This window comes from Sinohyriopsis cumingii, chromosome 1 (genome assembly GCF_028554795.1).
Source record: "Sinohyriopsis cumingii isolate HCF-2022 chromosome 1, ASM2855479v2, whole genome shotgun sequence".
In the NCBI taxonomy this organism is placed as follows: Eukaryota; Metazoa; Mollusca; class Bivalvia; order Unionida; family Unionidae; genus Sinohyriopsis; species Sinohyriopsis cumingii.
Window position 1 is genome coordinate 28,042,401 of NC_142961.1, and position 232,189 is coordinate 28,274,589.

The 232,189-nt window shown below is 35.4% G+C and overlaps 2 protein-coding genes and 1 long non-coding RNA gene across 3 annotated transcripts; 1 reads left to right on the top strand and 2 right to left on the bottom strand.

The window, feature by feature from the left end:
- Window positions 1-10,554: 10,554 nt before the first annotated feature.
- LOC149806594 (phosphatidylinositol-glycan-specific phospholipase D-like) lies at window positions 10,555-90,175 on the bottom strand. Its single transcript, XM_089955314.1, has 24 exons — window positions 90,043-90,175; window positions 88,022-88,083; window positions 86,131-86,209; window positions 85,616-85,713; window positions 85,011-85,121; window positions 82,817-82,865; window positions 79,883-79,943; window positions 76,328-76,438; window positions 70,117-70,144; window positions 69,629-69,768; window positions 63,035-63,230; window positions 58,324-58,439; window positions 57,414-57,526; window positions 49,690-49,778; window positions 48,877-48,990; window positions 46,614-46,691; window positions 45,801-45,951; window positions 39,968-40,017; window positions 39,164-39,258; window positions 37,361-37,700; window positions 36,025-36,112; window positions 23,196-23,302; window positions 13,856-13,939; window positions 10,555-12,783 (listed from the first exon to the last, which is right to left on the bottom strand). The coding sequence occupies exons 1-24, from the start codon at window positions 90,146-90,148 to the stop codon at window positions 12,706-12,708; spliced, it is 2,544 nt and encodes an 847-aa protein (XP_089811440.1). The 5' UTR covers window positions 90,149-90,175; the 3' UTR covers window positions 10,555-12,705.
- A 25-nt stretch (window positions 90,176-90,200) lies between these two features.
- Window positions 90,201-201,116, top strand: LOC149806595 (alpha-N-acetylglucosaminidase-like). The gene is made up of 24 exons (XM_089955324.1): window positions 90,201-90,273; window positions 92,270-92,312; window positions 97,168-97,325; window positions 98,659-98,843; window positions 99,823-99,970; window positions 103,993-104,063; window positions 110,651-110,812; window positions 116,841-116,906; window positions 119,068-119,131; window positions 121,481-121,551; window positions 122,307-122,381; window positions 125,342-125,420; window positions 125,784-125,933; window positions 129,667-129,809; window positions 133,013-133,085; window positions 139,790-139,885; window positions 146,800-146,891; window positions 148,068-148,172; window positions 150,336-150,519; window positions 162,733-162,776; window positions 164,675-164,732; window positions 186,075-186,174; window positions 194,491-194,627; window positions 198,918-201,116. The coding sequence occupies exons 1-24, from the start codon at window positions 90,229-90,231 to the stop codon at window positions 198,978-198,980; spliced, it is 2,412 nt and encodes an 803-aa protein (XP_089811450.1). The 5' UTR covers window positions 90,201-90,228; the 3' UTR covers window positions 198,981-201,116.
- A 9,804-nt stretch (window positions 201,117-210,920) lies between these two features.
- LOC149806596 (uncharacterized) lies at window positions 210,921-214,825 on the bottom strand. The gene is made up of 3 exons (XR_016424581.1): window positions 214,620-214,825; window positions 212,790-212,842; window positions 210,921-211,903 (listed from the first exon to the last, which is right to left on the bottom strand). It is a non-coding gene; the product is annotated as an uncharacterized LOC149806596 (long non-coding RNA).
- Between the last annotated feature and the right edge of the window lie 17,364 nt (window positions 214,826-232,189).

Here is a 232,189-nt window from a genome sequence, read left to right on the forward strand (position 1 = left end):
CATTGTACATGCCTTGGATGTGTCCGGACTCGGCACTTCGCTGGATCCCTTCACACAGTTGTTGCCAGTACTCGTTCGCACACTGTCTAGCAATGCGTTGGGTGTTACTTCGGGCACTTCTGAGAGCAGCAAGCGTCCGTTCATTAGGGCATTTTTTGTAAGCTATGAAGGCTTTTCGTTTCTCCTCGATTTGTGGTTCCATCCTTGATAGGTGTGCATTGAACCAGTCCTGGCTGGGTCGTTCCTTCTTGCCAAACGTTGACATAGCTGTACTGTAGATGGCACCCTTCATGGCGTTCCACTTGGCTGTAGCGTCATACTCAGGCAGGTCCTGGAGAGCCTTGTTCAGGGCAGACACATACTCCTCCACCTTGGCAGGGACTGACATCTGTGCAGTGTTTATGCGAGGACATCCTTTTGGTTTTGTGCGGTGTAGCACATGTGGCTGTAGTCGCACTCTGCTGCTCACAAGGGCATGGTCGGAGTCACAGTCTGCACTGTGGTAGGTTCTGGTGGAGAGGACGCTGTTAAGGGCAGAGCACCTGGTGATGACCAAGTCGAGTTGGTGCCAGTGATGAGATCTGGGGTGTTTCCATGACACTTTGTGTTGTGGCTTACACTTGAAGAAGGTGTTTGTGATGCACAGGCCATGGTAGGTGCATAGCTCCAGCAGTCTCTGGCCGTTTTCGTTGGTCTTTCCAGTGCCATGATATCCGAGGCAGGTAGGCCAGGACTCATGGTCCGCACCTACTCTGGCATTAAAGTCGCCGAGGAGGAATAGTGGTTCATTTTTGGGGCATCCTTTGATCAGTTCGTCCAGCTGCCCATAGAACTGATCCTTCACGTCTTCTGATGACGTGAGGGTTGGGGCGTAGACACTGATGATGTTGACAGGACCTGAAGTAGTGGTGAGGCGGATGGACAAGAGACGCTCAGTGCCCCCTGTTGGAGGTTCAACCGAGGCCAGGAGATTGTTTTTGATGGCAAAGCCCACTCCGTGCTGACGGGGCTCCTCAGGTTCTCGACCCTTCCAGAAGAAGGTGTAGTTTTCCTCTCTGAGGGAGCCACTAGAGGCGAGCCTGGTTTCCTGGAGGGCAGCTATGCTGATATTTAGTCTGGTGAGTTCTCTATCGATGATGGCCGTCTTTCTGGTGTCGTCCACTTCTCTGAGGTCGTCGGAGATGCCTGTACACATGGTGCGCACATTCCAGCTTGCAAATCGAAGAGCTGGAGTCTTCTTTATTGGTTTCTTGTTTCTTTTGTCTGGTGTGGAATTACCGTCTGCTTGTCATGCTGAACAACACACTGAGCTCCAGACACCCACTGGAGCAGGCAGACGATGGCGGGTCAACACCTTATTGACCGGGGGCTGCCCGGCTTGAGGCGGGCGATAGTTGGCCAGTGGGACACGATGATCCCTCCCACCGTCAAAGCTGACCCGTGGCGCCCCTTCCCTATGCCAATCGGGTGGGACTTATAACCCGTAAACTGTCAGCTTCCGTGTTGTTTCCTCACTCAGTAGCGAGACTGGAGTGTCCTCTCCAGGGCACAAGCCTGGGCGTGGAATATGGAGATCCTGGGCTGCCCAGACGTCAGGATCCCCTCTCGTCCTTGCTGGTGGGGTCCAAAGGAATGCTGAGCATGACATTTGGCACCAGTTTGGATGCAGGAGCTGCCGGAAGGAGGTCGTAGTCGACCCCCAGCTGCCTTAGGGGCTCCACTCCTGATTTTCTGTCTGGGTTTACTCCCGTAGCCTTTCCTTCTCCCGAAGATATCCACAAGGCAGTGGAGCCATAATCCAATGGATGGGACTTGGTTGGTTTTGAATCAGAGTTTCCTTCTCCTAGATGAACTGCCTGACAAGGCTAACGAGCTTCATCTGCCCGGGTTTGGGGTCAGAGTTTCCCTTCTCTTAGACTGGTTGCCTGCCAAGGCTAATGAGCCCAGTCTGCCCACCCAGTTATACCGCCGGGTACTCGGTCGCGCCACACAGCAGGCTCTGTTAAAACGGGGCACCGCGTGAAGGTGCTGCTGTGGACACAATAGTGTAGGAGAGGCCATATGCAAGTAACCTCCTGCCCCGCAGAGCGAGACAGTGGTCCTGCGGCGATCACTACACCTGGGAAGGAGAGGCTATGAGAGACGCTTCACTTTCCTTTGGCAAGCGGGACGTCAGGCCCAGGCCACACACCACTGATCCTGTGAAACCCACAGAATCACCATAATCAAATATTTACTGATACTGCCTAAACATCACTGATCCTGTGAAACTCAAAACAAAATCTAGTTAAAAAATAAATTACAACTGTATTGTTAATTAACATCAGCCCAGAACAATATGTCTATTTCACAGACAAGACTCATCATCAGATCTGGGTCTATAAGGCCTAGTCTCTGATCCTTTCTGTTTCTTGTTCCAGCAGAATGCTACAGCTTGATAGGCATCTCATGGGTTAAAATCGTTGGTGTTGAGCGAGATAAGGGGAATCATCATTAGTGTCATTTTAGGGATGATTTATGCTAGTTTTGACAACCATCAGTGAATGTAGTACCCAATGCACTCTCTTATTTCTCTGAATACTTCATGCAGGAAGTGCAAAATATCACAGCCTTTCCTGGGTCATACTTTAGTCATTTGTATGAATTTTCCCAGCATTGCTAAGCATTTCTTTTCATCTCTTGCAATCATCTAATTTATGATGTTTTGGTTGTGGCTGTGCATGCTGCTTTAACTTCAATCTTTTTCCAATTGTCACTGCACAATTGAATGTTTATCAACAACAATATCAGAAACTTTATTACGACTCTATGGTGTTAAAATAAGTAACAGAAAAGAGTGAGAAGTGACAAGCTGTGTAAAATTCAACAAATAATTTATTTCCCAAGAATATGTTGTTGTTGTTGTGGGGTTTAACGCCATTTTTCAGCACACGATAGGCTATGCATGGCGGCCAGTATTAATTATGGAGGAAGAACCCAGGAAAACCCTGGAAAGAACCACTGACCCATGAGAAGCTACCATCAAGCTTTTTCACATACCCACACTGACTGAATCCGAGACTCGAACCGGCGCAGACAGAGGTGAGATGGCAGTGATCCATAACAGAGAGCGCTTTAGACCACTCTGCCACTTGGGGCCCCTTCCCAAGAAAACAAAAAGTGAAAATGTAAAAAACAACAGTATTGCAAATAAATCCCAAATGATCAAAGAATTATTAACACAAGTTTTAATGAATAAATAAAGTCTTGAATAAAGTTTTAGTGGTATTCCAAATAATTTCCAACACTGAAGGTGTTGATGTGTCTGTAGTGGCCAGTAGTCTCTAATGTACTAAATATACAAATGACCTGAATTGTAAGTATGTGCCAACAGTCTTTTTTTTGAACTACAGTAATATAGTTCAAGGTTTCCTTGTTTGAATTAACTATGATTCTCAGTTAATTTCTCTTTCCAAGACTAGTATAGAGCACTTTGTATTTTCTGAGAATGATAAATAATTTCACCCAAATCAGAATCTGAATACAACAAAATAAATGATTTCTGTCCAGATGTTATCACATGAATAATTGTCCAGTAATAAAAAACTAAGGCACAAAAGAATAACCAGATGAGGGCCAAAAGTTCATTTCTTGTAAAATCTTAGTTATAATTAGAAGGTATGTTACTAAAATTATAATAAAGAACATAGTAAACACAATGTCCTTGACTCGGACCAAGATAAATAAGTTTACTTCTATTGATAATGATCCAGTATTAAAATGAAACTCACTGAGAAAATACTAGCTATGTATTAGTTGTTTACAGAATTTTTAAAAAAAATTACTTTGGTCAGGTAAACATCATCTTGATTTTGGACAAGGTCAGCTAAAATGTACAATTTTACAGAACTAATAGCATATAATGAATAAAAAATCTAATAAAGAATGCAAACTAAATATACATAACTTGTTATTCAGTATAATTCTGGACCATTTGTCAAGTCAATCAACATGAATGTTTCTGCTTAGCTGTTACTAGACATACGCTAAATCTTTCATTATCATGCATACTGAAATAGTGTCTGGAGATAGTACATCAGACTAGTTTGATCTGCTCAAAGACTTTTGACAATATGCACCCAAATTTACTTGATGTGCAGAATAATACCTCTCAATTTCCAACATAGTTGGCTTTTTTGTACCTTGTCAAGTGTACGACACTTGTAAGCATTTAATTAACAAATTTAAAATTCAGTTGACTATGAAAGGGACTGATATCTCAAGTTCTATTTGATGCATCCAATGCAAGTTTGTTAACTTTTATGATAGTGACTAGTGGAAAATTTTCACTGCTTCGTCAAATTAGTGATTGCTAGACTTTAGTGATTCATGAGCAAAATCACTGAACTGAGGTTAGTGGATTAGCAATAATTTTTAACCCTGGAGGTACGTAATGTATCACAGAAACCTACAGGTGCCTTTGTGACCTTGAACATGAGTTCAAGGTTTGGTTTGGTTTGGTTTGGTATATTATAGCACGTGAACCAAAACAGATCTAGTGCCAAGGCAACTGGAGTAAAGTGCCTTGTCCAAGAGTAGACTGCAATAGCTGACCTGGGTTGATCTGTCAGTATGATTCAAACCTGCACCTTTACACAAACCAGTGAGACTCCTGCCTCCATTATTCACCTCTTTTGACAGGCAGGGGAGTGTATTGGCCTTTTCTGCATGTCCAAGCCTGCTGAGAGCAGATGTAATGGTAAAGACAATGTAATTATTTCCCTTGGAAGCTGACACACGTTTGACAGGACACTATGGAAAAGTTTCAGATATGTCATGCAGACAGCAAATCACTGTGTTTGATGCAATAAAAGTTTCGATTTAAGTTGCATTTTCCTTTTCTATTAGTTAGATTTTTAATTCCCAAGTGATATTTTCTAAGTTTTCAGTCAAGTGACCTGATAAGCACTTGGCTTGTAAAGGTAGCACTCATTTGTTTTCAATTTGACAATCCTTTTGATCAAGCCATAAAAATTTAGTACATATACTTGTTTAGTGCCTTGCACAGTTCTACATCTTCCAATGAATGTTTAACCTTAATCCCTTTTAGCTTGTAATTGCAGCACCCTTTTTATTTTGCCATGGGACAATCCTTTGAGCGAGCTGTGAGTTTGATACTTGCTCATTGAAAAGTAAGAGGGTGTTTATTTGAACTACAAACAATTTACATGTATTCAGTTGCATCCATTAATAGATTTCTCAAACTGTATGATAAAAGTGTTACTTACAGAGTCCAAGCTCAGTCTTTATACAAGCACCCACATACAACAGTGAAGCAGAGGAAACAGTTGTACAATTTTTATGATGATGATGGAAGATTTCAGAACTTTATCAGACAATGAGGAGTAATATTTGGACTTTGTACAAGATGAAATTAGATAGTGACATTTAAAGGATACTGTCAAACACAAAATGTGGACTTAAAGCCACAATGCTGCCATTGTGTGCAAAAAGTCATGTATTCAAAATCATCTGAATAATGCTGAATTGTAAAAGATACTGGTCCTAAACATTGATGGGTTCCATTAAAACCAGATAATATTGAACCATGTAATTTCCTCTTAAACTCAGAAACCCTGCCATTTTTCATATGTGTATGAATTAATCTGATGTTGATTGATGAGATCCGTGGGTGAACTGATTTCAGTTGAAAGCTACAACACAAGATTTGATGATGTCACAGTTGTAACATATGAAGATAACACCATGATATGTCATGAGCCCAAGTTTACACTTCAGTGTATATTCAGCACCCCAGCTAATTACCAATATTCACTCAAGTGTTATTTTTATCAGATCTGCTAAAAGAAAAGCAGGCATGTTTCTCTTTATTTGCTCTCAATTCAATGCATGTGCCATGTTTGAAAATTGTTGTTATTAGATTAGTCACTGATGGACTTTGTCAAATGTATCACATCACTACGTTTTGAGCACACCCGAAGAAGATCAGAATTATGAGTGACTTCAATGAATAAATTTAATTCTAAACTGAATATTTGAAAATCATTTAAACTTAACAACTTGATTATTTCAAAGAATGGTTTATGTCAGCTTTTTTAACAAATCATTTCCTTCCTCCAAACTTTAGAATGGAAGAATTGTGAAATCTATGCTAAACAGTGGCAGTATGGCATTCATCTTTATTGTTTATTTGTATATGTAAATTGGATCTTTTTGAACTATTTTTATACCGGTTGGTATGTGACCTATAACTGAATTAGTAGATTTATCGTATAAATGGATACAAACTGTCAAGCATTATGGATTTTAATAGATTTAATTGGGACAAATTGAAAGTTATCAATTTATTTGTGACGTATTCCACTTGATATATAACTGTATATTACCTCAGTTCTATCATTATTTTTCATATGTCTGTGTGCCTGCCTATCTATTGCTTTTTCATGTCTATCCATCCATCCATCCAGTTGGGCTTGTTCATTTTTCCAAAGTGCAACTCTGACTCACAAAGGACAAGTCACCCCTTCATATAGATTTGACTTGCAACATAAACTCTGATTTATAGCATGGTCAAAGAGTATTTGGCTTTTTGTAGTCCTAAAAAGGGTTGGGTTGACTAATAGTCAAACAGACTTATAAATGAGTACGTATGGCACAAAATGAACACTGAACTTTGTACCAAAAACACATTGTCCCTCTAGGAATAGGGGTTGGGCATGTGGGACATAATTATATATTGATTCATTTTGTACAAATTAAATGTCTTTGCAGTATCTCATTATCCTTCAAAGGAACAATATCTGTGCCTGTGGGAATATTTGCACAGAAAGTATTCACAGTCTCTTCCTCTGGTGCAAAGAACAAGTAGATATAATTAAATCAAAATGCTTAATGTAATTGAATGTAGATCACAGGGTACATCCAGTACATGTTTAGCATAATTTATCTGACTGTAGATCATAGGGTACATACAGTACATGTTTAGCTTGATGTAATTGAATGTAGATCATAGGGTACATACAGTACATGTTTAGCTTGATGTGACTGAATGTATATCATAGGGTACATACAGTACATGTTTAGCTTAATGTAATTGAATGTAGATCATAGGGTACATACAGTTCATGTTTAGCTTAATGTAATTGAATGTAGATCATAGGGTACATCCAGTACATGTTTAGCTTAATGTAATTGAATGTAGATCATAGGGTACATACAGTACATGTTTAGCTTAATGTAATTGAATGTAGATCATAGGGTACATACAATACATGTTTAGCTTGATGTGATTGAATGTAGCCCATAGGGTACATCCAGTACATGTTTAGCTTAATGTAATTGAATGTAGCCGATAGGGTACATCCAGTACATGTTTAGCTTAATTTATCTGAATGTAGATCATAGGGTACATCCAGTACATGTTTAGCTTGATATAACTGAATGTAGATCATATGGTGCATCCAGTACATGTTACATTCAGTAATGTTTAGCTTAATGTAATTGAATGTAGATCATAGGGTGCATCCAGTACATGTAACATCCAGTAATGTTTAGCTTAATGTAATTGAATGTAGATCATAGGGTACATCCAGTACATGTTTAGCTTGATGTAACTGAATGTAGATCATAGGGTGCATACAGTACATGTTTAGCTTGATGTAATTGAATATAGATCATAGGGTACATCCAGTACATGTTTAGCTTAATGTAATTGAATGTAGATCATAGGGTACATCCAGTACATGTTTAGCTTGATGTAATTGAATGTAGATCATAGGGTACATACAGTACATGTTTAGCTTGATGTAATTGAATATAGATCATAGGGTACATCCAGTACATGTTTAGCTTAATGTAATTGAATGTAGATCATAGGGTACATCCAGTACATGCTTAGCTTGATGTAACTGAATGTAGATCATAGGGTACATACAGTACATGTTTAGCTTGATGTAATTGAATATAAATCATAGGGTACATCCAGTACATGTTTAGCTTAATGTAATTGAATGTAGATCATAGGGTACATACAGTACATGTTTAGCTTGATGTAACTGAATGTAGATCATAGGGTACATCCAGTACATGTTTAGCTTGATGTAATTGAATGTAGATCATAGGGTACATCCAGTACATGTTACATCCAGTAATGTTTAGCTTAATGTAATTGAATGTAGATCATAGGGTACAACCAGTACATGTTTAGCTTAATTTATCTGAATGTAGATCATAGGGTAAATCCAGTACATGTTTAGTTTGATGTAACTGAATGTAGATCATAGGGTACATACAGTACATGTTTAGCTTGATGTAATTGAATATAGATCATAGGGTACATCCAGTACATGTTTAGCTTAATGTAATTGAATGTAGATCATAGGGTACATCCAGTACATGTTTAGCTTGATGTAATTGAATATAGATCACAGGGTACATACAGTACATGTTTAGCTTGATGTGACTGAATGTATATCATAGGGTACATACAGTACATGTTTAGCTTAATGTAATTGAATGTAGATCATAGGGTACATACAGTTCATGTTTAGCTTAATGTAATTGAATGTAGATCATAGGGTACATCCAGTACATGTTTAGCTTAATGTAATTGAATGTAGATCATAGGGTACATACAGTACATGTTTAGCTTAATGTAATTGAATGTAGATCATAGGGTACATACAGTACATGTTTAGCTTGATGTGATTGAATGTAGCCCATAGGGTACATCCAGTACATGTTTAGCTTAATGTAATTGAATGTAGCCGATAGGGTACATCCAGTACATGTTTAGCTTAATTTATCTGAATGTAGATCATAGGGTACATCCAGTACATGTTTAGCTTGATATAACTGAATGTAGATCATATGGTGCATCCAGTACATGTTACATTCAGTAATGTTTAGCTTAATGTAATTGAATGTAGATCATAGGGTGCATCCAGTACATGTAACATCCAGTAATGTTTAGCTTAATGTAATTGAATGTAGATCATAGGGTACATCCAGTACATGTTTAGCTTGATGTAACTGAATGTCGATCATAGGGTGCATACAGTACATGTTTAGCTTGATGTAATTGAATATAGATCATAGGGTACATCCAGTACATGTTTAGCTTAATGTAATTGAATGTAGATCATAGGGTACATCCAGTACATGTTTAGCTTGATGTAATTGAATGTAGATCATAGGGTACATACAGTACATGTTTAGCTTGATGTAATTGAATATAGATCATAGGGTACATCCAGTACATGTTTAGCTTAATGTAATTGAATGTAGATCATAGGGTACATCCAGTACATGCTTAGCTTGATGTAACTGAATGTAGATCATAGGGTACATACAGTACATGTTTAGCTTGATGTAATTGAATATAAATCATAGGGTACATCCAGTACATGTTTAGCTTAATGTAATTGAATGTAGATCATAGGGTACATACAGTACATGTTTAGCTTGATGTAACTGAATGTAGATCATAGGGTACATCCAGTACATGTTTAGCTTGATGTAATTGAATGTAGATCATAGGGTACATCCAGTACATGTTACATCCAGTAATGTTTAGCTTAATGTAATTGAATGTAGATCATAGGGTACAACCAGTACATGTTTAGCTTAATTTATCTGAATGTAGATCATAGGGTAAATCCAGTACATGTTTAGTTTGATGTAACTGAATGTAGATCATAGGGTACATACAGTACATGTTTAGCTTGATGTAATTGAATATAGATCATAGGGTACATCCAGTACATGTTTAGCTTAATGTAATTGAATGTAGATCATAGGGTACATCCAGTACATGTTTAGCTTGATGTAATTGAATATAGATCATAGGGTACATACAGTACATGTTTAGCTTGATGTAACTGAATATAGATCATAGGGTACATACAGTACATGTTTAGCTTGATGTAACTGAATGTAGATCATAGGGTACATCCAGTACATGTTTAGCTTGATGTAACTGAATGTAGATCATAGGGTACATACAGTACATGTTTAGCTTGATGTAATTGAATATAGATCATAGGGTACATCCAGTACATGTTTAGCTTAATGTAATTGAATATAGATCATAGGGTACATCCAGTACATGTTTAGCTTGATGTAATTGAATATAGATCATAGGGTACATACAGTACATGTTTAGGTTGATGTAATTGAATATAGATCATAGGGTACATCCAGTACATGCTTAGCTTGATGTAATTGAATGTAGATCATAGGGTACATCCAGTACATGTTTAGCTTGATGTAATTGAATATAGATCATAGGGTACATACAGTACATGTTTAGCTTGATGTAATTGAATATAGATCATAGGGTACATACAGTACATGTTTAGGTTGATGTAATTGAATGTAGATCATAGGGTACATCCAGTACATGTTTAGCTTGCTGTAATTGAATGTAGATCATAGGGTACATCCAGTACATGTTTAACTTGCTGTAACTGAATGTAGATCATAGGGTACATCAAGTACATGTTACATTCAGTAATGTTTAGCTTATGTATATGAGCTTCAAGAAACAAGGCAGTATTGATTAAATAAACACATATTTATTTGGAATGTAATTAAATTATTGAACGAAATGATTAACATATAAATATTTATCTGGAATGTAATTAAATTATTTAACAAAACGATTAACGTATAAAGAAAAGAAACAATGTACACTTCATAATGCTTAAACACTAATCATGACACTTTAAAAAATAGCTAAATTCGTAAAATAGTTCATTAAGGTAGCATAACACTACATATTTGAATTCGTAAAATAGTTAACTAAGGTAACATAAGACTACATATTTAAATTCATAAAATTATAACGAGTATTAATATCATAAAAACTCATCTTTTGTCACCAATTACAATATAAATAATCATGAAAACCATAAAATTTGCAGTTATTAATCCATGCAACAGTCATACACTGAATTCTTTGTGAGTGATGTAAATCATAAATTTTAAGACCCAGAGAGTTATCTTATGTGGAAGCAATCGGACCCTGTCTTTAAATTATTTATTGAATTGGTAATGAAAATGTCAATTTTTTCCTAAACCAAGAAAATTTCCATGTAAGAAAATAAAACAGTCCAAAGTATACGTTTTGTGATTAAAAAACACTTAAATAATACTGGTTATTGTATTGGACTTTGCTAACAATAGTTTCCTGAAGAAACTGCTGACAATATACTTCTTTTATGAAAGAATTGAAAATTAAAAATAATATGTGTGTTAAAACTATTAAACCTTTGAGGACAAATTACTGTGGCAAGTTATCACCAATATTATTTTTCAAATAACTGTATAGATTTTGATTATGGAGGTGCCCACCAGTTATTATGTACTGTTGAGAGAGTGATGTATGTAAGGTGAAGTTGTTTGCATCTGAAATGTGCACAGTGGAGAGAATGTTGGCATATCTCTATGCTACTTTCATGTAATGTGGCTGACACTTCTTTGGATATTTTACTTTTGGAAATTGTACATGATCTAAGCAGACTGCTAGCTAAAATGACTGCTCTCTTGTGTTAAAAAAATCACCCTGAATTAGTCTAAAGTACACTATCATTAGTACCTATTAAAACTGGGAAAATTAATTTTGCCCAACTAGACAACACCATCTTCTGAAAGTGCAATGGATGATTTAGCAAATTTATAAATTGTAAAAAAAGTTATCAACTCTCTTTTTACAATTTACCTCTGAAGTCCAGAAGTGAAAATGACCAAGTGGAGCTAGCAGTTTTTGAAAGGTGCACATCTGATGTAAGGCCCAGCTGTATACTCTATAACCCATATTACACCCATCAATCATACACCAAAATAAAGGGAATTAAAGGTTCTTGGAACAATACCTAAGATATACAAGGTCTTTCTAAATAGCCAGTATAACCAGTGAAGAAACCTGGGAAAAGTCTTTTTCTTTAAAATTCTAACCCTATGCAAAATACGTAACTGTATAGTGCCACCTATGCTGCACAACAATGAAACAAGGAAGATAATCTGCTCTCTTCTCTAGATTGAGGAGAAAGGCAAAAATGGTACAGATGTAAAATTTAAAATTTTATAACAAGAATTTTTTTATTAACTTTTCTAAATGAAAGTGGTATTTTCCCACAGCATCTAAGTATGATTGGGATCTATTAATTAAAAGCTGATGTTTGCCATAAAAAGTTCAAGTTCTGGTGTTCTTTGGAATCCCATGTCCATTTATTCATAGCAGCCTATCGGGTTAAGTGTTGCAATTTGTATTAAGGAGAGTTAAAATTAAGTCTTGATGCATTTTTCACCATGAAACTAAAGTTCAGGGTAAAAAGATTACAAATTGTGATTAATTGGAATAATAAGCCTTGCTGATCCAAAATCATGACATGTGCAGAACTGTGCCATGGATCATAACATTATGTTTTTCAGTCATAAGAAATTTTTTTAAATTGTAAAACAATGTACATGTCAATGATGTACATTCAACCAGACAACTGATATATAAAACTTAAAAAATATTTTGAGTAACAAATATTGCACTTTGTATTTGGTGAAAAGCAGATTTGACTGGAATACAAATATTATTAGGTATAATCTCACAGACAACAGGTACAATTTCAGACTAGAAATTGAATACTGCTATCCCATTAGCCAAATGGACAAATATACTGTAATCACACAGCAGACTGATACTCGTTTGAACTAGAAATCAAACACTGCTATGCCACCAGCCAAACGGACGTATGTACTGTCATGTTCTGCGGTGACTATTAACTGTATCTGCAGTGAAGAGAAAATAAGTTAAATAGTAAATATAAGTATAATAAATATAAATAACCTGTTAGCTTTGGGATTTTTATCAGTTTGAAAGTGCCATTATATTATTTGCCCATCCTCCTGAAACCTATACACCCCTAGTGATTTAAAAAAATGAAAAGCATGAAGGATATAACACATGCACAAAACTTAATCAGACCCCCTAGCAACAATCAGGTTGCAAATTATAAACTTATGAATGAAATATTTTATATTATTGATGCCTTTTATGTTCATCATGATTTCTTAGCATAATTATAGCATAATTTCTTAGATAACATAGAAATCTTGCATGGTTTGATATGTGAAAACTTTTACTGATGCAGGAGGATCCATATTATGATCCCAGCATAAACCCAAATCGGCCACTGCTAGAAGATCTAGGTCTATGGAATTTGATTTGTTAGGACTAATCAGTAGAACAAACAACATAGATCCTGATCTTCCTTGCATTATGCAATCAAAGATCAGTGTCTATGTTGTTTGCAGTTGGACCTGACTTGTACACAAGTACCTATGGTAAAATTGGAGCTAATGCAAAATGTAATGGAAGATATAGGTCTAAGTAGTTTTTATGAATGAATGAGTAGAACAAACAACATAGACCAAGAGCTGCCAGTGCATTATGTGATGGAAGATCTGGGTGTATGCTGTTTGTTAGGACTGATATGTAGAAAAACCAAAGACCCTGATCAACCAGCACATTATGGAATGGAAAATCAGGGTCTTTGTTGTTTCCAGTATCATCTGACTTATTTGTGAGTATATACAGTAAGATAGAGCGAATGGGCTTCAAGTCTTTCTGAATACTCTGGGGAACATTTGCATACAGTACACCATGAATGCTTCTTACTCTGATTACATCAATTACTAAGTACTTAAATAATATACCAAATACCTATAATAAGGACTTTTGTCAACACCAATATACCTTTTACTTATTATATATTCAGTTCCTATGTTGATGCATGTACCCATAGTCTGACAACTGTAGGTGATCAGGTGAGAATTGATATTGTGCTGTACATATACATACCCTGTTTTTGGACTTCAAAACGATAAAGTTGCTTCCAAACCGAGCCTGATCTATAATCCCAAACCATTCAAGGACAAGAGATGCCTGCAAGTATCAAAATAAATACAAATTTATACTTTGTGAGAATTCAGTTAATGTTAGGTGTATTTGAAATTTAATGCATGCAGAGTTTTCTTCATATGGCTGGAAAATTGTAATATTTCCTAATATAGATGATGCACAGCAAAATTTGATTCCTGTGAAAATCCATCTTTTTCAAGTTGTGTCAAAATCCACTTGTTTAAAAAAATCAATTTTTCCTAGTAAAATACATTTCTTCAAGAGTACTTACCCAGTCATAATAACATAGGAGAACTACTACTACCTCGTAAATCCAGCCCTCCCAGATAATACTTTTAGCTAAAGGGGGTAAAAGTTGTCTGCCAACCTAGGTGGCATTTGGGCAGGGTGATCTCCCATTAGGTATAATACCTGATGGCAAAGCCTAAGAACATGTCAGTTACTATTTACACTACTGGAGCAGAAGGCATGCTCTATTTTGATGTAAACTGCGAGGAGATCGGGAGGTCTATGTGTATTATGATTAGTTAAGTATTCTTGAAGAAATACATTTGACAAGGAAAAATTGATTTCTTCTTAAATACATTACCCAACCATAATACCTTAAGAGAATAGGTAAGAGGAGGAGGGAGGAACATCCCCTTAACCCAGAGATACCATCTCTGGTCCCCTAAAGTATGTGAGACAGCTTCTTGGTAACCTGACTGGAGGGGACTCTGTTGAGGTGAAGCTTCAAATAGGGAAAAATTTCACCTCCAGCAGAAGTTGTGGTGCTATGTCTTAAAAAGCTGTTGATCAACCTGGAAGGGTGACCTGTTGAGCTGTGGATATAGGTCCTACCAGATCCAACTGGGCTCTTTCAGATGACAGATCTTGGAGATAAAAGTGAGAGAATGTGGGATACATTCTCAATCCCACAGCTTGAATGATGTTGGTTAGCAAACAGTTTTGGTAGAATGCTAGGCTGGTGGCAACTGCTCTAATCTTGTGAGCCAAAGTGTGTAACAAATTCATTTGAACTGGGGGTATTTTTCTGCTTTCCAAGGGAATAACTCATTTAATCCAGGATGAGACAGTCTGTTTTTATATATCCTCCTGTCCTTTTATAATAAGTAGAAAGAGGCATGATCTCCCTCGATGCAAAGGCTGTTTTATTAAGATACCACTTGAATGCCTGAACCAGGTCTAGCAGGTGGCATTCAGCACATGTGTCCAGATGAGGCAGAGGTTTCATGACAAAAGTCTAGTTACCCATGGAAGGAAGCTGGTTCTTGGTGATGAAAGAGAATGTCGTTATGAGTAAGACTGACTCATCTTGTCCGAACTGCATGTAACTTGGGTCTGCTGATAGGGCATGTATTTTGCTAATTCTCCCTGCCATCATTAATGCCATGAGGAAACAGGTCTTGTGTGAAAGGTGTGCCAGTGATGCCCCTGAAACTGGTTAAAATGTGTTTTGTTCAGCTAGTTAATACCCAAGATAGGTTCCACATTGGGCATTAGGCTAACATTTATGGTCATGTATACACAAAGTTGGAGGGTAGCTTGGATAAGCCCTTGTTTTGTCCAATATCCTCTCTTTCTTGATAAGGAAGGTGTCAGCAAACGTAGAGTGGTAACCTTTTATCATACTCAGTGTGAACTTTCTCTCTACAAAGAGCCAGAGGAAGTTAGCTATTTGTGGTATAGGTGTTCATTTGAGCACCACTGGGTGAAAACGTCCTATTTACCTTCATATGCTTTCAGAGTGGAGGACCTTCTTGCTAGAGCAATTCTCTCCACGACTGGTAGTGAGAATTACTTATTACAGATATGTAGATTACGAAAATCTGAGTAGGAATGAAACAACTGCCATCGTGGTAATCTGAAGGCTCCAAGGAGTTCCTGTTGTGAGATTGATGAGGTCATTGATCCACGACTTCTCCCAACTAAGCGGTGCAATGAGGATAAGGTGACACTCAGAATCTCTTGCTTTCTGTATCACTTTTTGGAAATAGGGGTGTTGGCGGATGCATCCAGGCCATTTCTAATCTGTCAATAGAGCATCCACTCCTTGGGCTTTGAGTCTGAATGAAAACCAAGGGATAAAGACACCATTCTGTCTGTATAGTTGATTGTTCCAGGACAAAGCTTTGGCTAGTATGTTAGGAATATTGGGATATGGCAAACTTGTATGTGTATTTGTTGCTGACAACACCACCTAATAAAGTGCCACACCAGGATTAAAATGTCTTGGTACTTGGCTCCTCCTTATCATTTGAGATACGACATCACTGTAGAGTTGTTGAACAGAATGAGAATTCCCTTGCCATGCAAATATTCCTGCCACCAGGGAAAGGCTTTCACAATGGCCATCAGCTCCAGAATTTATTGAAATGAAAATGTTGTTCCTGGGAACAGCATGCACTGCTAGCTTCCAGAATGGATGGTAGTAGGTGGGCTCCCTAGCCTTCTATGCTTGAATCAGTACAGACTGTAATCTCAGTGGTAGCACTTGAAGATGTATATCTGCTATGAGCCAAGTTAGGTTGCTCCAGTTCTGCAGATGGTGCCTCAATTGTGTGCAGATGGTGAAAGGATGGTCCAGTGGGCACACTTCAGGCCTCCATTTGGGCAGAAGAATCATTTACAATTGGTGCATAGGTGACCTAGGACCATGAGGTCTACTGCCGCATTGAGCAAGCCTAGTAGGTGATGGATTTCCAAAGTAAATAGAATCCCTCAAAATTAAAGGTGATACCATGGTTCAGATTTTAATGCCAAATTCTGAGGGAGATGAAATATGTTGCCTGTGTATTTGAACTCCATACCTAGGTGAACTAATTGTTGAGATGGTATTCAGATGTTTCCTTGTCGATGAGACATCTAGATTGGCAACAAGGGTTATCATGTCTTGTTAGATCTAACTCGCTGACGTTATGCAGGATGTCATCCACGTAACTTGATGTTGCTGCAATACAAATGGTCTGGACATGTACCATTGCTCAATTAAACCCCAGTGGGAGTGCCCTGAAAAATGTTGTAGGCGAATTGCAGGAAAACCCTGGAAACCTTGTGACTAGGGACATGAAGGTATGCCCCATTTAAGTCCACATTGATGGTGAAATCTCCCTCATGGATCACATCAAAATGCACTGTGGTGTTTTCATTGAGAACCAAAAGATGAATCGATTGAGGGAGCTTAGGTCAATGACCAGATGCAGAGTGCTGTTTGCCTGGGATAGAGAAAAGTCTGGAACAGATTATAGGACCCTCTCATTGCTATATCCGCTTTGGTATGTAAGGATTGTGGCTTTTGCTGGCTGAAGCTCCAATAGAATGATTTTCAGAGGTTCATGTCCTATGAGTGGACCTTTGGTTCTTTTGTTGATTTCCCATACTATCCCTGTATTGATGCTGTTGTTGTGAGAGAGAGAGGAAAATATGTCTCCTTGATGGACTGTTTGCAGACTTCTTCAGTCTGGATGTTAAACAAAAGGTATGGTGGTCCTTCAGGAAAGTGCAGTCAGACAGCATAGAGTTCCGCCAATTGTAAATTATAGCTGCGGTTATGGCATTGGTAGCTGCAGTTATAGCATTGGCAAAAGTGCCTTTGAGTGGCTCTGTTCAGTACTTGGGCAGATCTTGAGACCAACTGCCCTGCTTGTCCTGAGGTATTCGGAGTGGGAGAAGATAGCCATAGAGACAAAAGTCCAACACCTCAGCCACGGCAACTATATTGCATAACTGCTGAGTGTCATCAATGGCCAATTGACGGACACATATGGGGTGTCCCTTTGTCATCCCCAAAGCAGTGATATCACTGTCAACTGCTGAGGTTTCCAAATGAAAGACTGGTGGGGGGGATGAAGGAAGAACTGCCAACGAACTGATGATGAAGGTGGTCAGAATGCCTGTAACTCTCTCAGACTACAGAAGTTACTGAAGTTGGACTCTTCTGTTTCTGTTGTAAGATCAACATATGCTGGAGTTCTGGTGGAAATTGTCCTCAATGGAGGCTTGGAAGGCTTAGTCTTTCCATGCTATCAGATATTGTAGAATAGATAGCAGAACTGGAGAACAAGTAACATCATCTTAGCTGCATGAAGTGAGGCTAAGGTCCCCTTTAATGCTTGACACTTAGCTGGTGAAGAGCGATGAGGTCTGTTGCTCCCTCAACTCGTAGAATGCCCTGAATTGGAAACCATGACATTAAGACAGTTGCTGAGTAAGGTGGCGCTCTACAGTTTCGTATTTTGCAATAGGGTTAGAATTTTAAAGAAAAAGAATTTCACCAATTTCCTCACTGGTTATACTCGCTATTTAAAAGTAACCTTGTATATCTTAGGTATAACTGAAAGAACCTTTAATTTCCTTTATTTTGGTGTATGATTGATGGGTGTAATATGGGTTATAGAGTATACAGCTTGGCCTTGCTCCAGATGTGCACCTTTCAAGAAAGTGCTAGCTCCACTTGGTCATTTTCACTTCCTGAACTTCAGAGGTAAATTGTATAAAAAAGAGCCGATAACTTTTTTTACATTTTATATATTTAGTAATTCATTCATTGCATTTTCAGAAGCTGGTATTGTCTACTCTGGCAAAATTAATTTTCCCTATTTTAATAGCTGCTATGTATAGTGTACTTTAGACTAATTCAGGCTGATTTTTTAGCACAAGGGGGCAGTCATTTTAGTTAGCAGTGTGCTTAGATCATGTACAATTTCCAAAAGTACAATATCCAAAGAAATATCATCCAAATTACATTAACGTAGCATATAGGTATACCAACATTTTCTCCTCTGTGCATGTTTTAAATGCAAACAACTTCACCTTACATACATCACTCTCTCAAAAGTACATAATAACTGGTGAGCACCCCCATAAAGAGTCTTTTCTTGTTGCAGAGTGTAAAGAAATTGTGAAGCATCATCTGTTGAGGCATAAGGTATGAGGAACTATTCATGGCAACATGCTGTATGAGGCATGAGGAACTATTCATGGCAACATGCTGAATGAGATGTTATAAAAGTTAGATAGGTCTCTGCACATATCTGCAAAAGTTGGGTTAGATGTACTGGAAGCTGTGCTGTTAGTGATGTTTAGACCCTTTGTGAACCCTAGTATACGGCCTAGGCTGGTTGCAATGGAAATAGGCCATCTGTATGGTGAAGATATAATTAAGGTCCTCAGTTGGGACAGGTTGTGGGATGTTTGATCCCTGTAACCTGTCCATATGTCTGTTAGGTGAGAGGGAACCTGGCTTTTTGTTAGCTCTGTCCCTCGCTGTTCTGCAATAGAAATCAAGTTGAACCCAGAGGGGGGATGGTAGAGGGAGTTGCAAAAAATGCTGTCCTGTGGTGGTGACTTGGATGCCAGAGCTGTTTCAGAGTGTGTCAATGTGCAGACCTTCATGGCTGGAGTGTAAGTTGATTTATCTCCCTAATCTGCCAGAAATTATTACAAAGGTGAGCATGCAGATTGGTGATGTATTCATCCTTATGTATGTGATTTTGTGCTTTACCCATAGTTCTAATCTGTAAGATAAATACAGCAAAACGTATAAAACTGTAGCCCTGCTGTGTGTTTTTAGAAAACAATGTCCGTGCTGAGCTAAATCTTAAAAAGTTGACCCAGACATTGATAACAGTTATACAAAGCAATGAAGCATACAGGTAAATTATAATGACAATACCACCTGTAAGAAGTATAAACCTCTGGGCCTGTACATGTGATGTTTGAACTCAGTGTGGCCACAGAGCTATACCAAATGATGGTTACCTGGAAAAAAAGTGATAGCAGACAATCTCAATTCAGAGCTACCTGTCTGGAAGGTCAAGGATAGCATGTACAGGTAGAATTATTGAAGCATGGCATTCCAAGGCTAAGGATACCACGTGAAGGAAACTCACCTGTATGTACAGAAACAATGGAATTATATTTATATGTGTGCAGGTCTATTATATATATATTAGGGCATAACCGACTTTTGATCCAGAAATTGGATTCCACCAGATAGTATGAACTTCCGATTAATCGGAGTCGGACAAGGCAGGAACAACCGATTTGGATAATAAAAATAATAAAGTTGAATTTCTATAGCACCGTGTCTAACACTGCGTGTCATTCGATAGTGCGTTAATAAAGTTAAATAAGAAGTCAGAAAAGTCCAATATGGTCAACACAACGGGGTGAAACGATAATACTTGAGTTAGACCGAAAGATTTAAATTTATTAAAATATATAATACAGTCCTACCCGTTTATGTCAACATCCTCAATAATGAAGGCATAATATTGAATACATTGACACATGCTAATGAGGTATTAAAAGAAAATGATTCCGCAAGAGGCCAACTTTATAGGACCAAACAAAAGCCTGTTTTATTTTTATTTGACCGCGACATTAAAGCATGGCGGCAAGATCAACTAATTGTTGAATAAAGTACAGGATGGAACTGGCCACTTGCCGACGTAAATGATTAAGGTGGGAAAATAAAAGCCTGGCGGCAAGATCAACTAATTGTTGAACAAAGAATGGGTCGGAACTGGCAAAAAAATAAAAAATTTCATGGATTCTTTGTGGCTTTGAACTTCGTTGCATTTTGCTATAGTCCTGCCATATCCTTCCCCTTGTGACATCGGTGTGATATGCAAAACGTGTGTAACACGGTTTAAAAAGTTAATTTGAAAAACCTTTTAATTTAGCATTTCCGATTAATTGAATCGTATCCGGAATCGGAAAAATTTCATGCCCAAAATCCGGAATCGGAAATCAGTAGAAAAATGCTAATCGGTTATGCCCTAATATATATATATATATATATATATATATATATATATATATATATATATATATATATATACCTGCACACATATAAATATTGTAGCTTGAACCTATCCTGTGAAGTTACAATAGCTACCCGAGCAAGTGACAAAATGCTCTTTAAATATGATGGAATGCTTATGCAGAAAAACATGACTAACGTGTTTCCCAATGAAACATGCTTGAGCAGGAGTGACTGAGTAATCCTTTTATATAAATCTTACCTGCACTTGTCCGACCAGAGTGGGAGCAATACAGAAATGTACACAAGTGTCTATATTACATACAAAACTTTCACATACAGGAAAATGAGGCACTATTATAGATACTTGCAATGTAGGTGCAACAATATCTAAAATGAGGCAATTACCTGTAGAGTAAAAAGCCCGCAGACCACCTGTACAAGTAAAAAACACTAAAGTTGGCAGCCAGATGCTATGAATCCTATGGAACAGAAAATCACCAATATGTACCCATTTGTAATGGTATTACACATATATTAGGAGCTTTTATAAGTGTGTGTGTGTGTGTGTGTGTGTGTGTGTGTGTGTGTGTGACATGGATTTTTAATGTAGCTTTAACAATTTTTCAGTCATATCGCTATGATGTCTGTAGTGTGGCAGTTTATAGTGATGTAGCACGCAGACATGTAGCATGATTTCCCACCCAGTCACATTATCTGACACCAAGCCAACCAGTCCTAACACTAAACTTCTAATGCTGAGTGCCAAGCGAGGCAGCTGTAAGTATAATTTTTGTAAGTCTTTGGTATTACTCAGCTGGGGTTCAAACCCATGACCTCCCACATCCGAGGTGGATGCTCTAACCACTAGGCCACCAGACCGGTTGAGGAGTATTTATAAGCTCTAGAGACTTACACGTACATAAAATAATTATAGCCCAAACTTAATGTGAAGTTGCTTAGGCCCCCTGTGCAAGTGCCAAAATGTGTGATGATGACAAAGTGTAAGCAAACTGTAAAGGCAAAACATTGTCAGGAAAAGTTGGAAATATAAATGTAATATACTATCTTTAGACGTTAAAACTCCTGAACTTGTAATGGTCTATTTTCTACATAGATTCTATCTTTTGTGAGGATGCTTCTTGGATGAGTGTAAGTAGTAACTGACACGTTTTAAGACTTTGTCGCCAAGTCTTATACTTAAGGGGAGATCACTCTGCCCAACTTCCACATAGGTCCCAATAGCTAAAAACAGTATCTTGGAGGGCTGGATTTGTAAGGTAGTAGTAGTTCTCCTAAGGTATTATAATTGGGTAACTATTTTTAAGAAGAATTCATCAATTTTCTTCATGGTTTATATTTATATTAGCAAATGCAGACTACAGTGAGCATTCACTAATTCTCTGGACCCAACCCTGCTATTACACTGTTAACAGTCACTAATTCCCTGGACCCAACCCTGCTATTACACTGTTAACATTCACTAATTATCTGGACCCAACCCTGCTATTACACTGTTAACATTCACTAATTCTTTGGACCCAACCCTACTATTACACTGTTAACATTCACTAATTCTCTGGACCCAACCATGCTATTACACTGTTAACATTCACTAATTATCTGGACCCAACCCTGCTATTACACTGTTAACAGTCACTAATTCCCTGGACCCAACCCTGCTATTACACTGTTAACATTCACTAATTATCTGGACCCAACCCTGCTATTACACTGTTAACATTCACTAATTCTTTGGACCCAACCCTACTATTACACTGTTAACATTCACTAATTATCTGGACCCAACCCTGCTATTACACTGTTAACATTCACTAATTATCTGGACCCAACCCTGCTATTACACTGTTAACAGTCACTAATTCCCTGGACCCAACCCTGCTATTACACTGTTAACATTCACTAATTATCTGGACCCAACCCTGCTATTACACTGTTAACATTCACTAATTCTTTGGACCCAACCCTACTATTACACTGTTAACATTCACTAATTCTCTGGACCCAACCCTGCTATTACACTGTTAACATTCACTAATTCTCTGGACCCAACCCTGCTATTACACTGTTAACATTCACTAATTCTCTGGACCCAACCCTACTATTACACTGTTAACATTCACTAATTCTCTGGACCCAACCCTACTATTACACTGTTAACATTCACTAATTCTCTGGACCCAACCCTACTATTACACTGTTAACATTCACTAATTCTCTGGACCCAACCCTACTATTACACTGTTAACATTCACTAATTCTCTGGACCCAATCCTACTATTACACTGTTAACATTCACTAATTCTCTGGACCCAATCTTGCTATTACACTGTTAACATCAGTTCTTCACCCGCCTGACCCCAACTTATATTGAGACAACTTTAAGCACAAATTATAAAACTGAGTTAATAATAAAAAAAAAACAGATTAGAAATCTAACAGATACAAACTTAGTGTAACTTTGTGACAACTGATTAGAATGGAGCTCATTACCTTGACCCCTGGACATGGCTGTACCCAGGAGTTGCCACAATCACTAGTGCCATCACCCCAAGGAAACTTACTTCCACCATAAAAAATGTATACACGTCCTTGTTCAGCTGGGAAGAAAACAAGGTTTCATAATGCAGCAAAAGATATATTTATTACATAACAAGCAAATTCCAGAAATTAATGTCACATATTTTTTTGCTGGATGTAGAGGAGTGTAATTTTGAAAAATCAAAGGCTAGGTAAAAATGGTGAAATATTAATTATATTGAAGTAAAGTTGCAAGGGCAGACACTACTAATGACATAGAATACTGATAATGGAACCCAGATCAGGTCTCACCAAAATGTGGGTCAAATATTAAGCAGCCATAGCTCCACTAAATGATGAGCAACATGTAAATGTTTCTTGAAATTGAATAATAAATATTAGGAAATATTGTTTTGAAACAAAAAGGTGGGCCCAACAATCAGGCATTACAACTCTGCCAAATGATGATGCAAACTGAATTTTGACAAATCAAATTTAGCCAATGTATCATCAGTAAAAACCTGCATACCAATGGAGTTATTGCACACAGAGGAAGGTAGGTGAAATACCAGTCAGGGGCCATAAATCTGCTAAAAGATGCTGCTGCATGGTGAACAAGTCCCAAAGCAGCATTGATAATCAAGCTCTGTTGAGGGCTCATTAATATCAAGCTGACAGACTGAATTTGCTTAAAGTTACACCAAAGTTTAAAAATAAAACATTAAAATAAAGAAAACATCTTATAATAAACAGAAGTGAAAACTACATCAAAATCTGTCCTGCAAAAGTTATGTGCAATTAAAGGTTTTTCAGTTGTGATAACACATCACACACTTAATACCTTTACTAATTTTGATGACATCATACATTTTAATTTTCTTTTATAGCATGTGAGACCTTTATTTTCTTTTATTTTAAATAAACTTCAACAAAATTGACTTCAACTTTAGATAAATACATCTGTAAATGAGAAGCAATTATTTGTATTATATACTTAAATGTGAAATACAGAAACTTACTGTCAACAAATATTTCATATATTTTCCATTCCTATATTTTCACATCTGAAAATATAAGATTTCCCATCATGCCTTGTGATGCTTGCTTGTATGTGCATAAGGAAGTTATACACGCAGCAAGTATTTTGTGAGCTAGAACCAATAAATTGAAACAGCATTACATTTCAGTCATGGAAATTAATTTTTGCTGAGGAAATCTGAGTCAATGCCTTTTGTGTCTCTATCAAGTAATTTCCCCTTACTTATTTGACAACCATGCTAAGTCTCCTATGATGCATTGCTGAATTGGACTTGCTTTGTGGTCAGATGTGATCCAATAGTTCACAAAATATCAAAATTGTACTTTACTATGACAGATTAGGTCATTACCATCCTACCACTTAAGTCACTGATATTTATATGATCAGCCTATGAAGGAGGGGTTGTGCTGAAGAGTGAGTTTAATCTTTATGGATTTAATTCTGAAGCAAGTTTGATGTATAATGAAAAGAACCTTTTTTTTCCTGTGCAAATGCCAGATATATTTCATCTTGTGGTATAAAAAATTATGTATTTTAACTCATGGCTTTGCCACTCATTTTAAAAACACATTTTTTTTGTACCACACAATGAAACATATCCAGTATTAAGGAAAATATCTTCTATATACTGCTGATAAAATGGAAGTTCAAATTTAGTTTAAATAATAAAAAAAATACCTGGTCTCTGAAGAAATGTACAAGAAAATCTTCAATTTTTGATAAATTCTTAGTTAACACATTTTAAACATATCTAATGACATATGAATATGGTCTGCTGGATATTATACCGATATTTAAATTCTATTTAATTCCTTAAAATTTAAAATGCTTTTATAATAACCAACAGATTGTGGAGTGCATCAAAGACAAATGCTGTGCAAAACCAAGAAGCATGTATTTCAGCATGGTTACAGGAGGGTTTCTTCCTCCTCTACCTCAAACAGGTGATGGACTTCAGTCTCTAGAACAAGGAACAGATGGAACATTGCACAAGTTTCCATCCCTTTTTTGCATCTCAAAATCAGAAAGTGAGCAGCATTCTTCCCTGGTCTGCAAATACCTTATGTCACACATGACCACTGTCAGTTCAATCTGTGCTTAGTGACATGATATGCAATGTATAACACATATAATTTGCCTCTCTGGTCATGCAGTGCAGCCACTCTGTATAGCCACTCTGCATCAGTTTCAAGAGTGGCTACTCATAGGCAATCTGAGATGATGGTCATAATCATGAATGAAGAGAATGAAGAGAATGGAGAGAGTGCAGATTGACTTGATGAAAAGGAACTCAATTTGAATGGAATATCTCTTCCAGATAATGATGATCTCAGTGGGCCTAGTTTTCTAGTTTGTTCCATGAAGGAGCATTTTATAATGCCATGATAGGAAGAGAAAATTATGAAATAAATTCACAAGATGAGATGCCAACAACTTTATTCCTTGGATATTAAGTATTTTTCATAGCCATTATTTTCTTTTGAGTAAAGACTTCCAGAAAACTAAACTTAGATTCTTCAAGATATTTTTTTAAAGTAATAAATAATTCGGAATGCAGAGTTGATGCATGTTTTCTAAACAAAGTGATTTCAAACCAATTTTATTTTTGAACATTTTTATTGGGGGCAGGGAGATCTTTCTGATGTCATATATGGGGGAGGATGAGTTTTTGTGATGAAATGTAATAAGATGGAGGGGGTAAAAAAATCAGCCAAAACTGCATGATGTCAGATATGGATGAAAAGAAAGTTAACAGGTCAATAAGGGGCCATAACTCTGCAAAATTATGTCGAATGCTAACCAAAAAACTCGGTGAAAGCCTCATCAATACTCTACAATGGCCTCTTGATGTGTCAAAAAGATTCAACCTCCAAGGTCAGAGTTTGGGGGTGAGAACACTTTGTTTTTATAATTACATATATTTTACAGAAGGGGGAATGGACATATTGTCGTAGGTTTTACAACTCAAAAACATGCTTACTCAGTAACTATACAGTGAAACATTTCCTAGCAAACACACACACAAAACTGGTTATTACAGTCTAAAAATGTTCATACTCATTCCATTATATAATTTTTCAAAAGGTTTTTACGCCTGCATCTATTTCATTGACGGCTGTTACATTAGAACATCAGATAGGGGTGGGAGGAGGGCATTTGACAATAGCCATGAGTATGTATTGTATAATTAAAATTAGTTTTATCCCCCGCAAAAACTACACTTTAATAGCAGCAATAGCATACCCATGGATATTGTTTAGCTGAATTTGTCAGTAAGAAGGGTTGGCTGATGCTCCATTAAACTGACAAAAAAAAGCAGAAAATGGAAAATACTCACCATTGGTGGAGAGGTTCTTGTTATGGAAAGTTGCTGTTTCTTGGGACGACATGTTGTGCCATAATGATGGGTCCCAGAGAAAAGATGCATGCGCCTTGTTCTGATAACGAGCTGAGGTAAAAGGAGGAAAAGGTAGTATGGGAATGCCAAAATGCTGCCTTAATGATGTCCTCCAAGGAGGAGAGATTAAGGTAGGCCCATGAGGTAGCAACAGATCAAACCTCATGGGCTTTAAGCTTCATAAAGGAAAGATCTCGAGGGCAATTCACATTGACCATGCTATCTGGACAACAGTGATGGGTCAAGAAGTCAATGTGAAGGATCTATGTTGATAATCCAACAAGTCCACAGAAGAAATGAGGCCTCCAAAAGGACTCTCAGCTTTAAGCAAAGCAGCCCTAAGGATGTCTTTATTGTGCTCAAGAAGTACCTTTGAAGAGTCCTAGGCAACATCACAGTGGATTTGAAGAAGTTCCACCAACAAAGCCATAGAAACAGAAAATGCATGCTGAGATGTCTTGGCCACAGCTTCCAGCATGGATTGAAGGGCAGCTGGGTTCAAGGATGCTTCCCTCAGCATACTAAAAGAAGCAGCTGAGAAGAGATTGGCGTGAGAAGCTATGGTGACAAGCAATCAAACCTTCTGTTCCATAGTTTCAATGTCTTTAACAGGAAGGTGTGCCCAGGCTCCATTTGAAATACCCAACTTGACCACACTGGCATCAAGTTGGGGAGGTTTTGTTGGCCACTTTGGGGAATGTACCCGACAGCTGGCAGAAGAGACCAAGGGTCACAACATTGAGGAGGGAACAGTCCACCCTCAATGCTGTCGATTAATATTTTAGTCTGTTGAAACCTCAGCAATTTCCTCAATCAAAGAAGAATGAGGAAGGAGAATGAGGTCTGGATGAGGTTGAGCCCCTGAGATTTTTTCCAGGGTGGTGGCAGTGCATCTCCTTGTTAATGGGAGGCAGCGACAAGCTATGAGAAGAGCAGTGCATCTCCTGTAAGGGAGGTAGCAACATGCTATGGAATGAGTGGTACATCTCTGTGGGAGGCAGCAACACACTGCTACATAGTCACTGAATTTCCTTAATGGAATGTAGCGACATGCTGGGAGAGGTATTCCAGTCAGAAGATCCCTTATTTTCAGTAACAGAGAAACCATAAAATACTGAGGAAGAAGGAGAATGAAGTTTATTCTTTCACTGATAAGTGTGGCCGGAGTCTGTATGATTCCAGCTTTCTGCTGACCATGATTTACAAAATGTGCAACAATTTTTCCTTGTACATTTGGAACATTTACTACAGTCTGGATGAGTGTCCCAGGAAAATTTCTTGTGGCCACACTTTCCCATAGACTGAGTTGACATTATTCCTTAGTATAGTAAATAAATTAATAAATTTCTTATGTCTTAGAACTCACCTTGTTTGTATGTACTGCATATGGAGTACACCCATGTGATCTCTATAGATGTAGTAAACCGTAGCATAAAATTATGTCTTTTTCCATGTAAGACAGAGAGTTCTCAGAGTTTTATACAATTTTTATTGAGAAAATGAAGTATATATAAATACAATAACAATGTCAATAAAATTCAATGCGTTGAATTAAATATCTAGTATAGATACCGTATATGATGTGGCTCCTGCAGAGTCAATCAAAACTAATGAACATGCAGCATCTAATGAGCACACTGTCATTATTCTTTGCATAAATGACTTACTGACACCTAGATATAAAATGATAATAAGTGCATCTTACCCCTGCGGGTGTACACCCACTTAAACCCAAGTCCCTGGAAGAATCAAAACTGAAGGGAAATGGTTACCACATAAATATGAATGGATAATGTAACACCATTAGACATAATTATTGAGAAGCCCGGTCGTAACTGTGGTGTTTTATCACATCAATTTCCTTGAAAAAGATGAGCTAGCTGTGCTTGTTTTGCACATAACATAGCAGGTACAAATGAGCTGCATGAGGAGTTGCATCATACTGACAATTCTTCACCCTAAGGGAGGATGTATGCATATCAAACGTACGGTACATTTTTTTCAGCATGAAAAGAAAGCTAAACAATAGCCATGGGTAAGCTATTGCTGCTATTAAATTCATAATGAGTGATCCAAGCTCAAGACTGTTTCTGGACCTACATGTGTTTGAAACATGTGCTTTCAATTCCACACCAAAGAGTCAGGTGCTAATTTTAGTAATGAGTGTTCCAAACTTAAGACTGTTAAAGGACTGAAATTCCATCAATAAAACAATGTCTCTATCTTTTCCACTTACAACTAATATAAGCTCTCAAAAGATTCTTTTTCTACAAAATAACTTTTATTATTAACCAATCCTGGTCAGCCTAACCTATACATTCTCTATTTTTGGTTCACCCATTTCCAGGCTGGTTCCCATTTTTCCATACAATTAGTACCGTGTGTCCAATATCCACCCTTGATTTTCTTGACAGCCCTAGGAATGTTCAATACATAAGTAAGCAATGTGCATAGTTCTGTTTGTCAAAGGTTACATTAGTGAATATTACATTATATTACAAGTTCATGTTCACCTACACAGCAATGGTCAATTTCAGGCAACATTTATGTATTTCAGCTTTATTGAAGAAAATCAGAAAAAAATATTAAAATACAGCTGTCCAATAAGAATCACCTTTTTCAATATCAACATTTATCTCTCTTCAATTTAATGCTGAAATAGATTATCAGCCATGTCATATTATGTAATTAATAAGTAAAAGGTCAAAGTGACAATCTATACATACATGTATTATTACAGAAAAGGAGATTTAAATGACATAAATTACCTAAAATTCCCCACAGAAGACATATACTTTCAAATTAAAGTAAGGTAGGCATAAGTCTATTAAACTACAAAATATGAAGTTTCAAAACATTTACTGAAAGAAATTAGTGGGATGCAAAGTCATGAGAGGTAATCACCATTAAGCATGGTGGAAGAAACCAAAGTGATCATATCTGAAACATTATGTTTCAAAACACAACTAGGAAATATCATATTGCTCACCATAATTACTCAGTAAATGGTAAATTGTATAACTTTATATATGTAATTGCACTGATATAAACCATTGTGCAAAACACTCCACCTAACATAGTCAAATCTACACACTGTACCCCATCCCCTCTTCTTGGCAACAGTTGATATGTCTGAATATGTGTTTAATATCCAAATGAAAGTCACTCTGTGGTTTACAAAAGGTATTAATTTTGCTCCTTATCCACAAATGGAACCATATGATTGCATTTATAGTAAAGTAAATTGCACATGTATATGTGAGTCACTGTATTTCTGTAGCTTCTACAGGACTCACGGTACTAATTCAGTTCCCATAGTAAACCTATGCAAACACCATGATATTAAAGATTCAATAACTTAAGATTTTTGAGTGCTCATGATTAAACCTATATTTATCAGTATAGATGAAACCTGGATGACAGCTTCTGTGTAGAGAAAAGGATACGAGCTGTGGCATTTTCTGGACCTACATGTGTTTTGAAACATGTGCTTTCAAATTCCACACCAAAGAGGCAGGTGCTAATTTTAGTAATGAGTGTTCCAAACACAAAACTTAAAAACTGAAATTCCATCAAGAAAACAATGCCTCTATTTTTTCAGTTACAATTGGGATAAGCTCTTAAAAGATTCGTTTTCCTACAAAATAACTTTCATTATCAACCAATCTTGGCCACCCAAACCCATATACACTCTGTGGTATGTTCACTCATTTCAAGGTTGGTTCCCATTATTTCATACAGTTTGTACTGTGTATCATAGATAGGTACACTGGCACTAATTCCCTATTAAGCAATCAATAAACAAAGCTAATATCATGCCACATTATAAGAAATTAAAGGTTAATTACCCTTATTGATTTTATCAATGCCTTCTGGCAAGTAAATTTAAACTGGCTGTACCTGCCACTTACAATAACAATGTCATTTTTAATTTGTATGTGGTTGATATTAGGTCAAAATGTATCCTCAACATAATTTTTGACCTCATGATCCCATAAAGGGGCAGAACCCATGGTCAGAAACAGTACTGTGAGTGTATTTGAAGGTGTTATATGCAAAGCACAAAGTTAATTGATAAAGGCATTATGGAAATGTAAGTGATGAAATAAACTTGAAACAGAAATGTTAACCAAAATGTGTCCCCATTATTATTTTTGACCCTTACCTACCTACCCTGTCAAAAACTGAAAACATATTTGTAACCAAAGCTATCCATAGATACATCCACAGATAAATACACAAATGAACAACCTAAGCGCTATATGCCCACATCTTATTAGCATAAAAAAGAAAGCAAATGAATAAATGACAGAAAACAATCATGGCCAACAATAGGGGGTAAAGATCTTAAAATAAAAAAGAAATACATCATTCTTTATTCTTGCCTTATGTAATAATAAGGAGAGATATACAAGCAGTACCTGATACTGAGATAGACAAGCAGTACCTGATACTGAAATGTACAAGCAGTACCTGGTATTGAAATATACAAGCAGCCTGATAGTGAGATATACAAGCAGTACTTGATACTGAGATGTACAAGCAGTACCTGATATTGAAATATACAAGCAGTACCTGATATTGAGATGTACAAGCAGTACCTGATACTGAAATATACAATCAGTACCTGATATTGAGATGTACAAGCAGTACCTGATATTGAGATATACAAGCAGTACCTGATATTGAAATATACAAGCAGTACCTGATACTGAGATGTACAAGCAGTACCTGATACAGAAATATACAAGCAGTACCTGATATTGAGATGTACAAGCAGTACCTGATATTGAGATATACAAGCAGTACCTGATACTGAGATATACAAGCAGTACCTGATACTGAGATGTACAAGCAGTACCTGATACTGAGATGTACAAGCAGTACCTGATACTGAAATATACAAGCAGTACCTGATATTGAGATGTACAAGCAGTACCTGATATTGAAATATACAAGCAGTACCTGATACAGAAATATACAAGCAGTACCTGATATTGAGATGTGCAAGCAGTACCTGATATTGAGATATACAAGCAGTACCTGATACTGAGATATACAAGCAGTACCTGATACTGAGATGTACAAGCAGTACCTGATACTGAGATGTACAAGCAGTACCTGATACTGAAATATACAAGCAGTACCTGATATTGAGATGTACAAGCAGTACCTGATATTGAAATATACAAGCAGTACCTGATACAGAAATATACAAGCAGTACCTGATATTGAGATATACAAGCAGTACCTGATACTGAGATATACAAGCAGTACCTGATACTGAGATGTACAAGCAGTACCTGATACTGAGATGTACAAGCAGTACCTGATACAGAAATATACAAGCAGTACCTGATATTGAGATGTACAAGCAGTACCTGATATTGAAATATACAAGCAGTACCTGATACTGAGATATACAAGCAGCCTAATACTGAGATATACAAGCAGTACCTGATACTGAGATGTACAAGCAGTACCTGGTACTGAAATATACAAGCAGTACCTGATATTGAAATGTACAAGCAGTACCTGATATTGAAATATACAAGCAGTACCTGATACTGAGATATACAAGCAATACCTGATACTGAGATGTACAAGCAGTACCTGATATTGAAATATACAAGCACCCTGATACTGAGATATACAAGCAGCCTGATACTGAGATATACAAGTAGTACCTGATACTGAGATATACAAGCAGCCTGATATTGAGATATACAAGCAGTACCTGATACTGAGATATACAAGCAGCCTGATATTGAGATATACAAGCAGTACCTGATACTGAGATATACAAGCAGCCTGATACTGAGATATACAAGTAGTACCTGATACTGAGATATACAAGCAGCCTGATACTGAGATATACAAGCAGTACCTGATACTGAGATATACAAGCAGTACCTGATACTGAGATATACAAGTAGTACCTGATACTGAGATATACAAGCAGTACCTGATACTGAGATATACAAGTAGTACCTGATATTGAAATATACAAGTAGTACCTGATACTGAGATATACAAGTAGTACCTGATACTGAGATATACAAGCAGCCTAATACTGAGATATACAAGCAGTACCTGATACTGAGATGTACAAGCAGTACCTGATACTGAAATATACAAGCAGTACCTGATATTGAGATGTACAAGCAGTACCTGATATTGAAATATACAAGCAGTACCTGATACTGAGATATACAAGCAATACCTGATACTGAGATGTACAAGCAGTACCTGATATTGAAATATACAAGCAGCCTGATACTGAGATATACAAGTAGTACCTGATACTGAGATATACAAGTAGTACCTGATACTGAGATATACAAGCAGCCTGATATTGAGATATACAAGCAGTACCTGATACTGAGATATACAAGCAGCCTGATATTGAGATATACAAGCAGTACCTGATACTGAGATATACAAGCAGCCTGATACTGAGATATACAAGTAGTACCTGATACTGAGATATACAAGCAGCCTGATACTGAGATATACAAGCAGTACCTGATACTGAGATATACAAGCAGCCTGATACTGAGATATACAAGTAGTACCTGATACTGAGATATACAAGCAGCCTGATACTGAGATATACAAGTAGTACCTGATATTGAAATATACAAGTAGTACCTGATACTGAGATATACAAGTAGTACCTGATACTGAGATATACAAGTAGTACCTGATACTGAGATGTACAAGCAGTACCTGATATTGAAATATACAAGCAGTACCTGATACTGAAATATACAAGCAGCCTGATACTGAGATATACAAGTAGTACCTGATACAGAGATATACAAGCAGTACCTGATACTGAGATGTACAAGCAGTACCTGATATTGAAATATACAAGCAGTACCTGATACTGAGATGTACAAGCAGTACCTGATACTAAGATGTACAAGCAGTACCTGATACTGAGATATACAAGCAGTACCTGATATTGAGATATACAAGCAGTACCTGATATTGAGATATACAAGCAGCCTGATACTGAGATATACAAGTAGTACCTGATACTGAGATATACAAGCAGTACCTAATAATAAGGTGAGATATACAAGCAGCAACTATCAAGCAGAACATGACAAAAGATCAATAAAAGAAATGTATTATGTTGGAGTGTTATCTAAAGTTTTCCCTATTTACAATCTCTATTTACAGCAATCATTCCTAAAGAGCTATTATTTAAAGTTTGGACAAAATACATTCTTGGTGAACTTAATATTTTTTCATGACTAACATTGAGTTTAGAAAATGTACTCTATAAATATCATGACCGCTCTGATGAACTGTACAGTAGCAATATAATTTTTCAAACAATGTACACAGCACAGTGTTTTTTGTTGTTATTTATTTTTTCATTAATCACTAAAATTGCATTTAGTTGCATTAAACATTAGTATTCAGTTTCTTACAATTTCTTAATATCACTCTTTATCTTTTAATCTTTTGCAAATCTCTCAAACCATTATCTCTGCATTAGCAAGTTCAAAGTTAAAAAAACTGCATCACTTCTATACCAAGTATCATGATTAGGTAAGGCTTACTTGAAGTTTGATGAGGTTAAAATTTCTCCACAAGTATCATAATTAGGTAAGGCCTACTTGAAGTTTGATGAGGTTAACACTTCTACACAAGTATCATGATTAAGTAAGGCCGACTTGAAGTTTGATGAGGTTAACACTTCTACACAAGTATCATGATTAGGTAAGGCCTACTTGAAGTTTGATGAGGTTAACACTTCTACACAAGTATCATGATTAAGTAAGGCCGACTTGAAGTTTGATGAGGTTAACACTTCTACACAAGTATCATGATTAGGTAAGGCCTACTTGAAGTCTGATGAGGTTAACACTTCTACATAAGTATCATGATTAAGTAAGGCCAACTTGAAGTCTGATGAGGTTAACACTTCTACATAAGTATCATGATTAAGTAAGCCCTACTTGAAGTCTGACGAGGTTAACACTTCTACACAAGTATCATGATTAAGTAAGGCCAACTTGAAGTCTGATGAGGTTAACACTTCTACATAAGTATCATGATTAAGTAAGGCCTACTTGAAGTTTGATGAGGTCAACACTTCTATACAAGTATCATGATTAGGCAAGGCCTACTTGAAGTTTGATGAGGTTAACACTTCTACACAAGTATCATGATTAGGTAAGGCCTACCTGAAGTTTGATGAGGTTAACACTTCTACATAAGTATCATGATTAAGTAAGGCCAACTTAAAGTTTGATGAGGTTAACACTTCTACACAAGTATCATGATTAAGTAAGGCCTACTTGAAGTCTGATGAGGCTAACACTTCTACACAAGTATCATGATTAGGTATGGCCTACTTGAAGTTTGATGAGGTTAACACTTCTACACAAGTATCATGATTAAGTAAGGCCTACTTGAAGTTTGATGAGGTTAACACTTCTACACAAGTATCATGATTAAGTAAGGCCTACTTGAAGTTTGATGAGGTTAACACTTCTACACAAGTATCATGATTAAGTAAGGCCTACTTGAAGTTTGATGAGGTTAACACTTCTACACAAGTATCATGATTAGGTAAGGCCTACTTGAAGTTTGATGAGGTTAACACTTCTACATAAGTATCATGATTAGGTAAGGCCTACTTGAAGTTTGATGAGGTTAACACTTCTACACAAGTATCATGATTAAGTAAGGCCTACTTGAAGTTTGATGAGGTTAACACTTCTACATAAATATCATGATTAAGTAAGGCCTACTTGAAGTCTGATGAGGTTAACACTTCTACGCAAGTATTATGATTAGGTAAGGCCTACTTGAAGTTTGATGAGGTTAACACTTAAAAAAAAGTATCATGATTAGGTAAGGCCTACTTGATGAGGTTAACACTTCCACCACAGTAGCATGATTAGGTAAGGCCTACTTGAATTTTTAAGAGGTTAACACTTTCATAGTAAATAATTAGTGAATTACATGAGAGAATTTTATAGGAAACATGAATTTGGGGTTTACAATCTAGTGTTGGAGATTCAAAATGAAGTTGAGAACATACCACTCTATATTTGACCTTTAAATTAGAACTTAGCTATGAGCAGAAATTTGCTAAATCCAGTATGTACAAAATTGTCATACTGTATGGAATAAGCAGCATTCTTAGAATCAAATATTTTAACAAATCTAAACACTTCATTTGACAATAAAGACATGTACGGTGAAAGAAAGACCGTTCAGGCCAATCTTTGTATTTTTTTTCTAGAACCATTTGCTTCCCACTTGTGGATTAAAATATACTTAATTGCCTTTTGTTTGGAAAACCAGTAATTGTTCTCAAATGTGCAAAGAATTTCATTTACCTCCTTCTAATTCCTCTGAAATGTCATCAGTTCTGTATGGGGAACCAATTATAAGATCATCAAAACCATCACTGTTTAGGTCAGAAAACTGAAATAAAATACATTAAAATTTGTTTTGACTAACCACTTCTATGAGTAACCACATGTCTTGAGAGACCAGAGTTTCAATGCATTAATCTACTGGTTATATAGGGTTATGAACTGTCATAAGAAACCACCTGTCTTGAGACCATGAATTTTTGACAGAAGGGTTGGTGTTTCAAGAGATGTTCTACTGTAATATTAAAATAACAAATATCAATAACAACCAACATATTCACTTTCATCATGGTAATCATGTGACATCACTTTCATCATGGTAATCATGTGACATCACTTTCATCATGGTAATCATATGACAAATAAAGGAATAGATCTAAAGTACCATCAGCTTTGCAGTGTAATAAACCTACCCAGTAAGTTTAGTGCCTTTATGATGTGAAGCTAATATCCCACACTGATTATGAATTCATACATACTAATCAAGTTATTGCTAAACACAACCATCATAGATCAATACATCAATACAATGTACAGCTAACTAAAACCATCACAGATCAGTATAATGTACAGCTAAACACTTCAAAGAACAACAGAAAACAAAATGATAGTCCAAAATAAGAGCCTTGTTCTTCAAAATGTTAACTTGGAATGAAAGTTGATGGCAAAGTCAGCTTAGTTCTGTTTTTCAAAAATGTTAACCTGGAGTGAAGTTGATCACAAAGTCAACATAGTTCTATTTTTCAAAAACTCAAGCTAGCAACAGTCTTATGTTCCACATACATTAGCCAAGCCTGAAATAATGTGCATTAATTTTATAATTTCATAGGCATCATAATTTATTGTTTTGGGAATGGTGAAATTTTTGTCACTACTTAAATTGTACTTTGGGGCAGGTGCCCTATTGTTTCTATAGGAGTATCATTGTACATTAGATCTTTAAATCTGTGGGTTCTATTGTTTCTATAGGAGCGTCACTGTACATTGGATCTTTAAATCTGTGGGTTTTATTGTTTCTACAGGAGCACCACTGTATATTAGATCTTTAAATCTGTGGGTTCTATTGTTTCTATATGAGCATCACTGTACATTGGATCTTTAAATCTGTGGGTTCTATTGTTTCTATAGGAGGATCATTATACATTGGATCTTTAAATCTGTGGGTTCTATTGTTTCTTCAGGAGAATTATTTTTCATTGGGTCTTTAAATCTGTGGGTTCAAGCAACCTTGAAATCTATGAAAATTGGCACCCCAAGAAATATCAATAATTTACAATATACCAAAAGTAATGCATACCATAACTTTATGTCCAAATCTGCTATATCTCCTGTCTCCCTCAAATCGGGACCGTGTAAAGGGGTTTCCACCACTGATGTTGACCAGATGTACAGCCCCAGTCTGGGAGAAGGTCATGGGAATCCCAGCTATTTTCCCCTCCACAGACTCACCAGGTAGCCCAACTGCCAGCATGTAGGACCCATCAGGATAGGGCATCCCTACATCTAGGCTGAACCCTAACTGTTCAAATTCTGTTGTCCCATGGAACTCTACTGGCAATCCAGGACTCGGTCCAAGTCCATAATAGGTCACACTGCCAACTGTTTGTGTGTCATTTAAATCATAGGAGCAGTCTGATCTGAAACAAGAAGGTCTTGTGTAGTACTAAGTAGTCAAAGATTACTGGCTGATATAGCACAGTGTTGTATTGAGTAGTCAAAGATTACTGGCTGATATAGCACAGTGTTGAATTAAAAGTAGCAAAAGAGGGCTGAGCTCTGTGTTGTATTAAGTAGTCTAAGAAGGCTGGTCTATACATCACTGTGTAGTAGTAAGCAGTCAAAATGGGCTAGTTGATACAGTTCTGTGTAGAAACAAGAAGGTCTTGAATAACAGTCCAAACTGTATTAAGTAGACAAAGAGGGCTGGTTGATAGAGTTCTGACTAGTATTAAGTAGTCCAAGAGAGCTGGTCCATACTGCTCTGTGGAGCATTAAGTAGTCAAAGATTACTGATTGATACAGCACAGTGTTGTATTAAGTAGTCAAAGAAGATGGTCGATACAGCACTGTGTAGTACTAGGAAGTCAAAGAGGGCTGGTTGATATGGCACTGTGTAGTATTAAGTAGTCAATGAGGGCTGGTTGATACAGTTCTGTGGAGTATTAAGTAGTCAAAGAGGGCTGGTTGATACAGTTCTGTGGAGTATTAATTAGTCAGAGAGGGCTACTCGATACAGCTCTGTGCAGTATTAAGTAGTCAATGAGGCTGGTTGATACAGCTTTGCATAGCAAAACAGTACCTCAAGGATAAGAGGAAAGTGTCTGCATACATAAGTTTTTGAGAAAAGCAACCATATATTCTCACTTCTAAGTCTTGCACAGACCCAGATCTGGTGGTGCATTATGCAATAGCAGATCAAGGTCTCTAAACTCTGTAGTTGGACTAGACTTATAAGCAAATTTATAAGGTAAATGTCAGTGTACATGAATGTATATCCATCTCTGCTTTCTTACGTGAATTCACAATGTTTACTGGGTGCCAAACTTCATGGATTTTGTATTACCAGAAACAATGAATCTAACAGGACCTCCCAAATCTATATATTTAAGTACAAACAAATACGTATATTTTCCCCAAGCCATGAAATCTGATAACACAAAAATAAATGAATTCACAGCATCTATCTATTCCTGCCTGCCTGCCTGTCTATGCATATCACTTTCCCCTAGTGATTGTCTTCTGTGCATGAAAAATCTGAACCTATAACTTGTTTGTGCTGACAATTTCAAAAATGTATTTCATGGGTTTTTGCTTATTCAGGAAATTAATCTAATATCATACATTTGTTTCTCAGGAAATATTATCAACTACAAATTTTAGTGGTGGTATATGTATATGTATAAATATATATATATATGAATGTGTGTGTGTATGCCTTGTATGTGTATACATGATTACTTTTTGGCATCAATGTGCTAATTTATCATACTTATCATACCTATGCATATATAATACGCTGTAAAATAAAAAACCAAAATTAATTATGCTACTAGTTAGGAATGAATTAAAACCAATGTAAGTTCAGGAACTGCCCACTTACTTCTTACAGATGCGGAAATCTGTCTGGCTCATGAATATATATGGACGTCCAAATTTGGTGTGAACTTTCATGTCATAACCAAACCAACCATAATCCTGAAAAGAAACAATACAAAATGATCTGATTACCTTGCTACATTGCATGCAATAATGTAGATATTTCTGTACCTTCATTCAATGTCGGAATTATTCAGTGAAAAAACTTTCATATTTTTCATCACAGTTATTAACCACACAGTAAATTTCATTTATCAAGTTCATGTTTTATTGGTTTATTTGGGTATACATATTCAGACTACTTTAATAATAGTTAAATCTTCACTTTCTCCAGGTGTAGGTACAAGTGATGTCTCTTTGCAATAGGTTACAGGTCATTTGCAGTAGCAAATACATTAAACTTAAAGTCATGTTCAGTATCATTTGCCAGGAAAAATAATATATGCAAACAAATATGCAAGAATTTGGTCTCAATTTACTCTGAGTATAAACTTGTACACATCATGCCTAAATTTCTTCTGTATTTCAACAAATAATTGCCAAATGCATTTTAACAGATATTTAATAACCCAGAATGACCACTTATTTCTGAAATGTTTCAATGTAAAAAAGATGTTTGTTGATGTTAATGGTGGTTGAAGTGTTAATTCTTGTATTGGCTTAGGATACCATGTAAACAATGATTTAAGTAAAGATAACTACTATATGTTTGGGGATTTTTTTGGCCTTTCAAGTATGAAGATACATATTACTGATACACGTTCATTCTAAAAAATGTTATTGCTTATATTTAATTATATGCAATTACTTGGTTTCCAGTGACTTGTCCCAGAGTTTCCACCTCTATCTCCTTTATTCCTGTAAAAAAGAGAGAAACAATAATCAAGCTCAACGTATATGCTTCAATATCAAGTTTTTTGTGTATTTCATCATTGAAAGGTGGTAAATATAAGTTGCTACAGCCTCCAATAATGTATTCTAACTAGATATACCCGGTCAGATTCAGGAATGACATCAATGGACACTCAGATAAAAAGGTCAAACAGTCACCAATAATGTATTCCAATTGGATGAAACCAGTCAGGTTCAGGAATAACAATGGGCAGCCAACTAAACAGGTACAAAAAACATATTTTGTGTGTATATCTACTCTTTTAAAAAAGAATTTTTCATTATTACCTCAGATTCTCGTCCCTGCAAAAGTAGGTGTATTTTCCAGAAAGGGTTGGGTTGGGAAACAACGTATCTCAAAAAAGACACCCCAGCCCAACATTGGAGTGGGCTAAGAACACACTGGAATAGCTTATAGCACTTACAATTTATGTAATAAAAACAAAATTAAAACTTCTTATTAATGATTCTAAGGTTAAATAAGTTTAGATCATTATTTTCTTTAATTACAGGCTAGTTGTACCAATAATTAAAAGGAGTAATTAGTACATTTGAAAGAGATGAAAGCAATCAAATATATCGACTCTTTTGCTTGTGTTCCTTTTATTACTTTTAACCTCAACCTCCTGCCAATAGGCTGCACCCAGGATCTGAAACCTAACTTGTTATTCACTCATCTTAGTTTAATATGGGAGACCCAAGTGGGCCTTGTATCACTTACCTGGAATACAGTGGTCTTAAAAGCAAGTGCAATAGTAATAAGGCAGGTAAGCTGGTATGAAGACTCCCATGTCAAGTTAATTTCTAGATAATTTTATTTGGTTGAAATTGGTAGTATGTGACATGCTGTTTAACTGTTTTTTTACTTCGTGTAATTTCAGATAAGCTAGTTGTTGTATTAGCAAGATAGGATACATCAGAATTGGTCTTATAAGTTTTGGCAGTTGTATTGTTATATGAAGCCTTTATATATATATATATATATATATATATATATATATATTAGTACCAATGAATAACTTGATAGGAGATGGGTATCATTTGTAGTATTTTACTTGGTTGCTATGGAGCCACAAATGTTGCCAAGGCAGCCATCCTAAATACATTTTTAGCACAGCATAAGAATATCATGTTTAATCAAAACTGTTTAAGTCATTCTGAATTGGTCAGAAATGTTTTTTTTAAACCTAGTTTCTATAGAAAGACTCACTGATATGAGTTCCAACCCAAACAAATTCTGGTAGGGCATGTCTTAGGACTCTTTCCTACCAAGTTTGATAAAAAAATGGGCCCAACCATTCTGTAGGTGAAATAACAAAAAAGGCCTTTTCATCTGGCTGCCATGGAACCACATTATTTCTAGGGAATAATGTAGAGCATTATTCTGGTAGAACATGTCACTGAAAAATTCCAACTATGCTGGATTATAACTGGCTCAGACATTCTGAACATGTTAAAAATAGGTTTTACACCAAGTTGCAATGGAAGCCACACTACCCTGGAAACAAATTTAATATAACATGGCAAATGAATTGTTCCAAGTTTAATCAAAACTGAATCAGCCTTTCCACAGAAGAAGCTGAAAATAGGTTTTTCACATGGTTACTGCAAAATACTGTTGAAAGCGAGCAACCCTGTCTGATAAAGCTAAAGGTAAAAACATTCTGACCAAGTTTGAACAAATATGAATCAGTCATTATGGAGAAAAAATTAAATTAGATTTTAAATATTATTGCAACAAAAGCCACATGTTTGCCAAAGGAGCCATCCCAAAATCAATTCTAAATGAACAAGTCTTAAGAAACAGTCTTCCTATATTTGTTTCAAATGGGTTCAGTTGTTCAGCAGAAGAAGCTGAAACTAGGTTATTCACCTGATTGCTATAGAAGCCATACTGTTGCTAGGAGAAGACAATTTACAGACCACGGTAATTTGGAACTTCTCCAATACTGAGTGCTGACAGCACCATACTGTTCACTGACAAAGAAAAGATACTTCAGAGATGGGCAGAACATCTCAATGGCATCCTCAATCAACAGTTATCTATCAGCGAAAAGGCGACCAACTGACTGCCCCAAATGGGAATCAACATCAATTGCTGATCCTCCAAGGTGGACTTACAATGTGAAAGCAATTGACCTGCTGTAAAATGGCAAAGTACCTGAAGCAGATGCTATACCAGCATAAGTCTACAAAGTTGGAGGCTCACACATGGCACATAGAGCAATGGAACTTTTCCAGTTAATGTGGAATCAAAGAACAATACCCCAGTAGTACCAGGATGCATCCATCATCCACCTGTACAAGTGGAAAGGCATCCATACCCTACTGATGAAATTGCAGTTGAGATGAGCAGGCCATATCACCAGGATGTCAGAAGTATGACTATCTAAGAAGATCTATACCAAGCTAAAGGAGGAAATGTGATTTTCAGAGTGGTCAGAAGAAATGCTTCAAAAATTCCCTCAAGTCATCCTTGAAACTTCAACAAAGAAGGTCTTGGAAAGATCACACATGGGATCACTCGACTTGGCAGAGTCTCATCCCTACCAGAGCGACAGACTTTGAATGGAGGAGAACTGCAGAGATAGTGCATAGTTCAGCAATTCTATGATGGCATTCTCTTCATGTCATGGATGATTGCAAGTCATATGAACCATTCCCAGTCACCAATGGAATCAAGCAAGGCTGTGTGTTGGCCCCAACCTTCTTCAGTATGATGTTCCTGTCATGCTCACTGATGTCTTCCATGACTATGAAACTTGAATCAACATCAGATACTGGCCTGACGATAAGCTATTCAATCTGATAAGACTAAAGGCAAAGACAAAGTTACAGGTAGTGACTGTTCATGGTCTTTTACTTGCTGACTGTTCATCATCTGCTACTAGCTGACTGTTCCCTGAATGCCGAATCTGAGTCTGGCATGCAACACAGTATGGACCATTTCTCTTCATCTTGCAACAAGTTTAGTCTCATTATCAAAAAGACAGAAGCGTTACATCAATCTGCACCTGGAAAGCCTTGCAGAAAGCCAACTATCAAAGTAAATGGCTAAACCCTCAGGACAGTGGACAAGTTCACCTGTCTCGGCAGCACACTATCATGTGCACTCCACATCAGTGATGAAATGGAATCAAAGCCAGAATGGCTAAAGAAAGTGTGGCCTTTAGCAAATCAGATGCAAATGTGTTGGAGAATAGAGGAACCAGTCCACAAACAAAACTTAAGATCTACAAAGCCATTGTGTTGCTGACCCTGCTGTATGCTTGTGAAGCATGGATAGTGAATGTACAGATGCCATGCCAAGAAGCTAAACCATTTTCGCATGAACTGCCTAAGGAAACTGATGCGGATAAGATGACAGGATAGGATCCAAGACACTGAGGTTCTAACATGGGCAGGCACAACAAGCATCCACACCCTTTTGATGAAATCACAGTTGAGATGAGCAAGATATATCACCAGGATGTCAGAAGTGTGACTAACAGAGAAGACTTTTGAATGGAGAAGAACTGCAGAGGCAGTGCAGAAGCACATAAATCTAAAACGTGCAGAACTTCCTCTATTGCTCAAGCAAACGCATTCTCCTGTACAGTGTGCCACAGAAAGTGCAGAGCACAGAAACCAAACCAATTAGTGTGGTGATGGTCATGGCCATCTTCGAGGTTGAACCATCCCAGAGAGTGTATCCTAATAAACATTCCTACTAAGTTTGATCACAACCAGTTCCACAAAAAGTTGACAAAAGGATTGTCATCTGGTTTCTATGGAAACCACAACAACCCCAAATATAATTTAAAAAAAACATATCCTAAGAAACATATCTACCAAGATTGATACAAATTGGCTCGGTTGTTCTGGAGAAGTTCAAAATAGGTTTTCAGGTATTTGCTATTGAAACCACACCACTGCTAGGGGAGCTACCCTGAATAAAATTTAAGTCAAGTATGTTCTATTGAATGATGGCAGATGACAGATGAAGGATACATAATGAATGTGGGGCTATGCCATAAGCTAACATGACCTTTCATGTAAAAAGATCTCCTCAATAGATGAAGGAAGAGTTCACATTAAGAATCTATGTTACCATTATAAATTTTACTTTTAGACAGACCACAAGGCATAGACAGAGTTAGGGTTAAAAGGAATATGGACAGACAAATGCACTGATTCATCAACAAGACCAACTACAATAAATACTGTATCTATGAATACAGTCAACCCTGTTGAAAGCAGGGAAATGAAAAATATGGTCTCCCATAAGACAGCTGGTTGCCTAATGGAGGTTTATTTTACAAATAATTTGGTTTAAAGGACATCAAAAATGTGATTGAGATAGATGACTATTTAATATACAAGACATTTAAGGCAAGTTAAACTGTAACAAAATAGAGAAACAAATTTTTTGTAATAAAATATGTTTCTTAAAGAATACTTACACAATCATAATACCTTAGGATAATAACTACTACCTTGTAAAATCAGGCCTTCCCATATACCACTTTTAGCTTAAAAAAAAGCTCAAAGTTGTCTGCCCATCTAGGTGGTGGTGGGGCAGACTGATCTCCCCTTGGTGCAGGGATTGGTGGCAATATCCCATGACTATCTCAGTTATTACTGGAGTGTAAGGCACATTTTCTGTATGGATGTAACTGCAGGGAGGCTGGTGTATGTGTATTATGACTGGGTAAGTATTTCTCTGATTTTGCCTGCCATCACTAATGCAATGAGGAAGCAGGTCTTGTATTAAAGTTGAGTAATGGATGCCCTTGAAAGTGGTCCAAATGGTGTCTTGTTCAACCAGGTTAGTATCCATGACAGTTCCACTTCGGGCACAGAGTGAATGTTTTTGGCCACATATAATCAAAGTTGTAGAGAAGGTGAGAAGTCTTTGTTTGTCCAATATCCTCTCTTCCATGATGGCAAAAGGTGTCAGTGATCGTGGAGTGGTAACCTTTTATCGTTTTTGGTGCCAACTTTTCTCTTCAAAGAGCCAGAGGAGGAAATTATCTACTTGAGGCAAATATGTCTTCAGGTTTACTGTGTGAAAATTTGCCATTTACCTTTATGTGCTTTCCGAATGGAGGGCCTCCTTGCTTGAGCGATTCTCTCCATGACTGATTATAAGAACTGTTTATTTTTTAGCGCCTGTTTAATATGATCCAGCCATGCAGGTTCAGTAACTCTGGATTGAGATAAACAACTGCTGCCATGGTTGATTGAGCAGATGAGGGAAAAGCTCAATTCTCCAGGGAGTTTCTGTTGTGAGACATGAGGTCATTGATGCACGATTTCTCCCATCTTAGTGGTGCAGTGAAATGAGGCAACACTCTGATTTCTTGCTTTCTGTATTACCATTGTAATCAGAAGTGTTGGAGGGTATGCGTATGCATCCAGGCTGTTCCAATCTATGGATAGAGTGTTGACTGCCTAACTTGTAATGGTATATCTTCCAAAAAGTTGATTCTGGGTTTTGCAAGGTCTCTCATGGCAAGAATGTGCTTCTTAGACAAGCGGAAGTAGTAACCAAGATATTCAAGGGATTTGCCACCAATCCCTATACCAAGGGGAGATCACTCTCACCAACCACCACCTAGGTGGGCTGATAACTTAGCTTTCTTTACTTAAAAGTGTTCTCTAGGAGGGCTGGATTTGCGAGGTAGTAGTAGTTCTCCAAAGGTATTATGACTGAGCAACATATTTAAAAAAGGAACAAATCAGTAGAATAGTTATATCTCTGAACATACCTGTATTTCCCTTTTCTGATATCAGGGCTGCCACAAACCCTCGTTGTTGGCCTAAGGCAGGGGCAAATGGGGTCCCAAGCAGCAGATCTGGGTGTCCATCATTATTCACGTCCCCTGTGGTCAGTGACCAACCAAGATTGCAATACATACTCTGTTTGATAGGAAAATAATATAGTGAGAAACAAAATTTCATTTTTATTAAAGGAGGCAAAACAAATATTTCATGAAAAGGAAAGAAAGTTTACTTTAAAAATAAATGTCTGTCTTGATGAAAAACCCTGCTGTAAGTCTACATATCCATATAGAACAAACACTGCTGACCCTGATCTATTATGGCATTAAGCAATATGAATCTACACAACCGACACTGGAACTGATGAAAATTAATAAACAAAGCACTTACCTTTCTACACAACTGACACTGGGACCTATAAAAGTTAATAAAGAAAGCACTTACCTTTCTACACATGACACTGGGGCTGATGGAAATTAATGAACAAAGCACTCACCTTTCTACACATGACAGTGGGACCAATGGAAATTAATAAACAAAGCACTTACCTTTTTACACATGACAGTGGGGCCAATGGAAATTAATAAACAAAGCACTTACCTTTCTCCACATGCCAGTAGGACCAATGGAAATTAATAAACAAAGCGCTTACCTTTCTACACATGACACTGGGACAGATGGAAATTAATAAACAAAGCACTTAAAATTAATAAACAAAGTGCTTACATTTCTACACATGACAATGGGACCAATGGAAATTAATAAACAAAGTGCTTAAAATTAATAAACAAAGTGCTTACCTTTCTACACATGACAGTGATATTGGCTTCATCAAGTTTTCCAGTCTTGGGATTTCCAAAGAAAATCTGTACCATCCCCTGCACAACAGATTGATTAATCCAAGTCATTAGTATAACAAGAGATTGTTTAATTCCAGTCATCAGTATTACAAGGTTAGTATAATTGCTATATTGTATGGCTGTAACCTATTGATGTCCTTTTTGTCTCTTAAAAGCTTGGTCAAGAATTTTAGCATAGGACTGGAGTTGTTTTTGTATAAATTGTTTTCCTTTTTGGATTTCCTATGATCTTAACCCCAAATGAATAGGAACATTTCATGTCTCAAATGAAAACCATCTACAAATTATAATCAAGGCATGTGGTATAAACTTTAGTAGTTTGTAGAATTGTTTCCTGCTTTCAGCCTCTGTGACCTTGACATTTAAACTCAAATTTAAATATACTTCTTATCTATAATGCAAGCCATTTACAATGCTAGGTGAAGGTGGCTGGTATATAAGACAAGTTATTGTGAGGAAACTGTTTCCATCTTTCAGTCTATGTGACCTTGACCTTTGACTTTTTGAAACCAAGATTTCTAGGTTTCTTACTTAATCCAAATGCCGACAGCCTAAAGAGTTAGTAATGGTAGAATGTGAAGAACTCTTTCATGTGTGCAAACATTATTGGGAACAAACACAGGTGTACAGAATTCTGGACTGAAGACCATATCATAAAATGGTACTCTCCACCTTGTAAAAGGTCCATAAAAACAGTACCAGGTTTTCATAACTAATGTGGAAGTAAGTTTATAAGCAATTCACTGATTGATTATAATCTTTCAAGATCAATGATGTAATAACTTATGAAAAATTGTATATATTCATGCTTAAAATGTTAGACACTGGATGAGTTCTGTTCTGAGTTAATGCTTTTTTCTAGTGTTTCTCCACATAAAAAAAGAATGTTAGTACATCTCATCATACTTAAACAATGTTATGCCTCATCAAACCTAAAGAATATTACTACATGTCATCATACCTAAAGAATGTTACTACATGTCATTATACCTAAAGAATGTTACTACATGTCATTATACCTAAAGAATATTACTACATGTCATCATACCTAAAGAATATTACTACATGTCATCATACCTACAGAATGTTACTACATGTCATTATACCTAAAGAATGTTACTACATGTCATTATACCTAAAGAATGTTACTACATGTCATTATACCTAAAGAATGTTACTACATGTCATCATACCTAAAGAATATTACTACATGTCATCATACCTAAAGAATGTTACTACATGTCATTATACCTAAAGAATATTACTACATGTCATTATACCTAAAGAATGTTACTACATGTCATTATACCTAAAGAATGTTACTACATGTCATCATACCTAAAGAATATTACTACATGTCATTATACCTAAAGAATATTACTACATGTCATCATACCAAAAGAATGTTACTACATGTCATTATACCTAAAGAATGTTACTACATGTCATTATACCTAAAGAATGTTACTACATGTCATCATACCTAAAGAATATTACTACATGTCATCATACCAAAAGAATGTTACTACATGTCATTATACCTAAAGAATGTTGCAAAATATCATACCTAAAGAATGTTACAACATGTCATCATACCTAACAAATGTTACATGTCATCATACTTAAAGAATGTTACATGTCATCATATCTAAAGAATGTTGCTACATGTCATCATACCTAAAGAATGTTACTACATGTCATTGTACCTAAGGAATGTTACTACATGTCATCATGCCTAAAGAATGTTACTACATCTCAATATACCTAAAGAATGTTATGACATATCATACCTAAAGAATGTCACATCTCAATATACCTAAAGAATATTACTACATCTCATTGTACCTGAGATGGCAAGGCAATGAATTAGATGCATGCTACCAATAAAATGGGGTGGGGTGGGGTAGGAAGACAGTTCATTTTTACAAAAATCTTCTCATATACTAAAAAAGAATCCTTTTGAACATAGGAATAATTCACTGAAAAGTGACAGAATGAACAGGTGTTTCGAACATAGGAGTAATTCACTGAAAAGTGACAGAATGAACAGGTGTTTCAAACATAGGAATAATTCACTGAAAAGTGACAGAATGAACAGGTGTTTTGAACAAAGAATAATTCACTGAAAAGTGACAGAATGAGCAGGTGTTTTGCACATAGGAATAATTCACTGAAAAGTGACAGAATAAACAGGTCAACGTACATTGTAGTTGAGAGGAGATTCCAAGGCAAATGATGATGCACCCACAACCAGATCCTGAGTTCCATCCAAGTTCACATCCAACACTGCCAGTGATGACCCAAACCTTGACTGTGCCTTAAAAAGGAAAACACAGTGCATGATTATAAATGTGGAAACCAGATGATGGTCTTACATTCTCTGCATACATATGAAATAATACATGAATGTAAATGAGTGTGTGCATGTCAATTAATTAATGTGAATTAATGCATGTATGTCAATTAATGCATGCATGTGATCTAGTGTAAGAATGTTGAATTAGCACATCTGCAAATTAATGCATGTACATGAATTAGTGCATGCATGTAATCTAGTACAGGCATGTAATTTAGTACAGGCATGTTGAATTAGTGGATATTTTAACTAATGCATGAAACTGGGTTATTACACACGTGTAGTGTTACATAATTATTTCTCACACTCTGTTTAAGACAGAAACTTAGAACTAAATATAAATTTTGATGTGATTTTGTAAATGTGCACAATATACATGTAGTTCAAACTACTAATCCATTCCCATAGAAAAGCCAAGAGAGTGAATGAACAAGGAAAGTAAAAGTGAAGTCTTACCATTTCCATGATGATTTCTTATTTGTGAATATTTTTTCCAATAAAATTATAATTGGGAATATAGATTTATAACTTATCTGAGCAAAAGTTTAGTTAACTGTTAAATGCAAAATAAAAATATAACGAATCTAATAACAATAATTAAATAAATAAGACAAAGCCAAAGTATAAAAGAATAACTGCCTGAAGAATGAGAATACCTACTGTTCCAATCCCTTTCAGTATCTGTCCTTCGCTGGATTTAATCAGGTCAAGGTCGATATCTAGCTGTAGTGGGATACCATCTTCAGTTCCTGTTGAAACAGACTGTGAAATAGAACTGGCACGATCTTCAAGTACCACCTTTTAAAGAATGGTTCATTCTGTGCTCAAAAAAGTCACACGCACCCCACTTCTTCACAAACACCCTTCACTCCATGATGGAGATGAGTATAAACAGTAGTCTCAGCTGAAAACAATAGTTGCCTCCAGATTTGTCAAAAGGAACAATGACTCTTATAAAAATCAATAAAGTCAAAAGGAACAATGACTCTTATAAAAATCAGTAAAGTCAAAAGGAACAATGACTCTTATAAAAATCATGAAAGTCAAAAGAAAATGTGACTCTTATAAAAATCATGAAAGTCAAAAAAAATGTCTCTTATAAAAATCATGAAAGTCAAAAAAAATGTGACTCTTATAAAAATCAAAAAAGTCAAAAAGAACAATGACTCATAAAAATCATGAAAGTCAAAAGAAACAATAACTCTTATCAAAATCATGAAAGTCAAAAAGAACAATAACTCTTATAAAAATCATGAAAGTAAAAAAAAATGTGACTCTTATAAAAATCAAAAAGTCAAAAAGAACAATGACTCATAAAAATCATAAAAGTCAAAAAAAAGAATAACTCTTATAAAAATTATAAAAGTCAAAAAGAAAATAAACTCTTATAAAAATTATGAAGGTCAAAAGGAACAATAACTCTTATAAAAATCATGAAAGTCAAAAGAAACAATAACTCTTATCAAAATCATGAAAGCCAAAAGGAACAATAACTTTTATAAAAACCATGAGAGTCAAAAAGAACAATAACTCTTATAAAAATCATGAAAGCAATTTGATTAGTCAATGTGATCATCATCACATGACCCCTATGATATGTACCAAATATCACTGAAATCCATAAGTAACTGTAAGACCATGACCTGTACCAAGTATCACTGAAATCCATAAGTAACTGTAAGACCATGACCTGTACCAAACATCACTGAAATCCATAAGTAACTGTAAGACCATGACCTGTACCAAACATCACTGAAATCCATAAGTAACTGTAAGACCATGATATGTACCAAACATCACTGAAATCCATAAGTAACTGTAAGACCATGATATGTACCAAACATCACTGAAATCCATTAAGTAACTGTAAGACCATGATATGTACCAAACATCACTGAAATCTATAAGTAACTGTAAGACCATGACCTGTACCAAACATCACTGAAATCCATAAGTAACTGTAAGACTATGATATGTACCAAGTATCACTGAAACTGATTAGTAACTGTAAGACTGCAATATGTACCAAGCATCACTGAAATCCATTAGTAACTGTAAGACTATGATATGTAAGAAGCATCACTGAAATTCATTAGTAACTGTAAGACTGCAATACGTACCAAGCATCACTGAAATCCATTAGTAACTGTAAGGATATGATATGTACCAAGTATCACTGAAATTGATTAGTAACTGTAAGATTATAACAGGTACCAAACATCAGTGAAATCCATTAGTAACTGTAAGACTATGATATATACCAAGTATCACTGAAATCCATTAGTAACTGTAAGACTATGATATGTACCAAGTATCACTGAAATTGATTAGTTACTGTAAGACTGCAATACATACCAAGCATCACTGAAATCCATTAGTAACTGTAAGACTATGATATGTACCAAGTATCACTGAAATACATTAGTAACTGTAAGACCATGATATGTGCCAAGAATCAATGAAATCATTTAGTAACTGTAAAACTAACTGCAGTCAAAAGAATGAGTTATATTCCAATGCGTAAGGGGTTTTCATGCATATGACAATTAATGAAAAGAAAGACAGCACAATTTTTAATAACTTTGTATGGTACATAAATAAATTTGCAATATCTGCAATGGTCACTTCAATGTTGAAGCACTCAAAGGAAATAAATGTGGAAAACAGCTATATCTGCAATGGTCAGTTCAAAGTTGAAGCACTCAATGGAAATAAATGTGGAAAACAGCTACCTGCTCCTACATTCCTGCTTAACATGAGCCACTCAAAAAAGGCAACAATCATTAAATGTAGCAAGTCTGACAATCCACCAATAACTTCAAGACTAGTTGACAATTCATCAATAACTACAAGATTAGTTGACAATCCATCAATAACTAAAATAGTGCAATGGGCAGGAAATCTAGCCTCTCATTTTTAAAAGTTTCAAATTAAGTTCATTCATTGTAAAGCTTTCAGTGGTAAAGCAGCGCAAGTGGTAGTACTACTACTAGTGCCTCTACTTCATAGATGGGGTTACAACATCGTAGCTAGGTGGGTGGGTGTTGTCAACATTGATGGACAATATTAATTTGTTCATTAATACCTACTGTTATTCAATACCAAATGATGACTGGTATCATTGCCGGGTGTATTTCATATTCCCATATAAACTGATCATAAATCATCCTTTTAACTCTTTAATTTGACTATGTTATTATGCCAGGAATGCATCTATAACTATCCTAAATATCATCCTCATTTCCAAATTTGGCACACTCTAATCATTATCTCGCCAATGTTTGTCCAACTGCACAACCACTGCAATATAAAATCAATGAGTTAATATTTGGAAATGATGCACCTGATATTTGAGTCTTGAAAGTTTAATGCATACAAGTTTGTAACTGTTAATAAACCAGATGAAACTTAAATGAGTCTGCGTTTCATCCCTAGTCCCATTTGTATTGTAAGGATTCCCCACTTCATCAGAGAATCATAGATACCTCTTGGAGTTAAGGTCTAAGTTTAACTGGGCCTGTACTCTAATGAGAGTTTATCAGTCACAGAGAGAATAGTGAGTCACTGAATGGTCACCAAGTTTAATGGCCAACACTACCCTGCAATAATAGATTGAGGTATGTGCATTATGGCAATATCATTATAGTCAATCAAACAGCGCAGTGTCCCAAACAAAATTTAATTTATGACACAGTTTTAAACATGATTTGCCACAAGCCCAGCAACTAAATTTTAAATGTATGCAGGCATATATTTGGATTGCTTCAAAGTGTAATGGAGTATTCTGACCGAATATTATTTGGATTGCTTCAAAGTGTTATGGAGCATTCTGACTGAATAATATTTGGATTGCTTAAAAGTGTAATGGAGCATTCTGACTGAATAATATTTGGATTGCTTCAAAGTGTAATGGAGCATTCTGACTGAATATTATTTTTTGCTTCAATGTGTAATAAAGCATTCTGACTGAATAATATTTTGATTGCTTCAAAGTGTAATGGAGTATTCTGACTGAATATTATTTGGATTGCTTCAAAGTGTAATGGAGCATTCTGACTGAATAATATTTGGATTGCTTCAAAGTGTAATGGAGTATTCTGACTGAATAATATTTGGATTGCTTCAAAGTGTAATGGAGTATTCTGACTGAATATTATTTGGATTGCTTCAAAGTGTAATGGAGCATTCTGACTAAATATTATTTATTGCTTCAAAGTGTAATGAAGCATTCAGACTGAATAATATTGGATTGCTTCAAAGTGTAATGGAGCATTCTGACTGAATAATATTTGGTTTGCTTCAAAGTGTAATGGAGTATTCTGACTGAATAATATTTGGATTGCTTCAAAGTGTAATGGAGTATTCTGACTGAATATTATTTGGATTGCTTCAAAGTGTAATGGAGCATTCTGACTAAATATTATTTATTGCTTCAAAGTGTAATGAAGCATTCAGACTGAATAATATTGGATTGCTTCAAAGTGTAATGGAGCATTCTGACTGAATAATATTTCGATTGCTTCAAAGTGTAATGGAGCATTCTGACTGAATAATATTGGATTGCTTCAAAGTGTAATGGAGCATTCTGACTGAATATTATTTGGATTGCTTCAAAGTGTAATGGAGCATTCTGACTAAATATTATTTATTGCTTCAAAGTGTAATGGAGCATTCTGACTGAAAATTATTTTGATTGCTTCAAAGTGTAATGGAGCATTCTGACTGAATATTATTTATTGCTTCAAAGTGTAATCAAGCATTCTGACTGAATAATATTTATTGCTTCAAAGTGTAATGGAGCATTCTGACTGAATAATATTTGGATTGCTTCAAAGTGTAATGAAGCATTCTGACTGAATAATATTTGGATTGCTTCAAAGTGTAATGGAGTATTGTGACTGAATATTATTTGGATTGCTTCAAAGTGTAATGGAGCATTCTGACTGAATAATATCTGGATTGCTTCAAAGTGTAACGGAGTATTCTGACTGAATAATATTTGGATTGCTTCAAAGTGTAATGGAGTATTCTGACTGAATATTATTTGGATTGCTTCAAAGTGTAATGGAGCATTCTGACTAAATATTATTTATTGCTTCAAAGTGTAATGAAGCATTCAGACTGAATAATATTTATCGCTTCAAAGTGTAATGGAGCATTCAGACTGAAAATTATTTGGATTGCTTCAAAGTGTAATGGAGCATTCTGACTGAATATTATTTATTGCTTCAAAGTGTGATGGAGGATTCTGACTGAATAATATTTGGATTGCTTCAAAGTGTAATGGAGTATTTTGACTGAATAATATTTGGATTGCTTCAAAGTGTAATGGAGCATTCTGACTGAATATTATTTGGATAGCTTCACAGTGTAATGGAGCATTCTGACTAAATATTATTTATTGTTTCAAAGTGTAATGAAGCATTCAGACTGAATAATATCACTGGTCAACAGTGAAATCATTACTGACTTGAAAAGGCCCTAATCTGTAGTATTTTGGTGTGCCGAACACGAATATAACCGTGAAAAATTTGTATTGGCTCTCGTTTTGAAGATATTCATATACCTCATTTTCTATGTTTCACTGTGTAAATTTCTCCAGTAGGACTGCAGCAACATCCGGAATAATGATGTAACATTGCATAATACCATCATGCTCACATCATCCACAGTTGATTGCATCATTTTCTGATGCAATGCAATACTAATGCCATGCGGCTGCTGAAGTAAGTTGACGTCAGCAGTGTACTATACATGTGTAGGCCTATTATACTAATGCCAGGCGGCTGCTGAAGCTGACGTAAGCAGTGTACTATATAAAGCCCAATCAGATAGGTTCAGCATTTAAAATATTTTAGACGTTGTGCGAGACAGTTCAAGCTACTGTTACATAAAACTTATTATTTTATCCATTTACGTACAATAAAGAACAGTAATGCCTCGAAAGTGTGTTAATACCGCGGACAATTTTTGCTATATTTGTGGGGAAGTGACATTTGCCAACCAGAAGAAAAGTATCAATTCTCAAGTGAAGAAGGCATATCATCTTTACTTCGGATGCAAGGTTGGTGACCAAGACAAGCCTTGGGCTCCGCATATATGCTGTGCTACATGTACAACACAGCTTTCACAGTGGTTGAATTGCAAAAGGTCATCAATGCCGTTTGCAGTCCCAATGGTGTGGAGAGAGCCAAGCAACCACCTAAATGACTGTTACTTCTGCTTGGTTCCTCCTCTTTCCGGCGGAATAACGAAGCGAAAGAAGTCGAGAATAGTCTACCCAAACATTCCGTCTGCATTGAGACCAGTTCCACATGGTGAGGGACTTCCTATTCCAGAACCTCCAGCAGAATATTCTCTTGATTCATCTGACGAAGACAAAGGTGAGTCGACCTGTTCTTCTCCTGGTCCATCAGCATGCAGTGATCCAGATTTTCACTGTGGTGCATCATCAACCCCACACAGAATAACACAGGAAGAACTAAATGACCTGATTCGTGATTTGGACTTATCAAAGAACAAGGCAGAATTGCTAGGATCAAGACTCCAACAATGGAATCTTCTAGAAGAAGATGTCACAATTACTGCATATCGAAAGAGCCACCAGCAATTGGAGCCTTTCTTCAGAAAGGAAAGTAATCTGATATTCTGTTCCGATATTGAGGGCCTCATGAATGCTTTAAAAATCACTCATGACCCACAAGAATGGAGACTATTTGTGGACTCTTCGAAACTGAGTCTCAAGGCTGTGCTTTTGCACAATGGAAACATTCTTCCATCTATTCCAGTAGCGTATGCTGTCCACATGAAAGAGACATACGATAACTTAAGGCAGCTACTGAATTCCATTGAGTATAACAAGTACAGCTGGCACCTCTGTGGTGATTTGAAGGTAGTTGCCCTTTTAATGGGACTGCAGCAAGGATATACAAAATACATGTGTTTCTTATGCGAGTGGGATAGCCGAGCAAGGGAAATGCACTACATGAGGAAGGAATGGACTCACAGGCAGAATGTAGCCATTGGAGAGAAGAATATCCAACACCCAGCTCTGGTTGAGGCTCAGAAAATCTTGCTACCACCCCTTCACATCAAACTAGGTTTGATGAAGAACTTCGTGAAAGCCATTGACCGGACTTTGCCAGCATTCCGATACCTGCATGAAAAATTCCCTCGACTCAGCGAAGCAAAGATTAAAGAGGGAGTTTTTGTGGGTCCTCAGATTCGAGAGCTTTTCAAAGATGACCGGTTCAACAACTTGCTGGAAGGTGACGCGAAACAAGCATGGAATGCTTTTCGCCTAGTTTCTACAAACTTCCTCGGAAATGTTAGGGCAGAAAACTATAAGGAACTAGTAGAAGACATGTTGATGAAGTATAAGAAACTTGGCTGCAATATGTCTCTAAAGATTCACTTCCTTCATTCCCATTTGGATTTCTTTCCTAGCAACTGTGGTATTGTTAGTGATGAACACGGCGAACGTTTTCATCAAGATATCGCAACAATGGAACAAAGATACCAGGGAAAATGGTCCACTACAATGCTGGCTGACTACTGCTGGACACTCCTCAGAGATGCTCCCGAACAGCTGTACAAGAGACAGGCGAAGAAATCTAAGATGTAGTCAATGACTTGATTTTTTATAGGTAGGCTATTACAGTTGACCTTTTACTATTGGAATGCATTTCGTTATGTAAACATTAATTTCTTGCAGATTACAAAAAAACTAGAGCCAATTTTGCAATTTGACTGTCATATTCGTGTTCAGCACATAAAAATTGATAAGAATTGACTAATTTTATTTCAGTAACATGACTTTTGTAAAAATTTGTTGTCCAGTGTATTTATTGCTTCAAAGTGTAATGGAGCATTCTGACTAAATATTATTTATTGCTTCAAAGTGTAATGAAGCATTTAGACTGAATAATATTTATTGCTTCAAAGTGTGATGGAGGATTCTGACTGAATAATATTTGGATTGCTTCAAAGTGTAATGGAGTATTCTGACTGAAAATTATTTGGATTGCTTCAAAGTGTAATGGAGCATTCTGACTGAAAATTATTTGGATTGCTTCAAAGTGTAATGGAGCATTCAGACTGAATAATATTTGGATTGCTTCAAAGTGTAATGGAGCATTCTGACTGAATATTATTTATTGCTTCAAAGTGTAATCAAGCATTCTGACTGAATAATATTTGGATTGCTTCAAAGTGTGATGGAGGATTCTGACTGAATAATATTTGGATTGCTTCAAAGTGTGATGGAAAAATTAGATTTGTTACAGTTCTGACATTTTGAAGTTTGGGACAATATTTTTATCATATAAAAACAGTATTAACTGGAAGTAAACATAAACACAATGAAAACTGATTCTCTAGCTTACCATAAATGATATATACCCTTCCCTCCTGGGGACTTCCCACTTCCCCATACCCTGGGGCTCCAACTACCAGATCATCATTACTATCACTATTCAGGTCACCAGTTGCATAAGACCTGTATGAACAAGGGACAAATGAAAAGACATTCTGTGTCAAACACTTCCTATCTATCTATCTAACCATCTGTCCATCCATTCATCCATCTATATATTCATCTGTCTTATGAGCCTGATATTTGTTTTTGTATCACTAGCATAGACCAGGATCTGTCACAAATACTGGATAAACCATTAAATATGAGCATATCTAGCTAAATATCATGCAATGATAATCTGAGTGTCAAATATATAAGTACAGTAAACACAGCTAATGATCTCAGTGACAAACATACAAGTACAGTATACACAGCTGATGGTCTCAGTGTCAAATATATAAGTATAGTACACACAGCTAATGATCTCAGTGACAAACATACAAGTACAGTATACGCAGCTGATGGTCTCAGTGTCAAATATATAAGTATAGTACACACAGCTAATGATCTCAGTGACAAACATATAAGTGCATTATACACAGGTGATGATCTCAGTGTCAAATATATAAGTACAGTAAACACAGCTAATGATCTCAGTGACAAACATATAAGTACAGTATACACAGCTGATGGTCTAAGTGTCAAATATATAAGTATAGTACACACAGCTAATGATCTCAGTGACAAACATATAAGTGCATTATACACAGGTGATGATCTCAGTGTCAAATATATAAGCACAGTATACACAGATGATTCAGTTATGAATCATTGCCAGCATATTTGTACCTGGAAATACACAAAAGTATTACTTACATAGGAATTTTCCTCAAAATAAATCCATTTCATAATTACTTAAGAGTAGCTGTTGAACTCACCAACCAAGTCTGCTGTAAGTGCAAAAGTTATACAAGGTCCTGTTGGCCTGCCTCAGGTTCTCTCCAACAGTCTCCCTCCTTGATGCTGGCCTTTTATTTGACATGATCATTTTATCCTTCATTGAAAAAATACAATAGAATACATTAAAAAAGAACACATGATACATATACTGTCAAACCTAACAAGATGAAAACATCAGTAAACTGAAATCAAGTCATGTTTCTGGTCTTGTATATTTCTTTTCCTTTCACTTCAATACATTTTAACTAGGTAAGCCAAAGCCCATCAACACTGTACTCTGAAAACTGACCAAATTTGGTCCTTACCATGTATTTTATGCAACAATTAATAGAACTGAACTTAATCACAGAATGCAGCCAGTCAATTATCGTTAACAGCCTAAAATCATACAGAGTACAAGTAAAGCAAAATACCAAGACAGATAAAATGAGGTCCTAATTATAACAGATTTTATTTTAAACACTTTATATACTTGCATACAAGTCCAATTGCAAACAACATATACCCAGAACTGTCACTGCATGTGCCAGCAGATCAGGGCTGATCTTGTTAGCTCTACTGATTACTCCTAACAAATGGCATAGACTCAGATCTGATGGTGCATTATACAATGGCAGATCTGGGTCTGTTCAATCTGCAGTTGCAGTGAGTATATATGGTAGTGACTGGTTACTAATGTTTTGTCAAAATTTAAACATTTACTTGCATAATTGAGAGGACACTTATCTCATTTGTAGGTGATAACAGAGGATTTTAATAAAATGAAAACCCATAAAAAACTGAAAATTTAATTTAATCCTGATTAATTTCAGTTTTATGAGGTTTCAATATATATATATATATATATATATATATATATATATATATATATATATATATATATCCTTTTTCTACACTGCTAATCAAAGCATCTTGATATCAAACTTATTCAAGCTTCATATTACTTTTTAAAGTTTTTCTTTTAGTTTTTTCATTGACCAACATGTACAACATGAATATGCACTTTTTATTTCATATTATGAACCACTATCCTCATTCATTTACTTTACAAAAATTCCAAAATACAATTGAACATTGTTTGCTAAATATAGCTGATTTGAACACCCAACTCACTCAAAGTGTCATTCAATTCCTGACTGTGCCTCTACAGATTATAGGAAAGCAAATTTTTGAGTAAAATGTTTATTCTATAATATTTACCATAATCATAATATACTAGGAGAACATAGACTACCTTGCAAATCCAGCCCCTTCCCCTAGCTAAAAAAAGATGTTAACCATGTCTTAACCCTTTACCTCATAGAGCAAAGTTACCCAGTGCATATAAATAGAACACCTGTTACCTATTCGACTCCATACACATAGGCCTGCCTGTTAACTGTTAAGCAATGTAGTGTATGTTACATTTAACAGTAATTTTAACCATTTAACATTTTTGGTACACATCTATTAAAATTTAAGAGTAAAGTCCGATTGTTACAGCTGTGTAATTATTTTTCACAGAAGAATTTTTATGTGCTTTAAAATCTTGAGAGAACTCGTTCACAGTCAAGTCAGTGAAGCCGTGTGACCAACCATAGCTGCCATTTCTCGTACTTGAAATTTACAAGTTTTTTTTGTCCGTGTCTATATCACTAAGTCATCTGAATTTATAAAAACTATAAATTTATAAAAACTAATTGCTGCCTACATCAATATCAGAGCCTTTACCTAAGTTATTGAATCTTTCATAGTTGTGATTCTAATCGTGAAAACTTTGTAAGTACTGAATGAAATCTGCGACCTCCATTTTGGAGAGTGAAGATTATGACCCAGTTACTTTAAATAGCAGATTTCTACCAGAGCATAAACAGTGACCACATGATTTGATATAATTGTCATTCACAGAAATGAATGTAGTATCTAATAGGGGGTTTCCCTGAAGGTTGCACTACGAAAACCTGCTTGAAATGGCTGATGTTTACAGCAGGCGTCAAAAGGCGCTTCCATGCGAATGGAGTAGAGGTGTCAAAGGACGCTACCATGAGAATGGAGTAGAGGTGTCCAAAGGCGCTTGCATGAGGTAAAGGTTATTTTTTTTCAGCTCCAAAGTTACAGAGCAGATGGAGTGTGATGGAAAACTTTAAATAAAGACTAATGACCTTTGAACCCCAATGCAGTATGCAACACACCTTCCAGTGATGATGTACAACTTTCAACCCTTAATCTCACAGGGCTTTAAAATAAGAGAGCCGAAGGGAAAATGTGATGGAAAACAGAAAAATATTGAGCCAAACCTTAGCTTCGACGATAGGACATCCAATATGTTACATGACACACCTTTCAATAATGATGACAAATATACCAAATTTCATTGCTCAATAACAAATGGCTTTTAAGTTATTGAGCAGAAGGGAGAGTGTGATGGATGGACAGACAGAAATGCTATGCCCCCTGCTTTTTTCACAAGGTGGAGGACAATAATAGATTGAATTCAAATTTGTATGCAATCTTGGCAAGGGGGATATAGGTACTGCCATGTCTATATATCTGTTTGTGAATAATTTCATCTTTCTGTTTGTCCTTGATTTTTTTCATTCTGAAGAGCATAACTCTAAAGTCATTCAAAGTATATTTATGAAACGTTTTAGACATTGTGGACTAGTGCAAACCATTCAAAGTATCTCCATGAAACATGTCACACATATTGGACTAGTGCAAACCATTCAAGGTATCTCCATGAAACATGTTACACATATTGGACTAGTGCAAACCATTCAAGGTATCTCTATGAAACATGTTACACATATTGGACAAGCACAAACCATTCAAGGTATCTCTTCAAAACATTTTGCATGCATTGGACTAGTACAAACCATTCACGTATCTGTGAAATATGTTACATGTATTGGACTAGCACAAACCATTCATGTATCTGTGATATATGTCACATGTACTGGACTAGCTCAAACATTCAAGGTATCTCTATGAAACATGTTACATGTATTGGACTTATAGCACAGATGTGCCTTTGCTATTCAGTTTAGTACACATAAATGGGACTACAGACGTGCCTTTTTCTATTCAATGTTTAGCACACATAAATGGGACTATAGATGTGCCTTTTGCTGTTCACTGTTTAGTACACATAAATGGGACGTTTGATGTGCCTTTTGCTGTTCACTGTTTAGTACACATAAATGGGACTATAGATGTGCCTTTTGCTGTTCACCGTTTAGTACATATAAATGGACTTTTGATGTGCCTTTTGCTGTTCACTGTTTAGTACACATAAATGGGACTACTGATGTGCCTTTTGCTGTTCACTGTTTAGTACACATAAATGGGACTATAGATGTGCCTTTTGCTGTTCACTGTTTAGTACACATAAATGGGACTTTTGATGTGCCTTTTGCTGTTCACTGTTAAAAGTGACATAAATGGGACTTTTGATGTGCCTTTTTCTATTCACACATGTACTGAACTATAGATGTCCTTTTGTTACTAAATATTCTTCATTTTCAATATTTTTAAAACTGTTATCAGTCTCTTTGTCCATTCATTATCTCACTTCAGTTCTGCAGCAATCCTCCATAAACCATTTATGACATCTCTATGAAACTCTGTACATGTATTTGACTAGTACAAACCATTTATGATATCTCTATGAAACTATACATGTATTTGACTAGTATAAACCTTTTATGATATCTCTATGAAACTATACATGTATTTGACTAGTACAAACCATTTATGATATCTCTATGAAACTCTGTACATGTATTTGACTAGTACAAACCATTTATGATATCTCTGAAACTCTGTACATGTATTTGACTAGTACAAACCATTTATGATATCTCTATGAAACTATACATGTATTTGACTAGTACAAACCTTTTATGATATCTCTATGAAACTCTATACATGTATTTGACTAGTACAAACCATTTATATCTCTATGAAACTCTATACATGTATTTGACTAGTACAAACCATTTATGATATCTCTATGAAACTCTATACATGTATTTGAATAGTACAAACCATTTATATCTCTATGAAACTCTATACATGTATCTGACAAGTACAAACCATTTATGATATCTCTATGAAACTCTGTACATGGATTTGACTAGATGTGATCTTTTGCTTATTCACAATTCATCAGGTTAAATATTTTTTATTTCATCTGTTTATCCATCTATCCATCCACTATCCATACTTCTGTTTCAACAGCAAAACTCCAAAACCATTTAAGGTATCTCTATGAAAATTGGTACACATATTAGACTAGTGATGTAGATGTACATTTATTTTAACAATTCTACAGCTTCAGTATTTTTAATGGGAGATGTAGATGAATTCTTGGGTTTTATTTTGCCCCAAGTATCTGACACAGGGGGGATATAACCATCACCAATAACATCTGTCTGTCTGTCTGTTGATAAACATTTTCATTTTCAGAGCAAATTCTGAAACAGTTCAAGTTATTTCAACCAAACTTGACTAACATGTCCAACTACTAGCATAGAGGTCACTTTTATGTAACCTATATATTTTTATGTTACCATTGAAACAATAAATAGCATAAATAGTATATAAATTGAGACTATTGTACAATTGAATAATGGCAGGGGGATACATAATCTCTAGGTGACTCTTGTTCTGTACATCAAACTGTCCTGAAAAGGAGCTTGAGTCACTAACCAAGAGAGAAGCTTTTGGCCTGACGCGAATTCCCCTCAACTCCTTTGTAAAGGTAAGGTCTCCAAATGTTATTCCCTTTAGATCAGGCCTCACAAAGAATCCATTCTTCTCTCTATCCTTGCCTCCAGTACGTCTAAAGGAAGGTTGTGTCTTGTTACACTGGACAAATAAGGTATTGTGGGGAATATCACAGCCACTGAAACAAATATGGACATACAAAAGTTATGACTGTACTCGTGCAAATTCTCCACATCCAGAAAAGATGATTGACTGTAAATAGCATAAAAAGGACCCTCTTTCTGAGATTATATATATCACACAATGGACCCTCTTTCTGTGACTGTAAATAGTACACAAGGGACCCTCTTTCTGTGACTGTAAATAGCACACAAGGGACCCTCTTTCTGTGACTGTAAATAGCACACAAGAGACCCTCTTTCTGTGACTGTAAATAGCACACAAGGGACCCTCTTTCTGTGACAATAAATATTATAAAAAGGACACCCTTATAGTTAGGCCCAACTTTGTCTTTAGCAAGAAAGAAAAAAACTCAATAAAATTCAGCATGTACTAAAAAAATTAACATTGACCTTAATACAAAGAGTAGATGTATGTATGTCTGGACAGACACACACACACATACAAAAGTTGTAGCTATGTCAAACACAGCTCACACAATCTCCAATATTTTATATCATACTGTTTTTATATCATATTGTGTTTATATCATATTGTATTTATATTTGAAACGTATCTTTATATTTCCAATGCAAATGTATTTCATTTGTTTGTGACCTAACTCACAAGAAGCATGTCCCAAAATGAAGATGCAAATGTACATTATTTGTTTGTGACCTAACTCACAAGGAACAAGTCCCAAAATGAAGATGCAAATGTATGTTATTTGTTTGTAACCTAACTCACAAGGAACATGTCCCAAAATGAAGAAACAAATAGTTGCTGCAAATTTCAATTGAGTATACAAAATATTTTGTGAGTGTGTATGTGTGAATTGGATTTTTAACGTTGCTTTAACAGTTTTTCATTCATATCACTACGATGTCTGCAGTGTGGCAGTTTATAGGGATGTCTATTACTGGGGCATCATGCGGCAGACATGTAGCATGATGTCCCACCCAGTCATATTATCCTGACACCAGGCCGACCAGTCCTAACACTAACCTATTAACGCTGAGTGCTAGGCGAGGCAGCTGTTAGTACTGTTTTTACAAGTCTTTGGTATGACTCGGCCGGGGATCGAACCTGTGACCTCCCACATCCAAGGCGGAAATTCTAACTACTAGGCCACCGAAGCGGTATAAATATTTTGTAATGTTCAAGTAGCTTTTTTAATTAAATAAAATTTCTGTGGTGTGGCACATAAGCAGAAAAGAATGTATTGTATGCCACAATCATGAAGCTTTGCATGCCTATATTGGCAACATTTTCTGGTCTAGTTTCTACTGATCTGCACCACAAGGTGGCAGCACCACCTAGATAATGAGATGCAGAATGCTACCCATCCTTGGGGTTTGGGTCATAATTTCTAAAAATTTAACACCACCCAAAATTCAAAATATGGCTCAAAACTTCAGGGACTATCACACAACAATAAAGTAAAAGGAAATCTCTTATCTTGTGATGTGGCAACAAAATTATCAGTAAAACTTGCACTTTAGTCTCCAAAACAAATAGGTTACCATCCAGATTTCCATATTTAATTCTAGGTAATTGTAAAGTATTTATACACTACTCAGATATACACAAAGTAAAATAATGTACTATCTATACCATTGTAAAGTGTACATTTGGAATTTTCATGTTTGAAATTTCACATATCCTCATTCTTGGATTTTAACTACATGAAATGCTTTGAGACAGTATTTTCTTATGATGGACAGTCATGTGGGGACTTAAGGTGACAAATAAAATGTCTTTGGGAGTAAAATAATGTCATTTTTAAAATTATCTAAGAGTAAAATATAAGTTCAAGTTGATTTTGATTAAGGTTAATTATAAAGAGGTAAAAAGACCTATGGTGGACTTAGATGTAATTCATAATAGTACAATCAATTATACAGTGTCCAACTTATGCACAAGGTGCAGTGTATCCTCATGCAGTTGCATGTACTTAAAAATCTCTCCTTGTAGTCACATCAACCAAATTTGAGGCAACACCTTGCAGCTTCAGTCAAAGTATCACAAAATGAGTGATAGACATTTCCATCAAGCGGCCATCACCAATAAATTAGAGCAGGTAGCACTAGCTGGTACAAAGGTACCAATTATATTGTATTCAGAAATAAACAAAAAAAATTAGCTGTGATTGGTGCATTATTTAAGAGTTGTACTTTGTGTTAGGCTTAAAAAATTGTTGAGCCGCTTGGCAAACATGTGAGATTATGCTAATTCATATCTAGATCACATTTTGTATTTTTTATGATATTTTTTTTAAATGTGGTACACATGACTAAAAATGTGTCTGGTGTGACTAGATAACTCTTACCTCTGTCTAGTTCCAGCAGAGTTATCTCCCTTAAATGCAATGGCGTACATGGTCCTTGTCAAATTGACAATCTAACATTGTTTTCGATGACAGTGTGTGACACATGTGCTGACGTAGGATAGAAAGTATATTTATTTCACAAAACATTACCATTGAGGTCTATGGAAAAATAATTGGTACTGTGATACCTATAGGTATAATGGTACCAACTGTACAACCCCAGATGGGCAGAGCTTAAGGTGTAGGGAACACTGTGTACAAAAATAAACAACATAATTAGCTGTGACTGGTACATTATGTTGTTGTTGTTGTTGTGGGGTTTAACGCCATTTTTCAGCACGATAGGCTATACATGGCGGCCAGTATTAATGGTGGAGGAAGAACCCGGAAAACCCCGGAAAGAACCACCGACCCACGAGAAGCTACTGGCAAGCTTTCTCACATGCCCACATTGGCTGAATCTTAGACTTGAACCGCCGCAGACAGAGGTGAAATGGCAGTGATCCATAACGAAGAGCGCTTTAGACCACTCGGCCACTCGGGGCCCCCGGTACATTATGTAAGAGTTGTGCTTTCTGTTAGGCTTAAAAATAACATGAGCCTCTTGCCAACATGTGAAATTATGTTAATTTATATCTAGATCACAATTTGTATTTTTACGATTTTTTTTTAAAATGTGGTACACATGACTGAAAATGTGTCTGTTATGATTAGATAACTCTTACCCCTGTCAAGTTCCAGCAGAGTTATCTCTCTTAAATGCAATGGAGTACCTGGTTCTGTTCATGTCAAATTGACAATCTATCATTGTTCTCTATGACAGTGTGTGACACATATGCTGAGGTAGGATAGAATGTATATTTATTTCACAAGACATTAGCATCGAGGTCTATGGAAAAATAATTGGTAACATGATACCAGCTGAGGAACTCTGCTTTGTCCCTAGATAAAGTATCCCTCATATACTGCATGTCTGATATGCTGTAAAACAAACTCCTTGTTAGGTGGGATCCCATCAGGAGGACTTCCATCCTTAGTAAACATATATGTTTGGCAATCATTCTCTTTGTCCATTATAAGGAAGGACAACAAATGTATTCAGCACAGCAAAGCAGTCTTCATAAAGGTCACTTGGGGAATAAGTCAAATGCTAAAATGAAGCTGTGACTTCATTAAAGCAATGCCATACATTTCTTGCCAAGACAGCAAAACAGAACACTATAACACATCCATTCAGTGCATGGAACAAAGTTAGTGCAAACTGGTAGACTGCTAAGAATCCGAATTTGTTTCCTTTCTCAAATGATAACCACAATTCGTAAACATGTGGTAATGGCCAGAAAGAGCAGTGTTCACAGTTCTGATCATAACATGCCTGTAGCCTCTGCGTGCAGCATCAACACAGAGAACAATTTACACAGGAATCAGACTTCTTGAGTGTACACTGTGAACATTAAGATGGGCATCAACACAGAAAACAATTACACAGAAATCAGACTTCTTGAGTGTACACTGTGAACATTAAGATGGGCATCAACACAGAGAACAATTACACAGAAATCAGACTTCTTGAGTGTACACTGTGAACATTAAGATGGGCATCAACACAGAACAATTACACAGAAATCAGATTTCTTGAGTGTACACTGTGACCATTGAGATGGGCATCAACACAGAGAACAATTAAACAGGAATCAGACTTCTTGAGTGTACACTGTGAACATTGAGATGGGCATCAGCACAGAGAACAATGACACAGAAATCAGATTTCTTGAGTGTACACTGTGACCTCAATGGGCATCAACAGAGAACAATTAAACAGAAATCAGATTTCTTGAGTGTACACCGTGAATATTGAGATCGCTCATCACAAGGTGAAACAAATAACACAGTTTGGTCATCTGTTACAACTATTTCATTTCACTATTATGTCAATCACACTTATATGATATCACAATAGATGGAATAACTCCATTTTTTCTTCATTTATTCATAAAATATCTTGCTAATTTTATACCAACGTACCTTAAGGCAACACTCTGCACCTATAGTCCATGTCTCATGTTTCTCGTTGATTACTTCAAACTTGTTTAGTATTATATATCCCATAGACTTCTCACTGTTCTTAAGATTGTGTAACACAATGCATTACCATACAAGAAAAGAAGGGCAATAACTCTAGCAACTTGTTTATATTCGCATCTTCAGGTAATCATTATCATATTTACCAAGTTTTATGATACTCCATCAAAAACCATAAAAAGAAGCTGCAATATATATGAAGCAGACCATTAATATTGTGGACTCATAGTTTCAAGTATATTTCATTACAACTGTAGTAAGCAGTAAAATCAGCCTGATCAAAATCAGATCTCCACTGTATTACGTGAAGATCTGACAACAACTGCTTAGGGGTCATATTCTGGTGACTTTTGTTATTATCATAATTGCTAATTTTATTAGCCAATCAGATGATGTTCTATATCTTCATGTTTGCAAGACTAGACAATATGGATGAATAACATCAATGTTCCTTGAGCGAATTGAATCACTTTCAAATTTCTGAAAGCTGCATTTCCATTAGTAATTCAAAGGTCACCTGAATATGACCCCTAAGTGGTTGCTCTCAGATCTTCATGTAGGGCATTGAGATTTGATTTTAATCAGACTGCAGTGAAATGGGTATCATACAAAAAGTGAATATACTGTATGTACTAGCTTGAAAGATGAGTCAGACTGCAAACTGCAAAGACCCAGATCTGCTGTCGCATCATGTGCTGGAAAATATGGGTCTGTATAGTTTGTTAGGAGTAATCAGTAGAACAATGATGGCCTTGATCTGCATCCTCAGTATGCTAGAACAGATCAGGATCTTTGCTGTTTGCAATTTGATTTAACTTATAAGTGAGTATATACGGTAGACTGAATGAAAATAAATATTGACTTCAATAAAAATTAATCTGAAACACAACATATTCTCCCCTACCATAATACTTACAATCATGTTTCCTATACAAGTTAATAGCTTTATAAATGCCTTTTAAATGCTTTTTTTTTAATAAGATATAAAACAAGAGTTCTGTGGAGCATGGTGTCTCATCTCGCTTGGAGTTATGGGCTCACAAAAAACCTTTACCACTGTGTTGACATTGATGCTGATGATATCGCTCACTGTCTCACAATTTTTTTCTTTGAAAAAGGTGAGACAAAAATGTCTCTGTCTAATAAACCATTTGTCACAAGAAATATGTGTCTTATAGACCATGTAACACAAGCAATATCTGTGTCTAATAGACCATGTGGCACAAGAAATATTTGTGTCTAATAGACCATGTGGCACAATAAATATTTGTGATGCAAATCCATCCATTATCAAAAGTTATATACATATGCATTGCCAACGTTCTGAAACAATTTCATCAAAATTGTGGCATAAAAATCCCAAATGTAATTTTTTATGATTGCTATTGGGTCTCAGATGCATATAAATTATTATCTGTTATATTGGGTTATATTTTATATTTGATATTTGTTGGATTGTTGGGAGAATTATGGCTGAATATTCATACTCTGTAGTACAGTTAAATCTGCTCAACTGCAAGTTGGTGCTGTACACCACCAGGTACCACATATATACTCGCTTATAATTCAAGTCAAACTGCAAACAAAAGAGATCCTGATCTGCTGTAGCATACTGCATTGCTGATCAGGGTATATGTTACTTGTTCTACTGATTACTCATAGCACACTGCACAGAGTCAAATCTGCTGAAACATTATGTGATGGCAGATCTGGGTCTGTGCAATTTGCAGTTGGACTCATGAGTGAATATATATGGTAGTGCATTTGATACTTATCAGAAAAGATGCAAATGTTACTAATATGCAAAGTTTCAAAACCATAGGAAAAAAATACTGTACATATCTGCTGCATTAAGATTCTGTATCTGTCACTGAAACTTTTAAATAACTGATTTCACTGTATGCCAATCCTTTTGCAAAAATCAAAAGATTCCTTTGAACCATAGCTCTATAAACCATGCATAATGACAAACTATGATTATATTGTGTGAACTGATGGAGCCTTACTCAGTGCCTTGTTCCAACATGAGAATCGTCTGCTGCCACAGACGATTTGTCCAGCCTGCCATGTCATCCATCCCACCGACAAAGAAATCTGACAACTGGTTCAGCAGGAAGGAACTTTTGTTTGCAATGTCAGGGAACATCTGCAGATATAAAATTGCCAACTGGATTTCTACCATTCTACCTGATTTAGGCACAAAGCTGTAAGCCAATACTAAAGACAGAGTATGACTTTTAATGTGAGATATGAATTTAATTGTACTATGAAAACAATTATCAATCAAATTCTTGCAATTAATATAAAGCCCAAATGTGTAGTACTAGCTTTAAGAACAGAAAAAGAAATTAATTTAGCAAGGTTATTTGGTTTTAAAGTGAACAGGTGAAAATAAAATGTAAACAATGTCTGAAAAAATCTTCTTGCTAATTTATTCTAAATGGTTTGCCTAAATGAATAAAGCAGAAATTATCCAAATGGATGTAAAATGTACCTCTTTTGCAGCTAAAACCTCTGCTATCCTGCAATAAAAGCAGATATTGTGAGATTACTTGCATCAACTTTCTGTTGAATAAGTACGTTACAAATTAATGTTTTTTTTTTAAAATATTAAATTCTTCTTTGCAAAGCTTAAAAGGATTATTTTTTTCAGGGAGCTAAAAGCTATGCTGCAAGTGTTCTGTAAAATATGCCACTGCCTATGTCTATATTGAAAGGATAAACAATTTCCTCTAAGAAGCTTTCATTAGTTTCAAGCAGTAATGTAAACATTATTTATCAGTGTAAAATTCATACAGACTATATTAATCTTAACAAAATGAACTTATGAAAATAAAATTAAAACACAACACAGTGATCGAACATTAATCATTTCCGATATAATAGCATAAATGCAAGAACTTAAACATGAATGTACAAATGTAACTTTAAGTACAACGTTTGCCTCCATTGCCACCTTCTCCTGGGATTCGTCCTATGAAACCCATCTGTGAAAAAGATGTGTATGCCAAGGAAAGCAGTAGGTATTTATATTACAAGAACTGTTCAACTGTAATATAGGTATTTATTGAATAGTTGTGAGTACAAATTTAAGTTTTGTACCATCTGAAACCTGTGCTCAAGTCCAGCATAAAAAGTGATGATACATCATCATCATCATCATCTTTATTTCCTTCCATGGAAGATTACATGATATAAGAATAAATCATCTGAATACAATCAATAAATATTTAAAAAAAAAAAAAAAAAAAAAAAAAAAAAATGTTCTATATTGGAATACAAATTCTTACGCAATATCAATCAACAAAGTGTTCGTCAACTCATAAGTTGCAAGTTTCAGTACCTTATTTACAGAAGATAGCTGCACACTGCATGACAAAGTATGCTGCATACAGGACGAATAGCTTGGAGTTTTCTTTGTCGATTACTCCTGATGGTAACCTTTTACCTAAAAGATATTGTAGTTGCAGCTCATCTTCTGCATTAAATAACGTAATGTGCAGGCTCAGGGGAAATTTATCAGTAAGGAAATCCCAGAAAGAATTTCGAAAGTTCGACATATAAGGACAACTAACACAACAATGAAGTATCAAGTCTGTATAAACATTCCCACATCTAATACACATATCAAGCTGTGTTTGTGGAACAGCAGCCCATAGTTTAGCTACATATGTAAATACCTTAGTGTGTTGTCTAGTTTTAGCCCATTGCCACACTGAGGCAGGTCGTAAGTATTCGTGTATCGAAGAGAATCTATCAAAATCTGCTTGATTAGACATACGAACTCTCCAGAGGCTATTTTGAAGACCAACAATTTTTGACCTTACAATTTCTTTCCAATTATGTTTATCTGGAATTTCAGAATGATGTAAATAATCAGTTAGATACCCGAGCAAGTCAAACTTCTTTGCGGTATAATATAAATTTGAAATTAACCCGCAGCTTGACATGCATCCGCTCAGAATGAAGTGAAATAACGCAACGTTAAACACACGTTTAGTATGTACATTGTTAGGCATCAAACACAATCTGTGTAAAAACATCAATTTTCTTCTATCAATTTCGGACTGCGCTGATGTCCATCCTAGCATTCCCAGGGCAATGTCTGATCTTGTATGTATTGGAAAACCTTGTAAATGTTTGGCAAAATACCTCAGAGTTTTATCCAATAAAGCGAGGTCACTTTTTGAAATGTTACACCATAATTCACTTCCATAAAACATTGAAGGGAAAATTACCTTTTTAATTACATTTGCAGCAACCAAAGGATTTAAACCATTCGGTTTAATGCCAATACCAAACAGACCGTGAAAAGATTTTTTCCCTTTCTTGCATGCATCGAGTATTGCGTCATGCGACGTCAGCTTTGAGTTAATCCGGTGACCCAGGTGTGTTGCCGAATCGGTAACCGGCAAACATGACGGGCCAAGATACCATTTCATATTGATAAAATTCTTGTATTGGGGTCCGAAAATGATAATGTATGACTTTGTAACACTAAGCTCGAATCGCCACTTATTACTGTAGTCGTATGCTATATCTAACAGCTTTTGTAGATTGCTAGGAAATATAGCCAAAAGTGAAATATCATCAGCTAGGGTTGGATTTCCCACAGCTAAGGATCCAATCTTTGCTCCAAATCCACTATTTTCTAACTGTAGCAGCAAGTCATTTATAAATATTGTGTACATCAAGGTTGACAAAACACCCCCTTGTCTCACTCCTTGGCCAATTGAGAACCAATCTGAAAATTGCCCATTTACAAGAACTTTACTCTGTAAATTTGTATACATGTTAGAAAATATCAAAAGGGATTTACCCGTAATTCCCAACGTGAATAATTTAAAAAGCAGTCCTTCGTGCCACACGGTATCAAATGCCTTTTTTGTATCAAGAAAAGCAGCAAAAACTCGTGAACCCATGTTTACATTATATTGTACTGATTGCAACAGCACAAAACTCGCTGTTGTGCAGCCTAAACCTTTTTGGTAACCATGTTGTTGTGAACTGGGTATACTAGAATTAGTATCTTTGAGCCAAGTTACCAAACGTTCATGAATAATTTTCTCAAAGGTTTTGTAGATAACAGGCAGTAAAGTAACAGGCCTGTAACTTTCGAGGGAGTTCTTTGATTTTCTGTTACCTTTGTACAGTGGTATTACTAACCCTTTTTTGCAATCTACAGGTATGTAAGATTGATCAATCATCCGAGTAAATAAAATTGTCATACACTCGATGAGGTAGTCGCTGCCATAGATCAAATGTTCATTGCAAATTTGATCATGGCCCAATGCTTTTGATTTCTTTAGACCTTTAATGATTTCTCTTACTTCATTTGAACTGATACTGGTCTGTAAGGCCTCGATATGGCTTACTTCGTCCTGTAGACCCCGATTTAATTCTCTCTCTATAAATTCATAAAAGTTTCCGTCAAAACTATGGTTTAAATTCGGCGTGTGAATGTCCTCATAGTATCTAGCAAAGCCATTTGCGATGGAATCATCATCACGGACACAAACTCCATCAGTTGATAGTTCCTGACAAAAATTTGTATTGTTCCCTCTCTTAATGTTGATTATTTTCCAAAAGTGTCTTACATCGCATTCATGTGCTTTTTCAATTTCTTCATACACCTCCCCCATATATTTTTCCACAGCCAGTTTTTGAACGTTTCTAAAGTCTCTCTTCTTATCTTTATATTCTCTGTAAGAATTAAATTGACTACCCCTCGGTCTTCCCTCATTTATCCAAGTATACCTAGCTTGTCTTTGAAGTTTATGTGCTTCTTTGAGTTCATTTGACCAATATGGTTTGGCATGATAATTGAATTTAGACTTTGGAAGCGCGATGTCGCTTGACTGTTGTATTGCATTAACAATGTGCTGGTAAAAGCTATCAACATTGTCCGAAATAGTATCTATATCTAAAGTTTTCAGGCGAAGGTCCAGCTCAGATTGATAGTTTTTCAAGATATCAGCGTTTAATTTATTCCATGCTATGTTGTTTCTCTTCATAGACTGTCTGAAGTCTCTCCCACAGGTCACTGTACGAAGGGAAGTAAGGATAGGGAGGTGGTCAGATATCGCGTGCTCTTCGTGATCTGAAACAATGTGCACACTTCGTAATCTACCTATGCATTGATCCGACAGTACAAAATGATCAATCATCGTTCTTGCTGGGGTGAACGTATAGCGGGAACCAGTGCATATCATTAAATGTCCAGCACTCACTAGATTATTATATCGCAAGAACTCATGAAATACTCTATCTTTGTAATCTCTGAAAGTGGCTGGTTCAGCTACTGCATTGAAATCACCAGTAAAATACACGTCCCCCAGCTGTGAGTACTGATCATAGAGATTTTGAATCAACTCAATTTGCGCTTTGTAACAATCTATGCCATATAATAGGGTCGGCATATATACACAAAAAATATATACATTTTGCATATCGGGAAATTTGAATTCTATGCCAACAACTCTGTCACTATTAACTTCATCTATAAAGTTAGCATATCTCATGAGAGAAGTTTTGCAGAAGATTGCAACTCCTCCTTTACCACATTTTATTAACATACAATTAGAGGAAATATCCTCTGCCTTAGCAGTGCATTTATAATCAGAACGAATAGTATCGCAAAATGGAAGTATGTGCTGTAATAGTTTATGTTCAGTTACGCAAGCTACGTCAACATTATATCTATCCAGCATTGCACTAAAGCTAAGAGCAGAGGACATAATTCCTCTAACATTCCAGGTCAGTATATTGCAAACAACAAAGATCCTGATCTGCCATATCATAATGCACTTGCAGAATAGGGTCCATGTTATTTCTGATTACTCCTAACATGCTGCACAGAACCATATATGCCAGTGCATGATGCCACAGCAGATCTGGATATATGCAGTTTGCAGTTGGACTTGTCTTGTAAGCAAGTACATATGGTATAACCTTTACAGGTAAATACTAGACAAATGGCTGGACATCTATGTCATATTTGTTATAAACTGACAAACATAATACCAGATTATCTGTAGGACTTAAATCACATTTGTTATAAACTGACAAATATAATACCAGATTATCTGTAGGACTTAAATCATATTTGTTATAAACTGACAGGTATAATATCAGACCATTTTAATGCTTGTGGTTTATTTGGAATAAATTGACACATTACAAGACCATCTGTAGGACTTATACTGTATTTGAGATAAATTCACAAGTGTAATACAAGACCATCTGTGGGACTTGTGAAGTATTTGATAGGTATAAATACTGGACTGCTGGTAGGACTTGTATTTAAGATAAATAGTTACTGGTATACCACTTGACCATTTGTAGGACTGTGTTGCACTTGGAATAAACTGACAGGTATAATACTGGACTAAATGTAGGACTGTGTTGCACTTGGAATAAACTGACAGGTATAATACTGGACTAAATGTAGGACGACTGTGTTGCACTTGGAATAAACTGACAGGTATAATACTGGACTAAATGTAGGACGACTGTGTTGCACTTGGAATAAACTGACAGGTATAATACTGGACTAAATGTAGGACGACTGTGTTGCACTTGGAATAAACTGACAGGTATAATACTGGACTAAATGTAGGACGACTGTGTTGCACTTGGAATAAACTGACAGGTATAATACTGGACTAAATGTAGGACTGTGTTGCACTTGGAATAAACTGACAGGTATAATACTGGACTAAATGTAGGACTGTGTTGCACTTGGAATAAACTGACATGTATAATACTGGACTAAATGTAGGACGACTGTGTTGCACTTGGAATAAACTGACAGGTATAATACTGGACTAAATGTAGGACAACTGTGTTGCACTTGGAATAAACTGACAGGTATAATACTGGACTAAATGTAGGATGACTGTGTTGCACTTGGAATAAACTGACAGGTATAATACTGGACTAAATGTAGGACTGTGTTGCACTTGGAATAAACTGACAGGTATAATACTGGACTAAATGTAGGACTGTGTTGCACTTGGAATAAACTGACAGGTATAATACTGGACTAAATGTAGGACTGTGTTGCACTTGGAATAAACTGACAGGTATAATACTGGACTAAATGTAGGACTGTGTTGCACTTGGAATAAACTGACAGGTATAATACTGGACTAAATGTAGGACTGTGTTGCACTTGGAATAAACTGACAGGTATAATACTGGACTAAATGTAGGACGACTGTGTTGTATTTAGGATAAACTGACAAGCATAATACTGGACTATTTGTAGCACTTGTGTTGTATTTATGATACACATCTATACTGGTGTAATACTGGACTAATTTTAGGACTTGTATTTCATTTGGGATAAACTGACAAGTACAACACCAGACTAATTTTAAGAATTGTATTTACACACAAGTTCAACACTGAACCATTTGAAAGAATCGTATTTATGCACAAGTACCATTTGTAAGGATTGTATTCATACACAAGAGACAGTTCATGTTTAATTATTTTCTGTATGGGCCTGCATTTACTTTCAGAATGCAAACATAGCTAAATTAAGATAGCTAGAAATTCTAAACTTTTGACTTCACTATATTTAAAATGAATTCTAAAATGCATTTATTGATTCTGTATTTGTTGATTTCATACTTGCTGATACAGAAGGAAATTTGTAAATATTTGTCCCTAGAAAAAACTAAATTGTAACAAAATCTTACCGTCCAATGAGAAGTAATGTAGTGCAATCAGTGATTACATCCTTTGGCATCCTGGTATCATTCCCATAATACTCTTTGTATATGTTAAACAAATCATCTACTGGGATATACCTACAACAACAAAAAATTTATAAAAATAATAATAATAATAATGGCATTTGGTCAACTGATCAATCTTCCATGAGCTCTGTATGAGTGTGTGTGTCATTTGGATTTTTAACACAGCTTTAACAATTTTTGAGTTATATCGCGACAATGTCTGCAGTGTGGCAGTTTATAATGATGTCTAACCTCAGACATAGAGCATCATGTCCCATTCAGTCACATTATCTTGACACCAGGCTGAACAGTCATAACACTCACCTCTTAATGCTAAGCACTTAGGGGGCACTCATCAGTTATTATGTACTTTTGAGAGAGTGACGTATGTATGGTGAAGTTGTTTGCATTTGAAATATGCACAATGGAGAGAATGTTGGCATACATCTATGTTACATTAATGTAATGTGGATGATATTTCTATGGATATTGTACTTTTGGAAATTGTACATGATCGAAGCACAATGTTAACTAAAATGACAGCTCCCTTGTGCTAAAAAATCAGCCTGAATTAGTCTAAAGTACACTATCCATAGCAGCTAATAAAATAGGGAAAATGAATTTTGCCAGACTAGACAATACCAGCTTCTGAAAGTGCAATGAATGAATTACCAAATACATAAAATGTAAAAAAAAGTTATTGGCTCTTTTTTTTATACAATTTAGCTCTGAAGTTCAGGAAGTGAAAATGACCAAGTGGAGCAAACACTTTATTGAAGGGTGCACATCTGGAGTAAGGCCAAGCTGTATACTCTATAACCCAAATTACCCCCATCAATCATACACCAAAATAAAGGGAATTAAAGGTTCTTTGAATTATACCTAAGATAAAAAAGGTATTTTTTAAATAGCCAGTATAATCAGTGAGGAAAGCCAGTGAAATTGTTTTTCTTTAAAATTCTAACCCAATACAAAATACAAAACTGTAGAGCACCACCTTAGTGAGGCAGGGCAGTTGTCAGTACCATTTTTATAAGCCTTTGGTAAGACTTGGCCAGAGTTTGAACCTGCGAACTCCTGCATCCAAAATGGATGCTCTAACCACTTAGGTCACCAGAGTGGTTTCTTCCATGAGGCCTCCTACATTACATTACATTTTACAAATATATAAGATGAGGTGCCTTTAGACAACAAATGCTAATAACAAATAGATAACTGATCTACTGTTACAATAAAATGTGCACAAGGGTTTAAGGATGAGTACATACAAGATTTATACAATGATGAGCAGTGAACATATAACATTATAGGTGAGTACATGATAACAATGTTTTGAAGAGTAGTAGTACTGAATTGTAGAGTATGTCATTGTGGTCATGCAGGGACATTTACTCATCTATAATTAAATATTAATGTTATTCTAAACTTTAACAGTAATATAGTTGAACAAAATCTACTCATTCCTAATTATTGAATGCTTTGCATCATAACTGTCATCCAGAAATGTCCAGAAGAATATTTGTGATCACTATGGTCTTGTACAATGGTGGCCAGGTTCTAAACTGGGTAAAGAAAAGAGTATGTTGGGTCGAATTATCATAATATAGGGTAGCAGCACACTTTTTTGCAAAATGCATAACGTTTATTGTGACATCACTGCAAACGATATTCAATCCAGTTTGTACTGGATCACATTGTAGGTTGACCTCATCAAAATAAATGTCCACACAGCATTGAGTTTTTCCATATGTGTTTATCAAGGTATGTGAATAATAATATTCTAAAGAAATATCAATGTATGATGATCCAAATAAAGTGACTAACCTTCATTTAAAAGCATTTGTACTTGAATTCTAATAAAATGACACCTATTACTGAAGAGGTTGGTCCTGAATACATACATGACCTGTATGACTTTTACTATAAGCAGCAACAAAAAACCCATGTAAATGATTGTTTCTGTAGATGCTAAAAAGTTTAAAAGCTGATGGCATACAGAATGGTAAGGAATTCCATAGCGTGACTCCAGAAAAAACAAAACTCTTGTTATAAAACTCTGATTTAGGTAAATATAAATTGTTGTTTGAGCTCACATGTATGTACATTTTCAACAAATTCAGAAATTACATTTAAGATAATCAGGTGCCAATCCATATAAGGATTTATCCCTGTACCTCATGCAAGCGTCTTTGGATGCCTCTACTCCATTCCCATGGAAGCGCCTTTTGATACCTCTACAAGATTCGCATGGAAGCGCCTTTTGACGCCTGCTGTAAACATCAGCCATATTGAGCTGGTTTTCGTTGCGCCACCTTCGGGGAAAACCCCCATATTAGATACTACATTCATTTCTGTGAATGACAATTACGTCAGATCACGTGCTATCTGCTATTTAAAGTAACTGGGTCGTAATCTCCACTCTCCAAAATGGCGGCCGCAGATTTCATTCAGTATGTATGAAGTTTTCACGATTAGAATCACAACCATGAAAGATTCAATAAATTAGGTAAAGTCTCTGATATTGATGTAGGCAGCAATTAGTTTTTATAAATTATCAAATTCAGATGACTTAGTGATGTAGATGCACATGAAAACCTTGTAAATTTCGAGTATCGGAAATGGCAGCTATGATTGGTCACGCAGCCTCACTGACATGACGGTGAACGAGTTCTCCCTCGATTTTAAAGCACATAAAAAATTCTGCCGTGAAAAATAATTACACAGCTATAACAATCGGACTTTACTCTTAAATTTTTCCACATATATGTGTACCAAAAATGTAAAATGGTTAAAACTGCTGTTAAACGTAACATACACTACATTGCTTAACAGTTCACAGGCAGGATTTCATTCAGTACTTACGAAGTTTTCACGATCAGAATCACAACTATGAAAGATTCAATAACTTAGATAAAGGCTCTGATATTTATGTAGGCAGCAATTAGATTTTATTGATTATCAAATTCAGATGACTTGGTGATGTAGACGCAGACGAAAAACATGTAAATTTCGAGTATGGGAAATGGCAGCTACGGTTGGTCACGTGGCCTCACTGACATGATGGTAAACGAGTTCTCTCTCGAATTTAAAGCACATAAAAAATTCTTCCATGAAAAATAATTACACAGCTATAACAATCGGACTTTACTCTTAAATTTTTCCACATATAATAGATGTGTACCAAAAATGTAAAATGGTTAAAACTGCTGTTAAACGTAACATCACTACAATGCTTAAAAGTCACAGGCAGGCCTATGCGTATGCTGTCGACTAGGCAACAGGTGTTTTATTTATAGCGTGATGCACTTTGTCACTATGCTCTATGAGGTAAAGGGTTAAAGTAAACCCTTTTGTCTTGGGATATAATTAGTAAAATAATAATTGTTTTTCGTGTGTATTGGATATATCTTGAACATCTTAGTTTATTTGTTGACAGCAAAATTCTGATTAGCAAGGTCAGTTTGGTTACACTGCATTTCTAGACAATTAATCAGCTGCAGAAGGTAGAAAACATACCAGTCTGAAGTCAAGGGGATGTAATCCATGTTTAGTTCAAAGTTGTTCAGCACATCACCTCCTGTAATATACCAAAAATAATCCATATTTTTATTGAAATAGAAGTTTTAAAAAAGGCTAGATGAAAAACAATGGCTTGCTATTGCAAAATGCGACCTTTTTAGAATTCATGTCCATTTTCATTAAAAGGATTTTCAGTAAAATGATGGCTCAACCTCACAAATCCCCATATCTATTCCTTCCATCTCCAACCCACAACCCTCTGCTGAACACCACTGAAGACGGTTACTCATCAACCACAATGCATAATTCATCATATATGAAATATACCTTCCCATTATGACTCAATACACAAGGTTTGGTAAAAAGAAATACCTAAAAAATATCACTCTTCAAATTGTGTAAATATAGGATAATAACAAACGTTTAAATCTGCCAAATTCTGTGCATTTCACCTTTTGTAAGTTTTCAAAGATTTAAAAATGCTTCCATGCCAAAGTACTAACAAAGCTCTTTGACTTGACAACTATGGTGACATGCTTTCATAGTATCATACTCTTGACAATTGATGACACACTTTCATAGTACCATACTCTTGACAACCATGATGACACACTTTCATAGTATCATTCTCTTGACAACCATGATGACATGCTTTCATAGTATCATACTCTTGACAACTATGATGACATGCTTTCAAAGTATCACAATCTTTACAACCATGATGACATGCTTTCATATATCATACTCTTGACAACCATGATGACACACTTTTATAGAATCATACTCTTAACAACTATGATGACAAGCTTTCATAGTATCATACTCTTTTGATGCCCTATCTCAAAGTCTCTGGGATAAAAGAAAGTGGTACATACATTCCAGTTCTTGAGCTTTTTTTAAAGAAATTTATAAAAATGAAAATTAACAGTTTAATAAACAGAGAAAAAGGAACAAAGATACATTTTAGACCTCACAAGGAAGTGGATGTTCCAACCTATATCCAATGTGAACTTAATGAACTTAAAAGCATTATGATTAACAGTGAAAGTTTGACAAATCCCAGAAGCCCTCAACTAAATACACATGACAACATGGTTTAAGTGAGATCTTATTATTGTACCTTTTGATTTCTGGTTCATGTGGTCTGTGAGAGAATTAAAATCCACTACATTTAAAAAAATCATCCCTAAATTAGATACACATAATGATCTCTTTTGATAAAGTTATGTTTTCACCCCAATGATTCCTACTACCCTGTTTGCCTGGGCCCCTGGGAGCAATCATGAACAACACACACACACACACCCCACACACACATAATTCTGAATAATTTAATAACTATACCAAAAACTAAAAAGCAAAATCAAAAGAGAAGAAAGGGTAATGTATGCAAGTCTAACCTTTCAACCTGTTCCTGAGCCACTGGGTGTGTGTGTATGATTTGGATTTTAAATGTAGCTTTAACAATTTTTCAGTCATATTGCTATGATATCTGCAGTGTGACAGTTTATAGTGATGCCTAGCACTGGGGCATCATGTCGCAGGCATGTAGCATGATGTCCCACCCAGTCACATTATCCTGATACCAGGCCAACCAGTCCTAACACTAACCTCTTAATGCTGAGCACCAAGCAAGGCAGCTGTTAGTACCATTTTTGTAAGTCTTTGGTATGACTTGGACAGGGATCGAACCCGCGACCTTCTGCTTCTGAGGCAGATGCTCTAACCACTAGGTCATTGGAGCAGAGCAGTTGAGCCACTGGGGAAATAGAAATTTTAAAATCTCACCGTAGATCTATACCCCTATGGTAAGACACCTTCTGAAAAACTTAGATAACTTTGAAAAAGATTGCAAGTGAGATTTTATGATCCAATATTCCTCTGATGATAATGGAGCCCAGCATTTAGATGACATTACAGGATGACCTTTACAGTGGACAAGGCTTTTTAAAAATTTTAAAGTTTGGGAATGGATGTATAGTCTAGCTTGGTCTCATCCACTCAGAAATTCAGGATGTGTTTTGATGGTTATATCAGTTAATAGCATTATCAGGATGTGTACTGATGGTTATATCAGTTAATAGCATTATCAGGATGTGTACTGATGGTCATATCAGTTAATAGCATTATCAGGATGTGTATTGATGGTTATATCAGTTAATAGCATTATCAGGATGTATATTGATGGTTATATCAGTTAATAGCATTATTAATCATACAGTAAACAAGTTTGCTTACCATATTGTACTTATTTATGTGTGTGTGCATTTTGGATTTTTAACTTAGCTTTAACAATTTTTCAGTCATATCGCTACGATGTCTGCAGTGTGACAGTTTATAGTGATGTCTAGCACTGGGGCATCATGCCAAAGACATATAGCATGATGTCCCACCCAGTAACATTATCCTGACACCAGGCCAACCTGTCCTAACACTAACCTCTTAATGCTGAGTGCCAAGCAAGGCAGCTGTTAGTACCATTTGTGTACGTCTTTGGTATGACTTGGCCGGGGATCTAACCCATGACCTCCCACATCCGAGGTGGATGCTTTAATCACTAGGCCACTGGAGCAGTGTTGTACTTACTTATAAATTAAGTCCAACAATGAAACAACAAAGTTCCCTAACTATTGCACCTGCAGACCAGGGTACACGTTGTTTGTTCTACTGTTATACCTAATAAATTGCACAGACCCAGAGCTGTCAATGCATTATACATCAGCAGATCAGGGTCTGTGCAGTTTGCAGTTAGACTCATCTTATAAGAGTATATACAGTAGTTCTGATAGTTATCATTATTTCTGTAGTGAGTATTTACCATCATTATTTACATCAGCACAAGATGACAATGTAATTACCATGAGGTAAATTTAGATCGTATATAAAATGTAGCTAATTATAAGATTGGTAGTTAGCAGATTAGTGAATTACCAAAGTCCCCGGTTGAATGAGCTTTATCAAAATCTCCATGGAAATTCACCTGTAAAAGCAGAATTATAATGGTAAAACAGAGTACAATTGATGGTGGGGAGGCCAGGAATACAAAAAATATTGATGATAAGTCGAAAATTTCAAACTTTCCTCAGCAATATAGAAATATAGATGTAATTTCAAAGTGTCTCCTCATCCTCTTCCAAATTTTTTGTTAAAAATTCCCAGACTAAAAATTTAAAAAAAACAAGGAAAAGTATTATCTCAGTGAAGTACTTTTGTGAGAGGCATTTAGTACTATTCTGCAATGAATCCTAGCAAAGTTTAGGGCTGGCATAACACCTCGCTGATGCACCCCACCTATCTATGTACAAGTATTAAGTAAACACATGATTCTTGTTGGTACTAAGGTAAAAATAATGCATATTGATAATTTTCAAATCTACCCATAGTCATCAAATTTCTTTAATCCTAATTTTATTCTGATTTTTAAATTCATGGCTACTTATGACAGAAAGGTGACCATCCCATACAAAATTATTTAATAAACATCATTAAACATGTCTTCAAAAAAGAACAGCATTAGGTATTAATAACATACAGAAAATTGTTTTTGGTCACTGTATTGTTGAACTTTCCATGAAAGAATATGTCACTAGGATAAATGTGCAGTTAGACTGGGCTTAAACCCAGATCTCCTAAGTGCTAAGTAAGGAGCTCTACCACAAAATATTCAAGCTTATGTCCCATGCAGGTTCATAGGACACATTCTCCAACCAGCAAATGTTAAGGAAAAAAGTGTATGATTAAACTGAGGTTTGAACCTGAATCTACCAAAAGCTAGATGCTGATGGGTGCTCTACCACCTGAGCTGTCCAAGCCTATGTCAAATGCTGGTATCCATGACAAAATTTCTATGACTCAACAGTGCTAAAGCCAATATACATGACAAATTCTGTATGACTTACAGCATTAAAGCAGGTACTAATGACAAATTCTGCATGACTCATCAGTGTTAAAGCAGGTATACATGACCAAACTCTGTATGACTCATCAGTGTTAAAGAATTTACTAATGACAAACTCTGTATGACCCATCAGTGCTAAAGCAGGTATACATGACATATTCTGCATGACTCATCAGTGTCAAAGCAGGTAACCATGACCAAACTCTGTATGACCCATCAGTGCTAAAGCAGGTATACATGACAAATTCTGCATGACTCATCAGTGTCAAAACAGGTAACCATGACCAAACTCTGTATGACTCATCAGTGTTAAAATAGGTACCCATGACAAATTCTGCATGACTCATCAGTGTTAAAGCAGGTAACCATGACCAAACTCTGTATGACTCATCAGTGTTAAAGCAGGTACTCATGACAAACTCTGTATGACCCATCAGTGCTAAAGCAGGTACTCATGACAAATTCTGCATGAATCATCAGTGTTAAAGCAGGCGCCCATGACAAATTCTGCATGAATCATCAGTGCTAAAGCAGGTACCCATGACAAATTCTGCACGACTCATCAGTGTTAAAGCAGCTACCCATGGCAAATTTTGTATGATTTAACAGTGCTAAAGCAAGTACATATCACATTCTGTACAACTTAACAGTGTTTAAAACTTCTGAACACCACATTTTTAAAGCTAACTCTTTAACCGCTGAATATGTATCTCATGTATTCAAAAAAAGTATCCCATGGCATGTATCCGAATATTGTAACTCATGTATTCAAATAATGTATACCATGTATTCAAAGTTTCTTCAATGCTCAGACTTCCCATCTAAATGTTAATTAAGTTGGGGAAATTGGAAGACACATAGAACTTCAGATAAGTAATAACTTACCACTGTAGTAAAATGTGAACTAAACCTTTGTCTTGTGATGTGAAAAGAATTTTATTAAAATGTTATCAGGCAACAACCTCCACCCATCGTATAATTAATAAAGTCCTATGCTTTGATTCTGCCACAACAAGACTGTAGTTGACTAGTAAATTTTACTTTAACATAGGATGAACAATTTTAATTATCTACGTAAATAAAATGCTAGGTGAAAGTGAAAAAATGACAAAAGTGAGAACTGGTCAAAGTATGAGTGATATATATGAAGCCAGCATGGCTAAATGTCTTACATTTGCCATGGTTATGAGAAAACCCTGATCTATTCCCAGACTGTGCCACACTTACATTTGCCATGGTCATGAGAAAACCTTGATCGATTCCCAGACTGTGCCACAATATGTCTGCAGTCTGGTGGGAGACAATTCCAAACAAAAACGCAACCAGCTTCTCTGTGGCCTAAAAATGAAATGTTTCTGATTTAAACTACTACAGTCTATGGCAGGGAATAACTTACTTTTTATAATTTTGTCTAATTTTAAAATTATTAACATAAAATGCACCTATTTGGCATTTTTTAATACTTTTTCAGGCTAAACCCAGATCCCAGATATTGCATGTGAAATCATCCCACTTTGTGTATCTAACTGATAAATCCAGTGCACCAGTATCTGTAAGGAATTAAGCCCACTTACTGTCTTACCAGTTCATGGTTATTCCAATAATTCAAGATATTACACATGAGAACTGTTTTATACATTACCTAAATTAAAAATTGTATTTGGCACATAGTCTAATATTTTTCTCAATATTTAATCACATTCTCTGCAATTCCTAAAAATCATGAAAGACAACTATTCTCGTTAGAAAAAGAAGAAGAATAATTTCTACAAATAATTTAAATGGCAACAATGATTATGGCAACAGAAATGCCATGCTTGCAAATGTATCACCTTGTCCCAAGGCTGAGGAAAATGCTTGCGGATGTAGTTGACTGAGGTATTCAAGAATGGGGCCCAATGAGTGTCCTCTGAAACGTCATGATACTGACCTGTAACGACATACAAACATCAATAATGGCATTCCTTGATATCTGGATTTAAAAGCATTAACAAGCAATTTTCAATTTCATGATATGAAAATCCAGCTGAATAAGATTTAGATTTTTTAAACTTAAAACAACCTTGTTTTTCTTTGTATTAATTAAGACAATGTTATCCCTATATCACACATGTGAGGACAGTATGTGTATATATGCATGTATCAAAATAATAGTTGGGGCGTCTGCTTCCTACAAATGGAAAGACAAAGAAGCTCACTCTTTTGGGAGAGTATCCTCCATCTTCTATTTTTATGGAGAAGGTATAATCATCATTTTTTTAAGAAGACAAAAATATAGGATATATAAAGGTGTAAAGTTGTAATGGAAAGAACTTGGTTGTGTATCTTGTATGGAAGGATACTTTACCTTTGGCACAAAGTGTATCATAGAAGGAGTCGGGATAGGGGGTTCCAGCCATTAGAGCATCCTGGTTTTCCAGTAACAGCTGAAATTAACACCATTCAAGTAGCTATTCATGTACATTAATGTACTTTCTTAAACAACTATCAAAGTGTATTGCAACTGTACAGCATTGGTTATACCACAGACCTCTTCAATTTCTGGCACTAATTTTAAAATATGTCTCAAATGACAGTGCTTCCTGGGACCTCAGATTGCTGGTCCTGCACTCACCTTTGAGAAATAAGTCTATAGTTCTCCATATATCTGACTCTTTGCTTTATGGCTAAAGTTGCATTAGACTTGGATCTTAAGAAATCATTTTGAAATGATATACTACTTCAGAATTAGAATTGTTAGTGAGCAGATAAGTCCCTTTCTGTGGCAGTAATTCTGAGTGATTCTCATTAAATCCCAGGTCATACAGACCCTATATAAGTGCATGGTGACTGTTTATTCAAAGATGAACCCATATTATCAATTTGCTAGCAATAGGTAAAAAGTATTAAAAGTAGAGATCACACATATTTTTAAGTAATGTTGAAGAACTCAAATAAAGTAGGTCATAGTGACCAAATTTCGAGCATGATGCACATTCATCCAAAACTTAAGCTTTTTGGAATCAGATGATGATAGATGAAAAAGTATTGGAATTAAAAAGCAAACATATTTGTACAGATGTTGAATAAACCTAAATAAAGTATTAGTAACATCAGCTCAGTTAAAGTGTGTGGGAATATCTTTATCCCAACCACAATGCTAGTCATATCTCAACTTAAGATTGTGCACCACGGGTTTATGTACATCCCATGTTTACCAATAATAGTTCTCCATGTACGTCCTACTCTGGAGATTATTGACCTTTAGGGTCAGTTGTATGGATGTTTGCTCAAGGTACATGTATGTAGTCTTGAGCAAAACTTACTACCATACGCAACCATTATTTTCTTATTACATTTACTATGACTGTGAACTTTACACTTTAGACGCCCAAATCTCTGTTTCTTTATTAACCAAAGTGCAAGCTTCCACAATGTGTCAAGGAATTAACTTAAAACAACAGTTATTCTGCAAATCCAACTCTCTCTCTCTGAGTTACAAAGATCTTGACCTTTCAACTTTGGACCCCAAGACCGATAGGCCTGTTACATATCTAAAGTGCAAAACCTCTAAAAAGTTTGGTCAAGGAACATAGTCTAGAACTAAAGTTCTGATGCAAAAACCATTCTGCTTCTTTCAGTCAGTGGCCTTGATCTTTCATCATTTGACCCCAAAAGGTTTCTTTCTTATCCAAAATGTATGCCATCTAAAATGTTTGATCCTAGTCTGTATTGCAAAACTAGTTTTGGTGCAGAAACTATTTTTCTTAAGTCATAATGACTTTGATCTTTGCCCTTCTGATCTACGATCTTTAGGCTTCTTCCTTAACCCAAGTGCTAGCCATCCACAAAGTTTAGTAATGATTGATAGTGGAAAACTTGAGATAGAAAATAAATAAGCTCCTTCTTATGGTGGGCATATAAAAATCTACACCTTTACAAATAGTATAATTAACATCCTATCAGCACCAATACAATGTACTGACAAAATTAACGCTTTTTGTCATTTGAATACATTGGTGATGATTGTCTAAAACCAATGCTGTAAATCCTTTGCATTTTTTTCAGAAATATGTAGACAAATAAATCTGACAAACACTATTCAATGATCATTTTTACAGTGAGTTTTAATTTGTTATATTTGAAAAAAGTAGAATTTTGAACTATGTGTGGTATATAAACAGGATGAAAATTAAAATGCTGAACTAATGCTTATTTGTAAACAGTAGAAGTTTATCTTAAAATAAGTATTATTTTACCTTCCTGTAATCAACTGGACTGCTTGTATAGTATGACTGGAAGAATTCCATTGCTCTGTGACCTAAATCATATGTAAAATGGTTGTAAAACATGTAAACAAGTTAAGTATGCATGGTAAGTATTGATAAAACATATATTAGAAATTTGAATCAAGAAAAAATTTAAAATACATCAGATAATTTCCATTGGATATAATGTAGTGAAATCAGTGGGATAAAAACCACATAAAAATCCAATGAGAAGTAGTTTTCTACAAATTATTTTACTCAGTCATCACACTACATGTATTTAATATTAGCATCCACTTGGAGTGATCTGCACACTCAAAAGAGCCTGGACACTTTGCAACCTCTTCAGACCTTAACAAGTATAATTTCTTTCCAAGAAATGTTCCTTTTCAAAATTTTCTTCCAGCTTCTTCCCAAGAAATGTCCCAATTTGGAATTTTCTTCCAGCTTCTGCCTAAGAAATGTCCCTATTTGGAATTCTCTTCAAGCTTTAGCAACTTAAGCTTTCTTCATGGTATCCTTCAAAATGAAGCATTTTAATACATCATTCTGTCATTTCCCAGTTGCTAGGTAACCATCTGATAGGCTAAGGCTGTAACTGACAGAAAGCCCCAGGAATTGTCACAGATCCAGACCCACAGCAACAAAAGGGTGAAATGTAAATTGTGTAACTGAAACTGACTTCTAATTTTTTTCATAAGTCCTTTTTTAAAAATTCAATCTCATTGTTTCCACAAATGTTTTCCATAGTGAAGTTTTTCTCTATCCTATCTTTCCATCCATTTTTTAAAATGCATACGATTGAAACAACCCTTGTATTACTATCAAGTCTGGCAGCTCAGTATATTAATATACATGAAGATTGGGCTGTGGAGAATTTTAGGAGATGGTGGTTTCGCCTCCTTTAAGGTTCTCCATAGCCCGATACAAGACTACCAGCTTATCATCTTAGAATCTGCAGATTGGGTATTTTCACACTTCTAAATATCCGTTACGATAAACAATATGTATGGTGATAGGCCAATAAATCAGCCCTTCACCAGTGATGATGTTGTTTTTCAGGTGACATATTCCATCAGTATCAACACGGATTTGTGGGGTTGATTTATCGGACTAGTCTGCTGAGAGAAAATCAGCCTTAATGCCATCAAAATGAAACAATATATGTGCAATAAAATTCCAGAGTGACTTTACATATTTCATTTAATTCATTGATTATTGTTTGAATACACCACCCCGTTTGTTTGTAAACCCCCCCCCCCCATTGAATTAAAAGAGGAAAAGCACAAATCAGATAAAAGATGCACAGAACTTAGTCAATTCATTTATTGATTTATAATTTAAAATCTGATTATTCCCATGTCGGACCCTAACACCGTTATCGCCCGCGCGTTTTGTTTCAAAAGAAAGTTTTCAGAGTAAAGGATGATCTGTTCGCCAGTCATTTCCATTTCCTGGACAAGTCCATTTTCAATTAAGGGGTGTACGTACGACTACACATGTCGTCTGCTTCTGATATTTACAATATCGAATCAAGAAATGAAAAGAATGACAATTACAAGTTTGCCTTTCAAGTGGATTTAACGCGAGGTGTAATTTCTATGTACATGTGAGCAAAGAATATAACTCTAAACTCTCAATATTAAAGTAATTTACGGAATTATCCGGCATTTAAGGAATAAGAGGAACTACTTGCCAATGTTGTCTGCGGAAATCAACTTGCCCAAAGTGTACGCAACATGGCGCCATGTTCATATGGAAATTCCGTAAAGCATGAAAGGTACAGGGGATCCAATATTACGGCGCTCAGATCAAATTTAGTTTACAAATTATAAATCAATGAATGAAATGACTGAGTTTTCTTACGTTTTATCACATTAAATTTAAACATTACTGAAATCATAGGAGGGTACAAACGAACGGGGAGGTATAGTCTAACTATTTATAGACCATTGTACCTTAAATACAAATATATTTAGCAAATGTATCATATCCCGCGTTGTTCTACTTACTTATTTCGATATGGGTAGTTATACCACATCCTTGTACTATATTGTGCAAAAAGAAACCAAACACAATGCAGCATATTTGTAGAATCAAAACTGTACACCGGCACATTTTTATTCTTTACTCAACGAAGTGTGGTTTCAATCACATGATTATCATGTGATTTCTTCTGCGTCACGTGATCACTGTTGATGTGCGCAGACCTTGACATGGAATTAAAACTCCTGATTTTATCGGTAATTTAAATTATTGATCATATATATTTTACGTTCATCTCATATAACATTTACTTAGCAAAGGTCAGATAATGTTCATATTATATTGGTGCTTATTTAAGAGTGAGGCAATGTAGTTAGAGATAGGTACGCCTAAATTTAGCTTATTGCCTAAATATAGGGTATACAGTATACTGTGAACCTGCACACTTCCATTTATCCATTAAAAATATAATATGACAGCCACGTACCCACTTTAAGCAAGAAATCATTCATGCATTGTGCCTGTCATAAAATTATACTTGGCGATTAATAAAGGCACGACAACTTCACCCCACCCCCAAGATTATCAGTCCAATACAATTATACAGATTTAAATAGAGGAAACGTTAAGTTTATCGGCATTTTCAAGAAAGTAGCAAGAAAGAAAGAGAAAACATCGTAGATAATAAACAGCTATAGCATATGTAAGATAGAATACATTTTTTTTGCAATTTTAACAAATATTGTGAAATATTCCTCCGTATCAGAGAGACTTCGCTGAAAAATTAATATTATTTTCAATTAATTTAACCAGAATATGAGTTTTTGTGACTGTTTAAAGATGCACTGCTTAATTTAGAAGGTGGGTATTTTTTAAGTCACTGTATTCGTGTTTTCTTTTGGTTGCAGAGACAAGTGGGACATATCTTTTATGTGGTGATTTTTTATGTGAACACAACAACAGTTTAAAGTATTACATGAATGGGTTACAAATTTTACTAGGAAACCTGACTTTCGTTTTCAGTTTTTCCAGTTTATAATCTTAATTCTGAATTTTTGAGAAGATGATAAAACTGACATAAAGTGAGAAGAAAATGAAAGAGCAGTAAATTCATCTTATTCATTTTTTTTTATTTCTGGACAGAAATAGCTACTTATGATGATATGTAAATGTTAAAGATAATTTTTCTTTATTGGGAAAAAAAGCAGCTAGTATGTGGATCCTTGAAGGTCAGCTGGCTAGTATGTGGATCCTTGAAGGTCAGTTGGCTAGTATATGGATCCTTGAAGGTTAGTCAGCTAGTGTGTGGATCCTTTAAGGTCAATCAGAGGCATGATATAACACGTGTTAGACTTGACTCTTCTAACTTAAGTTATTGAAGCCATCATGGGGACAGTAATATTTTTCAACCAAAAAAGACCCAATAAAAATATAAATAAGTATATCAGATGGGAGATTGACCAAGAGTAATGTCATTCAGTGGAGCAATACATAAATAAAAAAATTACTATCATATTGCAAAATAAGCAAGGACTACATTTTCCCATCCAATTTTCAAATCACCACCACAACCCTTTCTTTTCTTTTTTTTGCTTTTGTTGATTAATGCTTAACCTTATTTACTAATTTTCTTCCCTGTGGCTATGTGACAGTTTTTTTGGAGATAATAATTGAAAGTAATAGTACATTCATTAATTTAAAGTTGAACAAAAATAATGTTTTGCATTTATTATGATCATAGAATAATTTTTTTAAAATTTTGTTCCTAATTACAATTTCATTTTTCAATAAATTAATGTGCGCACATTGGATTGTGAACACTTTGTAAATAAATGACTATTTGGCAGATATGTAGAAATTTGATGTGAAAGGTTAATGCACAGAAATGACAGCAAGAAAATAAAATGAAGCAAAGAAACGGATTATTTCTTTTTGTTCTTTCGTTCTGTACATAGAAAATGACTGCATTATTTAAATATAGTATCAACCCATTAAGCAATGATTCTATTCATTTTAAAATGCAACCCCGTATAGGATTACAGAAATAAACATTGCATTAAAAGAGAATATGTAAATGGTGCTGCAAATCTGGATGCACATTCCCTCCCACTTTTTTGTTGGTGATGGGCCTTATCATCCTGACTAAATAAAGACGGTAGCATCAATTGTAGTAGTAGTGACTAACTCATTAATTATTTACTTAATAATTACTTAATGAATAAATTCATAATTAAATGATTATAATGTTTGTAGCACTTACTTCTGCTGTCAGAGTTCCTGGTGCTAGCAAGACAAGGTAAGTGCAAAGTTCATTATCCATCATTATTTAGTTGTATCTGATAAGTAGAATATGTGATAAGTATTAATTTCACAACAACAAGCACACTATGAAAATAGTGCAAAGAATTAGGAACACTGTTAAGGAGTTTTAATTCCATCATTTTTATAACAGTGTTTATTTAATGAAATAGTATTTTACAGTAAAGTAAGCTGTTAAAATATAAACACCAGTCAAAATACATGTATGTACCCTTTGAACATCATGTCATTCTTTTATAGAATCCTTTACATATCAAGCCATTCCTTTATAGAATCCTTTACATATCAAGTCATTCCTTTATAGAATCCTTTAAATATCATGTCATTCATTTATAGAATCCTTTAAATATCATGTCATTCCTTTTTAGAATCCTTTACATATCAAGCCATTCATTTATAGAATCCTTTAAATATCATGTAATTTCTGTATAGAATCCTTTAAATATCATGTCATTCCTGTATAGAATCTTTAAATATCATGTCATTTCTTTATAGAATCCTTTAAATATCATGTCATTCCTTTATAGAATCCTTTAAATATCATGTCATTCCTTTATAGAATCCTTTTAATATCATGTTATTCATGTATAGAATCCTTTAAATATCATGTTGTTCATGTACAAAATTCCTTAGATAAGATGACATTCATGCATAGAATCCTTTTAAAATCATGTCATTCATGTATAAAATCATTTGAACATCATTTTATACATCATGTCATTCATGTATAGAGTCCTTTAAATATCATGTCATTCATGTACATAATCCTTTGAACATCATATAATTTATGTATAGAGTTCTTTAGATATGTCATTCCTGTATAGAAACCTTTAAATATCATGTCATTCATGTATAGAATCCTTTGAACATCATGTCACTCATGTATAGAATCCTTTAAATATCATGTCATTCTTGTATAGAAACCTTTAAATATCATGTCATTCATGTACAGAATCCTCTGAACATCATGTCACTCATGTATAGAATCCTTTGAACATCATGTCACTCATGTATAGAATCCTTTAAATATCATGTCAATCCTGTATAGAAACCTTTAAATATCATGTCATTCACATATAGAATCCTTTAAATTTCATGTCATTCATGTACATAATCCTTTGAACATCATATCATTTATGTATAGAATCCTTTGATCATTGTGTCATTCCTGTATAGAATCCTTTAATTTCATGTCATTCATGTACATAATCCTTTGAACGTCATGTCATTCATGAACACAGTCCTTTGAGCATTGTCATTCATGTATAGATCCTTTGAGCATTGTATTATTTAGGTTTAGAAACCTTTTAATATCATGTCATTTCAGTATAGAATCATTTAAATATCATGTCATTCCTGTATAGAATCCTTTAAATATCATATCATTTCTTTATAGAATCCTTTAAATATCATGTCATTCCTTTATAGAATCATTTAAATATCATGTCATTCCTGTATAGAATCATTTAAATATGATGTAATTCCTGTATTGATTTCTTTAAATATCATGTCATTTATATATAGAATCCTTTGATCATCATGTCATTCATGTATTGAATCCTTTAAATTTCATTAGAATCCTTTGATCATCATGTCATTCATGTATTAAATCCTTTAAATTTCATGTCATTTATGTCATTCATGTATTAAATCCTTTAAATTTCATGTCATTCATGTATTGAATCCTTTAAATTTCATGTCATTCATGTATTGAATTCTTTAAATTTCATGTCATTCATGTATTGAATCCATTGATCATCATGTCATTCATGTGTAGAATCCTTTGATCATCATGTCATTCATGTATTGAATCCGTTAAATTTTATGTCAATCATGTATTGAATCCTTTGATCATCATGTCATTCATGTGTAGAATCCTTTGATCATCATGTCATTCATGTATTAATCCTTTAAATTTCATGTCATTCATGTATTGAATCCTTTGATCATCCTATAATTCATGCATATAATCCTTTAAATATCATGTCATTCATGTATAGAATCTACTGCTCCAGTGGCCTAGTGGTTAGAGCATCCGCCTTGGAAGTGGAAGGTCGTGGGTTCAAACCCTATCCAAGTCATACCAAACACTTACAAAAATGGTACTAACAGCTGCCTCGCTAGGCGCTCAGCATTAAGAGGTTAGTGTTAGGACTGGTCAGCCTGGTGTCAGGATAATGTGACTGGGTGGGACATGATGCTACAAGTCTGTGGTATGATGTCCCAGTGCTAGACATCACTTTAAACTGCCACACTGCAGACATCATAGCGATATGACTGAAAAATCGTTAAAGCTACTTTAAAAATCCTAATCACACACACATACACACACACACACACACATATATAGGATCCTTTGAACATCATATCATTCATGTATAGAATCCTTTAAATATCATGTCGTTCGTGTATATAACCCTTTAAATATCATGTCATTCCTGTATAGAATCCTTTGAGCATCATGTCACTCATGTATATAATCCTTTAAATATCATGTCATTCATGTGTTGAATCCTTTAAATATCATGTCTTTCCTGTATAGAATCCTTTAAACATTGTATCATTTATGGATTGAGTACTTTAAATATCATGTCATTCCTGTATAGAATCTTTGAGCATCATGTCATTCATGTACAGAACCTTTTGAGCATTGTGTCATTCATGTACATAATCTTTTGAGCATTGTGTCATTCATGTCTAGAATCCTTTAAATATCATGTCATTCATGTATAGAGTCCTTTAAATATCATGTCATTCATGTACATAATCCTTTGAACATCATATCATTTATGTATAGAGTTCTTTAGATATGTCATTCCTGTATAGAAACCTTTAAATATCATGTCATTCACATATAGAATCCTTTGAACATCATGTCACTCATGTATAGAATCCTTTAAATATCATGTCATTCCTGTACAGAATCCTTTGAGCATCATGTCATTCATATATATAATCCTTTAAATGTCATGTCATTCATGTGTTGAATCCTTTAAATATCATGTCTTTCCTGTATAGAATCCTTTGAACATCGTATCATTTATGGATTGAGTACTTTAAATATCATGTCATTCCTGTACAGAATCCTTTGAGCATCATGTCATTCATGTATAGAATCCTTTAAATAGCATGTTATTCATGTATAGAGTCCTTTGAGCATTGTGTCATTCATGTACAGAATCCTTTGAGCATTGTGTTATTCATATTTAGAATCCTTTAAATAGCATGTCATTCCTGTATAGAATCCTTTGAACATTGTGTCATTCATGTACAGAATCCTTTGAACTTCATGTCATTTATGTATTGAGTCCTTTAAATATCATGTCATTCATGTAGTGAATCCTTTGAACATCATGTCATTCCTGCACAGAATTTTTGAAACACCCTGTCATTCATCTATATAGGATCTTTTCAACATGTCATACCTGTAATGAATCCTTTAAACATCATGTCAATCCTGTATAGAATCCCTGGAATTAATTTCTGTGCAAAATATCCAAGATCTGACTTTTCATACTGAAGTTCCTGAATCCAACAATCATTATTAACCTTTTTAAAATGAAACATCATTCATGAACTACATGTAAATTTTTGTTCAGATGTTAAAATGTCATTTGTAGATTATATGACTAATATGAATATTTTGTTGATGTACATGTATTTTATTTTCTCACCTGCACATGGTAAAATACAGATATCACTTATTTTTATACCCCCTAGTATGTAAAATGGATTGGGTATTGGTGGAATTAGCTATTGCTAAGTTCATCTCTCTTTCGGTTCATAAGCATTTTCTGTGTATCTGTAAGCATTTACTGTATATCTGTAAGAATTTTCTTTGTATCCGTAAGCATCTTCTGTGTATCTGTAAACATTTTTGGAGCATAACATTTCAACAGTTAAGGTATTTTAGCCATATTTGGTACTCATTTTGAGGCAAGTAGAGCTGAGGTGCCATTTTATATATAGAATTGTCCACATCAACTATTTTTTTAGTTAATAATAATAACAATAATAATAATAATAATACTTTTTTTATAGAGGATGACTCATTTAGTCAGGAACTATTCTCTCTTCAGGCCCTCTTAAAAAGAGTATAATAATGTGCATTATATGAAAGATAACAGTAATTACTGTTCATTTAAATGTGTTCAGTATTAAAATGCTAAATTCCATTATACTCTTTTTGGAACACATAGGTACTCATGATATCTCTTCTTACATACTGTAATATTTTCAGCAGATTTTACATGTAGTGGAAGCTTGTTCCACAGAGCTGTACCAGAGTAGTGGAAGCTATTTTTTGAAATTGTTCTATTCTTGGTTTTGGTGCTTGAAGGTTTCCATGTTACATTGATCTCAACACTTATACTGTATTGAAAAATGTGTGAATAAATCCAGAAGATACTCTGGTGCAGCTCCATGTAGACAGTTATACACAAGAACTGCCCTGTGAAATATATCCTTTCATATATTGTGAACAATGTTCTGTAAACTTCTGTTACTATGGAAACAAAGTAGTGTCTAAATTGAGAGTTCTGGAACAAAGTGTGGTATAAGTATCGTGTACATTTACAGTTCTGGACCATAGAGTATGTGTACAAGTGGGGACCAGATGGGGAGTACATGTATGAGGGGGTCCAGATGGGGGATATGTCATCTCTACATAGCTCTTTTTCAGTTAAAACAGAAATAGTGTCAGCAAATATAAAGATGATTAAATTTGTTTGAAAGTTACATAATATATTTTATAGCATGATTCAGAGTTGAGACTTATTGTTTGCAGAACCCAAAAGATTTTTACTTATGTACCTTCTTTTTATTTCCTGCAGATTTTCCAGCACTTAAAGATCTGAAACCAAAGACCTCATTACATGACCAGAGGCAAGCAGTCCAGGATCTTATTGGTAGAGTACTTGGAGAGCAGGGCAAATCTTTCCATGTTGTTCTAGAGCCCGGGCCAGGTCCTGCTGGTAGAGACACCTTCAATGTGAGTGTCTTAGAGTATGGATCCATTCTTTTCATCAATAAGCACTCAGAGGTGTATTGACCCTTATAACTTTTGACCAAATCTACTATCTACTATCTGACTGTGGCATATGAAGCAATTAATGGTGTTGTATTGAGGATTTGAGAATGTTGGTGGCAATTAATGGTGTTGTATTGAGAATTTGAGAATGTTGGTGGCAATTTTACTGGTGCAGACTCAGTTTTACTAGTGACACATGAATGGATTTAGTGGAATAAATAAAACCTCCATTAACATTTTGAATTATTAAACACAAAGCTGTAATCCCATTCCTATCTTGCTTTGTAAATTTTTTTAAAATTAATGAAAAATATAATTCTCTATGGCGCTACATCACAGGGAGATCAAGTCATGATGTCAAAATGACATGTGAGATTCTGATGATATGTATTGAATTATAAACTGCAAATTTGTTTGTTTAGCTGATTAGAAAGCATGTTACATTTACAAATGTATTGTAATATATTGTAATATTGTTTTCTTGCAAAATGAATAATTTTGCTGTGTAAAAAATGTAAACTGAAAAAATATGCATGTAAAATGTTTCAACAATGCTGCTATTTATTGCAAAATAATGGATTAATAACTTTACATATATATATATAGAGAGAGAGTGACAGAGAGAGAAATGTGAGTGTGTGTATGATTTCGATTTTTGATGTAGCTTTAAAAAAAATTCAATTATATTGCTACAATGTCTGCAGTGTGGCAGTTAATAGAGATGTCTAGCGCTGGAGCATCATGCTTGAAATATGTAGCATCATGTCCCACCCAGTCATAGTATCCTGACAACACTAATCTCTTAATGCTGAGCCTCTAGTGAGGCAGGGTATTTGTCAGTACCATTTTTATAAGTCTTTGGTATAACTCAGCTGGAGTTTGAACCCATGACCTCCCACATCTAAGGCAGACGCTCTAACCACTTAGGTTACCAGAGTGGTCCAAAAGATCAATAGATATACATATATACAGACACATATACTGTATATGCTCACTTATAAATAAAGTCAAACTGCAAAAATAACATGGACCCTGATCTGCCATCACATAATTTACTGGCAAATCAGGATCTTGCTTTTTTTACTGATTACTCCTAACAAACTGCATAGACCCAGAACTGCTGGCACATTATGCAATGGCACATCTGGGTCTGTGCAGTTTGTACTTCAATTCAACTTATAAGCAAGTATAAATTGTGGTGTTAGATTTTAGACATTTTTGAATTGAATATTACAGAGGTGTCACGTGACAGGGATTTCATACTACTGAGGATTATTTCATGTCAATTTTCCAGTTGTTATCAGATGGAAGGGAAGTTACCATAACAGCCACATCAGGCATTGCGGCAGCCGTGGGATTTTATTATTACCTGAAAAATTACTGTAATTGTCAGTATACCTGGGCAGGTGAGCAGCTTAACTTACCTGATCCACTGCCTGTGATTACATCACCTGGCAAGACTGTCACAGCAATGGACAGGTAGGAGTTTACTTGATAATGCATAAGATATAATTAAGTTAGCAAATTTTTTGAATGGTTCTTTAAAATTCAAAAAAACAATATGTTTAAATTTTCTTGACAATACTCCTTTTTCCAAATGACCCAGTATTGTGAGAAAACCTATATTAAACATAATATATAAGTCATTTTACACAAACTCCTGTGATGTGGTCAAGCATTATTGTGATCCAAGGTGTCATTTTGCCCCATTATACTTTTAAGTTCTAAAACAGGTTCATTATGTACATTTTAATAATTTGTTATGATTAAGATTAGGATTTGAAAAATTTATTAAGATGACACTGCCTAATGAAAATTTATTAAGATGACACTGCTTTTGAAAATTTATGAAGATGATACTGCATACAGAAAATTTAGATGACACTGCATATAGAAAATTTATTAAGATGACACTGCATACAGAAATTAATTATGATGACACTGCTTATGGAAAATTTATTAAGATGACACTGCCTTTAGAAAATTTATTATGATGACACTGCTACATAAAATTTATTAAGATGGCACAGCTTACTAAACCGATCATTCTTCAGTTGATAAAGGAAAATAATTCATAAAAAGAAAAGAAAGTGTACCTGTTCTTGCCTCCATTGTAACAAATTTCACAAAAGACCAGACCAGATATTTGAAATGTTATCCATTTCATGCTTAAATCTTTCTAATAACTGGGTATGCTTCATGTTCACATTAGGGAACTTATGTCAGATAGGGTTACCAAGGGCAATAGATCCCCAAAATTTATCTTAGGGCAGAAAGCATGTAGATCACAGGTGACATTTGCCAGTCAAATGGAAGAAAATGCTGGTAAATGCGGAATCTAGTAAAACATACTGTAGACATATTTGACAAAATTTAGCATCAGCCTGTAACATGATAATGAAGCAATAGAATTGCAAGCTATACTGAAAACATTCATGATTGTATGTGTCATTCCAAGGTTCCGTTACTACCAGAATGTATGTACTGTGAGTTACTCCATGGTCTGGTGGACATGGAAGCGCTGGGAGCGAGAGATTGACTGGATGGCAATGAATGGCATCAACCTGCCACTGGCTTTCACAGGGCAAGAGGCCATATTCCAAAGGGTAAGGCATTAAACAAATATATCTGATCTAAGAATGTAATGTTCCCTTCTTACAAATATTCCTGTAAATGCCAGAGTGTTTTCCAGTATGCATGACATGAAGCAACTGAAAGTGTATGATTTGCCCTTGATGTGCCACACTTTGCCCTTGATGTGCCACACTTTAGCCTATTCACCTACATCTCCGGTGGATGCTATTACTTCTTTACATCAGGGTCTTTCAGAATGGCACAACAACAACTGGCAGCAAAGACTTGAATGCCTTGTTATTCTAATTCAAATGTGCATTTCCACAACAATGTTTTTCTACCACAAAATTTTAGGCTAACCATTTGTCAGTTTGTATATGTTCATGTACTGACAGAATGAAAGTATTGCAACCTTGAGATGTCCAGCACCTACTAAGAATTCTGGATCGTGACACACAGTGGCCAAAATTCTTTCCAAATTCTAGTCTTTGATTTGTTTTATGACAGATGTTTCCATTCCACCAAAAAACATTTATCAGCATGCAAGCAGTTTTATGTAAAGGTCACTGGCACATTATCACATTGTACAAACATGTGATATTATTATAGTCATTAAAAAAAAAACACATTTATGTATGCACACCATAAAAATGTTTAAATAAACAAAGAAATCTGCTTTTTTAAGTGAAGAAAATATTCAGCAATCTCCATAAACAATCCATAGTTTCCGCATGTCAGTGACATACATTTGTCCCTTCTATTTACCCTATCCATTCAAGTGTTTAATTTTTCCATGTAAATATTTGTGATATATCTTTCGATTGTGCTTTTGTACAGCAAATATGGTGCACTGTGTTGCATATGGATGTAACCAGTGTAACCAAAAGAGTGATGATGGGATAAAAGGGTTCTTTCTTTTTCCAAAAGACCCAGCTTACCAGAAAAAAATGCGGATTGAAGCTATGGGATAGAATAGGGTGAGGGATGGGAAAGTTGTACCATTTATGTCAGATTATTGTCGATTTGGCCATCAGCCCAACTTGGGCCAAAATGGAGACAATTCATCCCAACGTGACAGACAATTCAGCCTAACTTAACAGTAGTTTGAACAAATTTTTTTCTTCAACCAACAAGTAGATACTATATATATATATATATATATATATATATATATATATATATATATATATATATATAAAATTTATGTAGGACAGAATGCTTTTGACAATTTTTATAGGTTGTAAAATAAAAAAGGTTTTTGGAAAAAATTGAACAAATTTAAACAGACTTAACTATCTTGATATTCTTTAAAGGAAAATAATCATACTTCATAATGTACACATATATGAGAAAAAACACAAACTGACAAATCTTGCTCATTCTAATTAAAATATTTGTATACATTTATTTTTTATGTTAAAAAAAATATCCATCTGCACAACAACATTCTCAGTTTAAGACTTTGGTCAAATTATCAATATTGATTTATAAAACAATACTTGACATAATATTCTACAGAATACGTACATATTTTTTTAAAAGTAGCATACATGAAATATTATAACAAAGCTTCAGGTTGTAACACTGCTGCATATAATACACACTCAAGTACACATGAGAGAGAGAGAGAGAGAGAGAGAATAATGCTGCTCATTTTGTCACTATTTAGTTGCTACAATATGAAGCTATTACCAGTTAACTTTATTGTTTGTTTTTATTTTTCAAGTTGATGTCTTAGTGTGTGTGTGCATAAACTGAAAGCTTGTCAGTACTAGCCAATATTGTCAGTACTAGTCAATATCATCAATCATAATTTCTCTATTATTTGATACAAATAAGAAAGGAATAATTTTTTGTTGTATTTGTGCCCCCCATCTGCATGGCTGAATAAAATAGATAAACAAACACTTATTTGAATATAAAATAAAAGAAACTAAACTTGCATTATTATCATTTATTCCTTCTTTTTTCATCATGCAAAATTTATTAAAGACAAAAATATATCCACGAACTCCATATATCTAACAGATGCCATCTGGCGTGTGCATCCTTACTGAAGTGTTTGTCACTTACGCCAGATAACAAAATTGCAAAAGAGAAGAGAATATCATCTGATTGCTTGAAAGCACCTGCCATTCATACATGATAAGTTATAAGGTGAAAATGACCAAGATTATATTTTATCCAGGTTAACTATACCATGGTATCTCGCAAAGAAAAATCATTATTGGAAAATACATTCACTGTAAGTGCAAATGATAATCTTGTCACTAGCATGGGTTACAAAAGTATTATTAAAGCAAGTTATTGCTGTGTATACTATTTACCCTGTAAACATCCATTATGATTACATATGACAAACAAATAGAAGCCTGGGTGATGAATAAACACAGCAGGCAGTGAGAAATAAACTCCACTTTTAAACTTACCTACATGATATCAAATACAAAGGTTATTTTATTGCAGAGCAAGCCAACCCCAGAAACTGGCTTCGGATTCTTTTAAGTGTGTCGATTTTGTTTATGAAGTCAGCTGACATAAGGAAGCCTTGTTTGGTTCCTTTGGATTCTCTTAAGTGTTCTGATTTCTTTTTTTTTTACAAAGTTGGCTGACATAGGGAAGCCAACAATGATTCCTTTTTACCTGTATTAACGGGAATTTTGAAAATAAATTGAAACAATGGAACAGTTTTGAAAGCGATATAATCTAGTGTATCGAGCACACACAGCGATATATGTTTGAACAGTAAATTAGTTTTCAGTAGTTTCATCTAAATGTTTTCTATCCATAGCTTATAATGTTTTAATTTTCGACAACAAGAAGCATGTACTTTGTCTTGTGGGGATAAATGTATGTCATTTCCGGTTGGTGTCCTCTAATGTGGGAATTTGTAACTAAGGGGAAGTAACTTCTATTTCGCATAATTAAATCATTATTTCTTCTTTTCACTTGATAAATTTTTAATTCTTTTTGTGTGAATATAACTACATTTAATTGTGTAATGCAAATCTGATGTGAAATGAAAAATGTTGGAGTATGGCCGGTGACCTTTAATGCAAATTTTGTTCATTCACTGGTAAAAATAAAGACTAACTTGAAAATTCTTTCAAATTAGTTCCCTAGCTCAAAATATACTGAAAATATAGTGGTACTTATATACCTACCTCAATCTTATTTTTAAAACAATTAAGCCTTTTAACATCCAAGAGATATGCTGAGTGAAAGTATTTGATTTGCATACAGTTTTCCAAGTCAGATATAAAGAAACTTAGAGTTTCCTCTGACCCTTGCTACCCCATTTTTGATATTTGGACATTTATGTTGGGGCGTATGGTCAGAGCGCATTCCCTATTGAAAAGTTGGAATTCACTGACACCATTTGGTGTCAGCATGGATTAGCCGACCCAGCACACTTAAACAACCTTTCATCGAGATATACCTGCATGAAATCAATAGGAATATGATTTATTTTCTCAAAAATCATGAGCATAACATTTGTCATGTCTTTAATCCGCTGACAGATGAGACGAAAGTATGTAGTTGCTGAAATTTTACCTGGATCTGGCCATTTGCATTCAGAGTCACATGACTATACAAATCTCGGAACCTGTCAAAATAAATGTCCAAATATCAAAAAATGGGGTGGCAAGGGTCAGAGGAAACTCAGACTAAAAGAAACTGTGTCTCAAAATGATATTCTAATCCCAGAATTTCAGCGATGGTCCCTTTGTAGGTTGACCTTTTACTTTTATTGCGTGTTCAAGCAGTCTGACTTGTACAGTTCATGGGTCCTGTATATATCTATCAAGTTTTTAAACTAATAAACTAGATATTTGTTTCTGCCGAGTCACTTTCCTTACCAGATTAATGCAGGTTTTTTTCTCTCACTCAAATGCATGAGTAAAAGATTTATAATTTCATTCTTTGATAATCATTACAGTTTGGTTTTAGTAATAAAATACAAAGTTTAATTGTTGATGATTTTATTATAATTAGCATTTTTTCTGTTTGTGTGTTGGTGCATATAGAATTGTTACTTATTTTACCTGTTCAGGTGTACATGAAACTTGGCTTCTCTAAGGAGGATCTAGAAGCTCACTTTGGAGGGGCAGCTTTCCTGGCCTGGTAATGACTTTGTATTCTTTCTTCTTTTATTCATTTCTTTATTAATTTTTTTTTATTGACTGCCTAGATTTCATTTTAACTGCCATTTATCTTATTCTCTTTTCATCATTTCTTCTATCAAAATTTCCTTCTTTCTGATCATGTCTGTTTCTTTTCTTGATTTCATCCTTCTGTTTATGATTCTTTTTTTGAGTTTCTTCACTGACAATGTTATTGTTAGTAAAGGAAAACTGATTGATTGCTGAGTTATCACCTGTAAACAGTGCCAGAATTCCCATTAGACACACTTAGCATGTGCTTAGGGCACCAACTCAACAGTAGCACCAGGAAAAATTCAGATTAATTGTTGATGATAAAATTGAATGAATTATATATGACAATTTCAGTTTGCATGTATTTTGAGTTGGAATGATGGCAACATTGGTATTTTCCCACTTTTTTAGCTTTAATAGTGTTTGTTTGAGTTTCACATTTTGTAGGAAGGGGGGAGCATTATAATATTTTCAGTGCTTAGGGTCTTGGAAGGCCTTAATCTGGTACTGCCTGTAAAATATTCTTTTAAGAAATGGATTTTCTTCAGTTAATTTATATATATTGAAAATTATAATTTATATACATATTTTGATTTTATTATGTATGTAGTAGTAATAGTAATAGTAGTAGTTACAGCCAGAGTAGTACTAATAATAGTAGTTGTATTAATGGGGTTAGTATTTTGAATCTATGGTCTTAAAATAAGTAATAGAAAAGAGTGAGAAGCAACAGACTTTGTAAAATTCAGCAAAAGAATTATTTCCCAGTAATCCAAAGGGAAAAATGTAAAAATAAAAGAACTTATGGTATTGCAAAATAAATCCCCCAAAATCCTAGGATTTCTAACACAAGTCCTAATGATTACAGTTCTGAATAAACTTTAGTGTATTTCAAATAAATCCAATGCTGGAAGTGTTGATCTGCCTGCAATGGCCCATGTTGTGGTGATGTGCCAACAATCTTTTGTTGGATCATAATAATACAATCCAAGAATATATCCTTATTTGAAATTTCACTATGAATCCAGTTCTCTATTTCCAAGAATGCTATTTTTGAGTAATTTGTATTTCCAGAGAGGAATAACTTGCATTAAACAATTTGAATAAATCAAATTCCAGCCCTAATGAAATACTGGACACAACAGTAATACTGTACTACTGTTTCTGCTCAGATCTCACAGCATGAATGAATAATATCTAAATGAACAAGATTATACAGTCCTCTACTTGACCTCAGGTCATAATTAACATTTTCTAAAAAAAACTATTACCTAATGAAACATTTCATTCTGGAAGGTTCTAAATATTTATAAGATAAAATTTTAGTCATAATTAGAAGGTCTGCCTCTAAAATTATAGTATAAAATGTAGTAAACACTAGGTAGACCCTGCATTTCATGGAGAATTTCCATTGTTCTAGACTCAGATTGAGATAAACATGTTGTATATGAAACCAAAATCAATTAATCAGGTCAGGTAGAAATTGTTCTTGATTTTGGACAAGGTCAAGTCAAAAATACAATTATCTATAGCATATAATGAATAAAAAACTAACAAACTATGCTTGTTAAATATACGTAACATTAGTACTAGCTAGAGTGGTAATAATTAGAGCAGTAGTATTAACAGTATTAGTAATAGCAGTAGTAATGGCATTAGAAATAGCCAGAGTAGTACTACTAATAGCAGTAGTAGTAATAGTATTAGTGATAGCCAGAGTGATAATAGTATTTTTTGTTTTAGTGATAGCCAGAGTGGAGCTTATAATTGTAGTAGTAACAGTATTAGTAATAGTTAGAGTGGTACTAATAATAGCAGCTGTAGTAATATTATTAGTAATAGCCAGAGTGATAATATCTATAGTAGTAGTATTAATGGTATTAGTAATACACAGAGTAGTACAAATAGTAGTAGTAGTTATGGTATTAGTAATAGCCAGGGTGGTACTAATAATAATAGTATTAATTGTATTAATAATACTCAGAGTAGTACTAATAATAGTAGCAGTTGTAGTAATGATATTAATAATAGCTGGAGTAGTACTAACACAGTAGTAATGGTATCAGTAATAGCCAGAGTGGTACTAATAGCAGTAATATTATTAGTAATAACCAGAGTGGTAATACTAATAATAGTTTTTTTTGTCTTAGTAATAGCCAGAATGGTACTAATAATTGTAGTAGTAACTTTATTAGTAATGTGATGTGTTGTGATTTGGATTTTTAATGTAGCTTTAACAATTTTTCAGTCATATCGCTATGATGTCTGCAGTGTGGCAGTTTATAGTGATGTCTAGCACTGGGGCATCATACCGCAGACATGTAGCATGATGTCCCACCCAGTCACATTATCCTGACACCATGCCAACCAGTCCTAACACTAACCTCTTAATGCTGAGCGCCAAGCGAGGCAGCAGTTAGTACCATATGTATGACTCAGCCGGGGATCTAACCCATGACCTCCCGCATCTGAGGCAGAAGCTCTAACCACTATGCCATTGGAGTGGTTTATTAGTAATAGTCAGAGTAATACTAATAATAGCAATAGTAGTAATGGTATTAGTAATAGAGTGTTACTAATAATAGCATTTGTAGTAATAGTTTTGGTAATAGCCAGAATGGTGCTAATAACAGTACAGTATGACCCGTAATAATATGGTAATTGGGGTCCATAGAACCTGACCATGTTATAGACCGAACTGTGTTATAACCAATCAAGTCACTTAGCTGAAGAAAATTACCTAACATATGGTGGGCAGGGGGTAAGGGTTATAAAAGTGGGTGCAAAAATATGTGCTTTTGATTAAGTGAAGACAAATTAGTCTGAGAACCGCTTGTATATTGACAGCTTACATTTGTGTAGTACAATACATAAGCTGTTAAGTACTCTACTTGTCTATAATAAATCCATGAATCTGAGTATAGATCATATGTTATAAGCTTCATGTATGACTCACATCCCTTTAGAAAATACAAATATTTTAAAAAATGTTAGTCCTCATTTTTATCTATATCCAATTGTCACTTAACAATTCACTACAACTATCGCAAGTACCACAAGGCTATAACTGTTTACATGCTACATGTATATGTATTTAAGTTGTCCTAGATTTTGGTCAGCTGGAGACAGTATTATCTTGCCAAGGCTACCCAGGGGATGAGGCTATTATAGGGAAATGATCACTTGAACAAATTAAAATGTTAAACAAACATTCATTGCCTTACACCCCATCCCTTAATTAACTTGATGGCTGAATATATATATAGCTTCAAAAGATTGGAAATTTGATTTGCATTTTATGTTGCCATTGGTAGCGACCATAAGCATAATTTTTTTCCTGCAAAAATGAAACTAAATGCATTCCAGTCACTTTGGAAAATGCAACAATCTATCAGATTCCATTGCATTTAAGTTTGGTGCTGACTTCCTTTCATGAAAGGTTCTTTGTTGTTATTGAAGATTGTAGTTGATGAAGGGTACGTGTATTATTGAAGTTACTGCTAAAGGAGGACCAAAAAGATGTTTGTTTCTTATTGTAGCAGCATCATCAAATAATTGCAGAACATTGATTGAGTGTGAATTTTTTGTGTGCATTTGCTAAGTAGCATCCCAACCTGTTTAGATACTTTGTCATTAGCCACCACAATCCCCAATCTGCCATTTTAAGGTGGGCTGTAGCATCCCAACCTTATGTTTGCCACCAGTACACTGTTTAGGTACTTTGTCATTTGCCACCACAACCCCCAATCTGCCATTTTAAGGTGGGCTGTAGCATCCCAACCTTATTTTTGCCACCAGTGCACTGTTTAGGTGCTTTGTCATTAGCCATCACAATGCCCAATTTGCCATTTTAAGGTGGGCTGTAGCATCCCAACCTTATGTTGCCACCAGTGCACTGTTTAGGCACTTTGTCATTAGCTACCACAACCCCCAATCTGCCATTCTTAGGTGGGCTGTAGCATCCCAACCTTATTTTTGCCAGCAGTACACTGTTCATCAGAAGACATTTATGTTTAATGCAGTCAGGATTCAACTTAATTAGTGGTGGAACATAAAAATCCAAATAGGTTTTTAAGTAGAAATGAGGGTAAAAAACAAAGTGGCTAGAAAATTCTTGTGAATTATTATTTAATAATTAAAAGGACTTCTTATCCTGTATTGTGTAAGCAAACATAGCTAATGTTTGAATTACAAAACATACATCCACTGTGGTATTATATAGGATTTTTGTTGTTTCTGCATCTGCTGGTGTATCATTGTTGATATAACACCATTCCTTGTGGGACTGTGAGATTTTGTCCAATGGATTGATGAATGGTAGGATCGTAATGTTGTCATTAGGATTCTTGAACTTGGTTTTCCTAACTGGTTGGGGGTTGAATTGAATGAATGAAATTATCTTCACTGGCACTGAGTTCCAATTCATTGTTGGACTCATTTAGTCTGCAAAAGAAAATAATTGATCAGATAGGTTGATTTCCAAGTAATCTGAAATATCATGGTCGGGTGAAGTAGGACTGGATCTAAAATAGTTTCCATGTCCCCAATTTACATTCTTATCTGCCACATCTGCAGCAAACACTATTTGAATCTAAAAGGGAATTCCAAGAGAGAAATAAAGAACACCTTAGGGATATGTACCCCAGTGTCTAAACACTTTACCTAATAGACCACAATTTAAACCTTTTTTTTGTATTAGGTAATAGAAGTTATCCTATCTCTATTCCAGGGAGATCTTTAGTTGGAACATTATCGAAAGATAGAGAACTATATTGGATACACTGGTTACATAGTCTACATTCAATAGTGATCAACATGTCTGTTTAACTGTGAGTCCCGGCATTTTTAACACAAAAAACATAGATCCTGATCTGTAATCAAGTAATGTGTTGACCGATCAGGGTCTTTGTTCTGCGGTCAGTCCTAACAGACTGCATAGAACCAGATCTATCAGTGCATTATGTGATGGCAGATCTGGGTCTGTGATTTTTGTAGTTGGATCTGACTTACAAGCCATTATGGACGGTGACCACTGATTACATGACTCAAGTTTCTGTGACTTAGCATTTTAGGACATTAGTATCTTGATATAAAAATAATATTGCACAGTCATCAGTGCACAGAAGTAATTGACAGTCTGAAGTGATGCTTATGACCATGTCGTTTATGTAATAAAGAAAAAGAAGGGGTCCTAGAATGTCACCTTATGGCACCCCGCAGGCTACAGCCATAGGTTTCACATTAGCAATTTGGAATCTGTTCAGTAAGTATAATATGAATTATCATCACTATGTCTTTACAAACACAATATGAGAACTGTTTTAAGGACATGTAATCACTATTGTTTTTTTTATTGATATTTTAAAGTCGAGTAGTCAACTGTTCATTCCTGTCAGGAGATATACAGTGGGTCTCTGTGATAAAAAATATCATCTACAGATTCTTTAGTAAACAAGTTAAATGCCAGAGCCAAAAGCAGTTAGTCTTTGCTTGCCTCCATTTTGAACCATCTTATCCTGCTGCCATCTTGAATGCATTAGAAAAAATGCATGTAGGCATTCATCAGTATAAGGATGTGAACAAATAGTTATCTGTGTAGACACATCCCTACAACACTTGCATATGAAGAAGTTACATGTGTAGACACATCCCTACAACACTTGCATATGAAGAAGTTACATGTGTAGACACATCCCTACAACACTTGCACATCAAGTTGCCATTGTAGACACATCCCTACAACACTTGCATATGAAGAAGTTACATGTGTAGACACATCCCTACAACACTTGCACATCAAGTTGCCATTGTAGACACATCCCTACAACACTTGCATATGAAGTCACCCGTGTAGACACATCCCTACAACACTTGCATATGAAGAAGTTAGCTGTGTAGACACATCCCTACAACACTTGCACATGAAGAAGTTAGCTGTGTAGACACATCCCTACAACACTTGCATATGAAGTTGCCGTTGTAGACACATCTCAACAACACTTGTACATGAGGTTGTCATTGTAGACACATCCCTACAACACTTGCACATGAAGTTGCCATTGTAGACGCATCCCTACAACACTTGCATATGAAGATTTTTTGTTGTTGTTGTGGGGTTTAATGCCATATTTCAACACACGATAGGCTATACATGGTGGCCAGTATTAATGGTGGAGGAAGAACCCGGGAAAACCCCAGGAAGAACCACCGACCCACGAGAAGCTACTGGCAAGCTTTCTCACATACCTACGTTAGCCAAATCCTAGACTCAAACCCACACAGACAGAGGTGAGATGGCAGTGAGCCATAATGGAGAGTGCTTTAGACCACTTGGCCACTCAGGGCCCCTGCATATGAAGAAGTTACCTGTGTAGACACATTCCTACAACATGTGCATATGAAGTTACTTGTATAGACACATCCCTACAACACTTGCATATGAAGAAGTTACCTGTGTGGACACATTCCTACAACACTTGAGTATGAAGAAGTTATGTATTAATGATCGATGGTTTATAAAAAAAGCAATATTAATTTACTTCTCTTCCACTTCAGGGCAAGGATGGGTAACATGGAGGGGTGGGGTGGACCACTGGCCCAGACCTGGATTGATGCTCAGTTAGCGCTACAGCATCAAATCTTGGACAGGATGCGGTCTCTTGGAATGATTCCAGTTTTGCCTGGATTTGCTGGACATGTACCAAAAGCCATTAATAGGTTGTTTATGGTTTCTTTGATTGTGCATAAATAATATGTAGGGGGAATATTCATTTCAGGATGAGTTATAAAGAACCTGATTGGATCATTCTTCTATTTCTGTTAAAAAAAGTTCAGTGTGATCATCATTTGGCTGACAGCATTTTTCTCCAGTAATGGGCAAATAGTACCATATTATAAGTATTACAGCTTCCCTTGTTTTAACACTTTTCCAGATATAATTTTGATACTATTTTGGAATCCATGAGCAAAGTTGAACCATTATATTTGAATGGTTTATCGAATGTTTGATAATATGGGGGAAAAAAAACATGGTAAAGCTTAGTATGATATGTTTTTATTTCCTTTTTATAACATTTCTTTTTGAAAAAATTGATTATTCAAGCTTTTGAGTCTATGAGCACTTGCTATACCTCAGTTTAGTTTATGCTGTTCTCACTATACCGTCATTCAGTAAATAACATGGTAGGCAGTTATAACAAGGGAGACCTGTATTTTGAACACCTTGCTTTAAGGATGAACAGGGAGAAAAGGATAGATGTAAAAATGCTGGTAAGTCTAATAAAACTGAAGTTAATCATTACAAGTGTCAGATTGTTTTAGACATTGTACAGCAATACTGTAGTACAGTGATAATCGTTACAAGACCACAAAGCAATACTGTAGTACAGTCATAATCATTACAAGATCACAAAGCAGTACTGTAGTACAGTCATAATCATTAAAAGACCACAAAGCAATACTGTAGTACAGTCATAATCATTATTATATGCTCATTTTTTTCTCTGTTAACTTTACAGTGTCAGCATCATTCAGTATTTTATGATATTGCACTCATGTGCACTTCATATTGCACTCACATATGCCCAATAGTGTATTAGAAACTATTTTGTAAACAAATCATGTACACTCACATAATAGGTGCTTTACGTTTTGGTTGATTCAATTTGTTGTTGAATGAACTAAAGTAGATGTCTCATGGACTGCCACATACCAGCTGCTTTGCCACATTCCATGTTAACTTTTTTGATCCAATGTTTTGGATTTGAGCTAGCTATAGACACCAGACAGGGTCCTTACAAATAACATGCAAGTGACAAGGCATAAACTGTCTTCTTTAGCTGGTAATAAGAATGGCAGAAAGTATACTTACAGTTATACATCCTGAATTTCCTCACAACGTACTTTCTTAGTTCTGCAAATCCGAATTATATGAGCCATGTCATGGGTTTGCATGCTTGATTCCACATTTTGAAATTGTACTGTAATTTCGACTATATTCCAAGTGCAATTACATCCTCTTTACTGCACTCAAAATGAAATAAACATTATATTCCATAGCATCTTTTTGATAATTACAATTGAAAAACTTCATATTTTTCCCATGATATGATTTCAAACATCCAATGACGGAGCAGAAACACACTTGCAGATGTCAACATGCTGCTGAAATCTGATGTACTTTATGTAGAATTGGTACAGATAAATTCAGTCCATAATTACGAAATTCGTAGAATCGACAAAAATACCAGAATCTATTCATTCCAGATCAAATGGAAAAGTTGTTGCAATGCGCATTCATTCACAATATGACTCCAAATTTCAATTTTAAGCAGAACAAAACACCATTTTCTTTTGAAAGTTATGTCTAGCGCATGACTAAGTTCACATTTATCTGGGCGGAGTTATGTGCACATTAATGATGCTATTGTTGTGTAATGATGAATCTGCATTTGTGTAGTTAGTTTGGAATAGGGCATTCATTCAGTTACTTTGTTTCTTGTAGTGTATTTTTGTTTATATAATTAAGCCTTATGCTAGAATAAGAAAATGAGCATATGATAATAATAATAATAATGAGGACTTTGTATAGCGCCTAATCTTTAGAAGCTCTAAGTGCTTTACAACTTTAGACAACACCTATAAGATAAGGAACATAATAATATTATTACAAAAACAAACAAAATTAAATTAGAAAAACATTAAAAAAATAAAAAACATGCTGAGAATATTTCAGGTAGGAAACATTATTAGGTCTTTAAGTTTGTTCTTGCTGTCAAAAATAAGTGAGTTTTGAGAGCCCTCTTGAATATGATCACTGTGTCTTTGTGTCTAAGTTCAGTGGGCAATTCATTCCACATTGCCAGGCCCTGGTATGCAAAAGAACGCTGTCCATATAGCTTTGTTTTCATACTTGGAATAATGAGTATACGATTGTCAGAATAGGAGCATAAGTATCTTGCTGGTGTGTACACATGGGTGAGGTCAGATAGGTATGTTGGACTAGAGTCCGACAGTGAAATGTAGCACAGAGAACAAATTTTGTGTTTGATTCTGGATTGAATGGTTAGCCAGTGTAGGGTACAGAGCAGCAGGGAGGTGTGCTCTCATCATGGTACTCTAAGTATGATCCGAGCAGCTGTGTTTTGAACTTTTTGAAGTTTCTGGAGTAGATATTGAGATGAACCAGACAGAATTGAGTTACAATAGTCCAGTCTTGAAAGTACTAATGAACACACAAATGTTTTAGTGGCATCAACTGAAAGATATTTGCGAATTGAGCTGATGGTCTCAGCTCAAGATATGCAGCCTTGCATATGTTCATGACATGTTGGTGCAGTGTGAGAGTACTGTCCAGAGTAACACCTAGGTTTCGTACTGATTGTATGAATTTAATGTTGGCGTTGCTGATATTTATTGTTTGAGGTAAAGGATGTGAATGAGTAAGTCTTTGTGTTGTGATCAGAATGGCCTCAGTTTTATCATCATTCATCTGCAGCTTGTTACAAGCCATCCATGATTTCACATCAGAAATGCACCTCTCTACACCTTGGATGGTAGCATCAACTTCAGTTGGGTGGCTAGATTTGTATATTTGCATGTCATCAGCGTACAATTGATGAGACACTGGATGATGATCTCTGACACTTGAGAGCGACAGAGTGTACAGAATAAAGAGAACAGGTCCAAGAACAGACCCCTGTGGAACACCACAACATAGATCAACTGGGTTGGAGTGTATTCCATTTGCAGATACAATTTGTGTCCTGTTGACCAAGTAGGACCTGAACCACAGTAAGGCTGTATCATGAATGCCAAATACATGCTGGAGACGGTGAAGTAATATATCATGGTCTATTGTGTCAAATGCTGCAGACAAATCAAGGAGGGTGAGGACTGTAATCTTTCCGCTATCCAATGCAGAGAGAATGTCAGTAACTACTTTTAGAAGAGTAGTTTCAGTACTGTGGCAAGAGCGATATGCAGATTGTACATTGCTAAAAAGACTGTTTGAATTTAGATGAGATACAAGCTGGGATAGAACAACCTTTTCTAAGATTTTTTTATATGAATGGGAGATTAGAAACTTCGCAGTAGTTCTTTAAATCGTTATGGTTTAGTGTTGGTTTCTTCAGTAGAGGCTTTACAATGGCAGTTTTGAAAAATGATGGGAATTCCCCAGATGAGAGAGAGGTAGTAATAACATCAGTTAATGAAGGCAATACTGGATCTAAGCACTCAGGCAGCATTGATGTTGGAATTGGATCAAGTTCACATGACTTTGGTGCACTCTTCATCACGATTGTACATACTAAATCCATAGAGACAGGTTCAAATGCTGCTAATGGTTGCTGCTCAAATTCTGTATCCCAACTGTATGGTGACGACGAGTCAATTGAAATTGTGGTGTCAAGCTTATCTCTAATGGTTTGTACTTTGTCACAGAAAAAATTTGCAAACATGTCAGGAAGGCTGACTGGAGAGAAGGTAGTTGGAAGTGGTGTTGATTTGTTCCTTGACATTAGCTTGTTAGTAATCTCGAAGAGCTCTTTGCAGCTGGAACTTTCCATGATCTTAGTAGTGTAGTGGGCTGATTTCGCTGCATGGACTATATTTGTGACATTCTTCTTAGCGACTTCATAGATTTGCTTATGAATAGTGAGTCTGGTGGAAAGCCAGAGCCTCTCAGCTTTATGGCCGTCTCTTTTAGCAGTGCGAAGCTGGTTCCTAACACTGCTATACCATGGAGAACACTTTTTAATTGATACTCTGCACTTGGTAGCTGGGGCATGTTTGTCAAGTAATGAACGCAGACAGTTATCGAGTTGTTCTGTGGTAGGAGGTAAGCAAGTTGTTAGGTCTATGAAGAATCCAGTCAAAAATGTGACCATGTTTATGGGTGGGTTGGTTAACTGACTGTTTGAGGTTGAAAACATTAATGGAATCTATGAGTTTTGATGTATTTGAGTTTCCGGGACAGTCAAAGTGAAAGTTGAAATCTCCAAGAATAATCAGGTTGCCACCTATATAATAAAAAGGTTACTGCATTTGTATGGGAAAATATGAACTCATTTTGTCGGATGGAAATACTGTACGCCCAAGGTTGTGCAGTATTTCCATCTATAAAACTAGTTTATATTTTCCCATACAGATGCAGTAACCTATAATTAAAAGACCACAAAGCAATACTGTAGTACAGTCATAATTATTACAAGACCATAAAGCAATACTGTATTACAGGGATAATCATTATAAAACCACAAAGCAGTATTGTAGTACAGTGATAATCATTATAAAACCACACAGCAATACTATTGTACAGTGATAATCATTATAAAACCACAAAGCAATGCTCTAGTACAATGATAATCATTATGAAACCTCAAGGCAATACTGTAGTACAGTGATTATCATTGTAAAACCACACAGCAACACTGTAGTACAGTGGTAATCATTATAAAACCACAAAGCAATACTGTAATACAGTGATAATCATTGTAAAACCACACAGCAATACTGTAATACAGTGATAATCATTGTAAAACCACACAGCAACACCGTAGTACAGTGATAATCATTATAAAACCACACAGCAATACTGTAGTACAGTGATAATCATTGTAAAACCACACAGCAATACTGTAACATAGTGATAATTATTATAATGGAACAGTTTTATGCAGCTCTTCATATAACATAGACATGGTCCTGGATTCCAGAATACAGGATAGTTCTTTCATTGGTACTTATTTTATGTCAGTTGATTTTGGTTGTTGGTTGTTGAATTAAAAATAAACATTAGATATCTCATTTTTGGTGTTTTGTGTACATTATACTCATTCATGCTTGTAGCATACCTTACTATAAGGTGACCTCATTTATAAGGTGGTACACAATAATAAAACTGCTGTAATTCATTGTAATATCCTTGAGGTCAGAGGCTTGTTATTTTTTTAAACATTTTGGCTCTTATCTATGTTATGTACTTTGGTTAAAATCAGGCATAAATGACTCTACTTCTTACTGCAGGCTTAAAGGAGACTTCTTCTTACTGCAGGCATAAAGGAGACTACTTATTACTGCAGGCATTAATGAGACTACTTATTACTGCAGGCATTAATGAGACTACTCATTACTGCAGGTATAAATGAGACTAATTATTACTGCAGTCATAAATGAGAATACTTATTACTGCAGGTATAAATGAGACTACTTATTACTGCAGGCATACATGAGACTACTTATTACTGCAGGCATAAATGAGACTACTTATTACTGCAGGCATACATGAGACTACTTATTACTGCAGGCATTAATGAGACTACTTACTGCTGGCATAAAGGAGACTGTTTATTACTGCAGGCATAAATGAGACTACTTATTACTGCAGGCATAAAGGAGACTGCTTATTACTGCAGGCATAAATGAGACTACTTACTGCAGGCATAAAGGAGACTACTTATTACAACAGACATAAATGAGACTACTTCTTACTGCAGGCATAAATGAGTCTACTTACTGCATGCATAAAGGAGACTGTTTATTACTGCAGGCATAAATGAGACTACTTCTTACTGCATGCATAAAGGAGACTACTTATTAATGCAGACATAAATGAGACTACTTCTTACTGCAAGCATAAATGAGACTACTTCTTACTGCAGGCATAATGGAGACTGCTTTTTACTGCAATTTAAATGAGACTACTTATTACTGCAGGCATAAATGAGACTACTTCTTACTGCAGGCTCTATCCAACTGCCAACTACACAGTGAATGGAGACTGGCTTGGATTTCCTAAAAAGTATTGCTGGTAAGTTAGTCTGATATTGATGTTACACTACACTGTAACCCCTCTAACCACAAGGTGTATCCAACTACTAAATATAGCCAACTAAATAAATGGGGAAACTTTGGGCCTAAATAGAGCTGGTGAGTCCCTTACCTTTCACCCATGACATAATACTTCCCACATTGTTACCTCTTTTCTGTAATCACCTTCTTTATACAACCAGTGGCAGTTTACCCACTGTCATAATTGAAAACTTCTTTTTATTAACAGCCATGTACCCAAGTAGTGAACATTATTTCTTCACACAGATAGCTTGCTGAGAAAATCATGTTGTTGGCAGCTTTCGAGTATTAAATACATAATTTGCATGAATAATGCATACACAATACTTCCTTAATTCAAGACAGATTGGAATAATAGGACTGGTTTGCTGCCTATATTTTTAAATACAAAGACAGAAGCTACCTTTATACATACCATGTACTGCATATTAGTATGGTTCCAACACAAATGATATCTACACATTATATAGGTTATATTTGTGCAATAAAATATCTTTTATCTGGACATATTTGACAGGCTCCCTTTCTTTGGGCACATTTAAAGTTGAGAGCATATACTAGGATTACAATTTTTTAATGGGAATCAGTGTATGTAGATGGTGGCCCAATACATATGTTTTTATAACCTGTGTCATTGAACTAGAGGCTTTCCAAATGCTAATCAGTGTTCACACATTTCAATGCACAATATGCAGCCATGACAGAGATCTGTTACGCTTTTACACAACAGCTATCTTGAGTACACACTCAGTTCAGTATTCTGTGTGATCAGACACAATGCATATAAATTAGATTCTTCTTGAAATACATTACCAGATCAAAAATATTACTAGTACATCCACTATCTCACTAATCCATTTACCCAAGCTAAAAAAATATTACCAGATCTTTTGGTTTGTTGTAGTAACAAAAGTGCTAATAAGTTGTCTGCTTGTGAAGATTCTAGTGTGATGAGAATTATCTCCCATTTGATGGAGAGATTGATGCCCAAGTTCAATCATTTGTCAGTCTCTACTTCTGCTTGTGCTTTGAAGCAAGCACTTTCTTGAGGTCACCCAAATAATGTGGAAGTCCATACCCATATTGCACTTTTTCTGATACTCTGTCAAGAAAGTCTATGCCCATGTTGCCCTTTTTCTGATAACTCTGTTGAGGAAGTCCATGCCTATGTTGCCTTTTTTCTGATACTCTTGAGGAAGTCCATGCTCATGTTGCCTTTTTTCTGATACTCTTAAGGAAGTCCATGCCCATGTTGCCCTTTTTCTGATACTCTTAAGGAAGTCCATGCCCATGTTGCCCTTTTTCTGATACTCTTAAGGAAGTCCATGCCCATGTTGCCCTTTTTCTGATAAGTCTGTTGAGGAAGTCCATGTCCATGTTACCCTTTTTCTGATACTCAGTTGTGGAAGTCCATGCCTATGTTGCTCTTTTTTCCAATACTCTGTTGAGTAAATTTTACAGTTGAATGGGAGACACCCAGCCCTGAAGGCTGTCACTAATTTGTTCACGCTCCTGGTGAAAAGACTGGCCTATTTCATAACATAGCTCTGCTGGGATCTTACCCCAAGACTCTTCTAGGTTGTATCTCTCTCTCATCTAATGTTTTTGCACACTGTGTTCAGCATGTGTACCCCGAGATTGGTTCCCACTGTTGTTTGGGAGGGAGACCATGCAATTAAAAACTACATCATAATGAAAGCGCTAAATCTTGGCATCATGATGAATCTTGGCATCGTGATGAATCTTGGCATCATGATGAATCTTGGCATCATGATGAATCTAGCTCAATAAAAATATAAATCATTTGAAAGATGTCATCAGGGCATCAAGACCACTCTTTTTATGCAGATAATGCAAAAACTTCATCAAATAAATCAAAAAACCTTTGCCATTTTCTTCAGATCCACTCAGAATAATTAAACATACTTCATCATACTAACCCATATAGTTTTACATAATGCTTTGCCTTGGCTTATGTCACTAATGTGGGACAGGTGAGCAATCTCAGGCCCTCATGGGTCAATTGTTTGTTTTGAGTTGATGAAATTTCATGACCATTATGGTTTCAAATTTATGAAGAAGCTCCTACAGCTTTCAAAAAAAATATGTTTCTTTTGCAGCACTTATCAGTTAGAGTTCAGTGATCCACTCTTTCAAAAGATTGGAATGATGTTCATACAGGAGGTAAGCCTTTTGACTGTATGAATTTAGCCTCAGTTGATTGATTGAAACAACATTTTTACCAGAAATACCATTTATTGTCACTTATAAGACAAGTCTAGCTGCAAACTGCACAGACCCAGATCTGTGATCAAATAATGCATCAGCAGATCTGGGTCTGTGCAGTTTGTTAGGCGTGATCAGTAGAAAGATAAACAACATAAACCTTGATCAGCAGGCACATTATGCTATGGCAGATCAGAATCTTTGTTATTTGCAGTTTGACTTGACTGAAAAGCAAGTATATATGGTATGTGTGTTGAATCCAGTGTGTATAGCAAAGTCAGGCCAGGACAAATTTAGGTCATCACATGTATATACAGTTGTCTCTTCTATGGAAAAGTTTACAAATTTTACATATTTTTCTTTGAAAATAACCAATAGGCTTTTAATACCATCTTTATTTGTTTAAAAACATATTTCATGAATTCAGTCCATTAAAGCCCCAAAAAACCTGCATAGCAAATAAGTGAATGTACAGTGAAAGTCTGTAAAGAAGGTTTACAGTCTTCACTTTGTGATAAGGTGCAATGTCTTTCATATAGTATTTTTTTTCCCACTATAGCAACTTTTCGGTTAATCATGTACATTTTCCAAATGGAAAGCAACTAAAGTACATGTACAGTCAGATAAAAAAAAACTATGAGAAATGCATTTGTGGAAACTGTTTACTTTTCAGGTAAAATTATGTTTTAAAAAATATGTTTTTCTAGTTGATATCTACATATAAGCATCAGTTGATAAATGTAGGGAAGATTTCCATTGGTCAGAACATAACCATGTGATCAGACCCAGTTGTGTTTATATTTGTAAAAATTGTATGGAAAACTACTTTATACTAACTTCTTTAAATAGAGTCATGTGCAAAGTAACGTAAACACTGAACTGGAAGGCATGCACACTGCATGCCTTTAAAAAGAAATAAAAATGGTGGGTTTATAATTTATTTAGAAAATTGAATAAATTGATTTGACAGAATCAAATAACACATCTTTGCAGTGTTTCTGAATATAAATAATTCTTTCTTTGAATAGATTTAAAAACAAAGATGGGAAATTCAAAATCTGCCAAGAAGAACATTGGGGATACAGCACTTTCACTGTGGCTTGTTACAAATAAATTTAAAACTATATGTAAATGGATACAGGGATTGGGAGGAGGAGGGTTCAAAGACTAACATTATAACAATTGGATTCGCATTCCTACAATGTAAGATGCAGACTCTGATAGTTACGATGTGGGGGTGGGTGGGAGAGAGATCCGCTACTCCACCATTGTAAATGTCATGATCAATGTCTTGCACTTTTTGACTATTTGATCCTCTCATCACTAAAACCATTTACTGATATTCTTAATTTCATTTGTAAGTAGCCCATGTATGTAGCAAAAACTGTTAATGAACATGAAAACAGATTTAAAGAAATGAAAATTGGTTACTCGCATGTCTGGTCAGTAATGATTAGGCCATGTCACAATGAACTCATGAGAACATCAAATCCAAGAGCCATTCATTGTCAAACAAGATAACACACATCCTTTGTTTTGAGCATGGAACTTCTACACAGATCACATGAATCAGTTTAGGTAAAATATAAAGACCATGCTGTGGAATGTTCTGAACCTTAGATCGCCTACCATTGGTAGAATTTGTTTGATCCCTTATGTAGTTATTATGTTACAGATGGAGAATCCCCTGTTCTATAAATAGCTACATAGCAGATACCCTCAACAAGAATTCATATGCTTAAATAAAGCTCTAAAACTGATCAGAAATATCTTTATAAAAAAAAAACTAAAAATAAATAAATAAAAAATGATAAAGTATTGCAATTATAAGAGTTTGATGTTTTTTCTGAGTTTATCGTGCTATAAACTGCTGGATATTTTTGCTATGTGAGTCTTAATTGTTATCTTTAATAATTATAAAGTCATTAGATATAGATAATCCATCATTCTCATTTTAGTGACTCCTTATATTCACTCATACTTATAGGATTTAGGGATTTTTATAGGAGTTAGGGATTTTAGCATTTTGCTTAATAAGATACTTACTACATGATATGCGATTTTGTAAATATATTTTGCAATAAGGTTTTGAGTTAAGTATTATTTGGAATATAAATTTACAGTAAAATTAAGTAGAACTTTCATTTATTAATATAGGATGTATGTACATGAAGATCAGCTGTTTTTGTAATCAATTACATATTTATTGCAAATGTAAATCATCATTTCCTGAAAGAAACAACATGAGATGGACCAATTATTACCCATAATTCAATTTTGGTGATGCCTGTATTTCTGGCATTCCAGATGAAAGCAGAATTTGGTGTGGACCATGTATATAATGCAGATTCATTCAATGAGCTGATTCCCAGAAGCAGGTATTAAATCGTTTCTTCTTCAAATATTTTGCTGTCATAATACATTAGGAGTATATGCACTAAATTGCAAATCCGGCCTACAAAAGCTAAAGTAGGTATTTGCCGCATATTTGGGCTTGTTATTGTAACAGAGGTGCTGTAGATCATCTACTTGCCAAGGTGGAAGTTAGTGGTCTCCCCTTGTGCCTTGTCGACATGCTCTTTCTCAAGGACTTGCAAAGACCAAATCATTTGAACTTTTAATCAGTTGAACAATTCTTTGGAGTATTGCTATCTCAGAGAAGTATAGCACAGCTATTTTTTCTGTCTATTTCTAATTCTGTTTTCATGGTTGTCATTCTCAATGTTATTATTTTTCAGACTTTTCATTTTTTTTAGTTCTTTCATTTGATATTTATATTATTCATGCCATGTTGCACGATTTATATTTTTCAGTAATACCTTGACCTCTGTAAAGGCTGGATTATATAGGAATACCTGTATATGTGTGTTCATCCATCTGTCCTTCTGTTTACAAGTCTTGTTAGTGCACTATTCTTGCAGTTTAAGATGGATTGCCATGAAACTGAGTAAATTCAATTAGTCTCACATTTCTCAGTGAATTGCCATGAAACTGAGTAAATTCAATTAATGTCAGTGGATTGCCATGAAACTGAGTAAATTCAATTAGTCTCACATTGCTCTGTGGACTGCTATGACATTCAATTATTTGTACATATGACTATGTTGTAGTCATTATTTCCTTCTCTTGCCAGTGACCCAGACTACATAAGATCCTCAGGGAAAGCCATATATAATGCAATGGTACTGACTGATCCACAGGCAATTTGGTAAGTTTATTACATGTTACTATATATAATGCAATGGTACAGGCTGATCCACAGGCAATTTGGTAAGTTTATTACATGTTAATATATATAATGCAATGGTACAGGCTGATCCACAGGCAATTTGGTAAGTTTATTACATGTTGCTATATATAATGCAATGGTACAGGCTGATGCACAGGCAATTTAGTAAGTTTATTACAATTTTTTAAAATAAAAATATGTCAGATTATTCTGTTTTGGTGTAATAGTCAACATTTTTCCCTTTGATCTTTTGTTTGACAAGGTAGAAATACTTTTAAATGTTGCTCATCCAGCCTTGCAGATAATGTATTAGTATATTTTATGTATAGTCCAGATGATGTATATCAGCATATTGTATACATAATCTAGATAATATATGAGTTTATTTTATATGTAGTCCAGATAATGTGTATCAGCATATTTTATACATAGTCCAGATAATGTATATCAGCATATCATATACATTATCCAGGTAATATAGGTATGAGTTTATTTCATACACAGTCCAGATAATTTATATCAGCATATTGGATACATAAACCAGGTAATATATGAATTTATTTTATACACAGTCCAGATGATGTATATCTGCAAATTGTATACATAATCCAGATAATATATATGAGATTATTTTATACACATTCCAGATAATATATATCAGGATATTTTATGTGTAGTCCAGATGATGTATATCAGCATATTTCATGTGTAATCCAGATGATGTATATCAGCATATTTCATGTGTAATCCAGATGATGTATATCAGCATATTGTATACATAATCTAGATAATATATATGAGATTATTTTATACACAGACCAGATAATGTATATCAGCATATTTTATGTGTAGTCCAGATGATGTATGTCAGCATATTTCATGTGTAATCCAGATGATGTATATCAGCATATTGTATACATAATCTAGATAATATATATGAGATTATTTTATACACAGACCAGATAATGTATATCAGCATATTTTATGTGTAGTCCAGATGATGTATGTCAGCATATTTCATATGTAATCCAGATGATGTATATCAGCATATTGTATACATAATCTAGATAATATGAGTTTATTTTATACACAGTCCAATTAATGTATATCAACATATTTTTTTATGGAGAGTACAACATATGAGTATGATACTTGCATTTCTTTCTGATTGCTCTGTGATTAAATCCATCTACAAACAGAATAATAAAATGTATAATTGATTACAGTCTGAATTGAAATTTATTCAGTAAACAGTGTGAAATATACAGCTGGAAAAAAATTGTCTTCAGTTTTTGTTGTGTAGATAGACTAGACAAACTAAATCAAATAATCTGTTATAACCGAGTATAACAACATTCTGTTTACAATGACACCTGTGATAGGTCAAGTGGCTCAGGAAAGGAAAACTTCATTCAACCTGATAATCTTATATAGCTAAGCAAGACTGATTAATACAAAGTATTGGTCAAGTCTTAAATCGTGTGTTTCAGAAGACACATATGACTAAGTAAGACTGATTAATACAAAGTATTGGTCAAGTCTTAAATCGTGTGTTTCAGAAGACACATATGACTAAGTAAGACTGATGAATACAAAGTATTGGTCAAGTCCTACATCATGTGTTTCAGAAGGCACATATGACTAAGTAAGACTGATTAATACAAAGTATTGGTCAAGTCCTACATCATGTGTTCTAAAAGACACATTTTTGTTATTATGTCTAGTCACTATTTTGTGTTTTTTTTTAAAAAGGTGGTTTGTTTCTTATTATATTTTGTGGTTGTTATTGTAATACAAATTTAGAACCTTTATATCCTACAGGCTCTTTATTTTAAGCCTATCACAATAAAATTTAATTTGTACCATTTATTAGGTTTTTTGTTTTTGAACTTCCAGCAACATGATACAGTCAGAGTAGTGATCCACGCTTATTTAATCATATGGCTGAACATGCTGGCATGTTACAAATTCAGGTAGCATACAATAGAGGTTAATACAGGCTCACTGGGTACATATGTGTTTCCGTAAAAAGGTGACAATGAAAAATAATTTCAGTTGATGTATATTTTTATTGGCTTGATAAGTACAAAAGTACTGCATGAAACAAACACAAAGACCACATAAACACACTTTAAACCAGAGTAAAAATTATTGTGACAGATACATTCATGAATCTTTTAATAAAATGATAAATAGAGATGTGATAATTACCTATTTACACTCCTCCAAAAGATGTGCCAACAGGTACTGCTCACGGTTTTGAAGTATAAGTATTACAAAGAAATGTGTACAGTGTTCATCAATTAGATAATTGCTTGTCACTCACTGAGTTTCAAAAACATGATTACTTTACTCATTTGATGGAAAAGTCATCTGCAGCTCTACACATCTTATCATTATGTTTCATTTATCATTGTTGTTGTTATTATCCTCATATTGTCATTAACATATAGGTTTGGTTTATGCCATCCATATCCTATTCTGTTCAAATGTATAATGTATTTGAGTTAAGGATATGGGGTCATCAGCCATCCCTATCAGGTAAGGGCAATGGGTCATTCTTAGGTTAGATACATTTGCACTACATGTTTGGAATTGTCATCATGAAATCCTTGAAAGCCTTTGAATTTGGGATAATTTTTGGCTCATTTATCTGCATACAGTGGAAGAGAACAATTCTAATATTTTGATACATTTTTAAAATAAGCTAAATATTAGGCCATATTATTATTACTAACTTGTCAGATTTTAAGTTGAATATTTCAGATCCAACCAAATTGCATGTACGTGTTTGATGCCATTTGGTTCATTCTAAGACTATGCTGTGTTTCTGCTGATCTGATCAAATTACACAGGTCCAGTACATAGTTCAAATACACTTTCAAGCCCCATTTTATTTTACATAATCAGTTTACAAGCTGTTTATCACTAATCCTCAGGCTGATGCAGGGCTGGCTGTTCCAGTCACCATTTTGGAAACCTCCACAGACAGAGGCTTTGCTAACCTCTGTACCTCAGGTAGGTCCCAGTTACTTGTATTAAAACTTCACTATGATGGTATTCAGTAATATGGAAAGGTCACCTTGAACTTTCATTTTGGTATGTACATGTGTGCATAAGCTATTCATTGTTGGAATAATTGACAGACTCAGTTCAAACTCTATCATTATAAAGAAACATTTTCTGTGTTTATTCCCAACTCATATCAACAGCAAACAACTGAATATATCACATAGTGAACATTTTCATTAGAAATGCCATTTTTGTGAGTTATGGTAAGTGATTATGTAGTGATTGTAAGTGATTACGCAGTGGTGGTTTGGACTGGAGGGAGAAGTCAAAATATTCCAATCTGTGGGATTGTTTTATTTTGTTTTGCAGGGTAAGATGATAGTATTGGATCTGTTTGCCGAGGTCCTTCCTATATACAATAAGACAAACTCATTTTATGGCCAGCCCTTTATCTGGTGCATGTTGCACAACTATGGGGGCACTATGGAATTCTACGGGGATGTTGAGAGCATTAACAGAGTAAGTATTTCTCTAACTCATGTAAATGCCTTTAATACTAGTTAAACCTGATGAGTCAGGCAAAACTATAAATATTTTTTGACAATGGAAAATTTTAAAGAAATCATATCCATCAGGTTTCAGTCATCCCAAATAACATGAGTTTTGTGAGATCAAGAGGTTACCAAGCCTGCTCCTGGGCTCCATATCCTTTTGATTGCAGAAAACAGATGTTTATCAGGGAGAGTTAACATGTGATGTGTATCCTTAATTTCATTTCTAACATATTTCATACAGTTATTATCACAATACAGCAAAATAAAACAATTGATGAGATTTTTAATATTTATATAACATTGCTTGTCATTTCAATAGCACTTCTGATGAAAGTAGCCAATCATAATTGTTTAAGTTAGTGTTTTGTTGCAATCTAAGAAGTGCCAAGTTACGAACAAATGTCATTTTAGCATAAAAGTCAGTCTTTTATTCATGTTTAACCCTTTACCTCATGCATGCGTTTTTTGACATCTCTATTTGATTCACATGGAAGCACCTTTTGACTTTTGCTGTAAACATCAGCCATTTTAAACCGGTTTTCGTAGTGCCACCTTCGGGGAAAAACCCCTATTAAATACTACATTAATTTCTGTGAATGACAATTACGTCAGATCACATGGTCACTGTTTATGCTCTGGTCAATATCTGCTATTTTAAGTAACTGGTTCGTAATCTCCACTCTCCAAAATGGAGGTCGCGGATTTCATTCAGTACTTACAAAGTTTTCATGATTAGAATCACAACTATGAAAGATTCAATAACTTACATAAAGACTCTGATATTGATGTAGGCAGCAATTAGTTTTTTTAAATTATCAAATTCAGATGACTTAGTGATGTAGACACGGACAAAAACCTTGTAAATTTCTAGTCTGAGAAATGGCAGCTATGGTTGGTCACCTGGTCTCACTGACACAGTAAATGAGTTCTCTCAAGATTTTAAAGCACATAAAAAATTCTTCCATGAAAAATAATTACACAGCTATAACACTCAGACTTTACTCTTAAATTTTTCCACACATAATAGACGTGTACCAAAAATGTAAAATGGTTAAAATTGCTGTTAAACATAACATACAGTACATTGCATAACAGTTAACAGGCAGTCATATGCGTATGGAGTTGAATAGGTAACAGGTGTTCTATTTTAGCACGCTGCATTGGGTGACAATGCTGTATGAGGTAAAGGGTTATCTTTAAACTTTATAGTGAATCAGATGGTGAATACAGGAGAAGAAAAGAACATCTGTAAGGTGCCATAGTAAAAAATGTGGCAGATACACATGTACTGAGTGTGAGGAAATTGTAGCTTGAATTATGATTGTAACAAGATCACTGGGTTGGATTTCGGATTTATAACAGAACACTTTTGATGGTGATGCAGATACAATGTTTATTGATCATTGACTTGAATGGGGAAAGAATTATGATTAATACGTGCATATATAAAATCCAAATATTGGACAAATTAACACAATCCGCACTAACCTAATAATGCAACAAATGTAAATACAAATAAATGACCTTTCATAGTACAAGGACAAAGGTGAATGATTCACAGTAATTTCACAATACAAAAAGAATGACGTGTTTTACTCAAAAAGTGAAAAAAATGTTGCTCTTTACTCATATAGTAAAGTGTATTCACTCAAAAAGTGAAAAATGATGCATTTTACTCATATAGTAAAATGTATTCACTCAAAAAGTGAAAAATGATGCACTTTACTCATATAGTAAAATGTATTCACTCAAATAGTGAAAAATGATGCACTTTACTCATATAGTAAAATGTATTCACTCAAATAGTGAAAAATGATGCACTTTACTCATATAGTAAAATGTATTCACTCAAATAGTGAAAAATGATGCACTTTACTCATATAGTAAAATGTATTCACTCAAACAGTGAAAAATGATGCACTTTACTCCTACAACAACTACAACAACAACAACAACTAAACATCTGTCATTTCTTGAAAAGCAAGAAATACGCATATTTACCACATCATATTGGTGATATTGTCACTTTGAACTATTTGAGACTTTTGATACATCAAGTACAGATCCATTAGTTCATAATGTCATACTTGGTCCCAGTATTATATCACTGCATTAGAATACCATTGTTACATGTACGATGCAAAGAGCAAGTGACATTGTGTCTTATGTGCCCCAGTGTTGACAAAATTAGAAGTATTTGATTTCATCCTTGGGTAAAGCCATTCAGGTTTTAAAAGATATACTTCAAAAGCATGTTTTTCATGTGAAGAAAGACTATAAAAATTGTACTGAGTTCAGATGATGACTGGCATCCTTTGTCGTAATAATAATGCTTCAGACCTGAATATATACTCGAATAGATACAAACTGTCTGATCATGTAAGATATTAAATCAAACCATTATTATATATAATGATTTACTTGGCTGTTAAAATGTATTAGTCCAAAGTTTTACTGACAATTTGATTCTAAAACATGAAAAATGTGTTCTTCTTCCTTGATAACTGCATGTTTTATGTAAAATTGTGTCTTGCAGTCACTTGATAAGTGCATGTTTTATGTAATATTGTGTCTTGCTGTCCCATGACAAGTACATGTTTTACATAAAATTGTGTCTTGCTGTATATGACAAGTGCATGTTTTATGTAATATTTTGTTTTGCTGTCCCTCAACAAGTGCATTTTGTATGTAAAATTGTCTTGCTATCCTTGACAAGTGCATGTTTTATGTAAAATTATTTCTTGCTGTCTCTGACAAGTGCATGTTTTATGTAAAATTGTGTCTTGCTGTCCCTGACAAGTACATGTTTTATGTAAAATTGTGTCTTACTGTCCTTTGACAAGTGTATGTTTTATGTAAAATTGTCTTGCTATCCTTGACAAGTGCATGTTTTATGTAAAATTATTTCTTGCTGTCTCTGACAAGTGCATGTTTTATGTAAAATTGTGTCTTGCTGTCCCTGACAAGTACATGTTTTATGTAAAATTGTGTCTTACTGTCCTTTGACAAGTGTATGTTTTATGTAAAATTGTCTTGCTATCCCATGACAAGTGCATGTTTTATGTAAAATTATTTCTTGCTGTCTCTGACAAGTGCATGTTTTATGTAAAATTGTGTCTTGCTGTCCCTGACAAGTGCATGTTTTATGTGAAATTGTGTCTTACTGTCCTTTGACAAGTGTATGTTTTATGTAAAATTGTCTTGCTCTCCCATGACAAGTGCATATTGTTTGTGAAATTGTGTCTTGCTGTCCTTTGACAAGTGCATGTTTTATGTAAAATTATCTTGCTGTCCCATGACAAGTGCATGTTTTACATGTTTTATGTAAAATTGTGTCTTGCTGTTCCTAGACAAGTGCATGTTTTACATGTTTTATGTAAAATTGTGTCTTGCTGTTCCTAGACAAGTGCATGTTTTACATGTTTTATGTAAAATTGTGTCTTGCTGTCCCTTGACAACTGCATGTTTTATGTAAAATTGTGTCTTGCTGTCCCTAGACAAGCGCATGTTTTATGTAAAATTATGTCTTGCTGTCCTGAGACAATTGCATGGTTTATGTAAAATTGTGTCTTGCTGTACCTTGACAAGTATATTTTGTTTGTAAAATTGTGTCTTGCTGTCCCTTGACAGGTGCATGTTTTATGAGTTTAATAATCATGTATTTATTTGCAAAACAATTGCATTCATTTGTTCTGTAGGAGCCCTTTGATGCCAGGATATTCCCTAACAGTAGCATGGTGGGTATAGGTCTGACCCCAGAAGGGATCAACCAGAATGAAGTGGTATATGAGCTGATGAATGAAAATGCCTGGGCAACAGAACCAAGGAATCTAGCAGAATGGTAAGGAGATGGTATATTTATAGATCTAACTCAGCATTTATTGACAGGCATTGTGACATAATGATAGGCACTATAAACTCAGGATGAGAGATTGTATCTTTGAGACCTGCTATAGTTATTGTTCTCACATCTTTTGTCATGCTTCAGTCCCTAACTTTGACACAAGTATCACCATTCACTGAGGGTCAACCTGTGATGTGCAGCAATCCATTATTTATGGTGTCTCAATATAGCAAAGTCCTACATATAACATGCTTCTGTTCCTAATTTTGACACAGGTGTCACCATTTACTGAGAGCCTATCAGTGACACAAGTATCACCATTCACTGAGTCCCTAACTTTGACACAAGTATCACCATTCACTGAGGGTCAGCCTGTGATGTGCAGCAGCCCATTATTTATGGTGTCTGAATATAGCAAAGTCCCACATATAACATGCTTCAGTCCCTAATTTTGACACAGGTATAGCCATTTACTGAGAGCCTATCTTTGACACAGGTATCACCATTCACTGAGACCCTAACTTTGACACAGGTATTACCATACACTGAGTCCTTAACTTTGACACAGGTATCACCATTCACCTTGATGTTTTGAATATTATAGTGGAAAACTCAGGAATTTAGTTTAATTTGTGCATGGACTTTGTATGGCAGTGACACAGTCAAATACTACTACTACTACTACTAATAATAATAATGATAATGACGGTGATAATAATAATGACCTTACTTAGAGAAGATCATTTTGTAAACTGACCAATCTTCATTGAGGCCTTCTACAACTGCATTTTTGTATGTGTGTGTGTGTGTGTGTATATATATATATATATATATATATATATATGCACAATTTTTACAAGATGGGGTGTCTTTAGACAGCAAATGCTATTAGAAAACTAGATAACTGACCTACTGCTACAGTAAAATATGCATATGGCTTTAAGCATGAGTACATACAGGATTGATACAAATAGTAGTAGCAAACATGTGTAAAACATTATAGGTGAGTAGATGATAACAATGTTTTAAAGAAAAGTTGCACTGAATTAAACAAAATCACACAAATGATTGTTTCTGTATATGTTGACTAAGAAAATATTTTGAAAGCTTGGCATGAGTCAGCTGACTTTAGATGGTATGGAATTCCATAGTTTGTAAAGTATTTTTAATGACCTTGTCAGCTTGCTATTATTTGCACAAGATATTGTCTATCATGATGCCAAGTAGTGTTTCATTTTCAGACTGTTGTATATCCATTCCATTTATCATTACTTTGAAATAATGTTTCTCAGCTTTTACTGTTACTTGTTTACCTATGATCATGGCTTTTGATTTGGCTGCATTTATTTTCACACCATTTTGCTCATGCCAGTTATTTATTTTTACCAAGTCTTCATTTAATTCAGTTCTGATCTCATGGACTGTTGATTCATTGTTATATAATGGTGTGTCATCTGCAGACATGTTGGTAGTGGATAGCTCATTGTGATGTGGTAAATCATAGATGTACAGCAGAAAGAGTACTGGTCCAAGAACTGATCCTTGTGGAACACCTGACTTTATCTATTTCTTATCTGTTTGTTTATATAAATAGAAACTTCTTTTTGTCTGCCTTCAAGATAGTTTTAAACCAAGTTAAGCTTTTGTGGTTAACTTGATATGAGCTTTTCCATCAGAATTTTGTGATTTACAAGGTCAAAAGCCTTTGAAAGGTCAAGAAACACAGTGCCTACAAGGTTGCCTTGATCAATTGCTGTTAACCAATCATCCACCATTCTAGTTAGTGTAGTCTCACATGAGTGTTCTTTACAGAAGCATGATTGTTATGAATGTGGTAAACTAAACAATTTCTATGCATCAGCTGTCATTGACAAATGCATAGTTGAATCTGTACATGGGCTGTGTGTGGTAATAATGACTGGGGTCATGAACAAAGTATCAGGAAAGAGCAGAAACCAGCAAATGTTGTGATATTCAATAAATAGTTAATTCCCTGAAATACAGGTGAAACTCTAAAATAAAAGAAACTTAAGAATTTTTAGTTAAATCTCAAATTTCTAACACAAGTCTTAAAGAATAAACTTCTGAATAAATTTTAGTGGTATTTCAAAATAAATCCAATACTGAGAGTGTTGATGTGCCTGTAATGGCCTGAATAGTAATGATGTGACAACAGTGTTCAACAATAATAATATCCAAGAATATTACTCTAGATGAGCACTTTGTATTTCCATTGAACAAATAATTTGATTAAATACATTGCAGCCCAAATGAAATACTGGACACAACAATAAGACTGGTTTCTTCTTCAGATATTATTGCAGGAATAAATAAGAATTTTTTTATACTCTATGTGACCTTGGTCATAATTGGTATTTTGTTTTTTTTAAAACTAGTGTTTAATGGAACAATTCATTCTAGAAGGTTCCAGATATTTACAAGATAAAATCTTAGTTATAATTAGAAGATCAGATCTGTTACTAAGTTATAATAAAGAACAAAGTAAAAGGTAAACAATGTTGTTTACAAAATTGTCACCGATTTTGGACAAGGTCATCTGTAACACTTTTTATCGCCCAAAACATTTAATGAAATTAAAAAAACATAAAAATAACTAAAAAGCAATGCAAATTAGATATATTAAACAATGGCAATCACAAAGATGAATCTGTGCATGAGCTGTCTGTGGCAAGCACACATTTGAAATTGTGCATGAGCTGTGTATGGCAATTGCACTATTGAATCTGTATGGCAGTTTTGCAGTTGAATCTGTCAGTGAGCTGTGTATGGCAGTCACACAGTTGAATCTGTCAATCAGCTGTGTATGGCAGTCACACATTTGAATCTGTCAATGAGTTATGTATGGCAGTCACACATTTGAATCTGTCAATGAGTTGTGTATGGCAGTCACACATTTGAAATGTGCGTGAGCTGTCTATGGCATTCAAATGGTTCAGTGGAAGTCTGAGAACAATTTGCATTCATAGTTACACACATTGATCCCCATATTCCATTTTGTTGTAATTATTATCATAGAATGAGATTATTTTGATGTTTTTTTTTAATGGATGAACATGACTAACATTTAACAAAAAGCTTTTGAAATAATTTTGATATAGGCTTATGCTATTAGGACCAGTAAAGAAGTTTATATTTTGTCTGTGGATGTTTTTCTAGTTTAAAATCTATATTTTCCTCAGGATCTCACACTTTGCCTTATCTCGATATGGAACAAGTGATGACAATGTTGATATGGCATGGCAACTTCTAAAGGTAAGACTGCATTTTGCATCATTCAGTTTTGTTAATATAGAGTAGGTTGTGACATTTTTATGTCCCACTGCAACATGATAAGGGGGGAGGCATATTGTTTTGCTGCAGTCCATCCATATGTCCATAAGTATTTTCCCAATCCATTTAGAATGATAGTTAGCACTTAAACTGTTAAACTTAGAGCCGTGAAAGTTTAGAAACCTTAACATGGCCATAAACAGGTGACCGTATAGCTCATATTTTGAGGAATTTAGACTCAGCCTTAAATGATCCAGTACAAGGTATAATCTAGACAGTGAAAGATAAGTCTTCATCTATAAACAGATTTTGGAAGTAGAAGTGCATGTATTCAAGACAAAGACCTAAACAGATTTACGCACCAAGGATAAAGTACATAAAATAGCCTGCTCCGTTTAAATGGAGTAAATGTCAGATTATTGAAAAAGAGGTAGAAATAATGCAGCACAAAGAGACCATGATTTGGAACTGACTGAAGAAATATATGACTGAAGAAATATATGGTCAAATTCTGAAACATCCTAAATGTGAAATAGTTCTGTGAAAACTGGCTCCCTCAGAAGAGTGTGATGTTTGGGATAAAGATAAATTTATCAGAAGACTAGCACAACAATGGAACTGGCAACTGGTTTGCAACTACCATGATTCCATTCCTAAAGAAGACCATATGGATGCAACAATGTAGCTGTACATTAACTGCAGACTTCTTAGTGATATGACTGAAAAATTGTTAAAACTACATTAAAAATCCAAATCACACACACACACCAGACATGGCTACATAGACACAACAATGTAGCTGTACATTAACTGGTCTACAACTACCAGGGTTTAATTACCAGACATGACTACATAGACACAGCAATGGAACTGTACATTGACTGGTCCACAGCTACCAGGGTTTCATTACCAGACATGGCTACATAGACACAACAATGGAACTGTACATTGACTGTTCCACAGCTACCAGGGTTTCATTACCAGACATAGCTACAAAGACACAACAATGGAACTGTACATTGACTGGTCCACAGCTACCAGGGTTTCATTACCAGACATAGCTACATAGACACAGCAATGGAACTGTACATTGACTGGTCCACAGCTACCAGGGTTTCATTACCAGACATGGCTACATAGACACAGCACTGGAACTGTACATTGACTGGTCCACAGTTACCAGGGTTTCATTACCAGACATGGCTACATAGACACAACAATGGAACTGTACATTGACTGTTCCACAGCTACCAGGGTTTCATTACCAGACATGGCTACATAGACACAACAATGGAACTGTACATTAACTTAACTACAGGTACAAGTGTTTCATTACCAGATATGACTATACAGACAAGAGACTATATGGCAAAAAGTGTCTAATTCTCACCTATGCTACAAAGGAGTAAACCTCACATAAAAAACAAATGTAGTTAGTAGAATTGTGCACAATTAGTGATGTTACTTTCAGCAGGAAAATCAGAAACTCACAATGCAGGGAAAAACTTTTTGAACAGATGTAAACATTTACATTATTATGGATATTTAATTACAAAATCAAGGATGTAAATTGTGTGGTGAAATAAACCATACTGTTGCAGATATAGAGGTCAGAAATTTAGATGCTGGTTATGTTCTGTGACAGGCCACTAAGTTGATTAATCTGGTCAACAGGATACAAGCACTGAAGTCATTACTGTTGTTTCTATTAGTGGTGCAAATATCTTTACTTCAGACTCTGGTGAACTGATAAATCACAAAGGCTGTATGGTAAAGTATGATACCAGACACATATTAACTTTTGTGTGTATTGAATGTAAAAATATATGTGTAGATGTAATTATTCCTCTAGCAGTAAAATGGCAGCACAACCAGCATTTATACCAGGAATAAGCAACTGTAAATACTGTAAGTAATACGTTAAACGGTACTAAGAAGCAACAAACAATGCATGAGAATGGGTCCAGACATAGCACTCATGGCAGCAATACATACAATGTAAATGTATACAGTAATTATCATGTCTCCTTGAGTGCCCAAAATAGTCATTGTAACCTTGTTAATGTTACAGTTTTGAATTTCGGAATTACAGGAAAAGGTGTTAATATAGGTCATGTAAATAAATATAAATATAGGCATCAGAGTGAAGATTGATGAAGTTAAACTCCAGGTAACAATGTACATTTATTTGGCATCTCAGAAATGAAGGTTACTGAAAGCTAGACTGATAATTGTTTTGGCAATGATGGATATGACAGACAGAGGCATGATGGCAGGAGGTGGTGGACTCCTATCAAATCTAAAACACGGTAATGTTTACAAAAGAAGGATGGGTCTTCAGTCTAAAGAAGTTAATCAATATGGATTAAATCAGCCCAGAAAAAGCCAACCCCTTTTTCTTAAAAGTTTGTAAATAAATTTGCACCTTCAAAGACATTCAGAGTGAAACATGAGAATAAACAAAGCTGAGTCACAGCAGAAAGTGAAGATGCTATAAAAAGTTGTGACAACTTGAAATCTCTAGGTAATGAAGATGAATACAAAATCTGGAGACATAAAGCAAGCAAAATTATTAGGCAAACAGAAAGAAACCATTACCCAAAAAATTTTGTTGATAACAAAAACAATCCCCAAACTCTCTTTACAGTTTTGATTGAATTTAGAGTGAGAAAGTGCAAGAATAAAATGGATTTATCATTACTTATGAATGATGGTAACCAGGTATATGATCTAGATGACACTGAATATATTTTTTAATGAATTCTTTTTAAACATTGCCTCCAAAATTAAAGAACATAAGCAGGACTCTGATAATTTGGGACAAAAACATTTTTGTTCCACAAGACATCCATATAATAATTCCAGATATGAGATACAAGTTCTGAGTTTGTTTTCAATTGCTAAAAAACATGAATATCTCTATTTCTAATAGACTCGACATGATATGTCCAAGACTTCTTAAGGTAGCTGCATGTACAATGCTCTTTTCTGAACTATCTCAGTGATCACAATCTACTTCATGAAAACCAATCTGGCTTTTGAAAAGATCATTCTTTTGAAACTGCTGGCTGACAAGTGGCTGAAAGCCTTATATGAAGGAAAGTTTCTTGGTACCATAATGAACAATTTGATCATGAAATTCTTCTTGAAAATTTACAAATTACAAATTTATCAATGTAGTGAAGACACTCTTAAGTGGTTCATGTATTTCTTGAACTAAGGTCTCCACTGGTAATTTGTTGTTTGTTCTGTTCATTACTGATCTACCCCTAAAAATAGGAGATCAGTTTAATTAACTGACACGTATGATGATGAAACTACCTTGTCTGATGATAAAAGTAATCAAACTGAAGCTGAGAAAAACTTAAAAACTGCTCTCAAGTAGATTTCAAATAGGTTTCAAGGAAAATAGTATGGTGCTCAGCAGGCACAGACAAAAGTCTTGCTGACAACATGGCAGACAAGATATTGGTACCTCACAAAATAATGAACTGGCAATATTATCCTTAACGTAACATTAATGCTTTGATGCTACAGTGAAATAGCATGAAACCTGTTTTCTCTATACTTACCTTATGTACTTCCATATAAGTTAAGTCCAACTGCACAGACCCAGATCTTGCCATGCACAATGCTATGGTAGGTCAGGATCCATACAGTTTGTTAGGGGTAATCAATAAAGCAAACATCATAGACCTGATCTGCCATAATCTGCCAGTGCATTATGTGATAGTAGATCAGCACCTATGTTGTTTGCAGTTAGACTCTACGTTTAAGTGAGTATGTATTAGGGGTGAAATGATACACCTGTGCCACGTATCGATATGAATCACAATACGCATGCCTGCGATACGATACATATCGATTCACATGAACTTAAGGCCTTTCCATCTTTGGAAGGTAGGTGGTGCCCTTTTTTGTATGTTGACATTCTTTGTTGTATTTCCATAGACATATAGTTATCATATATTTATATGCAATTCTCACTGATGAGACAATACCAGCAATACATTCAAAGAGACTAGCTGTTGGTAGCAATGATTTTTTTCCCGAACATTTTATTCCATTTAATGGTGGATCCATTTAACTCCCTTTATTTTGTACATCATGAATGATTTGAAAACATTATTGCCAATTTCATGTCTCAGTTACACCTGGGAGACATTACAATGTTATTTTCAAAACAGAAGAAATAATGCAGTTTACTTGTGCAAAGAAAATCTCATCTAGAACAAATCCAGGCATTGGGAATAAGGTTGAATACCAACACAATCTATCACATTTTATTTCCTGCAGATGCAAAAGACTGCTGCAGCCAATGGTACTTGTATTTGTTAGTGAAGTAAAACTATTGACTACACCTAGTCCTATTCTACAATTTTCTTTTAACTTACACAAGGTGATAAACTTGAGCAGTTTGAAATCTGCCCCATCGTTCATTCTATGCTAATTTCATTTTTTCCACCAGCACCATCATTCACTAAACATCTCTACATAAAACAAGAGAAATTCCAAATTTGTTTCCCATGTACAATTTAAGAAGAGATGATGACAGGATTTTATCTTAAGGGAGACCACCCCCTTTATCAAAGAAAAAAAGGAGGGGAAAAAGAAATGGACATGGGGTCAATATTTATCTAAGCTTCAGTATATGTCTCTCTTTCTTCCTAATCTACTTTCTAATAGCTCTACTGAAATCAACATCTTTGACAGACATCTCTAGCTGTATAAGCATTAATCTGTTAATTAATCCTGAGCATACTCTGCTCATTTTCTTTGTATCACTATTGTTCTGTGCTTCTTTCTGAAGAGACATATACATAGCTAGCTTTGTCGGCTTGAATATGCTGGGAAACTGATCTTTGTGACTGTTATGTACAATTTTCCAGAGATGATAGATATTATCTTTTGGCTAATCTGTTCCAAAATAGGACTTTTCACCAGCATAAACTTCCTTTGTTAAATCTTATCTGTTCCATAATGCTGTATAAACGTATTTAGTCCATCAATGTTTGTGCAGACAGAGGTATTAAAATAAATATCTGTACTTTGTAATTGCATTTTTTAACCCTTATTTTATTCAGTTTATCTTAACCGAAATATGCACACATGTATATGATTTTGTAGCATATGATCCACAGAGAGAATTTGATTAATAAAAATAATTGAAATTGCATTATACATTTAAATTGTCTGCGTTTTAATTAGGCTTAGTATTCTGCCTTTTGTGCATTTAATTTAGAAATATCACTCAAAGGGTCATGCCATCTATCTTTTTGTCCATCCAGCATGTAGATCTGACTCGAATTTAACAACATTTAGAGCCCAAAATCACTCACTGGTGTCTCCATTTACACTTTTCCAGCTCCAATAGTCTGATATACTTCATAACTTAATAAATTATTGTCATCATCATTATCATCATCAAGTATTTGCCGAACGAAATCATAATGAACCACGCCAGAAATCAGACTTTTGAGTTTTCTAGGTAGCTCATATTTTAAACACATTTGTAAAATTTTCTTCATGAATGGTTCAAACTACTCCATAATTTTCATTCCTGGGCATGTTGTTCTAATCAAATTTAGTTTTTCAACCATTCATATTGTGCTTGAAGAACCCAGATGTGAAACAGTTGCTACACGAAAAACAGATGTCTCGACAATAACTAAATAAAAATTGTATACTTTGCTGAGCAAATTTTAATGTGTGGGACTTTCAATGAATTTGCGGGAGTTTTCGCATTTCACTGTTCTCCAAGTGCATGAATTTGTACAAATTTTGCATGATTCATGCAATGGCAAACACTGACATCTCTGTTTAAGTACTTGACACATCTAATGACTTTCTTGCAAAGTCTCTGTTTCTCTGCCAATACTTCCTGTTTATCATGCAGAGAATAAGCTACATAGATTTCTGATTGGCAGTTATTGTTTAACCTGGAGCGGAACAAGCAAAATAAGAAGTCAGTGTAACATATTTCAGTGTGCAACACACTGGTAGCATAATTTTCGAATCCCTCAAAGCAGTCAAGATACAATTCAAAGTAGAATCTCCACATGAAAGTGGTTATTAAATGATGAGTAAAGTACTTCATTAAACATGTGAAACATGTTTGGTATGTATAGTATATGCTGAACATACTTCTGGGTTAAAATAATTAGCATGACATGGGGGGGGGGGGGCAGAATAAGAACCATGTCACTTTGAGTTAACTTTTAGAAGGCAAGTGGGTATTCTCAAATAATCTTTTTCACTTTTACTAATAAACCTGAATGACTGTGACTGCAAAATTTCAGAAGGATTATAATTTTACATAATAACAAGGCAACTAATAATAATTACTCATGACTGCTGAAGACTGAAAAAAACATACAGTAAGTAAGTATCATTTTGTATCGATTCTCCATCTCTTGTATCAATATGTGTATTGTTTCAGCAAAAGTATCAATATGTTGATGAATTGTTTCACCTCTGGTATGTATGGTATTAATCATTCAGACAATTTTATTTTTTCAATGCATAGACACCATTGCCAAAATTTGTAATCAAGGCAAAGTATGTTTTTATTTTTAGTTTGTTGTAATCAGTGTGAGAAGTTAATCAGTAACAAATAATGCATTCTTCTTGTATACTGAAAACTAAATTTTAATGTTTTTTATCATTATTTTGATCTCTTACCCTAGAGAAGTGTGTATAACAATTCTGGAATATTCAAAGATCACAGCAGAGATGTAATACCCACAACCCGACCACGCCTCTATCCCCCAATCAGTCAGGAGGTAAGTGCAAAACACCCAGCCTTGCTTCAGTCCCCCAATCAGTAAGAAGGTAATTATAAAACACCTGGCCATGCCTCAGTCCCCTAATCAGTCAGGAGGTGGGTGCAAAACAATCACTATTAATCATCTTGTGCCCAGCAGAGGAGGTTGGGAATATAGAAATGGATTGAGCCTCTCCATTGGTCAATCTGTCAGTCACAATTTCATTTATACAGCATAACTCCTTAATTTTTTCAAGATATTGCAATGATACTTCGGACTAGTAGTGTAGATATGCCTTTTAATATTCATATTTTTTTAGATTCAGTGTTTTTAGTATTTATCGATTTGTCTATGTATCCATCCAGCCTTGACACTTTTGTTTCTGGATCATAACTCATAAACCATTTAAGATAAATCTCTCAAACCTTGTACAATTTTCAGACTATTGATGTAGATGTGAATTTTGCTAAGCACAATTCTTCAATTTTAATATTTTTGTTTTCATCCATTTGTCTGTTCATCCATCCATTCATCATTCACACTTTCATTTCCAGAGCAAAATTCTAACACTGTTCAGGATATCTCTTCAATTCTTGGTGCTTATATTAGACTAGAGGTATAGATTGGTTTACATATTAGACTAGTGGTATGGATTGGTACCCATATTATACTAGTGGTATACATTGGTACACGTATTAGACTAGTGGTATACATTGGTACACGTATTAGACTAGTGGTATACATTGGTACACATATTAGACTAGTGGTATACATTGATACACATATTAGACTAGTGGTATACATTGATACACATATTAGACTAGTGGTATATATTGGTACACATATTAGACTAGTGGTATATATTGGTACACATATTAGACTAGTGGTATACATTGGTACACATATTAGACTAGTGGTATACATTGGTACACATATTAGACTAGTGGTATACATTGATACACATATTAGACTAGTGGTATATATTGGTACACATATTAGACTAGTAGTATACATAGGTACACATATTAAACTAGTGGTATACATTGATACACATATTAGACTAGTGGTATATATTGGTACACATATTAGACTAGTGGTATACATTGGTACACATATTAGACTAGTGGTATACATTAGTACACATATTAGACTTGTGGTATACATTTGTACACATATTAGACTAGTGGTATATATTGGTACACATATTAGACTAGTGGTATATATTGGTACATATATTATACTAGTGGTATACATTGATACACTTATTAGACTTGTGGTATACATTTGTACACATATTAGACTAGTGGTATACATTGATACACATATTAGACTAGTGGTAATATATATTGGTACGTGTAAATGTGGCGATGTAATATTAAAATAATTTTCAAGTTCAATGCAGCCAGTATTAATAAGTCATGGCCTACCAAATATTTACTATAAATGTATAGAAAGTGGAGAAAGTACCAGGTGTAATGATTCTGACATTTTAAGAAGATGTTGATCTGATCACCACCAACTGTTGCTTCTTCTAGGAGATGAGCTTGTTGCTGTCACAAGTGTGCAGAATAAAGGAAACAGTGCCAATCTAAGTCTGATGACCTTTTACAGGAGTCTTAAAACACAATGTGGTCTTAAACATAAGTGGTCTTAAAACACAAGTGGTCTTAAAACACAATGTGGGCACCCAGAACTAATGGAAAAACTACAAAAACTTTGTTAGTAGCTAAAACTGCAAACTGACTATGACTTTGGACAGGCATACTAGCCAGTGATGTGACCTATGTGTCATCTTGTGTGGTCCCTTAGGTTATGAAAGGTTCATTGAAATGAGTGTTGCACTTAAATGTGGGCTGGAGATATTTAAGTTACTCCCTCAACTTTTCTCTGTCTCTCTCTCTCTCTCTCTCATGTCTATGTAGATATTTAGGGTAAATTTAATTTGATTGTGTTAAAATATTAGAAATATATGTTACAGGTGAGTCAGCCTCCATTGCTGAAACAATTTAGGAGAGCATGGTCTGATGTCATCTTTAATAGCCTAGGGCATGAATCCGATTTGTTCCATGTCAAGCATCTTCAGTTAGCAGAAACAATGTTTTTAATAAGCATCCTCTTGTGGATAAACAGGTCCTTGTACATAGCAAGTGAAATCAATTAACCAGTGAGAGAGCTCATTACGCAACCTCTTAACAACCAGTGAGAGTGCCCATTGTATAACCTCTTAACAACCGGTGAGAGTGCCCATTGTATAATCTCTTAGCAACCAGTGAGAGAGCTCAGTACACAACCTCTTAACAACCAATGAGAGTGCTCATTGTATAACCTCTTAACAACCAGTGAGAGAGCTCATTGTGTAACCTCTTAACAACCAGTGAGAGAGCTCATTGTGTAACCTCTTAACAACCAGTAAGAGTGCTCATTGTGCAACCTCTTAACAACCAATGAGAGTGCTCATTGTATAACCTCTTAACAACCAGTGAGAGAGCTCATTGTGTAACCTCTTACCAACCAGTGAGAGAGCTCATTGTTTAACCTTTCAACAACCAGTTAATAATTTTCATCCAACGTGTGTCGCTGTGTACCTAGATTGCATTGATTATTCTAATAATCTCCCAGTTTAAGTGTAAAAAGGGTCAAAGTGGAACATAGCGGGTCAGTCCTGTACAAAATTTTCCATATATGGAATTCATATGTACTTTTACAGAAATATCCATGTGGACATTTTTATTCTGTACTGAACCACTCTTATGGATTTCAATGTATCCATATGGAAATGTTATGGATTCCTTATGTACTTATTATGGAAAATCCCATGGAATATGCAAATTAGTCCATGAGATATGTAGATTGCCCATATTGAATAAAATTAAAATTCCATATGGAATTTGGCAATAATCCATATAGAATTTGGCAATAATCCATATGGAATTTGGGAATAATCCATATGGAATTTGGCAATAGTCCATATGGAATTTGTGAATAGTCCATATGGAATTTGGAAATATACCATATGGAATTTGTAAATGGTCCATATGGAATTTGTAAATAGTTCATATGGAATTTGGCAATAATCTATATGGAATTTATGAATAATCCCTATGAAATTTGGCAATAGTCCATATGGAATTTGTGAATAGCCCATATGGAATTTGGAAATATACTATATGGAACTTGTAAATGGTCCATATGGAATTTGTAAATAGTTCATATGGAATTTGGTAATAGTCCATCCCATAAAAAATTTTCCAGGCAGACTTAAGGCGGATTTCAGACAGGTTTTTTAAGCGCTTTCTGCCTAAACCATAACAAAAAAATTCATATTTCTATTAAACTGCATAATGACTCTTAAACATTATTGGGAATCAATGATAAATATTCACAATAATTTTTAAAATGAATCATAAATTTTATTTTGACAGACATTATCAAATAAGATTAAGGTTTTTCTTGTCTTCATTTTCTTTTTTGCACACAAAACCTAATCCATGATGGCATGACTTAAGTCTTTTTCATTTCACCAAAAGTTTGGTGAGATTTCACAAATATTTCAAACAAAACTTTCATTGAAATTGGTGAGATCTCACTAAAATTTCACTGAAAGATCTCTAACATTTCATTGAAAGTTTTGTGAGAGTTTACTAAAACGTTCATGAGATTTCACTAAAATTTTGATCATTATGTAGTATTTTACTGAAGTTTCAGTAGTTTTTTAGACATTTCAAAAGGATTCAAATAAATAATGGATATGAATTAAACAGGACTTTAATAACCAAGGTGATATTTCAGTGTACATGAACAAAATTATACAGATATTGTAATTATATGACATCCAAGGCAAGAGATATGGGAGTTGATAATAATAATAATAAAGACTTTATTTAGAGAAGGTAACTCAGTTAGTTACAGAACTAATTTACCTTGAGGCCTTCTATCTGTTATGTTCAATATATACACCATATACAACATGATGTGAAGAATCTAGCTTGACAATAAATAATTAAGTGATTTTGAAAATCAAAGTATCAAGCCTGGAACCTATGCACAGGCATCTGTGAACACAAAAACATATATAAAATATAAAATATCATCCTGCATTGAAAAACTCAACTGTGAAAATGATGCAGAATTATTGAAAAGCATCCATTTGAGACATTGATTATTAAAAGAAGAAATGCGAGGAGCCTGCCTTATGTCACTTGTACTGCAGACTTGATATTTGATTAATGTACAAACTATGATGCTGTTGTGGTCTCTTGAATTAGTCCTTGTTCCATAAGCAGCTGTGACAAACGTTTATCATGATATTATTACTCTTATTTTACACTGAATTCTAACACACCTAGAATATTTTGATAATATACACAATAATACCACTCACAATATTGAAAAATGATTCTACTTGTGGGCCAAGAAAACTCCACAAAGATATGACTATCTTTGATAGACATGGGTATCTGGCAACAATTCCCACCAGTGATCTATATGTTGTCCCTCCTTAAATTCTGGAAGTTAATCAGTTTGGAGTTATATAACTTCAAAATCATCCTGGTTCAATTCTTTGTCATATTTAGCATGTTAGCTGCTACTGTAGAGCTCTTTATGGCACAAAAAAGCAAAATGCTAGTCCTGGCATTCAGGTTTCATACGATTGACCAATTATATTCCCATCGACTCATTGAGCTATTCTCATTGACACACATTTTTCAAATGGTTATTCAAACTCGTATCATGCTTGAAAATTTGAATCGCTATGATTAGCAAGCATGCTCATTCCCATCAGTTTCCATTACGTGATGATTCATTGGGCAAGTACAAAATTTTGACCAATCAGAAAGCTCTTTACAGCGAGGATCTGTTAAATAATAAACAAAACAAATACTTATTAGAAAGCTCATTGTGGAATAAGACCGGACAGAGCATTATTTAAATTTTTTTGGGGGGGAGATAATATTAAAACAAAGGGTCCATATCGAGGAAAATCAGATTCAGATCAGGAGAAAAGTGAAATTCTGTTTTAAAACGGAAAATAAGAAAACTTGTTTGAGGACAGTTAAATCCAATTGAAGTTAAACAAAAATACAACAACAACAACAACAAAAATTTGAAAAAGAAATATAACAAAGAAAGATGTGGAAAGAGGTTATTGTGCCCAAAATGAACAATAAAATTACATCTATCAGAAACAGGAAATATAAATGTTGTTGAAAATCATTCAAATTGTACAAAAAGCAAAAAATGTCAGTGATATTACCATCACAAAATATCACTATATTTTCAGAATTTTTGACAAACTCTCAGTGAAATTTCAATCACTATTTCTCACTGATATTTTCAGAAATGTTGGCAGAGTCAGTGATATTTCAATCACACAATTTCACTGATATTTTCAGAAATTTTGGTAAAATCTAAAATACCATAATTTTAGTGAAAAAAGAACATTTGAGTGAATGTCAAAAACATTTCACTGTGATTTTGCTGAAATTTCAGTCACATTTTTACTTGGGTATGATTTTTTTAGGGCATATTTTAATAGGAAGCAAAACAAATTATTTTTCAGAGTAAACATCAGATCAATCCAAAATCCATCTTGCACCAAATTCAAAGATTCATCTATGCTTGTTCTACCAGATATATTAATAGTCTGATCATGTTTACATTTTCTCTACTTTTTTAGGTCATGTCTTTGCCTGTTTTTAAACACCTGTGGAAATAATTTAAGGAAAACTGACATGCACGTGTTTTCTTAAAATTTATATGAGTATATATTCATCCTTCCACATCAGCTACACTGACACATACATGTACTGTAACTCCTACCAGTATCTCTATTTGAATCAGATAGTTTGGCTATTAATTCTTCAGAGAGTATTTTCCATGATATTATAACACATGAACCTGCTTTTCATATGGAAAAACATGCTTTTGGATTAAAGTTGCAACTTTATTCCTTATGGAATTTTCACTTGCTGTGAAGTACTTATGGAATTGATATGGAATAAATTGTCTAATTCCAAACGTTTTTCAGTCCATATCTCTTCCATACAGATTCCTGAAGTATTCCATATGGAATCCATGAGAAATTTCTGTACAGGATGACCCTTGGTTTAATGTCTTGCACATGACAAGTATAAATGAGCTAATAAATAATCACAACATGTATATATGGGCTAATAAATAACCATGACATGTATACATGGGCTAATAAATAACTATGACATGTATTCATGGGCTAATAAATAATCATGACATGCATACATGGGCTAATAAATAACCATGACATGTATACATGGGCTAATAAATAACCATGACATGTATATATGGGCTAATGAAAAACCATGACATGTATACTTGAGCTAATAAATAACCATAACATGTTTATATGGGCTAATAAATAACCATGACTTGTATACATGGGCTAATAAATAACCATGACATGTATACATGGGCTAATAAATAACCATGACATGTATACATGGGCTAATAAATGACTATGACATGTATACATGGGCTAATAAATAATCATGACATGTATACATGGGCTAAAAATAACCAATTCCACTGACTGCCGGCTGGGTACAAATTGACTGGGAAACATGCAGAAAGATTCTTTTTATTGAGTTTTTGCTTACTATGCACATTTCTATTTAAAGCAAGCTGTTCATAATTCAGTCTTATGGCAGTTGGGGTTATAGCCATGTTAGTGACAGTATCTTGTTCGGTTAGAAATGCACATAACTATTGATGTACTTTTAGTAACACTTAACTATTGATGTACATATTGGTTCTCTACTTCTAGAAGGATTATTTATTTCATTGATGTCATTCAGTAATGTCTACAAACTGCATTCATTTTGTAACACTTAACTATTCTCCAGTTTGTAAACCTGCAAGTACACTGAATATTATTTGTGTTTGTTTTCTTCCTGTAGATCTGGTATAACACTTCAGATCTTTACCAGGCATGGGAACTTCTGGTCCAGGCAACAGCTAGTACCAGTTTGAAGAATAATACTCTCTTCAGGTGAGTCAGCCATTTTGAGTTCTGGTTTTTTAATTTATCCATAATGCTAAGTATAATGTAAAGAAAGTATATGAAAAACAATGGAACATATTTACTTTTACTAATTATGTTTGTACTCTACTTAAACTGTAACAGTGTAACAAAACATACATTGTTATATATTTAAATGACAGCAGATATTACTGGTATATAGAATAACAAGGGATAATTAATAACCAATTATTTCAGGAGGAAACCACTCAGCTGGAAGCTACAACAGAAAATGTTTCCATGCTGACAGGGATAGCTGTGGGCAATGATAAGAACATGGCAGCCATAATAAGGGCAAATAAATTTCTACTTCAGGCAAAATTGAATGCCCAACAAAGAAAGTTATAAAAACAATATGAATCTTTGAAATAAAATACCAGTCAGCAAAGATAGACATGAGAAGCTTAATGAACAACCTTCCAGAAACACTTTTGTGTATTGTTTTTGATGGTTTTTGTCAAAGCACTTTCTAAACTAGAAAGTAAAATTAGGTCATAGATTCCATCTGTCTGTATGTGTGTGTAAAGATTATCATGTAAGCCTTCCCCTTATGTATTGTTTAATATTAGTATTCATAATTATAATTTATCATGGTATTTAATATCAATATTCATCATTATATAATTTATCATGGTATTTAATATCAATATTCATCATTGTATCATGGTATTTAATATTGGTATTCATCATTATATAATTTAATCATGGTTTTTAATATCAGTACTTATCATTATATAATTTTTCATCTTATTTAATATAGGTATTCATCATTATATAATTTAGAATGGCATTTAATATCAGTATTCATCATTATATAATTTATTATGGCATTTTGGATGCTGTAGTTATGCACAATAATTTTAAATTTTGATCATGTATATATTTCACTGGGAAGATAACTATTTTTTGTTATAAATATTAATATTTTACTTTGTTGAGTAGAGTAAAAAGAAATGTATTGTCTTGTCTGTTATCTATCCTATTTGCATGTGGATAATACTATTTTTAATATGCTTTAATTTATCACTAAGGTGTTTTTTAAAGCCTGGATTGATATTTGACATCCAGTGTGAAAAATAATACTATTATTGGTTTTCTGAAATGTTTGATATTTTTGTTTTCACTTTGTTTCAAAACTTGTTGTAGGTATGACCTGGTTGATGTGACAAGAAACAGCCTTCAGATCTTGTCCATCCTGTACTATGTGGAAATAGCAACTGCATTCAACAGGAATGATTCAGCCAAGCTACAGTAAGGATCTTAAAGCATGGTACTTTGTGTGTTGCTTTAAAACAACTTTTAGGTAGTTTGGATAAGCATATCAAATCACATGGGAATTTTTCAAGGGGTGATTGGGAAATGTCATGGACCAATATTTTAGGGAGATCTTCATGAAGATGGAATGACACATTTTCAGAAAACATTAGTTTAAAATATGGAAATTTTGCATGACTTTCAAACAACTATGAATTTATTTAATTTTATGATGAAGGTCCATTTGTAATGGGGTTTGGGCCAATTTTGACTCATTAAAACCACCAGTACAATTTCTATTACTTGGCCAATTAGATTGATTCAGACTCAGTGAAGTGTTGAGCATTACATAGAACACTTGATGCCTTTGATAAACCTTGCATTGGATATTTGCAAAGGTCCCAGAAAATTTAGTCGGGTTACATAGTGAAGTATTAATGAAAGTTCTTGGTGTATGTTGTCCAGACTATTGAAGAAATTCAGACATTCGTTTTGCATAAACTGATATTTTAAATTGGTGGCCTCTACATTCAGTTTGATTTTTACATTTTTGTTTATTATGAGACTTTATTGATCAGACATTTATATGCAGGTTATTGCTTTAGATAATAGAACACTTTAGCCAAGTTTTAATGTCGTTGTTCAAAAGTGTCCACATCATATTTAAATTGAGTTGGTAGTGTGTAAAGTGAATCCACAAGTCTTCATACATAGATAGTTATACCATATTGTTATGAGTCTGTACTCTTAAAAATAAGTAACAGAAAACAGTGAAGACAACAAGCTTTGTAAAATTTAACAAATAATTTCCCTTGAATACAAAGTGAACAATGAGAAAAAGGAACTTATGGTTTTACAAATTAAATCCACAAATAATCCAAGAATTATTAAAACACAAGTCCTAGCAATAAAAGTCCTAAATGAAACTGAGTTTGAGTCCCGATGATATCCAAAATTGAAGGTGATGACATCTGTAATATCCTACAAAGTGCAGATGTGTCAACAGTCTCTTGTTGAATCACAAAATATTCCAGTTTTCAATTCAGTATAAATTCCAGTGAATGTCTTTATCCAAGAATTTTGTCAGCACTTTTGTATTTCCAGAGAAAATAATCACTTGAATTCAATAATTTGAAGAAAATAAAATTCAGCCCAAACCGATCACGACATAAAACAACTTACAGTGCTAGATGCAAGAGCACAACTGACAAACCTTTATCCAAACATCAATTATACAACTAATTAAGATGCAAAACAGATTTCTGGATGAGGGTCAAAAGTTCATTCTTCTGGAAAAATAGAAGTTTGTTACCAATAGGCACATGATATTTGTCACATAATCCAGGTATGACCTTGACTCAACGATTCTAACTCTGAGAAGATAAAAAAGATTTTACAAAAGTTGTTTACTAAAACTGTCACTGATTCTGGAACAAAGTCAGCAACTAGATACAATGTTTCTATTATTAATTGTTTACATCAATGAAAGAAAAAAGTCATTCAGGTCAAACAGAACTGAATTCAATTCTGGACAATGTCAAATCCAGGAAACAATGTTACATTAAAATAGCAAGTAATGGAATAAAAAAATTCAACTGACAAACAAACAATTCAATATACATAACACTATGTACTCATTTATAAGCCAAGTCCAACTGACTCTGATCTGCCATCATATAATTCACCAGCAGAAAAGGATTATGTTGTTTGTTCTACCGATTACTCCTAATAACCTGCTTAGATCTGCCAGTTCATTATGCAAAGACAGATCTGAATCAGCGCACATTTGTGATTTGGGTATTTACATTTGTGATTTGGATATTTATGTTTGTGATTTAGATATTTATGTTTGTGATTTGATTAATTACATTTGTGATTTGTAGCCACCACAGAATCCAACATTTATACCAGAAAAAGTGTATAACTGCCATAAGATAGGCAAATGTTTGAAAATGAAAACTTAAACTTTTTCTTTGTCATTGGCCTCAGCTGTTAATATAGTAGTTTCTTTATTGAAAAATAGTATTAGTGCATCAGTTGAACATGATGTATCTGCTTTTGTTTGATACAAGGGAATAACTTGCATATCATGCAGCTGTACTTTTATGGAGCAAGATTTGTATTTTTAAATATATTTGTTTTTGTTTTTTTACCTACCAGAGAGGGAGGGGACAAACTTCTAAAGTTATTGGATGACCTTGACAAATTGTTAGGGTCAGACCCTCACTTCCTACTGGGGAGTTGGATTGCAGATGCCAGACAATGGGGAAAAGATGATGCAGAACAAGATCTGCTGGAATACAATGCCAGAAACCAGATCACACTATGGGGGCCTAATGGAGAAGTAAGTTATTTCCCCACCATATAGGCTGTCTGTTGTGAGGGTGGGAAACAGAAAAATGTACAAAATTATTGCATGATAAAGTAAACAACATCATAGCTTGTACAGACCAGTTGATCATGGACCCCTGGGGCAGTCTCATTTTGATGACATAGGTAGAAAAGCATAAGCCTGCTTAGTCCACTTAACAGTGGATCCCAGGGTTAGCCTCATTTTGATGATGTAGATAAAACACATTCATAGTCTGCATGGATTAATTGATAATGGACCCTGGTTAAGACTCATTTTGATGACATATGGAAACAACACACCAACCTGCATAGTCCATTTGACAATGGACCCCTGAGTCAGTCTAATTTTAATGACCTTGATAAACAGCCTGCAGCGATGAAGTGACAATTGACCCCTGCATCAGCTTCTCTTTGAGTTGTCATTAGTGTCTTTTTTTTGGTTGAATATTGAAGACAAATTGAAAAAAAATATGACACTCTTAGATCTACTGGTTTGAGTGTTGAAATATCTATTTTTTGTTTCTTTTGGTGAATTTCTTGGAAACAAAATGAAGTTAAAGAAAAAAGTGTTACTGTAAGATTCTTGCAGAAATCAGTCTTTAATGGCACTGGTATTTCAAGAGACCACTACCTGGGGAGTAGTTCAGTATATAGAAAACATAAAAACATAACTCAGAATGACCTTGGCCTTTTCTGTTGCATGCTAGAAAATGACCGTAGATGTAAATGGTGGCTGTGTAGAACTACCTTCAAGCCCATGGTTGTTATTGCATGACAGCAGGTTTCTTGAGCTCAGAAAGACCTCATGACATGTCATCACTAATAACCACTTTCTTGAACTCACAAAGGCTTAATGACATGTCATCATTAATAACAACTTTCTTGAACTCACAAAGGCTTAATGACATGTTGTCATTAATAACAACTTTCTTGAACTCACAAAGACCTGATGACATGTCATCATTAATAATAACTTTCTTGAACTCACAAAGGCTTAATGACATGTCATCATTAATAGCAACTTTCTTGAACATAGTAAGACCTGATGACATGTCATCATTAATAACCACTTTCTTGAACTCACAAAGGCTTAATGACATGTCATCATTAATAACAACTTTCTTGAACATAGTAAGACCTGATGACATGTCATCATTAATAACCACTTTCTTGAACTCAAAAAGGCTTAATGACATGTCATCATTAATAACAACTTTCTTGAACTCACAAAGACCTGATGCATTGATAATAACTTTCTTGAACTCACAAAGGCTTAATGACATGTCATCATTAATAACAACTTTTGTGAACTCAGACTTGATGTCATGTCATCATTAATAAAAACATCCACAATAGAATGATTCTTTCCATTTTTCATTCAAAAGTTGCAGACACGACATTAGAAATTTAGAATATTGGCTTAAAATGGCTGGCTGTAGTCTTGCTGACTGTTAATTTCAGCACCTACCTTTCATTATGAGTGTCACCATCTTAGCCTAATTAATGTCCAGTTACTTGGAAAATGTATTTTTATGGTAAATACCAGGTATTTGAGGTAAATTGTCATCCATAATGAATCATACCAGATCTTTATAAAATTTGCAGTGTCAAGCTTCACAGTTGTCCAAGAGGATACTTCTTTCAGTTTGTGACTGCTTATGATTTTAATTAAGGAAAAGATAGTGGAGCAACATAAAAGTTATTACTCCATTCACTTGTTTCAAATTTTTCAGTAGTGCTATGATAAAATTTGGGGGAACATTATAGCAAGTATAAAAATTAATATGCTTCTTATAACAATTTTATGATGAGACCAGTGATTCCAGTATTTGTAGGTTACTGCATTTGTATGGGAAAATATGAACAAGTTTTTCAGATGGATATACTGCACGACCTTGGGAGTGCAGTATATTTGTCTCATAAAACAAGTTCATATTTTCCCATACCAGTGTAGTAAACTTTATAGTATATGCTCATTTTCTTATTATACCTAAGCCTTAATTATATAAACAAAAATACACTAAAAGAAACAAAGGAACTGAATTTATGATGTATTCCAAATTAAACACACAAGCACAGATTCATCAGTACACAACAAAAACATTATTAATGCACACATAACTCCGCCCAGATAAATTTGAACTTGGTCGTGTGCTAGACCTCACTTTCAAAAGAAAATGGTGTTTTGGTCTACTTAAAATTGAAACTTAGATCCATATTGTGAATGAATGCGCATTGCAACAATTTTTCCATTTAGCCTGGAATGAATACATTTTGGTGATTTTGTCGATTCTGCTAAATTTTGTGATAATGACTGATTTATCTGTGTCAGTTGTACATGAAGTACATCTGATTTCAACAGCGAGGGAGCAGTGTGTTGACATCTGCAAGTGTGTTTCTCTTCTGTCATGAATGTTTGGAATAATAATGTGGGAAAAATATGAAGTCTTTCAATTATAATTATCAAAAAGTCGCTATGAAATATAATGTTTATTTCATTTTGAGTGCAGTAAGGAGGATGTATTTGTACTTGGAATATAGTCAAAATTACAGTACAATTTCGAAATGTGTAGTCAAGCTTTAGAACCCATGACATGACTGATGTAATTCAAATTTGCAGAACTAAGAAAATACATTTTGAAGAAAGTCAGGATGTAAAACTGTCAGTATACTTTTTTTGCCATTTTTATTACCAGCTAAAGAAGACGCATTTATGCCTTGTCACTTGCATATTTCTTTGTAGGGAACCAGCAATTTAATGACTATCTGGCATCTATTGCTAGCCTAAATCCAAAACATTTTATCAAGAAATTTAACGCGGAATATGGCAAAGCAGCTGGTATGTGGCAGTCCATGAAACATCTACTTTAGTTCATTCAGAAACAAATTTAATCAACCAGAATGTAAAGTGTCTACTACATGAGTGTACATGATTTGTTTACAAAGTAGTTCCTAATACACTATTGTGCACGTGAGTGCAATATGAAGGTGTGCAATAATGTAAAATATTGCATGATTCTGATAATGTAAAGTTATCGGAGACAAAAATGAGCATATAATAAGTACATTTCTGATAAAGCATCAACACTTAATGTATTTGGCCCTGGTCTGTCAATTTACAAGAAGCTATCTACAGCTCAGGACCCAAGCAATTTAGCTACAGCTACCTCCTTTACTATATGCATGTTCAGAATAATTCTACATGAAAAAGTGACAGAGGGGAAACTTTGTAGAATTAATAAAGCCTATTTTCCAGCATGATGTTTAAATTATAAATAAATCCTTGAATAGAAAATCATGCCAACTGACTGAAAAATTTTAAAAACAAAGGGGTGTTGCTTCCTTATAGTGGTAGGGGTGCTTATTAGATTGAATATGCTATTTGCACATCTAGCCAGAAATTCATCTACCTAGACTTCCCAATTTCAGAAATATCACTGTGATTACCTCTATGTCTCTTCATAGTGCTGTAATCATTCACCTTTGAGCCACACACACACACACACACACATACAGTGTTATATATTGATTGTTAGTGTACAGGCTTTTTAGGTTTTTTTAATTATATGCTGTGGATAATTGTATTTTAGACTTGACATTGTCCAAAATCAAGTTCATTTTCTACCTATCCCGAATCATTAATTTTTTTAATTCTGTAAACAACTAATACATAGCTAATATATTTCTCTATGAGTATGGGTTTAATATTAGGATCATTATTAAATGAAATAAACATATTTAACTTGTTTTGAGTCAAGGACATTGTGTTTCCCATGTTCTTTATTATAACTAAGATTTTATCTTGTTAACATTTGAAAACTTCCAAAATGAAATTTTCCATTAGGTAGTAGATTTTTTTTAGAAAATGCTAATTGTGACCTGATTTCAGGTGGAAGACTGTATAATCTTGTTATTTGAAAAATTATTTATTCATGATTTAAGATCTGAGCAGAATTAGTTGTATTATTATTGTTGTGTCCAGCATTTAATTTGAACTGGAATTTATTTATTCAAATTATTTAATTCAGTTATTCTTCTCTGGAAATACAAAGTGCTCAAAAATAATATTATTGGAAATAAAGGCTTGGATTCATAGTTAAATTCAAATATGAATATATTCTTGGATTGTCTTATTGTGATTCAACAAAAGACTTGCCACATTTCTACAACACAGGCCATCAGAGGCACATCAGCACTTCCAGCATTGGATTTATTTTGGAATATCACAAAAGTTTATTCAGAACTTTAAATATTATGACTTGTATTAGAAATTGTAGGATCATTTGGGATTTAATTCACAATATCATAAATTCTTTTTACATTTTTCACTTTGTATTCTTGGGACATAAATTTATTGTTGAATTTTACAAAACTTGTTTTTTCTCACTCAGTTCTATTATTTTAAGATCATAGAGTCATAACACACACACCACACGCACATACACACAGAGGAAAATAGAAAACCACTCTCTGACCATGCTTTGATATTTAAGAAAAATAAATGAAAATGAAATTACTTAGCTAAGACATTCTAAAAAGCTGCTATAGATGTATAGAAAATAATTAAGCCTGAAAATTTGAGATAAACTTATTGAGAATGTATCTGATGAGAAACTTCTCATTGTATGTTGACAGTAATTTGAAATGGGAAAAGTGTGTATGTTGACATTTATTTGAAATGGGGAAAAGTTTATGTTGACAGTAATTTTAAATGGGAAACTGGTATATATTGACAGTTATTTGAAATTGAGAAAAGTGTATATGTTGTCAGTAATTTGAAATGGGAAAAGTGTGTATATAGACAGTAATTTTAAATGGGAAAAGTGTGTATGTGAACAGTAATTTGAAATGGAAAAAGTGTATATACACCACTCCCTCGATAACTTGCGCACATCGGGGTCCAGAAACATCGACCGCACTATAAGTGAGGCGCGAGTTATCGAGGGACCTATAAAATAAGCCCAAAACCAATTAAGTGATTGACGACATAACGGAAAAATAAGGCGGGGGGGGGGTGTAGGCAGATTATACTGTTGAATACTCACTTTATAATCGTTCTGAGATTAACTGTGAATAAATATCTCTTCATAACGGTGTACTTTATCATTTCCTCATAGGACAACATTAATTTCAGGATAAATTACATATTGAGGCGATCGTCGAAAACATTATTCCACGTGGTTTCTGTTCGCTTAACTTGTGTACCACTTCACACATTGTGTACTACGTCACTAATTTTTATGTTGAATTGGATACATTCTAGTTTTATTGTTTGATCCAAATTAGACATTTTTTATAGACAAAAGATCGACTCTTTTCGAGAAAGTGTCGATCGAATGATAGATAGATAGATTTGAATGCGATAGAAGTAAAATGGAAAACAAAAAGACAAGGGTTAATCAGTACTAACATATTTAATTGGTCTACAAATTTAAAACAACATAAATTAGAACAAGTTAATACTTGCCGTTTGTGCCACGCTTGACAAATATCAATTCACTTTTTGAAAAAATCAGTTAATTTTTTTTGTGTGTTTTACTCCTTGGTTTCTCTGCCGCCAAGCAAAATCTCTCAGATTTCTCAACTGCATGAGCTTTACGTAGTCAACATTTTGGGTCTCCAGCCACCTTATGGCAATATCAAAATATTTGATTGCTTCCTGTACGGGGGGGGGTGCAACATCTGCATCTGCATCACTTTCAACACTTGTGTTACTCCAGTTAGAATCATCTTCTGCTGCAAATTTGTTCGTTATAGAATTAATTATAGTTTCATCTGACATGTATTCGGCTGTGGGGCAATCATTGTCAGCACAAATCCATTCCTCCATATCATCAAGAGAAACGCCCATCTCAGGACCAAGAGCCTGTACGAATTTCTCCCAAACAGCCTCGGCATTAATGACATCAGATTCACTGAAACATTCGAAGTCACTATCATCGTTGTTGTCTCTGTTACTGTTTTGCTTTATGTCAAAGGCAGCTCCAAGACCTTTAATCTAGCACCCCAGGTCTCTTGTAATTGATTTTTTTTTTAATGCAACAAACACTTCCCCAAGTTGTTGATCAAAACAAAGCCGGCATGTACATGTAATTAGGTTCTTACAGAAGTACTCACGGGTTTCGATGTGACAGTTGATTGACTCTTTTCATGTTTTCAATGAACAGAATATGTTGTGATTATAATGTTTACACTGAAACGGAATTAAAGGATTAGAACGTGACTTTCACACAGGAAGACGTTTAATTGGTGTTTATTCATTCTCTGTTGCCACCTGTTAGCATTTACCAGAAGTTTTCATTGATCGCTATTTCACCAGACTGTTTATTTACAGTATACTGACAACTATTTATCATGAAAAGTTACATAATATATGAAATCTTTAAACAGAGGTCTCGCTAGGATTTTAAAACTGGGTCTTTCTGCCTCTGAATTCAATCACTAAATATCAGTACATTTTCTCACTCGGCTGCCAGTCAAAGCCTTTGAACTAGCCGCCTAGCTGTTGCATCATGTTCTTTTTTTTTTTTTTAATGTACTCTTATAAAATGGCAACAGTACATCAAAGAGTCTTTCAGTCACTGAATTCTGTCATTGTAAATATCAGCACAGTTAACTGATCAACACATTTTCCCACAAAGCAGGTGGCTGAAACAGGACCGGCAAATCTTTGAATTTTCCCGCGCACCTATTACATGCATACGGAGGACTCCCGCCTCAGTGATTTTCTGCGTCCCAGATCAAAAATTGGCATCCAAATATGCATAATTAAGCATTTTTGAGATCTCTGAAATTAATTCTTCTTTAGAATTTGCAAATTTCAAAATATGGATTATATTTTTATGGGCATTAATCACCATTTTTGATGATAAAACGAGCAATGTATCAAGGTTTAATTTATCAATTCTTGTCGTAATTTTTTCATGTTCAGCATATTTTATAGATATTTTAAATACATTTTCTCTGGAAAAAATCGGGAGCCAAGATGGACACCGCGTTATAAGTGGGATCGCGAGTTATCCGGGCGCGAGTTATCGAGGGAGCGGTGTATTGACAGTTATTTGAAACGGAGAAAAGTGTGTATGTTGTCAGTGATTTGAAATGGGAAAAGCATGTAGACCTTGTCTGAAGAAAAGTAGCTTCACCAAACAGGATTAAAAGATGTCTTTCGATGGAATACTTTTCTATACTACCTATGGGCTGCCTGTCATTAATAACTATATAACTGTTTGAGAAATTGTTCTAACAGACAATTAGACAGGATACACAAAATAATAAGTGCCATGCATGCCTGTCATCAAACATTATCTGCAAATCTGTTTAAGGAATTAAACTGGCAAAACAACAGAAGCTCTGTCAATAGTATAAATACTAAATTCTGTCATTATCTGTCAGTAATATAAATATTAAAGTCTGTTATTTTCTAATGGTAATAAAAATACTAAATTTAGTAATTACTATTTGTAAAATAAATTCGAAATTTTGTAATTATCTATTAGTAATATAAATACTAAATTCTGCTATAATCTATAATATTAAAACTAAATTATGTTATTATCTATTAATAATATGAATACTAAATTATTTTACTGTCTATTAATAATATATATCACATAGTAGGTATAGTTTTCCTATAGTATGTTCAGTTTCAGATTGTTGATATTACCACATGTTAAAATATCACTTTATGTGATTCTCTTTGGTCCAAATGAGCCCATGAAATTATTTTGCAGTATTCTCTTTATTGATTGGCTGCAATCATGGGAAAACTTTTAATCCAGCCTTGTGGAACTTTTTGTTTTCAATGAACATTTTTGGCCACCATGTTTTTTATTTGACTCACAAAAGGGAATTGGGGAAAATGGTCTCATCTGTTTCATTATGGCTAATTTTACCTTTTACCCCACAGGGGTTTCTTACGTCATATATAACATACAACATGAAAAATGGCTGAAACCACAAGACAAAAACAATGACAACAATAAGTAAAACTACAGGTATTGCTTGTTTCAGGTGGGGTTGAGGGAGGTGGTATATCTGTAGCATGGAATCCACCCTATATACAAGTGTGGTTTAAATGTTTACTTACAGAAGTAGATAAACTCACCTCTGTTTACAGAAGAATGTGGACATAAACTGGTCTCCAAATTGACAGAAGTTTATCCAACAACTGCATATTTATGCGGTAAATATGTGATGCAATTATGAGTCAGAATGAAATTTGTTTGCATATTCTGTAGTCTACTGTTCCAAATCAAACACTGCAAATATCCGGTCACAAATATTTTACAATAAATATGGGAATTTCTGCATCCAGTAAGCCTTCTTTCACATGAATATTGCAGTATCAATGTACTGTTTAGTTGAGAAAGTGACACTTTAAGGTTACGTAATCATGGATCATAAGCTGTGCAAGTAGTGAAATCATTTTTCAACACAGAATGTCCAATGCAACTTCATGCACATTGGACATTCTGTGTTGAAAAATGATTTTGTCTGTGTAAAATGTTCTTTTTATTCAGAAAGACGCTTGTTCTTTGATTTATAGTTTGCAAGAAAAGTAAAATCTACTTTTAAACATCAATACTAGATCAACTTTGGTTGTGACTATATAATAATTTCCACTGAAATGGAAACTGTGATAAAAGGAATCTCAAATGTGTAATGATATACACCACTCCCTCGATAACTCGCGCACATCGGGGTCCAGAAACATCGACCGTACTATAAGTGAGGCACGATTATCGAGGGACCTATAAAATAAGCCCAAAACCAATAAAGTGATTGACGACATAACGGAAAAATGGGGGGGTAGGCAGATTATACTGTTGAATACTCACTTTATAATCGTTCTGAGATTAACTGTTAATAAATATCTCTTCATAATGGTGTACTTTATTATTTCCTCATAGGACAACAGTAATTTCAGGATAAATTACAGTATATTGAGGCGATCATCGAAAACATCCAGTTAGAATCGTCTTCTGCTGCAAATTTGTTCGCTATAGAAATAATTATAGTTTCATCTGACATGTATTCAGCTGTGGGGCAATCATTGTCAGCACAAATCCACTCCTCCATATCATCAAGAGAAACGCCCATCTCAGGACCATGAGTCTGTACAAATTTCTCCCAAACAGCCTCGGCATTAATGACATCAGTTTCACTGAAACATTTGAAGTCACTATCATCGTCGTTGTCTCTGTTACTGTTTTGCTTTATGTCAAAGGCAGCTCCAAGACCCTTAATCCAGCACCCCAGGTCTCTTGTAATCGATTTTTTTGTTTAATGCAACAAACACTTCCCCAAGTTGTTGATCAAAACAAAGCCGGCATGTACATGTAATTAGGTTCTCACAGAAGTACTCACGGGTTTCGATGTGACAGTTGATTGACTCTTTTCATGTTTTCAATGAACAGAATATGTTGTGATTATAATGTTTACACTGAAACGGAATTAAAGGATTAGAACGTGACTTTCACACAGGAAGACGTTTAATTGGTGTTTATTTCATTCTCTGTTGCCACCTGTTAGCATTTACCAGAAGTTTTCATTGATCGCTATTTCACCAGACTGTTTATTTACAAGTATACTGACAACTATTTATCATACAAACTTACCTAATATATGATATCTTTAAACAGAGGTCTCGCTAGGATTTTAAAACTGGGTCTTTCTGCCTCTGAATTCAATCACTAAATATCAGTACATTTTCTCACCTGGCCGCTAGTCAAAGCCTTTGAACTAGCTGCCTAGCTGTTACATCATGTTCTTTTTTTTTTTTTTAATGTACTCTTATAAAATGGCAACAGTACATCAAAGAGTCTTTCAGTCACTGAATTCTGTCATTGTAAAAATCAGCACAGTTAACTGATCAACACATTTTCCCACAAAGCAGGTGGCTGAAACAGGACTGGCAAATCTTTGAATTTTCCCGCGCACCTATTACATGCATACGGAGGACTCCCGCCTCAGTGATTTTCTGCGTCCCAGATCAAAAATTGGCATCCAAATACGTGTAATTAAGCGTTTTCGAGATCTCTGAAATTAATTCTTCTTTAGAACTTGCAAATTTCAAAATATGGATTATATTTTTACAGGCATTAATCACCATTTTCGATGATAAAACGAGCAATGTATCAAGGTTTAATTTATCAATTCTTATCGTAATTTTTTCATGTTCAGCATATTTTAAAGATATTTTAAATACATTTTCTCTGGAAAAAATCAGGAGCCAAGATGGACACCGCGTTATAAGCGGGATTGCGAGTTATCCGGGCACGAGTTATCGAGGGAGTGGTATAATATTAAATTTATGAAATGAGTTGAATAATGTCCAGCTTTTGTGAGCCAAGGCTTGCAAAAGCTGGATATTATTCAACTCATTTCATAAATTCATTATTAAATCATTACCCATTTGAGATTCTCTATAGATACTAAATTCTGTCAATATCTATTTGTAGTATAAATAGTAAATTCTGTCATTATCTATTTGCAGTATAAATAGTAAATTCTGTCATTATCTATTTGTAGTATAAATAGTAAATTCTGTCATTATCTATTTTTAGTATAAATAGTAAATTCTGTCATTATCTATTTGTATTATAAATAGTAAATTTTGTCATTATCTATTTGTAGTATAAATAGCAAATTTTGTCATTATCTATTTGTAGTATAGTAAATTCTGTCATTATCTATTTGTAGTATAATTAGTAAATTCTGTCATTATCTATTTGTATTATAAATAGTAAATTCTGTCATTATCTATTTGTAATATAAATAGTAAATTCTGTTATTATTTTTTAGTAATATAAATACTAAATTCTGCTATTATCTTTTATTGTTTGCCTTGTTCTTGGTTTGGGTGAAATAAAGGCCCTGAATATGAACTGACCTAATAGAATGACAAGTTTAACAGACAATTTCAGAAGGAATATATTAAATTTGTTCAAAGAGAGTGTAACTTTTGTTTACCAATATTACTTCCTGCTATTACAGTATTGCACAATATTGAATGCCTTTTACTGATTTTATATTGACTTGTCATGATTTAATGTCTCATAATGTTAGTGTTGTCATGATTTAATGTCTCATGATAGTATTTGACTGTACCATATTGCTACACTAGTGGTGTCATGATTTAATGTCTCATTATAGTATTTGACTGTACCATATTGCTACACTTGTGGTGTCATGATTTAATGTCTCATTATAGTATTTGACTGTACCATATTGCTACACTAGTGTTGTCATGATTTAATGTCTCAAGATAGTATATGACTGTACCATATTGCTACACTAGTATTGTCATGATTTAATGTCTCATGATAGTATATGACTGTACCATATTGCTACACTAGTATTGTCATGATTTAATGTCTCATGATAGTATATGACTGTACCATATTGCTACACTAGTGCTGTTGGGCCCCAAGTGGCCGAGTGGTTGAAAGCGCTCACCATTACAGATCACTGCCATCTCACCTCTGTCTGGGTGGGTTCGAGTCTTGGATTCGGCCAATGTGGGTATGTGAGAAAGCTTGCCAGTAGCTTCTCGAGGGTCGGTGGTTCTTTCCGGGGATTTCCCGGTTTCTTCCTCCACCATTAATACTGGCCGCCATGTATAGTCTATCATGTGCTGAAAAATGGCGTTAAACCCTACAACAACAACAACACTAGTGTTGTCATGATTTAATGTCTCATAATGTTAGTATTGTCATGATTTAATGTCTTATAATAGTGTTTGCCTGTATCATATTGCTACACTAGTTTTTTAATATTTATTCCCATGTAGTGTCATGTGATCACTACCTATCAATGAATCATTATAGTTATTATGTATACAATGATGTATACAGTGATGTCACCTTAGATTTATTTCATGTGATCTTCTGATGTTTGTTGTCATATACATGATATATATTATTTATGTATATTTTAAAATTAGTTAAGGACCTCAAAGGAGGTTAGTTATGTTCTGGTAGAGTCACTATCTTGATATGTTATTATTATCATTATTTTTGATCTCTTTCATGGATGCCATGTATGCATGTACAACAGTAATGAGCTCCAGTAGGATACATAATTATATGCAATCCCTGGATGCATTGTTATTAATGGTTTTTCATTTTATGTCAATAATATTTATATTTAGTGTATTTTAGTTATTTTCAATAATAGATCAAATATCCTTTTCCCCTTTCAGATCAGAGACTATGCCGCCAAGCAGTGGTCAGGGCTAATAGCTGGGTAACTTGAATCACTATATTACTGAACTCACCAAACATATGAAAATTTTTGACATAATGTTATGAACTTGCCAAGCATATGGAAGTTATTACACAGCATTATTTAGCTCACTAAATATATGGAATTTTTAACATGTTATTAAACTTTACATAAAATATTTTATTTATTACATGATGGTATTGATCTCTTCAAATATATGGAATTTATTACATGGTATTATTGAACTCACTAAACATATGGAATGCGTTATTTCTCACAATTTTTTGGCTCCACTTAAGGAAAGTTTTAATATCAAAGAAAAAACACAAAGCTAATGCCCAAATAGGTGATCAAATATAGTGATGAATGCTAATTTTCATGAAAAACTGCAGATTAAAATGTTTTGAACTTTGTTTATATTTTTGAATATGTGTATTGTTGAATATGTTATGCTTTTGTTGTTGATTTGAGTAATATTGTATTTTATTTGGAGAGTTATATTATTATGTTCTTTCCAGCTGTCTGACTTTCCATCTATCCATCTTTCATTGATCTGTCTTCTGCGCAATAACTTGACTTGTCCACCATCTTCCATTACCAAATTATATGGGTTTCTTGCACTTGGGGTTAGAAAGAATCCTACTGATTTGGGGGTTAAAAATTCATAGGTTAAGGTTGTTGTGACTAATAGAAGACAAAATTAGTTTCTACACAATAGCTCAAGTTCTCAGCCACCTACATTTACAAAATTTATATGGATGGTTTGTGCTTGGGGTAAAGAATAATTCTCTTCATTTTGAGATCAAAAGCTCTAAGGTTAAAGTTACAGTGACTGAAGGAAGAAATATGGTTTCTGCACATTAACCTGAGTTCCCCATCACACCACAGTTTGAAGATGGCTTGCACTTAGCGTAAGGAAGAACTCTTTCAATTTTGAGGTTAAAAGGTCAGAGGTAAATGTCACTGACTAAAATAATAAAAATTGTTTTTGCACAATAATAACATTACCTCTATCATATACCTGGGTCAGACTTTGTGACTGGAAAAAGAAATCTGGTTTCAGCACATTAGTTCTGCATCAGAGACCTCAAGCAAACTTTGTGGATGTTTACACTTAAGGAAGAAGCCTAATACTTTGGGAGTATAAAGGTCAAAAGTAAAGGTCACTGTGACTGAAAGAAGAAAAGTGGGGTTTCTGCACTAGAATTTTAGTTATCTGCATAAAGCACTAATAAATATTGGGTAATACCATTGACATAACAAACTTCACTTTGGTTAATTAGTGGATAGTGGACCCTGGATGGCCAGTCTAAAACGCTTGCCTTTACAGACCACTCACGCATCTCACATCTATCCATGTGAGATTGAGACTCAGCTTTACCTAGATGAGTATGTGAGAAAACTCGCCATTAGCTTCCCATTGTTCAGTAGTTCCTCCTGGGATCTTCCAAGTTCTTCTTCCACCAAACATGCTGTCCACCATGTATAGCCTATCGTGTGCTAAGAAATGGCATTAAACCCTGAAAAACCAAACCAGTTGTTTGACATAGTTTTACATATATGTGTGTATGCATCCATATCTTTTAAGTTATTATATATACTTGTATGGGATATGTTATATTTGCAGGTTCTTTGCATGGATTTAATGTATTCAGTCATTTTGGTCTCTCCATTTTTGCAAGTTACAAGTTTTTGTATATTTCAGTTAGATCCTATATATCTATTCCTAGTTGTACTAATTGATTTCAGTACAATGAGATGTATATGTATTGCTACTGTCATTAATAGTCAGTCAAAACTCCACCATAGGCTATATTAGTTTTTATGTCTTGCATACAGATTCTAGTCTATGATTATGTCTACAATAAAGATCCATTTTTTAAAGTAACTGACATTTCTTGTTACTTGCATATTTACAGGTACTACAAACCAAGATGGGAGTTATTCATCAATAGTCTGACGGCATGTTTAAGCCAGGTAATCTTGATTTGTTTAAAGACACATATGAAATATTATATTTTGTTCCATTGCAAGATTTCTATGGCAGAGTTTCTTTCAAACAGTTGACATATCTCATGATTTTTGTTATAAATCATCAGATTGTACTGCCATGATGTCGCTACTTATTTTTGGTGCTGTCACTGGGACATCATGGCCTATAGGTAGTATCATAACTGGGACATCATGGTCTAATTATTTTTGGTTTTGTCACTGGGACATCATGGCCTATTGACTTTTGATGTTGTCACTAGGACATAATAGCCTGTTCATTTTTGGTTTTGTCGCTGGGACATCATGGCCTTTTTATTTTTGGTGTGATCACTGGGACATCGTGGCTTTTTTTATGTCATCACTGGGACATCATTAATTATTTTATTTTGGTTTTGTCACTGGGACATCATGCCTATTTACTGTTGATGTTGCCACTGGGACATCATGGCTTATTTATTTTTGGTATCATCACTGGGACATCATGACTTATTTATTTTTGGTGGTGTTGTAACTGGGACATCATGCCTATTTACTTTTGATGTTGTCATTGGGACATCATGGCTTATTTATTTTTGGTGTCATCACTGGGACATCATGGCCTATTTATTTTTCATGTTGTCACTGGGACATCATGGTCTATTTGTTTGTGTTGTCATCACTGGGACATCATGACCTACTTGTTGCTGGTGTCAGGGAACTTAAATAGCATTTCAGTAGTCTGAAACAAGTTCAGTTTCAAAGCTTTGCTTTATATCATGTTATGAAACAATTATAGACCTTTGTTTCGGTAAAAATGAATCAGCAAACCCATCATACTGACCTCCACTTCTTTTCAATAAATATGTGATCTTCTGATTCCTACAACTTCTTATACTTCATAAATAGTCACATTAGTTTAACATTGTTGCTACAGGTCAATACCCAGCAGCATTAACCAGAGTTAAGACACTACTTCTTTATATGGCAATTACATTCCCACATTCAAAGAATTACTTTTGTCTTTGTTGAAATAAAAATGTTAACAAATGCTGACTGCATCCAAAATTGTTGCATTTCCAACGTTTTGCTCAAGATAAGTCAAGAAGAGATTTATTTCTTCAACCATTTGAGGAAGAGTAAAGGTGGAGGCAAGACATCTACACATAAATCCAAGTGACATGGAAAATTTTATTGAAAATCTGAAAAAGCACAATCAGAGTGGTGACACAGCGAGATGTAAAAAATGTTCAGTGATGGTTATGGGATTTAAGCGATTCTAGGACAATGGAAAGCATCCACGCTGTCTATTGAATGACTTTCTTAGTGAACATTTTGTTTCTATATGCAAATGTGACAGCTCTGAATATGAACCTACTTTCCAGAAGGCATTTAAATATTCTGTAAAAAGACATGTTAAAGATACCACTAAAGGCAAGACTTAACCCCACCAGTATACCTTGAACACTTGAGACAATCAGGTACACTAATGAAGCTTTTAGTGTACAAAAAACAGCAGCTTCCTTGAGCCTGGCCTTGAATGTAATGTCTCATTTCAAGACATAGCTGAGCCATTAACCTCATGAGGTTTTTGTCGTTTTTGCCTGAAATGCGAGTAGGAAACACATTTTGTGGGCTATTTCTGAATACATCCTAATACATTGACTTCCAAGTGATTTTCCATTAACCTAATGCCTAGTTGTGCTAGAAACATCATTTTTCATTGGCTGTTTTGCTCACACATGAGCAGAAGGGTAAAAGTTGGAGTTCTTTTTTTTATTTTTTGTTTAACAGACCCATCATTTTCATATCGAGACCACTCATTATTCCAAATGCCCATCTTGTAATACTTTTTGCAAAGGTTCATCTGTCTGTGTGCAGTTCAGACCAGTCTTCCTTAGATCTGAGACCAAAGAGTCTAAAATCCAGAAACAAAATGGGATTCTGACCACTAGCGAATTTTGGGTGGAAAAATATCATGTCCAAAAAATTTAGTTTTTCCCTCTGTATTTTGTAGTGCAACTAAACTTCCAGAATATTTGGTGTCATTGTAGAACTATATCTGTCTACATTTCTATAATACCACCCACTTTAGTGTATTATACATGACCTTGACGCTACAGAGCTTGGCAGTAGGCTACTACTTCCTGCCACGTAAACACGGCACCAGGGGTTAATGAGTTAAAGAAGATTTTTGTGTGGCTTTGATGGAGTGTACCAGTAGCATGTAACAGTGGTACATTGTACATAGCTGAAAATGGTGGAGGCAGTTGACTTAAAATGGATGCTTTGTCAGTTTAACATCAAACGTATGACCACTTACCAGCGGGAAGCCATTACAGAGGTATCTGAGTGAAATGTATTTTCACAAACAAAAAAACAGCAGTGGAAAATTGTTTATTTATCAGTCCATTCAACTTGTGTGCTCCCCCGTGTCTCGATCATATATATATATATATATATATATATATATATATATATATATATATATATATATATATATATATACTGATTTTCTCAGAGTGGTTAAAAAGACTAGTTTTACTAAATATTATAACAAAGTATAGATCCACTCTTTTCAGGTAAATTTTATATGTAAAGGGAGGCAGTTTATATTTATGAAAATGATTCAACCTTATAGTAGTTGTCACCCTTGGATATTATTCTACTGATGGTAATACTTTAAACAATAAAATACAATGCTTTTTAAAGGAAATCACCACTGTGACAATAATTCCTCAAATAGCATTTCAGATGCTAATAAAAATTCTCAAGTGACATGAAAAGAAATGAAAATTTAGAATAATGTTATAAAGATTATTTAGAGCAGTCTGTTTAACAATGAATAAGAATATATCTGGGACTGCATTGTTCCATCTGACCTGATGCCAATTAGTATCAATTAAAACTTCCAAGCCATCATTGTTTTGAGCTCTTTTTGTATCATTGTACTTGTAGAATTAACCTATAAAAACTACTGCAATACTCAAAATAAATAAAACTTCTGTAGAACATAATGTGATGTTTGAAAGAAATTTTATTTCTAATTTACCTAAGGAGCCAAAGGAAGGAGATGATCTTTTTAATTGTTTAATTGATATGCTTATTCCATTGTAAGCTATTATCCACTTGTACACCAAGTATCATATCATTATTTACTATTTATAAGCTGATCCTGTCTTACATTTCATTCAGATGCTGAAATCTTGATCACCACTGTTTAGTAATGATAAGTAAAACTTTCATTTTTGTCCCTAGTAAGTACCATTCCATTTCCATTACACCATGGCTGTAGTTTGTCTGGTGTATGAGGGTGCATTCAGGTTAACTTTGAGAATTTTGCATCAAAGAAAGTTGTTTTGACTGCATAAAGATGAGTTGTCTGTATAGTATTTCATAAAATTAAAGGTAAGTCATTGGCAAATAAGTAGGAATAGAAATAGACCTACAATTGGCCCTTGTGGCACTCCACAGCTAATAATTATAAATAGAAGTAGACATAGAATTGGCCCTTGTGGCATTCCACAGCTAATAACTATAAATAGAAGTAGACATAGAATTGACCCTTGTGGCACTCCACAGCTACTAGTTAGGAATAGAAGTAGACCTAGAATTGGCCCTTGTGGCACTCCACAGCCAATAATTAGGAATAGAAGTAGACCTAGAACTGGCCCTTGTGGCACTCCACAGCGAATAGGATTTTCTTTAGACCTTTGAGTGATACTTGTTGAGATCCATTTGATATTCAAACCATGTAATAGTATTTTGCTACAGTTATAAATTTTCAACTTCTTTAGAAAAATTGGATGGTCCACAAGATGAGAAGTGTCACTAAAGTCAAGCATTACTGTTCCAACCAACTTTCCATCAACTATGGCCAGTAATCACTTCTCTACCGTTGATAATAAGACCATTTTACAAAAGTGATTTTGTTAGAAACCTGTTTGGTTTAGATCAAAACGTTTGTGTGTTTGTAAAAGTGAAGTTAGTGAATCATGCACATGTTTTTTTTATTATTTGTGACAAGGAAGGAAGGTTAGAAATAGATCACTTAAGCTAGTTTCCATGATGGCATTATATGAAAGCAACACTTAGCAATTATTGGAAATTCTGGGTCCAGTTTGCTCAAGTCCTGTGGATTGTTTCTCATCTATTTTCTGGAGAAATTTAGAACATTGTAATAGGTTGGTGGGGTTAAACTCTGGCTCACTTACAAGCCTTTGACACAGAAGTCTTGAAGATACTGATAATACGGTTCAAAAATAGCTTTCTTCAGGGTGAAAGCATGCTGGAACAGAGTAATTACAGTTAACAATTACTATACTGGTCTGATCTGTTGGACAAAGACCTGAAAAAATGTCCCAAGGCAATGTGAGGTTAAACAATTATTAATAACTAAGTGCTTGTATGTAAGCAATTTGAGAAAGACTATGTTTATCTGCTGATTATCTAATTGTGATTGATGCTATTTATTTGTATCCTTGATCAATAACACATTGTGTGCTTGTGTTTTAAATTTAATATCAGGGCTTTATTAAACAGGCACTTTTGATGCTTTGCCAAGGGAGACTGACAAAGCAGTATTCTAAATGTCGTTGAAGTTGTCAGCTTAATATGGACATTGATATGTCAGTTTATGATGATGACAATGATGATAATATTCCCTTGTCTTGACTGACTCATATGACTTGACTTTGACCCTGATGCCTGTATAAGTTTGACAATGTTGTTCTTGTTTGAGGATAATTCCAATGACTGAAAGAGCAAACTTGTGACAGGATACAGCAGCAGGGAAGTTGTACAGACCAGACGTTCCAGACCAAATAAAGCTTCCTACGAGAACTTTCTCCGTAGAAGCCTCAGATTTCAAAAATAAGCCTTCCTACGAAAATTAATTTGCGTAAATTCAACCCCGTCTGCAATTTTTTGTGTGCAAAATCGATGATTCTGGACAAGTAAAAAAGGGGGGGGGGGAAATTTATTCTGGTGTCGATGAAGTTTGCAAAGTTTGGCTGCTAATCCTAATTTTACCTCGCATTAAAACAATATATTTGAAAATAATATGAGTCCGAAAGCTAGTAGAGTTGGAGAGCCTCATTCTGCCAGATTAGCGCGAGAGCAATTAGCGGCAGTGAAGAAGCTTATCCCGACAAAACAATTATTTAAGAGAAATGTTCGTGGTTACGAAGATGCACAACATGGAATTGCCGAGGCATCATCGAAATGGTTGAGTCCAGTTACCGGAACAATCGAGCAAGTTGTATTTGGTGACGAAAAAGATCCGGATACTAGGAAAAAGGGAATTTTTCCCATGTTGAAAGGTATTGAGGAACAATCACGAACATTACCCGATCGATTAGCAATAGCAGCAGCAGCACAAGAGCAACAACCTGCAATTGATTCTGGAGCAAGTAAGGGAAAACCTAAAGTAGGAAAACCTGTAATGATAAAAGGGAAGTTTAATATCGAGAATTTAAGAGAAAATTTCACCGATGAGGGATGGGATATGATATCACGACCGCTCTCGGCACTGTATACCATAGATCAAATTGGCGATTTTGCAGAAAATTATTTTAGAGATCGAAATGAATATTTGACTGCAATAGGAAAAAAAAGATACGGAACTCGTGATAATTGGTACAACATGATATATAAAGTTTACTCGGGAAAAACACATGTGAGTATGGTAACGGATCCGCGTTACAGGAGATTTTTAGAAGCAGCAAAAGACACACAAAGATATAATAAGCAAGTAGCAGAAGAAAGAAAACAACTGGAGAAGGAAGAAAGGCAGCAAGCGAAGGAAAGAAAACAACAGGAGAAGGAAGAAAAAGCTAAAACACGAAGGAGAAAAGTAATACCACAGGAACCAATAATTCAACTACAGGAAGAAGATATTCAACCACAGGAATTAGGAGCTAGACCAAAAGAAAAAATTCCACCTCAGAAAAGGGAGAGAAAATCAAAAAAGAAAAAAGATCAGAGTGATCAAGAACAAGTAACTCAACCAAGCGAATATAAACCATCTGCGGGTAGTGGTTCGTTTGCAATTGATCCTAAAATATCAGCTGATAATTATTTGAACAAGAATTTGTTGCATTTACTCAGTAACGATGGTTCAAGAATTCAGATAGCTGCGGATAATTCTCCGGAAAATAAAAGATTTTTTTTGAATAATAAGGATATTGCCGATAAAATTGAAGAAATTGATTGGCTAGCGATAATTTATTTTGGTGGTTTAGGAAAACCAGTAAAATATGATGATGAAAATTTTGGAAAATTTTCATCAGATGTTATTAAATACAGATTTACGAGTATGAAAAAGACAATTTCGTCATCTAAGAGTGATAGTCCTTCTTCCCCCTCTTTTGATCTTCACCATCCCTCCCTTTCTCCTACAATATATCCAAGGGGGAGTCCTGCAGAACGCCCCTTCTGGCGCTCCCCACCTCCAGAACCAACATCGACAAACTGGAAACCACAGGAACTTTCACCCCCAGGAAAACGGAGTATTCCGAAAGATGAGGCTTGGCCACTTGGTAGACGCGATACTCCACCAGAAATATATTCACCAAGGTCGTCTGATTCGCCAGTTCTATCGTCAGATGAATCAGAACCAAAAACAGGAAGCGGATATACCGTTTGCCCTGACAGTGTTGTCAACGATGTGTCTCGCCTCGAGGTATTAATCGGAGGAAAACGAGCCGGAAATAACTCTCGCGAAGTAATCAACGAGGCTTCAGATATTTGTCAGCGGTTATTCCGCGGTGGCATCATTAATTCTCACATTTACAAGGAACTTGTCGATGAACTCATCGATTAAAACAACACAATTGAAATAACATGATTGTTCATAAACATCAGCGCAGACCCAAACAGGTCCGCATAGTAAACTCCCGATTGCCCGTATACAAATATATTCACGGTAATGGATTCGGCGATATCATTGGAAGTCTCGTTACGCGAGTAATACCTAAAATCGGACCCACGATCAAGCAATTCGCGTCAAAAGCAATAGGAAAAATCGGCGAAACTGCCATTTCTGGTATCGGTAATTTGGCCAGTAAAGGCTTCAATACTGTCAAAAGTAAAATATTAAATTTAATGCGCAAAAAACAACCCGTCAAATTACCTAGCACCAGAGAAATGCCGCCCGAAGTCAGTAAAGCCATAAACGACGCAGCAAATAAAAAAATAAACGATCTAGCACAGGAAGTTGCTAAGACAAATCTAGTAAAGGAAGTTGCTAAGACAAATCTCGCAAATGAAGTTGCTAAGACAAACCTAGCAAATACAAGCTTCATTTCAGGCAGTGGTCTTCGTTTTAGATGATATTCTTAATAATAAATATTCGCACAAGTGTCAAATGAAGTGTTTGACATGGACGAGCCTGTAGGCAGAGACACATCCGTGCGAGATTTCCAGTATTTCTCGTACGATGCAGTTGACCCAAATACAAATAATCGCTTGGAAATTCAAGTCCACGATACAACAAGATATTTTCTTCCATCTGAGGCATATATCGAGGTTGTTGGGAGAATTGTAAAAGAAGATAATACCGCCTATGCCGATGGTCTTGGTATTGGACTTGTCAATAACGGTATTATGGCATTATTCAAGAGCGCCACTTATATGATCGACGGAAGAGAGATCGAATCAATTACGGACAACGTTGATATAGCAACGACGATTATAGGCTTAGCGAGATACTCGGATGATTTTACCAGGTCAGCTGGTCCTAGTATGATGTTCGCCAAAGATAACTCCAATGATCCTGAACATTCCCCGTATGATATCGGTAGGCCGATAGATGCCGCTAACGTCGCTCCCGCCGATGTTCGTTCAGTGATGATCGCCCCCAATAACAATTACAACCTTGGATTTGCCACGAGAAGAGCTATGTTAAGTGGAGTTGAACGAAGATTTTCCTGTGCAATTCCGCTATCTCACATTTTTGGATTTTGCAGGCATTTCAGAAAAGTTATTTACGGAGCAAAACACACGATAACTTTCGTTCGAGACGCTGCTGGCAATGACAAAGCCATCTGGCGAGATCCCGGTGATGCAGGCAAGGTAATCCTAACTAAATTTACCTTGTGGATGCCAGCGATAACCCCATCGATACTTGAGGAAGAAAAATTATTATCATTCATGAATCAAGGCGGAAAATCCGTCATGTCCTGGTTGACAACGATGACCGACTCCTGCGATGTTAATATCAACGGAATATTTACCTGGCGAATTGCGTCACAACAAGGTGTTTCGGCACCTAGACACATCTTTGTTGCTCTTCAAAACGCAAACAGATACGATCAACTTCACAGTCATATGATATTTGATAATTTCGATGCAACAAACGTTTCACTGAGAATAAACGGGCAGCAAGAACCATCGGAGGAAATATCAATTGATTTTGCCAACTATTCGACGGCCCGCGCGTATCATCGCTTGCTAAGTTTCATGGGCCGCGATCAAAATATCGATACCGGATTGCAAATATCACAGCTGGATTTTAATAAATTTTATCCTATCTATTACTTTTCCCTGGAGCATCTCGACTTGGTAAAACAATCCGTTGTCGATATCCATTTCAAAGCCAGGATTAACACAGCTGGAAATGCAAGAGCCATCGCGGTGATTCTCGGTGATAGAACAATGATCTTGGAGGGAATCAGCGGCAGAATGAGAGTCATCGATGCTCCTGTCGAGAACATGTGACAAATTCCAAATTTAGATTAAGCGGTTATTAATATGCCATACGAACACGTCAGTGTAACTCTGACCCCGGGTCAGATGAAAAAACTCCAAACAGCGATATCAAAGCGATGCGGTATGAAATTAACACTGAAAAATGATCAAATTCACGGTGGACCTAACAAACTATCGCTAAAGGTCAGCGTGAACGATTTACCAAGGCCAAATCAGCAAATTCCGGCGTTCATGTGAGCCTTTCCATAGGCGCCATCAGAGACATGGTCAAAACAGGCGGATTTCTTCCTCTATTGGGGTTAGTGAAAATGGCTCTTCCGATGATTGGAAAGACACTAGGATTAGGCGCGCTCACAGGTATAGGTTCTGAATTAGGCTCCACAGTAATGCGAAAAGTTACCGGAGGGAGATACAGTAAAAAAAAGGGGAACGGCCTTTATCTAAGACGCCCCCCATACGGATCCGGCCTAAGATTAGCACGGCCTATTCAAATTTAGATCTAATCAACGAAGCAAAGAATAAAAAAATAAAATTTTTCAGAGGCGTATTTATGCGGGATCAGCTACCAGAAAAACCAAACCCTACCGAGACAGGAATAATAAATCTCGATAAAAATACCGGCCCTGGCACGCATTGGGTTGCCTACGCGATTAATCCTCGCGAAGTCGTTTATTTTGACTCGTACGGATTAGCGCCACCAAATGAATTTATCAACTACGTGTCTTCGTTGAAACTTCCGATTTGGTATTCGACACTTCCAACACAAACATTAGCTGATCCACCAATATGCGGCCCTGAATCAATTAACGTCCTCGATGCAATTTCAAAATCATCCGGTCCGTATCACAAAATTGTATTTGAATACGCCGTAGATAAATATCATGGTTGATATTTACGGTAGATTTATCTACAGGAAGGAAAAGGCAGAAGTGACTGACGTCGATCTATCAAAGTTCGCAACCAAGAGCGATATTAACAATCTTCTATCGCTGTCAGAGGTGGACCCTGGCGAAGTTGCTGTTTTTCAAAATACCGAAGGAAGATTACAAACCAGCAACGTCAAAATAACTGATATAATCAAGCGAGAAGAATATAATGATCATATCAGTCAGTTTACTCGCCAATCAGAATTAGTGTTGAAATCTATAGCTGATATTACCGATCTATTAGCGGTATTGCCACTAAAGGCTAATATCGCGGATGTAGAAAAATCCGACAAAGAGCTATCAGCGGCGATGCTTCTAAAGGCCGATAAAGCATTACACGACGATCTTCAGGACAGAATGATAAAAAGATTTACCAAGCTAACTAACGATCTTAAAAAACTAGACGATACATCAAAAAATCTCAATAAAAAACTCGATGAGGATATAAAAAAATTCATCGAAACCTCCTCAACTACACACAGCGATCTCATCGAGAAAACAAAGAAAATAAACGAAGATATCGCCCAAATCAACAAAGATATTGAATCGGCACGTGCATTAATATTTCAAAAAGTCGATAGAACATCACATAACGATCTTACCGAGAAAACAAAGAAAATAAACGAAGATATTACCAAAATAAATACCGCGATGGGTCAGAAAATCGATAAAACATCAATCGACGACCTCAGCGAGAAAACGAAAAAAATAAACGAAGATATCGCCCAAATAAACAAAGATATTGAAGCGTCACGTGCACTAATATTTCAAAAAGCCGATAGAACATCACACAGCGATCTCAGCAAGAAAACAAGAAAAATCGACGAGGATATTACTAAAATTAACGATGATATTAACGCGGTACGCCAAATCGTAAACGAAAAAGTCGATAAAACATCACACGACGAGAAAACAAAATCCATCAACGATGATATTAACGCGGTACGCCAAATCGTAAACGAAAAAGTCGATAAAACATCACACGATGATCTCCACGAGAAAACAAAAAAAATCAGCGAAGATGTTACTAAAATATCCGAGGAAACCTCCGTGGTACGCCAAATCGTAAACGAAAAAGTCGATAAAACATCACACGATGATCTCCACGAGAAAACAAAAAAAATCAGCGAAGATGTTACTAAAATATCCGAGGAAATTAACGTGGTACGAGAATTAGCGAATAAAAAAGTCGATACATCAGTGTACGACGGAGAAATTCAAAATATCAACGCGAAACTTCTCGACGCAACTACAAAAATTGACGAAATCAACTTAGAAATATCATCGTTGGATATTCCTGCGTTGATGCGTATTTCGATACCAGATCAGGTAGAATCAAAAGATCTTTCCTGCAATGTATCATTTGTGCTGAGGACACAAAATATTACCTGGACACCTGATAATGATTCTTTTAACTTTACCGCGCCAATTCAGGGTGTATATCGAGTATATATTATTTCGAAGTCAGTAAAATTTAACGTTACGGCCGATAATCATGAAATTTATGAATACTATCCTGGATTTTTCGTTATTTCCATAGATGAAAATAACATCGTAAATTTCACACTAGAACCACAAGACAGAACCACCATGGGACCAGTGTATTATTTTGTAATTTTCGAATATTTATCGGTTTGGGCCGTAATTGGTCAACCCAAGACGGTTGTAGTTGTCGAGATAGGGAAACCCCCAACCATTTGAAAACGGAAAACTGACTTACCAAGAATTAGTCAGGTAAATAATTTAATAAATGACCGCATCGGATTACCGTTATAATCAAACGCGATCATGGCAGGATTCACTAAAAAAACTACTAGACGAGTATCAAACAAAAATAAAAAAATACCAGCGTAGATTAGTTATCATTGATGTCGCTGTGTATACGGTATCCGCGATAGTCGCTGGTGCTGGAATAATTTTATCCGCGGTAACAACAATCGCGCCGATCGTAGCAACAATAATAATCTCGTCAACAACGACAATCGCTGGTGTTCTCAATATCGTAGCGAAAAAAATCTCATCATGCGCGAATGAAAAATTATCATTGTACAAAAACAAACTATCCAAGGTCAATGACGCGTATTCGAAATTATCATCGCTGCTTTCGGAGAGTCTCAACGACGGCGTTATCTCCGATCTAGAATTTTCGGTAATGATCGGTATTTACTCGGAGATTGAACAAATGAATATCAATAATGTCCGAGCTAGCCCAGATAGTGACAAACACGACACCGCTGACAACGACGCTAATATCGTTAAGCTCAACCAAGCCTGAATTTAGCATCAATTTTCCAACACCAATTAGCGTTAATGAAATTGCGTTAACACAATTGCGTGTCTACAACAGCTGGCCTAATGTTAGATCGAAATCATTTGGCAGATTATTATCAAATAATTCGCTTGTTTTTGCCAAAAAAAACAAACCCGATGGAACGCCAGATTGGATCGTCGTTGGCATACCAACAGGCAGTTACGAAATTGATCAGCTGGATAAGGAATTTACCACCAGAATATCAAATATAACCGGCGATGCTACTCCGGGAATAAAGATATCTGCGCATGAACCAACACTGTCATCGATGATAGAGGTGAAATCGCCGTACATGGTAGATATTTACCAATCATCAATTAGGACCATATTAGGTTGGCCTGAAGTCGCACCTCTAGCAAAACCCAAAAAATCAGATTTTATTATTCCAGGTTGGTACGAAGAAGCTCCTCCAGAACTACCAGAACCAAAAAAAGAAGATTTTACCACCGACGAAGGATGGTATGGAGATATCAAACACAAACCTCTGATCGATAGCGCCATCAACCTCATGAATAACCACAAATTTAACCTGGTAATATTCGCTTTTACTTTTATTAACGAAAGAATTCTCTCGTGGTTGCCTCTTCCTAAAATTCCCCCCGGTGTGAAAATCTTCGACGCTACCCACATTAACAGGATAATAGCCCCCATAGACGGTATCTTGGTAAGAAGAACCCTCGACGAATTTATTCAAGAACATACAATACAATTAAATTTATTGCGGGAATCCTTTCATGAATGCATCTTAAATAAATCAGGCTCATGTAGCGAAATTATCAAACGCGTGAAGATTTTAAATCAACTCGCGAATGATGTTGAATATTATCATGGTATGTTTATTCAGGCGATAGTCGACGATATATCAATTGCCGATTATGTTCTTCCTATTAGCAAATTCGAGTTGATCAAAAATTCAGGAGAAAAACAAAAATTCATGAGAGTATTTGGATTAACCAAGGAAATGCTACCAAATTTCAAATTTCCCGATTATGATGTTGATAAAATGAGAAAATCCGTCACTGATACCATCGATGATTTATTTCCGAAGTTACATGCCGCGTGGACTAAAAAAGTACAATTGGAATTGATTCTCAAACACAATAACGATCCCGCCGGGCAAGGGCGGCATATCTCGCCAGGTATCGTTAATATAACGAAAGTTATCGTGATTTATCTTCACGCGGATGTTGTCGAGGGCAGCTACAATGTTGATTCGTCAGAGTCAAATCAAGCACAGCAGGGATTTATATTGTATTCGTTTTCACCTAGCGCCTCTCCGGGTTATTTGATAATAAAGGAGCCGGTGAATCCGTTTTATCTGCGATGTCATAATCGATTGTTGTCAAGGATAAATTTCAAACTGACGGACCAGAAAGGAAATTTGCTTGATATACGCGGAGAAACGATAAGTATCAATCTGCTGGTGAAATCGTGAGATTCTTCGAATCTATCTGCCATGGAAAAATGGGCCAAAAAAATAAATAAAATCCAGGGAAAATTTTAAAATTGGAAGATTTTTTTAATTTTTATTTTTTTTGTTTGTGGAAATCTTCAGGAAAATTCAAGGATCAGAAATTTCCTTGGCCTTGCTCTCATCGACAAGTTTTTTCAGTTGTCTGACACGCGAGCTTGTAATTTTTTTTGATTCATATGCATGCGATAAAATCAACCTAGCTTTTTCCACTAGCGTAGATAATTTAACAAAATCCTCGATTTGATCATCGCTGACAGTCGCAAGTGATTGATACATGGCAATTTGGATCTTTTTTATTAATTTGTACTCTGACGGCAGCGTGTATTTATATTCGAGTTTTCCCTGAACAATCGTCTCGAATTCGGATCGGATTTTATTCGCGTCCAACTCCGAGGGAAGATTTATTTTTTTCTTTCTCAGATCATCGATGGCTTCGATAATATTGCTTATGGTTTGTTCATCCATGTTATATTAATTTTGTAATATTCAATTATTCTTCGTCACTTTCCGAATCGAATATTATCGGAATATAGTAAAACTCAATCCACTCGTCAAATTTGTAGGAAAATGCTGCGCTAGTTTTTTTTTCTGCCGCGAATTTCATGGAATTCGAATGAATACCGAAGTATCTTGCAGCGGCGCTCATCGACGTGAATACAATTTCTTCATTTGTCTCTTTATTTATCGATTTGACGGCCCTGGCATACTTCGGATATTTACCGGTATTGCCAAATTTATTATTATCACTCGAAGTTACAACCCGGAGATTGGATAATTTGTTATTTAGTTTATTTCCATCGATATGATCGATAACAAGTCCGATTCTTATTAGTCCGTGATAACACTCGTATATAAACCTGTGATTGTAATAACTCATGCCTCTTCTTTGATCATTTTTGTTGACAGTAAATATAAGATAACCCGAATTATTAACATGACCGACATGATACTTCGTTCTGATATTTCTGACGGTGCCATCAGATGAAGCCTCGTAACCCTCGATAGTTGGATGAGATCTATACTCGTGCGTGATTTTCATTGCAGGAATCGTTGATTTCATTTCCATTATATAATATTTATCTGTCTAAATCATAATTTGCCTTGAATCGATTAATATAATCTTCTTCGCATGTTATTATCGAGGAAGATTTCTTTTTGTAATATCTGAGCAATTCTCGATAATTTTTCCCTCCACAGGATAAACACAATCGAGTCTTTCCTCGAGTGCCAAATTGGCAAGCTAAACACCGTTGTGGTCCTTTACTGCCTCGTCGAATCGCATATATGTGAGCACCACAATAATCGCCTCTGCAGGATTTGTCGCATGATTTTGTTGATCCGATTGGTATCCACGAACATTTATTCATTATAATTTAAACATTTGTCTAAAATATAATAATGGATGCATTTGATCTTGATGAGGCAGAATATATCATTCCTGAGGTTGATCGCGCCAAGAAGGAATTCTTCGATGATGGAGCAATTCACACTTGGTCGACATGGAAAACTAACTCTGTTGATGCCACGATGAACCTGGAACGAGCGAAGAAGATAATCGAGCACATAAAATTCGAACACAAGGAAGAGCGATTTATCTTTGGAATAAAATTTATTGCACAAATGCCTGACGACACTTGGATTATTCGCGATAAACGAGATCCTGTGCGTGGCGGTAAGAAAAACGTTATTTTTGAAAAAAATTCGAAGCCAGGATTATTATTGGGAATCGATGGTCCTTATTATGCCAGGGCGTATCCATCTAGCGCTGTTGTCTATGGAATTTATTGGCTGAATAATAATCCTGACATGAAAAATCTACCCACGATGAAAGAATCACCGATGATAAACTGCGTGGCTGAGCGCGTTATCGAGCATATGAAAAACGCTCGTCGTGGATCCAGATTGACTCAGTTGAGGTTGAATAAAATTAACGCGTGGGCAAAGACGGTTGTTGATGGCGCATCGATTGACGATGTTGCTGTGTTGAGCAAGAAACTTAAATTTCCTATCACGGTGAAAACGCTATCGGGAGAAATATTATATTCGTCGCCATATAAATCTCGAGGAGTACCAATCGAGATTATTGATCATAATTCACATGCGTGGTCGCAATCGGTAATGATATTCCCGCGAGATCGGGTTGTTAAATTTTATCCCACAGATAGTAAATCTGCGGATGGCGCAAAGGACAATTCCGATGCCATGTTCCGATATATCAAAATATTAGCTGCGTCTGATCCAATATCAGTTTGGTTATTCTCGAGCGAAGAAAAATATGATCAGTTTATATTGCCACGAGGAGATATTTACCGAGATGAAAAATTACATGAATCTATGAAAAATATCGCGGTGAAATATTCGTCAAATCCTGATCAGTTATTAACGAATTGTTTTACTGTTCCGTCTGTTGCTGCTCACGCCGCCAGAGAGAGAAATTCGTGGAAACCTACAAGGAACGAATTTCTCGCTGATATTCAACTTAGCTGTATCGAATACGGCCATGGCGGATTGTGGAATACCAAGTATTATTTCAAAGATATGATATCCGTTGATATGAGCGCGTGCTATCCTGGAAGTTTCCTCGGATACGGCGATTGTGCGGATTATTTTGCTAAATTTGGCCATCCCACCAGCGAGATGACGAGAGTGGCAATTAACGGACCGTTGCCAGATTTTGTTATGACCGGATTCGCTTATGTTACTTCATTCGAGTTTGCTGAAAATTTACATAAAATTTGTTATATTTGGTTTGGTCGGCATTTCTCTCAACGCAGATGGGTCCCTATAGTGTTATTGAGATATATGCTAGATTCGTCAATGTTAATATCGTTGACGGTTAGTGAGGCAATTATATCATACAGGAAACAAACTGAAGTGTGGTTGCCGACGGATTGTGAAAACGCGAAAGATATCGGAAGAAAAATAATTGGCAAATTTACTCAAGGAGGATCTGTTGATCATAAACACCGACACGCTAGGTTATTTATCAACGATGCTGAGATGGATTTTATTATTGCCGATACGGTATCGCGAGGAATATTCTGCAACAGAGAGAATATTATCATTGACGGAGTAAAGTTGGGTACCGTAATTAGCTATCTCGACGGAGAATCAGCGCAGTATACGCATTTGAGATCATCGATGCTCGCTTATGTGAGTATAAATTTACTGTCGATGATAAATAAATTTTCTGATATCGCGGTAAGGGTCGCAACGGATTCGTTTTATCTCGATAAGAAATATCAGTATAGGCTGGATAATTTAATCGCCGATGGTTCTTGGGGCACTTGGAGGATAAAAAACGAAGATATCCTAGATTACTGTGAGGACGCCGATGTCGAAGATTGCGATAAATTTCATCGAGATAAATTTGAGGAAATATCGACGGCTGCATCCGCATTTGACCCGATTTCGCGTAACAAATTCGTTTACCTAAATGGTCCTGGTGGTAGCGGTAAAACAACGCGAGCGATAAATTTATTTGCGAAATCTGATATGATAGTGTTGACTCCAACTCACAGATTAGCGCGAGAAATAAGGCAACGCGGCGTTGATTCTTGTACGTATCATAGTTATTTCAAATACAGCGGTGGATTATGGGATTCGGCTCGTATGGGAAATAAATATATCAACAAAATTATAATATTTGATGAAATTTGCACAGTAAATTTAATAACGCTAAAATCATTCCTGGCATGGCTGGAGGAGAAAAATACAGCCGTGATAATGTGCGGAGATCATGGCCAACCTGATCCGATTGATGGTGAATCTCCTCACGAATGGCTCAGGAATTTCGTTGATTATTATGAGGAAATCGACGCTGATTATAGATCCGATGATATTTTACTGACTGAATTTAAGAAAATAATTCGATTACAACCGAATAAAATTCAATGCGATGTGATGAGAAGAATAATCGACGAGACTCCGATGGATATTTTTCTAAATTTATGGCGTCCCGATCATCTGATTGTTGCTAGTAGGAAAATTGTTCGCGATGTTATTCAGGAAATGTTATTCAAGCTTCATTGCGAGAAATTTCCAACATTGCAGGTGCCATTGTGTTACAGGCCCGCTGATACCAGGAAACAAAATATCAGTGTTACTTTACCCTGCGGAGAGGAAAAGATCTTGGTACTGAACGATATTATTCTTGTTGATATTAATCTTGTCAATGACGCGATAAACGCAGAAAGATCGCCATGGAAATTAGGATATGCAACAACGATACACTCGTCGCAGGGATTAACCGTAGATGGCCAAGTTTGGATTGTCGATGATAGAATTTCCTGGTCAAATTTAGTGTATTTAGCTGTGTCAGGAGTAAGAAAATTATCTCAGTTAGGTAGAATTCGGTTTCACATTAATGACGCTGGCGGTAGTTGAGTATCTTTCGGTATTATTTGTAATTCTTCCTTGGTAAATCCGCGTTGTGGCGCTAGTGAATCTAGGAAATAAATTGCTGGTCTTCCTGACGATCTTGTTACGGCTGATATTTTATGTGTTGTAACGCTCCAATTTGGATCGGTTGCTCTTTTTCTTCCTCCTTCGGCCTCGCCTTCTTTATATAAATACCTGACTGTGACGCTACCTAGCACAGGCGGAATTGTGGAATTTCGCTTTAGGGGTATATTCGATTTTGTAATTGCAATTGCGGGTTTCATTGCTATTGTTCTAGTTGTTTCGTTATTTAGCGCGTTAATCACATGAGGCAATCTCAATACCCAATCATGAGATCGATTATCTTGGATGAATTCGCGCGCGTATTGGTATCCGAATAATCGTTCTGCAAGAGTTTTATTGAATCTCTCAACGATAGCTTGATTGTGATGAACACCTACAATACCGCGACGGATTTTAACATTATTCTTCTTCATCAATAAAGTAACCGCGCCGAGAAATTCTCGTCCTGGATCAACCTGGAGAAGCTTCGGCCAGGTCAGCGGAGATCGCGAGTAAATTTTCTCAAACGCCTTTGAAATTTCCGTTGCTGTTTTATTCGATAACGGTTCAGCCTCCTTGTATCTGCTAGCGATATCAACAACCGTCAACACGTATTTATATGTGACTCCGTCGACGGTATCGTAAGGAAGAAACATTAAATCAGCCTGATGGACTTCATTAGGGACACTGACGGTGAAACTTGCATATGGTATTTTCTTAGGCGGAGGAAGATAAATTTGCCAGACTGCCTGTTTCGATAACCACGATTCAGCAACGGACTGTTTTACTTTAGCGGCCTTGGCGAGTTTGGCTATTGCTGATTTTCCTCACCAAAAACCTCGCGGAGAATAATATATTTGCTCCATTATTATTTACCAGCACCGAATACTAATTTACCTTTCATCGCGCCTTTTATCAACCAGGTTGCCAATTTTTCTTTGAAACTTTTGTCAGGAATCGCGTTTAGTGCGTGAATTAGCCTAATATCAGCGAGATGTCTTTGTTGTAAATCCCCGCTGCGATACGCAAGATCGTGATAGTAACACGCGTTATCGATGGCGTTTACTGGATCCTCGCCAGGATTTGGTTGATTATTATTGTTGAGCCTTATATCGAGCCTTGTGCCGGGTCCGCAGTAATTGTATCCTGGCAGATGCTTTTCTCCGGGATATTTCGCCCAGGGCAACCCAGGTAGATTTTTCATGGAGGCGGTAATGTCTCCTCCGGTTCTTCTATTTTTTTTTTTACAAATCTGAATTTGCGTGTCTTGCAAACTTCGCATTCTCCTGCAATTGCGTTCCTGTTATTGCGTGTGACGATTTCGGTTGGATTTATCGTAGCTGTGCGCGTGCGACACTTAACACAATATAGATCCATGTATTCTAGTAACATGAATGTAATTGATTTTTCGGCCACGAAGCGACGTGAGCAGGTGAAACACAACGCGGTATTACCAAATTCGATAAGGATGATAATCATTGGCCCGTCTGGTTCTGGAAAGACGCAGTTGTTGCTAAATTTGATAATGCGATGGCTAAAATGGGATAAGTTGTATTTGGTTGCACCGTCCGTTGATGATCAGCGTTGTTATCAAGTGCTAAAGGAATTTAGCGACAATACCGACGAAGGCACAATCGAATTTATCACAGACATCAATGAAGCTCCATCAGTGGAAAATTTAGATGGCGATGTTAATAATCTTGTTGTTTTCGATGATGTTATGCTGGATAAGCAAACTAATCCGGCTAGGATATTCTCGCGTGGCCGACACAAGAACACCGATGTGATTTACGTGACGCAGCGATATACGCAAATTCCTAAAGTCATTAGAGACAATTGTAATATCTTATCAGTTTTCAATGGCGTTGATACTCACACGCTGAGAAATATTCATCAGACTTGGTGCAACGGCGATATGGACATAAACAAATTCAAAAATTTCTTCAGCCGCGCCCAGGCAACACCGCACGGTTTCATCACGATTAATCTTCATGATCCGCGTAGTAGATATCGAATCGGTCTCGATAAAATTTATTCATAAATTTGCAGCCAAACTTCGCAAACTTCATCGACACCAGAATAAATTTCCCCCCCCCTTTTTTACTTGTCCAGAATCATCGATTTTGCACACAAAAAATTGCAGTCGGGGTTGAATTTACGCAAATTAATTTTCGTAGGAAGGCTTATTTTTGAAATCTGAGGCTTCTACGGAGAAAGTTCTCGTAGGAAGCTTTATTTGGTCTGGAACGTCTGGTCTGTACAACTTCCCTGCTGCTAGGATACAATTTTGAGTAGGATTGAGTATTGTTCAGCTAATTCTTCATTAAATGCCAGTATTTCAAAGAAAAAAGAAATAAAAGCTTTCCTAATTTTGTGCAGTTACAAACATAGACATGATGCACTCATAATTGCATCTCTCTCTCTCTCTCTCTCTCTCTCTCTCTCTCATCACATAAGTGCTCAGAAAGAAACATCAGCAAAAACCTTAGTAAACCAAAAACTTCTCAAAACCAAAGAAAACTTTGGGGTCTCAAGAGTTTCACTTTACAATATATACATCTGTCAGCCCCTCCAAAGAAGCTTGTTGCAGCAATTTTTAAATTCATTACACATTTTTTACTTTTTTGACTTGTACATTTTTAAATCTTGTTAGCAAGATAAAGCAAAGAACAAATAACTTGAGATTGACAGATGAAATTTGGTAGACATATTTATTTTAATACATAGATGACCTAAATAGCTTTTCAGGTCTTTGCAGGAATTTTTTAATACTTGTTTTAATTAATTTTCAGCCCATAACAACAATTTTTAATTTTTTAAAAACAGTTTTGAAATTTTGGAACTTAAACTATTTTTACAAGAACCTTATTAACCAAAAACAAGGTAGAAACATTTAATGTAATGGGTTTGTTTGTATTCCTGTGTAGATCACTGGTTACATTTTCATGCCATAATACAGTGTTTTACATTTTTATACATGTTTAACTTTTTTTTTTACTTGATCATTTTGGTTTACATTTGTGGCATACATATTTTATAAACATAACTCCATATTATTTGTATCCTGACAGAACTCTACTATCTTTCATTTTTAGACCCTGACATAACATGTATCAAGGGAAGCACACTACATGCTAGCAAGAATTGCAGTGTTTGCATGTTAGGGAGAGTCAATTTTACAAAATTAGTGTGTTCTCAAGTAAATAAATGATTTTAAATGTCATTCAATTCATTTTTACATTTTTATTTTGTAGCTATGGGACCATAATGATGTTATGCTAACAATATGGTTTATTATTCTATAATTGGTATTGAAAATGGAGATGTCCATTCACATCACTTTTCCTTGAATTTAAAAACATCCCATCTCATACTGACTGTAAATATTGCCCTATTGCCTCTTTTGACCTAAATATTCATAATTCTGTCAATCTGAATTCTTTATAAGTGTTGCAATTTATTTATGTATTATTTATATCATTTTACAGGGTGTTAAATTTAACCAAACCCAATATGACATGGACACATTCCTTAAGGTGGAACAACCATTTACACTGAGCAATAGCAAGTACCCATCACAGCCTGTAGGTAAGAACCCTCTAAGATCATTGGACCTAAATAGTATGCTCCCCCTTCCACCCCCATTAAATGCAGTACATGATTTGGCCCTGATTATGGATCTACTTCATTTACAAGTCAGACTCCACTGCAAACTGCATAGTCACAGACCTGCCATCGAATAATGTATCAGTAAATCTGGTTCTTTGTTAAGGCTAATCAGGTGACAGATATCATGATCTGCCAGTTTATTTTATGATGGCAGATGAGGGTCTTTTTTGTTCACAGCAAGGTATGATGTATGTGTGAGGCTGTTCATGAGGAAATGAAAAAGTGAACAAATTAAAAAGTTTAACAAACATCTTTATAATATACCTCATCTTCAGTTAACTGTATGGCCAGATATTTATAGTTTCAAATGATTGGAAATTGCATTTTATGCCACCCTTGGTAGCAACCAAAAGCATATTTTTGCCCCGCAAAAATGAAACTTTCAACTTTGGAAAATGCAACAATCCATCCATTACCATTGCTTTATTTAAATTTGGGGCTGACTTCCTTTGATGAAAGTTTTTTTGTTGTTAATGAAGATTGTAGTTAGCTTACTTTGATCAAGGTTACTTGCATTATTGAAGTTACTGCTAAAGGACAGGTTTGGAGGACCAAACAGATGTTGATTTCTTTTTGTGGCAGCAACATCAAACAATTGTAGAACATTGAGACTGAATTTGTTTTTCATTTGTTTTTCATTTGCTCAGTATTTATACAGAAAATTCACCAGTCAGTTCACAACGAAGTTAACTTAAGACACACAGATTTATGTCAGATCAGGAGCAGTTGTTCATATTGTTGTACTTTCAAGTTTGAAGTAGGCTCTATAATAATTCTACCAGGCAGCTTTGAAAATAAGTGCTGGGTTTCCTATGGTGAAAATGATATTCATTTTAAAGTGGTTACAGATCTAGAAAATTATCATTTTTTATTTTACTAGATGTGGCAAAAGTATTGTTAAAGTATACTAAACAATAATTATTACTAAGATAAAATTAATAGTGTATGAACTGTTCCATTTAAACATACATGGTACCCAGGGAAGGCAGTTTAAAAAAATAAATATGCCAGGCTACATTGATTTCACAGAGTTTATATTAAAATCATAAGATAATTATAAACTGCATCTATGGGTGAGTACCCCACTTTAAAAGTGCCTTCCCTGGGTTGCATATATGTTTTAATGAAACAGCCCTATGAATTTAATTGGTTATAGAGATATACAGAAACTTAATACCATGTGAAATTAAATCAATTGTAAAGACATCTAGAATCTTAATACCATATGAAATTAAATTGGTTGTAAAGACATATAGAATCTTAATACCATATGAAATTAAATTGGTTGTAAAGACATAGAGAAACTTAACAAAATTTTATATATGACATATAGAAACTTCACACCATTTTATATATGACATAGAAACTTAACACCAATTTATATATGACATATAGAAACTTCACACCATTTTATATATGACATAGAAACTTGACACCATTTTATATATGACATATAGAAACTTCATACCATTTTATATATGACATAGAAACTTAACACCATTTTTTATATGACATATAGAAACTTCATACCATTTTATATATGACATAGAAACTTAACACCATTTTATATATGACATATAGAAACTTAATATTGTTTTATATAGGACATGTAGAAACTTAATACCATTCTATATAGGACATATAGAAACTTAATACCATTTTATATATGACATATAGAAACTTAATACCATTTTATATATGACATATAGAAACTTAACAACATTTTATGTATGACATAGAATTTAATACCATTTTATATATGACATATGGGGCCCCGAGTGGCTGAGTGGTCTAAAGTGCTTTCCATTACGGATCAGTGCCATCTCACCTCTGTTTGCGTATGTTCAAGTCTAGGATTTGGCCAATGTAGGTATGTGAGAAAGCTTGCCAGTAGCTTCTCATGGGTCGGTGGTTCTTCCTGGGGTTTTCCCGGGTTCTTCCTTCACCATTAATACTGGCCGCCATGCATAGCATATTGTGTGCTGAAAAATGGCGTTAAACCCCACAACAACAACAACATATATGACATATAGAAACTTAACACCATTTTATATATGACATATAGAAACTTAACACCATTCTATATGGGGCATATATAACTTAATACCATTTTATATATGACATATAGAAAACTTAATACCATTCTATATAGGACATATAGAAACTTAACACAATTTTATATATGACATAGAAACCTAATACCATTTTATATATGACATATGTAAACTTAACACCATTCTATATATGACATATAGAAACTTAACACAATTTTATATGACATAGAAACTTAATACCATTTTATATAGGACATATATAAACTTAATACCATTTTATATATGACATAAAGAAATTTAATACCATTTTATATAGAACATATAGAAACTTAATACCATTTTTATATATGACATATAGAAACTTAACACAATTTTATATATGACATAGAAACTTAATACCATTTTATATATGACATAAAGAAATTTAATACCATTTTATATAGGACATATATAAACTTAATACCACTGTTATATATGACATATAGAAACTTAACACCATTTGATATATGACATATAGAAACTTAACACCATTCTATATGAGGCATATAGAACTTGATACCATTTTATATATGACATAGAAACTTAATACCATTTTTATATATGACATATAGAAGCTTAACACCATTTTATATGTGACATATAGAAACTTAACACCATTTTATATATGACATATAGAAACTTAATACGATTTTATATATGAAAATATAGAAACATAATACCATTTTATATAGGACATATAGAAACTTAACACCATTTTATATAGGACATATTTAAACTTAATATGATTTTATATATGACATATAGAAACTTAATACCATTTTATATAGGACATATAGAAACTTAATACCATTTTATATATGAAAATATAGAAACTTGATACATTTTATATAGGACATATAGAAACTTAATACCATTTTATATAGGACATATAGAAACTTAATACCATTTTTATATATGACATATAGAAGCTTAACACCATTTTATATATGACATATAGAAACTTAACACCATTTTATACATGACATATAGAAACTTAACACCATTCTATATGGGACATATAGAACTTAATACCATTCTATATAGGACATATAGAAACTTAACACAATTTTATATATGACATAGAAACTTAATACCATTTTATATAGGACATAGAAACTTAATACCATTTTATATAGGACATATTTAAACTTAACACCATTTTATATATGACATATAGAAACTTAATACCATTTTATATATGAAAATATAGAAACATAATACCATTTTATATAGTGGTCTAAAGCGTTCGCCATTACGGATCACTGCCATCTCACCTCTGTCTGCGCCGGTTCGAGTCTCAGATTCAGCCAATGTAGATATGTGAGAAAGCATGCCAGTAGCTTCTCGTGGGTCGGTGGTTTTTTCCGGGGTTTTCCCGGTTTCTTCCTCCACCATTAATACTGGCCGCCATATATGGCCTATCGTGTGCTGAAAAATGGCGTTAAACCCCCACAACAACAACAACAACAACAACATTTTATATAGGACATATAGAAACTTAACACCATTTTATATAGGACATATTTAAATTTAATGCCATTTTATATATGACATATGGAAACTTAATATCATTTTATATAGGACATATAGAAACTTAATACCATTTTATATATGAAAATATAGAAACTTAATACCATTTTATATAGGACCTATAGAAACTTAATACCATTTTATATATGACATATAGAATTTAATACCATTTTATATATAACATATGGGGCCCCGAGTGGCTGAGTGGTCTAAAGTGCTTTCCGTTACAGATCACTGCCATCTCACCTCTGTCTGTGTATGTTCAAGTCTAGGATTTGGCCAGTTAGGTATGTGAGAAAGCTTGCCAGTAGCTTCTCATGGGTCGGTGGTTCTTTCTGGGGTTTTCCTGGGTTCTTCCTTCACCATTAATACTGGCCGCCATGCATAGCATATCGTGTGCTGAAAAATGGCGTTAAACCCCACAACAACATATATGACATATAGAAACTTTATATATGACATAGAAACTTAATACCATTTTATATATGACATATAGATACTTAATACCATTTTATATATGACATATAGAAACTTAACACCATTTTATATATGGCATATAGAAACTTAACACCATTTTATACATGACAAATAGAAACTTAACACCATTCTATATGGGACATATAGAACTTAATACCATTTTATATATGACATATAGAAAACTTAATACCATTCTATATATGACATAGCTAGCTATAATTACCCAAACCAAAATGCATCCTTGCTGAAAGCTTGTGGCAAGCTTGCGGTAAGCTTGCGATAAGCTAGTTTGATGTTTATAAGCTAACATGGATGCTTGCGCAAGCTTGTACAAGCAAGTGCAGGCTTAGGCAAGATAGCTGGATATAACCGCAAGCTTGCACAAGCTTGCGCAAGCTTGTACAAGCTTTCTTGTTTGCTTCAGAAATTAAAACTAGCTTGCACAAGCTTTCTTGTTTGTTTCATAAAGTAAAACTAGCTTGCGCAAGCTTACTTGTTTTCTTCAGAAAGTAAAATTAGCTTGCGCAAGCTTGTTTTCTTCAGAAAGTAAACTAGCTTGCGCAAGCTTTCTTGTATGTTTCAGAAAGTAAATTTAAACTAGCTTGCAACAAGTTTCTTCATATATATATATATATATATATATATATATATCCATTGCTTGTGAAAGTTTGAGACCATGTATCCAAGTAGCAGGCACCATCACTGTCACGCCCCTACAAAAACAAAGTCATGACTTGATGAACAATCATGAAGTGTTCATGAAAGTTCCTCAAGTAAGTTCATGAACTTCAAGAATTTTGATGAATCATGTACTTGAAGTTCATGAACACACTGATAAATTTTTATGAACTATTATAATATCTTTGAAGTTCCTTCAACAGTTAAGCTTCCTCAGAAACCAAAGATCATGCAGATGGTTAGGCAAAAACCTCGAACAAAAACCGTGGACTCCATGGAATGGACAGATGAGAATATTTTCAATATCGTTTTTTTAAAGTCAGTAGAAGTGCAGAGAAGCGACTTTGAAGAATGTGAAGGAAATGATTTGTTGAGAGCAAAATTAGGCGGAAAAGCGTACCAAGCCCGGATGACCAGAATTACGGTGAGTATCTTTTTCTTGGTCATTCGTGATTATTTCAGTAGAAGTTATATGGATATTTTATTGGTTTATATATGTCATCATATTATTTATAACCAAGCTAATGACACGATTTTGTTCAGACCTAATTTAAACTTGCTCATCGAAGTTTTGAAAATCACTAAACATTATCACCCCCACCCACCCCCCAGTTCTCGATACCAGACGTGGTTCGATATCAATAGGAGTTGAGATGTTCGAGATCGTTTTCTTTTACATGACATCACTATTTCTATAATCTGATGTAATTTCGTAATTTAAAAAAAAAAACCTTAAGAAAATAGTTAATGCGTGAAACTGTTCACAATAAAAGTGCAAATAACAACGTGATGAAACCGGAAGCAGCTATACGCAACATGCGGAGTCGGAGTGGATGCATTAGAGACATACTAAGGGCCTATACCACACAAGTCTGGCGTTTTATCAATAAAAAATGGCGAAAATATTTGAAAGCATGAAATAACCGTTATCTGTAATATATACGGTTATTTAGTGTAACGGTGTTGTCAAAAAAAATGTCATATTTTACTGAATAAAACATCCGTCTCCTGTGACTATACCTATGGCTAGACAGATTCAGTTAATATAAAACAGTGACAAAATTCTGCAATAATATAAATGCTCAGTATTATGTGTAAGGGATTAAATCATTTTTGAGTTGGATCATATTATTCCAGTAAGTAAAGTGGGGTACAATGATAATGTGCTAAAAGCTAAAAACAATGTTGATCAGAGATTATCTGTAATTAACTAACTTTACCTTTTTTTCAGACCAGACAGCAGAAAAGTAAAATTGTTAGAGGATGAAGTTTGTAGGTTAAGGATGAAAATTTGAAAACTGGAGGATTCAAGATGGAAGAGACATTAAATTGTGACTGCTGCAACAATGTTAAAGATCCAAACAGTAATCAGATGGAACAGCTTAAGTTGCAGAAGGAGACATTCAGTAGTGACAGTGGACAGGATTTGATTAAATTATAGACCCTGAACATCTTCACAAAAGAGTTATCAGACAGGTCAGTCTCTGGAAGAAGATTGGTCAGGAGAAACCCCAGCTGAAAGACAGCCCCATGACGATGAAATATGCTTCAACAGTTGATTGCAGGCAACTGCCCCAATATCTCTTGAACATTTTTCAAAGAAAAATTACAGAACATACAAAAAGTGTTGCTAAGGGTAAAAAAAAAGAATATCACTTGTCAGTTTAAATTTATCTGAAATCAAATACAGTTTTTAAGATAATATGTTGCATTTTATACTGTATTAACCCCATCCCCCATCTAAGGTTATTGTATGATTCAGGATGAATAGGTATTTGTGACTTGTCAGGTTATCATATTTTGTTTTATAGGCACTGTTCATGAAGTCATGAATCATTGAGAAACTTTGTTCATCATAGTTCATGAATATGTTCATGCACTTGTTCATGAATGATGATGATCCAATTTGTGGACTGTTTTCAATTCATGCACATTCTAGAATAATTCATGAACCTTTTGATGAACTTTCATGAACGGTTCTTGAACCAAGTTCATGAACAGTTCATTCATTATTCATGATCATTTCATAGGGGCGTGACACTTGCAGCTAGGGGAACACATAAAGCTTCTGCAGCCTTGGGTAAGCTTGCAGTGAATGAATAAACTTGAACAATGGAATTAAACTTAATGTTTTGGCAGAACAGATTTGTTTTCCACTGCATTGCAACTATAAGATTGCATTATTTAATCATTAAATATGCAGATTACTTCACTGGAATGAAGTAAAACTTTGCAATATATTATGATAATTTGGTCCACCAGGAGCAGTTGAGTCTAAAATGCATTTTTGGACAGGGGCCTTCGGACTCCCAGACCCCCCCCCCCCACTTCACATTTTCAGGGGGTTTTTTGGAAGGGGGGAAAACACAATCATGTCTGATTTTTGAAAGCCCAGATGCTTGTAGCAAGAAATCTCTGCAAGCTTGCAACAAGCTAGTAACAAGCTTGCGCAAGCTTGTGTATACTTATTGTACTAGGTAAATAAATAACAAGCTTGTGCAAGCTTAAGCTTGCGCAAGCTTGTGCAAGCTTAAGCTTTCGCAAGCTTGTGCATGCTTATGACACTTTTGTTAAATAAGCTTGCGCAAGCTTGCTGCAATGTTCCAAATACAAGCTTGCTGCAATGTTCCAAATACAAGCTTGCCGCAAGCTTTATAAATAAGCTTGCACAAGCTTGCTGCAATGTTCCAAATACAAGCTTGCCGCAAGCTTGCTGCAATGTTCCAAATACAAGCTTGCCGCAAGCTTTATAAATAAGCTTGCGCAAGCTTGCTGCAATGTTCCAAATACAAGCTTGCCGCAAGCTTTATAAATAAGCTTGTGGCAAGCTTGCTGCAAGCTTTAAAACAAGCTTGCAATTTTGGTTTGGGAACATAACACCATTTTATACATGACAAATAGAAACTTAACACCATTTTATATAGGACATATATAAACTTAATATCATTTTATATATGACATATAGAAACTTAACACCATTTTATATATGACATAAAAATTTAACACCATTTTATACATGACATATATAAACTTAACACCATTCTATATGGGACATATAGAACTTAACACCATTCTATATGGGACATATAGAAACTTAACACCATTTTATATATGACATAGAAACTTAACACCATATTATACATGACATAGAAACTTAACACCATTCTATATGGGACATATAGAACTTAATACCATTTTATATATGACATATAGAAACTTAACACAATTCTATATATGACATATAGAAACTTGGTATTATATGACAGATAGAAAACTTAACACCATTCTATATATGACATATAGAAACTTAACACCATTCTATATATGACATATAGAAACTTAATACCATTTTATATAGGACATATATAAACTTAATACCATTTATGTATGATTCCCAACCTCCCTAATGTTTCCTAGATTTTGTTGTGATAGCTTCAAGAACTATTTCTTTTTGCAGGTGATTCTGTCACAATAGTTTTAGATATCTACAAACGCTACTTCCCAGATACACATAGTGAATTTTTTCATCATCTTCAACAATTCTCACTGAGAAAGAAAGAATTCATCAAACAGACAAAGAAATTGATAACTGAGGTAGGCAGATAACATTATTTCCAGGAGGTAAATGTGTAATGATGGTGATATGTTTCTAAGGTGGTAAATGTGTATGCAGCCAACATGTTTATATGGTGGTAAACTTGCAGGCAAGTTTCTAAGGAGTGTATGCAGATGACATGTTTCTAAGGAGATAAATGTTTATACAGATGATATGTTTATATGGTGGTAAACATTTAGGCAGGTGTCTAAAAAGTGTAATATTCCTAAGGTGGAAAATATGTATGCAAAAGACATGCTCCTGTGATGGTAAACATGCAGGCATGTTTCTAAGGAGTGTATGCAGATGACATGTTTCATAGGAGATAAATATGTATGCAGATGACATGTTTCTGAGGAGGTAAATACTTATGCAGATGACATGTTTCAAAGGAGGTAATTATGTATGCAGATGAAATGCCTAAGGCCCTAGTGGTAGGGATAAACACTATGTTAAATGTCAGTTGCATATGTAAAATTTGTTTTTTCATGCCTAGTAAGTGTATAAATGGCTATAATAGGATATCTCAATAATTTCTTACCTGTTAACCCCTTGAGAGGCAAAAATGTAATCCAAGTGGGTGGATACTGAAAACCAAGTAAAAGAAAGAGTAATCCAAGTGGACAAGAAGTGTAATCCATATGGACAAAAGAGTAATCCAAGTGGATACAAGTGTAATCCAAGGGGACAAAGACAGTAATCTGAGCAGAAAAATAATAATCTACATATAGTATGCTATAAATTCAATGAAAATTTAAGAAAATTGAACATTTTTATTTTTTGTTAACCTGAATTGGTAGCTAATTCCAGTTCTTGAAAAAAATGGACATAATCTAAGTGAATCAGTACAGTTTAAACAAATGTTAAACATGTTTACAGAAACAAGTTATTTATACCTCTGGTCTTGTTTCTTTTCTAAGCATTTGATGCTCTGAGTTTTCAAATGTAGCTCTTTAACTTTAGAAGCAACATACTGTCATGCTGGATTTCAAAACAATTTGCAACCACTGTTACAATGAATGCTTTTCACACCAGTATAGCACTAAGATCTGGGTTACCAATACAAGATCCAAACTCAGTTTATTTGTTGACAATTCTGAACAGTCCCTCACAGTCAGCATTAAACTCGGTTTATTTGTTGACAATTCTGAACAGTCCCGCAAAGTCAGCATTAAGCTCAGTTTATTTGTTGACAGTTCTGAACAATCCCTCAAAGTCAGTATTAAACTCAGTTTATTTGTTGACAGTTCTGAACAGTCCCGCAAAGTCAGCATTAAGCTCAGTTTATTTGCTGACAGTTCTGAACAATCCCTCAAAGTCAGCATTAAGGTCAGTTTATTTGTTTACAGTTCTGAACAATCCCTCAAAGTCAGTATTAAACTGAGTTTATTTGTTGACAATTCTGAACAGTCCCTCACAGTCAGCATTAAACTCAGTTTATTTGTTGACAATTCTGAACAGTCCTGCAAAGCCAGCATTAAGCTCATTTTATTTGTTGACAGTTCTGAACAATCCCGCAAAGTCAGCATTAAGGTCAGTTTATTTGTTGACAGTTCTGAACAATCCCTCAAAGTCAGCATTAAGTTCAGTTTATTTGTTGACAGTTCTGAGCAATCCCTCAAAGTCAGCATTAAAATGGCTAAAAAAAACTAACATTCTTTTTGTAGCCTGACCTAGAAGAGGAAGTATCTTCCATTTGCTGGGTATTTTAACTGGTGTCATTGCGCATCAACTCACTGTGAGAAGAATGTGAAGACACTGTATGATTCTTAGTAACTTCCTTTGTACTACATTTATCCTTTAAAGAACCAGATCCAGCTGGCTGCTTTAGTTTACTAACAATGGTGCATCAGATGATGGGGTTAAATTGTAACCAACACCGATGGAGATCTTTTCAAAATGTATGATACACCACCTATATGAATTACAGCAGAAAATACCACACTGTTCTTCCCACTTAGGTTATGTTGTTTTAAAGCATTATCAAGCAAATGAAAAATGTTTTCTCAAGTGTAATCTACTATTATTTCTGGTAATAAAAGAAGAAAACCCATGATTTTGCATTTTCATTATCCAAGTATCTGACAAATATGGGATAAAACTTTTGGTTGTCATAATCACTACTCCCATCTGCATAAACATTGTATGGCCCAATTTTCATGTGAAGCATCTTTTAATAAAGTGTGAAAAATAGTACAATTTTGTTGTTCATGCACATGCATGTTGTTCTACAATTTTGAAATCTAGGAACATCTATTTAAATAAAGGACCATCATGGTCAGCTGTTGCTAAGTGATATCCAAGTTATATTAAGTACCTAGTAAATAATACCTTTGTATTTATCTTACTGGTGTCTGCATTTTGACATAGAAAGGCAGGTCAGTCAGTTTTGCCTGTCACCCCTGCTGAGGTATAGGCTGCCCACAAAAGATTGCTGGAGGTTTCTGTCCTGTGCCATCCCCTCAAGCTGATTCCAGGTGTGACCCATCTTAGTGATGTCCGCTTCAAGGTTGAGTCACCAGGTGTTTCTTGGCCATCCCATTCTTCGCTGGGTAATGTTGGTTGGCAGCTTATGTAGGGTGTGGTACCTTAGTAGCAGGGCATGTCAGTCACGATGTAGGTACCTTGGTATAAATTAGCAAGATGAGCTAGTTCAGTGTGTTTCTTTGGATTCAAGTGTTTTTTCATATCAAATTTACCTCCATGGGTGATCATAAAATCCACTTGGCAGAACCTGCATAGGACATTGTGCTCTTCTTGACTGGAGGACTGTGTATTATGTAATGGGACATGGTGCTCTCCTTGACTGGAGGACTGTAATATGTAATGGGACATGGTGCTCTCCTTGACTGGAGGACTGTATTATGTAATGGGACATGGTGCTGTCCTTGACTTGAGGACTGTATTCTGTAATGGAACATGGTGCTCTCCTTGACTTGAGGACTGTATTATGTAATGGGACATGGTGCTCTCCTGGACTGGAGGACTGTATTATGTATTGGAGGATTCTGGTTATCTTTTTCTGATCCATTTGTTCAAACTGAGAAAAATTTGTTACTCTCCCTCACATTTACCGAAATCCTTGTTATATGTATGTGACTTTTTAGTGCCAATAGCTATAGACTAGTTCTCTTCTGAAATTGAATTAGAACAAAGAATCTGAGGGCATTGTTTCAAAAGTAGAAAACCAGTCAGTTTTCTTATAAATATGCATACAGATGCTATAAATATAATTTAATCATGTTTGGAAAGTGCAGCTACATTTAGATCTATGATTTACAAGCTATCTCTTACACAAAATCCATTTGACATGACTTTTAGTTCACTGGCTAAGGACTAGTTTTCCACCAAATATGAATCAGAAAAATTAATCTGAGGGCAAAGTTTCAAAAGTAGAAATCACTTTTTTTTCTTGGATATATGACAAGTGCTATAAGTAAAACATAATGAGTTATGTAAGTACATGTAGGTCTACGATAGACTAGTGTACTCTTGTGCTGATGAAAGTCTTCTTTTCTAGAATATTCTCAAATTTATATGATGTGTGGGATTAATGAAATGTTAGCAAATTGCTAAATAAGCATAATTCATATACAGGAAAGCATGGGACAAAATTCAGTCAAAAATAGCATGCAGATTATGCCAAATGATTGGCAGGTAGGTAGTATCCAAATGATGATGCAGGGTCTAAGTCTCAAATGGTAATGATGAACCCAAGGGCCAATGTCAGTTCTAACTATAAATAGTCTTTTTATGCCCAGTAAGTATATATAGGGTGTAGGTATAAATATTTATATGTTGTAGAAGTGGGCTAAGTTCTTTGGGGTAAAGAAAGACCCTGGGGCATCACCCAGGGGGGCTGAATCTGGTGTATGCTGATACTTAGATCATTTATCACATATATTGATCCTAAGAAATGTAAGGCATACAACTGGAGTTATTTGAAATTTATGTAAAATCACCCTAGCCCCACACCCTTAGGGGCACGATCAAAAAAATCCTCGAGTGTTGGCACAGTTTACAGCTATAGAGTCATTATTGACCCAAGTTTCATATGTCTGGCTGTAACTGTATTGTTAGAGATTTTGGACATTACATAAGGATATGTGTACATAGAGATTTATGGCTTGTAGTTATATATCCCAGTGTTTTTCAAATGCAGTGACAATACAAATTATTTGGGGTTCTCAAATTTCTTTAAATTTTATCAGTGTTTATGGATCCTTTTGCAATTCCTATAAAGTCTTAGTGAATATGACACGTAAATTTAATTGATTTATATTTTTCAGATTGGGACTGCACGAAGCTGGTTCTTTAAATATGATGTCATGAAGCAGTTCACTGACCTGTGACTTCTTCCAGGGTGAATACCAGTGTATAAAGCAGATGACTTTGGATTGTGCAATAGTAGAGTGACAGAAGGATGACATAGTAAAAAAAGGCCATTTTTGGCCCATTTAAACAGTTGGGTATTTTCCAATATGTCTACATGTACATACTTGTGATAATTTATGGAGAAGCTTTAATCTTACGCCCAACAAATTTTTTAAATGAATGTGTTGATTTGATAGTATATAAATAGCCAAAAAATAACCCATAGGTCAGGGTTACCCGAAAATGTCTATTTTTCACAGATTTAGAACATTTAGAAATTTCAGTAATAAAGAACCAATGTTTAAGTGGCTGATTTTATTATTACTCTAGAGACCATCTTGGTAAATAGATCTAATCATAAGATCTCTTATGAAAGTGAATTAGATCTAATTGTAATTTTAAGGTGATCATATTAGTGGAGTTAGTCGACACTGTAGTCACTATATTTCTGATCAGATTTTTCTCAAACTTGGTAAATAGGTTTATATGTGAAATCTATGCATATTACTAAGGATATACCACATTTGATGACTAAGTTTCTTACCATTCAACTACTTATAATCCAATTTTAATCAGACTTGATATATGGGCTAATGAGCTTTATAATGAGTGAGACATATGCATATGTATGAATTGATCTTACATCTCATTGGTTGAGGTTTTACCAGTCTAGAGACTATTTTTTTTATAGGATTTTGATAATGATGTAATCTTGCAATTGATTGGTTGAGGTTTTACACAGGGGGAATATCATCATGTGCAGGAGTCACACTATTAATGATGTAATCTTGTATCTGATTGGTTGAGGTTTTGCACAAGAGAATATAATCATGTGCAAGATTCACACTATTATTATTGTAATCTTGCATCTGATTGGCTGAATTTGTCAACACTCAAGGAACCCTATTTCTGATCATATTTTGATCAGAGTTGGTAAAAAGTCTTATATCATTATTGGACAAGTTTGATTATGACCAAGGTCCCAGCACATGTATGAGGTAATCTTGCATCTGATTGGCTGAATTTGTCAACACTCAAGGAACCCTATTTCTGATCATATTTTGATCAGAGTTGGTAAAAAGTCTTATATCATTATTGGACAAGTTTGATTATGACCAAGGTCCCAGCACATGTATGAGGTAATCATGTATCTGATTGGCTGAACAAGTTACCACTATGATAACTGAGTTCTAATCTGAATTAGCTGTAGCTCATATCAACAGTGTCCCAGACAGTTTCCATAGTAAATGAGACCTGTGCATATTACATGTAATTATGTGACCATGCATCCGATAAGCTTAGCTTGTTACCTCACTAGAAAGTATATTTCTCATCCAGAAAATGTTAAATTTGTTTATATCAAGATTTGGATAACTTTGATATAAGCATGAGACTATGCACATTAATTATATCTTTATTTTGGGGACAGTTTTTATTAGAATATAGTAAAATAGGACATTTTGATACATTATAAAAGTTTGGGAGATATTTTACTTAGGTTGTGTTCTTATAAATAATGCATTGTGAATTGGTCAACTGTCAAGCTGACCAAGCCAGATGAGCAATATCACACAAGACCCTACCCCTTCAAAAAAGCAAAAGAAACAAAAAAGAAAAAGGATGGCAAGAAAAGAGCAGAACTATTTCTGAGATATTTATTTTATAGTTCTAAAGGGACTGTGTAGTGTACTGATTTATGTTTGGAATTTGTGGTGTACCAATTTTTACATTTACCTGGGGAATGTGTCGTGTATCAGTTTGCATTTGGAATGTATAGTGTACCATTTTGCATTTGGAAACATGTACTGTAAGTTTGAATTTTGAAAAGAATCAATGTACAAATGGAGCCCCTTTTTGTTGTATCTATTTATAACAGAAAAAGACACTTCGAAAACCTTGAGAATTTTTAAAATTCTTTCATCGTGACAGACAGTAATACTTTCATGCTATCCATGGTAACTTTTTAAGCAATTTCAAAATGGTGTCCATCTCATTTCAATTTTAAATTCATTTCATATGTCTCACACACAACATAATTACTGTGTCTTCCACAAATGAAGTACTAATTTAAGGTAAAAGATGATACAAAGATGTACAATAAAGGTTCAAATATTGCTTTGGATTTTTCTTTTGTTAAACTATTTGTAATGTAAAATTTTGTAATATTTTGTAATTTTACTGCTGTTATGACTCTGTAGTCTTAAAACAGTAGAAGAGAGTGAGAAGCAACAAGCGTTGTAAAATTCAAGTTAATTTTTTTTCCTATAATACAAAATGGAAAATATACAAAGTACTTATGCGGTTGCAAAATAAATTCCAAATAATCCTAGAATTTCAAAGACAAGTCTTAATGATTAAAGTTCTGAACAAACTTTAGTGTTATTTTAAAATAAATCCAATACTGGAAGTGTTGATGTACCTGTGTTGTAGTGATGTGCCAACAGTCTTATGTTGAATCACAATAATACAATCCAAGACTATAACCTCGTTCAAATTTCACTATAATTCCCAGTTAATGCTTCTTTCCAAGAAATATAATTTAGATGATGAGTACTTGGTATTTCCAAGAAATAAATAACAATATTATTACAGCCCAAATAGAATTATGGACACAATAATGATTCTGCCTCAAGATTTTATAGCACAAATTAATAATTTTTAGAAAAAAGATTATAAAAGATTATATTGTCGTCTTCTGACCTCAGGTCACAATTAACATTTTCTAGAAAATAACTATTACCTAATGGAAAATTTTAGTTCTGGAAGGTTCAAAATAAACTAAAATCTTAGTTATAATTATAAAGTCTATTACAAAAATTAAGAACATGGTAAACACACTGTCCTTGACTAAGACAAAAATATTATTCCTAATTGTTAACCCATAATCACAGAGAAAAAATTAGCTGTGTATCAGTTGTTTATAGACATTAAATAATCAATGATTCAGGTCAGGTAGAAAATGAACTTGATTTTGGACAAGGTCAAGTCCAAAATTCATTTGCCCTTAACATATAATGCACTAGAAATTTTAAAAGAACTAACAAACAGTGCAAATTAAATATATATATATGACAACTGCTGAAAACAAGAATTACCCAAGTCTATGTCAAACCTGACAGAAATCAAACACATCAGCTTTTTAGCTGCACTGTACAAAAAAGGTTAGCTAATCAGCATATCCTTTTGCCATCCATTCTCACATCCCAGGCCAAGAATACAGAATATATTTTGGAGTCATGATGTACCCATCCTGACAATCAGAGTCTCAAACCATTGTCTTCTTCATGCCACTTCCAGTCTTGTTTTGCTGAGGCTATTCTTACAGCTGGAAGATGGGTCCTGTGCAAACATTTATTAATGAAAAGTTTAGCATGGTGTGCAAAACCTAAAATCTGAATAATAATATGCCAGGAATCCTTAAGGGCAAATGCTCCCATATGAAAATATTTCACATTTTGATGACTCATAAAATATAATTATATTGATATTTTTAGGTTCTTTAGTATGTTGCTGGTAAATGTCATGATACCAGCTTCTCTATGGTTTTAAACAGCTCTAGCTTCACCCCAGACCCCAAGAAGATTGCAAGATGATGTTAGCAAAGAGTAAAAGTAGGTTGTTGTTGTTGTTGTTGGGTTTAACGCCATTTTTCAGCACACAATAGACTATACATGGCAGCCAGTATTAATGGTGGAGAAAGAACCCAGGAAAACCCAGCAAAGAACCACCGACCCACGAGAAGCTAATGGCAAGCTTTCTCACATACCCACATTGGCCAAATCTGAGACTCGAACCCACACAGACAGAGGTGAGATGGCAGTGATCCATAACAGAGAGCGCTTTAGACCACTCAGCCACTTGGGGCCCCGGTAAAAGCAGGTAACTGTAGCCATATTTTAGTGTATGAACCATATCCAACCTCACATGAATCCCTGTTATAATTTGGTTGTTTTTGTTCTAGGGTTTAACGCCATTTTTCAGCACAAGATAGGCTATACATGGCGGCCAGTATAACTGGTGGAAGAAGAAACCTGGAAAACCCAGGGAAGAACCACTGACCCATGAGAAGCTACTGGCAGGCTTTCCCACGTACCCATGCTGGCCGAGTCTTGGACTCGAACCCACGCAGACAGAGGTGAGATGGCAGTGATCTGGAATGGTGAGTGCTTTAGACCACTCAGCCACTCATAGGCCTCATACATCTATTGAATGCTGGCAAAACAAAGTCAAGGAACAGCCTTCATGATGCAGCCATCTATGAAAACACATCATGACATACCCTGTATATATGTGTGATGTAGTCATAAACAGTATCAAATTAGGATTTCTTTTCAATTAATTTTAATTCTAGAAAAAAGCAATTTTGATACAGTTTATTAATTAAGAAATTGGTAAATGTAATTAATAAAGTATGGTGTTTGTACTGTTGTACTTTGATCTTGTTCACAATATCCAACAATAAAAACACTATAATCTATAAATAACATTTACTTTTTTCTAAAGTATTTTATTACATATGCAAACAAAGGGCACGGGTTATGAATATATTTCCTAGTTTCCAAGTTCAAACCTAGCTATTCAAGTTCAAAGCCTAGCTAAACACTGTTTCATATTAGAAAATTATAAATATATTTGGAAGTTTCAAATAGTAACTGGATTGTGACTGTGAAAGAAACATTTCTGTGTCATTAAGACTTATAATAGTGAGATCAAATGTAAACATCACTTCAGTATGAATTTTCTTCATAATTATAAACATTATAATAAATTCAACACTATTTACATATATTAAATAAAATAAAAATTTATAACTACTTGCTTTATCTGCAGAATCAGAAGGTTTCTTCTAAATGAGAACTGTTTGGACACAATGAATTACAAACTAAGAAAAGAAGATTCTGAATGGTTTCAGGGCACTGTAGTATCAGTACTGTGGGATAAATAAACTTTCTCTCAAACACCCTGGTATAAATAAACAGTGAGCTTTCTCTCAATCACTGTGATATAAATAAACAATGAGCTTTCTCTCAATCACTATGGTATAAATAAACAATGAGCTTTCTCTCAATCACTATGGTATAAATAAACAATGTGCTTTCTCTCAATCACTGGTGTAAATAAACAATGAGCTTTTTCTCAATCACTGTGTTATAAATAAACAATGAGCTTTCTCTCAATCACTATGGTATAAATAAACAATGAGCTTTCTCTCAATCACTGTGGTATAAATAAACAATGAGCTTTCTCTCAATCACTATGGTATAAATAAACAATGAGCTTTTTCTCAATCACTGTGTTATAAATAAACAATGAGCTTTCTCTCAATCACTGTGGTATAAATAAACAATGAGCTTTCTCTCAATCACTGTGGTATAAATAAACAATGAGCTTTCTCTCAATCACTGTGGTATAAATAAACAATGAGCTTTTTCTCAATCACTGTGTTATAAATAAACGATGAGCATTTTCTAAATCACTGAGATCTAAATTAACAATAAGCAATTTCTTAATTGGTGTTGTAATAAATAATGTTTCTTTTCTCACTCACTGTGGCATACTGTCATTTTCCCAGACAGTATTATGGGGGGGGGGAGACTCAAAAGTGTGTTTTGAGGTCCCAAGAGGCCACTGTGCATGACCAAAAAAGCAACGTCATCCAGTTGAGAATAAGCCAAGTTTTCATATAAGCCTAAAGAAAATGATTGGAAATTCAAATATGAAAATAACTATTCAAAGCATTTATTACACTTACAAAGATAAAAACACATGTAGTTGGTAGACTTAATATTGTCAGACATCATCACCATACGCATATGTATAAACACTCTGATAATCACAAAGAACATTGGCATTCAGTAAAAACATACACAATGCTACTGTCATTAAAATTCATTGGATGGCAAACTATAGACTTAATTAGATAAAGTCTTTGCTACTCTCAATAATTCACTATGGGATTTGAAGGTAATGCAAGTGTCATTAGTTGTTGTTGTTGTTGTTATAGGGTTTAACAACATTTTTCAGCACAAGATAGGATATACATGGTGGCCAGTATAAATGGTGGAGGAAGAACTAAGGAAAACCCAGAAAGAACCACTGACCCATGAACAGCTAGTGGCAAGCTTTCTCATGTACCCACATTGATTGAGCCTGATTCTCGAACCCATGCAGACAGAGGTGAGATGGCAGTGATCTGTAATGGTGAGCACTTCAGACCCCTCGGCCAGTCGGGGCCCCCAGTTTCATTAGTGTTCATCACTACACTCACTAGAGACTGGATGGTACTGGTGTTCTAACTTCTCTGCTATATTCTCTGAGTGAATCCTGGTCAGAATGGAGTTGTTCTGGATGATGTTAGCATTGTCAAAACCGCATCAGACACAGTCTGATAACGAGATATGCTTGTCTTTGTAGAAAAATACCAGTATGGGTGGTAACGCTTTATCAAAACAAATCAACCTTGCAGACACAACTAGGTGCTTATTATGATCTTTCAGTAAATGTATTTCAACCAGAAAAACATAGTATTTTAACAAGATTAATATGAATAATAATAAAGAGAACAAATCTGAATGATCATTCAGTTCAGCATGTTGAATATGTTATATGCAGATGGTACTCTCATTGTAAACACAGGAATGATATATGCAGAGATAGTGTTTGCAGCATGTGCAAATAATTAAATCCCACCCCCCATTTTTGGGGGGCTGGCATGTAAATTTCTCTCAACCAGGAGTACTGAAATTTATTATTGCTGGGCTTTGCTGACAGCTAATTGAATCTCCTCAAAAATGAATCACACTTGAACCCTATTCTAACAATAGAAATAATCATGCTTTGCATTTTATATATGGAGTAAATTTCAACCTCAAAATACTGCTATTGTTTATGAACTTGGCAGGAACTTTTTATACAGATGGGTTAAACATTCTCATTCAAGGCAGTGATATGTAATAACTTTTGTTCTCCTACACATATCTAGCATCTCTTTGATTTACATATATTGAATTGTTCCACTTCCTGATGTTGACCTCTGCAAATTAACACAATGGGCTCACCCAATGCAGTATTCAAGGTACCAAACACATCACACTAGCTATTGTCAGCCAATTAATACATGTATGTAAAATAGTGCTTCATTCCCGAGTTCTTTGCCTTTTAATTGCTGCTATTATAACTGCCCAAATTATGGTTTACCTCAGTTCCAATCATGACTGTTTACCATTTATACATACTACATCTAATGGGCATATACCTACTGACATGGTTTTTTTAAATTTTTTTCAAGATGACTGAAAATTGTGTTTCATGAAACATGACCTTGTGAGTTTGGTAGTAGAAAATCTTGCATTTAGCATGACACCATATTATGGCAGCTATGCTGTCATATAAACAAACAATGAACTATTCTCAATCACTATGGTACAAATAAATAATGAGCTTTTTGTCAAACCCCAGTGTTCAAAAAAGTTTGTTTTTGACACAGGCGAAGGGCTGGTGACTTTAAACAAAATCATATAGCTGGACTCAAATTCTACAAGCCCAGACTCCAGTTTCCATATAGCTGGACTCAAATTCGACAAGCCCAGACTCCAGTTTCCATATAGCTGGACTCAAATTCGACAAGCCCAGACTCCAGTTTCCATAAGCTCAAAATTGCCTTAATCATATTAAACTAATATTTGTCACACAACGTTGCAATTGCTGCACTTCAAATATGAAAAGATAGAAAACAAAATGATATTAAATTGACTTGTGTATTCAGATCTCAAAATGTTTCATGTAAATCAATGTTTTCTAATTGTTCTATCAGTGTCCTTATTACTCATTGAATTAGCATTATTTATATTCATTGGCAGTTGAAGTGAGACTTGCTTTGTACAGTTTGTCTTGACACTTTTGATGTCATCCATAGGTGCCTTGTAATGTCTTGATTTAGTGTTCCATTGCACTAATGTAAGCATGAGCAAAAGACAGCTCAGTTAGTTTTCATTAAACTTTAACATGAAACATGTTGAATTTTAACAATACAATAGCAATGAAACAAGACCATTAAAAGAAAAAAGAAATAGTTAAGTGTTTCTGTCAATATGATTATTTGGCAGGCTTTCCTGTTTATCTCACTGTCACCAAATGATGGCTGAGTTTTCATCAAAGACTCAAAAGCCATCATGGAATGTTTCTGATCTGTTTGTTTCATATAATACCTCCAAAAAACCTCCTGCATTTGGCCGTAACTCTTCAGATTACAACAATAAGTAATCAGTTAACAGCTTGTTGTATATACCTAGCCTTAATCTCATTACTGGGCCATGCATCATTGCTCCAGTTGTAAGGACTCGTGGAATAGTTCCAGTATCTGCTGGACTGGTTCTGGCTGGTTTCTGCAATGCACATAAATACCCAAAATGGTATTTTATTCTACCTCTAGTAGAATCACTTGTATGTTAAAGCCAAGTGAGCACTAATTATAGATAACTCGGGTAATCTGTTCCCCACTCACAGGACACATGCATCACCTTGTACATGGAGTTTACAGCTTTCAATAGAATTATAAGTAGATGATTTTCAAAAATGTAAGTGGCATATATGGGGATAAATTTTAATAATTTACTAGTCTATAAATCTTGAAAATTTCTGCAGTTGATCAGTATCATTGAACTTTTGTCAGGTAAATTATATTTTTAGTTTTGACAGTCCCCATGGGCACCTCACTTGGTATACAGGAAGGACCTTATCTGAAATTAGAGGGTCCTGAGCATCAAGCCATCAGATTTGTTCAACACTGAGCCCAGATTAGTGAAAAGTGAGGCATAACAGTTACTTTTCCAGCTGTGGAGGCATCATCAGTTATAACATTTGCATAAGGTTTTTCATTGGCTTCTATTTCCTAACCACATTTATGGACCTCTTCACACTTAGAATGAATCATTATGAAACTAAAACAATCAATTATGTGAAGTGTGAGCATGTCCATTTGACGTTGGAGTCAAGGTCACACCCATAGAAAATTTCCATTAAATTTTTAGTTTTAAATAATTCATTTTGTGTATATTTCCTAAACCACTTAATGGATATTCTTCATAGTTGGGATGGATCATTATCAACCTTCATACTTGGGATGAATCATTATCAACCTTCATACTTAGGATGAATCATTATCAACCTTCATACTTGGGATGAATCATTATCAACCTTCATACTTGGGATGAATCATTATCAACCTTCATACTTGGGATGAATCATTATCAACCTTCATACTTTGGATGACTCATTATCAACCTTCATACTTGAGATGAATCATTATTAACATTCATACTTGAGATGAATCATTATCAACCTTCATACTTGGGATGAATCATTATCAACCTTCATACTTGAAATGAATCATTATTAACATTCATACTTGAGATGAATCATTATCAACCTTCATACTTGGGATGAATCATTATTAACCTAAGACTATACCAGATATCAAAATTAGGCTAGATTGGTGCTGTGATTGGATTTTCTGGGGTGTTTCCAAATATTGTACTTTGTTTGTAAAACCAATATTGGACAATTTTTTGCTACAATTTAGAGGGGTTTACTAAAACAGGGGGTGCCAAAAAAGTTTTATTCTGCTCTCATAAATCAACTGCATCACCTCTCTGCTTGTCTGTGTGCATGATCAAAATTAAAAGTGAACAACAGACAATGATCACATAGGGGTTAGCAGCGAGGATAGGTGGAAAAACCAGCCAGTAAGGAAGAAAAAAAACTAGTTTTGTACTACTACATTACAGTATTGAAATATATTTTTGGCCTTGTTTCTGCTAAAGAAAAAGGGAATTCAGACTTGACCTAAAGATAGTTTTCACTTGCTTCAAAGGTCAACCATGGTTATCTGTTGATAACAAATCCCATTTACTTGGGTTTGGATCATAGAAGACTTTTACCATGTCAGCCCCACTGTCAATAGGAAGCAGATTATGTACAGACATATTATTGGTCAATGACTTAATACAGCTTACTTGTCAATGACTGAACTATGTACTGAAATACTAATGATGGGTCAGTGACTGGACTATGCACTGAAATACAAAATATAGGTCATAATGATAATGAATATCATAATACTTTACATCATAAATTTATTACTACTGCATTAACTAATAAAATTGTAATAACAGAAAGCAATGCATATTAAATCATAAACATGTAATAATTAATACATAGTAATGCATATATTAAATGCTGAAAATGTAATAATACAGAGCAATGCATGTATTAAATGCTGCAAATGTAATAATACATAGCAATTCATATATTAAAAACTGCAAGGTAATAATACAGAGCAATGCATATATTAAATGCTGAAAATGTAATAACAGCAATGCATATATTAAATGCAGAAAATGTAAAAATTCATAGCAATGCATATATAAATGGAAGAAGAAAAAAAAATTAATGCAGAGCAATGCATAAATAAATGATAAAAATGTAATAATACAGAGCAATGCATATATAAATGATAACAATTTCATCATTAATACAGAGCATAGCATACATTAAATGGTAAAAATGTAATAATACAGAGCAATGCATATATTAAATGCTGAAAATGTAATAATACAGAGCAATGTATATATTAATGATAAAATTTGTATAATTGATACAGATCAATGCATATATTAAAAGATAAAAATGTTATAATACAGAGCAATGCATATATTAATGATAAAAATGTAATAATACAACAATGCATATATTAAATGATAAAAATATAATAATACAGCAATGCATGTATTAATGATAAAAATGTAATAATACAACAATGCATACATTAAATGATAAAAATGTAATAATACAGAGCAGTACATGTATTAAATGATAAAAATGCAATAATACAGCAATGCATATATTAAATGATAAAAATGTAATAATACAGCAATGCATAAATTAAATGGTAAAAATGCAATAACAGCAATGCATACGTTAAATGATAAAAGTGTAATAATACAGAGCAAAGCATATATTAAATGATAAAAATGTAACAATATAGAGTAATGCATATATTAAATGATGAAAATGTAATAATACAGAGCAATGTATATATTAATGATAAACTTTGTATAACTGATACAGAGCAATGCATATATTAAATGATAAAAATGTTATAATACAGAGCAATGCATATATTAATGATAAAATGTAATAATACAACAATGCATACATTAAATGATAAAATTGTAATAATACAGAGCAATGCATGTATTAAATGATAAAAATGTAATAATACAGCAATGCATATATTAAATGATAAAAATGTAATAATACAGAGCAATGCATATATTAAATGGTAAAAATGCAATAACAGCAATGCATATGTTAAATGATAAAAGTGTAATAATACAGAGCAAAGCATATATTAAATGATAAAAATGTAACAATATAGAGTAATGCATATATTAAATGATGAAAATGTAATAATACAGAGCAATGTATATATTAATGATAAACTTTGTATAACTGATACAGAGCAATGCATATATTAAATGATAAAAATGTTATAATACAGAGCAATGCATATATTAATGATAAAATGTAATAATACAACAATGCTTACATTAAATGATAAAATTGTAATAATACAGAGCAATGCATGTATTAAATGATAAAAATATAATAATACAGCAATGCATATATTAAATGATAAAAATGTAATAATACAGAGCAATGCATATATTAAATGGTAAAAATGCAATAACAGCAATGCATATATTAAATGATAAAAATGTAATAATACAGAGCAATGCATATATTAAATGATAAAAATGTAATAATATAGAGCAATGCATATATTAAATGATAAAAATGCAATAACAGAGCAATGCATATATTAAATGATAAAATATAATAATACAGCAATGCATATATTAGATGATAAAAATGTAATAATACAGGGCAATGCATATATTAAATGATAAAAATGTAATAATACAGGGCAATGTATATATTAAATGATAAAAATGTAATAATACAGAGCAATGCATATATTAAATGATGAAAATGTAATAATACAGAGCAATGCATATATTAAATGATGAAAATGTAATAATACAGGGCAATGCATATATTAAATGATAAAAATGTAATAATACAGAGCAATGTATATATTAAATGATAAAAACGTAATAACACAGAGCAATGTATATATTAAATGATAAAAATATAATAATTAATAGGGAGCAACTTGAACCTAGAATTTTTATCAAGGTATATAGCCTTGAGCTAAACCTACTCTGCAGAAGCCATTTTCACCTAACAGACTAACCATAACTGTTATTTCTTACCTTTAGACCCCAGAAACTATAGGTTTCTTTGCTATCCTAAGTGCAAGCAGTCTTCCACAAAATTTGGCTTTAAAACTTATTCAGGAATTACAATTATTCTGCAAAACTCAGTCTTCTTTCAGTTAGTGACCTTGACCTTTGACACTTGAACCCCAAAATATATAGGTTTTTCCTTACTTCATGTGCAATACATCTACAAATTTAGTCCAGGTCTGTGATGAAGAACTTATGTTATTGTGTCCAAGCCATTCTTCACAGTGACCTTGGATCTTTTGACCCCAAAACCGACAGATTTCTTTTTCCAGGCATGCAATTCCGAACTAATGTTAATAAGCAGAAATCATTTTTCTTCTTCGGTCAGAGTAATCTTGATTATTTTTACCACAAAATCACTCGGTTTCATGACCCAAGTGCATTGCCATTCAGAAGGCTTGGGCCAGGCATGTGATTCAGAGCTAAATTGTGCAGAAACCGATTTCTTCCTTCAGTCACAGTGATCTTGACCTTCAACCTTCTAAATTTGTTGGACTTTTCCTTACACAAAGTGCAAGCCATTCATATGGTAACTGAAAATGGTGAAATTATGAGTTATTATGCAGAAATGTAATTTATAACAGATGTACAACATAACATAATATGTTCTGCCATATGACAGGCATATAAAACAGTAACAACATAATGCCCACTAAGTACAAAGCATTATATTACTTCATCACATACCTTACCAATATTTAATATTTTAAATACACAAATAATGCCTGCTTTTGAACAGGGATACTTTGACACTTGTCTGTTCTGCTTATGAGACAAGCAAGATGATTAAAAAATTATCCCTAATTTTGAACAAAACAAAAACAAAATATTTTTGTGTCATTCATTCTGTAATTGCACTAAAACTTTGTCTATTCAAAGAACACACTTTCATATTTTATACATTTTGATGCGATTCGGAGGAGTGAAAGCTTACAGTGTTTTATCTACAAATGGCTTCATGTAAGTCATTTGATGTGTCAAGGAAAAAAGTGAAGTCAGAATCAAAACCTATGAGTGTTATTCAAGCTGATGATCAGTCTTCAGTAGTTTTGAAAAAATAATTATATTGTTTAAATACATGACAAAAATATTAGTTATATAATGTAACTAAAGCCAATGCATGTTTTCTAAATATTTTTATACATATTTGTGATGCTTATGTTGAAGACATCACCTACAACGACACATGGAACAATCACTTGGAGATGATTCAAAAATTGTTTGATAGACTCAGTGAAGCAAATTTGACAATTAATTTATCAAAAGTGAGTTTTTACATGCTTTTGTTACATTTCGAGGACATATTATGAGACATGGACAAATTAAACCTATAGATGCTAAAGTCAAGGATGTCTCAGAATTCCCTGTGCCTATCAGTAAAAAGGAACTAATGTGATTATTAGTTATGGTTGATATTACCAGAAATTCGGTTCCAATTTTTCCATAATTGCTGAACCCCTGACTAATTTGTTCTGTAAGAAAAAAAAAACAAATTTCAGTGGTCTGAAAAATGGCAGGAAGCATTTGACATGTTAAAGACCTTACTTAAGAGTGCACAAGTTCTTTCAGCTCCAAATTTCAGTTAATCATTTAACATGTCTGGTGATTCAAATGATGTTGGGGTTGGTGCAGTATTCAAGAAGACAAAAATGTTGTAGATCATCCAGTGTCATATTTTTCTAAGAAATCAAACAAGCACCAGAAAAATCATTCCAAACTCAAGAAGGAATGTTTAGCTTTGATATTCACTTTGCAACACTATAACACATATATTAACTCATCTGTTTCTCCTTTATTGTATTTAGTGATTACAACCCCCTTACTTTCATTTGCTAGATGAAAAACAAAAATCAGATTATGAAGGTACAGTCTGATGTTGTAGGAATAAAATATTGACATCAGGCACATCAAAGGAAAAGACAATTTAATATCAGATGCACTTTCACATGTATATAAATATATTGTTTCATGTATAATTTGTGTTATTCATAAGACTTTATGTTTGACTAATTGATAAAAGAAAGCTTTATTGCATAAATCTCATTTTCTTCATGAGGGGAGGTGTTATGTATATTTAATTTGTTTGTTAGGTTTTTTATTCATTTTAGACTGTGACTTATATAAAATTGTATCTTGTAGCCGATCTTGTCCAAAATAAAGTGCTTTGTCTACATGAACTGAATCATTTTTTTTATTGTGTAAACAACTAATACATAGTTTATATAGTTTATATTTCTTTGTGTGTGTGGGTTAAATAAAAGATATTATCTTAGTATGAGTCAGTGATATTATGTTTATCATATTCTTTAGTATAATTTTAGTAAAAGACCTTTTAATTATAATTAAGATTGTTCTAGGAATGAATTTCTGGCCCACATCTGTGTTGTTCTTTGTGTCTGTTTTGTTTTCTATAATGTTGTTTACTGGATAAATTATTTATTCCTGCTGAAAGATATTGAAACAAACTCATTTATTGTATTCAGTTTATAATTTGGGTTGGAATTTATTTATTCATACTATTTATTCACTGAAATACAAAGTGCTGATCTATGATATTCTTGGATTATAGTGAATTCAAACAAGGACTTCCTGGATTATGTTATTGTGCTTCACCAAAAGACTGTTGGCACATCATTACACTTCAGTCCATTAGGACATTCGAGACTACAGGCCACTATAGGCATGTCAAAACCTTCATTGTTGGATTTTATTTGAAATACCACTAAAGTTTATTCAGAACTTTATTCACTGGAACTTGTGTTAGAAATTCTAGAACAAATTCACAGTAAGTTTTCATATCCTTTATTATAATTTTACTGGTTATAGGATGGTATCTTGCACGTCGTATGGGGTCAGACCATGATAAAATGTTTCCAATTGGGTGTGGAGCCAAGTGGAATGATTTAGGATGAAAACAATCTTTAATTTGAGATACCTATTATTATGGTTGTGAAAGCAGTGTGGGGGAAGCGCACAGGTAAAGTATTAAATATGGTCAAGAACATGTTTTCATGGAAATGGAATCATGACCCCATTAGGCATTCATACACAGATTAAAAAAAAAAAAAAAAAAACAACAAAAACAAATACCATATCACACCATACAAGTGACAAAATGTAGTGTTAATGTATTATAATTGCACTCTCACCCCTAGAAAACCTAGTGTCATTGGAGTGTTTGTATAAATTCAGCTGTGAGAAGTGCATGTGAGATCTGACCTCGATAAATGTACCGATTTTTATTTTCACCTGTGATATCATCCGCATGATAATTGTGCACCCTATGATGTTTATTAGGTTGTTCGTCTTCTAAATGCAACATTTCTTTAACATTAAACTCGCCGTGAATGATTTTTATATTCCAATTTTTTTTTAAAGTCGGCGCAGATAGAACAAGGTTTGGTTTTAAATTTGTATGGTTTAAGGGATTAAAATGATCTTCAGCTAGACACTAAATGTGCCATCAAAAAAATTACTTCTGAAAACCGGAAGTGGGGTACGATTTATAACGTACCGGTGCCAGACTGTCCGTTATGCTTACACTCAAATATACTCAGGTACACTGCACTCTACCCATACAATATATTTAAAGAGGTATATTTATAAACGTAGAAAAGTTTATATTCGATAATTGATGCAGTTACATCCTAAAAATAAAAATAAAATAAAAACATAAGACAAAAAAAAAAAAAAATAAATGAACTTGAGTATATAGTCTTTGTTCCGAGTACAATGTATATACTAAACGAAACTGACCTACATTATTTAATTGTACTTAACTGCAATAAGAGTTTGTTGCCTGGTTGAATACCTGCAATTTCTGTAATGATTAGTAAAACTATTCGCAGTGAAGCATGATTTTATTTTTGACATTATACTGAATAATGGAAGTTTTTCACTTCGGACAATTTGGATGTTTTTGTAATAGTGAAAGCATTTTCAGTTAAACCAAACCTTCTGTTTTGTAGTTCATTTCACTTAATGGTGGAAGTTTACATTTCTGGCAACTTTGATTGGCAATTCAGATGTTGTTTGTTCTATGCATATCTTGTGAATGAGTTTGACATCTTTCATTGGTTATTTATCATTTTGTTTGGACAGTAATAAATTCATTAAGTATGTATATATTTAATGTGTAGCAAGTTTGGCTTCTACCAAAAAAACGTCGATATGCTCTTGAATATTGTTCTCGAAGTTTGTTCACCGAATTCATTTGCAATGGCACGTTCCAAATGAGCCAGAGTATCATGCTGGTGCAGCAAATGCGGAGAATGCTAGGAGGACACATCGTGTGGGAGACCTGCCAGAAATGGTTTAATCACAGTTTCGGACTGGCACATTATCTAACCACTTCCCTTTTGACGGAACAAATTAAAGAAAATAAAAGAACATAACAGGTCTACGTAGATACACTAAACATACCCAATTCCACGATAGTAGTGGGGGGGGGGGGGGGCTGTTTAGCGACAATGGGAAAATACACTACAGATCCCCCTTAGGCATGTTTAGCGACAACACTTTTTCTTGTTAAAGAACACCTATCCACTCTGGGCACGTTTAGCGACAAGGGGAATTTAACATGGAGAATATTGGACCTGTATAGCGATAAGGGAAAGTTGGGTGTTGTATAGGGTAGCTGGTGGTGGCAGTGCCGTCTTAAGGCATGAGTAGTGTATAGGGACGATTCAGCGTCAAGGGGACTTTAATGTTAAAATAGTGAGTTTGCCCTTTGGCGTCTATGTAAATTTAACATGGGGAAATTTTTTTATGGCTTTTGGCGTCAAGGGGAATTTAACATAGGGAAATTTTATATGGAATATAGCGTCAAGGGAAATTTAACATGGTGGGACTGTATAGCGTCAAGGGAAATTTAACATGGTGGGACTGTATAGCGTCAAGGGAAATTGAACATGGGAAATGGATAGAACACAGACAATAGACAACAGACATTTAAAAAAAAAATTAGGTATGAAAGTTAATTTCTTTTCGAGGCATATGATTGGCCCTGAAAAGGGCCTTTGGGTTCTTCTTCTGCTTCTTCTTCTTCTATTTTCTCCATTTCTTCATCCATCTCCAGACCTTTCCAAAAATTCCTTTCTTCTTCCTCTTTTCATTTTCTGGTAACCAGTCAGGATGACTCATAGACCTGAACTTCTCCTATATCTTGATCCAATTATTATTCAACCTCTAAAACTCTTCCTGTTTCTTTAAGTTTTCCTTATCCTTTCTTTCTTTACTCCATTTCTCTTTAATCTTCTTTGCTGCTTCCTCCATCACTTTTCTCATAAGTTCTTCAGCTTTCTTCATATTGTCCAGGCCTCTCTTGACAAATGGCCAATCTGACCATTTCACTATGCCTTCCAAAAAACACCTTACTTCTATAATGTTATCCAGAGCCTCTTTTAAAGTTCCAACTCTGACATAGGGTGGATTAATGAACCCTCTCAACTTCTTCACTTCTTCTTCTATGATCTCCTCTATCTTCTCCCTGGCTACTTTTAGTTTGTTAGCAAAGTCCAGGCTGTTTCTTATCATCCATTCTCTTTCAATTCTTTCCAATACATATTCACTATCTATCATCCAATAGTATGTTTCCTTTAAATTGTTGAACAAGTTTGAAGCTGCTGCCATCTTCTTCTTTCAGTTATTCCGTAGAATGGCTCGAACGACGAACGCTATGCGTTCTTATATGAAAAGCACGGACGTGAAGGAAAACATCCCCATATTTTTCCCTTCTCATATTATCTACTATCCACACTAATGTAATGAGACAGCATAAACATAACCAAAATCTATTATCCACACCCGGGAAGCAGCAAAATCAAACCCAAAATATACTATCCAAATACTCCGAAGCAGCAATAACATAACCCAAATATACTATCCACACATGGGAAGCAACAAAAAACACAACCATAATCTACTATCCACACACGGTAAGCAGCAATAACATAACCAAAATATACTATCCAAATACTCCAAAGCAGCAATAACATAACCCAAATATACTGTCCACACACGGGAAGCAACAAAAAACACAACCATAATCTACTATCCACAGACAGTAAGCAGCAATAACATAACCAAAATATACTATCCACACACGCTAAACAACAAAAACATAACCATAAAACCATAATCTACTATCCACACAAACGAACGTGAGTACTTACAAAAAAAAATAATCTACCATTCACACAAACTTACTTGATCGCTTACTAACACAATCACACACACCAAGAAACGAGTCAGTGTTTATTTTCACACTACTCCACATTTTCACATTGGCAAATTGAATAGTTTTTCTTTTCTAGAGTTTTTAATATCCCAGGCTGCGATGATGCAGAAAATACACACAATATTGTCCACACACCAAGGAATCTGTACCTTGTAATTTCACATTATTGAATCGTGTGGTTTGAGCATTTCGTCTCATAAAGTCAATGATATCGTCTTGCAAAGGGGGCAATCCATACGAATCGAAATATTCCACACATCCTTCTTGAGGAAAGTAGACAGCTACCCAGTGGGTTCCTGGGAGATGACTGTCGTCCGTGTTGATCACATAAACTTGATGGTCTTGAGGTTTGCGATGAGGGAGTTCATCTTTAGTACATACGACTTGATTCCAAGAAGCAGTGTACGAACTGTGGTTCAAAAGGTAATAAAGTTCTCATGTATCCATGTTTGTGTTTTTTTTCCTTCACAAGTGATAATAAGTGATCAATTCGATCCTGATTTTCTCTTGGAAAATGTCTGTCATGTAAAGGGGTACGAACTTCGACTTCGGACCCTGGTTCACGAGAGTTTCGATGTGACGGATCTCCAGAGGCGTTAATGGAGGAGAAGAATATTTATGCAAGCCTTTATACCACTGATCAAATACGAATTCTCTCTCGATGAGACTCAAAGCTTTTTCCAGATACTCGTCCAATTTTTCTTCTTGACTCAGCATCAGGCATTTATCGTGTTGAATTTGACTGGGATGATCGCTTTGACATCCATAGCAATCTTTCTTGATCAATTCCTTAATTTTATCTCCCAGGACTGTAGCGAAACAGGAGACTAAATGGGTTTCTTGTTCTGGCCATCTTGACTTCATCATGATAACTTCTTCGTCTTTGTCTTGGGATTCTTCTTCCATGGTCTCCTCACATTCCATGTCCAAAGTTTCTCCACTAGGTAAAGAAGGATAACAGTCTTCCATGGCATCTAATAATCTAGAATGACTTCTTTCAAACTGTTGATTTCTATCGTATTATCAAATTCTGCATACAGGATGACGTTCACTGTCTCCTCCAACCCGTTTTTAAACTGAAGTTCCACTCGAATCTGGCCTGATTTTATAGGGTGGAAATGACCCTCGTCGCTGCCTTGGTCTGGAATGAAATCAAAAGCCCACAAAGCGTAGCCTCCATCATATTCTTCGTACGTAATGCCATGAATGGTGTTGGTTCCTAACTGTCCGGTGGCTTCGTACAGGGACAAGTACGATCTCAAGTAATTCTTCTTGTCAAGGTCAGGTTCGAAAGACCGAGTACACAAGGTCTTGCCATCGCGACTGACTTTGAGTTTGGATACGCCAAAGTGATGAAAGTTGAAAGGATTTTTTTTCCAAAGCTCCGTTGAAGGCTGCATTCTCGACGATACCAAGGATTAAACATTTGGGTAACTGTCCTTGGAACAGATGATCTTCGATCATGGATCGCTGACCCTTGGGAATGGTGACGGTTTTCACTTTCACACGTCGTATCGGATACTTGGCGGTCGTTCTGCTCAACGTGTGACTAATGTCGTTTTCCACTTTAGGTAACACTTCCACACGGCGTACGTAGAGTCTGGCTTGTTCGATTTTGGTTTTGTAAGTGGCATCTTTTGCAGCCATCAAATGGAAAGCGACACTGCTACGAGTCAGTCTCAGGCGGACATCCATCCCGTTCAGCAAATACTTCTCTTGCAACCACATGTCCAAGTGCAAACGATCCATCAGTTCTAAATGTTTGTTTGGACCTTTGATTTTGTTTTGTCGATGTTCAAATCTATCATTGTCATCCCCTATTCTGTCGAACTCGTCCGCATCGTCTGGTTTCCATAGCACGCAGGCATCCAGATGAGTGTCCTTAGCGTCTATTCCGTACGTCAAGAGATTTTCCAGGTAGGCACGGTAAGGGTAAGTATCCATGCTGCTACTGACTAGTTTGTTATTCAAGTACAAGTCCAGTCCACTGAACAAGGAATGCATGAAATTATTGACGGGGGCTACTGCATCATCATCCTTGATATCGGGACCATCTGCGCTCGTGTCGATCACTTTCACTTTCAAGTACAGGTAATTGCTATTCAGATCGATGTAATCCTCGGGCTGTCTTTTGATTTCAAACTCGATGAGAGCGGAATCTGTCAAAGAGGAGACCGGGTGAAATTCCATCCATTGGGATTCTTGCATCGTCATGATAGTGGGTGGCATGGCAAACACATCCAGTTCCGACTTGGAACAGGCGCAAGACTCTCGGTGCATCATTTTTCTATTTCTCAATAATTTAATAATCGAAAACGTCTAAGTCTCGAACAGTTCTTATTTTCTTTGTCTTTCTAGCTTTAGAAGTGTGAAGTCTGGTGAAAGGATGTTTTCTTCGTCGTCTCTTTCTGACTTGTCCTTGCTGTGGCGCCAGGGAAGTAGGAATGCCTGACTCGGTAGCGTGAAGGGCATTTACAGGTGTTTCTCGTCGGCCCAAAATGTCTTTGCCCGTTTGTAGCAAGACATTTTTGCCTGCTCTCAAGGAGGCTTATTTTGGGTTTTGTTTGTCGATGATGACATTTTGGAAAAATTCTTTACCGTATGTCAATGCCGCATCTTTCAAGGCGTGCAATCCTCGTGTCACCATCGGTTTCAACACCGGAGCCACCGAACGAAAGGCTGATTTGAACATATCTCCTAAACTGTGTCCTCGCTGTCGAGCAACGCCTCGGTACACTGGATACATGACTTACGAGTCGTTAGAGAACCGTTTTCGAAAATGGAGTTTCATCGTGACTTTCCCTTTGGTGAATGGAATATTTTGTCCCAGATCTCCTTTTATAGCAATGTTGACAGTGTCCAAATACGACTTGCTGACGGGCAAATAGTGAGGATGTACAAATTCGCGGTGTACGTGATAAGTGTTTCCACCTTCCTCGTCAGCGTTCGTGGCAGAATCCACTTTGAAAGGAATGACAGGCAGTAACGATACGGAGGTGTGTCCCACCATGTTATACTCCACCACATCGGAGTACACAAAGATCAAATTCAGTCCTTGGGTCAGTTCTACTGGGGCACGAAAAAACTTGGCAAAAGAATCGTTGTCGGAAATGACTGCTATTTCGCCTTTTTACTCTACTCTCTTTCTCATCTCCATGTCTCCGCCCAAAATGGCAAACAATTCAGGACAAAATAAAATAGACAACACTTTGTTCCCCTCAGGAAATTTCATCAGGAGGCGACGAGCTACTTTATGGTACTCCAGGGTGACACTTTTTTGACACTCTCCAGAGCTTTAAGAAACACGACATTGAACCTGGATGCAATGGTGCTCACCAAATGTTGTCCGCTCAAATAAAAGCCTGGGGGAACGAACAAGTGATAGGTCGACTTTTGAGTTTTTGTGCTAGTTGTTTTCTTATCATATTTTACATGGGTATCCAAGTACTGTTACAATTGTTCGTCATGAACTTCCACCGTAAAAAATTTTGATTGGGAAGGACATTGAGGACTTGGGTCGGGTGAATGATTTCTACCAAAGCCACTTCCCAATGGGCTTCGTGATCTAATTGGATGGCCTGGGGTAATTTGGCCATGTAACAGCACAAAGCGTTGTTGGGAAACACCTCCATGGAACTGTCACTGGGTAAGGTTAAGTAAAATTGGTTATGGTGGCTCATAATTCCAGAGCTCTGTGTCTGTCCGAGGGGTTACTGGAAGTCAGAGGAGTGTCTCCGCCCAAAATGGGGTTGTTGTTGTTGTTGTTATTGGAGTGGTGACTGGCACTGGCACTGGTACTGGACACAATGATCCCGTTGTTCCCGTTCGAGGAGAATTTCAGGGAGGGATTGGGAAGCAGGTAACCGATGCAACTGCTCAATAAAATGGTCCACAATTGTTTGTCTCCTTGTTGCAAACTCAAATTGGCGATGGCTGCACCGATGACACAATACACTACAAAGATTTGGCAGGAAAAGACGATTTGCGATTTAGGCACACGTTCTCCACACCACACCCACAAGGGTTGTTTCTGTAAATCTTGCAAAGAAGAACTGGGTGAAGGAGTGGTCGCTGCAGTGGTAGCGGTAACTGAGTCTGTGTGAAAGGGCATGATGGTCACTTCTTTTTATAGTCGATGACTTGCGAAGCGTCGATCCAAGAATCAAAACTGGGTGGATATCCTTTCCAACGCATTTTGACTTCTTTGACAAGTCGTTTGACTACTTTGCGGGTTCTGCGTTCAAGAATGCTTTCGATGTCGTACACGTCGTCTTCTTTTTTGGTGACACGTTGTAACTCGGGTAAGAAAAACGTTCCTTTTAACACTTCTCCGTTCATGTCTTCCAATTTATAGACGGCAGGATGACGACCATGCACTCGTCCAGTGACACGAAACAATTCGGTCGTCCAGTTAGGTAAGTAACCTTTGTCGAAAGTGCTTTTGGTTTCGCCAATGCTCGCCCAATCTCCTACGGCTAACACTCCACTTTCTTGGGGACAGCCCTCGTCGGGGACGTACCAAACAGGCGATCAGAAACCAGCACTTCGTTATCGGGAGTTGCCTCTTGCGGAGCACGTCCAATGCTTCGATGGTAAGATTGGTTGTACGCTTGCACCAGGTGCGGTAAGATGTCGATGTACTTCAGAGTGTGGTGATGCGTAAAATATTTCCACATTCGTTCTTTCAAAGTGCGTTGAAAATGTTCCACGATGCTGGCTTTGGTTTCGGGATTCTCGGTGGTAAAAAAATGAATGTCACGTTTCTTTAATTCTTTTGGAAAGCTTGGTTCAGAAATTCGGTACCTTTGTCCGTTTGCCATCGAAGAGGGTGACGACCACTTTGTTTCAACACCTTTTGCAGGGCTCGCACTAACTCGTTGCTCGATTTGGAAGTCAATGGCACGACCCAAGCAAATTTGGAAAAGACATCGATGACAGAAAAAAATATTTGTAGCCACGATTGTAGCTGGCCAAATGAGAGACATCGGCTAAATCGGCTTGCCATTGATGATCGATACCTTCTACTTGGGCGCGACTTTTGGAAAACTTGCGTCGAATGGGTTTGTGTAAAGTGTAGGTAGCTTGTTCTTGTAACCATCGTTGCACTTTAGGTCAACGGAGACTTTTCAGTCGAGTTTTGGCAGCACGATACAATTTTTGAACTCCTGCGTAACCTGCAGGATGGGAGGGATCGTAGTAAATGCTGGCTAACACCTTTTCTATTTTGCTTGTTAATAAGTCACCCACTCATCGCTGATGCTATTTTGAATAGGGCGAAAGGGTGGTTTGGAAACGGATTTACGTGTCCGATGAGCCACAGGAGTAGAAGTCGAAGCTAATGGTGGAGGTGGTAATGGAATGACTTTGGTCTTCTTTTCTTTTTTTCACTTCTGGTTTCCCTTCTTTCTTTTTCACTTCAGTCGAAGGAGGAGTGGACATCATCTTTTTAACCCAAGCTTTCATTTCTTCTCGTTGGGGCGTGGGGGACGGGGTCAACAAGGATGCTGCAATCTTACTAGAAATGGGAGCTGCTGACGGTGTTTAAAAAACTTCTCGTATCTCATCTTCCTCATGCCTTTGTGTGGTAGCGTCTTTCATGACCCCTGGGGGTGGCAGTGGTGGTAGTGGCAATGGTGAGGGGAATGGACTTTTCATCATGGTCTTAAAATCTTTCAGAGTGGGTAAAGCTGTTTCGTCTACAGCTTTTTGGTGAAAGAGTTGCAGTCGTTGCAAGAGTTGACCGTACTTTTGCGATTTTTCTGTTTCGGACAAATCGCGGCGATCCATCAAGGACTGCAATTCGTGTTGTAACTGGGACATCTCGCTCAAATGGGGATTGGGAGGTAAATGCGGGGTGCGTTGTTCTTGCCAAAGATGGCATTCCATCCATCTATTCTAAGGCACTAGAGCTAGTTTTCGTCCTTCCATTCGATGTCAAGGGTGAATTCTGAGATCTTGAGACTTCAGAGGTCCTTTTAATCTTGCTCCCACGAGGCCTCCCAACATGGTTCCCAAGACTTCCTTCAGCAAAGGTCCTAACAACAGAGGTAAAATTCCTCCACGTTGAACCAACATCTTCTTCTTTTGACGAATGGGAATTTTCTTTTGAACCATTTGGCGAACAACATGACTATGTTTGCCTAAGTATTGTTTCTGGTGTTTGGACAAAGGGATCGTGCCTTTCAAAACGTTCAAACAACATTCGCACACGGTATTGATCACCTCTTCGAAGGCCGACTGAATGAGTTTTTTTTTCGCATGGGTGGAGAAGCTTTGGACAGGACAGATAACATGTCCCCATGTTTGACTAAACGAACCCCATGTTTGACTAAACGAGGAGGCAGTCCTTTCCTTTTCTTTCCTTGGGATTCACAAGAGGGATGTTTTTTGGAGGGTGACATCTTTGAGTCTTAAGAAGCACCAAAACACTGATACCCTACTTTGTCACAGACCTTTTTTTTATACTAGAATGCGTCGCCACTGATTGTCTTTACGTCGTATCAACTTAAGGACAGGCAACACACGTCGTGCAGGGGTTCGCAACGGACTAAATCGGGACAGTTCTTGCTTGGACAAATCCAGTAAACTCTGTAACGTGCCCGATCTCTCTTGGACTTTGATTTTGGGAGCAGGTACTTTGTGAGTAGCTGCCACTGCTTTGATTTTGGGATCAGGTACTTTGTGAGTATGTGCCACTGCCACTAAAGAGGAGCGTCCCGCCACTGGAGAAGTTCTTAAAGACACGGGTCTCCTTGGTGTCATCAAAGGAGAAGTGGATGAACCTGAGGCTACCGGAGGCGCAGTCACCATCGTTGCAGGTCGTGGTTTGCGAATGTAAGGTTGCGTCCTGGCTGAAGTACCTCTCTTGCGACTATTTTTCTGTGGGCTTTTCTTTTTCGGACGACTTCTCTGTTTCTTTTTCTGTGGGCTTTTCTTTTTCCGGGCTGGTGACCTGGTCTTGGCACCGTTGCTCTTTTTCTTCTTGGGGCTTCGTTTGGCTTTTTTCTTGGGGAGAACTTTGGGAGCATTAGGATCCCATCTTAAGAGGGAGCGAATGATGACACCTCCTAGAGTACCGCTCCTTCCAGGTTTCAAAATGATTTGCTTTTTGGTTTGAGTGTCGATGCGTGGATCGGCCAGTTGGGTCAAAGCTACTTTGTTTCGATCAAAAAAGCGTTTGGTTTGATGAGGAATCTGAATGATGCCTTGCAGTAATTGACGTGCTGTCACCGTGAACCATCATAAGACTTCTTTGAGTCTGGCTTCTAAGACACGAGCACGTATTTGTGGATTTTTTTCGCGACTAATGCCATACAAGGCACGAATCAATTCGACGGGAAGATGAGACTGAAGGGACGTCATCTTGACGGTGTGTGAGACAGACGAAAAGTGTCTAAGGTTTTCATAGATTTTTTGGGGTTAAGTCAAGGACGGAGACGTGTACAGGACAGGTCCTCTGTCTTGACACCAGAGGTGAAACAATTGGGTACGAAATCGCAAATAATCGGGGGTAGTGGGTTTCAAATCGACGAGTAGATATGCGTGTGGAGTTTGAGTGGCATCGTCGTACGCTTCAGTGATCCAAGACAGACCCAATGTCCAAGGTTTTTGTAGTTTTTTTTGATGTTGTTCTTAAGTCGACGATGGAGACGTGTACACGACAGGCCTTCCGTCTTGGCACAAGTGGTGTAACAGACGGGTACGAAATCGGAAACAATCGGGGTGGGTGGGTTTTAAATCCACGAGTAAATAGGCTTGACGGGTTTGAGTGCCATCGTCGTACGCATGAGTCAACCAAGGCGTTCCTAACTGTTAGGCTAAGACTTGCACTTGCGATTTATCCCGAGGGCTTTTAAACAAGACCACGTTATGAGCATTGAGACTGATGGTGCGATGGGCTTTACTTTGTTGAAACAAATTTTGAGTGATGTAAATGACACTAGCATTACGATGATGCCCTTGGCGCGGAAACCACAGTTTAATTTCTTTTTCGTCTTCTCCTAACATGTCGTCGAAAATGACCAAATGGGTTTGACGGGAGTCAGACACGATTCCGTCATCTTCTTTAGGAATGCCTTCCACAAACGCGATGGAATCGCCTTGATTTTCTCGCAAGAGGCTGTACGCCGATTGCCACACTTTGTAACACCACACGATGCGTTGAGGTGGACAATCGATCAAATGATGTTTATGTTCGATCAAACGTTTGACAAATTCGGTTTTGCCTGAACCGCTAGTCCACAATGAGCATGTTAAAGGGATGACGAAGATACAAAGCCTCCCAATTGGCACGATCTAAGTGTTCGTCGATGACTTTGAAAGTGGAGGAAGAGGGAGCAGAGACAGTAGAGGTAGCCATAGTGTCAGGAATGTCACTTGTGACACGAAAACACACAAGACAAGAGTTTTTACACTTTTTTCCGGACACGTTTATTGATGTTTTAAAAATGAACACGAAAGACAAAAATACATAAAAGCCAAAGACTTAAGTACAACGATAAAATGCACATGAAAACGAACAACGTGGAATAGAAACAAGTTTCTGTACAACATGTTTTGGGTAATGATCTAACAAGTTCAACAGGGGGTAATGTCACACAAGTGTCCTCCCGAAAGGCACTTTCAGGAATGTCCATGACAGTCCTGTCCTGGTGACGGGTTCTTCTGGTACTGTCACCAACACAGGTTGAAAAGTGACTTTTTTCTTTGGACGTTGAAAGGAAGGATCACAACTCTCGAGCATACTGGGCCACTTCTTGGGTCCAGGCCTCAAAACCACATTTTTTCCAGGCACGTACATCTGTCCAATGGGGGTGTAAGTCACAAGCTACACACACATCGTCATACACGTCTTGGGTAGCTAAAAGTTGACGAATCTTTTTTCCCCGTAGAGGTCGAGAGGTATCCAGATGAAAACGCAAAGCTTTGTGCAAAGTGAGTCTCTCGTGAACATTTAAGGCCATTCGGGTGGTAAGTACTGTTCGTAAAGATTCCACATGAATCGGCTGGTAAACGAAATCCCAGAAAACAAGTCACTAAGACACACACCACTTGTCGACCCAAGTTGAACGGAAACAGTTCTTGTAATAATTGATGGTAATGATCCACGGTTTGAATATTGTCAAGAGTTCCTTCCACGGAATCTGTTCAATCACATGTGATAAAAGCCTTGGAATGGCAGCCTGTTTTTATATTCTCTTTCTATTTTTTTGATCCAATAAATGTACTTTCTAGCCAGAGATCTTCGTTCCCAGTTGGAAATTAAAATGCTGCAAACTGTAACCTACAGTTCAGAGTTCGCTTAGAAGTTTCCTCTTCCACTAAGTAGATTCCACGTAAAATATGTTGGTAATCCTGTAATTCTTCTTCCTCAATTCGTTGCACTATGTGAATCTCGAAGTAATCAAAATTATGAACATGTCGATCAATTGCGACCTCAGAGTGTTGAACAATGTCTGACCACTGGAACAATTTCTTACAAATCAGTTCTCTTATAGCATTCAGGTACCAGTGGTTCAAACACCGGTGACGTAACGGATGCAATTGTTCTTTACGTTTGACTTCTATTTTGACCAGTTCTCGGTAAATGTGTTCTCTCTACTCCAGAGGCAAACCAAGAATTTTTTCTCGTGAGGTATCCATGAATAGGTCATACTAAATCTTCTTTTGTATGACATAATAAATGTACTGTCTACACAGACATGGTTTTACTCCAGTGTCGAATCTAAATGGTTTGGTCACTAATTTGCACATCACAGTTCGTTCAGAAGTTTCCTCTTTCACTAAGGTGACATTGTGTAAAAGATGTTGGCATTCCTTTAACTCTTCTTCCTCTGGAATTCGATGCAGTAAGTTTACATTGTAAGAAATAGAATCATCAAAAACAAACCAATCCTTTGCACCAAGGGGTAACTGATGAAGGTCTGACCAATCGAACACTTTCTCATGAATCAGTCCTCTTATAGCATTCAGGTACCAGTGGTTGAAACACCGGTGACGTAACGGATGCAATTGTTCTTTACGTTTGACTTGTATTTTGACCAGTTCTCGGTAAATGCGTTCTCTCAATTCCACAGGCAAACCACGAATGTTCTCTTGTAAAGTATCCATTCAGGGATTACTGATATTGCCCTACTAATGGTAAATAGTGACAACTGGGAGACCATCAAGCATGTTCTAGGTAGGCCGAATCTTGTGGTTCCCAGTGGTGAAGTGACACACCGCAACTGAAGCACTAGACTTTATCCCCTTCGCCCAAGTAGAAAAATCTGGCTCTGGCTAATTCTTATGGGGTTGGTCCTCCCAGATACTTAGGCCATTTTCCTTTGAACGATTGAAAACGATTTTCAAAGTTGCAGTATTCAGACAAACGCACAGGGAACGAATATTCGTCTTTCACAGGTTCGTTTCGATGAGGGTAGGGTGACATCGACAGGAGTTTGCTCAGGGCTGGATGAGATCCGTATGGTGGTAAACGTGAAGGTTGACATCCACATTTAAAATGAAACCCAGTAAAGTGTCCAAGCGGACGAGTGGCATCGCTTTCGTATCCATCAGGTTTGACACGTACAGCATCACTTTCCATGATAGGGGTTGTGGTAGTAGTAGTAGTGAGAACAAAGTTCCCATGATGCTTTACTGCATTACTGAGGTCACAGCGCACAGCATCGCTCACATCGCAAGGCTCAGCATCGCATTCCACTTCAGAGTCTCCAAACTTGAATTGTGCCTGTCTGAACTTATTTTGTGTTTATCTGAAAGTATTCATCTTGTTCGATTGGTCTTGGTAGTCACAATGAACTATCGATCTTGCCTATGGTCCCTTTTTATATACAGGCCAATACCAACATGTCCATACGGCAAAGTGAAGTGATTGGGAAGTCGCACTCGCTTCTGGTACACAATTTGATAGACTTTTTCTAAAGGTCGACTGACGATGTGGTTAGTGGGTAAACGTACAATCTTGTTCGGTTCACGGGTGGTCACTTTAAAGTTTTCATCTTCTCCAGACTGCAATGCGTCTTTCAATACGCCAAAGTTCACCACTTGACTGGTACGATACTTCAGAGTCAATCCTTTCACTTTACAATCCGTGTGCACTTCTCCTTGTTTGTCCCTGTATTCGTAACCGTAAATTTTAGGACCGCCACTCGCGAAACTTAAAATTTTCTCGTTGGGGTGCTCGTCTGTCCAGGCTCATAAACGGTTTCCTTCAATGTTAGGGTGATGCTGACCCCTGCGCTCGATGTAGATGCAACTGTCTGTGTCAAAGTACAGGACGCGTTCCCTTAACAGTTCTAAAGCTTCGTACAATTTTAAGCGAGTATGAGCTGTCACGTAAGCCGCAATGATGACATTTCCAAATTCGTCGTCTTGTACAAAGTCCAGATTTTCTTCGTAATTGACCAAGATCAAATCCTCGCGAACGACGTCCACGTGTTTCATGTATTTGGTTTTGTCGTGAATCATCTGGAAGTAGCGGGAAGGTTCTGTCAAATATTCCGTCTTGGGTAAACACCCTCGTTGTGTCCTTTTACCCCACAAGCAATTTAACATCACTTTGGCAAACGATCGCCTGCCTTCGTTTTTCTCGATGTGGTCTAAAGTGACGCCTTCTTGTGCCTAGTATTTCTCTTTGAATTTCGTTTGGTCTTCATGAGTGTGAGACCAGGAAGGACTGCGAAAATGCCTTTCTCACTGGGGTCACCCTTGTGGTATTGTTGTGTCTTGGGAAAGTGACAAATTTCGTACACTTCTAACAGTTGGTATCGCATGTCCAGAGCTTTTAACAATTCCTCGCTAACCAACGTCCCCGTCAAGGCACGTTCTTCCTGGGTGTGCTGACAAGGATGATCTTGGTTATACGTTTCGGCACATGTACGGAACAAGGGAAACATCAGCTTGCCTTGACAATGGTGAGGTAACACGGGATGGTACAAGTCCGTGGGAGGCAAGACTTTGTACTTGATCAAGCCTTCGTATTAACGAATGTTTTTCAGGTCGATGTGTTCCGTCAGAAATTGCGGGTGCCCTGCATGAAAGCAACAATTTTTGCACACGTAAGGATACAGGGAACACACGTCCAAGTATCTGATTTCTTCTTCTTTCTCTTCGTTAGCGTGTTACAGCAAACAGGTGGCATTGGTCTTTCCTCCGTACAAACTATCTCTCGGGTTCAGTGGGTCCATCAGCTTGTAACTTTCCACGATGAGTTTAAAATCGAGATCGGTTTTCAAACGGTGATCGTACTCGTGTTCCCACATTTCCACCACTTGGTATCCTTGCTGTTCTAACTTTAGGCGTCGCTGACAAGTGTCCTGGTACAAGTCTTGCATGGTTCGTTGTAAAAAAATGATTTTTGTGTTACGATTCAATAAACGTGTTCTGAAAAAGTATATAAACTCTTGTCTTGTTTGTTTTTCGTGTCACAAGTGACATTTCTCACACCATGGCTACCTCTGCTGTCTCTGCTCCCTCTTCCTCTACTGTCAAAGTCATCGACGAACACTTAGATCGTGCCAGTTGGGAGGCTTTGTATCTTCGCCATCCCTTTAACATGCTCATTGCTGGACCTAGCGGTTCAGGCAAAACCGAATTCGTCAAACGTTTGATCGAACATAAACATCATTTGATCGATCGACCCCCTCAACGAATCGTGTGGTGTTACAAAGAGTGGCAATCGGCGTACAGCCTCTTGCGAGAAAGTCAAGGCGATTCCATCGTGTTTGTGGAAGGCATTCCTAAAGAAGACGATAGCATCGTCTCTGACTCTCGTCTAACCCATTTGGTCATTTTTGACGACATGTTAGGAGAAGACGAAGAAGAAATTAAACTGTGGTTCACGCGCAAAGGGCATCACCGTAATGCCAGTGTCGTTTACATCACCCAAAATTTGTTTCAACAAAGTAAAGCCCATCGCACCATCAGTCTCAATGCGCATTACGTGGTCTTGTTTAAAAGCCCTCGAGATAAATCGCAAGTGCAAGTCTTAGCCAAACAGTTAGGAACGCCTTGGCTGACTCAGGCGTACGACGATGCCACTCAAACGCCACACGCCTATTTACTCGTCGATTTGAAACCTACGACTCCTGAGGATTTGCGATTTCGAACCCACTTGTTTCACCACTGGTGCCAAGACGGAGGGCCTGTCCTGTACACGTCTCCGTCCTCGACTTCAGTTCAATCCCCATAAAAAAATCTATAAAAACCTCAGACCCTTTTTCTTCTGTCTCACTCTCAGTGCGAACATGACGTCCCTTCAGTCGCATCTTCCCGTCAAATTGATTCGTGCCTTGTATGGCATCAGTCGAGAAAAAGATCCACAAATACGAGCTCGTGTCTTAGAAGCTAGTCTCAAAGAAGTCTTACGATGGTTCACGGTGACGGCACGTCAATTACTCCAAGGAATCATTCAGATTCCTCATCAAACCAAACGCTTTTTCGATCGAAACAAAGTCGCTTTGGTCCAACTGGCCGATCCCCGCATCGACACTCAAACCAAAAAACAAATCATTTTGAAACCTGGAGGGAGCGGTACTCTAGGAGGGGTCATCATTCGCTCACTCTTAAGATGGGATCCTAATGCCCCCAAAGTTATCCCCAAGACAAAAGTCCAACGAAGCCCCAAGAAGATAAAGACCAGGTCCCCAAGGAGAACTTCTCCAGTGGCAGGACCCTCCTCTGACCAGACACCACCACCCCGGAAAAAGAAAAGAAGCCCCCAGAAAAAGAAAAGTCCACAGAAAACTAGTCGCAAGAGAGGCACTTCGGCCAGGACGCAACCTTACACTCGCAAACCACGACCTGCCACAGCGGTGACTGCGTCTCCGGCAGCTTCACGTTTGTCCACTTCTCCGTTAATGACACCCAGAACTGAAGAGTACTTGGAGACGTTGATCACACCAAGAACTTCTCCGTTGATGACCCCCAAAAGAACTTCCCCAGTGGCAGGACCTTCCAATTTAGTGGCAGTGGCTGCTGCTCACAAAGTACCTTCTCCCAAAATCAAAGTTCAAGAAAGATCGGGCATGTTACAAAGTTTGCTGGATTTGTCCAAGCAAGAACTGGCTCGATTTAGTCCGTTACGTACCCCTGCACGACGTGTCATGCCTGTCCTCAAACTGATACGACGTAAAGACAATCAGTGGCGACGCGTTCCAGTATAAAAAAGGCCTGTGACCAAGTCGGGTATCAGTGTTTTTTTGGTGCTCCTGAAGACTCAAAGATGTCACCCTCCAGAAAACCCCAAGGAAAGAAAAGGAAAGGACTGCCACCACGTTTAGCCAAACATGGGGACATGTTATCTGTCCTGTCCAAAGCTTCTCCACCCCTACGAAAAAAACTCATTCAAACAGCCTCCAAAGAGGTCATCGATACCGTGTGCGAATGTTGTTTGAACGTTTTGAAAGGCACGATCCCTTTGTCCAAACACCAGAAACAATGCTTAGGCAAACATCGTCACGTTCTTCGCCAAATGGTTCAAAAGAAAATTCCCATTCGTCAAAAAAAGAAGATGTTAGTGCAACGTGGAGGTATTTTACCTCTCTTGTTAGGCCCCATACTGAAAGGAGTCTTGGGAACC

Coding starts and splice junctions, on each gene's coding strand:
- LOC149806594 (XM_089955314.1), bottom strand. CDS start 90,148: ATGTGCCGGTGTACAGTTTTGATTCTACAAATATGCTGCATTGTGTTT. Junction 79,944..82,816: donor TCATTCAACCGGGGACTTTG/GTAATTCACTAA, acceptor GGTATATTACAG/GAGGTGATGTGCTGAACAAC. Junction 69,769..70,116: donor AGGTTTTAGCTGCAAAAGAG/GTACATTTTACA, acceptor TTATATCTGCAG/ATGTTCCCTGACATTGCAAA.
- LOC149806595 (XM_089955324.1), top strand. CDS start 90,229: ATGTGCGCAGACCTTGACATGGAATTAAAACTCCTGATTTTATCG. Junction 92,313..97,167: donor CCTGGTGCTAGCAAGACAAG/GTAAGTGCAAAG, acceptor TATTTCCTGCAG/ATTTTCCAGCACTTAAAGAT. Junction 125,934..129,666: donor ATGTTGAGAGCATTAACAGA/GTAAGTATTTCT, acceptor TTTGTTCTGTAG/GAGCCCTTTGATGCCAGGAT.